Below are 284,977 nucleotides of genomic sequence, written 5' to 3'. Positions count from 1 at the left end.
ATATAATAATATACTATATATAATAATATATATATAATATACATAGATTAATTTGGGGTGGAGTGCACCAATGCACAGCTCCACCTCCTCATGTCCACAACACACCCTGCCGGAGCTCAGCTCCGTCTCCTTGAGCACCAAATATATAAATTTTGTTGAGTGTATATAATGAAAGTTATGAAATAATTGGCTAATATTAATTTGAATTTGGTGCTGCAATGATTCGCCCATCGCAACGATATCTGACCTTCTCATCTGACCTGCTTCAGCACTCACCCGCTCATCAGTGTCAAAATGAGTCCAATCAAAGCAAGTGGGATTTATGTTCACAAAGTGCAAGCCGAGTGCGAACCCCAACATAACGCTTGTTGAAGATTTTATTATTTAGAAAATAAGTAATTTAGCTATATATTAGGATACTATTAGGTCGTGTGTGTGTGTGCGTGCCTTTGGGTTTGACATTTTGAAGCCTGAAAGGCCCAAATGCTGATAGAACAGAGGGTGCTATTTCAGTATGTCACATGGTACAAGGTATTTCTCAAAATATCTATAGAATGTATTACCATTTTTGGAAAGGATGAAGGTATATATTGAGAAGCTAAAGACTGAACTGGAGCGGCTTTTCTGCAGAAGGCACTCGGCTTTGTGAATAAAGTCTAATATTTCTGGCATTAAAGATCTCTGAGAAATCATGGGACATCCAATATAATATCATCGTGCTAATCATGATCCGGCTAATTGGGTTCTTCGAACACACCTGTTGTTTATGATTAGTATCGCTGGATTGAGTTATCTGAGATAACTGCGCGTTCTCGCGTTGGTTTAAAAGGGGACATGTATCGATAGCAGAACCAGTGATCAGCAACGCTGCTATTGGCTGTTCAGCATGGCCCAAGAACACGCCCAGCTTTTCTCCCAAGCAGAGCAAACGCTTTTAATGCAAGGTTATGCCGAATTTCAGTCTTTAATTAAAACGTCAGGAACACCTCAAAGTGTGCAAAAGTCAGGAGAGAGTGCTGGAAAAAGTAGAAGACAAATGAAATGCGTTTGTGGTGGCCATGTTAGATGTTTTAATAACAGAAGGTATACTTGAGCTTCTTTTAGAGCTCTAAAAGAAGGTATACTTGCAGAGCATATTTGGCCTGTGTGAGTCGCGAGCTCGTTCCTCGGCCCGTTCGGGCCGTGTGTCGACTGGAGGTGCTGTCCTGCGTGCGCGCGTCACGTGGAGCGGAGCCGCAGCGTTTTTGCACGGCCCGTCCCGGCGCGTGCATGGTTGGTCGCTTGCGCGTGGGTCCTTTGTTCCGTGGGGAGTCACGTGGCGTTCATTGGCATTCGGCGCGAGTGTTTGAAAGGCTTAAATTCTTTGAGGTGACATTACCCGAGGAAATAGTTCGGCAAAGTCCACTTCCTTTCCTGGGAGACAAACTTGGTAGTCCACTTGAGGAAAAGACGAAACTTTTAGGCGAACAAAAGAAAAGATCCATGGTCGGATCAGATCTCCGTGAGGAGCGTTACATGTTACACGAGCGTTACATGTTTCTCTGAGAAGGTCAGAATGTAAGAGAGAGCGGGCGGAGCCGCGCTTCTTCCTTTATCATCTTAGAGAAATCCATCCCCTTCCTGTTGGCTGGAGCCAATCGGGGAAACGAACATTGCACGCGGGAACTCTCGGTTTATTGTCCTTTGTTCCAGAGCGCGCGCTCCTCGTGGAAGGGGGTGTGTTCAATGAGGGTTTATAGTTTAACAGTGTGATCTTCTATGGCAGTAAAAACATATTAAAAATACACTTTACTTTATATCTCTGTGCATATTCGGAGAGCCCGTTACATGAGCATTCTGGAGACATCAAGGAACATTATGTTACATTAAAGGAATATACACTTATGTTTACACTGCATAAAGAAGGTATTTCTAATTTCTGTTTATGCTGCAGCCAAACAAAGTTATTTCACTGTGACATGGGGGAACACACACATACATAAAACCATTGAATACATTTGTTAAATGTCTTTAACACAAAATAAATGTATTTCTCTTTGTTCAGAGACACTCTGCCACATTCCAATTGTGCCCTAAAGTCTTGTAACTTGATACTCACTGGAGTAAGTGAGTGAGTGAATGTGTGCGTGTGTGTGGGAGGAGGGTTGAGTCGCCTGGCAAAGTCCTTACAATGGGAAATGTACAATCACTTAGGAATAAAGTGGATGAGCTTCAAGGAAATGTCCGCTACCAAAAGAATTTCATGAACTGCTGTATTATGGCATTTACTGAAACATGGTTCACAGAGCGTGACTGGGACGTTGATCTTTGTATGGATGGATTCGGAGCCCCCTTTCATTTGGATCAACTATCAGAGGTTACTGGGAAAACCTAAGGAGGAGGGGTATGTTTGTACGTCAATAAGCGATATTGCTCATGTGTTACTGTCAGAGAGCGTATTTGTACACCTGACGTAGAACTTTTATTGTTGTCCTTGAGACCGTTCGAGAGTTCCCTCAGATTTTTATTACAATTGTTTACATTCAACTGAAGGCGAACTCCGCATCGGCTACTAGCACAGTATTTGATGTTGTACAGAGGTTACAGTCAATCTCACCGGAGGCACCAAACTTCATTCTTGGGGATTTTAATCATGTATCCTTAAAATAGACTCTTAAAACGTTCCATCAGTATGTCTCCTGTCCTATAGATCTGTGTTATGGATTGGTGAGAGGTGCATAGAAATCTCTCCCCTTGGCCCCCTTGGGCTCGTCAGATCACAATTGTGTACATTTTTTGACATATAAGACTGTTTTAAAAAGGGAGAAAACTGTGACCAAGGACATCAGAATGTGGTCAGAAGATGCTGTGTGCTGTCTAAAAGACTGTTATAGCTGCACAGACTGAAACATTTTTAAAGAGGACTGTGGTGACGATCTGGACTCGTTGGTTGATGTTACGTGTTCATATATGGCTTTTCTTGCAGGGACATGGTAATTCCATGTAAAAAGGTAAAAATCTATTCGAACAATAAGCCATGGGTCACTAAATCAGTAAAGTCCTATTTACAAAGGAAAAAAATGCATTTAAACATGGAACAACTATGGACTTACATGTGGCAACTAAGGATTTGAAGATTGAAAGTCTGAAAGCTAAACAAAGCTATAAGGAAAAACTAGAAAATAAGATGGAATCCAAAAATCCAGGCTCAGCATGGGCAAATATGAAAACCATAGTAGGCCTTCATAACTCAAACTGCAGTAATCAGATTTTGAACTAGCAAATGCACTAAACTATTTTTACTGTCGTTTTGATAATCTGAATTTTAGTAAAGAAATCCAGGAGTTGAGTGCTAAGTTAATGGAAGATCAGCATTAACGTCGACCTTCAGGATATTGAAAAAGCTTTCAGACGTGTTAAGGAAAATAAAAGCCCAGGTCTTGATGGCATTTGTGGCAGACTATTAAAATCATGTGCAAAAGAATTGAGCCCTGTATTTCATGATATTTATAATAAGTCTCTGAAGACACAACATCCTCTGGAAGGATACGGTGGTCATTCCTGTCTCTAAATGTAGTGGCCCTAAGATGATAAATGATTTTAGGCCGGTCGCTTTAACTTCCGTTTTAATGAAAATCCTTGAGAAATTTGTACGGTCTGAGATTTTGAGGCGGACAGAACATGAATTGGACCCTATGCAGTTTGCGTATATACCTCATAGTATTACTATTGTGTCGAAAATGGTTCCTTACTCGAAGCTTCATTCAGATAGAAATGGCAGCACCATCTCCTGGTGAAGTAAATGTAATCCAACAAAGCTGATAACCATAAAATGCAAGTAGGCGTGTGTTAACGCCCCGTTTATGACGAGTTTACAGAAGCGATCAAAGCTGAGTGCTGTGAAACTCATGTAGGTGAATTTTACAGATACTGATGAATTTCACGTGTTCACCTTGATAATAAAACAATAAGGATGATGTGAGTGTGTAATTATTTCTTTAGACAAGCACAGAAGATCAGACCAGCTTAAAGAAAGTTGTAAACCATCACAGAAATTCTAATGGTTTCAATTAAAATACCAATAAGGAACCATTTTCTTTTACCATTTAAACCATGAGTATTGAAACAATGACATTAGCTACTGCTTCTTTCCTATGGGAACCACCAGAACTCTGTAACTTTACTGGTGGGACTGATATTTTTGTATGTTGAAAGGATGTGCTTGTGTAACTGGTTGAACTTGAATAATGTAGCAGAGGGTTTTTAAAGTTTCTGTCTTTCTCCATATCATTCACTAGATATGAAAAAATATTTGTATGCAGAAATGTCAAAGAACTAATCTTATTCGGGAAAATAAGTTTAAAGTGTTCCCAAACTTGCGAACGACTTTCTCGATGGCTCCATCACAACTCTAAAATAAACTCAATAATAACGCCAATCCAAACACCGAGTACTACTAACCCACAGTGTTGCCATGGTTTGGCTTCACTTTTATGAGAAATACAGCCGCCAGGTTTCAAACCTGTCAACACTGGATCGGGCTGTCAAAGCAGTCAGGCGGTTCACTACAGAGTGAACCAGTGTGTTTGCTTCGTCGGACTAGTGACGTAATGATACAAGCTCCGAAGCAGTGGTTCATTACAAGGACCTTTCGAGTTTGAAGCAAGCTTCGGAGCGTCGGTGTCAGAAGTAACATCACTAACCAGAGGAGTCCAGATTAACAATGAAGATCACTTTTAATATTCAGGCTCAGGTGACTGAAGTGATGACAGGGGCACAGAGGGACACGGTGAGGACAGAGGGAGTGAGGGCTGACGGGTGACTGGAGGGAGTGAAGAGTCCAACTGAACCGGGGGGGGTGAAATGACCAGGCGAAGCCAACGGATGAAAGTCCAGAGGTCCAGAGTCCAGAGGAAGGGTGATGAGGGACCAAAGGCAATCCAGAGGGACGAGGGAGCCTGGCCGAGCTGGTGGACTGAGGGACCATGGAGGAGCTGAGGGAGGTAAGAGCCACGGGGGAGCCGATGGGACCGGGGGCCGAGGAAGTGTCCATGTGGAGGAGGTGGGAGGCGAAGACTGGGTTTCCAACGACCAGGCTGGGTCAGAGGAGCTGGCAGACAGAAGGGCTGATGGATGAATGGGAGGAGGCGGGAGAGGGAGGCTGGGTGGGATCCTGGTCTCTGGTGCAGGCTGGACGGTCTCTGGCGCTGGCTGGACCAGGGACGTGCACAGGAATTTTGAGGGGCAGTTGCTCTGACATGAAAAAAGGGCACCCCCCCCCCCTCCTCCTCCTCCCCCCTCACGGGCTATATGAAGGAATATATTCAGTTGAATTTGTCACCTTCCAAATTGCCTTATCTGGCCGTGTTTATGTCCAAACGCAATGCCTCATCTTATGGTCTTATTATTATTTATAAAGATTGCAAAATGTCAGAGATGAGACAAATGAGCAAAAGAGTTCCTCATATTGTTGTTTATTGTTTTTTTAAATTATTTTTATTTATTTATTTGAAAAGAAATAATCTGGATTGAATGGAAAAACTCGAAAAAATAAAAAACGCTTAGATTCCGGGAAAAAATACAATCCTTTTTTGCCAATCCTGACTTCCCCCTCGGGCCCTAAGCAAAATTCTGCTATGGGGCCCTCTACCTGATCTGTGATGCCATGAGCCATGTAAACCATTTGCCATTGCCACTCAATACCGCCCAATACAATCCTCCCTCCTTTAAACAAAACAGTCAAAGAACAGTAAATAAGTACAAAGTACAACAATATAGAACAGAATGAGGTTCAAACAAACAATATTTACTGAATAAAGCATTTTTATACAATGTTAAGATAACAAGTGAATATTAACGTAAACATAAATAAGAAGAAAATAATAAAGTACAACCCTGAACTTTGGCTTTTGGGATTAATTTTGATTCACTCTACAGCCAGGGTATTTTCGGAATCAGTAGCCTATGATTTTTATTTATTTTATTTTTTTATGCATGTTGAAGCAAATCTTGATTTATTGTTATTTACTGAGGGATTTGCATTCATATTGACCAGAATGTCCAGCTAATCATAATTTTAAATTCAATATAGCCTATAAATCAATAGTCAATCAATGTCAAATTGTCAATACATTGGTTTCTATCTTGCATAATTAGTGCAGTTGTTTAGAGTTTTTAACTACACTGAGACTAGATAATCAGTGTCTTTATAATGTGTACTTTGATTGGGAGTGCCATCATTCACGTATTGTACAGTATTTCTGGTCTCCACATTTCTGCTTGAAAAATGCGAGTTTCATTTCGTGCACGCGCATATGAACGCAACACACGCGACGCGGTTATGTTTTCCGAGCTGCAGTAAACAAACACTGTTGTGTTGTTGCACTTTGTCGTTTATAAAAAACAAAACGTAATAAATAATGGTATTTTACTCTCACTTTTGTCAGGCAAAAAGTGATGCAAGAGATGCACTGCCTGCCCAGATAGGTTAGCAAGACCAAAAACCATCAAACTTTGCTGACATCAAACTAGAGAGGAGAGAACACAAGTTTACCTGACTGCTGTTCCTGCAATTCTTCTTCCTCTTTTCGTGACGAGAAGGATAGTTTCGCTTCATTTTGTCATGGACTTCGTACACATTAATTAGCGCGCGACACGGGATGGAGGCGCGGCCTGAGTAATTTGCTGTGCCTTACCATACACACCGGTCACGTGCAGTCTATGGTCGCGTGCGGCACTGCAGCCACGTAAACAGTTTGACTTTCCCTTTCAGTGCCCGAATGGAAGTGAATGAGGCTTTGCGATTTTTATATTATGTTTTTGTCTAGGCCTACGTGAAATTCTACATCCATTGTACGATTTTTTTTTCCTCGGAAGGGCAACATGAGTCGAGAAGGGCATATGGGCAGTTGCCCGGGCAACCTGAGCAACCCCCCTGTGCACGTCCCTGGGCTGGACGGTCTCTGGCGCTGGCTGGACGGTCTCTGGCGCTGGCTGGACAGGGCTAGATGGAACCAGTGATGAAGAAAGCTCGGGCTCAGTGGGGCTGGACGTAACCAGCGGAGAGGGGGGTTCAGGCTCGGCGGGGCTGGACGGAGCCAGCGATGAGGAGGGCTCAGGCTCGGCGGGGCTGGACGGAACCAGCAATGAGGAGAGCTCGGGATCGGCGGGGCTGGACGGAACCAGCGATGAAGAGAGCTCGGGCTCGGCAGGGCTGGACGGAACCAGTGATGGGGAGAGCTCGGGCGTTGGAGTGGGACTGGTGCCGTCATCGATGGTGAAAGGTGATCCACAGGACACCAGCACCCACTCAACATACGCAGCAAAGCTCCCCTGGGGACCCCTCCCGGACAACTGCTCTCTGGTTGCGGTGTTGAGGCCGGCATACAGAAAGCTGCAGAGGCAGTCGTCCGGAAAGGTTGTGGCGGGAGCGAGGTTGAGGAAATCAGCCAGATCATCCTCCAGAGACCAGTCTTTTTGCTCTAGGCAGAGCAGTTGGACCCCTACGAAAGGGTCCGTCCTTTTTGTGGTCGATCGTTCTGTCAGGGTGTGGTGCTGGCAGAGGAACCAGAGGAGTCCCGCTTAGCAATGAAGATCACTTTTAATATTCAAAACAGGCAGGAAGGCACGGGCGCAACACAGGCTAACATCAGACAACAATCGACAAGGACTGAATGGAACAGAGGGAACTAAATACACAGATGAATCAAACATAACGAGGTGGAAAACAGGTGTAACAGATGAAACAGGACGCTGAACGGGAGGCTGATGAGGGAGTGAGTTCAGGTGTGCAGACGAGAGGATCATGGGAAGTGTAGTGCAGGAGACGCAGACAGAACGGTGCAGACGAGACTGTGACAATGGGTGCTTCTCATTTCTTATTTGTGCATCCTCATTTCCTTCCCTTGCTTCCTTTCCTTGCGTCTCAGCTCCACCCCCTGTAGGACGCGAGGGAAGGAAGCGAGGAAAGGAAAGGAGGACATCGAATAAAAGCTTTTTTATATACATTGGAGTACTTGATGACTCGAGCTTCACTCCACAGTGTCATCAGCAGCGCTAAAAGTATCTGCCCTTATGTTGTTGATGTTTGGTTATTTAATAAATTCATAATAAATAATAATAAAGATAGGCTATACTGTTGAAATATCTGAGATGTGTGGTTTATATAAACTGCAAAGGTAAAGTATAAATTAAAATGATTGTGACCGATGTGAAGGGGGAGGAGAATTGACACGTGCGTCACGTTTAGTCAATATAACAGTTTCGCGTAGGATGCACCTGTGTATCCTCGCTTATGACTCCTCAGGAAGCCTCCTATCTCCTCGATCCTCGACTCCTCACGGTGCAATTAGGGAATTGAGATGTCCTTCAAGATGGCTGAGCTCGATCGGTTTCCGGGTCATATGAGGGAGGACGGAGGATCGAGGAGACGAGGAGGGATATTGAGAAGCACCCAATGAGTTCCTCTACAAGATCTCCTCAAGGGTGTGTGCTGTCCCCACTTTTATTTATTTTATATACCAACATGTGTCAAAGCATGTATGAGAACAGATTTATTATAAAATATGCAGATGACTCAGTAATTCTGAGTTTACTTAAAGACAATGAGACCTCACATGGTCCAATTATTGAGGATTTTGTTAACTGGTGTGATGAATCCTATTTACAGTTAAATATATTAAAGACAAAAGATATGCACATTGATTTTAGGAAAATTGCTCATCCAAGTGATCCTACTTTAATTAAAGGCCAAAAAATAGAGTGTGTACAGTCATACAAATACCTTGGGACCATAATTGATGAGAAACTAAATTTTGAAGAGAATTGTGAGGCTCTGAACAAAAAGGGGGCTCTAGCATTTGTACGGCCTAAGGAGATTATCTGTATTCAATCTTGATCAAACAATAATGAAGATCTTTTATCATGCTTTTATAGAATCTGTTTTGTCATTTTCCACTTTAGTATGGTACGGTCATATATCCTTAAAAGGCAAAAAAACAGCTGGACCAGATAGTAAAATGGTCTGGCCGTTTGATAGGCGAGTCAAAACCAGGAGTGGCATCACTATATGCCAAACAGTTACAGAGGATGGCCCTTTCAATTTTAAAAGATGACTCTCACCCTCTGCGAAATGAGTTTCAGTTACTACCGTCTGCGAGGAGGTATAAAGTCCCTAGGTGCAGAACGAAAAGATATAAAAGCAGCTTCGTACCTAATGCGATTGTTATGCTTAACAAATTGAAGAGGTGTTTTTTTTATGAGTTTTTTTATGAGTATTTATTTATTTGTCCTTATGTGTAGTGTAGTGTCCTGTGATGTGTGTTTTTTTTTGTACTGGATGCCACAGTATCTCATTGCACTGTAAAACAAATTTACCTACGGGTATAAATAAAGTAAACAAACAAACAAACAAACAAAATGATCGGGGCATTGCCACCGACCACCGTAAAGCTCCCCGGACTCCCCGGAACCGAGGAGGAGACGAACTGAATCGCATAGCCGAGCCTGATAGTTTGGGCAACCCAACAGGACAGATTGGGGAGCTCTAACCAAGCCCCCAAAAACTGATCCAGCGGAATCATCCGAGCCACAGGCGTCCCCCCGGAGGGGCAGCGGGGCGGAGAGACCGGCACAGGTGGGGGTGGCGTAGCAACCCCACGCGAGTGCACAATCAGGCTCCGCGCCCCGACAGAGGAGACCAGGGAAGGACCAGCGTTCCGCGGGGGTCTGCTCTGCCAGGGATCTGGCGATAGAGGGGGATGAGAGTGGTGTGGTCCAGAGATGACACACACTGCCATCCGCGCCCTCAGAGACAGAGGAGGATGAGAGTGGCGAGGCACGGGCGTGTTGCACACTGCCAACCTGCTCTGTGTGCTCAGTGATGGTGTCAAATCTTTCATTAACCAACTTAGGGTACTGCCCACCCGTGAGGGAGGGGGGCCGCGGGAGGGCGCCCTCTGCGGCAAGTGTGAGGATGTGTTTAATAGCCTCAGTCTGCTTCTGAGCGGCTGAGAACTGCTGGGCAAAGTTCTCAACCGCACCGCCGAAGAGACCAGCCTGGGATAAGGGGGCGTCAAGCAGACGAGTCCGCTCGGCGTCCCGCATATCAGCCAGGTTGAGCCATAGGTGAAGCTCCTGGACCACGTTAGTGGCCATCACCTGACCGAGGGAGCGTGCCACCTTAGTCGCCCGGAGAGCGAGGTCAGTGGCAGCACGCAGTTCATCGAACGCCCCCAGGGTCAGTCCCCTGCTCGTGCATATCTCTGAGTAGCTTTGCTTGATAAACCTGCAAGGTGCTCATTGCATGCATGGCAGCAGCCGCCTGTCCTGCAGCTCTGTAAGATCTCGCCACCATAGATGACAAAAACCTACAGGCCTTGGACGGGTGCTTAGGAGTACCCCGAGAGGATGCGCTCCGAGGACACACTTGCATCGCAACAGAGCGCTCCACCGGGGGAATCCCAGTGTACCCATGGGTGACTGCGCCGTCGAGGGGAGGAAAGGCGGGGGAAGCTGACGAACGCTCAAACAGATTCCACTGTAACCCGATGCTCATGGCGGCCCGAGAAAACATGGCGGTCATCTCGGGATCAGACACGGGCAACACTGGGACTCACAAAGGAGGCAACGCAGCCGCATCCTCACTTCCCGAGGACTCTAGCCCACCTTGTGATGCTGCGATCGACATTGCGTCCTCCTCTGGAGCGCCGAATAAAACAGACGGGACCTGAGAAGCACCCGTCTGAATCACTGCGGCACTCGCGGGTTGCAACAACAGAGGGGGGTGTGGCCCCCCAAACGTCGGGTCTTTGTTCCACACCGTCACACTCAAATCACCCTGACCGCGAGCCGAAGAGTCTCCTTTCGTGGAGGAAGCAGATCGGGTAACGGATGCAGGGACTCTCACAGTTAGATCATTGAGTCTCGATCTGAGTGTTGCGATGGTCATGTTCCCACAAAAGGAACATGAGTCATCCACGAGCGCTGCTTTAGCGTGTTCAAAGCCCAGACACACAAAACAGCGCTCGTGCCCATCAGAAGATGACAAATATCGACCGCAACCAGAAGAACACGGGCGAGGCATCTTTAAAAAGACGTGCACCGTGCAGCTCTTTTAGGAGAGAGGAGAAAAAACTCTGCAATGCTGAGGCGACCAGGGAGAAACACACAGTCTGGCAGACCACTGCACAGATCGCAGGCAATGTAGAATCTCGCTGGGTACCGCTGTCACACCAACACGGAAGAGTTCGCTCGTCTCGAAGAGGTGAGTCACAGTAGTAAACTCAGGATATGTGGCTTGTGGAGTGAAGAGTTCTCTTGGCTCCAAAGCGAAAACATACTGCGGTTGCCTCCGCTTCCTACTTTTATACTCACTGGGTGAGGCGGAGATACGCTATGATACGCATTTCCTTGCCATTGGCTCGTTTTTTTATACTCGAAGAGGATTGGCTTTCTAGGCGAGACCCACATTCTCCGTCATCCGACTTAACTCATATGTTATGGCGCCGTTTTATACATAAACAATATTTATATTTAATATTTATATATAAACAATATGAAAGTAAGCCAGAGGAGAACTGGCCCCCGACTGAGCCTGGGTTCTCCCAAGGTTTTTTCTCCATCCAATCTGATGGAGTTTTGGTTCCTTGCCACTGTCGCCTTGCTTAGTTGGGGTTATTTAATATTTAATATTTAACAATATTATTGATCTGTGTTGTACTACTTTCATGTTATCACTGTGAAGCTGCTTTGATACAATCTGTATTGTGAAAAGCGCTATATAAATAAATGTGACTTGACTTGACTTGACTTAACTCGGAGTGACTACGAAAGGGAACTGGCTGTGGTTGAGACGGAAAGATTCTGGCTGGCTTTTACAGGCCGCCACGCAAGTTTCATAGAATTCTTGAAAAAGTCAAAGAGTCAAAGGTTTATTTGTATAGTTTGCATAGTAATTACAGTTATTATGTAATTAATTACGTAATTTACGTTATCTGATAATTATTACTGTAATTATCAGAAATTGTGTTTTGCGGTAGGTAGTATGCCATATGGAACCGTTGCCACTGAACCTACTGTGCTTTAACGAAGATAGTGGGGCTCGACAACCTTAGTCAAACAGGAACTACGCTGAAGGAGCAACCTCAGCAGCAGGGGGATGTAAAGGTCAAGTAAGCTGCGCTGAGTTGAGTGGGGGACGAAGGGGGATGACTCTGTGACACCAGAGTCACTGTCGAGCCCTCTTGAGGTGTCATGGGGTGGTCAACAAAACACTGAGGATGGAAGGTGCCCACTTGAAGATCCTAGAGATATCCCCTACTCGGCTCAATCCAGACGGTTGTCGTGCTGGTCCACTGGGGAGACCACACTGTAGTTGCAGCCGTCGTGTGTGCTGACGTGCCAAGTACACTGCAGCCGTTAACACCGGACAAAAGGAGATTCACATTACCAAATGGAAAGAAAAGTAAATGGATGGAGAAGCATAGTTTACTGTAAAGCTACGTCTTAGTTTGTGCTTATCTTGGCGAAAGCCGAGTACAAATCAGCATGAAGTTTTAACATCTACTCTCATGTAATGGAAATCATGAACAGATTAATCAAAAATATTTCTGCATAAACTTTTATTTTGCACAGCCTTCATTTTCCTATGTCTGAAGAATATATACAAATCATTTCACTTAAATATTTTAACTAGTATATAAGAAGCCTGTTTAAATTTGAAAATATGTATTAAAATGAATCCTTTGTTCATTTTGAAAACATTCATTGCACTTTGCACCAAGTTATCAATGCAAGGCAAATTACCCAGAGGTCAATGGCTTATTTGTTTACATTTCTGCACAGTCCATCTCTCAAACTCTGAAATAAAACAAACATTTGTGCTCTGTTGAGGAATCTGTATCGAAATAATTGGTTCAACTTTCTTGTCACAAGACAGTCTTACATGGGCTGAGTGCTGGCTCATTTGTGATCTCATCATACTACACCCTCTCTGCTTCTGTCTCTGCTCTATACATTGTTCCACACTGCAGTGTATATTCATTTTAAACAAGTGGTGTGCAAAAAACACAAGACACCCTTCAGATGAACATACTTCAAAATATCAGGGGTCATATTGTTTCGACAGATAAGGTAAGACTAATTCTTTGTGTCTCAATCAACCAGTATACTGAAGAATCATTCACTAAATAATTTCTAATGTAACAGCTACTTTACAGTTTTTAATCAAAGTGCTTTAATGTCCAGATCTTACCAGAATATATATATGCGTGTGTGTGTGTGTGTGTGTGGATTTTATATGTAATTTATGAATTACAAAAGATGACTTCAACTGCTTCTGAATTGACAGGGTATGTCACCTCTGTGGGTAAAAACTGTCCGTCATGGCAAATATGTGGTAAATATTATGAACCTGACACAATATTTATGGTCCAGCATGACGATTTGATGATATGGTCCAGCATGATGATTTAATATACCTGAATAGTAGATCAGTGAATGACATCAGGAAAATTTAATCTAGTTGATACATTATAGCAAATATCTGACACTCAGTTAAAAACAGTTTTACAGACAATTTTAATAATTATAAATAATTATATACAGTATAGTTATAAATATAGTAATAATAAATAATTATAGTAGAAATCATTCCTTCTAACTTTTTGTATGCACCCTGTGAATAATATTTAAAAATCATTTAGCCTTACTAAAGAGTTTTGAAAACATTTAAGTAGCCAGTAATAATAGAACAAGCTCTGATTAAGCACAGACTAGAACAAACTAAGAAAACACTCACTATCCTGTACAAGATTTATAAATACAAAAACTTGCTATAATTTCTCTATGAAAAAGGAAGTTCTTCATTGATGTATGCATCACTCATTGATGTGTAATTGTTTATCTGCCTAAATATTACACAAATGAGTTAAATTAAAAGAAAAAATGACAGTAGTATAAACAGTATCATAAATTATAAATAGACAGACCTATTTTAAACAAAAATAACAAAAAAAAGAGTACATCCACATCAATTTATCAATTAATTATTTCAAAAGGGGGACAGTGTCATGATACAGAAGAACAAAGATCAAATCCAAACAAAGTTTATGTGTGTCTGTGTGTGTGTGTGACCTTTGGGTTTTGTTTTCTCTTTCTCGTCTGGTTTGTCCCACCCTTCGTTAGCACACACACGCACACGCACACACACACACACACACACACACACACACACACACACAAACACAATGATGATATCAGGCTTTATTTTCCTACACACAGAGCAGTAAAAGAGAGATGGTGGTGAATCGAAAAGTTGTTCAAAGCTCCACCCACAGCAACTCTGCAGCACTCAATATCACAGTAAACATTACTCATTCACTTTATATTGTACTTAAAACAGTAAACAAAAATAAAACAAATCTGAAATGTAATAAACCCTCCCGAAAAAATTACATATGTTGTAAACAATTCAATGTAATCTTGTCTTTTCTTAACTTTTTGGTTTGTGATTTATATAACACTGATTACACAGCTTATATCATAAATTTTATATTACTCTTAATTGTATGAATTTATGGTGTTTTTAGTAAAACCATGAATTACGTACATTACAAAATACTCATAAATATGAACAGAAAACACTCTTTACAAATCAATCAGTGTCTATTATGAGAAATCCCGCAAGTAATTGTCAACCATTCAAGAAGAAATTATATGTTTTAAACTTTTAGTGCGGAGCTATCACAGAATCGACTCACCGACAGCAGTTCTCTACAACTCTGCTGCAGATCACACACACACACACACACACACACACACACACACACACACACACACACACACACACGCGCGCGCGCGCACAGTAGCCTATAGCATCACCAGGGGCACCCATAGGAACCCCATTATTGCAGGATTTATTCAAAGAACTCTCAACCTATAATATTTATTAATCACGTCTCTCACACACAGACACACACACACACACACACGCACGCACGCACGCACGCACACACACACACACACACACACATATATGTTAGTTATGTCAAGAAAAAAATTACAAACATTTTGAAAGTTTGAGCAGGAATCCATTCATTAAGCTACAGATCATCTGTCATTTTCAAAAATTTGAATGTTTATTTTGTTATAGTTTAACAGGAGCTGGTTTATAGTGCATTAAATTAATATCACATTCTGTCACAGTATATGAACATGGCCACTACACTGCCAAGCCCCCTTACAACTCATGTGCTGAATATTGCCCAAGGAGTTCCTGGAGCCAACATGACCATTATCCTCTATCTCCTAGACCCCATCTCATCGGTGTGGAACTTACTCACAACAGGGTAAAGGCATAAAGTGACACATATTTAAGTTTTCTATCAACCAAAATGATAGCATGACGATTAAAGAGTATGTAGAGGTCTTGGCTAACCAAGTTAAATAATTCAAAAATTTCTCGAAATCATGAAAATCAATACTTCGTTTATTTTAGGATAACTAATGACGATGGACGGTGTCCTGGATTGATTAAAAAAGATAGCTTCATTGCTGGTGTGTATAAACTGCGTTTTGAGACTGGAAAGTACTGGGATGCCTTGGGGGAAATGTGCTTCTATCCATATGTAGAGGTATGAGAAAATGAAATGTACTATTCAAACAATAACCTGGAGTAATTTATTTTTTTTAGCTGTATTTTAAGCTAATGTTTAGACACTTTACACCAGTGGTTTTCAATGCTGATCCCGGGGACCATCTCTGTTAAGAATGTAACCTTAGTTCCTTGAGTAGGGAACGAGACACTGTGTTAGTAGCTGACACTATGGAAACACCCCGAGGTGTGATGATTGTCTGAAGCCCATATAGAATCATGGCAATTTATTGGCTGATGGCGCTTGCATCACCCCATGTGGCATACATTAAAAGGACATCCTTGTGTCATCTTACTCAGATTTCCAATGAAGGAAGCAAGCCAATGAATGAGGAGAATGGCATGCAATTGTACCTGATTTCTTACCCGACTCCTAAATCTAACCTTTGTCCCGTCTACAATCGATGTTCCCGAACGTCTACAGTCGACGTTTAGTCTATCTGGCTCTCGTCTACAATCGACGTCCCCTGGGTATCGTCTACAATCGATGTCCCCTAACATCTAGTCAAGTCAAGTCACCTTTATTTATATAGCGCTTTTTAAAACACAGATTATATCAAAGCAGATTCTCAGTGATAACATGAAAATAAAAAAAAAACCTTTGGAGAAACCAGGCTCAGTTGGGGGCCAGTTCTCCTCTGGCCAACGAAGGAACAGTGTGTGATTTGGGTAGCATTACAAGACATATTGGAATGAAACATTAAGAGTATTTATCCATTTAATCTGTCTGGAAGTCAAAGTAATCACACCGGTGTGGAGTTGTTGAGGATCAGTGCCGATCGCTGTCATGTCGATGAGGCCGGCGCAGGCACAGGTCCACCATAGAGGGTCCCTCGGGATAAACAGAGTAACTAATATTAGCGTAGATGCCATCCTTCTTATGATGTACCAAGTACATCAGGATTTACAGAACGTGTTCCCGGTTCTGGCTGATCTAAACTATGCAGCCTAATTTTGAATTAAGGAAGTCTTTGGTGTGTTATGTGTATGCTAGGCCAAAAAGATGTGTTTTTAGTCTAGCTTTGAACTGACAGAGTGTGTCTGCTTCCCGGACAATTTTAGGAAGATTGTTCAAGAGTTTTGGTGCTAAATAGGAAAAGGATCTTTTCAGCCTGCAGTCGATTTTGATATTCTAGGTATTATCAACTGGTCAGAATTCCGAGTTAAGAGCTTGCTCAAGTACTGGGGAGCTAAACCATTCAGTGCTTTGGAAGTAATCAGCAATATTTTAAAATTTATATGACGTTTAATAGGCAGCCAATGCATGGTTGACAGAACCAGGCTAATATGGTCATACTTGCTGGTTCTTGTAAGAACTCGAGCTGCTGCATTTTGAACTAGCTGAAGTTTGTTTTTTAAGTGTGCAGGGCACACTTAAAAAACAAAAAACCCAGTAGAGCGGGGTTCTCAAAGTTTTGATAGTTCCATCTTCTTCTTCCGCTTCATCCGGGGCTGGGTCGCGAGGGCAGCAGTCTAAGCAGAGATGCCCAGACTTCCCTCTCCCTAGACACTTCCTCTAGCTCTTCTGGGGGGACACCGAGGCGTTCGCAGGCCAGCCGGGAGACATAGTCTTTCCAGCGTGTCCTAGGTCTTCCCCGGGGCCTCCGCCCAGTGGAACGTGCCCGGAACACCTCCCCAGGGAGGCGTCCAGGAGGCATCCGGAACAGATGTCCGAGCCACCTCAGCTGACCCCTCTCGATGTGGAGGAGCAGCGGCTCTACTCTGAGCTCCTCCCGAGTGACCGAGCTTCTCACCCTATCTCTAAGGGATCGCCCAGCCACCCTGCGGAGAAAGCTCATTTCGACCGCCTGTATCCGGGATCTTGTCCTTTCGGTCATGACCCAAAGCTCATGAGCATAGGTGAGAGTAGGAACGTAGATTGACCGGTAAATTGAGAGCTTTGCCTTACGGCTCAGCTCCTTCTTCACCACAACAGACCGGTACATCGACCGCATTGCTGCAGAAGCTGCACCGATCCGTCTGTCAATCTCCCGTTCCATCCTTCCCTCACTCGTGAACAAAACCCCAAGATACTTAAACTCCTCCACTTGAGGAAGGATTTCTCCACCAACCTGAAGTGAGCAAGCCACCCTTTTCCGACTGAGGACCATGGCCTCGGATTTGGAGGTGCTGATTCTCATCCCAGCCGCTTCACACTCGGCTGCAAACCTCCCCAGTGCATGCTGAAGGTCCAGGTGTGAAGGGGCCAACACGACAACATCATCCGCAAAGAGCAGAGACGAAATCGTGCGGTCCCCAAACCTGACACCCTCCGGCCCCTGGCTGCGCCTATAAATTCCGTCCATAAAAATTATGAACAGAACCGGCGACAAAGGGCAGCCCTGCCGGAGTCCAACATGCACTGGGAATAAGTCTGACTTATTACCGGCAATGCGAACCAAGCTCCTGCTTCGGTCATACAGGGACCGGACAGCCCTTAGCAAAGGACCCCGGACCCCATATTCCCGGAGCATCCTCCACAGGCCGCCTCGGGGGACACAGTCGAATGCCCTCTCCAAATCCACAAAACACATGTGGACTGGTTGGGCAAACTCCCATGAACCCTCCAGCACCCTGTAGAGAGTATAGAGCTGGTCCAGTGTTCCACGGCCTGGACGAAAACCACACTGTTCCTCCTGAATCCGAGGTTCCACTATCGGCCGTATTCTCCTCTCCAGTACCCTGGCATAGACTTTCCCAGGGAGGCTGAGAAGTGTGATCCCCCTCTAGTTGGAACACACCCTCCGGTCCCCCTTCTTAAAAAGAGGAACCACCACCCCGGTCTGCCATCCCAGAGGCACTGTCCCCGACCGCCACGCGATGCTGCAGAGGCGTGTCAACCAAGACAGCCCCACAACATCCAGACACTTGAGGTATTCAGGGCGCATCTCATCCACCCCCGGTGCCTTGCCACCGAGGAGTTTCTTGACTACCTCGGTGACCTCAGCTAGGGTGATGGACGAGTCCACCTCTGAGCGCTCAGCCTCTGCTTCCTCAATGAAAGACGTGATTGAGGAGATCCTCGAAGTATTCCTTCCACCGCCCGACGACATCCTCAGTTGAGGTCAGCAGCCGCCCACCCCTACTGTAAACTGCATTGGTGGGGGACTGCTTCCCCCTCCTGAGGCGCCGGACAGTTTGCCAGAATCTCTTCGAGGCCAGCCGATAGTCCTTCTCCATGGCCTCACCGAACTCCTCCCAGGCCCAAATTTTTCCTCCACAACCACCCGGGCCGCAGTCCGCTTGGCCTGCCGGTACCTGTCAGCTGCCTCCGGAGTCCCACAAGCCAAACAGGCCTGATAGGACTCCTTCTTCAGCTTGACGGCATCCTTTACTTCCGGTGTCCACCACCGGGTTCGGGGATTGCCGCCTCGACAGGCACCGAAGACCTTACGGCCACAGCTCCAAGCAGCCGCTTCGACAATGGAGGTGGAGAACATGGTCCACTCAGACTCAATATCTCCAGCCTCCCTCGGGATCTGGTCGTAGCTCTGCCGGAGGTGAGAGTTAAAGATCTCTCTGACAGGAGATTCGGCCAAACGTTCCCAGCAAACCCTTACAGTACGCTTGGGTCTGCCAAGTCTGTCCAGCCTCCTCCCCCGCCATCGGATCCAACTCACCACCAGGTAGTGATCAGTTGACAGCTCCGCCCCTCTTTTCACCCGAGTGTCCAAGACATACGGCCGCAGGTCAGATGAAACGACCACAAAGTCGATCATTGACCTACGACCTAGGGTGTCCTGGTGCCACATGCACTGGTGGACACCCTTATGCTTGAACATGGTGTTTGTTATGGACAAACTGTAACTAGCACAGAAGTCCAATAACTGAACACCACTCGTGTTCAGGTCGGGGGGGCCGTTCCTCCCAATCACGCCCCTCCAGGTGTCACTGTCGTTGCCCACGTGAGTGATGAAGTCCCCCAGTAGAATGACGGAGTCCCCAGTTGGAGCACTTTCCAGCTCTCCTCCCAGAGACCCCAAGAAGGCCGGGTACTCTGCACTGCCGTTTGGCCCATAGGCACACACGACAGTGGAAGACCTATCCCCGACCCGTAGGCGCAGGGAAACGACCCTCTCGTTCACCGGGGTAAACTCCAACACATGGCGGCTGAGCTAGGGGGCTATTAACAAACCCACACCAGCCCGTCACCTCTCACCATGGGCAACTCCAGAGTGGTGAAGAGTCCATCCTCTCTCAAGGAGTGTGGTTCCAGAGCCCAAGCCATGCGTAGAGGTGATCCCGACTATCTCTAGTCGGAACCTCTCAACCTCACGCACAATCTCAGGCTCCTTCCCCGCCAGCGAGGTGACGTTCCACGTCCCTAAGGTTAGTTTCTGTGTCCAGGGATCGGGTCGCCGAGGCCCCTGCCTTCGACTGCCACCCGATCCTCTTTGCACCGGCCCCTTACGGCTCCTCCTGCAGGTGGTGAGCCCACGGGAAGGCGGTCCCACGTCACTCCTTCGAGCTGAGCCCGGCCGGACCCCGTGGGGAGAGGCCCGGCCACCAGGCGCTCGCATACGAGCCCCAACCCCGGGCCTGGCTCCAGGGTGGGGCCCCGGCTGCGCCATACCGGGCGACGTCACGGTCCTTAAATCTATTGTTCTCATAAGGGGTTTTTGAACCGCTCTTAGTCTGACCCGTCATCTAGGACCTGTTTGCCTTGGGAGACCCTACCAGGGGCATATAGCCCCAGACAACATAGCTCCTAGGGTCATTCGGGTACTCAAACCCCTCCACCACGTTAAGGTGGCAGTTCAAGGAGGGGCTTGAACTGCCACTAGAGTTTTGATAGGTTAGGGCCAATTTAGGAACCCAACATTGAACTGAGGGGCAGGTGAGAAAAAGAAAAAAAGGCTGAAAAGAAAATCCCATTTGAAATAATTTTAATGACCAAGTTGAATCTCTACAGTTAACATTAGTTGCAATAAACACATTTTAATTCATAACAGAGGCTAAACCTGGCAAAACTTGTGAAAATCTTGGGGGGGGAGAAAGAAACTTTTAAAATAGAAGCTTACCAAACAAGTCATCATCATCATTCTATCATTACTTGTCAGTCGCGTTTCCATTATTGCAGATTTGCATATTATTATTATCTTTTTAACCCGTAACTGAAAAACAAAAAATGAATGGTTGTTGTCTTTTTAAAACGCAAAGTTGAACACAATTTTAATTGGAACTGGCTACACCAACTACTGCACAAAAAAGTAAATATCAACAGACTTTTGTTTAAATTACTTTTGCCCCTTTATTAAACATTTTAAATATTCACAAATTAATATGGAAAACATGTCGATTTTACTGGTTTTCTAAGGCCAAATTAGAACCTGGAATTTATATTTTTCCCGCAGTGATGAATGAGAAGAGCCATAGCCTGTGTCTGATCTAGCCTGATTTAAATGTGAGTTATAGGCTAATGATCATAAATGCGTCTGAAAAAACAGTGAGGCATTTTAATTGTTTATTAATAAACAAAGTCTCGGCTAAAAACATATCTCCATCTCCGCTGTTAAGCAGATACGCTTTTAGAAAGAAATGCACTTTTCATACGGATTACATAATCAGGTATTTGCTTTCGATTCGAGTATTTTTGTTTTAAAGTGGACGTTTCAAGCTTTAACCTACATAGACTATATTTTGTTTCAGTACTCTCCAGTTCACGGGGATGATGAAAGCGCATAGCCTACTGATTGTTTTCTTTTATTTTACAGAAGCACAATGTTATCTTGTTATTATGAGTATGCAAGGAAAATGAGGAAAATGCAAGTGTGAAAAATTTTAAAGGTAATGGAAACGCGGCTATTAATAAGCTTGACATTAAGTCACATTGAATGATTACTTGGTCAACATACCCTTTTAAATTGCAATGGGATTTGTGGTGCTGGTTTTGGTTGGCCACGATTCCTATTCCTGTGTAGACAACCACTGTTCCGTTGATGGTCTTGGATCAACGGAACAGCATTCCGTTAATTTTGTGAATTGGTAAGTTTCGTTAGGTTTTAAAGTAATATACAGCTGAATATCATCAGCATAACAGTGAAAGCTAATTCCATATTCCTAATGATATCTCCTAATGGCAGCATGTACAGAGTGAATAGCAGCGGTCCTAGTACTGAGCCTTGTGGTGGTGCGCCATACTGAACTTTTGATCGATAAGACATCTCTTCATTTACTGCTACAAACTGATAACAGTCAGATAAGTATGATTTAATCCATGCTAATGCAATTCCACAAATGCCAACATAGTTTTCTAGTCACTATCCTGTACAAGATTAAATAGAAAAAGAATACAAAATTCTTTTTCTATTTAAAAGAATGTTGTGGTCAATTGTGTCAAATGCAGCACTGCGCTTCAGCCAATAACAGACATATCTGAAGCAGTTCAGCCAATAACAGACAGGTCTGACTCGGGTGCAAAACCAATCAAAATCTAGTTCGGCTGGGGGGCGGGGCATTCAAACCGCGCTTTGACATTCAATCACTGACGCTCGTGTTTTGAATCAGTAGCGCTAACGTTTCAATATTTCAGTGAATATTTATTAATATTTATAATATCAATAAATATTTCAATATTTAATTATGGCAACAACTGAAATGGGTCATACCCAGGGCGGCTGGCCAATAGAGGGCGCTAGGGCGCCGCCCTCCCTCGATAAGCCAGACTACAGTTTATGAGCCAAATGCAATAAATAAGTAAATACATAAATCATGAATACATATTGTCAATATTAGTGTGTTTGAGATGTTAAATGCACCCAGTATATGTGAAAAATAAAATAGAAATTCAAAATGTCTGGTTTTTCTACACTTCCCCTTCCTGAAGTGCACGCATAGAGAGCACGTAATCAGCTCTGGGGCGCTAGAGAAATTGCCCCAGGAAGGCGGGTCTCTGGAGCAGCTTAGCCAATCGCTGATTTAAGATATAAATGATTGACATAAACTGTAGCCAATCAGCGAGCTCAAATCTAGTCAGCTATGGGCGATTCTTGTAGCGCCCCAAGCAAGCGCGCCCATGCGCACCACTACTAAAGTCAGGAAAAGTCTCATTTTCTGTACATGTTTAGTTTAGTTTAGTTTATTTTTATCCCTTAGGAAATTGGTTTTGCACAGGTGCTACACATCACAAAACTCACATGGACTCACACGAAACAAAAGGAACGCACATGGTTACAGACTATTCAGCATTAAAATAGCAGTTGGTATGAATGAGTTCTTAAACCTCCTAGTTCTCCCCCCCATTACGCTATATCTGCGGCCAGATGGAAGGATAATGTGGAATATTTCCTTGAAAAATCACTCAAAATTGTTGTGAGTAATACTTTTTTTGGTAACACTTTAGAATACGGTTCCTTCGTTAATGAATAACTACACAAGAACTAATGAGTAACACAATATTAACAATCTAGTAACTATTATTAACTAACAAGAAACTCTGATTAACGAACTAGTAAGTAATAGCGCACAGACGAAAGTGGTAGTTCACTATTAAGTAATCAACAACTACTATTTTTTTAATACTTCCCAGAGAACTACTGAAAAAGTTTATTAACAATCTAGTAACTACTATTAACTAAAAGAAATTCTTAATGATGAATTAGTAAGTAATAGCTCACAGATGAAAGTGTTACTAGATACTTCTGTGGGAATTACTAATTATTTGGATCCGTATTATAAAGTGAAGATCATTGGAACTAATTCTGTGAAAACAGTTCTCCTGTTCGCATGGTCTCTATTAGAGGGTAGGGACTTGCTCGCTTTCGGTCAACGAATTGTGCCTGGAGTTCACACCGGCTACTCTCACAAGACTCAGTCCTGGATTGTGCCCAAAGTTCCTACCTCTCCTGTAATAGGAGCAGGTGGTGAGCCTGCAGGCGCTGCCCAAGAGGAGGCAGACCCAGCCCTGGCTTTCTCTATCCGCCCGCTTCATAGCAGTTAGACATGTACAGAACGAAAGCCTTACTCCTCAGACCAACTCTAATCTATTAGATTTAGCAGAGACGGAAGGCTGTTTCCAAGCAAAGTTGGCCCACTGATGGTGGCTGCCTTAATTCGGTGTAGAATTCCGAGATGTCCTCTTAGGTGTTATATAGCTCCTCTATAATGAGTGTTGCTCCGCCTAGGCATTGACAAAGTGCTTTGCTGACAGATTCTAGAGTTGGGGGCTGGGCGACACCTAGATTGAACCACTGCTTCCGTGGGCTCCCTTCTTATGAAGCCAGTTTCACCATGAGCCCGGTTCAAGTCTCGGCTTGTTGTGCTGTTCCCCTCCAATGGACTGGATACGTGCGCCATTTCTACTCCAGTTGTGTTCCCCTTGCCCGAACCCTGTCGAGTTCCTCCACACCCCGCCAACATCGAATGTGGCGGAATGTCCGGTGTTAGGCCTACCACTGGTAAGCAGTGTGGAACCTGTGCTAGGCTGGGGCCCATATATTGAGATCCCTACGGTGATCACATATGTGTATTTCCATGATACGGCTCCCTTCGGTGAGCCCGTGTCTTCCCTCGGCAGAGTCTGCTCTGCCATCAGTGTCGGGAGAGTCTCCCCCCTGTCATAGGCTGGAGCCACCCCAGTGACATTCCATATGTCATACTGCTCGGTCTTCCACCCAGTTCATATGAGTTTTCCCCATGTTACCACCCTCCGGGTTGGATGTGGCTTCCGCAGCGTCCCTTCCTTCCAATGTACGGAAAAAAAACTTTCCTAGTGGTCCTGTAGGAACAACAGTGACTACCTGGCCTAAGGCCTGTCCTTTCCCGCCTTAAAATTGAGGGGGCATCAGGAGGCTTTTGTCTAGGCACTGGAAGGTGGCAGCTTTAGTGGCGTTTTCAAAGGTTATCCCCATTCAGTCAACCGTAGACTACGTCTGACGTTATCGACTGAAAGGGAACATCCTGGTTGCGTATGCAACCTACCGTTCCCTGAAGGAGGGAACGGAGGACATAGTCCCCTTGCCACTATCACTGGTCCACTGTTGACTCCAGGTTACTCTCGGCTCCTCAGCGGAAAAGCAACTAGTGCATCCATCCACTTCCGTGTTTATACCCACGCGTGGGGCGGAGTGTGTGATGTGAATCACGCACGCCAATTACATTGGCTCATTCAATAGTACTCGAAGAACATAGGGTAATAGTATACCACAAAAATATACCACAGAGCCACATAACTATGTCTATGCCAATACATAGTTAACAAGAATTTTGAGTACTGGTCAACTGGATGTTTTAGACTAGAGTTTTTGTTACAAAATGATGTGAAAATCACAGGTTGAGTGAGCGATGGGCTCTGAGTAACACAAGTCTTTGCGCAGAGAGGGTGAGATTTATCTTGGGTGCTGGTCACTGAGGGAGCGGTACTAACTGTACCAACTGTACATGTAACATTATTATAAAATAACACTTAGGGCCATATTTTAATTATCAAAGCGTGTGGTCTAAAGTAGGGGTGTAAAGTGGACAGTTAATCACGATACAATACGATATCGATTCTCTCAGCCAGGGATACAATATTTGCCGATACCTCAAAAAATTCTATGATACGATTACGATTCGGTTCAGGGCTATATCGATCGATTAATCGATATTTAGATATTATGTGCCAAGTGTACACAACCAGTTACATGTATTAACTCACAATACATACAAAAATATATTACATGAAAGTTTAACTAAATTGCACGACCTCACCCAATTGGGACATTAAGTTGTTTGTTACAAAACTCTCAGCTGGCACGTATTTGCAAAGTAACAAGCAGCCTTGTCACCTGACCTGAATACTGCGCACTGATTTGCTAAAACAGACTTTTCGGGGCTTGTCGTTTCTGCTGTAAAACATAAACCCGCAATGCCTTTACAGTGGAAAATACCAGCTTTTGTGACAAAGGGCTCAGTAAATCTTGTCAGGTGTCTATGTCAGTGGAGAAAGGTTACGTGAGGATGTGGAGTGTGTCAAAATAAAGGTATAGTATATCGATATTTCGTGTGTGGTATCGATGCATCGTATCATTATATGTTTGATCGATGCATCAATCCATATCGATTTATTGTTACACCCCTAGTCTAAAGTGCAGGGCGCAAGTTCACTCAGGAGTGCATTGTAGTCTTCCTGACGAAAAATTTGATTCATTCATGTTATAGGAGAGGAAGGATTTTCTAAAGTTGTTAAATCATCTAAATCGACAACATGTATGTTAGACCATATACCGACTAATCTACTGAAAGAGATGCTTCCAGAGGTCATAGATCCTCTTCTTAAAATCATTAATTCAACTTTGCCATTAGGATACGTACCAAAAACTTTTAAACAGGTGATTACAACAGGATCCTGCATGGAGACAGGTGTTTTATTACCCCATTCCCTGACCCAAACCCCAGACCAGTTACAATGTAGCTCTAGGACAAGGGCACACAATGACATTGAGCTTTGGCCAATAAAGGGAAGATTTCAGGGTCTAAAAAGCCTGAGGGTTGCACCTGACAGGGCCTGTGACATTGCATGTGCCATATTACGCAACACTGCCAACATCAGAAAAAAAAAGTTTTAATAAGCCTAAAATAAAAGACAAGACAAATTTGCAAAACTCTATTTGCTTAGAGTTGTATTTTAATAGTTCTTTGTAAAGAAAACCCAGTTATTCAGTCATCTTTTTAAAAGATATTATGCAAGATCAGCAATAGTAGTCTGTGTGATTTTACTCTGAAGTTTATTTTGAAGCAACTCTATTTCTAGTGCAATTTTTTTCTTAGTCAAGTTCTGTTTCTCCCCCTGATTTTTGTTTTTTCCAAAATACTGTTAATTTCAAAATACTTTTTTATTTCCAATAATTTCTGTTGAAGACTCATATAGGGAACGAATTTAACCCTGTGTCGTTTGTGTCACACATGCCTCATGCAACAAATAAAAAGCAAATTTGTCTCTACACTGCCCACCCCTGTATCACTGTTGTGTGCAGACTCTTCTGTTCATGTGGACTCCTGTCAGAAATAATAGGCATAGGCACAAGTAGAAATCAATTAAAGCCATCAATTAAATTAAAGTACTTCCTCCAAAGGACAGTCATCTGAGAAGTTTTCTTCACTCTCCAGTGCAATGTGATTGATAACTCATGGTCAAATATTTTTACATTAACATAAGTTTATCAGTTTTTACTTTCACAAGACAAATCAATTTATCATTACTCAAGATTTAACAGTTGAAATGACTAAACCAGCCAATTTGGATTATAGGTCTACTTAATTCAATGCAGCAACAAATTATTTCACAGTGTACAAAGATAATTTAAATCTCATTTCCCAGTGATGAAGGTGTTGCTGCTACTGGTCCCTGATGTGGGTCTGGAAGAGCTGAACCCAGGGATGCCCTTCACAACAGGCCAATTCACATTCAACCCAAGGGTCAGCTCTTCTGCCAGGGTCAGGAGCATCATTATTATTTTTTTCTCAGCCTTTTTCCTGGTTGCTTTTATAAACAGACAATCATTTATTTAACAGTGCCTTTTTAAAAGAGACTAGTAGGCCTATAAGGCCTAAAATTACCATTAAGTAGAATATTTTTGTACTTCACTTTGACCATGTCCATTATTATAGTGTGGTGACTCGACATTACAATGAACAAAGTAATTATGAAATTATGAAAATAAAAATAAAATAATAATAAGTTATTAAAACATCTAACATGGCCACCACAAACTCATTTAATTTGTCTTCTACTTTTGCCAGCACTCTCTCCTGGCTTTTGCACACTTTGAGGTATTCCCTGGCGTTTTAATTAAAGACTGAAATTCGGCATAACCTTGCATTAAAAGCGCTTGCTCTGCTTGGGAGAGAAAATGGGCGTGTTCTTTGGCCGTGCTGAACAGCCAATAGCAGCGCTGCTGATCACTGGTTCTGCTATCGATACGTCCCCTTTTAAACCAACGCGAGAACGCGCAGTTATCTCATAACTCAATCCAGCGATACTAATCATAAACAACAGGTGTGTTCGAAGAACCCAATTAGCCGGATCATGATTAGCACGATGATATCATCTTAGATGTCTCATTTGATCTCGGATGTTTTAAGCAACGTACGAAGAACGAGCCCCTGGTGTCAATAAAAGCTTTTATTGGACTAACAAGGATGTTTTCAGTTCTGAAACTTACAGGATAATAATATGATGACCTCTTAGGTGTCAAAAGCTCAAGGAAAATTTGATTTCTCAGTTCATCACCCCTTTGAGGGCAACACATAAACCACTTTCTGAAAATAGTGAAATCTGAGTGAGATGGCGTTAGCATGATATGGGGCAGTGTAAGCCGATAAATTGCAGTGAATCTATTCAGGCTTCAGACAATCATAACACCAAGGGGTGCTCCCATAGCATCAGCAGTTGACATGCCCCTATGAAAGGGAACCACCGCTTTGCACATTGTGTGTGTTTCTCTTATCTGACACACTCAGTTCCATTTATTGAGCTCTCTTCTAAAAAAAAAATGATGATCTGAATCAGGTGTGTTAAATAATAGAAATAAAATACGCAGATCAGTGGGTCCCCAGGACCAGGATTGTAAACCACTGCTTTACACTCTTTCTAATAGCAATTGTTAGTGTGTTATTTATTATTGTTTGCTTTGTTTTTTTCAGGTTGTCTTCAACATCACTGACCCTTCACAGAAGTACCATATTCCTCTGATTCTGAGCCGTTTCTCTTACAGTACATATAGAGGAAGTTAGTTAAGTTCATGCATGTTTCAGTGTCAATGCACAGGTAAAAATGTAATCACTCATGTGATAACACTATGATAATGTTCCGTAATAAATAATTTTAATAAAGCATTTTGCTGAAGAGTTAATCGTTTATTAATCATTTATTATACACATATGTATTATTGTTATGTTAATGTGACAAATGTTTTGGAAGTCATTTAAAAAATGTTTTTGTAACTCCTGAAATTTAACATTACATTTATGCATTTGGCTGACACTTTTATCCAAAGAAACTTACATTGCATTCCAAGGTACACAGTTTTACATTCTTATTCAGATTCAGATTCATTCAGATTCATACTTTATTGTCCTCATTGAAGGAAATTTGTTTTCACAGCCTGTACACAAAGTGCCATCAACATGAATTCTATACCCAAACCTACACATAGTACACATGTATAGACAACAATATACACACATAACATAGAAGAGACATTATTAACTTGTCTGTGAGTTTAGTGATCTTATAGCACAGGCAGTGTTGGGGTAGTTACTCAAAAAAAGTAATTAGTTACTTCTGTAAATTGTAATGAGATTACTTTACTAGTTACTGCGTTGGAAAAACTTCACTACTTATTACTTTACTTTCCCGTTTCTTAATTTACCATGGACAAACATCATAGCCTATCATCACTTTTTGCTCTATCATCACTTTATTGTACAAATTTATACATAATGGCATGAAAAAACAATATCCCTGTCTGCACAAATAAATATATGCCGCACTGTAAAATTCACAAACAACAGGATAAAGGAGGCTATGGTTGGGGTCATTTTAAAATGGGGTTCAACACACAGGCTTTGGGAGAATAAAACTCAGAACAAAACCAGCTTTTTATTCGACTAATGGCAATAAAAGACAAAAAATGAAGAGTTCAATGAAAAATAATAAAATAAAGGTCACTTTATCCCATAAAATTCTTAATCTTAATTTAAAATGTATTTTTCTAAACCTGGGGGATTAAAGCTAGGGTATACGATTTCAAAGATTGTTCATTATTAATATCCTTGTTTAGATGCTGGTTATGGTTATATAGTACAATCCTAACAATATGAATAGAAAAAAGAATGAAAAAAATCCATTCACTCTATTGGCTGTACAGCCGCAGAAAAGTTGACCAATGTAAGCTGTGCGGCCGCACAGCTTATATTGGTCCACTGCTCTCATCCAATCACCAGCTCCACTTGAAACGCCGCCTTGCGCTCTCGTCTCCAACCCAACCGCACCCGCCCCCCTCCGTACGCGAGCATACAGCTGACAGACTGTCTAGCTAGCTAGTAGCGTCAGATCAGCAATGGATAAAGCAATGGATACAAATATAAACAACAACAGCAAGCGGCCCCTGCTTGCCCCTACTGTAAAGTTTGGACGAAAGAGAAAGTCTGTGGAGGAAAGATCAGAGATTAAATAGAAATGTGAAGAACGCCGGACTCTAAGTACGATAAATATAGCGTCCTTCATTGACCGATGGTGAAAGCTTCAGGGAGATCTGGGACTGAAAACGACGCTGACACGGATGACTTTTTGTTGAGCAGGTAAACATTTATTTATTCTTTTATGGTGTGACGTGTTACATGGATTTTTATCAGTTTGACAACTTGCTCATGCTGCCGGTCGGCATTGGAATGTTAGCCGTTTAGCATCGCCTATCACGGGTCAAACTAATTATATTTCTTGTTCGAGGTTTCTGTTCGAGCCGATCGGAATTTGAACAAGATGCGCTGCGTGCTACAATAAGAATTACTGAAAACCTTAGCAATACTAGTAGTATTATAATGGTGGTGGGGAGTTTAGAACATTTCATGTGTTGCTAATCTTGTGTTGACGTCTTGCTTTGACGTGAACTCAAATGTGACATACGTCAGGGATCAGGTAGCACAGAGGGGAGGGGGGTGTGTGTGGAGGGGCGGGATGAGTTTTTTAAAACTTCCCTACCGTCTCGACCGATTTTTCTGATCTCATGAAGTAGCGTGTGTATGACACCCCAATTCGTATTTTTATTTTTGGCGTGCTATCAAGACGCATAATTGCTTTTCAGCATGTTTATGAACGCCGTTGACTTAAAGTTATATAAATATATGACTTACCTCAACCCCGTCCCTAAACCTAACCGTCACTGGGGTTAATGGCATTTATGACTCTTCCCTTACCATCCTAGGAAAGAAAAAGATATGACTTACCTCAACCCTATCCCTAAACTTAACCGTCACTGGGGTTAATGGCATTTATGACTGGAGATTTGACGTTGTGTACAGACACGCGGAATGACGCGGACGTTAATGGCGTAGACATACACGCAAACACGCGCATACACGCTGATAGCTCAAAATACGTAGAGATAACATGCCACTTGACTCGAAAGTTTTAGTTTTTACTATTAGTTTTAGTCATGCTCATACTCTTTTTAGTCTAGTCAAGTTTCAGTCGACTAAAAGTCTGACCATTTTAGTCTAGTTTTAGTTGACAAAAACTGATGACATTTTAGTCTAGTTTTAGTCGACGAAAACTAATGACATTTTAGTCTAGTTTTAGTCGACAAAACTGATGACATTTTAGTCTAGTTTTTGTCAATGAAGTAGTAATGCAATTCTATTTAACCCAGTCAATATAATACAACTACCTACTAGTAGTATAAAGTAAACCAAATTTTCTTTTAGCCAAACCCATTTCAAACAAGGTTATCTTATATTATTGTTGCCTTAAAGACTCAAGAATACATCCATTTCAAACACGGAAGTTGCACTGATTTGAAATTACAACATTTATTTTTCCAACCAAACATGTTGTTAGAAGTACACACATAAATTTAAATAAAATAAATAAAAACAATAAATAAAATAGTGGCACAATGGCAGAAATAAATGAATACATTCAAGTTTACCATAAAGATAAACAAGGTGTTTGAATGCTCGAGCAAAAATAACATACTAAGAAGTGCAAATAAAATGTGTGTGTCTGTTACTTGTATTGCTTGTAAACTGAAGTCAGATTTTGCATCATAAAAACTATTAAAAGATATAACAATACTGTGGTGAGCAGGCCAAGGGATGTGAGAGAAGAACATCTCAAGGCCGGTGGCATGAGTGTTAATGCACCGGTCTTGCATCTCTCACGGAGGAGAGGAAGCATAAAAGGAGGAGTGATGACACTGAAGATGGAGAGAGAAACAGGCCTGATTTTATGTTGTGTTTTGACTGTGTTTTTTTTATTGTGTGCCAGGCCAGCAGTCGTCCGTGAGGGGCTGCTGGCTTTTTCTTTCGTTTTGTATTTGTTTATTTTATTAAGTCTTGAATGTTCCCATGTCCTTTCCAGGTTTCGGAACCAATTTAACAAATTTCAGATGTTCAGATGAAGGAGGCGGGAACCGGTGAACATTTAAGACTTAATAAAATAAACAAATACAAAACTAAAGAAAAAGCCAGCAGCCCCTCACGAACGACTGCTGGCACACAATAATACACAGACAAAACACAAAATAAAATCAGGCCTGTTCCTCTCTCCATCTTCAGCGTCATCACTCCTCCTTTTATGCTTCCGCTCCTCCGTGAGAGATGCAAGATCGGGATGCAAGATCGGTGCGTCTCACAGGTGACGTTCATCAACACTCATGCTACTGGCCTTGAGACGTTCTTCTCTCACATCCCTTGGCCTGCTCGCCACAAATACAAATAGTTTGGACCTTAGAGAGATAAAATGGATTCGGAAGCACTGGCTGCATACAGTGGAATTCGTCGATCAGAAAAGAACAAACTGAATTATGCCAACTACTGAACCAAATAACCAGCAGTCTCAACAGCAACTACATAAACTGTAACTTCCTGAATGTGTTATTTTAAGAATGGTTGTCACAAACAAACAAAAAACAACAACAACCAAAATAATCATTTCTTGCATGTCTGTTCTGGCCAGCCATTAAAGGTTGTCTAAGCCAGTGTTTCCCAACCCTGTTCCTGGCGGCACACCAACACTGCGTGTATTCTTTGTCTCCCTTATCAAACACACCTGATTCAACCCATCAGCTCATAATCAGGTGGGTTAATGAGCTGATGGGTTGAATCGGGTGTGTTTGATTAGAGAGACAAAGAAAACACGCAGTGTTGGTGTGCCGCCAGGAACAGGGTTGGGAAACACTGGTCTAAGCGATGTGGGGCCAAAACATTTTTTGTCACATACATCAAACGTCTTCTCACTATCGGCTAGCTGCCTGTCCCCTAAACACACTGTAAAAAAACGCGGTCTCTGTAGACACCACAGGCTCCACAAACGGCAACAAAAACAATCATGTCTTACCCGGACCACGAAACCTAACAAACAGTGTTCCAGCCAATCACTGGCAAGAAGTATTTGAGGGTGGGTCAGGGGGTTAGTGCGCGTGCACATGAAGGGGGTGTGTGTGTGAAGGAGAGCGAAGCATCAGAGGGAAGTTTGAAAAATTACCGACACACGACCAAAGAGACGTCGTTCTGAGGAACAAATTAAAAAGAAGGAGTCGGATAAAGAATGTGCGAAGTTCTGAATTTACATGGGTAGCAAAGCTTTTGAACGATGGCGAGAACTCCGGCGGCAGAAGGGCTTCCAGTCCGACATTCAGGTTGCTCTGTTTTTGCTTGACAGGTGGGTAACGTTAAATTGTTTTTTTTCTTCTAAATTGACGCTTATGTTCGCCAAACCCACACAAGGATATAATTAGCTAGAATTATGCACGTTCACAATTATTTCAGGAAGCACGGAAGGGAGGGGGAGGAGATGAGATGCGGAGGAGGGAGGATCTAGCTCCGATTTGTTTGAAAATATTCGAACGTCAACACCCAGGATCGCTTTGAGAACCTTTAACTACTACTTAGGCTTGTTTACTTTGAGGAAAGCGCTTCTTTCCAGAATGGTTCTAGCCCTGTTCCTGCGGCCACAAGAAAGGTAACCAGTTACACTGAAGATCCTTTCTGTAAATGCTTGAGAGGCTAGCATCGCCAGGAGGTCCAAGGCCAGAGGTTTCAGTGTTGGAAACGCAGTGGAACAACACTGAGTTAACCAATACTCAATACCGGATTCCTCAACCTCAGCACTAGTAGCAGCAATCTGGTGGGACTCAGACAGCCCCTCTTTATATTTTAAAATCTCCTGCCTAATGTTTGTTGTCTTGGCTGTCTTGGGCCTCGATGGACGATTAGCACTGAAGAACTTGAATCTACACCGTTTTGCGGGGGTTGACTCTGGAGCCTCTGTAACCTCATTTGTGACTTGCTCATCATCAGTCAACTGCTCTTCTCGTACTTGCACTCTTTGTGGCACCAATTGAGCAATGTACTCCTCTGCCTTTCTGACAAGATTCTTTACTTCATTATCATCATTTTCCAGAAGGCTTTCAGTTACACAGGGGTCCACAAAGCATGCTGCTGCAGGAAGTGGCGAGAAATTGTCAGCCGTTATGTCAAGAAACACACTAAAGCGCCTATCCATGCTGGACAGCATCTTCTGAGCTAGAGTAGCTGCATCTTTGTAGGTTCGACCATGTGGTAAATGGTAAATGGTAAATGGACTGCATTTATATAGCGCCTTCATAGACCTAATGGCCACCAAAGCGCTTTACAGTTTGCCTCACATTCACCCATTCATACACTCTTTCATACACCGACGGCGGTGCAATCGAGAACTCCAACAGGTGGTTTTTGAGATCCAGGAGTGCTGGCACAACAAGGGAAAGTGATTGAGTGTCACTTTCAAGTGACTTAGTGTGCTCTGCAAATGGCAGAAGAAGGTCTCTCAGCATCCCGATCTTCTGCCACTCACTGGGCTGCAGACTGTCCCAGGCCATGGACTCCGCCACAGCTGTGAGGTGCTCCTTGACTTTAAGACAGCGCAAAATCATAGCAAAGCAACTTGACCACCTAGTGGGACAGTCCTTTACCAGAACCAGAGCACACTTCTGCAGCAGCCGCTCTGTGGCGACAGATGACTTGCTAAATTTGTTCACTAAGTGCCTTACTTTCTCCAACAGCCTTCGGATTGGGGGTTCCTTCTGGACCATATTCACCACAAGCTGTATGGTGTGAACCATGCATGGGGTCCTCTCTATCGCTCCGTAGGAGTATTTACATGAAGAAAAAGATATATATAACCATTTTAGCCCTTATTTTATTGAATCAAATGAAATAGTTATATTATTTAACATCCTAAGAACTTATTTAGTCTATGTACATGAAATTAAATCAAGACTAGTTTCATAAATGCTTCATAACAATTTCATAAATTAATAACATAATTTTTAATCTTTTAACTTCCTATGGAATAATTTTTTTATTCATAAAACAACAATTAACCAGTTACATAAATAGTGAATTGATTATATTGTATCTAGTATTTTTTATGTTTCTTAATGTGTTTGTGTATGCAAACCTGGCCAATAAAGCTGATTCTGAATTAATTGCATAGTTTTATACAAAGACTACGTTACCTGTCATCCTCCGCTTCCTCATGCTCATTGTCATCGTCGTGCTCTGCCTCTGAGTCCTCAACAGAAGATATGGCAACTTCTGCATGTGTGTGGAACGAAGCCACCATATTGCTGCCATTGTCAGTAATCGTTGTGAGGACCTTCTCTCTGGGGATCCCCCATTCTTCCATTGACTCCTCTACAAGTGTACTAATCGACTCTGCGGTGTGAGGGTGAACCATCTCCTTCAGGTTCAGAAGTTTGTGTTCAGCCTTGTTGTCCTCAGGGTTGAAGTAACAGGCACTGATTCCCAGGAAGGATGCTGTAAGACCCTTTTTAGTCCAAATATCCAACCCTGTAGTTATTCTGCGTGCTGTGGCCAGGTTTTGTTTAATCTTTTCTTTCTCTTCTTTATACATTTTGTCAATCAAATTTAATTTTTTTTGTCTTTTTGGCACTTTGAACTTTTTATCCATTTTTGCCATCATGGCGATGACACTGCGTGAAAAGAGCTGTAATCGGGCATGTAAAACTCCTGAGTACTCCTGTGTACTCCACAAATAAACGTGTGTATACGGGAGTTTGCTGTCCCGTCACACAATCCCGAAAACTCCTGGATATGTACCAAGTTTGGGGCACAGCAGGGAGCCACTAGGGCCATCAGTTACCATGGTGAATAATCCCCAGGTCGGGGTCAATGCAAGGGAACATTAGCATTTCACACCTTTGGGACACAAGGCAGTGGCCTCCTTCAATTGGTCAGAGATCTTACATAGGATTGGGTGCTCAATGCTTTGTCCCTCCTCTAAACCCCCACACTATTGGTCCAGTTTATGGCCTCATTTGGGTTTATTATTACTCATTATTAATATTCATTGTCATTGGTGTTCATGGTTATAATGTCAAGACAATCAGATAGACAAAGTTGAGTTTGTTATTTTTATTATTTGTAAATGACACTGGGCACATGACATATATTTATATACACACAGTCAAAACTCTATAAATAAAAAAAAACATTAGCACAGAATACATTTTACTATTAGTCATACAATAAATAACCCCATATAATATATAAGGCCTGTGTATAATATATGTAAAACAATATAATAACCCGAACAACCCACACCGACTTTCCATCCAATATGGCATCCTACTCTTCAGACATGTGGTCAACTGTTGCAGTCTTCCAGATAGCTGCATCTTCCTCTGTCTGGAGAACCCCAGTCCTGCAGCTCAGTAGCTGCAAAATGGGAGGGAAAAAAGTAATTAAACCACTGAAAATATCAAATGGGTTGGGATGGGAGCCTCTCCCAGGCAGAGGCTTTTACTCAGATTTATATGTATTTATACTTACTCTTCTTTTTCTTTGTCTCATGAGCATAATGATCCCGCTGTCCTCCATCTTGTCTTTGTTATCATCTTGGGCCATCCTGTAACCCCTTCTAACAGTTTCAAAATATGGCTTGCAGGATGCTAGAGAGATGGAGATAGAGAGGGGGAGAATATGTTTATTTGTAACTAACTAATCTATACAGTTAAAAAGTTGTAGCCTTGGTACATTCTCTTGTGACTTACCTTTAACAACAGCAGGATCTACGTCGGGTACAGCCATTAAAAAGATTATGACCTCGAGGTTGTGGGGGGAGGATAGACTGTGAAGCAGTAATTAAAGAAGGTTGATTAAAAATATAATTTAGAAGAAAAGACTGTTATGAAAGCATAGTTTTAAAGATATACCTTGTCTGTGCGTCATATTTGTGTATGTTGTTTTCCCCATTGTGCAATCGCCATACAGCTTCCTGTAAAAATCCAACATAGTATGAGGGCTCAATTCGAATAGATTTATAAATAAAGCACACAAAGTTAAGCAGACACTGTGATGGTCAGAAAGTAACTTACCGCAACAGAATTATTCCCAGCTCTCTTTAATTTCTTTGAAGCAGGCTCCTCTTTTGCCTCTTTGAGCTCATTGATGTCAGCCTCCATCTTATCCAACCTCATGTCCATCATCTCCAGCTTTTCAAATATCCTCTTCAAACTTTCATTTGCCATATACACCAGGCTGTTTTCGTTCGGACTCAGAGATTTAAGAGCCATATTGTCCCTATGTAAAGGAGTAACATCTCCACTCTGCTCTCCGTAACACTTGTTGAAGATTGACACAATGTAAACCCTATCACCTTTCCTGAATACTAATGAGGGGGGCAGGGGAATAGGGGCAAACTTGAGCCAGTCCCAAAACAAATTAGCATTTAAAAAGCCAAGCCATCAACTAACAGCATGTGGTCAGACAAGTTCCTGTTTTCGGGCCTTTACAGGCATTTACAGGTACGCATAACAAAGTTCCAAAGATCCCTGCCAAACAGCACATTTCGCGGGCGTTTTCATTGTCCGAATTCTCCCGTATACACACTTTTTGACGCAGTGTGAACTCCTCATCTTCGACAATCCGTGCTGGGAGTCCTGTACGGCCTATCCACTGCGCTATCCCCTCTTCTTTGGCACGTTGCTCTGGGGAGTTGTCGTTGTACGTCCTTATGGCAAAGAAATCCTGAGCACTAGTTGGCTTGTCTATCTTCTTGGGTAGGACTTGCTTCACTGGTGTTATTTTTGGAATCTAGCACAGGAATAGATACAATGTCAGGACAGATACAGCCTCTGGAAGACCTTACTATTGTAAATATTAGTTGGCATAAATCTTTTTGCTATAATTTTTTTACCATAGTAAATTAACCTCTGAGTGAGTGACTTTACTGTCCAAAAAAGAAAAGAAAAAAAGTCTACATATTCTAAGCAATAGTCTCGGCAGTCATGTTCACGTCAATACCATTTGTTTAAATGTATGTAAATGTTATTGGTCTAAAATATGGTATGCAAAGTCATGTTGTTGATGCCAAATTCAGTTGCTATGTGAATGACAAAACTAAGTTAGCCAATTAGGAATAAGTTTTTAGCCAATTAGGAATGCTTAATACACATGGAGTCAGTCAGTCAGGTAGGAAGAACCCACTCTCTCTCTCTCACACACACACACACACACACACGTTAACCCACTTACTCTCTCACAAACAAATACACACACACACACACACGTTAACCCACTTACTCTCTCACAAACAAATACACACACACGTTAACCCACTTACTCTCTCACAAACACCCCACCCCCACACACACGGTAACGTTAGTCACACACGTTTGTCTCAGTCATTTAAAGCTAACGTTAAAATGAGACACATTAACCACATTTCTAAAAAAGAAAGTAACGTTATGTTAATTTCTTGACTTACCTCAATTTCGTTATGGAATGCCTTGAGATGTCTCTTAAGATTCGTGGTGTTTTTCCCTGCTATTTTGTGACCGCATTTCTCCCCGTCTTTTTCCACAACACATTCCGTTGTCTTTTCCGCTTCTATGTAATGAAAGTTATTCCAAATGTCTTGTCTTCTTTTTCTCCCAAAGACGAACCCCCTGCTGGCCGGCCATCGGTCCCTTTTTTCTGTGTCAGACTTAACTTTTGACGTCTACGCTAACCACCGCTCTGCACATAGCATCTGCAACTTCTAAATAATGCCGCGAGTGGGGCTTGAGGAAGTGACGTCGCCTGCGTCTGCGCAGTGCGATCTGATGCACCTGAAGTGAAAATACTGCAGAAATACTTGCAAAATAATAATAATAACACGACTAAATGAGACGAAATAACGGTATAACATTTCGTCTCGTTTCGTTTTGGTCAACGAAAATGTAGAGACATTTTATCAAAGTTTTCGTTTTGTAAACCACATTTAGTCCCGTTTTTATTCGTCAACAATATTGAAAAATAAATTTTATTATAGTCATCGTCACATGCCCAGCATTTACGTTGCGTCTCGTCTCGTTTTCGTCACGTGATAAAGGTTCGTTGACGACGATATTTAGTCATCATTTTCGTTGACGAAAGCAACACTACTGTAGTACAAGTAGGCACATCAGAAAACAAGTGAGGAAAAGACTCCACTAACTGAAGAATGTCACTTTTCTCAGATGGAGACAGATGGGGTAAATTATGGGCCAATTTTGAATATATCTCAGAGTTATTCAATCGTCCTTCGACAACTCCTCAAGAAGGAAAGTGAATGCAATCATCCCCCATACAATTCAAGGAGGAACTCTCTGAAGAGGAAGTCCCCTCCCCACTCAAATGTGAAGAATCATCAGACACAGTGGTTACTAAACCCACAGAAGATGCAGGAGGAAAATAAGGCTTCAAAAGATTTATGCAGCAAACCTGTGCTCCCTTGCGTCGTTCTGGGGTTTCCAAAAGATAATTCTGTCCAGAAAGGCCCTGCAAAATGGGCTTGAAAAGGATTACTTACAAGTGGCAACAAAGCTAGTACATTGGTCTCCAACCTGAAATTTCCGAGCCACTGCTCGTTTGTTAAACAACCTCTCCATCTTACACTGTGACTTCCCCAGTTTTCTCTGAGCAATTGCTCGAGCCTCATGCAGCCGGTATCGAAAACCACTCAAAAAAGTCCAAAACATTTTGGGAGGGTTCAGAAGGAATCCAGTTGTCGCTAACACTTTACAATAAGGTTCATTAGTTAACTACATTAGTTAACATTAACAAAGATTACAAATGCTGAAGTAGTATTGTTCATTCTTAGTTAATGTTAATTTCAACATTTACTAATACTTCATTAAAATCTTGTTAACATAGTTAATGTTAACATTAGTTAAAATTTTAACTAACGTTAACAAAGATCAACAAAAACAGTAACAAATGTATTGCTCATGTTAGTTAATACATTAACTAATGTTTAATAAATGAACCTTATTGTAAAGTGTTACCCAGTTGTCAGCTAAAAAAAACTTCATGACCAAATACCAGATCATTTGGACTAAATCCAATGCTCTCCTGAGTAACTCTCATAAGCAACCAAGGCAGCCCATCCTCCCAATCAGAACCAAGCTCCACACAGTATGACCGTAGCAATGACTTCAGGGTCTGATGAATTCTTTCGAGGGCCCTTTGACTCTGAGGGTGATATGCACTGGAAATGTTATGACTGATTTTCAACTGACGTAAAGCTTTAGCAAACTGACGGCTCATAAACTTGGAGCCCTGATCAGACTGGATAACTCTAGGAATTCCAAATGTTGACATGGAAGAGGTTAAAGCTTTTAGAATATATTTTGTAGTAATGGACCTGACAGGATATGCAGCTGGATACCGGGTAGATAAACACATAACTGTGAGTAGATACAAATGACCAGTCAAATACAAATATATATATATATACATACAAATACCAGCAAATACTCAAATGGTTTTGATCTAGCTGGAATAGGTTGGAGAGGAGCCACAGGGATTTTCTGGTTTGGCTTTCCAGTGAGTTGGCACACATGACAAGTTTCTAATAAACTTTGCCACGAAAATTAAAGCACCATGGTACAACAGTGCTACGCATGCTATCAAGAGAGAAACTCGCAACTTAGAGCGTAAATGGAAACAAACTAATTTAGAGGTCTTTAGAATCGCGTGGAAAGACAGTATGTCACGTTATAAAAAGACACTAAAAACAGCCAGGGCTGAGCATCTCCGCAAACTAATCGAAAATAACCAAAATAATCCAAGGTTTTTATTTAACACCGTGGCTAGACTAACAAATAAACAGACATCACCAGAACAAAATATACCGTTACAGTTTAGTAATAATGATTTTATGAATTACTTCAATGCGAAAATAGAAAGCATCCGAAACAAAATTATAAATGTACAATCCGCTATGGTGTCTTATGATTCAGCTTCAATTATGGCCCCTCTAGAACAACTACACCGCTTTACAACGATAGGACAGGAGGAGCTAAATAAACTTATCATTGCACCTAAACCAACAACATGTTTATTAGATCCAATACCCACTAAACTACTGAAAGAACTATTACCTGCAGTGGAAGAGCCTCTCCTCAATATTATTAACTCGTCTTTATCTTTAGGTCATGTCCCAAAAATATACAAGCTGGCTGTAATAAAACCGCTTATTAAGAAACCGCAATTAGATCCAAATAACTTGGCAAATTACAGACCCATTTCAAATCTTCCATTTATGTCCAAAATACTTGAAAAAGTAGTGTCCGCTCAATTGTGCTCTTTTTTGCAAGAAAATGATATCTATGAAAAATTCCAGTCAGGATTCAGACCGCATCATAGTACAGAAACTGCGCTAGTTAAAATTACAAATGATTTACTTTTAGCTTCTGACCAAGGCTGTATCTCAATACTAATCCTACATTAAGCTGGTTTAGATCGTACTTATCGGACCGTTCTCATTTTGTCTGTTTAAATGGGGAAAAAATCAAAGATAACGTCAGTAGACTATGGAGTACCGCAAGGATCGGTTTTAGGCCCTCTGCTATTCTCAATATATATGCTGCCACTTGGTAATATTATAAGAAAACATGGAATTAATTTCCACTGTTACGCTGACGACACTCAATTATATATTTCATCACGACCAGATGAAAACACTAACTCATCTAAAATGACAGAGTGTCTCAAAGATATAAAATGCTGGATGACGCGTAATTTCCTGCTATTAAATTCAGATAAAACGGAGGTATTACTTATTGGTCCAAAAAACTACTCACAAAACCTCTTACAATACAACTTTAATATAGACGGATGTCCTGTTACTTTATCCACTACAGTAAAAGACCTGGGTGTTATACTAGACCGCAACTTGTCTTTCGAAGATCATATTTCATATGTTACAAGAACAGCCTTTTTCCACCTTAGAAACATTGCTAAGCTACGTAACATGCTATCTGTTTCTGATGCTGAAAAATTAGTTCATGCATTTGTAACCCATTAGTGGGATTTAACACCGCAAAAAGAAAAGGAGGAAAAATATCTACTTGGGTCTGAGCTCACCAAATACCTATAATTAGGTATCCGGGTCCCGGGTTCGGGGTCTCACACCTTGCAATAAAAAAAAAAATTAAATGTGTGTCTGCACTTGTTTAAATTAATGTCGGTAGTGCTAACTGGAAAATTAAATAAATGAAAATGATATTAAATAAACCAATGAATAAACTTCAATATAAAATAGAATGAATTAATAAATGATAATGAAAGGAATTAACAGATAGGTCAATCAGATCACTGAACAGTAACTGTTTACTTGAATGTCATTGCGCACGAATCGCTTTTCACACATCACATTAGAATCCCATTTGACAAATCACCATTTCGAAAAAAAAAAACAATGACCAATCAAAGGACACTAAAATATATATAAAAGAAAAATAAAATAAAAAATAAAGAAAAATCAGTTCGTGTCCACAGCAGTATAAGTGCCATGCAAATGACTAAGTTCAGTTTCATTGGAATGTGACTCAGTTCAATTTGTTCGTAAAGTGACTCGGTTCAATTTGTTCGAAATGTGACTCAGTTCATTGAGAAGATGGAGATGACTCAGTTCGCGTGAAAGTGAAAATGACTCAGTTGGGTTTGTTTGTTTGCGTAAATGCCTACTAAACTCCGTGCAGTGATGAAAGCCGAACGTGAAGAGTTTCTTGAGTGAAGAGTCCCTTGAGTGAGTCCCTGATGACGCAATTCCTCCAGTGGAAATCCAGCGCGTTCTCCCTCACGGCGTAACTCAAACACGATCCCAGAGCGTTGAAACAATCCCAACTAATACAATGAAACAGTTCAGACATCGATTTAGAACAATATTAATGACGATGGATTTGATTAACGAGAGCTCACACATGTGGCTCACGTCTCTCTCTTCAATGATCTGGCGCGCATGTGACGTCAGCATCCATCGCAAAAATGCATTTTAACATTCAATAATATTTAAACTTACATTATTCCCATCACATAAATGTGCAACCAGTTTTTAACAAGTATACTACTGCAGCATAAGTGCTTTACATGTTCTCTATTGCACACTATATACTCAATCACAAACACCATTAACCATCCACATTTTCTTATATGAACAAACACAAACTTGAACATTATTCATGAAAATATGACCCAATTGTGACTTACCTAATACAATGAAACAGTTCAGACATCGATTTAGAACAATATTAATGACGATGGATTTGATTAACGAGAGCTCACACATGTGGCTCACGTCTCTCTCTTCAATGATCTGGCGCGCATGTGACGTCAGCACCCATCGACGCAATGAATTATTTTCACCACTCCGCGAAAACAAAATAGTAATTAAAATAAAAATAAAACTAAAACATATGTCTGAACATTTCATGCATTAGGCAAGGGAAAAAATATATGTATATAAACAAAACAAAACAAACAAAAAAAAAAACATGAAAATACATAGCAACACAGCCTCAATTAATTGGGTGGGTTACATCCTCCCCTGCTGAAACTCTGATGTCCTCATCAGATACTTAATTAGATACATGACCCACAAGGCTAAATAACAATTCACTTTGAGTTTGTTGCACTCTCATCTGTTGTTGCATCATTTCAAGTACTTGGCTAAAATAACTCGATTTGGGTTCTACATGAGCACTCTGCTTTCCACATTGTGCTTTCCAAACAAAATCTTTCAATTTACTTGGGGGTCTTTTCTCTCTTTGGGACCTCCTTAACTCAACATGAGAATCAAGTTTCCCTTCAGCACTCAACTCATCGGGATGAACTGACACCTCATTGACATCATCCTCTAAGGGCGAGACATCTTGCTGAATTACAGTCTCATTAACATCATCCACATTGTTTTCAACAGATTGAGTGCCTTGCCAATCACCTTTCTGAATTTCAACTTCATGCTCATTCAACAAACTGTGAGACACAAAAGGTTCAGAGACTTCTTGCAAGACTGTCCCCAACTGGAACTCTGGGGCATAAGGATTCAGAGACACATTGTGACCTTCAATTTCCACACTCTCATCACAACATTCAGCCTCCATATCCCCTTCCAACTCAAGTTTACGCCTCCTGCGTGTAACTGCTCCTTCGACAACCGGAGCCTCATCAATCTCATCATGACTCGTTGGAAGAAACCCACATGGAAGTAAAAGATCTCTGTGCAGAACACGCTCAGGGCCTTCGCAGTTCTCAGGCTGAATAACATACACGGGGATCTCTGCATTAGGCTGCTTTACCACCACATAGATGGTGGATTCCCAACGATCTGCAATCTTGTGCTTTCTCCGGATGTTAACATTTCTTACAAGAACGCGATCGCCAACTTCTACTGTAGCAGCAGTCACTTTCTTATCCCATCTGGCTTTATTCATCAATTGCCTCTTTTCCGCATTTTGAACTGCCAATTGATAAGCGTACCTCAACCTTCGTTTCAACTCACTGACATAATGAGTATGCGTTTTGGAATTATGCCCCTTTGGGTTAATCCCGAAGCAAAGGTCAATTGGGAGACGAGGTTGGCGTCCGAACATAAGAAAGAAAGGAGTCTCACCAGTCGCATCATTTCTAGTGCAATTGTACGCATGCACTACAGGACGGACATATTTTCTCCAATGTTCCTTCTTTTTATCACTAAGGGTTCCCAGTAAATCCAGTAGGGTTCGATTAAATCTTTCTACTGGGTTTCCCCGCGGGTGATAAGGTGTAGTGCGGGACTTAACTCCTGCTAGTGTGCACAACTCCTTCACAAGATCGGACTCAAAATTTGCCCCCTGATCACTATGTATTCTCTTAGGAAAACCAAAACTGCAAATCAGATTTTCCCACAGCACCGAGGCCACCGTTTTGGCTGTTTGGTCTTTGGTTGGAAATGCCCAAGAAAACTTAGTGAAAAAATCAGTAATGACTAATATGTTGCGGGTGTCATTTGAATCTGGCTCTAATGTAAGATAGTCAATACAAACTAATTCCAAGGGAGAATAAGCTTTGATGTTCACTAGTTCTGCAGCTCTTTGTGCACGAGCCTTTCTCTTGACGCATCTCTCGCAAGTCCTGCACTTTTTCTCCACATATTCTGCCATTTTAGGCCAATAAAATCTGCCCCTTGCGAGCTCCAGTGTCCTCTCATACCCCATGTGCCCCGTCTCGTCATGAACTCCTTCAAGAGCCCTGTCTCTAAGACTCGGGGGAACCACCAGCTGCCTGTATTTTTGCCCATACTGATCAGATACTGTACGATACAGAACGCCATCTACTAAATTTAGTCTAGGCCTTTCCCTCAGCATCAGACTCACTTCTTTAGATTCTTTTAGTCTATCCGCATGAGCTAAAATTTCTCCAGACTCCACAAGGGCAATTATCCTTCCGATGGCTACATCCTCTCTCTGTAACTGGTACCAATCTGCGGGAGTCATACTGGGTAAAGCAGTCTGTCCAGGCCAGTGCTCAGGTTCTATCAAATCATCAGGAACCACATCATCATTGCAAAGAAGCATCTCGACAGCGGGATTCGAGATGACGCTGCCTTCCAGCAGGTCTCCCTCATCACACGGCTGTACGACATGCGTCTCGCAACACACTGAATGTCGCAAACACACCGTTTTGATTGCTTGATGTTCGATGTTTTCAAACTCACTTGCTGCACATTCTGCTCTGCTTATCAAGTTTGCTACTCGTTCGTCGATCTGTATGGCCTCCTCATCATCCATAAGTGGTTTTTGAGGACGACGAGACAGCCCGTCCACGTCGACATTAGTTTTGCCCGCTCTGTACTTAATATCAAAATCATACATAGACAGAGCCGCGAGCCACCTATGGCCAGCCGCATCCAATTTAGCCGTAGTGAGCACATACACTAATGGATTGTTGTCTGTTAGCACGGTAAACTTTGTGCCATACAAGAAATCGTGAAATTTCTCACACACAGCCCATTTGAGTGCTAAGTACTCTAGCTTGTGCACTGGGTAATTTTTCTCACTCTTAGAAAGACCACGACTGGCATAGGCGATCACTCTTGTCTTTCCATCTTGAACTTGATACAAAGCAGCACCTATGCCAGTGACACTAGCGTCAGTGTGTAGAATGTATGGTAACTTCCAGTCTGCAAAAGCTAAAATAGGCGCTGTTGTGAGCTTTTGAATGATAGTGTCAAAAGCAACTTGACACTCATTATCCCATTTCCCAGCTAGAGATTGAGCTTTACTCCTAACACGGTAAGATGATGTTGACCGTCCTCTAGTAGAGAATTCACCCTGTAATAACGCATTCAGAGGCTTAACTATCTGGGAGTAGCTTTCAACGAATCGCCGGTAATACCCAGCAAAGCCTAGGAATGACCTCAAATCTCTGACAGTCTTTGGGATGGGCCATTCTGTCAAAGCAGAAATCTTGTCTGGGTCAGGGTGTATGCCTTGCGCAGAGATAACATGCCCTAGATATCTGACGGAAGTTTGAAAGAACTTACACTTGGACGGTGCTAACTTAAGCCCAAACGCGGAGATACGTTGGAGAACCTTCATAAGTCTAGCCTCATGTTCTTCAAGTGTGTCAGAGAAAATGATCAAGTCGTCAAGAAAAGCTATAACTTCCTGCAAATTCAAACCCGCCATGACTTTCTCCATGGTTCTCTGAAAAGTGGCTGGAGAATTCGTCAGCCCTTGTGGTAAACGCCGAAATTGCCAATTTCCAAATGGCGTAGTGAACGCAGTTTTGGGGCGATCACTCTCTTCCACCTCCAACTGGTAATATCCACTTTTTAAATCTAGGACCGTAAACCACTTCGAACCTGACAGCAATGTAAAGGTTTCCTCGATCCTGGGAAGAGGATATGCATCTCCCTTTGTCAACTTATTTAGTTTGCGATAATCAACCACCATTCTCAAGTCACCGTTTTTCTTCCTCACCAGTACTACTGGTGAAGCGTAGGGACTATTTGATTCTTCTATAATCTCACTAGCAAGCAGATCTAACAAGTGTTTCCTTAAGTCCTCAAAGTCAGCTGGAGAGACACGACGAGTACGCTCTTTGAACGGAACATGCTCAATTAGCTCTATCCTATGTGCCACGCCTGACACTCGTCCCACATCTAGATCATGCTTGGCAAATGCACTTGATGTCTCACGGTTTATTCTTCCCACTATGCGAGCTTTGAGCTCCTCAGAAATGGGGGAACCATCAAAATCGAGAACCACAGGATCGTCTGCCTTTACCATAAGACTTGCCATCAGAGAAGTGGTAGTTTGAGAAGTACTAGCATTATCAAATATAGGCAGAGACTTCATCCATTCCACCACTGAACACTCAGCGAGAACGCCTTTTGGCTGCAAGGTCACACTGTGGTCTGAAACATTTCGAATGACCACTTTGACTTTATTTCGAGCTCTAGCCTCAGCTTGTATCAACTTACATTCCACGACTAAACCACCTGGAAGATGATGCATCACTGGTTCATCAATGATCATTGTCTTGCTCTGGCCGAAATCTTTAGCTCGATACACCCCGGTCACTTCACACTTTTCACCTTTACTGATCGTTACAGATCTCTTACCCAACAGTCTAACTGGGGTGAGGCCCTGTACCCCTTTACAAGGTGTCGAAGTAGCTTCACAAGTACTATAAGCAGCCATCCAGTCACTGCTAATGGGCATTTGCGGTAGGTAATTCTTTTCCTGCACCGTGTTACAATCTTGTACAAGATGACGGAGAACATTTGTACCCACTAACAAGGGCGACCGAGCACTGTAGGTTTGATCAGGACAGACCAGCGCTAGTACGGCAACCACTGCATCTGTTCCACAAGCAGACTTCGGAAACTGGACATCGATTTCAATGTATCCTAGATAAGGGACTAATTGCCCTGCAGCCCCCTCAACCCGGAGTAGTTCTACCATGGGGGTAATACCCCTATGCTGTAAACACTGCTTGTAGAAAGATTCAGCTACACAAGTCACCTGTGACCCAGTGTCAATTAGACAACAACATTCAATTCCATCCACCCAAGCCTGACTTTCCCAAGGTTCTCCAACTAATCCCCTAGGAACCTGGTTTGTCTTTTCTATGGAACCTTTTACAACTCCAGCCTCTGTTTGTTCCACAACAGAGGCTACTCCATGTTTAAATGAGCAGCGGGTGTCGTCACTTTGTTTGGAAGACTCCTTTGCTCATGTCTCTGCACCAGCCTTTTCTGCACCAAGGCTGCATTCACTGGATTAGTGCACTGTTGCAAATAATGAGAATCCTCACCACAGCGATAACAAAATCCACTCATGGGCAGTGACTTAGCTTGAGTTTGAGGCACAGGGCGTGAGGACTTCCCTTCTTTGCTCCCTTTCTTGTTTGGCACTTTTGACTGGTGTTGATCATATGGCAGTTTCTTCACTGAAACTGGCTTTGGTGCTTTTGCTTTAGCTACCTCAGCTTCAAGCTCTCTAATGCGTTCTGTCAAGGCCAGATTTACTTGTGCTTCCCCAGAGTTTGCTACAAATCCCTGGTCGGCAAGAACATGCACTTGGCTCTGCGCTCTAACAGGAGGCATGCATAAATGGACATTCATACGTTTCTCTTTAAGCTGCTTCTCATGCTCGAAAGACCTCAGTTTGAAAAGCAAGCTGGAATAGCTCAAATCGGGATGTAAAGAATCTGATAGCAAATCTTTAAGACGCAACTGCGTTATCAGGACATCATCCCAGCACCCTCTGATGAACTGCTTGAGAAGCAAAGTGTCAGAATGTTTGCCAACCACTCCCTTCTTTTCAACCACCTCCTGCATCAAGGAATGAAGACGCCTCAAATAATCAGAGGGCTTTTCACCTCGGTTTTGGTGCGTCTCGATAAACTGAATGTACAGATCATCTCCCCCTGTGACACTACCATAAGCTTTATCTAGCTCCCGTGCGTACGTTTCTGGTGGCGCATTTGTACCTACTCCTAGCGCAACATTAAGAGCAGGGGGAAGGAGACTATCCAAAATGTGCCTTCTCTTATGCCTCTCCATCAGAGAAGTGTCGGAAAGTAGCTGCCTAGCGTACAATTGCCACGTGGCGAAATCAACTTCCCCACTAGGCTTGGGGCAATGTCCGGAAAACATTCTTAATTTAGGGGGTAAGGGAACATGTCCCTGGTAATCAGAGTCATGTTTCACCACATGTTCCACCACTACCCGCTGTACGTCCTGTGGTATAGTAAAAGTGATAGGAGTTTCGTGTGTTGCGTTTCTACCCACAGGAGGTGAATCGGTTCGAATTGCAAAAGACACTTTTGATGCCGAATTGGCGGCTACAGTAGGCGTTGCTGCTGGCATTGCATTACCAAACTTTCTTGGAGCAGGGGTTGAAGTGGAGGGGCCCCTATCAACACCATCAGCTATGTGTGCAAGCTTAGTCACAACCTGCTGGCTTAGTTCATTTACATCTACACAGTGAAGTTGTGCCAAACTCTCTATTTGCACCAATAGCTGATCAGCCATATCATCCAAGGTTTGACCCGAGTATTTACTCTGTATTGGTGTTGGGGAACTAGGGTGAGGTTGCATATCGTCGAGCTGCCTACCCTCTAGTGGCACAACACCCCATACATTTTGGCCATCTGCATTCAAATACTCTTCTTCAGCTATTAACGGGGTAGTAACCTCCTGAAATTCGCAAAGAAGCTCTCCTGTGAATTTGTCACCTAACCACTCAACTTTCTTCACCTCATCAAGATGATCAAAACATCGCCTCACGTCCATAAGAGTAGTTTTTGGATCTACTTTTGTAAGGATTACAGACCGTTCAGGATCAAAATTATGCTGCTTGCAAAATTCCATTGTGAAAAAAAAAATTATTCTGAAAATTAGGACTAAAACCCGATTTTGTCAAACAAGCGCAGCCCCACGTTGGGCGCCAAATTTTTCTCTCTCTATTCTTGGATGTAACCCATTAGTGGGATTTAACACCGCAAAAAGAAAAGGAGGAAAAATATCTACTTGGGTCTGAGCTCACCAAATACCTATAATTCACAGTTTATAATGGTATCTGGAGTCCCGGGTTCGGGGTCTCACACCTTGCAATAAAAAAAAAATTAAATGTGTGTCTGCACTTGTTTAAATTAATGTCGGTAGTGCTAACTGGAAAATTAAATAAATGAAAATGATATTAAATAAACCAATGAATAAACTTCAATATAAAATAGAATGAATTAATAAATGATAATGAAAGGAATTAACAGATAGGTCAATCAGATCACTGAACAGTAACTGTTTACTTGAATGTCATTGCGCACGAATCGCTTTTCACACATCACATTAGAATCCCATTTGACAAATCACCATTTCGAAAAAAAAAAACAATGACCAATCAAAGGACACTAAAATATATATAAAAGAAAAATAAAATAAAAAATAAAGAAAAATCAGTTCGTGTTCACAGCAGTATAAGTGCCATGCAAATGACTAAGTTCAGTTTCATTGGAATGTGACTCAGTTCAATTTGTTCGTAAAGTGACTCGGTTCAATTTGTTCGAAATGTGACTCAGTTCATTGAGAAGATGGAGATGACTCAGTTCGCGTGAAAGTGAAAATGACTCAGTTGGGTTTGTTTGTTTGCGTAAATGCCTACTAAACTCCGTGCAGTGATGAAAGCCGAACGTGAAGAGTTTCTTGAGTGAAGAGTCCCTTGAGTGAGTCCCTGATGACGCAATTCCTCCAGTGGAAATCCAGCGCGTTCTCCCTCACGGCGTAACTCAAACACGATCCCAGAGCGTTGAAACAATCCCAACTAATACAATGAAACAGTTCAGACATCGATTTAGAACAATATTAATGACGATGGATTTGATTAACGAGAGCTCACACATGTGGCTCACGTCTCTCTCTTCAATGATCTGGCGCGCATGTGACGTCAGCATCCATCGCAAAAATGCATTTAACATTCAATAATATTTAAACTTACATTATTCCCATCACATAAATGTGCAACCAGTTTTTAACAAGTATACTACTGCAGCATAAGTGCTTTACATGTTCTCTATTGCACACTATATACTCAATCACAAACACCATTAACCATCCACATTTTCTTATATGAACAAACACAAACTTGAACATTATTCATGAAAATATGACCCAATTGTGACTTACCTAATACAATGAAACAGTTCAGACATCGATTTAGAACAATATTAATGACGATGGATTTGATTAACGAGAGCTCACACATGTGGCTCACGTCTCTCTCTTCAATGATCTGGCGCGCATGTGACGTCAGCACCCATCGACGCAATGAATTATTTTCACCACTCCGCGAAAACAAAATAGTAATTAAAATAAAAATAAAACTAAAACATATGTCTGAACATTTCATGCATTAGGCAAGGGAAAAAATATATGTATATAAACAAAACAAAACAAACAAAAAAAATACATGAAAATACATAGCAACACAGCCTCAATTAATTGGGTGGGTTACACATTCATGACCTCAAGACTAGATTACTGTAATGCTTTATTAGCCGGTTGTCCTGCATCCTCAATAAACAAGCTACAGTTAGTACAAAATGCAGCTGCTAGAGTTCTTACTAGGTCAAGAAAATATGATCATATAACACCGATTTTATCATCTCTACACTGGTTACCTATTAAGTTCCGCATCAACTACAAAATCCTACTACTGACCTATAAAGCCCTAAATGGTTTAGCACCTATGTACTTAACGGACCTTCTTTCGCCCTACAATCCACCGCGTTCCTTAAGATCACTAAATTCAAGGCTTCTGGTCATTCCTAGGATATCGAAGTCCAGTAAAGGAGGGAGGGCGTTCTCGCATTTAGCTCCAAAACTCTGGAATGGCCTTCCCGATACGGTCCGAGCCTCTGACTCGCTGACACAGTTTAAAACTAGATTAAAGACGCTTCTCTTTAGTCAAGCATTCACATAATGCTTATCTTCTAGTCCTCTGTTATGCCATACGGAACCGTTTGCCACTGAAACTGCTTAACGCACCAGTGGGGCTCGACAGCCTTTTAGACAAACAGGTCGGCACGTATGGTTGGGTTGTGGAGAGTTCAGGTTACGGATAGTTTGTGAGTTATAACGAAAATCATTATGAACATCAGCTATGCTAATTATTTCCCATCTGCCTTTCTGCTGTTATCTCGGGACGCTTGTCCCGAGAAAAATGGCGTTCGTCAGGTCCAGTTTTGTGTCCAGCCTCTCACGGGGATTTCGGATGCCCCAACGCCTGTGATGAGACGACTCAACGCCTGTGAAGAGACGACTCAACGCCTGCGATATGTTATGGCGCCGTTTGATTCATAAACAATATTTATATTTAAACAATATGAATGTAAGCCAGAGGAGAACTGGCCCCCGACTGAGCCTGGGTTCTCCCAAGGTTTTTTCTCCATCCAATCTGATGGAGTTTGGTTCCTTGCCACTGTCGCCTTGCTTTTGGTTTGCTTTGAGCTTGCTCAGTTGGGGTTATTTAGTGTTTAGCAATGTTGTTGATCTGTGTTGTGCTACTTTCATGTTATCACTGTGAAGCTGCTTTGATACAATCTGTATTGTGAAAAGCGCTATATAAATAAATGTGACTTGACTTGACTTGACGTCTCTTTTTAAACCAGGCCAGAAGAACTTGCGTTGCAATCGATCACGTTTTCCTCACTCCCATATGTCTGGCCACTCCATCATGTACTAACCCGATCACAGGCTGCCTAATTTTAAGAGGAACTACCACTTGAACATTAACCTTAGTAACGGGTTCAGATTCACTGACCCACCGTCTAAGCAACATTTCATCTTTCAGGAAGTAGCAAGTGAGTAGCTGAGTCTCAATATCCCTGTCGATACAAACCATTGAGAACAAAGGTTTAAGAGTTACATCAGCTAACTGTTCTTGAATCAAGTCCTCTCTAGAAACATGAAAAATAGAGGATAAATGATCATCGGATACTGCTTTCTCCCGAGACACAAACTCCTCAGAAAAGAAATCAGAATCAGAAATGTTTTCTGCCAAGGTCATACCAAGTGGTTTCCCTTCAACTGTCTCACCAACAACCTGTTTTGAGGAAACAAAACTAAACCCATCCACATCATCCTCGAAATGACCGGGTAGCCCTTTCTCCATAGTTACCTCAGGATGTAAAGAAACTTGACCTTCACACAATCGGTCGGCTTTGAGTTGTTTTGTTCTGGCTCGGGTGACAGCACAGGAAGGAAACACGTGGGGAAATTTCTGACCACATTCATCAGGAACATCGGCAGACATAGGTGAGGAGACTACAACAGTAGACGGTACAGGTTTTGATGTTCCCCAGACATTCCCCTGAGCAAGATCGTTCCCCAGGATAAAAGAAATCCCTGGCACAGGAAGGGAAGATCGTACTCCCACAATCACATCACCGGTTACCAGATCAGAGATAAGATGTGCCTTATGTAAGGGTATAACTTTTAATAAAGTCATTTCTATCCCCCTAATCAATACATCCTTCCCAGTCGCAGTCTGACCTGAGAGTGGAAGAACTCCCTCTAGCAAAAACGATTGAGAAGCTCTGGTGTCTCTCAGGATCCTCAAAGAAACTATTTCTTCTTGTCCTCGCAAAGACACAAAGCCGCTGGTAATAAATGGAGCATACTCAGTATAATTATCCCCGACATCTACCTGTTTTGAGATCCCCTTCCTAATCTCAGAATTCTGTTGAGGAGCATAAATCTCCAGTGGTTCCAGTCCAACTGGCTTAGCAGACTTCTTTAAAGCAGTCATTCCCAAAGGCGGGGTTTTGAAGATTTTGAATGGGTCGCCAAGTCGAGCACTATTTTTCAGTGTGCTATATATAGTCTCTACTCAGGGCTATTCAATTGGCGGCCCGCGGGCCAAGTGCGGCCCGCCAATCATCTCCATACGGCCCGAGGGCATCCCAACCTCCCTCCTCCTATTTTCTGTTGGTGCGGCTAAATTTGGTTAGACACGCGCGTGGCCGCAGTGGCGCGTGCAGCTGGACGACTTTCACTTGACACTATATTTGATGTACTCACTTGAGGCGTCCAATGATTCCGAAATAACTTTCTACTCTGATCACTTGAACCTTTATCAGGAAAAGAAACTCTGTGAGTCAGAACAAATTCATTAGCCAACACAGCTGCATTAGCTTATGTAAGAGCCTTCTGCTCATTCAAATAAGTTGACACAGATGCTGGTACACAGTTTTTAAATTCTTCCACAAGAATTAACTGCCTTAACTGGTTCAAGGTTTCTACTTTCTGAGACTGACACCACCTTGTAAACGTAATTTCTTTTTCCAGAGCGAATTCAACATATGTTTGTCTTTCAAGTTTTTTATAACCACGAAATCGTTGACGATAAGCCTCTGGTACCAACTCATATGCTCTCAAAATGGCTATTTTAACTTGTTTGAAATTTACACTCTCTTCTTCAGAAAGAGAAGAAAACACCTCCTGAGCCTTCCTGGTCCGAACACACTGCAAAAGCAAAGTCCAGACTTCTGGCCATTTTAGAGAAGAAGCAACTCTTTCAAAATGGGCAAAGTACTTGTCTACATCACGTTCACAAAATAGGGGAACCATCTTAATGTTTTACCAACATCAAAGGAAGAATGCACAACCTGAATGGACTTTGAAGCTTCAGCTTTTTTTTACTTCCAGTTCAAGTTCTAACTTCTTCATCTCATACTGCCTATGTTCACTTTCACTCTCACATGCATACTCTAACTTTCTCAGCTCAAATTGTGTATGCTCACGCTCCTGTTAAAGCTCTTATTTTTTAAACTGAACACGTTTATCCCATTCCCTCTCTTCTAATGCTTGAGAACCTTCAAATGATAGTCTCTCAGTTTCAAACTGTGTTTGTTTCTCTATGGACATTAAATCTCTCTCAACCAGTGGATATGCTGCCTTACCAAGACCAGCTTCATCTCCTACAACCAGAATTCCCTTGGCTATCAACTGGGTTTTGCCAGCTCTTAACAAATCCTCCTTGCGCTTCTTATCAGTTCCATTCAAAATGATTGCATGACTCTCTGCAATTTCTAAAAGTTGTTCTTTGGTGCACCTATCTAGAAACTTCCCAGAAAGTTCTACATTCAATCCCAGAATAGAAGTCATTTTGGACTAACATGCAATTCACACAATGAAGATTAGTTAATTGACCACAACAAATCCAAAATAATTCCTATAAATCCTCCCAAAAACAAAAGTGCCAGAAAACAGCTTAAGCCCAAATGATTATTCAATAATACTCATTGACATACCATTTTGCACAGCCTAGCTCAATCCACTATAGCACTAGAAATTCAAAAAGATCAAATGAATTAATATTTCCATCCAAGACAAAAATCCTGCTTTTATTATTCAAATTAATCAAACAGACCTTAATGTCACATCAACAATTTCAGTGTTATAACAAGGATGATAAATCTAATGCTCAATTACAATAAGAAAAACCCTGTATGTATAACCATTCAATGCAGTGCTAATTTACTCACAGTAAACAACAATCGGTCATAGGGGAGAGCGGGGCACAACCTAACGGGTTTTGACTCCCTCAGTTTGTGTAAATCTACTTAGGGTTTAGAGTATAGGCCTACATTTTTTCCCACATTAATTTCCCACATGTCTAGTACAATTTTGTGGTTTTGTTTTATTAATACAGTGTATACTTTTTTCTTGATTTACTCTAAAAGAATGGAAGTGAAATGTGACAACATGCCCCATAGGTAACTTGTGAGGGGCACATTGTAACATTACCATTACCATTGTAACACTGTACCCTGGGAAGATAGGATGGAGGAGGCACATGAGCGCAAGCTCAAAAAATATCAAGGGCTTATCCTCGAGAGCCAGCAAAAAGGATGGAAGGCCTGGAATCTACCAGTAGAGGTCGGCTGCAGTGGTTTTGCGGGACAGTCACTCTGGAGAACACTTGGATTGCTGGGGATTGAAGGGATGGCCAGGAAATGGCTAATAGGCAGTGTCACTGAAGAGGCGGAAGCAGCATCAAATTGGATCTGGATACAGCGGGAGGTGCGGTGGCAGAGCAAACCTGTTGAAGGACTAAAAACGGCATAGAGTTGGGTGGTGGTCAGCGGGGGTAGATCCAGGATGCTGGATCTGCTGTCGAGCTCTCCCGAGGTGTTATGGGCTTAAATCGACGAAACACCAAGGAAGGGGGTTCCCATCTGATGACCAGCTGTAGCCACTTAACTCTTGCAGTGTTGAGAGATGTAGCCCTGAGCTGGCCCTAGGAGAAGGTTGGTGCTTGGAAGGAGAGGAGAGAGCGATGCCACTGGCTCACAGATGGGGCAGGGCAGAGTACCTGTAAAGGTGGGCCAGTTGCGATGATCACATCATTTTTTGCATATCTTTTTCTGGTTGACCCAGTGACTACTTGGAAAGACAAGTTGGCGACCGAGGAAGAACGGTGACAGCTAGGAAAGACTGCTGATATTTGGGAAAGACCAAAGCTGGGGTGTGGAGGTTTGGCAGGCCAAAGCACAACCTTCGCGAGGAGGGACCCATTGCTAATCGCTATGGAAAGGTTCATTATAAGATACCCCCAGGGTCGAGCGAGAGCGGGGGAGGATGATCAGCCCACAGGACAGACCTTTGTTATGACCACTCACAATGGACTTTCGACTATGGAACAGGTAAACGATGTATCACGGGTCTGCAGATGTGGTAAGATATGTAAAAACGGGAGGGGTCTGAAGATACATCAGTCAAAGATGAAGTGCTTGCAACCGGAACATAATGTGCAACGCACAGGGAAACCTGGTGAGACGGAGGAGAGGCCGAGGCAGGAGGCAAACCACAGTTCCCTGAATCTCCAGGTACACGATGAAGATGGGAGTAGGAACGGCATCACTGATGCGTCAGAGGACACAAAGCACCAGACAGAGATGGAGGGTTCACAGGACATTAGACGACCTGGACAGGACATATGGGTAGGAGTGGCCTGAAAGGAATTAGTGAACTGGCCCGCTGCAGTGGCGAGGAAGGAGTGGGAGAGGTTTGATCACGATGTGGATGAGGTGCTGGAAACAGCCTTGGCAGGAGATGTGGGCAAGAAGTTGAAGGCTATGGCTTCCATTATTTGGAGCATAGGCGCTGATCGTTTCGGAAAGAAAGGCTAAAACAAACACCCAGCCAAAGGAAAGCAGACGGTTGAAGGAAATAGCAATCCTTAGAGGGGATCTGCGGAGGCTGAGGAAGGCATTTCGTGAAGCAGCAGGGGATGAGAGACCAGCACTCAAGGAAAGCGCATTAAGATCTTGCGAAGAGCTGAATGTCACCGTAGGGACAGGAAGCAACAAATGAAGGAGATGACAGATTTCACCAAGAATCCTTTCAAATATCTGTCAAAACTTCTGGGCGACGTAAGATCAGGGGAGTTGAAAGCAACAAAGGAGGAGGTGGAGGAGCACCTTCGTCAGGTCCACAATGACCCCAGAAGGGAGGACAGCCTGGAGGAGATGGAGAAAGTCATACAACCAGCAGAACCAGCTACCCCCTTTAGAGCTGAGGAACCGAGCTGGCAGGAGGTGAACACCTTTCTAAGGAATGCCAGAGCAAAATCAGCCCCAGGGCCGAATGGCATTTCATTTAAGGTGTACAAGTATTGTGAAAGGCTCAAGAGACGACCTTGGAAGCTACTAAGAGTTGCATGGAAGAAGGACTTCCTTGCTGATAGGAAGAAAACTCTATAGGGATTAAGCAATTCCGTACCATCTCACTCCTTAACGTCGAAGGCAAGATTTTTCTTGGGATTTTGGCGAAGAGACTGACCACCTTTATGATGGACAACGGGTACATGGACACATCTGTCCAAAAAGAGGGATTTCCAGGGGTGGTAGACTGTCTTGAGCACGCCAGTGTGATCACTAAGATTATCGAAGATGCAAAGAAGAACCGTGGTGACCTCGCAGTCCTGTGGCTGGACTTAACAAATGCATTTGGAACGATACCCCACAAGCTGGTGCATCTGACGTTGAAGACCTACCATGTCCCAGAGCGATTCCAGAAGCTCTTGCAGCGTTATTATGACAACTTCAACATGCGCTTCTCCTGTGGAGACTTTACCACAGAATGGCAGAGGCTAGAGGTGGGCATTGTCACTCGATGCACAATCTCAGTGATTTTGTTTTCAGCAGCGATGAACCTTCTCGTTAAATCAGCAGAAAAGTTGCGTCAAGGCACAGTGTTGGCAAGTGGCATCCAGCAGATACCTATAAGAGCATTTATGGACGACCTCACCATCACAGCAAAATCAGTACCTGAAGGGAGATGGATCTTGGAGGATCTGGTTGAACTCACCGATTGGGCAAGGATGGATTTCAAACCAGAAAATTCCAGAAGCCTGGTATTAAGGAAGGGGCGCATCCAGGACCGGTTCCGCTTCAAGATCAAAGATACCATCATCCCAACGGTCCTAGAGAGACCGGTGAAGAGCTTGGGGAAATGGTATAGGGCAGACCTCAATGATAAGCAGAGTGTGAGGGAGATGATTATCCAAGTAGATACCTGGATGACATCCTTAGAGAAGAGTGGCCTACCTCAAGTTTCAAGTTTACTTTATTTATATAGCACATTTAACACAGTCGCAGACTGACTAAAGTGCTTCACAACAAAAGAAACAAAAGAATAAAAAGAATAAAATATAATTACATAAAAATAGAGATAAAAATCAAGTGAGCACAGTCCACTCTCAAGCAGGCAGTCACTGTTCCATCAGATTTCCAGAGAGCAATAAACAATCTTAAAATGCCTAATATGCCATAGAAAACAAATGGGTTTTTAAAAGAGACTTGAAAGTGGACAAACTCGGAGCCAATCAAATTTCCACTGGCAGCTCATTCCAGAGGCGCGTACCGATTACTGAGAAGGCACGGTCACCTCTGCGTTTAAGTCTCGAATGTGGAATTAGAAGGAGATTCTGATCTCCAGATCGTAAGCTTCTAGAGGGGATATACTGATGCAACAAGTCAGAAAGGTAGCCAGGAGCTTGAGAGTGCAAGGATTTTAAAACAAATAGAAGAATTTTAAAATGAATTCTAAATTGCACTGGCAGCCAATGCAGGGTCTTTAATAGTGGAGTGACGTGATCCCTTTTCTTCTTTTTCAAAAGAAATCGTGAGGCAGCATTTTGCACTAACTGGAGACGAGCAATTTGGGCCTTAGAAATGCCACAGTATAACGAATTGCAGTAGTCTAGACGGGACATAATAAACGCATGCACTGCCATTTCCAAGGTCTTATCATTAAGGAAATGTTTAATTTCTGAAAGTAGACGGAGCTGATGAAAACTGGACCCAATTACTGAAGAAATTTGTTTATCGAATTTTAAAGAATCATCCAGGATAACACCTAGATTCCGTGCCTGCGAGGACCTGAAAGCCGATAGTGGCCCTAGATTAAGGTTAAATGTAGTCGAATTTTCATAAGGGCCAAAAACAATTACTTCAGTTTAATCATTATTTAAGGATAAAAATTTGAGATAACCAGGATTTAACCTCATCTAGACAAGAGGAGAGAGCAGACATGGCCAACCGATCATTTTTCCTGAGAGGTAAATAGATTTGGGTATCATCGGCGTAAAGATGATACGACACCCCATGTTTTCTAAAAATAGACCCCAGAGGGAGCATATATAAAGAAAACAGAGAGGGGGCCAAAATCGAGCCTTGAGGAAGGCCAGATGAGAGAGGAGCAGGAGAAGATAAAAATTCCCCTGTCCTAACCACCATACCATACCATACCATCTTCTTCCGCTCATCCGGGGCCGGGTCGCGGGGGCAGCAGTCTAAGCAGAGATGCCCAGACTTGCCTCTCCCTAGACACTTCCTCCAGCTCTTCTGGGGGGATACCGAGGCGTTCCCAGGCCAGCCGGGAGACATAGTCTCTCCAGCGTGTCCTAGGTCTTCCCCGGGGCCTCCGCCCAGTGGAACGTGCCCGGAACACCTCCCCAGGAAGGCGTCCAGGAGGCATCCGGAACAGATGCCCGAGCCACCTCAGCTGACCCCTCTCGATGTGGAGGAGCAGCAGCTCTACTCTGAGCTCCTCCCGAGTGACCGAGCTTCTCACCCTATCTCTAAGGGATCGCCCAGCCACCCTGCGGAGAAAGCTCATTTCAGCCGCCTGTATCCGGGATCTTGTCCTTTCGGTCATGACCCAAAGCTCATGACCATAGGTGAGAGTAGGAACGTAGATTGACCGGTAAATCGAGAGCTTTGCCTTTCGGCTCAGCTCCTTCTTCACCACAACAGACCGGTACATCGACCGCATTACTGCTGAAGCTGCACCGATCCGTCTGTCAATCTCCCGTTTCATCCTTCCCTCACTCGTGAACAAAACCCCAAGATACTTAAACTCCTCCACTTGATGAAGGATCTCTCCACCAAGCTGAAGTGGGCAAGCCACCCTTTTCCGGCTGAGGACCATGGCCTCGGATTTGGAGGTGCTTATTTTCATCCCAGCCGCTTCACACTCGGCTGCAAACCGTCCCAGTGCACGCTGAAGGTCCTGGTATGAAGGGGCCAACACGACAACATCATCCGCGAAGAGCAGAAACGAAATCGTGTGGTCCCCAAACCTGACACCCTCCGGCCCCTGGCTGCGCCTAGAAATTCTGTCCATAAAAATTATGAACAGAACCGGCGACAAAGGGCAGCCCTGCCGGAGTCCAACATGCACCGGGAAGAAGTCTGACTTACTACCGGCAATGCGAACCAAGCTCCTGCTTCGGTCATACAGGGACCGGACAGCCCTTAGCAAAGGACCCCGGACCCCATATTCCCGGAGCACCCTCCACAGGCCGCCTCGGGGGACACAGTCGAATGCCTTCTCCAAATCCACAAAGCACATGTGGACTGGTTGGGCAAACTCCCATGAACCCTCCAGCACCCTGTAGAGAGTATAGAGTTGGTCCAGTGTTCCACGGCCAGGACGAAAACCGCACTGTTCCTCCTGAATCTGAGGTTCCACTATCGGCCGTATTCTCCTCTCCAGTACCCTGGCATAGACTTTCCCAGGGAGGCTGAGAAGTGTGATCCCCCTATAGTTGGAACACACCCTCCGGTCCCCCTTCTTAAAAAGAGGAACCACCACCCCGGTCTGCCATCCCAGAGGCACTGTCCCCGACCGTCACACGATGCTGCAGAGGCGTGTCAACCAAGACAGCCCCACAGCATCCAGAGACTTGAGGTATTCGGGGCGGATCTCATCCACCCCCAGTGCCTTGCCACCGAGGAGTTTCTTGACTACCTCGGTGACCTCAGCTAGGGTGATGTACGAGTCCACCCTGAGCCCTCAGCCTCTGCTTCCTCAATGGAAGACGTGACGGCGGGATTGAGGAGGTCCTCGAAGTATTCCTTCCACCGTCCGACGACATCCCCAGTCAAGGTCAACTGGGGTTTTTGCCTCCACGACCACCCGGGCCGCAGTCCGCTTGGCCTGCCGGTACCTGTCAGCTGCCTCCGGAGTCCCACGAGCCAACCAGGCCCGGTAGGACTCCTTCTTCAGCTTGACGGCATCCTTTACTTCCGGTGTCCACCACCGGGTTTGAGGATTGCCGCCTCGACAGGCACCGGAGACCTTACGGCCACAGCTCCGAGCAGCCGCTTCAACAATGGAGGTGGAGAACATGGTCCACTCAGACTCAATATCTCCAGCCTCCCTCGGGGTCTGGTCGTAGCTCTGCCGGAGGTGAGAGTTGAAGATCTTTCTGACAGGAGATTCGGCCAAACGTTCCCAGCAAACCCTTACAGTACGCTTGGGTCTGCCGAGTCCATCCAGCCTCCTCCCCCGCCATTGGATCCAACTCACCACCAGGTGGTGATCAGTTGACAGCTCCGCCCCTCTCTTCACCCGAGTGTCCAAGACATACGGCCGCAGGTCAGATGAAACGACCACAAAGTCGATCATCGACCTACGACCAAGGGTTTCCTGGTGCCACGTGCACTGGTGGACACCCTTATGCTTGAACATGGTGTTCATTATGGACAAACTGTAACTAGCACAGAAGTCCAATAACTGAACACCGCTCGGGTTCAGGTCGGGGGGGTCGTTCCTCCCAATCACGCCCCTCCAGGTGTCACTGTCGTTACCCACGTGAGCGTTGAAGTCCCCCAGTAGAACAACGAAGTCCCCAGTCGGGGCGCTTTCCAGCACCCCTCTCAGAGACTCCAAGAAGGCCGGGTACTCTGCACTGCCGTTTGGCCCGTAGGCACAAACGACAGTGAGAGACCTATCCCCGACCCGTAGGCGCAGAGAAACGACCCTCTCGTTCACCGGGGTAAACTCCAACACATGGCGGCTGAGCTGGGGCGCTATAAGCAAACCCACACCAGCCCGCCGCCTGTCACCATGGGCAACTCCAGAGTGGTGGAGAGTCCATCCTCTCTCAAGGACTGAGGTTCCAGAACCCAAGCCATGCGTAGAGGTGATTCCGACTATCTCTAGTCGGAACCTCTCAACCTCACGCACAATCTCGGGCTCCTTCCCCGGCAGTGAGATGACATTCCACGTCCCTAAGGCTAGATTCCGTGTCCAGGGATCGGGTCGCAGAGGCCCCTGCCTTCGACTGCCGCCCAATCCTCTCTGCACCGGCCCCTTACGGCTCCTCCTGCAGGTGGTGAGCCCACGGGAAGACGGTCCCACGTAGCTTCTTCGGGCTGAGCCCGGCCGGACCCCGTGGGGAGAGGCCCGGCCACCAGGCGCTCGCATACAAGCCCCAACCCCGGGCCTGGCTCCAGGGTGGGGCCCCGGCTGCGCCATACCGGGCGACGTCACGGTCCTTGTATATACTTCCGTCATAAGGGGTTTTTGAACCGCTCTTAGTCTGACCCGTCGCCTAGGACCTGTTTGCCTTGGGAGACCCTACCAGGGGCATATAGCCCCAGACAACATAGCTCCTAGGGTCATTCGGGTACTCAAACCCCTCCACCACGTTAAGGTGGCAGTTCAAGGAGGGGCACAAATTTCCTATCAGATAAAATGACTGGAACCATTTTAGCACTGTCCCGGAGAGACCCACCCAAGATTGCAGTCTATTAATTAAAACTGAATGATTAATGGTGTCGAAAGCAGATGAAAGATCTAAAAGAACAAGGACCACAGAGCTACCTGTGTCACAGTTGCCAAATAAATGTCATTTAACACTCTCAGAAGGGCTGTTTCAGTGCTATGTGCAGTTTTAAAACCGGATTGAAAATGATCAAAGAGAGAATTTGCGGCCAGGAAGGATTGAAGTTGAAAGAACACAAACTTTTCCAAAACCTTGGAAATAAATGGTAAAACAGAGATAGGACGATAATTTTTCAAGATCGACGGATCAAGTGAAGGCTTCTTTAAGAGAGGTAGGACAGTTAAACTGCATTTAGCAGACATGTGACTTTATATAGCATAAGCCATTTCTCTAACTATTCGTGCATCTTTTACAATCTGCAATGTCAACATAGGTAAATGTAATATGATAACAAAAACGGTTATGTCTGGAAATGTGTATAAACAATATGGAAGTGGGATGAGTGATGTTAGTCAGTAGATCTAGTAAATAAAATAAGTTACATCCTAAACCACCTACTTTTTGTTATCCTGGAAAATTCTTTTGTATTCATGTCATGTTTCATGTTGTTTACCTTGCTATTTCACTAGAGTTTACTATGTTACCATACCAACTTTATTTGTTTAGCACTTTACAACAACCTAAGTTGACCAAAGTGCTGTACAGAAAACATAAACATACATACAATTAAAAACCCTACATTCATCATTAGTAACAAAAGATTCATGGAGTCGACATCTTGCTAGGTGTCAAAAGCCAAAGAGAAAAGATAGGTTAAGAAGTTTTTTAAAAACAGGTAAAGAAGAGGCCTGTTTAACATGCAAAGGCAGATCATTCCATAGTTTCGGGGCAGACACGGCAAAGGCACGGTCCCCTCTGAGCTTACACTTAGTTTTAGGCACAGTCAGGAGCAGCTGCTCATCTGACCTGAGAGCGCGGATGGGTTTATACGAATGAAGAAGCTCAGAGAGGTATGGCGGGGCAAGGCCATTTAATGATTTAAAAGCAAATAACAGATTTTTAAAATGTATCCTAAATTGAATAGGCAGCCACTGCAGTGAAGCTAAAATCGGGGAAATCTGCTCCCGTTTACGTGTGCCCGTTAAAAGACGTGCTGCTGCGTTCTGTATCATCTGGAGACGGGTGATGGAGGACCCATTAACCCCCACATATAGTGAATTACAGTAGTCCAGCCGTGTAGTTACAAAGGTGTGGATTGCAGTTTCAAAATGTTGTCTTGACAAAAATGGCTTTATTTTGGCCAGCTCCCTCAAATGAAAGAAGCTTGATTTGACAACAGCTTTAATTTGATAGACAAACTTAAGCTCACGGTCCACTTTAACACCAAGGTTTGAAATGCAAGGTTTAATGTAGGGAGCCAAAGAGCCCAGATCTATCGGTGGGGTCCCACCCAGTGGTGCCTCCAAAAACCATCACCTGTTTTTTCATCATTAAAATTTAAAAAGTTCAGGGCCATCCAGGCTTTCATTTCTTTGAGGCAATTGAGATGTCCAACAGAGTTATAATTTTTCTTTTTAAGAGGTACATAAATCTGACTGTCATCTGCATAACAGTGGAATGAAATGCCATACTTCCTAAATATGGAACCAAGTGGAAGCAAATACAAAGAGAAAAGTAGAGGACCAATGACAGAGCCCTGTGGGACCTCACACAAGAGAGGAGCAGAGGAGGAAACATATTCACCTACTCTAACACAAAAAGTTTGATCCGCTAAGTATGACCTAAACCATTCCAGTGCTATGACACTGATGCCCACCAACTGCCTTAAACGTGAAATCAATATTTCATGATCCACTGTGTCAAATGCAGCAGTTAAATCTAAAAGCACAAGGATAACACAGTCGCCAGAGTCAGTAGCTAAAAGATATCATTAAAAACTCTTAAAAGAGTGGTTTCGGTGCTGTGCAAGGTTTTAAAACCGGACTGGCAAACCTCTAGCATACTATGTTCGTTCAAAATGCCAATAATTGACTATGCACAATCTTCTTCAGGATTTTCGAATGGAAGGACAATTTGGAAATAGGCCTGAAATTTGTAAAAACCGACGGATCTAGCGCAGGTTTTTTAATAAGAGGTTGAACTACTGCATGTTTTAAGATTTCAGGGACCACACCCGAGGTCAGACTACTATTTATAACTGCAACCACAGATGGTCCTACAGTGGGGAAAACCTCCTTAAATAGTCGAGGGGGGACAGCATCATTAGGAGAACCCATGGGCTTCAAGTGATTTCAGCCAGAAAATCAGCAAAATCATTTAAACAGTCCTTGTTGTACTTGGGGGGCCGATAGACCACAACACACAGCACTGTGTGAGAGCGACCAATCTCAAATAAACTCATCTCAAAGCTGCTTGATCCACGTTTGATCCACGTTTTCGTCCGGAGTCGATCAGATTCATGTTTTGCCTGACAAGCTTGAGCAGATAAAACTTTTTTTGTTTTTTATATTTTTTTGGACTTTGTGTTTGAGTCTGTGTTGTGCTGGAGGCAGGACGTTTTGGGGGGTTATCAGACTCCATGTCGTCAGCTGAAGTGCCGTTGGTCGCATAGAATGTATATAAGGATAGAGAGGCTCGGAAGTGCGCATGCACGTCATCTGATGGATTTCCTGAGAAATCCGACCCGGAGACCTCACATATAAATATAAATATTGGCCTTCAGAGGTAATAGCAAAATCCAAAAAGTGGATCATTGCAATGTGTGATTACAACCCCTTCAAAGACAGAGAATAAAAAGGGATTCATTGTATAAAAAAAGTTACATATAAGACCTTTAAATAACTGGTTTATAAAAAATGCAATTTAGAAATGATGAATGATGAAAATACAATTATTAAACAAATTATAGATGTGCTTTTTAATCAAGAAAGCATTTATAACTGTATTTATAAACCACTTATTAATGTCTATTAATGCTTTATGAATGATGAATTAAATGTTTACTCATGCTTAACTAAGGATTATTAAAGTGTAGTTATTATAAAGTGTTATCGAGAGGGTTTCCATAACACACAGAATCGACATGCTACATGTAAACGATATTTAGGGCCCAAGCCCTGTTTTCCTTAGGATTATTTTTTTTCTCTATTATTATTTTTATGTATTATTTTATTATTACATAACCAGTTTAATTGTAGTGCATTGACAATAGTTTTATATAATTAGTTTATTAATTAAATTAACTTGGTCTATAAACTTGGTCTAAAAATATGGTCCATAAATCAAACACACTTGCATGTAATAATATGAAACTCGGTACACATGTAGATCTCATCGGTTCACTTATACTTCATACTCTTACTTGTTACCCCAGCCCAAAAGGAAGTCGGCTATTTAGGGATTTTTTGTAAAACGTATGCAATGGAATTTAAAGTACTCCTCCTAGAGCACTGATCCAAATTCGACGAAACTCAGTCAGTTTGAAGTCAAGACATTGAGGATGAAAAATTGCCAGGGGATTTTTGATATCTCGAACGGTTTGGCTGTGGCGAGGAAACGAATTTATGGCGAGAAACATGAAACAGGAAGTGTGTTATAACTTCTACATACATTAATTGATCTTGATGAAACTTCATCAGTGTGTTCGCTCTAAGGGGCCGATCACATGGATGTGACTATTGTGAGTCAAAGTTAAAGCACCACCAACTGGCAACAAGAAGTGTGTAACTTTCAAAATGCTTTGAAATCACCCTCTTATTTTAACCCGATTTGCTTCAAACTTCATCTGTATAATGTAGACCTGTGAATGGATTCTTGATATATTTGATACTTTTGCCGTGGCAACGCATCAAACTTTACCATTCTTTCAGGATGAGACTCTTAGCATGCTTGAAATGGCATGAAACTCGTCAGACACATCACATTTATTAGCCAGTAGACATGTGCAAAGGGGCTAGATTAACCATTTCACTGCTGTGTTTTTGGCCTGTATAAAAGAAAATAAATGTCTTAAGCCTTGTATTTTTTAAATATGTTTTTTTTTAAGTAAAGGCATATATCCAGTTTAATTGCAGTGCATTGACAAGATTATTTATATAATTAGTTTATTAATTAAATTAACTTGGTCCATAAACTTGGTCTTAAAATTTGGTCCATAAATCAAACACACTTGCATGTAATAATACGAAAGTCGGTACATATATAGATCTCATCGGGCCAAACAACTTTAAGCCAGCCCAACAGGAAGTCGGCTATTTTGGTCTTAATGCGGATGGACCCAAGTTGGTGGCACCACAACCTCGGTTATAGAGCCACCAACTGTCTGCAGGAAGTGCGTCACTTTCAAAATACTTTTAAATCACCCTCTTATTTTTACCTGATTTGCTTCAAACTTCACTGCTACTAGGGATGCACCGATACCATCTTTTTTAGAATCAATCCGATACCAAAAATTGTGAGTATCGAACAATACCAATACCAGTGCAGGTTTTTTTTAGATCAAGTAGAATTTCTATAACTCTGTGTGTTGAACTAATAATAACTCTTGTGTGTGTTAAACAGAAGCTACTTAATACAGACAACTTCATAATAAAGATAAACAACAAATCCAAAAAATATATGATCATAATCAATGACAAAAATGCTATTATAAACTAGATTAGTGGATAATACACATTGCTCTTTGTATTGTTTTTAAATACATTCATGAAAAACAAGATGAAAAAAATCAAAAAGATATATTATTTTATATATAGCCATGGCTACTATAAAATTGAGACAACATGTTTTAAATGTATAGCAGAGATGTTTAATGAGGTAGCAACATATGATAGATTGGACAGAACAAGAAAGGCAATTAATAATCTGTCATTGCGTCACTGCATTATGATATGAAAGGCTCAGTACAGTGCGGCACAAAGAGTATATGCGCATTCCGAGCGGAGAATGATGCGCTTGAAGCCACATGGAGTTACAGCGCGCAGTGCGTCGAGACCGCATTGATGCTAGCTCTACAGCACACTTCTATTCGACAGTCAAAGCAGGGTTACGTTTTTTGCATGTCATGCACAATAACCCTAAAGGCACTAGGGTAGCAGTACCACCGGCTTTATATATATATATATATATATATATATATATATAAAACAGTAGAAATGGTTAATGTTATGATAGAGATGGGTAGTGGTCGGAACTAATGCGCAAAGGGCAATCTCTTTGGCTGGCGCTCATCCATGTTTTGATTTCAGCAAAGCGTTTCGAGTCAACGTTGACAACTTGATCAATATTCATAAACCCAGCAGCTCATCAATCCTTAGTGCGTTGTATATTGTTATTATTAGTAGCATGATTATTATCTCTTAATAATTAAAACCATTATCAATTTTTTTTTTTTACAAAAACATTGAATGACCAACAGTATCTTAAGCACCATCACGGGTCCTATGTTCAGTTAAAATGAAAAACTATGCATTCATACATGGTTACCATGTTTTTCTTCTTTTTTTTCAGTTTCAGTTCTAATTACTTAATTTCAATCATCATCTTGCTTGCTTGATTATCTTTATAATTCTTGATTGACTGATGTTAAGAGTATACATACATATATTTAAAAAGCTGTGCCATTTAACAAAGATTAGCTGATTTGGTGGAATCATACAGAGGTGTAAAGTCAGAAAGTAAAAGTCCTGCGGCCTGCCATAGGTTTATTCCACCCATGAACTCAGCCAGCTGATATCACCAATTAGTTATCCTGGCTAAAAAAAATAAACTGTGCTAATTAGCAAATCCAGGTAATTGGAACAAAATACTGTGGAGGACTTTTACTTTACGAACCTGGACTTTACACATCTGGAATCATACCGAACTCCACCCACAAGCAGATTAAAAGTCTATCTGCTAAAATGTGGGGTTGAATGCAGTTAAAGGCTGATGAAAAATTATTTTTCATCAGCTTTTAACTGCATTCAACCCCACATTTTAGCAGATAGACTTTTAAAGAACTACAACATTAACCCAGGTCTAACAGCCTGGTTAGTTGACTTTAAGATCTCAAAAAGTTAAGGTTAATGGTGTCTTATCTGGTAAACTTTTATCTTCTACTGGCTCCCCCCAAGGATGTGTCCTTTCTCCTCTTCTTTTTGTGTTATACACAAATGAATGCCGGTCGCACTATGATGATAGACACATTTTAAAATTTGCTGATGATTCTGTCATTGTGTCTCTTTTAAATGAAAATGTGATTAATCATGGACCAATATTGAAGGATTTTAATGAGTGGTGTAAGTGTTCCTTTTTAAATAAAAATGTTTCCAAAACAAAAGAACTAATTATAGATTTTAGGAAACAGAGGCCATGTCGCCCCCTTACTATCATTGATGGCCAGCCCATCGAGGTGGTACAGGAATACAAGTACCTTGGTACAACAATTGACAGTTAGCTATGTTTTGATTCTCACATTGATGCTGTTTGTGCTAAAGCCCAGCAACGAATGTATTTTCTTCGTAGATTGAGGAATTTTAACATTGACCGCACCTTGATGAAAATGTTTTATTCCTGTTTTCTTGAGTCTGTTTTAACTTTTTGTTTTATCTGTTGGTTTGGTTCCTTGTCTGCAAGGAACAAAAACCGACTAGAGAGCATTGTCAGAACATGTAGCAAGATTGCAGGTATTAACTTTCCTCCCCTCTCCCACATCTACTCCAACAGAGTAGCCACGAAAATTGCCAATGACAATACAGTCAATCACCAAACAATCAGAACAGTTCTTTTCTATTGGAACACCAACAAAATGTAGAGATGCTCAGTAAAATCATTGCCTGTTAAGACAAAAAAAATAAATGATTAACATTAAAGAGATACCTTTTATCATGTGTAGCTTTGTTGGGCCTTGTCTGGTTAGTACACAGTGTGAGACAAGCAATGCGCCTGATGTAATAAGAATTTCTCAAAATTTTGTTTAAGGCTTTTATTATGTAAACAGTTGCATGTCTCCTCAAAAAAGTCCACAAAATCAAAAGATATGAGGCCAGTTCTAATTATTGCAACAACAATAGATCAGAAATGTCCACTGTACTTTCAACAAGTCTCTAAAAATGTAGCAGCATTGCTGCAATGTGTTGTTTGAGGCAAAGAAAAATGCAAGAAAATCTAAGACACTAAACTAAAAAAGAAACCGTATTTAAATTAAGAGTTTCTGTATCACCACAGATCAAAGTTCTTTGGCCGTGATTGTGTTTTGGGCAGGATAATTGATCTGTCAGTCAGTCATGCCCTGGTCAGCAGTCACACCAGAATACCAAAAGAACTGTGAGTACAGAAACCCAGCTGACTTATGACACCTGCATATTAATCATCATCCTCTTCATCGGAGTCCATTACCCGACGTCGGTTGAACTGGGAACAAACCAGAAAAATTAACAGAACTATGTTTACGCCATTTTTACAATCTTGAGAACAGATTTTTAATGATAGCATAAGTACTTACCTTAACAGTTGTTTTCTTCTCTGTTTGTTGACTAACCTTCTCCAGGATCTCTATTAATCCAGCCTCTGTAATCTAAAAATAAAACTCGATGCTAGAAAAATGTACATTCAAAAACACATTATTAATGATGCTTCATCTGCCATCTTACTTTTCCTCCAAGCTGTCCAAAGCGAGCCATCTGAATCAGGTAATTCTCCACTGCTTTTGCTTTATCTGGCTTTACAAGAGCCAAATTACTCACTAAAGAAAAAGCAGAGGCAACATCATCTATATTAAAAGTAATACAAAAATAAAAATTCTATAAATTCTAATTCTTTTCCAAACCTATAAGACATTTGTTACTCTTCGGGAATTCAAATCAATGCACATACATAACGCACATCAAAAATAGCAATTGGTTGCAGAAAAATGTGACATGTGCTGCCAAAATTAATCGCAATGAGCAAATTTCCAAAAATTAGGCTATTTTGACATTCTCTATTAAAAAACCCTCAAAATGATTTATGATTTGTTGGAATCAGATGAAAAAAAAATGACTGCTGACTCCATTAACTGCAAATAGGTGTAGCTCAAATTCAATTTTGAGAAAAATCTGGTTAAAGTTTTCTGAAGGTTCCAAAACAAAAATCATCTAGCAACCATACCTTATAAGGAATACTTCACCTCTGGAAAGATTAATGTGTATTTAAAATGGGTAATTTATGTAGAAGAAATGTGACATTATTTTTTGAATTTGGAGCTTTCTAGACTGAGAAAAGCCAGAAAATATATTTTTGGTTTGTGGATGAAAGACAACAACTCCCAGAATGCACTTGCTTCTCTCCCCTAGGAGGCCACGCCTACCGGTAACAGAGCGCAGTAGTTAAACAAGAAGTCTAGGCTACTAGTGAGTCTCCGACCGACTCCGTGATGAGTCTGCCCGAAAATGTGTTTCGAGATCGGCCAAAATGTCCAGGATTCGGCTTTTGCATTCTATGGTCTCGTGTCGTTTTCCCTCGGCCATAGCCTCGTGCTGCTTGCCACAGTAAAAATAATGAATTGCGAATGTGGAACGCAAAAGCCGAATCCCAGACATTTTGGGCGATCTCTAAACAGAGGAGCGGGAATTTTCTTAGCAATGTTAAAACACATCAACCGATCACTTTTTTAGTGTTCATGTAAACACTAAATTCAGATTCACCAATCGGAATGATTTCAGTTAGACTGAAACAAAAGCTGTGCATGTAAACAATGAATGGCGACTGCAGAAAGCAAAAGCTGAATACCGGACATCGATGGCATGACATGTCCAGGAAAAAAGAGGATGGTAACCCCTACTACTTCTACTACTAGCTTTCTCCACAGAACAAAAGCAAAATCAAGTATCTATAGGAAAAACATATTTAACTTTTTTCTCCATATCACAATAATGATCCTGCTACTGTAGCTGTACTCTACTGTAATGCACATACCTAATATAATAATGTTACCCATTAAATGTTTTTTCACAACAGTTTATGATACTGTTATTAACTGTAGGGGGGGGGGGGGGGGCATTAGTCGTCGAAAAAGCGAGTACAGAAAAATAAATGTACAAATAAAGATAATTTTAGATGTTTAAAGCAGTGCTTCAGCTGGGCTTACTGCACCTGCACCCACTTCAGCACAACACTTGAGCGTCTCGTCGAGTTTGGGCCTCTGGCTGCGAATGAATCAGAGTGACTCAGACCTCTATTACGGCTCTGCAGCTCTGGTTAGCGGCCGACTGGTATCAGCGAGGTGCGATGATGCAACATGACATCATGACTTTTGCGTAAACATACACGCCACTTTCGAGTCAAATGGCGTGTTATCTCTACGCATTTTGAGCTATCCGCGTGTATCCGCGTGTATGTCTACGCTAGGGGTGCACGATATATCGAATCAATATCGTTATCGCGATATCACGTTGCTCGATATCCATATCGAAAGTGTCGCGATATTTATGCAATAATTTGTTTATGATACGTCTGGTCCGCCATGCACCGTTGCATTTCCCCCCGACTCATTTCCTGATTCTCCTTCTCCATAAACAATATTAAATCAAGAGAGGTTTAACTTTTCATGCCACAGATTTCCCACAGTGGTCAGAAAGAACAGGGGAGACACTTTGTTTTTCTCAATATAAAGTCGCTACTTGCTCTAAAGCTAACCGCAGTCACTCTCTCACTTCTCCCTTGCTCTCCAACCACACAGTCCCACACACACACACTTGCCCCGGCTCGACGCGCACACCAGCGCACAAGTATAACATCAGGCCACGGTCCACCTGGCAACTTCATGCGTTTTCACTGATCGGATAGCTCTGATTTATCAAAATACGATCTTCAATTCCCGCGCTATATGCAGATTTAATGGAGTGCACGTCACCGAAAGCAACAGTTATGAGGTGCGTTTTATGATCATCAGGTAAAATAAGATCAGTTCGTTTATTTACTTTTAATGAAGATAACTGTGAAAAGCGTCTGCGACTTACTTTCACTTTGATTTGCGATAGTTTGCGCGTTGGCTTGATGAAAAGGAAATGTTCAGCAGCTGCTCATCTGCGTGATGCGTGTTGCAGTCGCGCGCCCCGTCATATCTGGCCATAACTTGACAAGCCTATAATGTTCTCATTTTTAGCGTTTTTGGAAGGAGTACATTTTACATATGTGGTTTATTCAATAACGAGATGCATTTACATTTGTCCAGTTTCAAATGAAATGCGGCCCAGACCACCTCCTAAAGTGGTTTGAGCGATTAGATTCAAATACGTCACGAATGCGTTTCACAGGGCATTTACACCTGGTCTTTTCACGATCAGATAGCTATCCGGTCAAAGAAAACGCATATAGTGGCGTTTATGTTGCATAGTGTGTTCTGTAGACTTTTTATTTATTTATTATCTTTTACACTGTAGTGTACACAACTATCATGTCCTGTTCTGTAGACAAATTATTTAGGCCTATTTATTAATGCTGTACCAGTCCAATATGTCAGTTGAAATAAATCTTATGTTGTAAGAAAACTTGATTTATTTATTAATCTTTTTGATGCGTTTTCCAATAACTTTTGTGGTTTTACATCCGTTTAAAAATATCGAAATTAATATCGATATCGCAATATTCATTATCGATATCGCAATATCACATTTTTGTCAATATCGCGCACCCCTAGTCTACGCCATTAACGTCCGTGTCATTCCGCGTGTCTGTACACGCCGTCAATTGTCCGAGCGAAATGAAGCAAAATGTACATCTACATCTGGGGAGCTATCTTTTTCTTTCCTAGGATGGTAAGGGAACAGTCATAAATGCCATTAACCCCAGTGACGGGTAGGTTTAGGGACGGGGTTGAGGTAAGTCATATATTTATATATACATTAATAACGTTAAGTCAACGGCGTTCATAAACACGCTGAAAAGCGATTATGCGTGTTGATAGCACGCCAAAAATGGAAATACGAATTGGCGTCATATGCCACTAACCTTAAAAACCTTAACCCACAAAAACGTTAGCCAGGGACAATGTTCCCCCGGGGGAATGGTCCCTGCACCCCCAAACAGTCCAGAAACTATGGCGCCTGTTCGGCAAAGCAGAAGTTGACCTATTTTCAATAAAAAGCCTGTTGTACTGATGTGATGACCAGTTATAGTTTTAGTGCTAGTAACGGCCGTTTCACACCTCATGAACGCACGAGTGTGAACGCACTCATTCGCCGAAAAAAATACAAGCAGCTGATGCTTGCGGTGTGAAACGGCTGTAAGCCTATTTGGAGGTGCGGATTAATTCAGGTAGGACTGTGAGTAGACATACTTTATTATGTGTATTATGAGGTGGTATGCAAAAAATCTTCAAAAATTACAAAAAGTGGTCCACACACAAAAAGTTTGAAAACCACTGCTCTAGTCTAGAAGAGGGAATGAGTATTGCGTAACCTGTGGTGCTCGTGCCACGAGCGATTTTTAAGCGCTTTTCCACTGCATAGTATGGTACGGTTCGGCCCAGTACGCTTTGACTCGGCGCGGAACAGTTCGGCTCGCTTTGCGTTTCCACTGCAGTAGTACCCCTTCGAAGTGTGTGGGACTGATCGTTATTTGCGCGCGCCTCTACTGCCATGACATCATCTTAAAAGCGCCACATTTTCAAACCCACAACACAGGAACAATGGAGACTATCGAGGGGATGGTGTTCCTGATTCTCGGTATGTGGTTGTTTTTAACTTCTAGACGGAATAATGTGTTTAAAATGAGGCTGAAGCAAAAAAAAATACTGCTAAAAAAAGTGTCTCGTGTCGCAAATCCAATGACGCTAGTAGTGACGATTCTGTCTGACCAATCAGTGATCTGCAGTGTTTCACGTCACATTTTAGTACCGGTACGGTACGCTTGGAACCTCAACAGACCAGGTACCATTTAAAGCGACCTGAAGCGAACCGTACTGTACCGTACCATGCAGTGGAAAAGCACCACAAGTGAGCCGTACCGAACCGAACCGTACCGTACTATGCAGTGGAAAAGCGCCATTTGCTCCAGTCGATGAAAACCAGAGAAACAGCCTCCAAGACATGCTTATATATGCTAAGCCACGCCCATACTGGAGGGCTATGACGCTGTGAAGGCATGAGCGCCCTTCATTGGACGTGATGTCACGTCAGGCTCAGTGATAGGCTGCTGCAGTTCCCACAGGGCAGCCTATGAGCACGCTACACAGCCTGCTCTAGGTCTGCTAGCTGCTGCTATGCGTTGACAATGAATACAAAATTAAGGATAATTTTTTGGCTTAAATATCTCGAAAAGATGAATCTTTCCCGTAGCGTAAGCTAAACTTAAGCAATACTCGTTCCCTCTTCTAGAGAGAACCGAGGTTACAGGTTATTAGGTAACAGATACGTTTGTGACATCAAAAACACCAGTGATTTTAAACAGTGTTTTTGAGATTGCGGAGTATTTTCTTAAAATTGCAGTGAAAATAAAAACAATAGCGTTGACATGAATTTCAACACGGTCTTAAAGCACATTAAAAACACCACATATACAAAGTACATTAAAACATTAAAAACTTGATTTTCACCACAGGGGGAGATTAATATAATTATTTAATTAGCATGTTAAAATGATTTCATGGAACACTGAAAACGGAAGTAATGATGCTGAAAATTCAGCTTTGCATCACTCAAGCCTTTTAGTCCAAAAGTGTGCTCATTTGGATAAAATCTTAAGGATTATCGTGTTTACAACAAATATCTTTAGAGAGAAATATTTTTATTGTATTTTTAGCCATTTCTGAAGGATCATGTGACACTAAGGACTGGAATAATGCCTTATAAAAAGTCAGCTTTATATCACAGAAATAAATTATACATTAAAGTACAATAAAATAGAAAAACATTTTAGATTGTAATATTTCACAATATTACAGATTCTCTATTTTTGATCCAATTCCGGCTTGATATGTTTTTTTTTTTTTTTTCAAAAACCTTAAAAATAGTAATGTTTCCAAACTTTTGACCGGTGCTGAATATTTTAACAGGATTTGTGAGGAGTCCATTACAGTAATTCACCCTGCTGGTGATAAAAGCATGAACAAGTTTCTCTAAATCTTGATTGGAAAACAAAGCAGCTAATTCATGAAATATTTTTCAGATGTTAGTATGCTGATTTAGTTATTGCTTTGACATGACTACTAAAACTAAGATCTGACTCTAGAGACACACCAAGATTCCTGACTTGATTTTTAGTTGTTAGACAGCCTGCTCTAGGTCTGCTATCTGCTGCACTGCGTTGACAATGAATACAAAATTAAGGCAAATTTTTTGGCTTAAATATCTCGAAAAGATTCATCTTTCCCGAGCGTAAGCTTAACTTATGCATTCAACTTTAGACGCAATGACTTCAGTTTTGTCTTTGTTTAACTAAAGAAAGTTTTGGCACATCCAACTGTACTTCATCAATGGATTGGTACAGAGAATCAATGGGGCTGTAGTCATTTGGCGATAGGGCTAAATAGAGCTGTGTGCCATATCGTTGATGATTATACGAGAACAAAATAATGTTAGTTATTAATTATAACGCAATGTCTTTGAAAAAAAAATTCACAATTAAACGACTTTAATATTACAGTAGGCTAGCCTAATAGTAAACATCTTTAATAGCATTACTGTTTGAAATGGCACTGCTGTGTGAGCTGCGCGAGCTGAAGCTGAAGAGAACGAACGTGGAACTGAATCACTTTGCAAGAAGGTTAATCAACTCAACGGTTGCTAAAGAATACAAACCCAAAGAATTTACAAATTTATTACAATGTTGAATATAATTATATGACAGTGCAAATCATAGCTTTTAATGTTTTGCATTGTTTAATCTGCGCGCACTGAAGCTGAAAAGTCGTTCACCGGGGAACTGAAGAAGTTTTCTAGGTTGTTTAAATCCACGAAACGCATGATGTGAGATTAATCAGATATTTATATTACATCAGCTTTATATTACGACTTATCTGCACAAAAGGACGTGAATGCACAATCGAACTTGTGCTGGTCATAATGTGAAGCTAATCCCTGTTCTGGACACGCTATTCCACAACAACGCGCTGAAACGACAACTTAACCCAGAGAATTTACAACGTTTCATTACAATAGTGTTCTCATTATAATGCCATGTACAGTATATGACAGTCCCAAATATAATATAAAAGTGCATTGCTGTTTGAGCTGCGTGCACGCTATAAAGATGATTACTGGTACAATGAAGTGCGCGTCGTTCATTAACTCAACCAAACGCATCCTATATTAGATTAATTAGATATATAGGCCTATATACACAAAATAAACATATTACAACTTACAATGGAACAGAATGCTGCGAATGCTCAAGAGAACTTGACTGTGCAGCACAGTCTGTGGTTGTCATGAAGGCTAACTCCACAACCACACACACTCTTTCCGAAGGCTCTTTCCGCCACAACGCGCTCGTCGCGCTCAACTGAAGTAAATAATCTATTATTCATAGGCTTTGATATATCGGCCCAATTTTCTTATCGGATCGATAACGATAACATCAAAAAAGACCATTTATCGGCCGATATCGATATGTGGTCGATATATCGTGCATCCCTAATTATATTGTCAGCTACTAGCATATATTTGCTTCTTTTTTATTAAATCCAGGTAACTGGTTGAAGAAACATTGATTAAAATTAAAATATAATTTATACAAAACGAAATTTACTTTAAAAGAAAGGCTTTATACAAAACAAAAGTTAATGGTCAAAATTAGGTTTCAAGATATATTGCGCATCTTTATACTCATGCATGCGGTTCACTTTTCATAATCAACAGGTTAAATTAAAAAATAACATTTAAACATAAATATTAAACTAAATACATTTCTTTAATGGCTACAACACGTAGGTCTACAATAACCTACAGAGAAATGTAATGTCGGAGTGGAACATTATAGGGGTGCGTTTTTTGAATAGCTGTAAAAATCAAATTATTCCCATTGATCGTCGAATATTATTTTTGCTTTAAATCCCCAGCCCTACAAAATACGAAATGTCTTAATCGGACAACAGACCAGCAAAATAGCATACGAAAGAAAGTAAAGGCTTAAAAAAAATTAAATAAAAGTACATTCAAGTAAATAATAAATAAAGGAATAGAAGAGGCTCAGTTGTTTCTGCCACATTATATTATAATTATTTTTATTATTATACAAGCAGCTTGGCAGTTGTTGTTGCTGTTACGTGACTGTCTGACTAGTCAACACGTGGGGTGATGACATCATCATTTCACAAAATATACGGATTGGCCGTATACACGAAAACGTAAGGGTGTCATTTTCAGATTTATCCAACCTGGAACCAGGTTTAAAAAAAAAAAAAAAAAAGTGTCCCAAAACGCTGAATCCGTTTCCAAAAAGATCCTGGATCCCAAAAATGTGTACGTATACAGCTAAACGCTTCTCTGTGTGGGGCCTAAGACTATCCCAGAAAGCCCAACCCAGTTTTCCAGCCTGTCAAGAAGTATGTCGTGATCGACAGTGTCAAATGCAGCACTAAGGTCAAGTAGTACCAGTACTGATAATTTGCCTGTATCCATATTTAAGCGATTATCGTTTATTATCTTTATGAGCGCTGTCTCTCTGTGCTGTGATGCGATCGGAAACTGAAACAGAAATTGAAAATGGTCAAAGTATCCATTCAAGCTAAAGAATTTGTTCAGCTGATTGAAGACAGCCTTTTCAATGAGAGGAAGATTTGAGATCGGTCTATAGTTGCTTCTGATGGTCTTATCCAAATTGCTCTTTTTTAGGAGGGTCTTGACAACAGCAGTTTTCAGGGAGTTTGGAAAACTCCCAGAGAGAAGTGAGGCATTTACCACTTCTAGGAGATCTGCTTCTAAGCTGTTTAACACACTTTTGAAAAAAGATGTGGGAAGTGCGTTAAGGGTGCAGGTTGATGTTTTAAGGTGCTGTACGGTGTATTCCAAAATTTTGCCTTCAATTTCTTCAAAAACAGACATAGTGACTAGTTTTTCAGGTTGTGGTCTGATCTGTCTGACTCCAGAGCAACTCAAGGATGTGCTGATCACCTTTCTGATATTGATTTTCACAGAGAAGAAAGAAGCAAACTCACTGCATTTCCTTTCTAACAGCATTTCACTGGGAATCTGGCTTGGGGGGGTTTGTCAGTCTCTCTACAGTAGCAAAAAGAGTGTGTGTGTTTAAATTGCCGTTTATAATATTCAAGAAGAAAGTCTGTCTAGCTTTGCCTAGTTCAATATTAAAAGCATAGATGCTGTCTTTGATGTTATAATGGACTACAAGTTTTGTCTTCCGCCACATGCGCTCTGCTTTTCTACATTGTCTTTTCATATTTTGCACAGCTGTTGAGTTTCTCCAAGGTGCTTTTCGTCTACCACTATTCTTCCTGATTTTCACAGGAGCGATGTTACACTTAAAAAAGTTAAGTGTAACATCAATTACACTTAACTTTTGAGTTAAAAGAATCAAGGAGAAAAACAACAGAGTCAGCAGACATGCTTGGTTTTACAGATATAGCCTTCATAAATAGCACACTACTGTTCTCATTTAAGGGAGCATTTTACCCATTTCAACATTAATCTTTATTGAAAGTGGATCATACATGAAGTCGAAATGTAAAATAATTTTTGAATTTGGTGCCCTCTTGACTGAGAAAATAACCGAGGGGCGCATTTGTATGCAAGACAACAACTACAAATTGCTATTCGTTCAGGATAAATTGCCATCATTCTCTGCAGCAGACGGACTCTGTGTTCGTAGTTCACTGCGAGAGCACATGCACCAGCAGTCCGCCCAGCTCGAGTCAGTCCAGGCTCCTCGACCACGAGCACAGGCACCAGCAGTCCGCCCAGCTCGAGTCAGTCCAGGCTCCTCGACCGTGAGCACAGGCACCAGCAGTCCCCCAGCTCGAGCCAGTCAGGGCTCCTCGACCGCGACAGGCAGCTGCCTCCAGTTCCTCCATCAGCCTCAGATGCTCTTCACTATATTGTAGCTCGTAAAAATAGCCACGACCATTGGATTCGAGCAACAGAATTTCAAAATCCTCTTCTTCCATATCAGGTTTAGTTTCTTCCGTCATTGTCATACTTTCCATCTCCACAGCGCTTGTTAGCTTAGCTTCCAAACAAGATGGCTGACAGATTCAGTATCTGCAAGTGAAGTCCCACCCACTGATCTGTAATAGGCCTGTAGGGTGAGTGGGTCCCACACCCTTGAATAATAATGAGCTCATGTTTATAGTCTCTACACTTTAATGAAATGTGACTTCCTGCTTATTATGACGCAAACTTACGATTTTTAAGTCATAATAAGCAGGAAGTAAAACACTTAAATCCTTATTTCTCCCATCTCAGGGGAAAATAAGGGAATAAACAATGACCATTCAAAAATATGACTGGGTTTCTAAAGATACAAAGCCTAATGCAAATGGGTGAAGTGTCCCTTTAACCATCTCTTCTTAACAGACCAGGGCTCGAGACTAACGGTGTCCTATCGTCCTGGGGAAGATAGAAAATGTGTTTAGGACGAACAGAAATATTCTTCAGGACGCCTACGGGACAAAAGACTTTTGTATGTGTGTTCATAGCCTATTAGGCTAACTTATGCCAAATGGCAAAATTAACCGACCAAGCGCTGACTACAACCAGAAAGGACTTTGCTACAACAGAGCGCATCTTCGTTACTATAGTTACTATCACTGGCTGGCTACTCGCCGAGACTCGTTCCACGCACGGTAAATCTATCAAATGGCTTCATGACATCGCAAATATGTTGCGCTGGTTAAACAATGGATATTCAATGAATAAAAACTAGACAAAAATGTTAGATAGTGACGATTTGGGTAGAGATCCAGTCAGAACTGATGTCCTTCGTTTGTGGTAGATGCGCACATTTGTTGCCTACTGTAACGTGCTGATCTACCCAGCGGCACGCGAGTTGGCATGCACTGCATGTCTCATAAAACATTAAAAAATGTAAACGTCTGGGAGAATGAGTAAGAGTGGCGACGCAAAACCCCTGTATACATCATAAACACTTTAATGTTGTTTTTATTATGTGACTAACAAATAACAATTAGATGATAAAGTACAGAAACAACATTTTTATTTTGGGACGGTTGACATTCACTTTAGGACGGTTCAAATGGTTATTCAGGACGGTTTCAGGACGGAGGTGAAAAAAGTTAGTCTGGAGCCCTGCAGACACAGATCTAGCTTCAATGGCAGGAGAGATCAGTATATCAAAAATACAGAAACGGTCAGACAGTGCTACATTCCTTAATAACAATCGATGAGAAGTTTAAACCCTTACTGATAAGTAAATCAAGAGTGTGTCCACAATTATGTGTGGCGGACCATGTACATGCTGAGCCCGATCAAAAGTTTTTAAAACAGTTTTGATTTATTTTGCCATATTGTTTTCTGCATTATCTATGTGAATGTTAAAATCTCCAGCAATGGCAAAACAGTCCAACTCTGAGGAAATTGTTGATAGCAGCCATCAGCAAATGCTGGAGTATTTTGGAGGCCTGAAAATAATGATAAGTAAAATACGTGGAGCACATTTCAACACAATACCAAGATATTCAAAAGACGGGTAATTCCCAAATGATATTTGCTTGCATTCATAGACATCTTTAAAAAGAGCAGCTAAGCCCCTGCCTCTCTTACCCGCTCTACAGACACTCATAAAAGTAAAGTTAGGAGGGGATGTTTCATTGAGAACTGTTCCACTGCAGCTGTCTTCTAACCAAGTTTCATTTAGAAACAAAGTCCGGGTTGTATGTGGTTATTAAGTTGTTGACTAGAAGTGATTTATTTTTAAGTGAGCGGATGTTTAAAAGTGCTAACTTAACGGTCTTACTTTGTCCCCATAGCAATCTTACTTTGGCGTGTAATAGGCACCAAATTAGATTGGTTTGTTGTGCAGATTTTTGAAGGCCTTAGATTTTCTATCATGCAATTGAACAGCAATAGTGGCAACACTTTACTTGAAGGGGTGTGCATAACACCGTGTCCTAACTACACGCGACGCGATAAAATTCCAGCGGCAGCAAGTGTGTCTGTCCACACTAGACTCGACGCGACTGTGAGATGCCACACATTCAGAACAGCGTGAGTCTCTTTGTGAAAGCGCACTGTTGGCCCGCACTTGCATTGAATATGGGTAAGGACAATCAAATCAAGAAATAACATTATTAAAAATCAAAACATTAACAAAATATACTCATTGACTAATTTAGTTATGAAGTACAGTCATATGTCTGCATAGAATTCATTTTGAACGCTATATTACATGCTTTTAAAATCTGAGGTAAATTATCTGTTATCGCTTGTGGCACAGTGACCTATTTTTAACAAAAAATAAATAATGTGTACTAATAACCAGTGTGATTTCTTCATTCTGTCAGCCGCGACGTCGCAGAAATAGGAACCGTTTCTAAATTAGAAACTTTGCGTGTCGCCATCGCGTCTGGTTAGGACAAAAACCTTTTATCGCGTGTCGCGTGTAGTTAGGACACGGTGTAAGACTAACATGACACCTTCATAATCATGACATGACATGTTATGAATATGAAAGATGTTTTATGCATATTTGTGACAAATGTCATTAAGTGTCATTCGCTCAGTTATTACATTTTTAATGCAAATATGACATTGTTTGAGATGTCTTTGTTATGACACCTTGAGATAAACCAATACATCATAACCTGTCAGTGTCTTTGTCATGACAACTTGACATTACTAAGACAACACAACCTGTCATAAACATGACATACTGTAGCAGATTAATTATCAAACTTAAGAAATCACCTAGATTTATTGGTTATCATTACATTAAACTGTCAGGTGGTTAATTTTGACATTGGCTGTCATGAAGCCATTATAACTTTTTAATGACAAATTAAATTAATACCACTGTAGTTGAGGTCATGAAACATATTTATGACACAGTTATAATGCCTCATGACAGCCAATGTCAAAGCCAACCACATGACAGTTTAACTTAATTTTATGTCAAGTTGTCATGACAAAGACACTGACAGGTTATGATGTTGAGGTTATGATGGTTTGTCAAGATATCATAAAGACATCATAAGCAATGTCGTATTTGCATTCAAAATGTCATTATTGAGCGAAAGACACAGTTGTCATAAACATGTGTTACGATCAGTGTCTGTGTTTTCTTTGTTTGGTCCCTCATTTTTTCTTGTTCTTGGCGTTGCTCTCTCTTTGGAGCGTATATGCGCTCTCTCTCTCTCTCTCTCTCTTAGGTGGACGCACCTGTTTGTGATTTGAGCAGCTGATTGACGGAGTTGAGTTATATAAGCGTCAACGAGGAGGAGAAAGAACACAGCGACAGATCTTGTGGGCCAGCCAGCAAACAACTGTTTCCTTAGTTTATTTTTAGTTTCTCTGTTTCTTTTCTTTTTATTTATTAGTTGTTGTCTGTTAATTTCAGTTTGTCCAGTGTTTGGTATGTTCTTTGTGACGTCTGTTGTGAGTAAATAAACCGGGTTAAATAGGTCTGGTCGTTTACGCATTCTTTTTTATGTTACGTAGCCTCTCTTTTCTCTGAGCTCTTGCTTATTTTATGAGAGGTCGTAAGACATGCATAAACCTTACTTCATATTCAAGACATGTCATCATGGTTATGAAGGTGTCATGTCAGTCTTATGCACACCCCTTCAAGTAAAGTGTTACCCAAAGATTCAGGCACACTGGGATCCCACTTGTTTTGTAAACATTTAAGAAAGTTACTGTCATCATAGCGAGGACCCAGCACATTTCACAGAGCTGGTATCAGTTGTTTTTGGTTCACCTTGAGCAGATGGAGGATAGTGTGGGCCCTGGCGCTGTGATATAGGCTGAAGAGCTCTCACAGGAGGAGGGGAGGGTGAGCTGGTCCCACAGGCTTTGGTGGTTGTGGAAAAAGAGAGTGGGATAGTTTGGTTGCATACATTATACACCAGTGATACATGATACACCAGTTTTTTTCCATTTTCTCTGAGAAGCACAAAAGTGGAGATGCTGGAGAGAGGGATGCTGGAGATAGGGGTGTCTGGGGAGAGGGGCTGTTGCTCTGGCTGTGGTGAGCTCTGTGGGCAGGGCTCTGCTGAGATTGTGTCCATGAGCAGAAGTTGTTGTAGCTGCATGGTGTTATCGTTGTCCTTGTGTGATATGTCAACCACATGTCCATTCAAGTGCTGAAGGGAAGTCCTGTGGTCATTCATACTGTGTCCAGGTGTGTGTGTGCCATTCAGGTTGAGTAGATTGTTACAAACTGCAGAAGGATGATTGAGGGAGAAGTAGATATTGCCCTTTAGCACTCTTCAAACAAATTTGTTTGGGTGAAGCCCATCCTGTTGAAACAGTTGCCCCTGTATCCAGAAAAGATTGAAGTTGTCAATGAAGTTCACTGCTTTTATATTGCAGGTTTTTTGCAGCCATGTGTTCAGCCCAAGCAACTGTGAAAACCTGTTTGTTCCTCTTGCTGGGAGTGGTCCACTGATGAATGTCTGAACTTAGTCATTTAAGGGTTTCAAAAAGTTCATTGAAATCCTTCTTAAGGAGTTCTGACTGCTCTTTATGAATATCATTTTCCCCCACATGAATGATGAGTGGATTTGCAGTCTTGTGTTTCATCAGAATGTTCTGAAGCTCCCTATTTACATCAGAAGTTGTTGCTTGTGGAAGGCAGCATTTAGTTGAATCCCTGCTACAAATGTTTCTGATTGTGGAGTCACCCACTTTCAGAGTCCTGGGCCTGAGCTGAGTGGCGCTGTCTGTTCGAACTTGCATGCCAATTAGCAGTGTTAGCTACTGGCTGATTCAGTCTGTGTTCGATCACATTCATCAAATTCAGGGATTCCTCATTCATTAATACTTCAAATCTGTTCTCAAGATGGGCAGTTGTAGGAGACCAGTGTTTGCAATTCTTGTCAAAGCCGTTTCTGGGCTAGAGGATGCTACTGCAGCAATATGTGCAATATGCTCCTGACAATCTGATGTCTCGAGGGCCTATGGATCTCGCTCCCTGTTTTGTGTCATCGATTTGTAAGTCGATCGGCTTGTTTCTCTACACTCATTATGGCCTGTATTGGAGCACTAGATTCATGAGACTCACCAGCCGTATGCTATGACGAAGCTCTGTTGTGTGTTCGGTCTGGTTTGGTGGTCCTGCAAGTAACTTTGTTTCAAGAACTGCAATCCTTTGCAATCCTCTCTGACAGTTAGTGCAGCAAGTAAATTCCAGAAGAGGCATATAAATATATATATATGAATTTTCTTCTAACTAATTAGTTTAGATCATATTTGGATATAAAATGTATGACAAATAAGGGCGGTTAACTTTGATTGACAGCTGATAACGGGCTGCGCCGAGTGGAATTTGACGTCTCGGCCATGATCTGACACAACACATCATACCACCTATTAGGGGTGGTTAATCTGTCTGATTTCCCGATTCGATTCGATTCCGATTATTGAAGTCCCGATTCGATTACAGTTGATTTTCGATTATTAACGATTCTCGATTACCGATTATTGATTTTCCATTTCACAACAGTAAACGAAAATACACTAGATCAACATATGATTATATTAGCAGCAGCAACATTTTGGTATTAATTGCACTTTTTATTTGTTTGATATTCATTGAAAATATAATGATGGTTAGTGGGGACATGCAAACATGCTTGTTATCTACTACTTAGGCAACTCATTATCTTTACATTTATTAACTTTAAAAAAAATTTCAAAGGCAATTTTGTTGCATTATAATGCAAATGCACCTGGTTCTATTAATTGACAGCATTAAAATGTATTTTGTGATTTCCTTCAATTGAAAATATTTGAAGCAAGTTTGGGGGACTTGAAGGGCACCCGATTCAGAGAATCACCTAGAAATTCAAAAGAACAGCATTTATCTGAAATAGAAAGCTTTTGTAACATTAAACAATACCGTTCAAATGTTTGGAGTCGGTAAGAATTTTTATTAAATTTTTTGGGCAAAAGAAAAAAGAAATCTATACTTTTATTCATCAAGGATAAATTAAGTTGATCAAAAGTTAAAGTACAAGACATTTATAATGTTACAAATCGATTATCTGAATCTTTTGTGTGTGACTATAAATAATTTGCTTTAAAAGTACAAATTAATGACCCATAAAGAATTAATGCACAATATATTTTATTAACATTACAAAGAACGACCAGGAAAATAAATGTGTGCTTGAACTAGGAGCATACTTGTAGTAAATAAATAATATAACGACTGGTGCAGCCGAGTGTTTTTCCTCCTCTGGCTGGAAAGGTGTCATATGGCTTATCATATTTGTCGTGTTTCCGTCGTTGGTTTTATTCCACAAAGCGTACAACTAGTGCGGCTCTTGTCCAGCTCCTTTCCCCCTTCAACTTCAGAAGCCAAAATATTTCCACACGTCAGCTTTTAACCTAACAAGGAAAGTGTTTGGATCTCGCGTTCCATCTCATCTCTGTTATGTGCACGCCACAGACGGTCCCGCCACTGCACTTCCGCGCTTCAGAGTTCCGTCTTTCGTGTTCCGTCAATATTACGTTATTATAAATACATATAAAAAAAAATTTTTTTGAAATCGATTTTTTGACATTTGTGAATCGATTCAGGATCGTCCACGTCCGCATCGCGATGCATCGAGAATCGATTTTTTTCCCCACCCCTACCACCTATCCTTTCTGAAAATTTTTATTTTGTATTTCCCAAAATTTTCCAGTATGGCGCCGTCCATACCTATCATAAACAGCCTCAAAACTGTTCTTTAGAAAGTCAATGGGTGACGTCACAGACGCTTTGTCCATATTTTTTACAGTCTATGATATATATATATATATATATATATATGTGCACAAACACACACACGTATCAGCGAGTACCAATAACGAAAGTATCGGTCTCATTCTGGAAAAAGTCGTAATAGTGCATCCCAAGTAACAGCACTATAGAGTCATATTAACACTGAATTTAATGCTCAAATGTAAGAATTTGACATGAAAGATGATTCATACATTTAATAAGATAAAGGCCTTTATAAAAGTAAATAATGCCCTAGGTTAATTATAAAAAATATGAAGATTTAAGCATGTAAAAACTAACAGAACACTGATGACAAAAATGTTGGATGTAAACAAATAAATATCGCTACAGTATCGTCAAACATAATATTGTGATATTTACGTGTATCGATATTTTCTTACACCACTAAACAATAAGATGGTCAAAAATTAAGAAAGAATGTTAAAAATATCTTTTTTTTTCCAAAGATTAACAAAAGCCTTATCGGTTTGGAACAACAGCAGAGAACAATTTCTGCTAAGAATGGAGAAACAATATTCAAAGGCAAAGCTGTCCCAGTCAAATTTAAATACATGCTAAGATGATAATACAAGTGATAGCTTGTCAAAGGTTTGTAAATAGACTTACACCTGGCACGGGCAGACTGATCTAAGAGTTGAGCCAATACAGAGTTCCTCATTTCAGTCTCTCTGTGAAAGAAACAATACAGTTGAATCACTGTTCTAGCGTTATATAAATTCACTGTCATCATTTAAGCGCACACACACATTCACTCACACTAACAGATTGGAGATTGCACACAGACGTAATAAATGTTTAAAAGTAGGCTAATTATTTTTTATGCCAGGTTTTGATAAGCCTAACTGATTTTTGCGCAAAGCGCACTATTAAAATTTAAATTGGCTTAGGCCTATATCATCTGTTCAAATAAAAAAAAATGTAAAATTAAACGAATCAATGGGCCGAATTATATAAATAAAAATCATCTACATCAACATTAACGTGTTATATTAAATACATTTTGGTAAATTAACTATTAGGCCACCAGACGCCTATATATCTAACTGACCTTTTGCGCAGAGAGCACGTGGATGACAATTTAAATTGTCTCAAACATAAAAAAAAAAAGAAGAAGAAAAAAGAATTGCTTTCCTTATCTAGCCTACAGTTCTTTTGAGTTCACCTTCAAGAACACGAGTTTGGACAATGTCTGAGGCTTCAGACACATGCGGTGGTTTCTTGAAAGCAGGCCAGCAGCGGAAAAAAACCCTCTCTGCGGTGCGGACTCGCTTGGGGATGCTGAATACAATGCAAGCAACTTTAGTCAGGCGGGGAAAAGACGTGGAGACGCTCCACTCTGCTCACATGCTCTGCTGCGAATGTAAGTTATGCCAAGTTCAGACGGCGCGATTTCAACGAAATCTATCCAGATTGGACCAAGCTCGCCAAGATAGCCTCTCTGTCTCGAGTGTTCCTGCAGAGAGGGGGTTCTCACTGCAGAATCGGATCAAGACGAAGCAGCGAAGTTGCCTTGCAGAGAACAATTACGGTTACGCGGCTTATGCGCATTGCAAGTTGTGGAGAGACGCTGCGAAGTTTTGATTTTAAGTCGGCAGCTGCACATTTCAGCACTGCAAAACAGCGTAAAAAGTAGCCTAAAATTACGCGAGACAGTGTTATAGGCCTAGTCATTTGTTTGTTCCAATTAATTTGACAAGGAGTCATTTCACGGTGGCCAATTTAAATGTTACCAGCTAAATGAGACGCTGAGAGTGTATATAATTAAGTTCACTTGAGTAAAAACTACTATTCAGGTATTGTATGTGGGGAAGGGGGATTGGTTTGTTAAACTAATGTGAAACCATAGTAAAAAGAATTGGCGTTGATTGACGCCAATCGGACGTTCATGTTTTCATGGTTTCCAACTATTTGAAGTGCTAATAAACATGTTGCATTCTATACTAGGGGTGCACGATTCAGAAAATGTCACGATTCGATACCGATTTTTTTTTTTGTCTCGAGATTAGATTCAAAATCGATTTTCAATTCAAAAACGATTCTCGATTCAAAAAACGATTCGCAGGTCTACATAAATGTAGTTTACTTTTTCCTATGTGATTGATTACAGTAGACATAATTTAAAAGAAAAGTTTGATATTACTTTATATGTCTTCATACAAAAATAAAAACTTTTGCAACTAAAAAGTGCGAAGTGCCAAGCTTTGGCCAGCTTTTAAATATATTTAATTCAAGTTTAAAATGAAACTTAAATAAAAAGCTTTTACATTTAGCTTTAAAGTGCTGTAGTCAGATCAAACAAACAATTATGCTAAATGTGGTTTAAGGAGTAGGCCTACTTCAGCGACTGTTGAAATGTGAACTCGACTGGGCACATTGAACTTCCTAAAAATATATACTAATTTCATAGAACCCTTGCGAAAATATTTTAAATAGATTTTAAAAAGCCACCGCTACTGGTAACATCTATGGTTAGATTGATTTGTTTAGATCCAGTGAAGTCGTTCATAGGCGCGTAATTTGCGGGTATCTCCAGTTAACTAGCAGAGCATTCATTTAGGTCGCTATTAAATAAGAGACCTGTTGTTTTTGAAGTCAAGCTGAGCGCTCGTGTCCGCTGCAATCAGTGTCATGGATATACAGTGTTCTCTGTGGCTCGCGCAGTCTTCTCTCTGACGCGCGCTTCAATCTATCGCCGTTGTGGAGACTCCGGTGAAATCACAAAATAAAATGCACACAAACGTGATGAACATAATCGGTTTTGATGAGAGAGAGAAAAAACTATACGAGTGCGGTTTAGAACCCGTAACCTCTGACACGCTTGGCAAAAGATCTACAGAACTCAAACATAAGATCTGCGGATCGATGCATTTATTTACGGGTTGAGCAGAGTGGCTGCACAGTTTGACCAGCGGGCGGCAAGAACTTGCAATAACTATTTATCAGACCGGCCCTCACAGCCTCGAAACCATAGAAACACTACCGGACCACCGGTAAAAGTCCCGACTTACCCGATTGCTACTCCGCCCCTGCACGCCATTAAAAAATATAGCCTATGAATCGATTTTTGGAATTCTATAAATCGATTCTGAATCGGTAAAGATTGAATCGCGATTCAAATGTGAATCGATTTTTTTGCACACCCCTATTCTATACGGCCTGATTATGTCATTTTTTAAGTTACATAGCCTGCCTCCAGTTTTCCTCAACTTGACTAATTAAGAGGCGATATTTGACCGGCATATCATCAAAATGTCCGTTAAACTAAACCTCTGCCGGTCACTTTGACCGGCACCATTTTTTTCTAGCGGAAACTCTGGATAGCAGACACTTGGACATGAAAGTGCATGAATGTATCCACAATAATAACAATGTAAACGTGGTAAATAGGGCTGATAGCTTGCATTTATTGACGATGAGACTCGCACACCAGCTTAGAATACGGAGAGAAACCAGCGCACATTTCACTTTTATCAAAATAAAACAAAGGCTTTTAACCTTTTCAGAGATTGCAGCTGCCAGGGGGGTATCTTTTAGTCGCTCGGACACTAAGTGGGAATTTGGGCTGAACACTATAACCTCAGTTTTCTCTTCATTTAGTTTAAAAAAATTAGCTGCCAACTAATTTTTCACCTCCTGAATACAGGCTAATAGGTTACCGTAGGGCTGGGCGATATGGCCAAAAAATCATATCTCTGTACTTTTTGGTCAAATGGCGATATACGATATATATCTCGGAACTTTCTATGTTTTCTATTTAGATAAAGAAAATCTTTATATTTAAATATATATATATATATATATATATATATATATATATATATATATTTCACATTCTGCCCAATGATATCCTACAAACAATGTTGATATTGAAGGATATGGAAACAAATATAATATAGGCTATGCAATATATTATGTGCAAAAAGCTTTTGTTTTTAAATTGACTAAAGGCTAAACTAAAAATGAAAATAAAAACAAAAACAAAAGCACAAACTAATTATTTTAGCCTGCATTTGATTACCCCATTATAATGGTCACTTTCATTAAAAATATATACTTGTAGGTTTAAAATTCCACATATGGCACATTTATTTTCTCCAGCAACAAATATTTTAGCAATATGTTTATTTTAGTCAGAATTATTGCGTACTATAGTACGTAGTACTATTCACGCTCATGCGCGTGGCGGCGCTCATTCAAGGAAGCATGAATTTTAGCGGAGATTCACTTGCAGAAGCTCGTCCTCTTCTGACATGGACATATTTGTTGTGAAATGGACATATTTGCTTTACTTTCTAATATTTACAGATGGAGAATATACCTGTGAAATGTAAGTTGAGCACTAAGGAAAACACCACATCTCAAACGCATTAAACAGCGCAAGTATATCTGTTAGTCAGCAACAGTGTCTGTCAGAGCATCTGACAGGGCAAGCTGCTTTAAACTTGTTAACTATATCTTATCAGTTATTTTGAAGCAATTAATATAAGCTTGTGTCATGTTTAGGACAAACTGTACTATGTAGCCTAGCTACTTTCACTGCAGCAGCTCACACTGCAACCTCCGCTATTTTTCAGATGTGCTCATATCAAACTACTGTATCGATATAAACGGTATTGCCTCATTCCATATCGTTTCAAAACATATAACGATACATCGTACAAACTCGATATACCGCTAGGGCTGTCGCGATAACCGCAATATTGTAGTACCGCGCTTCTGACATGTCAACCGCAGAGGATTGCACGTAACTGCAGCAACCGCGATATTCACGTTTTTTTATTATTTTTTTTTATAAGGCTATACCCTTCTTCTTTTGAACTTCATGCATGTGTATTGAATGTAAGTTCATAATGATAACAAGACTGCTCGGGGAAATAAAATCACAGAGTCACGCATTGAATCAACGCCAGATTGGTCTCTAAGTGAAGCTTCAGCGTTACCCATGCAACGCATTGCTGCTTAGCTGAGCCTTGAAAAGTGGAACTCAAAGTTTAAAATAATTAAAACCTTGTTTCATTACATCTCTTTTAATGAATCAGCTTTTTTGAATGTGTTCGTTGAATGAACGGTTTAATGACTCGCACAAAGTCCGTTGTCATAACAATGTGCGCGCGTGAAAGCCTTTTAATGCGCTGTTTAGTTTCGGTTACATTGGTTACTGAAAATGTCCTCGTTTTTGTCCACATCGTAAACTTATTTATATAGCAACAAATACATAAATTAAATAAATAAATAAATGGCGGTAATACCGCATATCGTGCTATCTAGCCACTCAACATTACCGCAAGGGAAATTCCATAACCGCGACAGCCCTATATACCGCCCAGCCATAGGTTACCGAAAGTATTCCTATTTTAATGATTTACCGAAAAATAAATCTGCAAGTCATCCGCGTAGCAGTGACAAGACATAAGGGGCCCTTATTTTAATGATCTGAAATGCAAGTATTAAAGGAGAACTTCGGCGAACAATGAACCTTTGGTCTACTAAAACATCGGTACCTAGTTAATCGTTCTCTGAGATTTGTTTTCATGATAATCGAATGTAAAGAGTTTTACCTCTAAAACTGTTTAGCGTATAATGCTAGTAATGGGAAAATCATGAAAACAAATCTCAGAGAACGGTTGACTAGGTACCGATGTTTTATTAGACGAAAGGTTCATTGTTCGCCGCAGTTCAGCTTTAAGCGAAGCGCAAGTAACTTTGTGGGCGGGTCTTGGGCACTGTTGCTATTTTACTGGCGGGATAAATTACTCTTGCGCCCGACGCAAGTTTAAAAGGGGTTGGTCTGAAATAGCTTCATTATTCATAGGTGTGGTTTAGGCATAACATGAAATAAACCAATCAGAGCGTCATCCAACATACCCTTTAAGAGCAGGTGTGCATGTTGCATGGCGGATTGTTATTATTATGGCAGATTTACCAGGTGATTTCGCAGTCTTCAGATTTTTTTTCCCCTGGTTTTTGACGGACAAACTAATATGTCAGATATCCTTATATACATATGTCTTATACATATATATATATACATATCTTGCCACTATCGGGCAAACAGGTCTGATCAGTCATTACTACAATTGACCTATGGCTAAGTCACGCCCTCAAACGCGATGAGCCAATCACAGTGCGCAGCTAACACAATACACTCGGACATTCTCTGCTTCCACGTCCATTGAAATGCATTGCAGTTTGCCAGTTTTCATTCGTTTTTTTTTTTGTCATTTTAAGTTTAAAATGGTCAAACGCTGTGCATGGGGTACATGCAACTCCGACACTAGGTTCCAGAGAGGCTGGGCGACCGTGTGTATTTTTTACCTTTTCCCAAGCCACATCACAAACGAGATAAGTGTCTGCTCTGGATTAAGTTATGCGGCAGACCACAACACCAACTAAACGTGGATAAATTAAAAAAAGGATGTCTACAGCTGTTCCAAGTTAAGTCAACATATTTGAATGTTATTTTTAAAATCTCTAACATAACGTTAGGCTAACGTTAGCTTAACATTAGAAAACGTTAACGTTAGCTTCTAGCTGCGCAGTAGCCTACATCATGTTACTAAGCTTCATTAACATATCTGTAAATAACCGAGATAACAAATGTTAGCAATGTTGTGCTGAATGATTCATGTAAATACTGTAGCACCAAACGGCGATGCAACGATATGCGGTTTATCACGTTTACACTGTGACCTGTACATTTTTGCTTCGAGCTGAAGCTTTTCATCGACCTTCAATAATAAAATTATTAATATAACCCTCTAATGCATAGTTAAGGCCCTTTAGGTGACTTCAAAATGATATATAATCTTTCTGTCTCCTGTGAAATGTCTCCTACTGTGACCGCTGCATAGCGCCGGTCCCCGAATGTTGACTGTTATCCGAGTGTCAATTAGCTGGAAAAATTTGGGTAAATGTGTAAGCTTGATTTAGGCCTACATTTTTTAATTTTTTTTTTTCATTCCATCTCAGGGCTCCAGATTAACTTTTTTTACTAGGAGCGCTGTTGCCCCTGACTGAAAATTTTAGGAGTGCAAGCAGAAAATTTAGGGGCACACCTTAAATCAGCTTGCAATGCAATTATTCAAATTTCCCCCAAAATAACTGTAATACTGACAAATTCTTTAATAATAAATAGACTTAACATTATGATATGCTGTTTTATTTTAAGTTCACAGGCCTCCAGACTCAAATTACAGGGCAGCACCACCTCAAATGAGAACTCGCACCGAGTTCTAGCAAAAAAGAAAAAGCCTGGTAGCACTGGGGCGGACAATAAATCACTAAGCTTAATTTAGGGTGTAGATGAAATTTACTTTAGTTATTATCATTTATAATGTCTTAATAATAATTTTAAAAAAAAAGTTGTGAAAACATGTATATGGAGTGAAAATAGCCAAATCCTACTGTTTACAATGGTATTTTTTTTTTTAAATAAGTGTTCAGATAAGAGTTTTCCAGCATCTTAAAATCTTTAAAGGATGAACAACAAAATTAAAAAAAAACCCTTTATATATGATATTATAGTTTTGAAGTGCTGGGAAAAGATGTGTAGTGTAAACAACACTGGTCCAGAAACACTTCCTGTTTCAGTTTGTAACGGTTTTCTTTATTTCACATGTAAAGAAAACATCTTAAAGATGTTTGTTTAACTTTTTGATTCAGTTTTATATGTTCTGTTGGTTGTAATTTATCTCAGTTTTTATGTAGTGTTAAAAAACTGAAACAGGAAGTGCTTCTGGACCAGTGTTGTTTACATCTTGTGAAATGGTCTATATGTAGATATAAGATTAAAATATTATTTCAACACATACTAGGGCACCTTTAAGGTGGGACAGTACTTGTATGTGTCAGTCATTTTTTGTGAAATACATTTGTTTGTTTTCCAAAAAGCTAAATTGTTATGCTACAAATTTATAGGCAAATTAGCTGTTCTGAACCATGTCGGGTGACTCTTAAGCCGCGTTTCCACCGCACCGCAGGAACTTTCCCCAGGAACTAGGAACTTTGGGGTGGTACTTGGTGTGTTTACACCGCAGGAACCAGGGTCTAAATGAAGTTCTGGGTAAAAATTTCCCCCCCAGAAAGTCCCTGCTGGCGAGGTGGTACTTTTTCAGAGTTCTGGAACTTTCGGGGTGGGACTTGTGCGCTGAACGTGCTGATTGGTTCTTACCACGCTAATCTTTCTGCCTGATTGTACGTTCGTCCCATCCATGTCACGGTCAATGTCCGCTGATAACAAATGTCTACTTTTATACCTAGCATTATGAGCTTTCTGAATACGCTTTGGGTGCTCGTCTCTTTTCTGCCGTTTTGTTAATTACCTCGTAAGTATACCTATCGCACACAAAAGCAGCAAAGCTTGAATCTGCTCCATACAAAACTCAAAACAAATGCGCAGGCTAGGACTGCGTGAAGAGCAGTCACACGCAGTTCAACGTAATCTTCCCGCCCCGGACCGGTACTATAGTACGCGGTGTAAACGCAGTAAGCAAGCGGTCTGGGGGAAAAAAATAGGGAAGAGCAACTGAGGCTGATGGAGGAACAGGAGGTGGCTGCCTGTCGCGGTCGAGGAGCCCAAACTCGAGCGGAGGGGACTGCTGGTGCCTGTGCTCTCGCTCTGAGCCACAGACAGATAGAGTGCGTCTGCTGCAGAGAATTTCAACGATGGCAATTTCTCCAGGAGGAAATCTCTGAATCAGATGAGCACACGGACGTTTGTGTTGCGATCGTGATGTGAACCATCCTAGTTTCGCCTGACTGAACATCCTGGTATGATGCAGTAATTCACCATATAGAAAGAAATACAAACGAGGAGTAATTCACTAATGAGTTTGCTAATGTAACGTTAACGGGGTTCGTTGTTGTGTGGGAAGGAGGAGGCGGGAACCGGCGAACATTTTTTTAATAGTAAAAGGAACAAATACAAAATGAAAGTATTAGCCAGAAGCCCCTCATTGACGACTGCTGTCTACACACAACAGAAACAAAACAACAACAACAAAAAAAAAAATCAGGCCTGTTTCTCTCTCGATCTGCCGTCATCGCTCTGCTCCTCCGTGAAAGACGCAATACCGGTCGGTGCGTCTCACCGGTATCTTTCATTTTCACTCATGCCTCGCGCTGCTCTCAGGTCCCGTGTCCTGCTCTCCACAGCCAACTAACTTGACATTTTGTGTGAAATGAATTTCAAACTCCGGTGGCAGCTAACGTTAGCCTTGTAGACGAAAGAGGGATTTCTATGATGTTTTTGCGCTGTTCTGGGTGTGGCTTGTGGAGCTGTGCAATGTGGTGCATTGTGGGAGTTGTTGACTTGCATACAAACGCGCCCTTCAGGTATTTTCTCGGTCATGAGGGCACCAAATTCAAAAAATATTTTACATTTATGATCCACTTTCAATAAAGATTAATGTTGAAATGGGTGAAATGCTCCCTTAAAGGGACACTATGCAGTTATTTTAGCTTAATTTAACAGCTTCAGAGTTATTGAAATGGTTATATGACTTCTTTCGGGTTAAATGGGGGGGCGTCTCGACCCCCCCTGGTGCCTGTGAGCGGAAAAATCTCACTTGCAATTTCAAGCATCAGCATCAGGAAGTATCGCGTGATCAGCTCTCGCGATGTAACATATTCCTTTGCGGCAACACTGCACATATCCAGGAACAAGGTCGAGAAGGATGGAGTTTGTCACACTATCGTCATAGCGGAGCCGGCATATAAGATATAGAAAGCTAGGAAAGCATTGTCGGAGGAACAGAGAAAGAGGAAAGAGCAGACTGACCGAGCGAGGAGTCAGACGCGAGCATAGCCGTAATGTGCGTGTGATATGTCCCCATTGAAACATCGCGCAGCACAGATGTACCAATACAAACAAATAAAACATCTCCAGGTAACTCTAGTAGATTCATTTATTTCGTTTGTTAAATAAGAGGCGATCTGAAATGTGTTGTTTTTGAAATCAAGTCACCAAAGTGCTCCTTGCCGCTTCGATCAGTTTCAGTGGATTCAGTGTTCTGTTGTGATATTTAAACGGACGCGCGCTCATTGCTCAATCCGTTGCGGGGACTGAGAGACTCATTACGGTGAAATCACAAAACCCAATGCACAAAAAACATGTCCCTGCTTGAAATACAGCCACTAATAAACAATCGGTGTTGATGAGGAAAATAAACTATACTATAGACCATTTCACAAGATGTAAACAACACTGGTCCAGAAGCACTTCCCGTTTCAGTTTGTGACTGTTTTCTTTATTTCACATGTAAAGAAAACATCTTAAAGATGTTTGTTTAACTTTTTGATTCAGTTTTAAATGTTCTGTTGGTTGTATTTTATCCCAGCTTTTATGTAGTGTTAAAAAACTGAAACAGGAAGTGCTTCTGGACCAGTGTTGTTTACATCTTGTGAAATGGTCTATTAGTAAGAATTAGAACCCAGAACCTGTGACACACATGGCAAAAGCTCTTCCTCTGGACCATTATAGTTCATGGGGATATGTATTTAATCACGTGAAAATTCTCACCACTAACAACATATATTAGATCTCATTAAACGACAAATTAAACACAATGTACTATTGTATACTATGTAACACGTCATGCCCTCCTTGAGTGGTATTTACGACAGTAATGTTAAAAACAAGTACTCCAGTTACTCTAGGGGTCGCTTTTTGACAAAAACAGCATTCTTGTCTGGTGCCCCATTAAACCTGTTGGTAGCTTTAAGTACTGAAGTACCCTACCTGTATTTTATTTTATTTGTAGTGTTTGAATACAGGGTGGCAGTCTTTCATAATCAACTGTTGTTGTGGAGTATATACTCCATATATTTTATTAGTATTGGTTCAAGAATAAAAAAATATATAGATTGCAGTGTTTCCCCAAGGATTTTTTTTTTGGTGGGGGATTCAAATTAATTAATTTCATTAATTGAAATCCTGTATTATGAATTGCACTTATACAATTTTTATTTAAGTTGAAATAAATCTGAGGATAATTTATTTGGATTAGCGTTAAGCCTGTTTTATGCTTCTGCGTCAAATAGACGGCGTACCCCCGCAGACCCCTCTGCGAGAGTGGATCTAGAGCCTGGAGAGGAAGTTCATGCATTTGTGTCTATATAGGCAAAAAAATAGCGCAAGCGCCACACGTGCTTCAGTGTGTGCGTCAGGGTTCCTGCACACTATTTATAAATAAAATTTAAGGCTTTTTAAGACCTTTTTAAGTCGTGAAGAAATCAAAATTAATACCATACATTAGGGGTGTGCAATATTGACAAAAATATATCTTGATATTTTCAACGTTTTGTTAATAATTAGATGATTTTTACTGATTGTGTTTTTGTGCTGGTGCCCTGGCTAGTTTAGTTTAGGCCTGTTGATGACTTACGATTCACAAAGATATTCATATTGTTCATTTTCTATGCAGTGGTGAGTTCACATAAATTGCATAAATAAAGCTTCAAGGTTTTTTTTAATCAATATTCAATATTTAAATGTGAAATGATTTCTAACTTTAACGTTTTACTTTAAATATGAAACTAAAACCGTCAGTAGGCGGCGGCAATTCACCGCCTTGATCACCGTCAAGCGAGTTGAGGGAGTCATTCATTCAACAGATTTGTTCAAACGGCTGCTTCATTCAGGAAAGAAGCAAGTGATTGTTCATTGAATCGTTAAAATGATTCGTTCAAAACGCGGATTTCCTTCAAGAAATCGTTGCTGTCTGTTGCACTGAGACTCATTGAGACTTTCATTTTAAAATTCTAGTCGGCGAAATAAAGGGAAAACAAACAATATTGATAATATTATGTCTAAAAACTAACTCACAATGTCAATTGACCCTTCGCTAAGCCACGCCCGTAAACCACCACTGGCCAATCATGTTGTAGCAACCGTAACTAAGCGCAGGAGGTCTGGCAAGCTTTCGAACGAGGGAAACATGCTGAAGCATTGTGCGTATGGATTGTGCAAATCTGATATCGGTATACTAAAAGTTTGGACGGGGGAGAGGAATTGTTTTCCTTCCAGAAAATTTAAAGCCAAGGGGAGAAATGATTGGCGTGATCTAGCGTCTATGTGCGAGACCCATTCACAACTACTGTTTTTTTTTTAAGAAATTATTCTCTAATCGGTTGCATATAATGTTGTGAATATATCCCTCGAATGCATACTAGAGTCCCTTTTGTCTTGCTCTCTCAGATATTTCACTTGTTCGCCGAAAATTACTAATTATCTCATTGGGAATGTCTGACACCGGATCCACACTATAATAGATGGGTCAGCCGCGAAAGCTTGACAGGCGTAGCAACAGTAACTAGGGAGGGCGGGGCTTAGCGAAGGGTCAATTTATTTCAAATTTAACTATTAGATTTATGTAGAACATAAATATCACACTCCTGCACGGGAAGACGGCACTCTTACTGATGTGATATTCTAATATAAGAACATAATATGATATAAATATAAGACAAAAACTAATTTGGGGAGATACCTATAACCATAGACATAATAAATAACCTAACTTACATGTCTATGCCTATAACTGCACATATCATGCAGTCGCAGTGACAAGAGGCGACTGCGATGTCAGCTCACAGTGCCTCATACATCGTTAAAACAGCTCCAGACTAACTTTTTGCCTTGGTTGCACTGGTGCACCTAACTTTTTTATATAGGTACACCAGCACAAAATTTAGGTGCACTCAAATTTTTCCTCGTCTCGCGTCGCCTTTAACGCCACAATTTCAAGGTCACCTTTTTAATCACGCACCATATATATTATGTAAATGCTTTTAAACAAGAATAAGATGTAGATTTTTTTGTTGTTTCTTTTAAGCACAATTATACTGTATATAAAAATATAAATCTTAAAAAAAAAATTAAAGTGCTGTTTTTACATTGTTCAAGTTAGGGCAGGGTATTGACACAAAATTTCACAATTTGCCAGAGTTTTTCAAACACCTCCACATTTTCCCTATTTAAACAGTTACTCGAGTAGTGACACTCGACCAAGGATGGTGACACAATAAAACGTCGAGCTTACAACGTCTAAACGTGTGAAGGATAATTATAATGTATGACTGAATACCATAGCAACTGCTTGGGAGCACTTTGACTCGGCGAATACATATCTATGGACTAGGCGTAGTAATATCATCACTCCTGTGAGGGAAAGAGGATTTTTCACGAGTGATGATATTACTGATATTACTGCTCTGAGTCGAAGTGCTCCCAAGCACTTGCTGTCATAGGCGCGGGAAGGGGGGTGCTGCGGGGGCTGCAGCCCCCCTCATCATAGCATCAGCCCCCCCTGGTGAGGGGCTGTGGTGGTGGACTATAATAAATATTATACTTAAAATCGTGAGAAAAAAAAATGTAAAATAGACAAAAGATACGGTGTTTGATATGGGATAAAAAATAATGGGCAGTGTATAAGATATAAACTAATGATTAATTATTTTAATATTTCGTGAATCGTTGATACACTGCACGTGCCTCCTCCTCAGTTGCTTCCGTCACCTGACACTAGTTTGAATCTCTCTTGTTCGGAGATTCATCAGAAACACACCAGAACGCAAGGCCATGTTTGGTGCACTTTAAATAGAGGTAAGAAATGGTTTTAAAACCCTTATAGGCCTATACTGCCGCCAAGCATTTTAGCTTTATTTATTTCTGTATAATGTTGCCTATTCATCGTCGTCCCGAGGCAGCCCATCACTAAATAATATGCATGTATAGTGATTAAATATGACATTAGTTACATTTTTATTTTTCAGATAATTTCTGAAAAATAAAAATGTAACTATCATATTATTAATTACTGTTCTCACATTTTATCACATTCCCGTTCTCAGTGGCGTTTTCTACCGGAGACCTAAGGGAAGTCAGGCATCCAATCTCGTCCGACATCTTAAATAAAACATTTTATTTGACACACAGTGATATTTGTGTTTGGCCTCTCATTTTATGTGATTGATTATTGATGAAGCGTGATCAATGGACAGCGTAGGCACAAGCTGAGTTTCGGCGCCCCCAAGTTCACGTGCAATGCAAGTGATTGTGCCAGCGCCTTATTATTCTGCTAGATATTTGCTTCTTATTTATTAAATACAGGCAATTGGTTGATAACACATTGATCACAATTAAGATATTTATATTAAACGAAAATCTTTTAAAAAGAGTCTTTCTACAAAACACAAATGAAGTGAGTGGTTAAAATCATGTCTCTCATGATGCATCTTTCTCATGCTGCATGCTCACTTTCATAATCAACATAGATTAAATTAAAAAAAACATTAGTCTATAATATTTAAACAAATATGATACTAAATATATTTACTTTATTGGCAACAACACGTAACGTATACAGAGAAATTTAATGGGTTTTTTTTGTCATAATGACGTCATATTTTTCAACCCAGCCCTCAGCCCCCCTCGTCTGAAACAGCTTCCCGCGCGCCTGCTTGCTGTGGTATTCCGCCATACATTATAGTTATCCACTTTACACGCTTAGAAAAGCACAACGTTTATTTTGTCACCATTCTCTACTCGTGTAACTATATTTAAATAGCGAAAACGTGGAGGTATTGGTCACTTCTCTGCTTGGATCCTAATGAATGAACTGAGCTAAGATCTAACAAAGTTTTGGTGCAAGACAGAGCGATTTAGTACACGCACAAGACAAGAGAAGTATGCATCAACTCGTCTCAGTAAAGGGAATAACAGTTTAATATAAAAAATGGTAGAGTATCCCTTAAAATAAATTGAGGGGTTTTTTTTCAATTTTTTCATTAAAAAATGCTAAATTTAACTATATAAGCTAATTTAAGAGACCTTCTGATCTTGAGTAACAGTACATTTTTTTTCTCTCAAAGACCAATAATTATTAAAACAATTTCATCTGAAACACAAACTTTTGTTTGTTATTATTGTTGTTTGTTGTACCTCTGTTTGGCCTCTTGCTGCCCCTGCTGGTCACTGGAATGGTCCTAAAAGGGAATAAGTAAAATTTGCACATATCATTCTATTCATTAGTTTCATCATTCTATTCCAGTTGGTACTTTTAATCTAAATGAAACATGAATTAAGAAAAGAAACCATGTAAGGAATTTGACTGTTAATCATCCATATATGTCAGGACTGACTGACTATTGAACTTCTTGTTTTAAGGACATTTTAAATGTGTTATGGTTACTTCTGGTAACGTTAAGTATCCCTTAACATTTAGAAATAAAGATACAAAACTTATATTTTTGCAATGAATGCTTTTATAGGGTGAATATTTCAGAGGGCTAGCTGTCGCTTGATGCTGCTTATACTTATATTTAAATTGTGCACTGAATTACTGAATAGTGTGTGAAACACAATTTCGTTTTTATGTACACCATTAAAATGACAAATAAAGGAATCTGCTAACTAATCGTCACTGCTAGCTTCCGTTTTCTCCACTGAAATCAAAAAAAATAATTCTTTGTAACTGAAGCTCTGAAGCCCATGAATAATATATATATATATATATATATATATATATATATATATATATATATATATATATTGAATTATATCATAGTATTTTAGCCTGTATTATTTCACACTTGATTAGCTCAATGGCTACAAATTGGTGTCCGTTTACTAAACAGCTCGAGAATGACACAAAAATATTAAACAAAACAGCTCGAGAACGAGAATAGATAAGAGAACGAGGTGGACTTTAGTGTGGCCCAGGCTATAAAAACACGAATGATATAGACTGATTTCAATCATATAAGGGCTTTACATGTGCTGTTCAATTTACTGCTACAAAACGCGATATTTTGGTCGTGTCGTTCTCCTTTTTTCTCTTACCCCATGTTTCGCCTGCAGTTCGGTCATACGTTGCCGTCTAATGGCTTCCAACTCTTCATCAGCCATGATTTACACAGAGATCTAACAGAGAGGAATATGACACGATTCGTGTGTGTTCACCGTGTTGTTGTACTTATTGATGGAGACAGCAGATGAAGCCACGATGTATCCAGGCTGTATTAATCACAACCAGAGCGATCTTCTTCTTCTTCTTCTTCTTCTTCTTCTTCTTCTTCTTCTTCTTCTTCTTCTTCTTTGGCTGCTTAACGGATGCGGACTAACTTAGCGCACTACCGCCACCCTCCAGATAAATTGTGCTTGATGATCACTATGGCTTACAAAAAAAAAAAAAAAACATATAAATAAAAAAATAAAACATTATTCTATAATCGGAAGCCTTAGACAAAATATATCTAAAGATAAACCTTTCCCCACTACCCTCTATTTTCCTTTTAATTAAAACCCTTTCTCTATTAAATTTCTTACACTGTTTCCACTGTTATGCTGACGACACTCAATTATATATTTCATCATGACCAGATGAAAACACTACCTCATCTAAATTGACAGAGTGTCTCAAAGATATAAAATGCTGGATGACGCGTAATTTCCTGCTATTAAATTCAGATAAAACAGAGGTATTACTTATTGGTCCAAAAAACTACTCACAAAACCTCTCACAATACAACTTATAGACGGATGTCCTGTTACTTTATCCACTACAGTAACAGACCTGGGTGTTATACTAGACCGCAACTTGTCTTTCGAAAATCATATTTCATATGTTACAAGAACAGCCTTTTTCCACCTTAGAAACATTGCTACGTAACATATCTGTTTCTGATGCAGAAAAGTTAGTTCATGCATTCATGACCTCGAGACTAGATTACTGTAATGCTTTATTAGCCGGTTGTCCTGCATCCTCAATAAACAAGCTACAGTTAGTACAAAATACAGCTGCTAGAGTTCTTACTAGGTCAAGAAAATATGATCATATAACACCGATTTTATCTACACTGGTTACCTATTAATAAGTTCCATATCAACTACAAAGTACTACTGACCTATAAAGCCCTAAATGGTTTAGCTCCTATGTACTTAACGGACCTTCTTTCGCCCTACAATCCACCGCGTTCCTTAAGATCACTAAATTCAAGGCTTCTGGTCATTCCTAGGATATCTAAGTCCACTAAAGGAGGGAGGGCGTTCTCGCATTTAGCTCCAAAACTCTGGAATAGCCTTCCCGATACGGTCCGAGGCTCTGACTCGCTAACACAGTTTAAAACTAGATTAAAGACGCATCTCTTTAGTCAAGCATTCACATAATGCTTACCTCTTATTCCTCTGTTATGCCATACGGAACCGTTTGCCACTGAAACTGCTTAACGCACCAGTGGGGCTCGACAGCCTTTTAGACAAACGGGTCGGCGCGTATGGTTGGGTTGCGGAGAGTTTGTGAGATAGTGGCTTTCTAACACCGACTCCTATAATGGAAATCATTATGAACATCAGCTATGCTAATTATTTCCCATCTGCCTTTCTGCTGTTATCTCAGGACGCTTGTCCCGAGAAAAATGGCGTTCGTCAGGTCCAGTTTTGTGTCCAGCCTCTCACGGGGATTTCGGATGTCCCAACGCCTGTGATGAGAAGACCAACGCCTGTGAAGAGACGACTCAACGCCGGCGATATGTTATGGAGCCGTTTTATATATAAACAATATGGTAACACTTTACAATAAGGTCCGTTAGTTAACATTAGTTAACTACATTAGTTAATATGAACTGCACATATACAGCATTTATTGATCTTTGTTAATGTCAATTTCAACATTTACTAATATTTTATTTAAATCTTGTTAACATTAGTTAATGCACATTGAACTAACATGAACAAACAATGAACAGCTGTATTTTTATTAACTAACGTTAACAAAGATGAACAAATACAGTAACAAATGTATTGCTCATGGTTAGTTCATGTTAGTTAATACATTAACTAATGTTAACTAATGAACCTTATTGTAAAGTGTTACCAACAATATTTATATTTAATATTTATATATAAACAATATGAATGTTAGCCAGAGGAGAACAGGCCCCCTGACTGAGCCTGGGTTCTCCCAAGGTTTTTTTTTTCTCCATCTAATCTGATGGAGTTTTGGTTCCTTGCCACTGTCGCCTTGCTTTTGCCTTGCTTTTGGCTTGCTTAGTTGGGGTTATTTAATATTTAATATTTAACAATATTATTATCCATGGTGGGTATGGTGGATAGACTACAGATGGACTAATTTCAAACTTTTCTACAGCCGCTTCTTTTACATTTTCATGTATACTTGCTCTAAATGACTCTCTCACTTTTTGCCTGCTACTTTGTTGAAATGAGGACACTTTTAGTTGGATGGTCTTCCCTATGCCGTTTTAAATGAACATAATATGACAATGACATTTGTAGTCCCCTCAACTCAAATGGCATTTCACCTACTTCAACCTGAAGCGCTGATATAGGGGAAGTTCTCATTGCTCCTGAGCATATCCTGAGGGCCAGGACAACACCTCACCTTAGCCTGCTCTCTTTTATATTCTAAATACTTTTGAAAACTTAAACTATTTTTAAAACCTTTAAACACTTTATTTCTACTGCTTATTGTTTGTGTGCATTCATTTGTCCACCAGGGTACCAGTTTCTGCTTCTTACCTCCCAGCCTCGACTCGGCAATCGAAACTTTTGCAGCTTCCACCATAGCTATACTAACACTTCCAGTAAATTCATCCACATCATCTATCACTTCAACTTCACCCATATTCCCATCACTTATAAATGTAAACATTATCCAATCAGCTTTATTAAAATGCCTTCTTTCAGAAAAACACTGGTTCATATTGCAGCTGAGCTCCTGCTACCCATCCTACACATAATCCTACAGATAGTGGTCACTTCCAGTCGTTGACTCACTATACACCTCCCATATTATTTGACCTGCAGTAGACTGAAAAACTAAAGTCAGATCCAATACTGACTGCACCCTCACCCCAATACAAGTAGGCGACCCATCATTTAAACACATCAATCCTTTCCTATTCATAAGTTCTTCAAGGATTATAAAATTTACAACATTTAAACTACAATTATCACACAAAACCTCAGTAACTAAATATTCTAATCCTACACCTTTACCTAAAATTCTGTAGGAAACCCCCACCTTAATAAAAGTAGCACATCCACAGCCGCTACTATCATTCATTCCTATCACTTCGCTCACATACCCATTTAAAACAAAATTCAGATCATTTCAACCATGTCTCAACAATGCTAATAATCTCAAGTTTAATCTTTAATTCGGAAATAAACCTCGAACTCTGAACTTAGCATTCCACCATAGGAAATAAATGTTTTTCCTTAACCCTTTTTTTCTCCTTACTGTGACGACGACTGTGATAGGGATGCTGACTTCTCAGATTTATCTCTTCTGAAGTTCTTCATAAATACTCTCCTGTCTTCGCTCGCCTCTTCTGACTCGCTAGCCCTCTCTTCCTTAGAGAATTAAGGTGTTTCTCAAAACCAAGAATGCAAAGAACGGACAGACTTGTGTTCTTGGGGAGAACGCTCTCGCTAGTTGTTCTTGCAAGAATGAACTTACAAGGTGACGAGCACACAGAACGCTGCTGACAGTTTGAGACGATGTGTTCTTGCTGGTATTGCACAGATGCCATCTTCAGTACCCAAACATAACAAGAATTATTGACGATAACAGTTTTATCGCCCAAGCCTACCCTCAGCTCAAGGGATTACTCTACAGCTGTATGCTCACCAGTGTTGTGCAAGTTACTTCCAAACTGTAATACATTAGGTAGGATTACTTGTTACTGTTATTTAAAAGTAATTCATTACCTTACAATATTACTGTCTTAGAATTGTAATGCGTTACATTACTCATGTATTACTTTTGAGTTACTTTCACCAAAATAACTAACTAGTACTTACCTTTGGGGCTGTAACGATATGCAATATGAAACTGAAATCGCGATTCGCCACACGACTCAGATCCACGAACCTACAGAATCGCGACACACCTCTTCCAACTCCAGCGTTATTCTCCTTACCATCCAGATCCAATGCTGCCTTATCTTAAAATTAGGCTATTAGTATTATTTGAAGTTAACATTATAAAATACGTAGACCTACACCACAAAACTAGTTGAGGATAAATTATTTAAAATTGGGGAAGTCCAGCATTATGGACATGACATTTGCTGTCAAAACTTGAAATAAAAATTCTACGAAAATACATGTATTGAAACGTATATAGGCTATTTCCTTAAAGGACTCCAGACATTAGACAAATATCAGTCTATGTTTTATTTTTAATATTAGGGAAAAAAGACACACATTCATGCGTGACAAAAAAAAATAGGAGGCAAAATATATTTTTTGTAATTCTGTTAATTACACTGCGCAAATCGGATGAGGAAGGGTTGGTTTTGCAGTCTCCATAGAACTTAAAATATTCATTTTAGTTTTCGTGTTCACATTTATGAGGAAAAAACAATGTTACAGACGCGACCGCTCTGAACTGGCACTAAAAGACTGCTTTAAAACTTTCACATAGTCTGTTGCCTTTAAGAAGTAAAAGCAGACAATACACTGTAATACAACTGTAATACAAGCCTCACTGAACATGTAATGAGTAAAATATTACTGAAAATTGATTAGTAATGCCTTACACTACTGCGTTACAGCAAAAAGTAATATGTTACTGTAATCTATTACTTTTGTAATGCGTTACTCCCAACACTGATGCTCACAATGTGTAATATATATTCATAACAATAAAGCAACGCCTGTCATTCTACTGTTGTTTGTTTACATCACTAGCCAACGGCGGGAAAAACGCTGGTAAACGGTAGGCGGTTGTCGTTCAAGCAGTCTTTTGTTTGGAGAAGAAAAAATTATTCAGGTTAAATAACTGTTAGGTCAAAGATGGACCGTGCAATGTTAGCAGTCACCATGGGTATACTTTACCAAGAAGCAGGAGAAGAAGCTGCTGAGCTAAGGAGGCATCTACAAATGAGGAGAGCCAGGATGCGGAGGAGGAAGTTGGTACGGCAATATGCTATTTTAGCGTTTGTCTCTGATTCTGTATGTACATTATCTTATAAAGTTGACTTAAATCAGCACTTAACTTCAGTAATAGTGGCAAACAAACAATGTGATCAAGTACATAGAAATGTTAAGGTATAACACAGGGTTCTCAACAGTGTAACAGTGATACTGTACCCAGGGCCGGATTAACCATTGGGCCAACTGGGCACATGCCCAGGGGCCCACGACATCTAAGGGGCCCTGGGCACCAGCGGCGGAGCGGCAATCGGGAGAGTCGGGAGTTTCCCCGGTGGGCCGGTAGTGTTTCGAGGCTGCGAGGGACGGTTTGATAAAACGGAGCATATGTTTGCACTAAGTGCCTGTTTTTGCGTTTATAAAACAGCACAAGACTTTAAGAATAGGCATCAGTGCTGGGTGAATTAAAGAAAAGTGTGCACTTTGCTAACGCGATCAGGATCGTCTTTTCTCCTAAATACAGGCTCAAGGGTTTATTTCTTGCAAGTGAAGAAATAAGGACAAAAGTATTTTAAATTTTCCTATATTATAGTGTAATGTAGACTAAAATATGCTTTTGAAATAATCATTTTCATTTATATACTGGTACATTTATAGGCTATATGGATTTTACGTCATAGGAATAATTATATAAATCATTTTTACATTATTATAATAATTGTTTGCGATCCTAAAACTCCATTGATAATGTAATGTAGACTGAGACTCAACTAAAAATATGTTTGAGCCCTGTTTATTGTCCTGGTACAAATCAATGGGTTTTCTTTGTTCAACGAGCAGTTCATGTGTTGAAGCTCTTAATTTTGATCTCTCAAAGAGCACGAGATTGATGCATTTAACCTTAAAATGTACAAAATGCCCCCGAACTCCCCTAGAGGAACAGTAAATCAGTAAAACTATAAATGCTATATTAAGGGTCCACCCGAAAGTTTTACAAATTCCTATAGGAAAGAACAACCATTTATGAACTTTACTCCAGCATAGTTCATCAAAGTTAATTTTAAGTCATTAAGTCAGTAAAACTGTAAATGCCATATTAAAATGTCCTTGGACAAAATATACATTTGGCCTGCTTAAGAGGGGGCCTACAAGACATTATGCCCAGGGGCCTCTGAACTCTTAATCTGGCCCTGACTGTACCCCTTGTTAATATAAAGCAAATTTTCCATCACTCAGTATTACAATAGGTTACATCAGTCAAGCTACATTTGATCATGTTGATTGTACCCCACAATACCATCACCTCCTCATAAAATCCTAGGGGAGAACCCTGGATGAATTTACTAGTTTATAGTTTCCTTATCCAATCAATTGACCTATGGCTAAGCCACGCCCTCAAAAGAGCCAATCACAGTGCGCAGCTAACCCAATACACTCGGACATTCTCTGCTTCCACATCCATTGAAATGAATTGCAGTTAGTCAGTTTTCATTAGTCTTTTCTTGTCATTTCAAGTTTAAAATGGTCAAACGGTGTTCATAGGGTACATAACTGCGACACTAGGTTCCCAAGAGGCTGGGCGACAGTGTGTATTTTTTTTTACCCTTTCCCAAGCCACATCTCAACCCAGATTCAGCCGCGTGATAAGTGTCTGCTATGGATTACCAACTAAATGTGGATAAATTAAACAAGGATGCATCTTTTTTAAGTTAAATCAACAACATATTTGAACGTTATATTTAAAATCTCTAACATAAAAAGCTAACGTTACCCTAACATTAGAAAACGTTAACGTTAGCTTCTAGCAGCGTTGTACATCATTCACTTAGCTTCATTAATGTATCTTAACCGAGATAAAAATGTTAACAATGTTGTGCTGAATGATTCATGTAAACTGTAGCACCAAACGGTGATGGCAACGATATGCGGGTTATCACGTTTACACTGTGACCTGTACATTTTTGCCTGGAGCTGAAGCTTTTCATCGACCTTCTCAAGAATAAAATTATTAATATAACCCTCCAATGCATAGTTAAGGCCCTTCAGGTGACTTCGAGATGATATATAATCTTTCTGTCTCCAAAAATCACCAATTGCCTCCTGTGAAATGTCTCTTACTGTGACACCGCCATAGCACCTGTCCCCGAATGTTGACTGTTTGTCCGAGTGAGTGGAGGGGGCGTGGCCTAGCCATAGGTCAGTTGGGTTAAGGTAAATAATTGCAATTGCTTGTTTGAGTAACTTAAATTACAGTATGCTCTACACTACCTTAGACCTGTATCAAAAAGGTTCATTCACATTTGCAGATAAGACAACTCAGGAAAGCATTGCACAATAAATAAAGTAAAGTTTATTAGTACATCTGTAGCCTACATCATTTTAAGAAATACATATAACCAGACTAGAATGAATGGAACAGACTTTTTTGCTGTTGGGTTAACTTTTGCACAATATTAAAAAATTTTTGAATTTCACACAGGATCAAACGCTCTCTTAGAGGTTTGTACAAATAAATAACTACGTGCCAATCCTCAGAGTGTTTTTCTCGAAGCTGACCTAAAATGAGCCTTTAGGCTCTCCAGAGAAACCATCAACCTGCTGGTCAAGATGTTGCCTCGGCAAAAGCCACATCGATGGAGCCACGAAATCGAGGTGGCTGTCTGTCTCTACTGGCTTGCATGTGGCACCTCATACAAAGTTACAGCAGACATCTTCGCCATACCAAGAGCCACCATTCGCAGAATAGTCCACAGTATAGTGGATGACATGATGGCCATTGTTCACAAGGTGATTCATTTCCCCAAACCAGGAGAGATGGAGGAGGTGGGGGCAGGCTTTGCTCGCTTGGCTGGCCATGGGGCATTCCGCTGTGCAGCTGGAGCAATAGATGGGTGCCACGTCAGAGTACTTCCACCTGCTGAACCACAAAAGAAGCGTTACTTTAACCGCAAACTCTTCCAGGAAGTGGTTCTCCAGGGTGTGTGTGATGGCAAAGGGAAATTTCTGGATATTTACATTGGCAACACCGGGTCAGTCCATGATGCCCTTGTCCTCCGGAGATCTCCAATGTACAAGGAGTCCCTATATCCACCAGCTGGCTTCTTTCTTCTTGGAGATGGGGGGTACCCATGTCTGCAGCATCCTCTCACCCTCATGATGCCATGCCGCCAGCCTGTAACGGGTAAGAATGCACAGAAAATTGTTTATTGGACGTTACTGATTGTTGAAACACTACATATATTTTTACAGTACATTACCTGTATTTTAATCATCAGGCCAAGTTGAAGCACACTTTAACAAGCACTATGCCAAGGCAAGGAACATCATTGAGCTTACCTTCGGAATGCTAAAAACCCGCTGCAAGCCATCTTCCTGGGGGCTTTGGAGATTCGGCCTCTATTTGCCCCTAACGTTATTGCAACATACTGTATCCTCCACAACCTCTGTCTCTCGACAGATGATATCCTAGAGGAGGAGGAGGAACTTCACGATGAGGATGAGGAAGATTAGGGGAATATTCCTGAAGATGATAAGGAGTTATCAGGAAATAATCTCTGTGCCAGACTTGCTGCACAGTTGTCTGTCTCTGGAGAGCTGCCTGCATGTTTGAGGGAGCATGATTATAATTGAGGGGAGAAACCTGAGTGAATGCCCAAGGACAATAGATGCAAATTAGCTGCTAGCTAACTCTGTTGCAATTATTTTAAGTCTGCATTTTCCCGGTCAAATAAATAGTGGATAAATTAAAATGTTACCTTAAAAATATTAATATATCTAGTTTTATCATTATATTAGTTAGACATGTAAAATTGTTAGCAATATTGTTGAGTTGATGAATTATAAAAAATAAATACTGTGTATATGGTCACTGACTGTTTTTTTTAAGCACACCTAGCAGAATGGCAATGACAACAGGAAAAAATACCTTCAAATCACCAACTATTTTAGTTGAAAAGAAACATACCAAATTTGATGGCTGTCTGCACATAATATCAAAAATAAGGCATGATTCTGACTGCTGTTGTAAGATTTGCTTCCTCACCTTCAGTCAAAATATATCTTTCCTGCATATTACTACTTGATGTACTACAAATGAAGAGTTCAGATGCAAAAGCCTCTAAATGCCATTTGAAATTTTCTTCTTTAATGATGATTTTTATCAAACTTGTATATTTACCTTCAGTAATTTTACTTAAATAACAATTAAAAGGTAATTATCATTGCCATTTAAGTGAAATTACTGAACTTAAATATACAAGCTTGATAAAAATGATCATTCTAGAAGAAAAAATTTCAAATGGCACTTAGAGGCTTTTGCATCTGAACTCTTCAAATGTTTATTTATCATGTTTATTATTATCATGTTTGTTTATTATATTTACACCATCCAGACTGAAACAATTTCAAAAATATGTATAGAAGAAAATCCAATACAATAATGAATTAACAAGAACATTTCAAATAATATAGCCTATTTACAACTTATTTACAAGTCTCTCAAAGAGAGTTAACTATATCTCTGCCCTGTCAGAGGCTGCTCTTTCCCTCGCCACTGCCTCCTGCACTCTCTCCTCTTCCCTCTCTTCTTGCTCCTCCATAAAATCCAGGAGTGCCTCACTGACCCTGGCCCTCTTCCTTGGTGGCGGGTTGGCCCGTTCTTTGGGAGGGGCAGAGGACGGAGAGGTGACAACACCACCTGACAGTCAGATTAGCTGACACTACCAGGGGCGGACTTATTGAGTCCTGCCCCTGGAGTGCAGCATCCATCTGACTGTACCACTGCCAGGTTTTAATTTTTTTAAACATAACTGCTTTTGAAGATGTAAATTCAGTCAATCTGTTGGAAGAGATTTGTTCCATAGTGTAAAATAGAAATGCATGGTAATTTTAATAACATGTTTATTCGGGATTTGAAAGAGTGTCATCAAAATGATTGAACCTAAGTTAGCCGAAACAAACTTATAAAAACTTGTAAAAAACAATATATAAATAAAGGTGACTTGACTTGTTCTGAAACCTTTCTAGTATTATTTTTTTCAGCAATTTGAGCTCTTCTGTGTGATACATAAATGAGCCTTGAATGCCCCCAGTTTTTTGTCCTTGTCACTCAGATCTATTGCTTGCCAATTTTTCCTGCTTACAAACTGACAGTTCACTTGCTGCCTAATACATTCCAACCCCTGACAGGTGCCACTGTATAAATATATACTGTACAGCAATATAATCAATGTTATTCACTTCACCTGTCAGTGATTTTAATGAATATATATATATACATATACTGTATATCATTGATTGATTGAATGATTCATATGAAGTATTAATATATGAACTTGTGTGGTGCTTTTTTCTAACCACCAGTCACACATAAATCATCAGTTTTACCATGTTTTAGATTAAGCCTGAGGATAATATATATCCCTCTCTAGGTTGCCCATGTGCCTGGGCCAATGGAAGGCTACGTAAATTTACTATCATTCATTCTCATACAATTTACATTGTAACGGGCCGGTCCACATTCTACAGGGGCCCTACCGGGAAATCTGGTGCTTCAGATGAGTCGGCCCCTGCAGGGCAGTGTCTCTATAGGTACAAACACCACAACATACTTCTAGTGGATCATAAGTAATGACTAAGAGGGATTATCAGACTTTATTCTAAACAAAAACTAAGATGAAGGGGTCATCTTTGCCCCATACCCATAGGGTACTATTTGATTAATGCTAGAAGCAAAAAGATCAACCAAACATGGGCCACTGTTCCTTTTTATATTATTTTTCATGCTTTGTGCAAAGATAGCTTAGATATTAGACTTCATAACATGTCACAGGATCTCTTGCACAGTTATTACAGCGACAATTAAATAACATTCTGGGATTTAAGCAGATTTAACACCAGGTAATTGTAATATTCTTAAAACACAAACTGTACAAAAACGTCCAAAGACATTTTGGATATAACTAAAGTAGTTTTTCTTCTCAGACACATGAATAGATTAGAACGATTAGATATGACCATGTTGATCTTATAAAATGGGAGCACAAAATAAGAAAATTATCTACAACATTTTAAGCCACTGTATATTCTGAGAATATAACTATAAACTAAAACAGTGTTGCCTTGTAGTATTTTTGCATGATCCCAAGATGACAAGCATGCTACCCAGATTTTTGTGTAGGAATCTTTAGCTCAAAAATGATCTCACAGTCATCGTAGTCATAGTCTTCAGAAGAACATGTCATTGGTAAAGTTTAACATGGATGATTTCTGTTTGGACTGAAGATGTGTAACTGTAACAAAAAAAATCCATATTTATGGGAAAACAGAGGGAAACTGATTTTAAAAACACATGAAGTTCAGGCTCTGAAGATTTCACAGTGTTTGTGAAGCATCCATCAGTCAGGCTGATCTATGGGTTCAGAGACTCCTCATTTTTGCGTTCCAGATTTCTCGCACAGCGTGGACATGTGGTCGAGTTATCGTAGTAGCAATCCCTGGGAAAGATGGCAAAAAAAACAAAAACAAGAACAAAACTTAGAAACAATGAATAGGTACATAACTCAAGCACTTCTAGCTACACAAGCTTTCAGAAAAGTGCAGTTTCGTTCAGCAGCACAATTACATTATTGTTTACCTTAAATACTCAGCATTGTCACAAGGCTGACAATGGGGGATAGTTCAGCCAAAAATAAAAAGTACCACATGATTTACTCAATCGGCGTTATATTAAAAAATGTCCTGTCTCCCTCAAGCTTTGTAATGGGAGTGAATGGCTGTAGAAAATTTGAAGACCAAAAAAGTGTATCCATCCATTAGAAAAATAATCCATATGACACCAGGGGGATAATAAAGGCCTTTTGAAGTGAAGCCATGCGTTTGTGTAAGGAAAATATCCATATTTAAAACTTAATAAACCATAATCACTAGCTTCTGACAGACGGTCGTACACATCGATTTACGGTGAAAGACTAACCCCTGACCCGACACACAGCGTAATGATGAACGCAGAAGCTCAGAGGAAAGAGCAACAAAACACCAGTCGCAAATTAGCCATTTTGAAGTGAATTGTCGGAGGATTTCTATATAATAGAAGAGGAGTTTCAGTTTGTTGCGCAGCCCTATTTGTTTAAACCGCAAGAAGCATTTAGAAGCTTTCAATACTCCTATGTCATACATGCACCACGGGTTACTTTTGTGGCGCAAGTCAACTTGCGTAGTATGTGTTCAGTCGTAACACCACGGAGCCGTGTGGAGTATTTTTATCATGGATGGATGCAAATTTTCTCCAGCCATTCACTCCCCTTACAAAGCTTGGAAGAGCCAGGACATTTTTATATTAATTCCGATTGTATTCGTCTGAAAGAAGAATGTCATGTACAACTAGGGTGGCTTCAGGGTGAGTAAATCATGGGCTAATTTTCATTTTTGGGTGAACTAACCCTTTGAGGGTTTACATTTTCTCTTTCAGGTCAACTACTGTCATAGCAAACCAACAGTGAAGACAATATCGCTGAGTGTAACGGAGGCCAGCTAGTAGTTGCTGTGCAAGTAAACCTCACTCCTCTATTCTCAATATGCGCTCTAGCGACAGACGCTAGAGGCTGCAGTCTTTAGCCTCCTTGTTAGAGCACCTGACTCTCATGCCGGAGACCCGGGTTCGAGGCCCGCTCTGGGCAGGTCGAGTTAGACCCGGGTGGAGGGGTTACATGAGCGAAGTTAGGAAGAGTAAAATATATTTATATCAATCTACCTTTAGGGCAAGGGTATCCAACCCTGCACCTGATAACTTCCTGCAGACTTCAGTTCCAAACCTGCGCCAACATTTCTAACTGTAATTTTAAAAGTAACCCTAAACACCTTGATTAGATGCTTCAGGTGTGTTTGATTGTGGTTGGAGCTAAACTCTGCAGGATAGTAGCTCTCCAGCAGCAGGGTCACATACCCCTGGTATAGGGGATTAGCTATAGAAAGGCACAGATATTTGTAGGACTCTATTACCCTCTTATTGAGGTTTACAGTCAACACTGTAAAATTAAAAAAGCATAACATTAAGTGTAAGTCAAGTCAAGTCATCCTTATTTATATAGCGCTTTTAACAATGCAGATTATTTCAAAGTAGCTTTACAGAGATAAACTTAATATAATTTAAGACACCCTGCTCCTGCTCCTGATCGACTGTCCTCCACAGTTCATCTTCAACCCTAATCAAACACACCTGACCACCCAATGGGCTCTATGCACGGTGGTATTTCCGGTGAAGGTGTAAGGATGCTCGATAACTTCCGCCAATCGTAGAGTCCAATGCAAAACCGAGAATTTGTATTGAATTTTATACTCCATGGTTATACTAAAGAAACGTTAGTCACAAAAACACTATATAAAATTACATCTAAACGTATGTACGTTTCGTTTCAAAGACGGGAGGACAGTAAATTTTAAAGACTCTGTCATAATCCCGTTTTCCTCGGTTTTTCTCCGCTTTAATCTCCACAACCGGAAATGGATGAGCATCCTTGCGTGAAATGCGGAACTTATGCGTGCATATAGCCCATTAAGGTCTTCTGGATCACTTGAAAATTAAAGTCAGGTGTGTTTGATTGGGGTTGCAGATAAACTGTTCAGGACAGTCGATCGGCAGGAGCAGGATTGAGCACAGGTAACAAGATTTATGGTAACAGAGATTGGTTTTGTTTTTTAGCGATTGCTGAATAATGTTATTTTCCAGTTAGGTTTGATTGATTCACTTCCGCTGAAATAAGTAGCAGTTTATGGTGCCTGGGAAGGGACAGTTTGGCTCACTCTCTTCACAATTTTGTTTCTCAGAAAAAAAAATCATACAGGGTGAGTACACGACACGTGGGTGAGTAAATTATGTAAATGGGTGTCATTTTATCACTTTAAAGCTAGTTTGATCTGAATTGTAAAGGCAAAGGTGACTTGACCTGACTTGAAAGCATTTTTACTTTTGGGTGAACTGTCACTTAAAGGATGAACTTCTTCAATGCCTTCTGACTTATCACAATATGTCATTTCTAATTTAAAATAAATTACTCCATCTTCAGTGTCTTCATTCTTTCTGATTATCGCACATTACTGTAGTCATACAAATCTGTTTTACTTATTAAACTCATGGCCATGAGAAAAGGATATGGTTCCCTCATCATAGGATCTTACGGTCACAAGTTCACACTGCATGGTCACAAAATATGAATGTGTTCAGGCCAAGAATATATAATCAAGTTCCTGTTGAGTTAATATGATTAGCGAACCAAACCTATGCCTTTCCAGGCCACAGTACATATGGAATGAATGTGGTGAGTGAATATGTTTAAAAGCAAACCTGTGGAAAACAGCGAAGCAGTCATTACAGATGGAGGTGTGGCTGTCGAATGGGAAGAGAATGTCACCCTCTTTGCACAATTCACACATGAAGCCTTTGGCCTGGCATTTCTGATGGTATAAAAAAGAGAGAGTTAAGACAGAGATGCTGGCATAATGACACAGCAGAATTGATTTCACTTCAGAAGCTGTTCACTTTCAAGGAGTCATACCATGATCAAATTTTTCTTTTAACTTTTGAGACATTTCATTCAGAAATAACAGAATTTGCTTGGGTAGATTGTTCTACTGAGCACAGGCACAGAAAACAAACGATTTCTAGACATGAAATATGAACGGAACAAAATAAGAACTAGATTTTGTTTTTCACTGTAAAAATGTGATCTAATTAATTTTGATAAATCAGTTCAGGATTTGTGTACTTCATCCACCCAAGTTATCCCTCAGTCTCACAGACTAAGTTTAAGACTAGTCCCAGACTAAATTGCATTTTTGAGCTGTTCTAACTTAAAATATGTCAGTTCCATTGTTTTGTCTCGAGATGCACACCAGTACTGTTTTTTTTCCTAAGGCATGTTTATAAAAGCTACTAGAAAAAAAGCTTAAGTCCTAATTGAATTTAGGCCTAATCCTGGCTTAATCCAAGCCCTGTCTGTCAAACCAGGCCTATATTATATAAATCATGCTGAACTCAACAGCATACCCACAGTGTGAGCGCAGCAAAGAGTTTCAGACATGAAGATGGTATTTAAAATACTACTAAGTCTTAACTCTTTCCCCGCCAAACACGGAATTTTCCGTGTTTAATGAAAAAACGCATCTGCGCCAAACACGGAATTTTCCGGGTTTCCGTGTTTTAGGTGGTATACGGTAAGGAAGACCCGCGCGCATGTCCTGAATGATTGCGCAACTCTTTGTTTAGAGAAACAGATTGCAATCGTCTCAAACAGTGGAGTAGTGAGAATGTATCAGACAGACAATGCAGAGGTATATGGCTGAAGTACTGGAGGTTAATGGACTCGGAGTCCGATCACTCTTTATTTGATAATTCTGAATCTGATCGGGACGAAGTAGTCAGTGAGAGAGATGCACATGTTCATGCTAGCCATGGACGTGCCGCAGATAGATCGTATAATATTATGACACTATAATATGTATGTGTGTGTGCAGGCATTTATGTGTGGCTGTCTAAATATGAAGGTGTAATTGTCAAATTATTTCTCTCTTTGTGCACATTTACCACATTGTAATATGTATTTGTGTGTGTGTGTGTGTGTGTGTGTCTAGGCCTGTTTATTGTAATTCCAATTCTTCATTATTCACAGGTAGAACACAGAGAGGCAGAGGCAGAAGTTTTATTGCAAAAGTTACATTTCCCTTACATCCTGGGAAATTTGATATATTTTACATTTATTTTATGTTTTTAATTTATTTTGGAAAGTTTTATATATGAAGGAAACAACATCTGAATGTATTCTGCTTTTAAATGCACTTGTTTGATAAAAATACCTTTTTCTCAGTTTTTTGTCCAAAATGTTGTGTTTTTGACAAACCTACCTCTGTTCAAGAGGCAATAAAAAAAAGAACAGATGAAGATAAAATAAAAACGTTATTTTTGCCAAAAAGCAGAGGCTCAGATCTTTATTTTTATATATATCATCTTTATATATTCATGGAAGAAAATATTCAGCGGGGGCATTCAAATTTAGCGAAAATCGTCAAAAACCCTGGCGGTGGCTGGCAACTTTTTTTTAAAACGCTGGCGGGGAAAGAGTTAAAGGGATTGTAGTAAACTAGCTCTATGAAATAATAATAATCAATCATAACTTGTTATAATTGATTATGAATACTTGGATCAGTTAATCAGATGTAGCTACATTAACATTACAACCAATTACATGGTTCATCCTGCGAACACTCAATATTGGTTATTAATATATTAATATAAATGTACATTTCCCTCTAAATCAAGGAGTATCTCGATAGTTAAAGGAAAGGTAGTAGATAAAACATTCCTCATTAATGGTGAGGCAATACCAACAGTTTATGAGAAGCCAGTGAAGAGTCTTGGGAGATGGTATGATGGGGATCTAAAGGACACAGTTCGAGTGGAAGGGTTGAAGAGCATAAACAGATGTGCTCTACCAGGCAAGCTAAAACTCTGGTGCTTTCAGTTTGGTCTACTTCCGAGGTTTCTGTGGTCACTGACTGTGTATGAGGTTTCTTTGACAACAGTGAATAAGCTGGAAGCATTCATAAGTTCATACATCAGAAAATGGTTGGGAGTTCCACGCTGCCTCAGCAGAGTGGGACTTTATAGTAAAGGAATATTGCAGCTGCCAGTCTCTGCTTTAACCGAGGAGTTTAAGTGTGCCAAGGTCAGGCTGGAAATGACCTTAGTAGAGTCACGTGACAAATATGTAAGGGAGGCAGCCCCTGTGTTGTTAACTGGTAGAAAGTGGTCAGCAAAGAAATCTGTAGTAGAGGCAAAGGCTGCCCTTCAAATTGGGGATATTGTGGGACAGGTACAGCATGGAAGAGGGGGTCTTGGGCTTAGTTTAGCTCCTTCTAAATTTCACAAGGCAGGCCCAGCTCAAAGGAGGAAGCTGGTAGTCAACGAGGTGCGAAAGCAGGAGAGGAGCAGGTTTATAAAGGCCATTTCCCAGGCCAAGCAGGGAGAGTGGATGAGATGGGAGAGTGTGGAACAACACAAGTTGGGCTGGCAAGACCTTTGGTCAATGGAAGAGAGTAGGATCAGTTTCCTTATTAGGTCAACATATGATGTCCTCCCATCACCGCAGAACCTAAACCTCTGGGTAGGAGAGGATCCCTCTTGTCCTTTGTGTTCATCACCTGCCACATTAAGGCACATTTTGACAGGATGTAAGGTGGCTCTTAGCCAAGGTCGGTTTACTTGGCGCCATGACCAAGTACTGCGATGTTTGGCTTTAGCATTTGAAGGCAAGCGTAGTATGACCAATAAGTTGCCGCCTGCAAAACATTACACGCAGAAGTCAATATTCCTCTGCCCAGGCGAGCAACCACCGGGAAAAGGTGTTGGCACCAATTTTCGGACAACTGGAAGCTGCTAGGGACTGGAAGATGCTGGTTGATCTTGATCAACGGCTTATTTTTCCACCTCAGATTGCTACCACTAACTTACGACCAGATATTGTTTTGTGGTCTGGTTTTGTGGCATGCATTGTTCAGGTGATAGAGCTAACAGTGCCATGGGAGGATGCGGTAGATGAAGCATATGAGAGGAAGAAATTGCAGTATGCACGTCTGGCCACTGAAGCAGAACAGCGAGGATGAAGAGTCCAGGTTTATCCAGTGGAAGTGGGTTGTCGAGGCTTTGTGGCACACTCTACAACCCGGTTCCTCAGAGACGTCGGATTCAGTGGCCGGGAGTTGCGTCGCACAGTAAAGAACTTATCTGAAGCAGCAGAAAGGAGCAGCAACTGGCTGTGGTTGAGACGGAAAGATTCTAGCTGGCTATGTACAGGCCGCCACGCTACAGTTTCGTAGAATTCTTGAAGAGTCTGTTTGTATAGGTTGCATTGTAATTACAGTCATTATATTCCTGTGTATATTGCTTGAATGACGGTGGTTGGCCAGATATTGTGTTTTGTGGTAGGTGGTATGCCATACGGAACCGTTTGCCACTGAAACTGCATTATAACTCACCAGTGGGGCTCGATAGCCTTAGTCAAACGGGTTAAATATAATTAATAATTTGTGTGTCTCTGATTGGTCAAGACGCTACAGGATGATTCTGTGATCATTTACCCTCATGTTTTTTTTTTATCCGTATAACACAAAAGAAAAAATGATCTGACTCTTTTAAGGAGTTTGAATAAACTTTGTTAGCTTTTTTTCCATTGTCTGTGCTTCTATTTACTGTACTTACCTCACAGTCCAGTTTAATATGTTTGGCAAAAGTTGTGTGAATTTCAGTGAGGGAACAACTGAGATGTCCACTGGAGGTGTCAATCAGGTCCTGTAGGCTGTACATGTCATCATTCTCCACAAAGTGTTGACGGTCTTGAAGCTGTGACATAACAGTTATAACATTAGTTATTTAACATTTCACCATCTTTACCCTATTTCCAGGCAAAATAGAATAGGAAAATATGTTTATATGTTATTTTGTACACGAATACATATTGATAAATTAAATAATGATGGTTGAAGTCTAGGTTGACAAATTCTGATATAAATATGATTTAAAAATAAATAAATATCAATTTTCAAATATTGCAATACAGATCAATACCTTTCAGTATGTGTCTATACAGAACGAAATATTCTGTGATCTATTATGTTGTCAATACTGCTGACAGTGTCTTTATTATCAGTATATTTATGCTTAACATTTTAAAGTTGATGACAACAACATTACGAAAGCAAACTGTGAGATATGTAAACTTGATCTCAAGAGGTGGAAAGAAAAAGGCTTGCCTACATTTAAAACAACAAACCTGATACGGCTCCTCAAAACAAACACCCGACACAATACAGTGAGTTTACCCAGGCAACCCAGCCGAAGACGAGTCTGGAATCTGGGTCTGTTTTTTCGCTCTTTTTTATTCTTTTTTGTATATATTATAGAAGTATCGGATCGGGACTCGGTATCGGCAGATACTCAAAATCAACTGACTCGGACTCAGACTCGAGGGCAAAAAAACCTGATCGGGACATCCCTATTATATAGTGTATAGACCCCTTTTGCGCCGACGTCACAGTTACGTCACGGCGCTAGCTGGAGGCAAAACAAAGTGAAAACTGGAGGCGGCCAATGCAAACCAGCACAGATTCGGCTACATAATAAGGAGCTTAAATTACTTTTATTATTTTTAAATGTCATCTTATTGTGTTGTTTGGTGCAAGTATCAATGAAAAATGAATATGCTGTATCTGGAACTTTTATTTCTAGAAAATATTCACATCATTAAAATCGCACCGTAATGACACTCTTTACGTTGTCGTCTTCTCTGCCCTGGCTCGGCAGAACTGCGGATCATACACACACGTCTTGTACAGGACCATTCAGCACATAGTTATAGGCATCTAAAGATTTATATGCCCTCAGTTTCTCTTTACGATCGGTTTCTCTATAAGGTAGGTGTAGAAGTCAGGCCACTCACCCGAGGTAACGTAACGTTATCCTGTAAGATTGTCCATGCATCGAGTGAGCGTGTAGGCGGCCAATCTGGTTCTGTCCGTTAAAAATAACTTTTGGAAATAACAATCGCGGTCCTGGAGAGTGACTGACCTTACACATTAAGATAAAATCTGATTTTCTCCAGTCATTGTTAAAAAAAACAAGCTAATAAAACTTTCTAACTAGCATTAGTGAAGCGGCCAGAGGTATCGTTCTGCCTCCCCCTAAGCTCCGCCCACATAAAAACGTTACCATGTTTACCAACTGAAAAGGGGTCTATAATATAATAGTATTAGTATATACGTAGTATATAGTATTACATATACAAACCCGATTCCAAAAAAGTTGGGACACTGTACAAATTGTGAGTAAAAAAAGAATGGAATAATTTAGAAATCTCATAAACTTATATTTTATTCACAATAGAATATAAATGACATACCAAATGTTGAAAGTGAGACATTTTGAATTGCCATGCCAAATATTGGCTCCTTTTGGATTTCATGAGAGCTACAAATTCCAAAAAAGTTGGGACAGGTAGCAATAAGAGGCCAGAAAAGTTAAATGTACATATAAGGAACAGCTGGAGGACCAATTTGCAACTTATTAGGTCAATTGGCAACATGATTGGGTATAAAAAGAGCCTCTCAGAGTGGCAGTGTCTCTCAGAAGTCAAGATGGGCAGAGGATCACCAATTCCCCCAATGCTGAGGCAAAAAATAGTGGAGCAATATCAGAAAGGAGTTTCTCAGAGAAAAATTGCAAAGAGTTTGAAGTTATCATCATCTACAGTGCATAATATCATCCAAAGATTCAGAGAATCTGGAACAATCTCTGTGCATAAGGGTCAAGGCCGGAAAACCATACTAGATGCCCGTGATCTTCGGGCCCTTAGACGGCACTGCATCACACACAGGAATGCTACTGTAATGGAAATCACAACATGGGCTCAAGAATACTTCCAGAAAACATTGTCAGTGAACACAATCCACCGTGCCATTCACCGTTGCCGGCTAAAACTCTATAGGTCAAAAAAGAAGCCATATTAGAATTAGAATATACTTTATTGTCCCCTAGGGGAAATTTGTCATGGACTCAAAGTGCGTGGTGCAAAGTAGTAGCTGCCATTACAAACAATAATACACATAGTAAAAGAAATACCAGCTAAAGATGTACATGTAGACTACACACACACTCATGACACATCTAATGAAAATCTAAAAAATAAATGAAAATAAAATAACATACAATACTAAAACAACAAGCAGAACACCAAGTTATTGCACACTTCTCATTCCTCCTCGTACAATCTAAAAATTTTGATTAAAAATTTTGACGGAGTTGGGTATAAAAGAATATTTGTAACGGTTCAATTTGGTTTTTGGAATTCTGAACCTTCTGCCAGAAGGCAAGAGCTCGTACTCCGTATGAAGGATGTGGGACGGGTCAGACAGAACTCTCCGCGCCTGCCTGAGTACAGACTGCTCATAGATGGACTGAAGGGAGAGCTTTTCAGTCCTCCCCATCACCTTCATAGCAGTCTGTACCAGGCACTGCAACTTCAATTTGGACTGTGGGGAGAGATTGCCAAACAATGCCGTCATCCCATACCTGATGACACTCTCCATCACTGCCTGATAAAATAAAAACATAATCTTCTGACTGACACCAAACACCCTCAGTCTGCGTAAAAAATACAGCCTTTGCTGTAAACGGGAACATAAATGATCAACATGATCACCCCAACTTAAAAGGTTATCCAGGTGGATACCCAGATACCTATAAGAAGAAACCTGTTTGATCTCTTCCCTGTGAATAGACAGTGGAGTATGATCCCCCACTGACCGAGGGTCAAACACCATCTCCTCAGTTTTTTTAGTGTTAATTGTGAGATAGTTCTTATCACACCACTGAACAAAATTATTAACCTCCGTGAAGTACACTGACGGGTCTGAGTTCTGGTGAAGCAGGCTGAGAATAGCAGTGTCATCAGAAAATTTAAAAAACAGGTTGCCTGGGAGACTATTGGTACAGTCATTTGTATAAAGAGTGAACAGAACCGGTGAGCTTACGCAGCCCTGAGGCGCACCTGTGCTGATGCATTTGGATTCCGAAACTGAGTCGTTAATCCTGACATTTTGGGTTCTATTTGTTAAAAAAGAATAAAACCACTTAATAATAAAAAAGGGTTAACATTCATCTGGGCCATTTTCTGTAAGAGCAGATGAGGCTGTAATGAGTTAAAAGCCGAACTAAAATCAATAAACAAAATGCGTGCGTAGGCCTTGGGCTCCTCCAGATGCTTAAGGGTCAGGTGGGTGATGCTATTAATTGCATCGTCTGTACTCCTCCCCTGCCTATAAGCAAACTGGAGTGGATCCAGTTCAGGGTTGACTTCAGATTTCAGTATGGATACCATGTATTTTTCAAAGCATTTCATGACAACAGAAGTTAAAGCCACTGGTCTATAATCGTTGTTTTCTATAGGACAGGGTTTCTTTGGAATGGGAATAATGGTAGATTTTTTCCAAAGGGCAGGAACCAGATGGAAATCTGCAGACCTTTGAAACACAGGGCACCATGCAGGGGTTAGCTCTGCAGCAAAGGTCTTTAGAAGAAAAGCAGAGATGCCATCAGGGCCTGCAGATTTCTTCTTGCATACATGGCTGAAAAGTGACTGGATTTTGAGAGGATCAACTACTAACCTTGAACAGGGGTCAGTTGTAATTGACTGTAGTACATTATTGCATTCCAAAGAATAGTCCTGTGTATCAAACCTGAGAAAGAAATCATTAAGTGTGTTTGCTTTACTCAACTCATCATATGTCATGAGGCCCTTTCTATGTGTTGTCATGTTTGTAACAGCTTTCATGGAGACCCAGAGTTTTTTAGAGTCCATAGAAACAAAATTCTGTTCTAAGACATCCCTGTGTTTCTTCCTTGCCTCCTTTAATGAATGATTAAGCTCCCTTTGAACAGATTTCAACCCCGTCCTATCATTATTCCTAAATGCCATTTTTTTCCGATTGATGAAGTTCTTTAACTCTCTGGTGATATATGGCTTATTGTTGGGATAGATTGTAATAACCTTCTTGGTGACCACACAATCCACACAAAATTTAATATACTCTGTAATAGTGTCAGTGGCTTCATCGATACCCAAATTATGAAAAATGTCCCAGTCTGTACAGAGAAATGAACCCTTCAGTGTCTCTATGCCGTCTTTAGACCAAACAGTCACTGTCTTAGTGGATGGTTTACTGCTCTTTAAAACAGTCTTATAGGTGGGTATCAGATGGACTGTATTATGGTCTGAGTTTGACAAAGGGGGCTTTGGACTGGCCCTGTATTCATGTCTTATATTACCATAACATTTGTCCAACACTCTACTGTCTCGAGTGCCACAGTTGACATACTGTTCAAATCCAGGAAGGGATAGTTCCAATTTACAGCTGTTAAAATCTCCAAGAATAAAAACCGGGGCTCCCGGAGTGCGTTGCAGTTGGTTGTGAACACAATCTGCAATACGAGCTGCAGCTCGAGCCGCATTCCCACTGGAGGGAACATAAGCTGAACAGATTATGATATTGCCAAACTCCCTCGGGAGGTAAAAGGGTCTTAGAGAAATGCAAAGTAATTCAATATCAGGGTTGCACACAGTCTCTCTCACGGAGTAATTTCTGCACCAACTGTCACTCACAAACACGCAGATACCTCCCCCTCGACTTTTCCCCGAAGTTTCCTCCCTGTCTGCACGGACAAGGGAGAACCCCTCCAGCTCGATCAAGGAGTTGGGAATGTCTTTGTGAAGCAAGGTCTCCGTAAAAACCAGCAAACTCGCCTCGCGGTATTCAAAACATACCCTCATGTTGACACGGAGCTCCTCCATTTTACTCCTGAGAGAGCGAACGCTGCTCAGGATCATGCCGGGCAGCGGAGGTCTACTTCCTCTCCAGCGAAGACGCTGTCGTGTTCCCCCACGTCGGCCTCTTTTCCGCCGTTTTTTATGAGGTGCCAGGATTTTAAATGCCTCAGGAAGGCTGAATAACTCCGCGGGCGGCGATGTTGTTCCCATGTAGCGGAGAGACAGCAACGTATCTCTGGTGTAGATGATTGGTAACCCACCCTCCAAGTGTGGAAAAGTTTGACACATCCTCAGGAGCTGCTATACAATCAATGCCAATAATAATCCTTGTACAAATAACGCCATGGTGTTCCTCTGTATCCTCGTACACACTCACACAGTCGATAGAAAACCACAATAAAATAGTAAAAACGATGAATAAATAATAAAAACAGCTCCCGCACCAGCAGCACACGAGTCCGGGTCGCCAGCAGAGCAGCGCCACCGGAAGGTTGCCATTATTACCGGGATCTATATCTAAACGGGAACCAGAAGCGCAGGCGTTTTTTCTGGGCCAAGGCTCATTTAAAGTGGACTCTAGCAAAGTGGAAAACTGTTCTGTGGTCAGACGAATGAAAATTTAAAGTTCTTTTTGGAAAACTGGGACGCCATGTCATCCGGACTAAAGAGGACAAGGACAACCCAAGTTGTTATCAGCGCTCAGTTCAGAAGCCTGCATCTCTGATGGTATGGGGTTGCATGAGTGTGTGTGGCATGGGCAGCTTACACATCTGGAAAGGCACCATCAATGCTGAAAGGTATATCCAAGTTCTAGAACAACATATGCTCCCATCCAGACATCGTCTTTTTCAGGGAAGACCTTGTATTTTCCAACAAGACAATGCCAAACCACATACTGCATCAATTACAACATCATGGCTGCGTAGAAGAAGGATCCGGGTACTGAAATGGCCAGCCTGCAGTCCAGATCTTTCACCCATAGAAAACATTTGGCGCATCATAAAGAGGAAGATGCAACAAAGAAGACCTAAGACAGTTGAGCAGCTAGAAGCCTTTATTAGACAAGAATGGGACAACATTCCTATTCCTAAACTTGAGCAACTTGTCTCCTCAGTCCCCAGACGTTTGCAGACTGTTATTAAAAGAAGAGGGGATGCCACACAGTGGTAAAAATGGCCTTGTCCCAACTTTTTTGAGATGTGTTGATGCCATGAAATTTAAAATCAACTTATTTTCCTCTTAAAATTATCCATTTTCTCAGTTTAAACATTTGATATGTCATCTATGTTGTATTCTAAATATAATATTGAAATTTGAAACTTCCACATCATTGCATTCTGTTTTTATTCACAATTTGTACAGTGTCCCAACTTTTATGGAATTGGGTTTGTAGTATTATATGCCTTGGAAAGCAGTACGAAAGCTCCCTAAAGGACAGTGGCAATCTCACTAATACCAAGCTCAAGCTGAACATCTGGCTCAAGGCAGTTGAGCACAGCCAACTGCTCGGGAGGTTTGAAGTATGGTTTAAAGTGTAGGGCTGAACGATTTTGGAAAATAATCTAATTGCGATTTTTTTAACCAATATTGCGATTGCGATTTAATATGCGATTTAAAAAAAAGTTATTTACCTTCTGTATTAGTCGACAAAGACAAGCAATAAATCATTGTACAGTAGGGATGGGAATCTTTAGATAGCTCATGATCTGATCTACTTTTTTTCTTATTAATTAATCTTAATAACTCTTAAAATATGTATTTAATTACATGTGTAAAAACACATACTTTAAAAAATAAATATAAAAAACATTTAATTAAACCAATTACATGTTAAGAATTTTAAATAGGCTATATAAAATAATATAGCTTCAAAATATAAAAGCTAGTAAATAAAGAGAAACAAAAAAAACATTACAAGCAATAAACAAAGAGTGGTCTCAGTATTTTAAAGTAGGCTGTCTGAATGTTTTTCATTCAAGAGCTGGAGTGATTTCCCCTCAGTTTAGATACGATAAGCTGCATTCACACTAATGCATATATCTCTTTTGAAATTGTAAATGTGGTTTGTCCTGTTGGTTTAAGATATAACTGACCGTGTTTACATTAATTTCGCGTCATAAAATCATTTTGACATGCAAGTACATTTACCAATGAGTCGCTCACGGCCGCATGCACGAGCGCTCTTCACAAAGCACGCGTTAGTATTTTAAAATGAAAGCAGCCTTCTCAGTGATTTTCATGGTTTTAATATATAAGCCGACTGCATTCCAAAAGACATAAATAATGCCTCTGTGAAGCATTTGTAAAGAAAATTCCCGCGGGAGAGAACGCGCACTGCAAGTGTAACGTTATAACATCAAGCAAAGCGGCAAAACCTGTTCAATGAAGCCCGCGAATGTCCTTGTAATTCGGTTCAGTCCCGAACTTTATGAAATAACGTTACTATGTTTTGGAAGGTTCGAGCGGTGTCGTGTGTGTGTGAGTGAGGAAGAGAGAGAGAGTGAGAAAATAGAAGCAAGCAGATTCAGAACACGGTTCGTTTCTAAAGCACGCCCAGCGTCATCACGCATCTGTGTTTAAAAACTAAGCTCAGACTCGATTCTGAAATTCTCTGATCCAGGATTGTGGAGGAGAGAATAAATAACACAATATCACTTAAAAATAGACTAAACTGTTCTTTTCTGACCGCGTACCGTGGCAAGTTGATGCTTTAAATCTTGCAGACTGCTTTTCTCGCGCGTGTCACGTGACCAATGTAATCGCAGCTCTTGCGATTACAAAATCGCGTTTTATCATATCGCGATTTTATCGCAAATGCAATTAATCGTTCAGCCCAACTAAATGTATATTGCAGCACAGGGTGAAGTCATTTACGATGATTTGAGTCAAAAATAATGTAAATTTAATATAAAACTATGTAAATGACACTGTGTCGCGGCAGGATGTTGAACAAGAGCTGGTAACACTTTATTTGAAGGGGTGTGCATAAGACTGACATGACACTGTCATAAACGTGACATAACACCTGTCATGAACATGAAGGAGTCTTTATGAATGTTTATGAGTGTTGTCATTAAGTGTCATGCGGTAAATTATGACACTTTTAATGCAAAGTTGACATTTTTAAAATATCTTTGTTATGACAACTTGACATTAACAAAGACAAAAATGTTTTGATTATGACAACTTGACATTAACAAAGACACAAATGTCTTTGTTATGACAAATTGACATTAACCAAGACAAATATGTTTTGATTATGACAACTTGACATTAACCAAGAAATCATAACTAGTGCAACGTGTTCCACTTTACTTGAGGTAAGGGGAAATATTAATGATCGGAGATGTGAAACAATAAACGGTAGCAGTTTGACTTTGAACTCTTCACTCTTCTCCACTTTATTGCTTCACATCTCAGATCACCAACTCTCACAAAACCCGGGACACTCTAGTACATTCAGTGCGCATGACACATGCCTATCTACGGCAAGCCCCGAAGGGAAAAATATGTTGCATACACACATATACAATGAGCGCCAGTACCTCCAGAATTAGTGCATCATAACAGAATTCAACAAAGTCTGTTACATAAGCAAAAACTATTTTTGGCTTATAAATAGTACTAGAAATAAAATTTGTGTTATAGGCCTAGATACGCACTTTCATGAGATCGGGCTGGATCGGTTGAAAGCACATTTGAAACAGGTAACACTTTAGCTATTCACAAACGCAATCGCTTTCTCATTAATTCATTGCATTCAAACACATGTACGTTAATCTTACAGTACTGTCTGTTGGTAGTTGATTTTGAATGAGCAGAAATCTGTAAGAAATGTAGCGACCCGTAGATAACTGATGAAAACGTAGTTGTAATCCTAACGTTCAAACAGCGCGTCGTCAGTCATTCTCCATTCAGCATTAAAACAGCACAGCGTGTCGCGTTCGGAAACGATGAAAACTCTCTCCAAGATGATTAAATGTTAATATTATTATACTTGATCTGTAGATAAAGCTCTGGTTTCGCATAAATTGACTCTCTTGCTGCAGTACCTCAGTCTTGTTCCTTTCTACCATGTGTAGCCTATCACAATACTGGAGAGCACTATCATTGTTATTCACGCGCACAGTAACTGAAATGTAAAACTGTTAAAAGAAAAGGCTCAATAGACTATTGCATAGATAGATACTGTATAATACACTATGCATCGATATGTATTTCCTTTGTGCTTAGAACTTTTCCAAACGGACTTGTTGCCTCAAGCGCATCATTCAGCGCTCGCGATGCGCATAAGCGCTGTGTGCCGCACTCTATTGGAGTCTTTCATAATCATATATCATAATAATTTTGCACAATGAAAGATTATTAATTGCATTTTTTGTTCTGTTCTGTCCTATCTATCATAAGTTGCTGCCTCATTAAACAGCTGAACTATACATTTGTGCTATATTTTTTTTTCTTAGGGGTAATATCCTTCTCACCTTTTTCACCCCTGACCCGTTTTCATGTCTGATAAATACACCGGTGTAAATTCATGATACATTGTCTTCTCTTAAATGTAATACTTCATGTACATTGTTGTTAAATATAGTTTAATAATAATGCTACATGATAAATAGAAGGCTTCAAATAGATTCTGTAATCGGTGATCGGTATCGGGTGATACAGCTTCCAGTAATCGGTGACCGGTGATCGGCCCCAAAAATCCTGATCGGAGCACCCCTAAAAATTTGTGAAATGATTATAGAAAAAGCTAACGGAATCATTTTGATTGGAGGGGATTTAAATTACATTTTGTCAAATAGGATGGATAAAAACCCACCATCATTTGCTGCACCTTCAGGGGCCAGTAGGATTCTAAAGCAAATGATGGAGGATCTGGGTCTTATCGATACATGGAGACATATACACCCAAGAGACCAGGATTACACATTCTATTCAAACCCACACTCCTCATATTCCAGGATTGATTATTTCTTTGTCGCTAAAAATGACTCTTACAGAGTCCTGGATTGTAAAATACATAACATAGCCTTAAGTGACCATGCCCCAGTTAGTTTGATTTGGGATTTGGGTAGAGGTTATAATCCAAGCCTATGGCATCTAAATGTATCACTTCTAAATGATAATACATTTAAAGATCATATAAAGGAAGAATTTGCTCAATATCTTCACTTTAACGACACGAGTGAGACATCACCAGTGATCTTGTGGGAGGCGGCCAAGGTAGTTTTGAGGGGAAAGATAATCTCATTCGCATCAGCTAAGGCGAGAATTAGAGAAGCCAAATGTAAAGAACTCGAAGAATAAACACTTAGAACAGAGACATAAAAGTCAACTATCTACAAACAATCTAACTCGGCTTATTGAAGCCAGGATGGCCTTGGGAGATTTGCTCACAGATATTACTGAGAGAAATTTGAGATTCTTAAAACAGTGCTATTATGAGCTGGGAGTATTAGAATTCCAACTTAAAAAAACAGATGAGCTTAACAGTCATACAAAAATAATGACTCAGATAAGCTCTTTCTGTATAAACAGGATGAGATATCAGGAGCTTTTGCCACTTTTTATAAGAAACTGTACTCAAATATGGACACCTGCACAGAATTTGAAAAAAATCGATGCCTACTTAGAGGGCATAAACCTTCCAAAGTTGTCAGAGGAAGACTCACAAGCAATAGATCGACCCATTACAAGAGAAGAAATTGTGGAGACAATCAAGGGGTTAAAAAACGGCAAAAGTCCGGGCTCAGATGGATACTATAACGAATTTTATCAAACTTTTGTAGATGACATAAGTCCTATTCTAGAGAAAGCCTAAGCTTATGCATTTGAAATGGGGGAATTCCCACCAAATTGGAAAGAGACAATAATTTTGGTTATTCATAAGGAGGGAAAAGACCCTAGTGCAGTTCATATAGACCCATAGCGCTTCAAAACTCTGATTGTAAAATATTGACCTCCATTAAGGGTTGCCACCTTCAGTGAGGCAAAATAAGGGACACCCATACAAGAGATAAATAAATAATTAAATTAAATAAAATAAAAAATGTGTCAAGTGTATGGAACTGATTATTTCAACATGCCAACTTGACAGCTCAACAATAAACCACGAGAAAAAATGAGATCAAGTATGTGAGCTTGCAACAGAAAACATTTTATATTATTATTTTACATTTTATTATTTTACTCTTATTTACTTATATAAACTCTTCTGTATATGTTAGGGATTACAGAACCATTAATCATGTTTTTGACAATTATGCATGGATTGTTTTTATTTACTAAAATTTATTTTGAATTTGATTTTGAAATTGTTATGTAATTGTATGTCTATTTTTTATTTAAATAATGTAGCACTTTTAAAACTTTCTTTTAATTGCCATAAAGTGTGTATAACAGACAGGATCACAATTTAGTATGCATATATGATTAATATTTAATAATGCAAATTATAATGTTTAAATTTATTAATCTGTTTAATAACATTAACAAATAGGTTACCTGTCTACCAAGCTCTATATATTAATATTATATATTTATTTTCCAAAGAAAAAAAAAACAACAACAACAAAAAACATAGGCCTATATCTTTAAAAGCAAGGATTTGTCTGTCACGGCCATAGGTCACAGCCTGCTGCCAGTCTGCTGCTTTGAGTCGCATGTTCTCTAGACTCATCATGGAAACAAAGACACTAAAATGCAACCAGGGGCAAATTAATTTCTCTACTTCTTGTGAAATTGATTTCATTATAATTAGGCTATTAGTATTATCCATAGCCTACTGTAAAATCCTTATTTATTTATGTGTGGGTCTATGTAAAATTATGTCTGTTGATATGACTATTTGTATTATTGGTAAGAAAATCTATTTATTATTTATGTATTCAGACATAGGCTATTGTTAATTCTATAGTATAGCCTATGGAATTCTCTGGGTTTGTTAAGCAAGTTATTTTTCTCCACAACATTCACATTTTTATTATTAAACATGTATTTAATATCTCTCTCTCTTATTTCTTATTATAACTTATTTAGGCTACTCATTGCCACTGACACTTTCCAGCGAAGTATTTGTTTCCTCACACTCTCGTTGTTACTTTTGCATACGCTTTCGTTTCAGAGGTGGACGCAACTCTCTGCCAAAAGACCCGCCCTCTTCTGACTTCAACACTGCGGGGTCAGACTGCGGGCTGTTTTCTCCAATACCGATACCGTGACTAGGCGCAGTTGCGCACAAATTGTCTATACACAGGCTCCACCGCAGACTTCTGTCTGAGTTATACACCCTTATGCCACTAAAGTGTAAACTCGGAAGACAACTGAAAGGGGGTAGGGGTGCCATTTGGGACAGGGCCTAAAAATGAGTTGTATCTTAAATCACTTACGTGCAACAGGAGTCGGGCCTCCATGGCCTCCTTGCAGGTGATGAAATATGGCTTCATTAGCAAGATATCTTGACGTAATTTCTGCAGTGCAAGAATGATAAATTCAGCAAATATTCTGCTCATATACATCATAAATTAAACAAACAAAACAGGTTTACATAATTTGAAAAAAAGTTATATTCTTGGAATAATTTACTGGATATCAATGGACTGTCAAAATCATGATAATGTAGCATGATTGAATTGTTGATTACAGTCAAGAAAGTCTAAACCTCAGAATGTGAACAGGTGAAAAATCACTATTTTAAGGTAGGGTGGGGAGGTGTAATCAGTAATCAGTTGTAAACTTGTAATCAGTTGTTTTGTGGAAACTCACTCTGATCTCCACCAGCTCCTCCACAAAGTTAAAGAGCAGAGGGTTGATCTCTTTCAGTCTGAGCACAGGCCTTGACATCATCAGAGCAAGATAGCGCATGGATGAACGACACACCTGAACACATCAATACACAAACCAAAATCAGAGGTTTTTATCAAACTGAAAAATGGAAAATAGCGAAAGCGAAAAGACCCCACCTTCGGCCGTCAGTAACCCCTCTGGCATATATATATATATATATATATATATATATATATATATATATAGACACTACCGGTCAAAAGTTTTAGATCAGTAAGATTTTTTATGTTTTTAAATGAAGTCTCTTCTGCTCACCAAGGCTGCTTTATTTGATGAAAAAAAAAATGACAAACAGTAATATTGTGAAATATTATGGCAATTTAAAATGACTGTTTTCTATTTTAATATATTTTAAAATGTAATTTGAAAGCTGAATTTTCAACATCATTACTGTTGCTGATTACACATCAGTTTTCAGTGTCACATGATCCTTCAGAAATCATTCTAATATGCTGATTTTATGCTCAAAAAACATAAATTATTATTTTCAATGTTGAAAACAGTCATGTACCATTTTCCCCCCAAAATTCTATGATGAATAGAAAGTTCAAAAGAACAGCATTTATTTAAAATATAATCTTTTCTAACATTATAAATGTCTTTACTGTAACTTTTGATCAATTTAACTCATCCTTGATGAATAGAAGTATTTTCTAATTTCTTTCCCCCAAAAATAAAAAAAAAATCTTACTGACCCCAAACTTTTGAATGGTAGTGATTAATGTTACAAAAGCTTTTCATTTCAGATCAATTCTTTTATTTTGAACTTTCCATTCATCAAAGAATCCTGAAATAAAAATGTAAAAAAACTGTTTTCAACATGGATAATAATCATAAATGTTTCTTGAGCATCATATTATAATAATTTCTGTAGGATCAAGTGACACTGAAGACTGGAGTAATGATGCTGTAAATTCAGCTTTGATCACAGGAATAAATTACACTTCACTATATTCACATAGAAAATCACAGTTTTAAATTGTAATAATATTTCACAATATTACTGGGGTTTTTTTGTATTTATCAAATAATTGCAGCTTTGGTGAGCAGAAGAGACTTCTTATATATATACAGTATATATATATATATATATATATATATATACATATACATACCATTTATACATTTCCAAAGTAACCTTCCTAACGCTGAATGTATGTGAGATTCAACACATTCTTTCTGTTGTGTGACTGTGTGAAATTTCTTTGAATTGCCATGAATTTAATTCCACTTCCTGTCATTTCAATTCAAATTCAGCTTCCTGTGGGGCGGAGTCAATTCAATTCAAATTCCAATTCATGAATTGTATGCAAATTCTGAATAGGGGATTATCACGCTGATACGTAGGACTTCCGGATTCTGTGATCTTTGTGCACTGCCACTTCCGTTGAATCACCGATCTCGCTGGCGAACTGATGAAGGACTACACTAAGTTTATTTATACGGCATCCCTGGTAAAGTAGTCTGATTCACTAAAGTGCCGGCAGCAAACAAACGTGCTACCTTGTTTTATTTTAAAGTTTTAATCCACTTCTTCCTTATACTCAATTCAGTCGGGAATCCATGAAAACTTACGTAGGGTTGGCGTTGTTGGTTAGATTTACAAATTGGAACAGAGCATTGACATATATAGCCTTCGTCTCAGCCATTGTTGAACTGCGTCGGTAGTGAACATGCACAAAGATGACAAATCCCGCCCATGAAACCCGGAAGCGTGATAATCCCCTATTTTGCACAAGTCTGTTCTCTGGGTCAAGTCATACATTTGTAAAAAAAAAATGAGTTTGCCATGTCTGCTGATGTAATATCTTTGTCATAGCATCCTTTATGTTTCACATGACGGGTGTCAGTGCTGTTCAATGCATTGATCTCTATGAAGTGAAGTGTCAGATTCAGCATAAAGTAACCTCCATTGAAGTCACTGAAAAATCAAGAAGGGTATGGGCTATGTGCACAACTGTAGTTTCGAACTTCCGCTTTTGTCAGAAGTTGGCGTATCAGTTTCCGGTCTACGACTGGTCACCCGCATCCACTAATAAACAAACAAGATGAGTGCTGCTGTTGTACGAAAAAAAGAGTTCTTAAACACATCTAAGTTTCTAATAACTGTAGTGGATCTAACGTCCGTTTCACACCCGTTTGCAGTGTGTGTTGCGGTGCAGGATCGTGCTGTTAGTGCGTTCACATATGATGCGTTTGCACAGTGAATAACTGATCCGCGGCTGTACAACAAACACATACTTAATATTTGTATTTTTTTTTTGCGCGTCGATCAAAATGTCTATTTTGTGCAGCCACTGCGCACGAAGGTTGGTGTTTATCAGGAAGCAGTAGAAGCTCAAATGGCTGTTAGCGACTTGAAGCAGAGCAAGTGCCGCACAGCAGTCTCCTAACGCACCATGTAAACAGGTTAGGGCTTTCACTTTTCACTGATGTGGTACATATAACAGTGAATCTATTTCTGCTGTGCTGCAAACGCTGGTGGTCAAAATGATAAAGATTGACCTGAAAATGTAGTAATTTCACCATAAATGCGTTTAATTAAATAAAATGAAGTAATCTCACCATAAATGCACATTTAATCAAGGAAAACTACAATTTACTTCAACCAGGCGACAGAATGAACTCGTCTCGATCGTGGAGGTGGAAAAATAAGTTTTGTGACATGCAAGATCTATTGTTTTAAAATTAAGATGCAAAAGAAAAGGCAAGTCGGCTGCTTTTGTCAATTTCAAGTTTTAATTTAAATTATTTGCGATTTTAATTAAGAAATATTTGACTGAGCAACTTGTAGTGCATGGAGTAATAGCCCTAACTTTGTTTAGATTGTGTTTAAACGTGCATTCAAAGAATCGCAATGCTGACACAACTTTTTGTTTTTAAAAATAAGTTGCAGCATAACTTCTGGACTTTAAATAAAAATATTAAGTATGTGTTTGTTGTACAGCCGCGGACCAGTTATTCACTGTGCAAACGCATCATAATAGCCTATGTGAACGCACTAACAGCACGCTCCTGCACCGCAACACACACTGCAAACGGGTGTGAAACGGACGTTAGATCCACTGCAGTTATTAGAAACTTAGATGTGTTTAAGAACTATTTTTTTCGTACAACAGCAGCACTCACCTTGTTTGTTTATTGGTGGATGCGGATGACCAGTCGTAGACCGGAAACTGATAGGCCAACTTCTGACAAAAGCGGAAGTTAGAAACTACGGTTGTGCACATAGCCTATAGCTGCAGCCTGGAGATCTCCAGAGTGGGAGCTACAAAATTGGGCTATTCTAAAGATTTCACTGGTCTTGCCTATCAAATTGCTGAATTCCTACACAATGCTAAATACCAAACGATAAACTATACCCTACACCCTACCTTCGGCCGTCAGTAACCCCTCTGACCTTGGCAGACAACGGAACATTTTTAGTTGGACTGCCTACCCTGCGAATCTTGAGTCTCAGGACAAAATGTTAATATTTATCTACTGAAATATATCAATTCAGATGCAGCTTCTGAAAAAAAATTGCCCTGTAGCCTAAACTTTGTGTAATACATTCTAAGTTGAATCAAACAAAATATTTCCACCAAATGTGTCCACCAAAGCGTTGAGACGTTTCGTTGCTATGATACACAATATCTGCAGCACAGTTTACTTTGTAACTGATTTCGCGGATAATTTGTTTCATACTAAAAATTTATTTTCCATCCACTTTGTTCAATTAGCTCTGCCAGTTGATGTCGTTGTACAGAAAGAATGTTGTGACAGTTGGTCGGTGTGGTATTAGTCCCGCCTCCCCTCCACTGTGATTGAACAGTTCTAAAGTGACAGTGATGAGTGCTGCGTTTTATCCAAAGTTGAACATTTTTCAACTCTCGGCAACCAGAAAAAAACGCTGGGCGCTCGGCGCTTCAGCGTGAAAAAAAATGCTTAGCGCATCGTTACGCTCATGGCTTTTAAAAGGGGCTGTGCTCCCAATGAGAACAATTGAAAACATACGCCAGGCGTACGAAACATTAGCTCATTGGCCGCTCCCAACAACTGTGCGCGCAGATGGAAGTGTAAACTTGAAGTCTAGAACACATTCAAATACTTCAGCTGAATAGCTTCATGTCGAGAAGACGCTGTGTTCTACATTGCAAAGACAGTTCAGCCACTTGTTTTCATTGCCCAGGGATGAGCATGTGAAAAATCAGTGGTTAGGCCTTGTGTCCACCAAAGCGTTTTTCCACGCGTCTGGCGTATGTTTTCAATTGTTTTCAATGGGAGTGCCGCGTTTTTTAAACGCCATGAGCGTACAGAGGTGCTGAGCGGTTTTTTCACGCTGAAGCGCCCGGCGTTTTTACTGGTCGCTGGGAGTTGAAAAATGTTCAACTTTGGATAAAACGCAGCGCTCATCACTGTCACTTTTTACCCAGCCGTCCAATCACAGTGAAGGAGGGGCGGGACTAATACCACACTGACCAACTGTCAACATTCAAACTGCTGCGGATATTCTGTATCATAGCAACGAAACGTCTCAACGGAAAAAAACGCTGCGCTGCCAAAACGCTCTCAAGCGCCCAAAGCATGGCGTCTTCAGCAGAGCGTCTAGCGTTTTCAGCTGGCTAAAAACGCTTTGATGGACACACGGCCTTAGAGTTCATATTTGCAACGATACCACAACAATATAGCCCGAACCTTGTGTTCTCATCATTTTAATGACGAATCATTCAAAAACATAAATGAATTCAAATGTGGATTCGCAAGCCGGTTGTTCCCGAAGGAGGGCTCAGTATCCAGTGTATATGGATCAGGTTCGTCCTCCTCCGAATCACAATCTGTAAGTATTATTAATAATGTTAATAATGCTTTTATGTTTTCTGTAACACGCACAATATAGTTATATTTTGTTGAGTGTGTTTTGTACACACCGCGCAGCTTCTAAGCGGGGTAAAGTTAGTCTTGTTTTTGATATTCCCCAGACATTCACTGAAAAATGGAAATTACCTCCTAAACCAGTCATTCCCAAAGGCGAAGTGGGTCGCGGTGGGTCCCCAAGTGGGTCGCGGGAGATTTTGTATGGGTCGCCAAGTCGAGCACTTTTTTTCAGTGTGCTATAGGCTACTCTCTAGATCAGGGCTATTCAATTGGCGGCCCGTGGGCCAAACGCGGCCCGCCAATCATCTCCATACGGCCGAGGGCACCCCAACCTCCCTCCTCCTATTTTCTGGTGGTGTGGCTTAATTTGGTTAGATACCCTACGCATGTGGCCGCAGTGGCGCCTGCAGCTGGATGACTATACGCAATGTGTGTGTACCATGAGCGCTCCGACTGACCTGAGAGAAACGTTTTCAGTCCGAATATTTCAGCAGTTCTTTTGTGTGTCCCGTATTTCTGTCCACTGAACCAGCGATATTAATCATTCGTTGGTTTGATTATTTCCTTTCCATGAATTGGCCAAATGCGCGTGCATAACGGTCTGAAACGATTCGGATTTGTTCACCTGAAGCGGTTTCTTGGTCAGTAACAACAAATAGAGAACAAAATAGCGCTGGTTTCAGTTGTTTCACTAGTTTACTTTGAACTAGGCAGCACGGCCCAGTGGATAACGAAACGCAAAGCTTAAAGGAGTTGTGTTTAGTACCGGTCCCTGACACTAAACAGCGTTGCGACATAGTGAGAAACGTTTCAATCGGACACTCCTCTCTCTTACAAACCACAAATCACTCAATGATTTTAACTAGTTTTAAATCGGATGAAACAGCCTTAACATTCCAAACACTACTGATGAGGTAAATAGCAGAAACATGAACAAAGTTAGAAGACTAAATGCCCTAACCACCACCCTTACAAACATTTACCATGTAATAGCCTATGAATGTAATAATTTACCATGGTTTGGGCATAAACGTGGAATATTTATATTGAATACTATGTTATAGTCATTCATATTGCATTAGATTTATTAGGGGGGTAGAGGAATAATTAATTGTGTGTATAGTTTTTTTTACCTGTTTAGGCATTTTTTATACAGTGGTAGTGAGCCATGCATGGTTACAAAGTCTCACTGTCAGGATATTTTAATTTAAGCCTATAATAATTATTATAGTAAATTGTGTACACTGTAATGATGAGAATATGAAAACAATGAGATGCCCTGTCAACTCTTCTTTTCTCATTTCACCTCTGCATTTCGCTTATTGTCAACAACAGGTTAATAAAAAAAAAATTGTACTTTTTCAAATATCTGTATCTCTTTTAAATAGTTAACTGGAAACTTAAAGGTTCTCTAAGCGATGCTGGGCCAAAACATTTTTTGTCACATACATCAAACGTCTCCTCACTATCGGCTAGCTGCCTGTCCCCTAAACACACTGTAAAAAAAAACGCGGTCTCTGTAGACACCACAGGCTCCACAAACGGCAACAAAAACAATCATGTCTTACCCGGACCACGAAACCTAACAAACAGTGTTCCAGCCAATCACTGGCAAGAAGTATTTGAGGGTGGGTCTGGGGGGTTAGTGCGCGTGCACATGAAGGAGGCGTGTGTGTGAAGGAGAGCAGCGAAGCATCAGAGGGAAGTTTGAAAAATTACCGACACACGACCAAAGAGACGTCGTTCTGAGGAACAAATTAAAAAGAAGAAGGAGTCGGATAAAGAATGTGCGAAGTTCCGAATTTACATCGGTAGCAAAGCTTTTGAACGATGGCGAGAACTCCGGCGGCAGAAGGGCTTCCAGTCCGACATTCAGGTTGCTCTGTTTTTGCTTGACAGGTGGGTAACGTTAAATTGTTTTTTTTTCTTCTAAATTGACGCTTATGTTCGCCAAACCCACACAAGGATATAATTAGCTAGAACTATGCACGTTCACAATTATTTCAGGAAGCACGGAAGGGAGGGGGAGGAAATGAGATGCGGAGGAGGGAGGGTCTAGCTCCGATTTGTTTGAAAATATTCGAACGTCAACACCCAGGATCGCTTTGAGAACCTTTAACTGACCTTAAACATGGTCATACATATTTTGTTAATGCATAAATTCTCTTCGTGATATATGAACTATATGGGCCTAATGTTTATTGGGTCACAAGGATTTATCGACTTTAAAATGTGGGTCCCCAAAAAAAAAGTTTGGGAAACACTGTCCTAAACGACAAATATGACTTTGCTCTATATAATAAGCACTGCCCCTCAAAAGCCGCCGCAATGTGAGTTTCGCCGGGAAAGCTTGCTCTTGACGGATACGCGATTAAGGGACCGTTGACTATTGTAATTCGTTATACTGTGGCATTTCTAAGGCCCAAAATGCCCATCTCCAGTTAGTGCAAAATGCTGCCTCAAGATTTCTTTTGAAAAAGAAGAAAAGGGATCACATCAGTCCACTATTAAAGACCCTTCATTGGTTGCCAGTGCAATTTAGAATTCATTTTAAAATTCTTCTATTTGTTTTTAAATCTTTGCACTTTCAAGCACCTGGCTACCTTTCTGACCTGCTGCATCAGTATATCCCCTCTAGAAGCTTAAGATCTGGAGATCAGAATCTTCTTTTAATTCCACATTCGAGTTTTAAACGCAGAGGTGACCGTGCCTTTTCAGTAATCGGTCCGCGCCTCTGGAATGAGTTGCCAGTGGAAATTCGATTGGCTCCGAGTTTGTCCATTTTCAAGTCACTTTTAAAAACCCACTTGTTTTCTCTGGCATATTAGGCATATTAGGATTGTTTTACTGCTTTCTGGTTACCTGATGGAACAGACCCTGCCTGCTTGAAAGTGGACTGTGTTCACTTGATGTTTATATTTTTATTTTTATGTTATTTTATTTTATGTTATTTTTTTTCTTCCTCTGTGTTGTGAAGCACTTTGGTCAGTCTGCGACTGTGTTAAATGTGCTATATAAATAAAGTAAACTTGAAACAAACTTGAAACTTGTGGAAAGTGCACTTTTTCTGACACATTTGTTCATACACTGTATACAATTTTCAACACTTGACAAGCTATAATCCATTAATGGTGATGGGCGTTCCGTTGCCTAATCTCTGCCTACGGTTTACCAATAACAACCGACTGGGTCATTTGACCAATCGCCGCAGATTCGCGTCACTCAAAGGAGGTGTTTGGGAAAATGATGAATGAAATACCAGTGGGGAGCGCGGGATTTTCACCAATCTTTACGAGTTGGGGGCGTATCGGTGAGAAACATGGCGGAATACAACAATACTTTTTAAGGTATTTAGTAGTGACATTGTCAGGCTTTTCTAAGTAAGCTAATTGCCTGCACAGAATATGATGGCATTATAATATAACAATGTAACATGTAACAATAAAGTTGGCAATGGCTTCATAAATTGATTAAAAACATTGAAAAACAAAGTAGCCTACACCTGATGCACATTTATTTGTTATTCATTTTCTAGAACAAGAGTTTAAGAACCTTGCTGTATTTTTGTGTAATTAATAAAGAAAGTTCTCCGCCATCTTACGCCAAAGAAAGTGACTTGAACACACCTGCCGTCGTAACCAGTACTTTCCACCTCTTATGTATGAACTTACCAGGAGGACTTGAACGCACCGCACCATAAGTCCACACAAGACAGGAATTATGACAGAGATGACCCCCTGAACTGTCAGCGCTGACCTGGAGGCTTCCTGTTATTTAACTTCTGTGTTTCTTCCAGTTCTTTATCAGTTCTACGTTGCATTAAGTTGGTTGTTCTGTTCATGTTCCTGAGATTGTTTTGTGAAGTTTTGAGTTTTTTTTTTTTTTTTTTAATAAAGTTACTGCACTTAAATCCTGTTTCATCTCTGCTGCAACCAGCCTGTGACAGAAAAAAACAAACTACAAAGGAAACATGGTGCAAAACAGGAAATAAAATAAAAGTCCACACAAGACAAGGGGAACACAAGTCAGGAATCATGACAAGCCTATTAAGTATCTAAACTTTAAGTATTTGGTGCTGCGATGAACACCACCACGAAAACAACAATCTGAAAGGCTGTTTAAAACATTTAAAGACTGTTCAGAAATAGAAAGTAGCATAGCTGCTTTGTTTACAGGGTTACTGGGGTCACGGCTGCATTTCTGCTGTTCCATAAGAGCTATCTGCTGTCAAAGAGTGAATGTGCATTTTCATTCAGCATATCTCCTTCACTCATTCAACCAATGCTTCTCGTCCGTGTTGGGGTTGTTTACATCAGAGTAAGCATGCCTTGATACAACGTACAGCGGTGTTGTGCATTTTAACCGGTTGATGGGAAAAGTATTCTTAAAATGCCTCCTAAAAATCTGAATAATTATTAATAAATAACTATTCACTGTATATTTAAGTGCCTATTATAACAAAGTGCATATTCGTTATCATGATATAACGTACTACCGTATATATGGGCACATGTCTACAGCCTAACAGGTTTTTTTTACTCATTTTAAAGCCATTATTCATGCCTTTCCAAATAAGATATTTGGCTTCGGGTCTATATCTACTTAATATAGCAATGTGCAGTTAGCTTTGTAACATACTAAAGCAAACTCTATTGAAATCAATAGTGAGTCGAGTCTCCATAATGTACCTTACGGGGCTCAAACTCCCAGTTGTGTATGACTCTAGCTGGAACGATGGCTGTGTCATTCCAGTGGCAGCTGTTGCAGTAATACTGACCCGTATAATCACACTGTCGTGCCTCATTAGGAATACCCCCTACACAACATAACACAACACACAACATTAGACTTCTTCCTGTGCCAAAAGTAAAGTCTAAATATCCAAGTTATAACTCACAATTTTTTCCTATTCTAAAGCAATCATACAACCCTGAATCTAACACTTATGACAATAACCACATAAAGAGTTCATCAAACAAAAAAACTAAAACTCTGTTTACATTCGTGTCGTCATCAGAGAAAAACAAAAGAAGCCGTGATGCATGTTTGGAAAAGGCCTCACGCAAAGAGATGGGTGTCCGGCACTCAGTACATCTGTAGTCCTGCTTGTCCAGACCGACCTCAGGACAGATGCTGAGCTCATACTCAGACTGATGGCTGACCTTTGACCTCACACATGGTTTGTTGATAAGATTCATGCACTTGCTATGGCAACGGTAATAACAACCTGGAATGAGAAATGGAAAGCAATTTATGATAGTTTTGAAACCAAACATTAAGTTCTGTTCCCAATCATCACACAGTAAGATCTGATCCATTCATTCTCCAAAATGCTTGTCCTATGTATAGTTGCGGGGATCCTGAAGTCTATCCCAGAGTCTCGCAGCGAAGGCAGTAAGCAGCAAGATCTGAGTAAGATCTGAATGTGCTGAAGCAATTTTTTTTTTAAAAAAGTGAATTACTTCACTGAAGATTTGTCCATGTTTTTGTGAACAGTGTACAACAAATCACACTAAGTGAATACACATGACTGAAACAACAAGGAATGGTCCACCCAAAAATGTCTCAATATTAAAAAAAAGTTTCTTTACACACCATCATGCCTTTCCAAACCTGTATGCTATTTTTTTTTTTCAGTGGACCTCAAATATCAAAATGTTTGAAGAATGAAAATGCAATATGGCAATACACCATTTTTTTAAATTCTAAATGTAATTTCTGGCAAGATACAAGGAGGAAAAAATAAAGATTATGAGTAAACTAATTTACAATTACTTTTTTTAAATGTTTTTAAATGACTAGTCATATGGACTGCATTCATATAGATATTTATGATAGTTCTATTGTTCTTTACAATAGAACTATTTAATCTTTTGGGTGCTTCACAGTCACTGGGAAGTTTAAGCTGTTGTTTTTTTTTTTTTCTGTTTTGGAAAGATAGTATTTAAGATAAAGATAGTAATAAGTCATGTGTCTTCTTAAAAAAAATGTTTGCATTAGGTTCAGATAAGATGGTCTGACCTGTGCAGGTATACCAGGTCTGAATGAGACCCCATATGATGGTGCTACACTTGTCACATGTCTGTTTCACACTCTTGCTCTTCTCCTTTGAGAAGCGATGTTCTAATAGAACCTGCAGGTTTGGCTCATCTTCCTCTGGGTCCTGTTCAAATCCAACAAAACAGTAAACACAAAATTACACAATTTATGTGCTACTAGCCAATAGTTTGGACACACTTAATGAATTTATATTTTTCTTTAACACAAACATCATTTGATCTAAATCAGGCCAAGGATCCCTTTATGGACAGAGAGACATAGCAGGTACCCCATTACATATTCTTTAGGGTAACACAAGCTAAGTTTACATGGACACCTTTTGTTTCAATTGGAATGAAATCATTCTGATTTGGTTTATGGTTAGCATTTAGCATTTATGTAAACCTATGGTTTACATAAATGCTAAATAAATTGATGGGGTTGATGTGCATAATGTTAAAGTTGAGACTTAATAATAATAAAGAAAGTTAATAATAAAGTTATGACTTGCGCACACTGCAAAAGGTTTCCCGCTGTTGGCACATACTAACCACTCTCATACCACTGCTTCTTTTCTTTTTTTTAATAAGCAGTCTTTTTATTTATCAATTTCGAGTCACTTCCGGGAGATGACAGGCACACAAAGCTTTGTGCTGTGCTGCTAATCAAGTGGTAAAAAGGCCTTTCTTGCACCCAAAAAAGATAACTGTGTAGAGAGAGTCCAAAGCAAGACATGGGACAACGTCGTCTTGCAATACTTTACACACGATGAATGAAAGGAGAATATTAGATTGACACGACAATAATTAATAACACTACATTAAACAACAACAACAATAACAGTTCATTCCGTGCGTCATACGTCATTACGCCATTTCTACATCATTGCATATGCGTAGAACGTTAGTTATGGTTTTCAATCTGATAGTGTTTACATGTCCAATCGAATGAATTAAAAAATGTTTAAACTACCCCTCATAATCCAAATTAAAATTCAATCTGATTTGACCTATTAATTCTGATTGACGTGGTTACATGTGACTTTTTTATTCTGACTGTGCTACTAGTCCGATTATACTTGGATTTTTAGGGTCCATATAAACACAGCAAATGTAATGTGTATAGTACCATATAAATGTTGCATATTTTTAGGATGCCTACTTTGTATTATTGTAAAATAATAAGTATGTGTGTGTACATTACATTTTAATTACTGTTTACATTTGAATATAGTAGAGACAACAAACATTTTACTGCGTACAACGAAAGTGTACAACTTTAGATTTGACTGAACTTAGGCCAATTTTCATTAGTTTATTGTTGAAATCAATAGTCTGCAAACCTTTAGTTCCTGTAGTTTGAGCCGAAGGTGGATTAGTTTGACCACTGTGTCCTTCTGTTTCTCAGAATGTTCTGGCAGTTCCAGGATCAGTCTCTTGCACTCCTCTATTGCCTGTTTCAGCTGCTCTGCATCAGACGCCACAAACGAACCCTGTGCAAACATCCACACACTTCAGTGCTCCAAAAAACAAAACAAAAAAAAAAAAACGGATGATCAAATCTTTCTGAAACAATTACTTTATGGGAAGTTTCAATGCTTGAAGGGATAGTTTATAAAAAAACAAACAACAACAACAACAACAAAAAAACAATTTTGTCACCATTTACCTTCATGTTGTCCCAATCCTGTATGACAAAAAAATAAAAAAAACAGATATTGTGAAGAATGTTTCAACTGTTTTGTCTATACAGTGAAAGTCAGGTTTCAAGTTCCAAAAAGGACATAAAGATTTAATATATTACTGCATCGATCAATGCTAAAGTTTTTTTTTCTGCTGGCCCAATCGTTTATGACAACAAAAACCAGTGAAATTTCCTAATTCCATTTTCTATACCACAACAAAAAATACTAAAAGCAGTAAAAAGACTAATAAAAAGTTAAAACATCATTAAAACAAGTAAACAGTAATACAATTAGAATAAATAAATGCATTACAATACATAACAAAAACAAATACAACAGAACAAAGATATCTTATGTTATACATTTTATTGACAACAAGTCATCTGTGCATGTTTAATTTTTTCATATTTCTTTTTTTTTTTTTGGTCTTGTAATGTTTAATCAGAATATCAATTGAACTTTCCAGTGAAAATGATAGACTTCTCTCAGGCAACGTATAATTCTGTCAACTGGCCCAAGATTACACTCTTTCACACTGTCTCCGGGCCATTGAGGAGTCCTTATTGTTGAGCCCTACACTGGTAAATTTAAAGCGCTCAGGGAGAAAATTATCTCGTTTTATGGTGAAACTGCAAGCCTTTATTGACTCTCAAATAAAATAAAAACACAAATCAAATACACACATACACACTATAACTGTAATAATATGGCAAACATTCAAGCCCTGTAACAACGTCCGAGTATGGGGTGAAATGAGTAAGTGGGTGTGTGTGTCAACTCGCTGTCTGAGAGATTAGAGAGTGAGAACGCGCAACTGATATTGTGTTTCCTGTGGAAGAGTTTCAGATATTTCAGTATCGAGATGTATCGAAAAATCATATATTTTTGATCAACCAACCAAAGTGGCTAGAAGGAGTGGGTTGGCAGGTGTTAATGTCAAGCCCTGTATATATAGCTCAAATTTAGAAAAAAATGGGGGTGTAGCAAACTAGTTCTATGAAATATTAATATTCAAGACGCTACAGGGGTAGGTAAATTATGATAGAATTTTAATTTTTGGGTGAATTATTTGAAGTCAAGTCAAGGGAGCTTTATTGTTATTCCGCTACATGTAGAGACACAAAGGAGTGAAATGCTGTTCTCTACCACGGTGTTACATATATAAACATACACTGAACAAAATTATAAACGCAACACTTTTGTTTTTACCCCAATTTTTCATGAGCTGAACTCAAAGATCTAAGACTACATAAAAGGTCTATTTCTCTCAAATATTGTTCACTAATCTGTATAAATCTGTGTTAGTCCGGGGACACACACACAAAAAAAGGTTGTTGATTGTGACGTATCCACAAGTTTCCTACGCCCCATGAGGCCTTGCGTCAAAAGTGGGCACGACTTCCGGTTGGAAGTAAACAAAGCGCGATTTGACATGCTTGACACTCGTTCATTCAACAGTTGACAGTCATTCAAGTTATAGCGATCCAAACTAGCTAACGATGTGGGAACACAACCTCAACCAAATTCAAAAGGGTGAAATGACAGTACCTTTACCCTCCGCAGTAGTTGATTGGGAGTATTATAATAACATTATTAATAATCAATACTCATCAAGGCATGGTGACAGACAGTTGTGCGAGCTGACAAACAATTAAAATAAAAAATACACACTTAGTCATTGTGCTTTGGAGTTTATTCAAAATTATAAATGAATGTGCTGCTTGAATACATTAACTGGCACATTTGGTATTCTGTCAACACAGGCTTTGATCCTGAGTTTAGCTGTAACATCAGTAGAGAACAGCCAAACACATGCTGGTAGAGTTTATAGAACATTAAGAATTTAAACAAATGTACACAGGAAGATTCGTCGTCTTTTGGGAGGTGATGGAAACTACAGTGGTTGGCAGGATCAGTCTGATTTCGTTTTCAGCTTATGTTCAAAACAATCCCGTTTAAGCAACTGAATTAGTTTAGTCCGGTTATACATACAACCGCGAACAGCACATGTTGTCCCTGAGCTCCGTAACGACATCTCTCATAAAGATTTGCGTCTTTAAATAGTAAAATAATTCTCCGAAAAACAGCTAGCCTCTTCGCTAACTAACACACAAAATACCATTGGAATGCTACTTCCGCCGCGTCACCGGAAGTTTCACCCACTTTATTTTTTACAGGAGCGCCCCTCGGAAACTTGTGGATACGCCGATCCAGAGGATCCCAAACATATTCAATGGTTAACATGTCGAGTGAGTATGCTGGCCATGCACGAACTGGGATGTTTTCAGCTTCCAGGAATTGTGTAAAGATCCTTGCAACATAGGGCTGTGCATTATCATGCTGCAACATAAGGGGATGGTCGTGGATGAAGAGCACAACAATGGGCCTCAGGAGCTTGTCACGGTATATCTGTGCATTCAAAATGCCATCAATAAAATGCACCCGTGTTCGTTGTCCATAACATACGCCTGCCCATACCATAACCCCACCGCAACCATGGGCCACTCCATTCACAACGTTGACATCAGCAGAGTGCTCACCATACACGCCATAGACGCCATACACACCGTCTGCCATCTGCCCTGTACAGTGAAAACCGGGATTCATCCGTGAAGAGAACACCTCTCCAAAGTGCCAGACGCCACTGCGTCTGCGGTTGTGAGACCGGTTGGATGTACTGCCAAATTCTCTGACACGCCTTTGGAGACGGCTTATGGTAGAGAAATTAACATTCAATTCACGGGCTTCAGCTCTGGTGGACATTCCTGCAGTCAGCAGGAATACCCCAATACCCCAATACAGTAAAACTGCACATTTTAGAGTGGCCTTTTATTGTGGCCAGCCTAAGGCCGGAGACACACTGGCTGCGTGCATGCTAGAAATAGAATCAATGCTTATTTTTCACATGACTGTTTACTCATGTTTAACTAATGATTATTAGCGTGTAGTTATTCTAAAGTGTTTCCATAGTTTCTTTTTGAATCCAGCATTGAATTTGTGGAGATTCTGGAAGCTGTGTTCCATAAAATGCGACTGTAATTTTCAGGAACATAATCAAACATAAAATGTAGCCATTGGTGAGGAACTACAACGTCCGTGGGAAGCCCGAACACAGAAGACCAACAGCTGGCTGAAAATAACACACTTTTGATGAGTCGCAGAAATATGGCCATGCCCTTTTTTGCATATTCCGGAGGAAGGGTTGATGTAAATTTACGGGTTAGTTACGTATAAAACCCGGGAAGTATCTAGTAGTTCCATTCGAGTCGTTTTTGTAGGCATCAAATATCCTGATTTTAAAAAGACGATATCTCTGCTTACACTGAACTTTCAGCGCTGCAACTTTGCACATACTATTCATGCACCAACAGCAACATTACACACTATTTAAAATGAAAAAAGTGAAATCGCAATCAACCACCCCTTTAATATTCACTATATTACTGATTTTATTACTGCACAGACATTGGATGAGATCTCAACTTAGCTGGATGATGAAATCACTATTTTCTGAGCTGTTTTTAGCTGAAATCAATTAACATTGAACTGATTAATGACTGTTAACAATTGTGTTTTTAGAGCTGCTTTTTAGAGCAGCAGATTTGAATCCTGTTTGTTTTTCATTAGTAAATCGTTATTTTCCTGTTTATCACTGTACAGCTGCTTTGAAACAATCTGTATTGTATAAAGTGCCATTGTCATGATTATGTTCAGTTAGTTTCACTTTCGTGGACTTCTCATTTGTTTATCATCTGTTTCCTTTGCTCTAGATTTGTTCAGATATTCTGCTGCACTATTTGTCGGAGCACTGCCCACAAGGCTATGGCTCTGACTTGGTTGTAATTTGTAACCCTTTCTCCTAGAAATAAAATTCTTAGTTTATCTGATTATGATTTTCATGCTTATCACATTCAATGTCTTGCATTAAGATTTTCAGTTTAAAATGTAGTGTTTTATGGTATTTTTCTCCTTCAAATTTTGCCCGATTATCACCAAAACCTGCACATTAGACAGAGCTGCATATATAGAGCTGACCTTATAGTTTTGGCTTCTTATAAAATTTACAGTAAAACAGATTTAAAAATCAGATGAGAAGTTATAGATTTGCAATTCATCTCTCTGTCGAAACAAAACTTGGTTGATGACAAAAATTTGGTGACAGCACCAGCAACAGGTAATTTATTTTATACCAAAATAATAAATCAGATGTGCGTATACCAGTGCAGCCGAGTTAGAACAGTCAGCCTTTTATATAAATAGATAACATAAGTGACATTTCTCTCATGTAACAGTTCTAGAATCTCAATCTACTGACAGCTTTGTCAAAAATAATGCATTTTTAAGATTTATTAAGTTTTAATAAGTGCTCACTTCACAGGAATGTTGTGTACATTGTATTCAATTGTTTAAATTGTATTCAATAATGACATTTCAGTGGAGTATAAAGCAAGTAGTATATTCAAATCACTTTCTCACACACCCCTCGCCAGACCGGAAAGTGTGGAGGTACTGGTCTTCTCATCTTAAACGATTTGAAATTTTATCCTTTACCACCTCTGTGTGACAACAGCTCATTTGAACTCATTTGAATCACATTCAATAGGCTTTATGCACAACTTACTTCCGCATTCTCTGTAAAACAGGTCGCATCGCTTCCGGTACAGGTCTTTTGTATGTGCTTCATGAAATTTTTTGCGGTTTTACTCAAGATAACTTAAAAGGAGCGAGCAAAGATTAGCATAAACAATATCCCTCACATGTGCAGATTGATATTTAAACGTTTTATATTTTTTATTCTTCACAGTAACGTTTAGATATTTAAATGGAATAAAACGCCAATAACAAAGTGATCTAGTTAGGTTAGCTGATTACCTTAAATATCCATAGATATCTTAGTCAGTTCTTATGGCCTTTAACACTTTCTCTGACAAGCGGATGCGATGAGACCCGTTTTCCGGTTTGGTCACATGACGCACGGCATAAAGCCTATTTCCATCACTAGGCCTATTAAAACCCATTTAGTAGTTTTCTATCGTCCACCAGGTCAACTTGGTAGTTTCTTGGAGGAGCTTGATGTGCTACTCTCATCCTTCCCTGAGGATGGTAGTATGGTACTCCTCTCGTAGTTCTTGGACTTCAACATCCACCTAGAAAAGCCTCAGGCTGCTGATTTCCACACTCTGCTTGTGCATCATTCAACCTCAAACGAGTATCCACTGCGGCTACTCACAAATAACCTCCTCACTCTCAACCTCAATCTGCCTCAGAACACAACACACACTACTCCACGCGTCATCTTTTGGCGAAACCTACACTCAAGTCTCACCGTCTCGGCTATCCTCTTCGGTCTCATCCACACTCTGTCTGTGTGGGAACTGCCTTTCTTGCAAGAGATAAACATGTCTACTTGTGAGTTTTGAGATCTCCATTGTACTTTAATTATCATTTAAGATCTAGGTACAAAATTTCCACAACACTTTTCAAAACCTTCTCTCTTCTCAACCCTCCTCCTCATGCTCCGTAGTGTTGGGCGATATGCTCCATTTTCATATCGTCCTATCGTCAGCCTGTGAGATCGGCGATACACGATATTATCGTGAGGGGGCGGGGCTAACTTTGATTATTAACTTGATTATTTAGCATACTCATTAATTTGCTTGTTTTATTAGCCTACTTCGTTTTATAAACGAGAATCTTTTTTCTATTTTGCTAGCAAAGGTGGAGTGTTTATTAATAGGATCAGGTTATTTCCTGGTATAGTGAGGTAAAAAAAAGATCCTAATACTTTTGTTTGTCAACGGGAAATTTACGGACACATTAGCCTATCCTCATGCCGTTACATGCAGCATTTTGACTAGGGCATATTTCTGCGCGAGATGAAAACACGTTTATTTCTTGGGTCAGAAAGAGTCGGAGTTTGTGATATATGTCCCCCTACCATTGCGCTCTCTGTCTGGATGCACTTCACATGCGCACTTCAGTAAGCACGAAGTACGCGGGTTAATGTGTTTTAAATGCCGGGAGAAACCAGAGCAAGGGCCAAACGACTAGCTGAGTTGATCGGTTTATACTTATACTTATGACTTGACTCTGATAAAGGAAAACGGGTTAATACGTTTACATAACCACATGCATTGTCAAGTTAATTCAACATAATCGGGTTAAGAACGCCGTCGCATGTAAACGCGCTCAATCTCTGAAAGTGAAAGTAAAAACGGACTGCTTTCGCCATCTGCATTAACGCCGCGTTCCCTCAGAGACGACGATGATAACGGTAACTAATACTATTTTAGTGATATTATTATTAATACTATTTAGTAGTTTTAGTGACATTTTGTTAATGTGTTACGGAAACAAATGCTGACGAACAACGGTGCCGTTTTCATCTTGGATCTGTAGGAAATTGAATTTTGCGTCTATTAAAACGAGCACACTTGATAATTTGTGAATGGATCAACTTGCAATTCAATTTTGATGTGGGATGTTTTTTAGTCTGTTTTAAAAACATTCTCTTAGAGGAGTCCTTAGTGCGTGTCGGTATTGTTGCAATTGTTATGAGGATTGCAATTGTTATGAGGATGATTGTAAATTTAGGCAAGGCAAATTAATTGTAGTTCCTATTAATTTAATAACAATACTAGCTTTACAATAATAATAATAATAATAATAAATATAGCTGCGAGCAGCGATGGCGGGCCCAAGCCGGTGGCACCGCCACCCCGGTTCCTTTAGTTACCTAAATGCACCCGGGTGGCGGTGCCGAAGGCTTTGGCCCTTTTATGATTAAATGTTAAAACGGCTTGCCATACTCTGTCATTTCGACTAGTCACAATTATGTTACAGATATCTTAAATGATAATACAAACTATCCAAAATGTAATTACGAATAGACAGAAAGACGTTGTTGATATCTACAATGTTAATTCCGGACAGGCAAACTTAGCTTTTAAATGTTAAAAGGGCTTGCCATACAGGGACGTAGGCTCAGAGAGAGGCTCACCATATTCAAACCAAAATATCTGACTTCCTCTTGGTCCGAGCTAATGACTATGTATTAGAAAGTTGTCCGGCTTGAGGAGTACAATGTATATAGCGATTTTTGTAACTGTAGATAAAACTAACAACCCCACTTTTGTCAAAAGGTGGCGCTATTTAGTCCTTGCACTATGCCCATTTCTGAAACTTTGCACATGTCTACTGGCTAATAAATGTGATGTATCTGTTGAGTTTCAAGCAATTTCAATTTCAATTTCAATTTGACTGTTGAAAAGAAGTGCGCCGATTAGATACTCAGGATCGGTATTGCCAGGATCGGTATTGCGACACTGCCATCTTTGACGAGGCTGATTCAAATTCTATATTGTGCATATATACTATTCTATGTTAGGCACAAAGGCACAAAAACTTTCTAAAGTTCCATAAAGTTTTTGTGTACTGTATTATTAGTGTTCTGAAGCTATTATGTGATATAGAAATTTATATTTAAATCATTAAATTCAAGAACACAAACTTTTCCCTCTCTGCGCCTGTCAGTCATTCTCCATTCAGCATTCAAACAGCACGTCACATTCGGTTACAGTCAATGACGAAACGATCTTCAAGATGATTGAATGTTAATCCTATTATACTGGATCTTTAAGATAAAGGTCTAAAGGTCTATATTTTCGAATGAAGAAACTTTTTCTTGCTGGACTTTATTGCTGTAACTTAACCGTGTTACTTTCTACCAGGTGTTGGACGCTGTCGGTTAGATCACAACACTAGAGTCAGAGCACTATAATTGTTCTTCACGCACACAGTAACTGAAATTTAAAACCTTTAAAAGAAAAGGCTCAATAAACTATTGCATAGATAGATAATGTATAATACACTGTTCATAAATATGTATTTCCTTTGTGCTTTGAACTTTTCAATACGGACTCACTGCGCTGTAACTTCATGTGGCTTCAAGCACATCATTCTCCGCTCGGGATGCACATAAGTGCTTTGTGCTGCACTGTATTGGAGCCGTAATATCATAATGCAGTGACGTAATGACAGATTATTAATTGCCTTTCAATTATATGTTGCTGCGTCATTAAACATCTGTCCTATGCATTTCAAACATTTATAGCAGCCATGGCTATATTTTTTTATGATTTTTGTTATCTTGTTTTTCATGAATGTATTTTTCAAAAATAAGAGCAATGTGTATTATCTATTATTAATATGGTTTATAATAGCATTTTTGTCATAGATTATGACAAAGTAATCATATGATCCACCAGCGAGGAACCAGCAGAACAGAGTGAACATTCATTCTGTTTAGTTCAATCCTACTTAATAGGAATTTATTTAAAATGCTCGCTCTACTCCACACCATTAATGTCTTGTGCGGACATCCGTATTTCGACTTTCGGTTTTAAGTAAGCGATTTAAAAGCTCCCAAGTCCCAACGGAGTCACACGTTGATTAACCAGTGGGAATATACACAATAGGCCTACCTGATATTGAACACAAGAGGGCAGTATAGCACTACGTATGACTCAGATTATTATTTTTTTATGAATTTTACAACAATTCTGGCTGTTTTTGAACGTAAACATAATTCTTAAATGAAAAAAAGGAAAAATTGGGGAAGTTATAATATTTGTATAATTTAATTTAGAAACAAATGATGTATAATTACATTTTTAGAAGATATGAGGCTTTTAGTGTTTACTTTTTTGACATTACTTTAATCTTTTGCCATAGTTGCACATGTCTACTGGCTAATAAATGTGATGTATCTGTTGAGTTTCAAGCAATTTCAAGCATGCTAAGAGTCCCAAAAGCATAAAAAAAGAATGTTAAAGTTTGATTCGTTGCCACGGCAACAGTATCAAAGATATCAAAAATTCATTCACAGGTCTACATCTGCCGTGTATTTACATTATACAGATGAAGTTTGAAGCAAATCGGTTAAAAATAAGAGAGTGGTTTCAAAGCATTTTGAAAGTGACACACTTCCTGCTGCCAGTTGGTGGCGCTATAATTTTGACTCACAATAGTCACATCCATGTGATCGGTCTCTTACAGCGAAAACACTGCTGAAGTTTCATCAAGATCAGTTAATGTATGCTGAAGTTATAACACACATCCTGTTTCATGTTTCTCGCCATAATTTCGTTTCCTCGCCACGGCCAAACCGTTCGAGATATAAAAAATCCCTTGGCACCTTTTCATCCTTAATGTCTTGACTTCACGCTGATCGAGTTTTGTCGAATTTGGTTCAGTGCTCTAGGAGCAATACTTTAAATTCCATTGCATGTGTTTTAAACACAACCCTAAATAGCCGTCTTCCTGTTGGGCTGGGGTAAAAAGTAAGAGTGTGAAGTAGGCTATATGAAACGATGAGATCTATATGTGTACCAAGTTTCATATTATAACATGCAAGTGTGTTTGATTTATGGACCATATTTTCAGACCAAGTTTATTGACCAAGTTAATCTGATTAATAAACTAATTATATAAAACTATTGTCAATGCACTACAATTAAACTAGTTATATGTCTTTACTTATAAAAAATAAAAATAAAAACTTATTTAAAAAATACCAGGCTTGAGAAATGTATTTTCTTAATGCAGGCCATACACACAGCAGTGAAATGGTTAAGCCCCCTCCCCCTGCACACTCACACACACACAGACAGGCAAAGACAGAGATGTAGGCTCAGATTGAGCAAGACCACATTCAAACAAACATATCTGACTTTCCGTGGGTCCTAGCTAATAAGTGTAAATTAGAAAGTTGTCCGGCTCGAGGAGTACAATATACATACCAATTTTTGTAACTCTAGTTAAAACTAACAACCCCACTTTTGTCAAAAGGTGGCGCTACTGAGCCCTCACCACGCCCGTTTCTGAAACTTTGCACATGTCTACTGGCTAATAAATGTGATGTGTCTGTCGAGTTTCATGCAATTTCAAGCATGCTAAGGGTCTCAAAAGCATCCTAAAAGCATCCTAAAAGAAGGGTAAAGTTTGATGCGTCGCCACGGCAACAGTTTCAAAGATATCAAGAATCCATTCACAGGTCTACATCTGCCGTATGTTTACATTATACAGATGAAGTTTGAAGCAAATCGGGTAAAAATAAAAGGGTGATATCAAAGCATTTTGAAAGTGACACACTTCCTGCTGCCAGTTGGTGGCGCTATAACTTTGACTCACAATAGTCACATCCATGTGATCGTCCTCTTACAGCGAACATACTGCTGAAGTTTCATCAAGATCAGTTAATGTATGCTGAAGTTATAACAAACTTCCTGTTTCACGTTTCTCGCCATGATTTCGTTTCCTCACCACGGCCAAACCGTTCGAGATATCAAAAATCCCCACACAAGCTTTCATCCTCAATGTCTTGACTTCACGCTGACCGAGTATCGTCGAATTTGGATCAAAGCTCTAGGAGGAGTATTTCAAATACCATTGCGAGCGTTTTACAAACAAACCTCAATAGCCGACTTCCTGTTGGGCTGGGGTAAAAAGTAAAAGCGCGAGGTATAGATGAAACGATGAGATCAACATGCGTACCGAGTTTCATATTATTACATGCAAGCGTGTTTGAGTTATGGACCAAGTGTTCGGACCCCATTCCAGGGGGCGCTGACGAGCTCCCCTGCCACGCCCGGGTACCATCTTCAGCCCGGCTCTGATGGCCGCGGGTTCTGACCCGTGTGCAAAGTTTCAAGAGTTTTCGAGCATGTTAAGGGCCCCAAAAGTGCCCGAATAGTCGTAAGAAAAATAATAATAAATATAGCTGCGAGCAGCGATGGCGGGCCCAAGCCGGTGGCACCGCAACCCCGGTTCCTTTAGTTACCTAAAGGCACCGGGGTGGCGGTGTCGCAGGCTTTAGCCCTTTCATGATTAAATGAAATGTTAAAACAGCTTGCCATACTCTATCTGTCGTTTCGACTAGTCACAATTACATTACAGATATCTTAAATGATAATACAAACTATTCAAAATGTAATTAAGACTAGTCACTTTTGTCAAAAGGTGGCGTGTTGATATCTACAATGTTAATTCCGGATAGGCAAACTTAGCTTTTAAATGTTAAAAGGGCTTGCCATATAGGGACGTACAGTAGGCTCAGAGAGAGGCTCACCATATTCAAACCAAAATATCTGACTTCCTCTCTATCCAAACTAATGACTATGAATTAGAAAGTTGTCCGGCTTGAGGAGTAAAATGTATATACCGATTTTTGTAACTGTAGATAAAACTAACAACGCCACTTTTGTCAAAAGGTGGCGCTATTTAGTCCCTGCACCATGCCCGTTTCTGAAACTTTGCACATGTCTACTGGCTAATAAATGTGATGTGATGTGTCTGATTTTCATGCAATTTCAAGCATGCTAAGAGTCTCAAAAGCATCCTAAAATAATTTCAAAGTTTGATGCGTTGCCACGGCAACAGTATCAGATATATCAAAAATCCATTCTCAGGTCTTCATCTGCCATGTATTTACATTATACAGATGAAGTTTGAAGCAAATCGGGTCAAAATAAAAGGATGATTTTAAAGCATTTGGAAAGTGACACACTTCCTGCTGCCAGTTGGTGGCGCTATAACTTTGACTAACAATAGTCACATCCATGTGATCGGACTCTTACAGCGAACACACTGCTGAAGTTTCATCAAGATCAGTTAATGTATGCTGAAGTTATAACACACTTCCTGTTTCACGTTTCTCGCCATAATTTTATTTCCTCGCCACGGCCAAACGTTCGAAATATCAAAAATCCCCTCGCAAAATTTCATCCTCAGTTTCTTGACTTCATGCTGACCGAGTTTCGTGCCGTGTGTTTGAATTCTCTAGGAGGAGTATTGCAAATTCCATTGTGTGTGTTTTATGAACAACCCTAAATAACCGACTTCATGTCTAGCTGGGGTAAAAAGTAAGAGCGTGAGGTATAGATAAAACGATGAGATCAACATGTGTACCGAGTTTCATATTATTACATGCAAGCGTGTTTGATTTATGGACCAAGTGTTCGGACCCCGTTCCAGGGGGCGCTGTCTAGCCCCCCTGCCACACCCAGGTACCATCTTCAGCCCGGCTCTGATGGCTGTGGGATCTGACCTGTGTGCAAAGTTTCAAGAGTTTTCAAACCCGTTTAGGGCCCCAAAAGCAGCTAAGAGTCTCAAAATCATAAAAAAAAGAATTTTAAAGTTTGATGCGTTGCCACGGCAACAGTATCAAAGATATCAAGAATCCATTCACAGGTCTTCATCTGCTATGTATTTACATTATACAGATTAAGTTTGAAGCAAATCGGGTAAAAATAAAAGGGTGAGTTCAAAGCATTTTGAAAGTGACACACTTCCTGCTACCAGTTGGTGGCGCTATAACTTTGACTCACAATAGTCACATCCATGTGATCGTCCTCTTACAGCGAACACACTGCTGAAGTTTCATCAAGATCAGTTAATGTATGCTGAAGTTATAACACACTTCCTGTTTCACGTTTCTCGCCATAATTTCGTTTCCTCGCCATGGCCAAACCGTTCGAGATATCAAAAATCCCCTCGCAAACTTTCATCGTCAATGCCTTGACTTCATGCTGACCGAGTTTCGTGCCGTGTGTTTGAATTCTCTAGGAGTAGTACTTCAAATTCCATTGCGAGTGTTTTATGAACAACCCTAAATAACCGACTTCCTGTTGGGCTGGGGTAAAAAGTAATAGTATGAGGTATATATGAACGATGAGATCAACATGTGTAACGAGTTTCATATTATTACATACAAGCGTGTTTGAGTTATGGACCAAGTTTTCGGACCCCGTTCCAGGGGGCGCTGTCTAGTCCCCCTGCCACGCCCGGGTACCATCTTCAGCCCGGCCCTGATGGCCGCGGGTTCTGACCCGTGTGCTAAGTTTCAAGAGTTTTTGAGCATGTTAAGGGCCCCAAAAGTGCCCGAATAGTCGTATAAATAATAATAATAATAATAAATATAGCTGCGAGCAGCGATGGCGGGCCCAAGCCGGTGGCACCGCAACCCCGGTTCCTTTAGTTACCTAAAGGCACCAGGGTGGCGGTGTCGCAGGCTTTGGCCCTTTCATGATTAAATGATTAAATGTTAAAACAGCTTGCCATACTCTATCTGTCATTTCGACTACTCACAATTACATTACAGATACTATTCAGAAAGACGTTGATATCTACAATGTTAGTTCCGGATAGGCAAACTTAGCTTTTAAATGTTGAAAGGGCTTGCCATACAGGGATGTAGGCTCAGAGAGAGGCTCACCATATTCAATCCAAAATATCTGACTTCCCCTTGGTCCGAGCTAATGACTATGAATTAGAAAGTTGTCCGGCTTGAGGAGTAAAATCTATATACCGATTTTTGTAACTGTAGATAAAACTAACAACCCCACTTTTGTCAAAAGGTGGCGCTATTTAGTCCCTGCACTATGCCCGTTTCTGAAACTTTGCACATGTCTACTGGCTAATAAATGTGTCTGTTGAGTTTCATGCATTTTGAAGCATGCTAAGGGTCTCAAAAGCATCCTAAAAGCATCCTAAAAGAAGGGTAAAGTTTGATGCGTTGCCACGGCAACAGTTTAAAAGATATCAAGAATCCATTCACAGGTCTACATCTGCCGTATGTTTACATTATACAGATGAAGTTTGAAGCAAATCGGGTAAAAATAAAAGGGTGAGTTCAAAGCATTTTGAAAGTTACACATTTCCTGCTACCAGTTGGTGGCGCTGTAACTTTGACTCACAATAGTCACATCCATGTGATCGTCCTCTTACAGCGAACATACTGCTGAAGTTTCATCAAGATCAGTTAATGTATGCTGAAGTTATAATACACTTCCTGTTTCACATTTCTCGCCATAATTTCGTTTCCTCGCCATAGCCAAACCGTTCGAGATATCAAAAATCCCCTCGCAAACTTTCATCCTCAATGCCTTGACTTCATGCTGACCGAGTTTCCTGCCGTGTGTTTGAATTCTCTAGGAGGAGTATTGCACATTCCATTGCGAGCGTTTTACAAACAAACCTCAATAGCCGACTTCCTGTTGGGCTGGGGTAAAAGTAAGAGTGTGAGGTATAGATGAAACGATGAGAGCAACATGTGTACCGAGTTTCATATTATTACATGCAAGCGTGTTTGATTTATGGACCAAGTTTTCGGACCCTGTTCCAGGGGGCGCTGTCTAGCCCCCCTGCCACACCCAGGTACCATCTTCAGCCCGGCTCTGAGGGCTGTGGGATATGACCTGTATGCAAAGTTTCAAGAGTTTTCAAACCCGTTAAGGGCCCCAAAAGCCGCTAAGAGTCTCAAAATCATCAAAAAAAAAAGAATTTTAAAGTTTGATGCGTTGCCACAGCAACAGTTTCAAAGATATCAAGAATCCATTCACAGGTCTTCATCTGCTATGTGTTTACATTATACAGATTAAGTTTGAAGCAAATCGGGTAAAAATAAGAGGGTGATTTCAAAGCATTTTGAAAGTGACACATTTCCTGCTGCCAGTTGGTGGCGCTATAACTTTGACTCACAATAGTCACATCCATGTGATCGTCCTCTTACAGCGAACAAACTGCTGAAGTTTCATCAAGATCAGTTAATGTATGCTGAAGTTCTGACACACTTCCTGTTTCACGATTCTCGCCATTATTTCGTTTCCTCGCCACGGCCAAACCGTTCGAGATATCAAAAATCCCCACACAAACTTTCATCCTCAATGTCTTGACTTCACGCTGACCGAGTTTCGTGCCGTGTGTTTGAATTCTCTAGGAGGAGTATTGCACATTCCATTGCGAGTGTTTTATGAACAACCCTAAATAACCGACTTCCTGTTGGGCTGGGGTAAAAAGTAATAGTTTGAGGTATATATGAACGATGAGATCTATATGTGCACCGAGTTTCATATTATTACATGCAAGCGTGTTTGATTTATGGACCAAGTTTTCGGACCCCGTTCCAGGGGGCGCTGTCTAGCCCCCCTGCCACGCCCGGGTACCATCTTCAGCCCGGCCCTGATGGCCGCGGATTCTGACCCGTGTGCAAAGTTTCAAGAGTTTTTGAGCATGTTAAGGGCCCCAAAAGTGCCCGAATAGTCGTATAAATAATAATAATAATAATAATAATCCTTAGGAAAACAATAGGGCCTTCGCCCTTTCAGGGCTTGGGCCCTAAATATAGCTGCGAGCAGCGATGAAGGGCCCAAGCCGGTGGCACCGCAACCCCGGTTCCTTAGTTACCTAAAAGCACCAGGGTGGCCATGCCACTGGCTTTGGCCCTTCATCGCGGATCACAGCTATATATATATATATATATATATATACTGTATATATATGAAGCCGGTGGCACCGCCACCCTGGTGCCTTTAGGTTTATTGTGCACGACATGCAAAATGTAACCCTGCTTTGACTGATGCAAGCTCTACAGCACAGTTTATAGTAAGAAAGAATATAGTAAGAAAGAAAAGTAAGCTGTTACTCTGAGATGGTTTGGGAAACAAACATTCATCATGTCGCATTGGTTTTAGTTACTTGTCCTCGAACAGAGCCCTAATCTGTTTATATTTCAGTTACACATTCTACATTGATTAAAAAAGAAAAATCAAATGTGTTTTTAATTCATACAGAAATAAAATATTTATAATTCAGCTGAGAATAAAGTTAGTTCAAATTTTAAGAAAAAACAAATATGATCTGAAATATAGCACATTCATTTTTAAATTCATTCAGGTTCAATTACCAAAAATACAATCTTAATTTAATTTAAAGCAAATAATAAATCTAAAATATATGGGTTATATGCATATTTTGTAAAAAAAAGAAAAAAAAAAGAAAGAAAGATATATGTCCAAAAACACAAGGCCTTAAACTTTAACAAGGGTGCAACTCTTATCACTACAACAAACATAGTCACACACACAAGTCAAGTCACTTACATTTTAGATGCAATATTGACTTTTTAGATGCAATATTGACTTTTTTCTGTTTCAGCAGAGAAAATAGTTAAACAAAGATCACAGCGACCCATCGCGCATCTCAAAGCAATGTGTTTTCTCATTACTGAATGATTCAGCATTTTGAATCCATGACTCGTTCATTAAGACGGTCATCTGGCGACACCTTATGGTGATTTAGGGTTATGTTTAAAAGTATCGTTCTTTACAGCGATTTTTAATTGACTCCTGTTAAACCAATCTCGTAACATTATTGTGTAACCGATTTAATTTGATCAGCCTTACCTAGGGTAACAGCCCTATAGTGTCTTATTATTCTAAATTATTGAATTTATTGATCAAATTTACTAATGAAAAATGAAGCATACATTTATTAAGACTAGGCTGCCCTGCAGATATTAGGCTACAATATGCAGATTTAAATATACCATTTATCAAATAATCTGTTTATTTTTAGGTTACACATTACATTGTTTAAAAAATAAAAATCAAATGTGACCCGCTCTGGCGAAATGAGTCGGAAGTTGCAACCTTCCATTTTAAGATATGGGCCGATTATATGGAAAAACCATGAAATAACAAAAAATATATATATATATATATTTTTGCTAATTTCAAAGAACAGACATTCAAAAATAATCTCACAGGGTTTCGTAGTCGAGATAATTGAGTAAAGGTATTTAAATAACGGTTAAAGTTGTCAAAGCTTTAAATTCGCTGAAATAAACATTGCTCTTCTCAACTCCCCTCGTCACCTCTGAGCATTTCCCGGGTATCCCCTGAAACGTTGAACTCACTGGAGGCTTCTAACCTAAACTGCGTGAGTATATTTATCTGCAAGAAGAATATAGCCTATGTAAGGCTGTAACGATCGCGACACTCAGATCCACGAACCTGTGTCGCGGTGTGAGAAGACAGAATCACGACACCGACACGTCCCTTCAACTCCCGAAGTTATCCTTCACGTCCAGACCCAATGCTAGCTACAACATCTTTAAATTACTATTAGTATTATTTGAAGTTAACATTATAAAATACGTAGACTTACACCACAAAACTTAAATTATTACTAAATTTTTTAAAATTGGGCAATTTCAGCATTATGGAGGAGATCCAATTCCCAGATAATTAAATATTTTAATAAATTGGCCTATGTGAACCACACTGCACAAACCAAAAGTAATACTCACCGGATGAAGAAGGGTTGACTCTCTCCAGAACATAAAATCTTTATTTTATTTTCCGTGTTCGCATTTATGAGGAAAAACAATCCGAACGTGACCGTTCTCTGGAAGCAGCACTAAAACTTTCACATAGCTTAAACATGCAAGCACAAAGCCTTTCTTTAAAGTAAATTTCGTTTTAAAATAATTATCTTAATTTAAATCAATGTTTCATCAACCAATTACTGGGATTTAATAATAAGAAATAAATTGCAGACAATAGGCTAGGCCTAATCACGACGCTGAGACGCGCGGCACGTGAACTGAAGCTTGTCTCATGAACCGAAAGTCAGCGTATAAGGTATCCTCACAGACATGTATATTGAAATGTCTACTTTTAAAGACAACCATTCAAAATGAAAGAAAACAGACTGCTCTCTGCTTATGTGGGCTAATCCGTATGAAAACTGAATTTCTCTCTGACTCCTCTTCAATCTTTCTGATTTTAGAACATTTTTGTAAAAGTGACTTTTTAATTATTTATTTCAAAAAAATTAAAAATAAGTTGAGTTTCAGCCTCGTTAAATTGCATTTATATATGTTAATCTATTTGGTCAAATTAAGCTATATAAAATAAATAGTTTATCCCTTAAAATGCTATGGATTTTGAAAGATATCAAAAAAAAAAAAAAACGGGCAAAAAAAACTTTAAAAGCGATTTTCTTAGGTTTTCAATTGGAAAAAAAGGGCAGACGAACAGAATTCAAATCTGTATATCTTTACAACCATTCAAGGTATGACCAAGGTATCATTTGAAAGCTTACAGTGTCCTCTTTTCATTAATATCAAAATCTCAATTTTTAAATTTGGGTCACTGTGACTAATTTTGCTGGATCAGGTCGGTCACAAATGTGTTTTTTATTGTAGTATTATTTTATACAGAAATACATTATAATTATATATAATATACAAAATATAACCGTGGGCGCGATTAAACAGTGTTACAATAAAACTCAACATTGTGTTTTTTAAAAATAAATTCAAATAATACAAATCCCGAAATTGCGCTAATTTTAAAATTAAACTAAAACTCATGGCTGCACAAGCATTCATAACTGTGCGCGCCAACAGCGAGGAACCAGCAGAACAGAGTGAACGTTCATTCTGTTTAGTTCAATCCTACTTAATAGGAATTTATTTAAAATGCTTGCTCTACTCCACAACATTAATGTCTTGTGCGGATATCTGTATTTTGACTTTCGGTTTTAAGTAAGCGATTTAAAAGTTCCCGAGTCCCAGCGGAGTCACACGTTGATTAACCGGTGGGAATATACACAATAGGCCTAACTGATATTGAACACAAGAGGGCAGTATAGCACTACGTATGACTCAGATTATTTTTTCTTCTTCTGAATTTTACAACCTGGCTGTTTTTGAACGTAAACATAATTCTTAAATGAAAAAAGGGAAAAACTGCTTTAATTATAATATTTGTATAATTTAATTTAGAAACAAATGATGTATAATTACATTTTTAGAAGATATGAGGCTTTTAGTGTTTACTTTTTTGACATTACTTTAATCTTTTGCCAAAGTTGCACATGCCTACTGGCTAATAAATGTGATGTATCTGTCGAGCTATCTGTATCTATCTGTTTCAAGCAATTTCAAGCATGCTAAGAGTCCCAAAAGTATCAAAAAAGAATGTTAAAGTTTGATTTGTTGCCAAAGCAACAGTATCAAAGATATCAAGAATCCATTCACAGGTCTACATCTGCTGTATTTTTACATTATACAGATGAAGTTTGAAGCAAATCGGTTAAAAATAAGAGGGTGATATCAAAGCATTTTGAAAGTGACACACTTCCTGCTGCCAGTTGGTGGCGCTATAACTTTGACTCACAATAGTCACATCCATGTAATCAGCCTCTTACAGTGAACACACTGCTGAAGTTTCATCAAGATCAGTTAATGTATGCTGAAGTTATAACACACTTCCTGTTTCACGTTTCTCGCAATAATTTTGTTTCCTCGCCACGGCCAAACCGTTCGAGATATCAAAAATCCCCTCGCAAACTTTCATCCTCAATGCCTTGACTTCATGCTGACCGAGTTTCGTGCCGTGTGTTTGAATTCTCTAGGAGGAGTATTGCACATTCCATTGCGAGCGTTTTACAAACAAACCTCAATAGCCGACTTCCTGTTGGGCTGGGGTAAAAAGTAAGACCGTGAGGTATAGATGAAACGATGAGATCAACATGTGTACCGAGTTTCATATTATTACATGCAAGCGTGTTTGATTTATGGACCAAGTGTTTGGACCCCGTTCCAGGGGGCGCTGTCTAGCCCCCCTGCCACACCCAGGTACCATCTTCAGCCCGGCTCTGATGGCTGTGGGATCTGACCTGTGTGCAAAGTTTCAAGAGTTTTCAAACCCGTTAAGGGCCCCAAAAGCCGCTAAGAGTCTCAAAATCATCAAAAAAAAGAATTTTAAAGTTTGATGCGTTGCCACGGCAACAGTATCAAAGATATCAAGAATCCATTCACAGGTCTTCATCTGCTATGTATTTGCATTATACAGATGAAGTTTGAAGCAAATCGAGTTAAAATTAGAGGGTGATTTCAAAGCATTTTGAAAATGACACACTTCCTGCTGCCAGTTGGTGGCGCTATAACTTTGACTCACAATAGTCACATCCATGTGATCGTCCTCTTACAGCGAACACACTGCTGAAGTTTCATCAAGATCGGTTGATGTGTGCTGAAGTTATGATACACTTCCTGTTTCACGTTTCTCGCCATAATTTTGTTTCCTCGCCACGGCCAAACCGTTCGAGATATCAAAAATCCCCTCGCAAACTTTCATTCTCAATGTCTTGACTTCACGCTGACCGAGTTTCGTCGAATTTGGATCAAAGCTCTAGGAGGAGTATTAAAAATTCCATTGCGAGTGTTTTACGAACAACCCTAAATAGCCGACTTCCTGTTGGGCTGGGGTAAAAAGTAAAAGCACGAGGTATAGATGAAACGATGAGATCAACATGTGTACCGAGTTTCATATTATTACATGCAAGCGTGTTTGATTTATGGACCAAGTGTTCGGACCCCGTTCCAGGGGGCGCTGTCTAGCCCCCCTGCCACGCCCGGGTACCATCTTCAGCCCGGCCCTGATGGCCGCGGGTTCTGACCCGTGTGCAAAGTTTCAAGAGTTTTTGAGCATGTTAAGGGCCCCAAAAGTGCCCGAATAGTCGTATAAATAATAATAATAATAATAATAATAATAATAATCCTAAGGAAAACAATAGGGCCTTCGCCCTTTCAGGGCTTGGGCCCTAATAATAATAATAATAATAATAATCCTAAGGAAAACAATAGGGCCTTCGCCCTTTCAGGGCTTGGGCCCTAAATATAGCTGCGAGCAGCGATGGCGGGCCCAAGCCGGAGGCACCGCAACCCCGGTTCCTTTAGTTACCTAAATGCACCCGGGTGGCGGTGCCGAAGGCTTTGGCCCTTTCATGATTAAATGTTAAAACGGCTTGCCATACTCTGTCATTTCGACTAGTCACAATTATGTTACAGATATCTTAAATGATAATACAAACTATCCAAAGTGTAACGACTAGACAGAAAGACGTTGTTGACATCTACAATGTTAATTCCGGATAGGCAAACTTAGCTTTTAAATGTTAAAAGGGCTTGCCATACAGGGACGTAGGCTCAGAGAGAGGCTCACCATATTCAGACCAAAATATCTGACTTCCTCTTGGTCCGAGCTAATGACTATGTATTAGAAAGTTGTACGGCTTGAGGAGTACAATGTATATACCGATTTTTGTAACTGTAGATAAAACTAACAACCCCACTTTTAAGTATATATATGGTGCCTTTAGTGTTATTCTGCACGACGTGCAAAAACTTAACCCCCGCTTTTTAAGTATATATATATATATATATATAACCCTCTTTATATATATATATATATATATATATATATATATACTGTATATATAAAGAGGGTTATTCTGCACGACGTGCAAAAACTTAACCTCCGCATTGACTGTCGAAGAGAAGTCTGCAGAAGAGCTTGCATCAGTGAGGGCTTTGCAAAATTTATATACATACAAACACACACACACATATAAATGAGGTTAGTGTTTTACAATATTAAGGAAAGCAAATGTATTGAAATATAGCACATTAATTTTAAATTCATTCAGCTTCAATTACCAATTTGTAGTTTACCAATTTATCTTACTTTTATTTAAAGCAAACTATACATTTAAAAGATTAGGGTTATATGCATATTTTGTCATTTAAAAAAATACAAAATTGTTATGCAAAAAGATAAGGACTTGCAGAAAAAATCTACAGTCAGCCACACACACACACACACACACATAAACGCAGACACCAGCAACCCCCCCCCCCCTCCCTCTTCCCCACACAGACACTGATAGAGACAAGATACACATCCAAACTGCTATATCTGACTTTCTTTTGGTCTGAGCTTCTTACTGTTAATTAGAAAGTTGATCGGCTTGACAAGAACAATATACGTGGCATGTTTTGTAACTGTAGGTAAAACGAGCAAAGTTAACACATTTTATGTGTCCTTTTTTAGTCATAAAATTATTTTCCTCGCCACGGCCAAACCGTTCGAGATATCAAAAATCCGTCCGGAATTGAGCATCCTCAATGTCTTGACTTCATGCACACCGAGTATGGTGGTGATTGGTAAACACATGCGTTGTAATTTGATGTATTTCTCCTAGGAGATTTATTCAAACAACACATAATTCCCAACTTCCATTTGAACTGTCTTAAAACTTAGAGCAGAGATGGGTGCAGGTCACGCAAGTCTCAAGTAAGTCTCAAGTCTTAACCGTCAAGTCTCAAGTAAGTCCCAAGTATTTTTTTTTGGGGGGGGAGGGGGGCAAGTCAAGTCAAGGGCTATGTCAAGTCAAGTCAAGTCTTGTAGTAGGTTAAGTCAAGTGCAAGTCAAGTCACCTTATTATTTTAATTTTACATGCAGAATCTGATCTTAATAAAATGAAAAGACAAGATAAGTATTTGCCAGTAAATTACAATAATTTGCATTGTAAATACTCATGTTCAGTAAAATACACCATGGAATCAAACAAAATTGTAACTTCATAAAATTATTTATTTTTCACTTCTGCCAACAGTGTGTTTGAAATGTTTTAAATTTTCAACATTGAGTCCATAAAACAAATAACAGCTTAACATCCTACAGACTCTCTGAACACCTTCCTCTCTCTCAAACACAGTTTACAAACAATATTAAACTTTGTTACATTTCTCCTCTCTCTCTCTCTCTCTCTCTCTCTGAGCGGAAGTTGAGTGGATGGATGCGAGATTGGAGCGTGCGTGTTTTTTTGCGTGAGTGTTTTTCTGTCTTTCTTTCTCTTTTTCGTTATTTTGAGTTTATTTAAGGTTTTGTTGTCTTCAGTGGTGTGTTTTATTTGGGTTAGTTTGTTGGTAACGGCGGCGACCGGTGAAACCGGGAGTCATGCCGGCTCGAGGTGTGGGAGTTTTGGGGCTGGAAACGCTCACGCGTCGACATGCTTTTAAACTTTGCCCAACCGTAGAGTGTTCTGTGGAGGATTGCGCTCTGGCAGTCGGAGGAGTTATTGGTTATAAGAGCATAAAATCCGCGTCTAGGATGAACAACGGAGTTGTGATTTTTGTTGATAGTTTTGACAAAGTAGCAACAATTGTTGAACAAGGTGTAACGGTTAATGATAGCTTGGTTCAAGCGGTGCCGCTCGTTAATCCAGCAAAAAAGATCATTTTGTCGCAAGTCCCTCCGTTCATTAGTAACGAAATGTTAGAGAGGGAACTGTCGAGACATGGGCAGCTGATGTCACCGATCAAAACAATTGGACTTGGCTGTAAATCTCCGCATTTGAGACATGTTGTTTCTTTTAGAAGGCAGGTTTTTATGATTCTAAAAAACAACAATGAAGAATTAAATCTAGTGTTTAAGTTCAGAGTAGATGATTACGACTACAATGTTTATGTGACATCAGAGAAAATGAAATGTTTTGGATGTGGAATGGAGGGTCACCTCATACGATCGTGTCCGGAAAAATCCCCTGCTGAAATAAATAATAAGTCCATAGAACAGGGTGAGTCAAGTACATTTCAGAAACAAAAACAAAATGAATTAAACGAATTTCAGGGACAAAAATTGAGCAAAACAAATAAGTTACAAGGACAAAAACAGAATGGAGGAAATGAATCTCAATGTAAATTAAATGAAAATCAGGGACAAAAACTAAGTGAAGCAAATGAAATTCAGGAACAAAAACAGAGTCAATCAGATGAAACTCAGGGAAAAAAATTGACTGAATTAAAACGTTCCCAGGGACAAAAAAGGATTGAATCAGAAGGAATAAAATTGAACAAGTCGCATAAAGTACAGAAGCTTGAACAAAATAAAGGGCCAACACAGAAAAAAGATGAGTTATTTCAGGTTCCCTCTCCAGTTGAGAGTAGTCAGCAGTATGTTGTGGAAGAGGTAGCCAGTAATGGCACTCAGAAAGAAGTAGTTTTTCCTTTGGCTGAAGAAGGTGAGATGCAAGTGGATGACAAATCTGAGGATAATGTTAAGAAAAGGAAAGCTAGGGATGGTTTTCAAATCTCTGGAAAAATGGGGAAATTGCCTCTTCATGGTTGTTCTCAGGCTTCTTATAGTGATGCTGAGGTAGGCTCTGATGCTGACTCTATAGTTTCCTCGCAGTCCTTGCCCCTGGAAGGAGGTGGATACTCTATGTTGAGTATTAAAAAATTTCTTAGGAGTACTAAAGGGGCTAGAAATGTTAAACTTGAGTGTGCATTTCCTGATCTACAACTTTTTGTTGATTCAGTTAAGAATTATCAAAATGAATGTGCTGGAGAGAAAGTGTTTACTGATCAAGAATTGTATCGCCTAAAGAAACTTGTTTTGAAAGCTAAAAGACAGCTAGAAGATGATGAATATGTTTAGCTTTTCAATTTTGTTTTTTCTTTGTGTTTCTTTTGGTTTTCTTTTTTCCTTTTTTATGAGTGAGTTAAAGATAGGCAGTCTGAATTTGAATGGAGCAAGAGACGAAAGAAAAAGAGCTTCATTTTTCGGATTGTGCTCCCTCAAAAAATTGGATGTTATCTTTGTACAAGAGACACATAGTACTTTTGATAACGAAGTTGACTGGAAGAGAGAATGGGAGGGTGATGTTTTTTTAAGTCACAAAACCAGTAATAGTTGTGGAGTGGGTGTTCTTTTTTCAAAAAGTTTTAATCCTCAAGCTGTTGAGTGTGAAGAAATTATTAAAGGTCGTTTGTTAAAAGTGAGCGTAATATATGAAAATGTACAACTTGTATTCATCACTGTATATGCTCCAGCTGTTGGTAAAGAGAGATTGACTTTTTTGGAAAATGTAAACAATGTTGTTAGAGATTGCAATGATAAAGAGTTTTTATTTGTGGGCGGAGACTGGAACTGTACAGAGAGTAGACGTGACAGAAATCATGTAGAGCCTCACCCTGCCTCTCGTACCCGCCTGATCCAACTGGTCGAGACTCATGAGTTACATGATGTGTGGAGAGGGTTACATGAAAATCAAAGTCAGTACACCTGGACTCATTGTAAAGACAATTTATTGTCTATGGCCAGACTTGATCGTTTTTATTGTTTTAAACATCATTCAAATGTTGTAAAAAATTGTTTTATTAGCCCTGTTGGCTTTTCTGATCACTCACTCGTTGTGGTTTGTCTTTTTCTGAAGTGTGTAAAGCCTAGTAGTGCCTATTGGCATTTTAATACAGCTTTACTAGAAGATAATAATTTTAAAGAAGTTTTTGTATCCTTTTGGAAAAACCATCAATATAAAAAAAATGAGTTTATTTCTTTGCAACAATGGTGGGACTTTGGAAAAGTTCAAACTAAACAGCTGTGTCAGCAATACAATCATAATGTTACCAAAGTCCTATTGAAATCAGTGAAAGCTCTGGAGTCAGAAATAGAAGAGCTCCAGCTTTTAGCTGAAGCCACTAAAGATCCATGTTATGTTGATGCTCTTGAAGTCAAGAAGTCTGTGTTAGCGAACATGCTTGGGGTGTCAGCACAAGGGGCTTTTATTAGGTCCCGATTTAACAATGTGGCAGAAATGGATGTTCCATCACACTTTTTTTTTGGCCTCGAGCGGAAAAATGGTCAAAAGAGAGTTATACATAGTTTGAGGTCTGACTCTGGACTTGTGCTGTCTGATCATGCCGCTATTCTTAAGCATGCTGTCAGTTTTTACTCTGATTTGTATAAATGTGAACACCAAGAGGAGCAAATGTTGGCTCAGAGTTTTTATTCTAGTCTTCCACAGGTTAATCAACAAGATAATGTAATGCTGGAAGCAGATATTTCCCTGGGTGAACTGTATGTAGCCTTGCAGAGTATGCAGAGTAGGAAAACTCCTGGAATAGATGGTCTTCCTGTTGATTTTTATAAGTTTTTTTGGTTTTTAATTGGAGAAGATCTTCTTGCAGTACTGAAGGATAGCTTAGTCACTGGACGTCTGCCTTTAAGTTGCAGAAGGGCAGTTCTTACCCTGCTGCCAAAGAAAGGTGACCTGCAGCTCATAAAGAACTGGAGACCAGTGTCCCTTCTTTGTACCGATTATAAACTACTTTCCAAAGTCTTGGCAAGTAGACTTAGTAAGGTGATGGCACAAGTTGTTTGGCCTGATCAAACTTACTGCATCCCGGGTAGGCTGATCTATGATAACATCGTTCTCATTCGAGACTTATTAGAAATTTCCAAGCTTTTTGGTCTCAAAATGGGGATTGTTTCAATTGACCAGGAGAAAGCCTTCGACCGTGTTGAACACACATATTTATGGCAAACAATGTGTGCTTTTGGTTTTACTTCTGGTTTTATTAGTAAGATTAAGACTTTGTATGGTGATGTCCAGAGTGTGTTAAAAATCAATGGTGTTTTGAGCGTTCCTTTTCAGGTCCAACGGGGAATTAGACAGGGCTGTCCCCTATCTGGCATGTTATACTCCTTGGCTTTTGAACCCTTATTTCATAGACTTAGATCTGTTTTACAAGGTGTTATTTTACCAGGGTGCAATATACCGTTGAAATTATCTGCATATGCAGATGATTTGGTCATCATGGTGGATAATCAACAAGATATTGATATGTTGGCAAATGTTTTAGTTCAATTTGGCTTGATTTCTTCAGCCAGAGTAAACTGGAGCAAAAGTGAAGCTCTCTGGATAGGAGTGATGGAAAGAAATATTCAATTGCCGGTGGGTTTAAATTGGAAGACAGAGGGGGGGTTAAAGTACTTGGGTGTTTTTTTGGGTGAAGAAAATTTTGTCCTTGAAAACTGGGATAATGTTCTTGAAAGGACTAAAGGTTGTTTTGTCAGATGGAAGTGGATTTTACCAAAAATGTCATATCGAGGTCGAGTTCTTGTTATTAACAACTTGATTTCATCCACTCTATGGCACCGTCTAGCATGTGTTGACCCTCCTCCAGATTTGTTGCCAAAGATTCAGGCACTTCTGGTTGATTTCTTTTGGGATCGTCTGCATTGGACACCTCAAAGTGTGTTATTTTTGCCGAAGGATGAAGGAGGACAAGGGTTAATTCATCTGAATAGTAGAGGGGCGACTTTTCGCTTTCAGTTTGTGCAGAGGTTTCTCTGTGGTCCCACAGACCTGGTGTGGAGACCATTGGCATGCACTATTCTGAACCAGCTAGGTAGACTTGGCCTAAACAGAACTTTGTTTCTGATGGATTTAAAGCAGCTCAACACCAGTGGATTGCCAAGTTTCTACCGTGGACTGTTGAAAGTCTGGAATCTGTTTAAAACTGAGAGGACAGAACATCACAGTTCACTGTATTGGCTTCTCCAAGAGCCAGTTGTGTATGGGACCCGTTTGAGTGCAACCTGCCACCTAGGTCCCAGTTTACTCAAACAGTTCTGTTCATCAAATGTTGTGACTTTGGGACACGTAATACACTTTACAGGGGTAAACATGGACAATGCTATTCCCCTTGCTTCTCATTTAAAAGTGCATTCTGTTCGTATAATTGAGTTGTTGCTCAAAAAATGGAAAGAGGAATTAACAGATGCTGAACGCACATTGTTGTATTTGTATTGTGACGGTTCTGTTCAAAATTGTGTTGATGATCCTTTTCCTTTGGTGAATGTTCTCCCAGACTTTAAGGACTGTACAGGGTTTTTTCTAGAAACCAATAACCCCTGCGTTTCTATTTATAATGCTGATAAGAAATTGACATACAGATTGATTGTAAAAATTCTGAACAAAGATAAATTAAACTGTAGAGTTGACACTCCATGGAGAGCTCGCTTGGGTCTGCTAGATGGTGTTGGACCTGAATGGAGATCGCTGTACAAACCACCATTGTTAAAGAAGGTTGCTGATTTGCAATGGAGAGTTTTGCATACAGCTGTGGCTGTTAACTCTTTTATCTCTGTGTTGAACCCTGATGTGAATCATGACTGTCCTTTTTGTACTCTACGTGAGACTGTTTTTCATTGTTTTATGGATTGTTGTCGTCTTGTGCCTCTGTTTGCTATGTTGGAAGATCTTTTTAAAACGTTTGGTGTAGTTTTTTCCAAGCAGATGTTTATTTAAGGTTACAGGTATTCCCAAAAAAAGAGAGAGCAGTGTCAGCTCTTTAATTTTATTTTGGGAAGAGCAAAGATGGCAGTGTATATGAGTAGACGAAATAAGGTTGAAGGATCTACAGATGATGATGCTGTTTTTGTATTTATTAAAATGTTGAAATCACGTATAAGAATAGATTTTAACTATTATAGTTTAATGAATGATCTTGGAAAATTTGCCAACATTTGGTGTCACAAAGATGTGCTCTGCTCTATTGTAGAGAATAATCTAATTTTCAAGAGTGTGTTGATTTAATGTGATTTTACTTGAGTGTTGTTTTTACAACTGTTTTAATAAAGTATTTGTAAAATCTCTCTCTCTCTCTCTCTCTCTCTCTCTCTCTCTCTCACACACACAGTGGCGGTTCTAGACCATTTCAACTGGGGGGGCCAAGCTGGGGCCAGTTGTACTGTTAGAGGGGCCAGTTACATTTAGACCTTATCATTTTCTGCACTGCACTGAAGGCATAAATAAGCAAAATACCATGTTTATAATTATCCAACAATTTGCATTTCCATTATATTTTTACATTTGCATTACATATATCAGTCTGTATTTGAATTTCCATTTTATTTTTTTACATTGAATATACAGTATGTATGTATATATATATATATATATATATATATATATATATATATATATATATATAATTTTTACAAATTAATCTACGATTTTTGTGGGGTTTTTTTTTTTTTTTTTTTTTTGCAAAAAGATTAGCAAATTATCCTCTAAACTGGCCTTTTTAGGGGGCTTTCCTCTCAGGGTGAATGAGCTTTTTTATAATTGTTTTTTTCCTGACATCTTTGAAAGACAGAAGCAATAATTAATGCATCCTTGGCCAGGATATAATTATAAAATATGACATGATTTTAAAAGTGACCTATAAAATCGACTATGCAATACACTTTAATTTATCTAGTGCTAATAAAATTATTAAGCCTATTTGGAGAGAGAGATGTTTATAATGTGACAATATGTCAGTCATCGTGATTCGTGTAATAAGATGACTAGGCCTAGACTACTTGTTCTGAGCAGGTGTTGTCAGTGAACAGGCTGTAAAACTGTTGTCTAAGTTACAGACTGATACTAATTAAATGGGAAACGAATTGATTACCTAACGTAACCTCGGTTCTCTCTAGATGAGGGAACGAGCATTGCGTAAGCTAGCTTACGCTACGGGAAAGATTCATCTTACATCAGTCAAGTTGTCCTAGTTTTTGTCAAACAAGTTGTGAATTTGTTGTAACATTAAAACAGGAGATCATGACTTACTCCGTGCTCCAAGTGATGTTCGGAGCTCCAGTGATTAGTTTCATCTGTGGGACGGGTGAAGAAACTTTCGGAAGATGTTGTAACAGAATCATATGAACAATTCCAGGATATGCTTTTTTTCATTGGTTGTTGCGTTAAATTTTACCCAGATACAATAGTGCCCTTTTCTGATTGGCTATTAAGTAGCACTTCTCTTTTTTTGATTGGCTGATGCGTAGCAGGGTCGACTGCTGAACTCCAGGCGAGACGCGCTTGATTCTCACGTGAGAGCGGCGCGGCCAGAGAAATTGCGTATATTAAATATATTATTAATAGTTTTTCCGCATGAGAAATACAATGTGTGACGGGAGTGTGAGACAAAAGACTGAAACGAGTGACTGTCATGCTCAATGCGTGACACACTATAAAAAATATATTTTTACACTGACTCCACATTTAGGGGGGCCACAAGGGGGTCCAAGCTTGTTGTCGCAGGGGCACTGGCCCCCCCAGGCCCCCGCCTAGAACCGCCACTGCTCACACACACACACACTTTATCTCTCTCTCAAGAAGCAAAAACATAACTGCTAAAGGTTGTATCAGCGATGGCGGGGTAACACCACTTAACATCACGAGTGATATTCCCTTAGGCCACGCCCCCTTGTCTCCCCAAAGTATTATAAGCAATCATGCGCATCCCGTGTGCAGAATGATGCACTTGAAGCAACACCAAGTCACAGCACGCAATGCTTCACATTGAAAAGAACATAGCGAAGGGATGGTATCTATAATCTATGCTTAGTAGGGCTGCACGATTTGGGAAAATGTCATATTGCCATTATTGAGCCAATATTGCGATTGCGATTTGCGACTCCGATATAATAAAATGGTTTCATGAGTCCAACTTGCTTGGTTCTAAAGTAAAATGCACACACAGATTAATGTTTATTTCTCAACTCAAACTAAAAACAACAACAACAATAAATGATTGATAACACCTATAATGATCAATAAACCATCAACCAAACCAACATTACAGTGATTCCATCAATTGAAAGCCATCAACTTTTAAAAAAAATTATTAGGCTTAAAAAAATATATAACAGCTTTTAAATTAAGTGAACTTCAAACAATCCCCACATAAACCCATAATAAAAAACATATTTACCTGTGCCCTTCCTGTCTTAACAGGTACAGAAATTGAATAAAGTTATCAAACAGTCTGCGCTGCCTGAATCATAAATTATATATATAATAATCCTTATTAAAGCTACAAAAGTTCTTTACTCAAGATCAGTGAGTAATTTTCTAATTTCCCTTTGTTCTTTTAACTTTACTGAAAGAACGCTTTATTCGCTGCTGGCCCTTTAAGAGCACCCGTTGCCGAGACACGGATCTCACACGCGCCTCATAGCACAACCCTTTAATCCATAGACTTTTCTTATGTTATGAAGATACTAGACAAAACCACATTTTGGCATAATTGTGTGTGCTATTGTTCGTTCAAGCTCGAAAGAGAACTGTTTATTCTGGGCTGGCACACGGTCAGTGCATGCGCATTATGCGAGTCTCATCTATTCTAATCTAGGGCACTCACAGGCAGCTTTTCACTTCTTGTCGTGCAAAATGCGAAAAGGCATTTGAACCAATAAGAGGGGGATCTTGTAACACTAGTCAAAGGATGACAAAAAAGAAGAGATGCTGCGCTAATAGCCCTACTTTGTTTATTTCATATAAAATCGCGGCATTTTGCGTTATATAATTGCATAGGTTTGAGATCAATATTACGACTGCGATATAATTAATCGTGCAGCACTAATGCTTAGTGTATTCTAAAGGGCAATAAACTCCACTCCAGCAAGATAGTCATTTTATGCAAATCATAGACCTTTATGCCTTATCTACAAATAAAGTATAATATTGGGAACATTGATCTTGAAGAGAGTGTCGTGTTACTGTCGCAACCGAACGCGACGCGCTAATGCTGATGCATGGAGAATGACTGAGGCGAGATGACTTTCCGTTAACTTTAACTTAGAGACTAAAATATTAATTTTACCACACATTAAGCTATTGAATGACTTTAGAAGTCTTGGAATATAGTGTGAAAACTTGATTGTGCTTTACAGTTTTTTATGCCTTTAGTGGGGCTTAACAAAATAACACAATATGCAGAATGTCGGACGTCACTTATAGGCTAAACTGTTTTTATAGATAAAACTATTTACATTCGGCAGTCATGAAAACAAATCTCAGATAACGGTTGACTAGGTAACAATGTGTAATTTTGCGCCGGAGTTCTCCTTTAACTTACATTAGCTAGCTAACTACGAACGAGCTAACCAGATAACATTAACAAATTGACAAGCACTTACGGGCAGAATGGCTCTTCAAATGACGGACGAAATTGGAGGTTGTCATCTGACTGTCCGCGATCTTAACGTTGCATGCATAGGCGGAGTTTAGGGGGGGCTAGGGGGGGCACTGCCCCCCCCCCAGACCAGAGCCAATTATCTGCCTTGTGCTTTGAAAAATAAATAAAAATTGCTGAATTCATATTTTCTCATTTTATTTGTCTTATCTTATCGCTTTTGCGGGTATAATGAGTAAGTTAAGGCTAAATAATTTTTTATTTATATAATATTAATTACTGTATTGAAAAAGAAGCTAATTTTCTCACGACTGGCGGATCTCAAAATATCGCGGTAAGTGAGTGTACTCTCGTTCTGTTCCCGCTGAGTGGACTCTCGTTCTGTTCCCGCTTTAGTCAGATAAATAAAGAAAATGGACATTCGTCGTTTTTTTAATAAGCGCACTACTGTGGAGTTTTCTAACTCTGACACTTCTGCTATCAATTCCATTCCTGCTACTGACATAGCAATCAAGACCGCATCTGAGAACAAAGCCAGAAGCACCGCTACCGTGTCAGCGGAGATACCGTTAACAACACCCGCGCAACCTGCCGCATCTGGATCTGGATCCGTTGACCTCGGTGAAAAAGCTATTGGGCCGAAACAGCCCATACTTTCTTCTTTCCCTAAGCGCCTAATTGGAAATGTTAATCGTGCCTTCTCTACATTTTACTATCACAAGTTCCCATGGATGGAGTACTCAATTTCACTGGATTCCGTTTTTTGTTTTTGCTGTCGCCACTTTTCTTCAAACATTGCAAGATCAGGCGCAGACGAACTATTTACAAAAGTCGGAGCTCGGAACTGGAAAAAACTGTCAGAGAAGCTGACGAAACACGCTTCGTCACAGGTACATTTAAACAGCATGACGATGTGGGAGAGCTATAAACAGGCTGGTGAATCGGGATCTGTGGCTGCACAGCTGTCACACAGCCATCAAAGCACAGTAGAAAAAAACAGACAGTACCTCTACAAATCCGTTAATATTATAAAATTGATTGCTAAATTAGGCCTCCCTTTCCGCGGACATCGTGAAGATACGGATGCAGAAGCAAGGGGGAATTATTTAAGTATTTGTGATTTGTTTTCAAAATACGACCCTGATTTCGAATCCATGCAGTCCAAATATTTTAACTGTACAAGCCGAGACTTTCAGAATGAAATAATTGCATTGTGTGCAGACCTCATTCGTGAAGAAATTTCCAAAAAAGTACACGAGACTGGTTTTCTTGCTGTTATTGCTGATGAAGCAAAGTCATCAAAGACTGAGCAACTTTCTGTTTGCATTAGATACTCAGAGGGACTTCAGATCAAGGAGCGATTTATTTGCTTTGTTGACTGTTCGAATTCTCGTGATGCTGCAGGGATTGTTTCTGGCATTAAAGAAGGATTGCAGTCGTGTGGGCTGAAGGACATTCCCATAATTGCGCAAGCATATGATGGAGCCGCTGTAATGTCGGGGCATTTGAGTGGAGTTCAGCAACGGATAAGAGAGGAATTCCCCTTTGCTGTGTATGTGCATTGTATGGCACATAAACTAAATCTCGTACTTGTTGAATCATGCACAGTGAACAGAGACATTAAAACGTGTCTAAATGTCATTGACAAACTATACTCCTTGTTTGCAGAGCCAAGCAACCATTGCAGATTTCTCATGATGCAGAAAACACTGGCTCTTAAACCAAAAGAGCTAGTACAGCAAAGTGATACACGATGGGCTTGCAAATATAGGTGTGTTTATGCTGTCAAATCACAATATGCTGCCATCACTCGCTGCTTGAAAGAGATGGAAGAAGAGGGAGAAAAGTGGTCTGTGGATGCAAGTGGGTTGTATAATCACATGACAAGTCTCCGATTCATTACGTCCTTAATTGTTCTCGAGGAAGTTCTCAGAGTTGTACATGTAACACACAAACGTCTGCAAGGTGCAAGTATAACCATGGCTGATGCGGCCTCAGCAGTCAATAGTCTGAAAACACATCTCCAGCGCAGCAGAGAGGAGAGTTCATGGGAGGCAATGTGGAAGCAGGTGAAAACGTTTTGTGAAGATGTCGCTGGTTTTTGTGCAGAGAGTGCCCCCCAAATTGCAGGAAAACGAAAAAGAACTTCGCGACAACCTCCCGAGCTTTCGCAGTACTTTGTACCAACCACACTTGGACAGCGTGATGAAAATGAGACGCAATGGGGATCAGAATCACAGACATTTAAATGTCATTTGTATCTCCCTGTTTTAGACACTATGCTGGCTGAATTGGACAGGCGATTTTCCCCTGAAGCAATGGCCCTGAGTGTGGCATGTGATGCTGTATTAAATTGTGACAAGAACGGCATCGGTCCTTTACTAAGCATGTATGCGAGCAGCTTTAAGATTCACCCTCAGCTTGTGGCAGCTGAAATGGATCTTGTGAAATGTGCAATCGCATCGCCGATCACCCTAAAAAAACTTCAAGATGAAGTACGGAAGGATAGATATCCAAACTTTTACCGTCTGCTGCAGCTTGCACTCACACTGCCAGTTGGCTCTGCTACGTCAGAAAGAAGTTTCTCAGTTATGAGAAGAATCAGAAACTGGCTCCGATCTGCAATGGCTCAGGACAGATTCTCGAATCTTTCCCTACTGCATATAGAGAACGACTTGACTGCAAATTTATCAGAAGAAAAGATAGTGGACATCTATGCAACGCGGAAAAAGAGGCGGCTTCTTCTGCATTAGGTAAGTGTGTTTTTTTTAACGCTATTCTTTCTTAGTATAGCAGTCCTTGTTCATTCATTGTAAATGTATTTTAAATGTAAATGGTAACATGTTTTAAATATGGTAGCCCATATAAAAAAATCTTAGCTCTGGTCTGCCGGTAGGTGCCCCCCCACGCACAAAAGTGAAACTCCGCCTATGGTTGCATGTCTTGCAAAGCGCTGTTCTTTTGCCATCTTGTTGTAAGAAATTCTTAAATCCGAAAGCGACCCTCGGTATCCCTCCGGCTGACATGTTGATGTGATCTGATGTAAGTGGGCGTGGTGTGCGTAAGGTATGAGAGGGCATGACTGATGATCTCTGATCCAGTCATGACAGCGCTATTCTCAGCCTGCGCTCCAGCTGGATCAACTTTATTTTTTTTTACATAATTTATATATTTTATATTCAAACTGAAAACATGATGTGATTAACACTCAAGTCATATTATTACATGCAAGTGTGTTTGATTTATGGACCAAATTTTCAGATCAAGTTTATGGACCAAGTTAATTTAATTAATAAACTAATTATATAAAACTATTAATGCACTACAATTAAACTGGTTATATACCTTTACTTATAAAAAATAAAAAACTTATTTAAAAAAATACCAGGCTTAAGGCATTTATTTTTTATGCAGGCCATACACACAGGAGTGAAATGGTTAAGACCCCTCCCCCTACAAACACACACACACATACACAGACAGGCAAAGACAGCAGGCTCAGATTGAGCAAGACCACATTCAAACAAACATATCTGACTTTCTGTGGGTCCTAGCTAATGAGTGTCAATTAGAAAGTTGTCCGGCTCGAGGAGTACAATATACATACCGATTTTTGTAACTGTAGATAAAACTAACAACCCCAATTTTGTCAAAAGGTGGCGCTACTGAGCCCTCACCACGCCCGTTTCTGAAACTTTGCACGTGTCTACTGGCTAATAAATGTGATGTGTCTGTCGAGTTGCATGCAATTTCAAGCATGCTAAGGGTCTCAAAAGCATCCTAAAAGAATGGTAACGTTTGATGCGTCGCCACGGCAACAGTTTCAAAGATATCAAGAATCCATTCACAGGTCTACATCTGCTGTATGTTTACATTATACAGATGACGTTTGAAGCAAATCGGGTAAAAATAAAAGGGTGATATCAAAGCATTTTGAAAGTGACACAGTTCCTGCTGCCAGTTGGTGGCGCTATAACTTTGACTCACAATAGTCACATCCATGTGATCGTCCTCTTACAGCGAACACACTGCTGAAGTTTCATCAAGATCAGTTAATGTATGCTGAAGTTATAACACACTTCCTGGTTCACGTTTCTCGTCATGATTTCGTTTCCTCGCCACGGCCAAACCGTTCGAGATATCAAAAATCCCCTCGCAAACTTTCATCCTCAATGTCTTGACTTCATGCTGACCGAGTTTTGTCGAATTTGGATCAAAGCTCTAGGAGGAGTATTTAACATTCCATTGCGAGCGTTTTACAAACAAACCTCAATAGCCGACTTCCTGTTGGGCTGGGGTAAAAAGTAAAAGCGCGAGGTATAGATGAAACGATGAGATCAACATGTGCACCGAGTTTCATATTATTATATACAAACGTGTTTGAGTTATAGACCAAGTGTTCGGACCCCGTTCCAGGGGGCGCTGACGAGCCGCCCTGCCACGCCCGGGTACCAGCTTCAGGCCGGCTCTGATGGCCGCGGGTTCTGACCCATGTGCAAAGTTTCAAGAGTTTTCGAGCACGTTAAGGGCCCCAAAAATGCCCAAAAGGGTACAAAATAATAAATATAGCTGCGAGCAGCGATGGCGGGCCCAAGCCGGTGGCACCGCAACCCCGGTTCCTTTAGTTACCTAAAGGCACCCGGGTGGCGGTGCCGAAGGCTTTGGCCCTTTCATGATTAAATGTTAAAACGGCTTGCCATACTCTGTCATTTCGACTAGTCAAAATTATGTTACAGATATCTTAAATGATAATACAAACTATCCAAAATGTAATTACGACTAGACAGAAAGACGTTGTTGATATCTACAATGTTAATTCCGGATAGGCAAACTTAGCTTTTAAATGTTAAAAGGGCTTGCCATACAGGGACGTAGGCTCAGAGAGAGGCTCACCATATTCAAACCAAAATATTTGACTTCCTCTTGGTCCGAGCTAATGACTATGTAATAGAAAGTTGTCCGGCTCGAGGAGTAAAATGTATATACCGATTTTTGTAACTGTAGATAAAACTAACAACCCCACTTTTGTCAAAAGGTGGCGCTATTTAGTCCTTGCACCATGCCCGTTTCTGAAACTTTGCACGTCTACTGGCTAATAAATGTGATGTATCTGTTGAGTTTCAAGCAATTTCAATTTCAATTTGACTGTTGAAAAGAAGTGCGCCGATTAGATACTCAGGATCGGTATCGGCTCTGACACTGCCATCTTTGACGAGGCTGATTCAAATTCTATATTGTGCATATACTATTCTATGTAAGGCACAAAGGCACAAAAACTTTCTAAAGTACCATAAAGTTTTTGTGTACTGTATTATAAGTGTTCTGAAGCTATTATGTGATATAGAAATTAATATTTAAGTCATTAAATTCAAGAACACGTAAACTTTTCCCTCTCTGCGCCTGTCAGTCATTCTCCATTCAGCATTCAAACAGCACGTCGCATTCGGTTACAGTCAATGATGAAACGATCTTCAAGATGATTCAATGTTAATCCTATTATACTGGGTCTTTAAGATAAAGGTCTAAAGGTCTATATTTTCGAATGAAGAAACTTTTTCTTGCTGGACTTTATTGCTGTAACTTAATCGTGTTACTTTCTACCGGGTGTCAGACGCTGTCGGTTAGATCACAACACTAGAGTCAGAGCACTATAATTGTTCTTCACGCACACAGTAACTGAAATTTAAAACCTTTAAAAGAAAAGGCTCAATAAACTATTGCATAGATATATAATGTATAATACACTGTTCATAAATATGTATTTCCTTTGTGCTTTGAACTTTTCAATACGGACTCAATGCGCTGTAACTTCATGTGGCTTCAAGCACATCATTCTCCGCTCGGGATGCACATAAGTGCTTTGTGCTGCACCGTATTAGAGCCGTAATATCATAATGCAGTGACGTAATGACAGATTATTAATTGCCTTTCAATTATATGTTGCTGCGTCATTAAACATCTGTCCTATGCATTTCAAACATTTATAGCAGCCATGGCTATATCTTTTTATGATTTTTGTTATCTTGTTTTTCATGAATGTATTTTTTAAAAATAAGAGCAATGTGTATTATCTATTATTAATATAGTTTATAATAGCATTTTTGTCATAGATTATGACAAAGTAATCATATGATCCACCAGCGAGGAACCAGCAGAACAGAGTGAACATTCTTTCTGTTTAGTTCAATCCTACTTAATAGGAATTTATTTAAAATGCTCGCTCTACTCCACACCATTAATGTCTTGTGCGGACATCCGTATTTTGACTTTCGGTTTTAAGTAAGCGATTTAAAAGCTCCCAAGTCCCAGCGGAGTCACACGTTGATTAACCGGTGGGAATATACACAATAGGCCTACCTGATATTGAACACAAGAGGGCAGTATAGCACTACGTATGACTCAGATTATTATTTTTTTCTGAATTTTACAACAATTCTGGCTGTTTTTGAACGTAAACATAATTCTTAAATGAAAAAAGGGAAAAATTGGGGAAGTTATAATATTTGTATAATTTAATTTAGAAACAAATGATGTATAATTACATTTTTAGAAGATATGAGGCTTTTAGTGTTTACTTTTTTCACATTACTTTAATCTTTTGCCATAGTTGCACATGTCTACTGGCTAATAAATGTGATGTATCTGTTGAGTTTCAAGCAATTTCAAGCATGCTAAGAGTCCCAAAAGCATCAAAAAAGAATGTTAAAGTTTGTTTCGTTGCCACGGCAACAGTATCAAAGATATCAAAAATTCATTCACAGGTCTACATCTGCCGTGTATTTACATTATACAGATGAAGTTTGAAGCAAATCGGTTAAAAATAAGAGAGTGATTTCAAAGCATTTTGAAAGTGACACACTTCCTGCTGCCAGTTGGTGGCGCTATAACTTTGACTCACAATAGTCACATCCATGTGATCGGTCTCTTACAGCGAAAACACTGCTGAAGTTTCATCAAGATCAGTTAATGTATGCTGAAGTTATAACACACATCCTGTTTCATGTTTCTCGCCATAATTTCGTTTCCTCGCCACGGCCAAACCGTTCGAGGTATCAAAAATCCCGTGGCACTTTTTCATCCTTAATGTCTTGACTTCACGCTGATCGAGTTTCGTCGAATTTGGTTCAGTGCTCTAGGAGCAATAATTTAAATTCCATTGCATGTGTTTTAAACACAACCCTAAATAGCCGACTTCCTTTTGGGCTGGGGTAAAAAGTAAGAGTGTGAAGTATATATGAAACGATGAGATCTATATGTGTACCAAGTTTCATATTATTACATGCAAGTGTGTTTGATTTATGGACCAAATTTTCAGACCAAGTTTATTGACCAAGTTAATCTGATTAATAAACTAATTATATAAAACTATTGTCAATTCACTACAATTAAACTAGTTATATGCCTTTACTTATAAAAAATAAAAATAAAAACTTATTTAAAAAATACCAGGCTTGAGAAATGTATTTTCTTTATGCAGGTCATACACACAGCAGTGAAATGGTTAAGCCCCCTCCCCCTGCACACACACACACACACACAGACAGCCAGCCAGCCAGCCAGCCAGTCAGCCAGCCAGCCAAAGACACAGAGACACAGAGACATGTAGGCTCAGAGTGGCCATATTCAAACAAAAATATCTGACTTTCTGTGGGTCCTAGCTAATAAGTGTCAATTAGAAAGTTGTCCGGCTCGAGGAGTACAATATACATACCAATTTTTGTAACTCTAGTTAAAACTAACAACCCCACTTTTGTCAAAAGGTGGCGCTACTGAGCCCTCACCACGCCCGTTTCTGAAACTTTGCACATGTCTACTGGCTAATAAATGTGATGTGTCTGTCGAGTTTCATGCAATTTGAAGCATGCTAAGGGTCTCAAAAGCATCCAAAAAGCATCCTAAAAGAAGGGTAAAGTTTGATGCGTCGCCACGGCAACAGTTTCAAAGATATCAAGAATCCATTCACAGGTCTACATCTGCCGTATGTTTACATTATACATATGAAGTTTGAAGCAAATCGGGTAAAAATAAAAGGGTGATATCAAAGCATTTTGAAAGTGACACACTTCCTGCTGCCAGTTGGTGGCGCTATAACTTTGACTCACAATAGTCACATCCATGGGATCGTCCTCTTACAGCGAACACACTGCTGAAGTTTCATCAAGATCAGTTAATGTATGCTGAAGTTATAACACACTTCCTGTTTCACGTTTCTCGCCATGATTTCGTTTCCTCGCCACGGACAAACCGTTCGAGATATAAAAAATCCCCTCGCAAACTTTCATCCTCAATGTCTTGACTTCACGCTGACCGAGTTTCGTCGAATTTGGATCAAAGTTCTAGGAGGAGTATATGACATTCCATTGCGAGCGTTTTTCAAACAAACCTCAATAGCCGACTTCCTGTTGGGCTGGGGTAAAAAGTAAGAGTGTGAGGTATAGATGAAACGATGAGATCAACATGTGTACCGAGTTTCATATTATTACATACAAGCGTGTTTGAGTTATGGACCAAGTGTTCGGACCCCGTTCCAGGGGGCGCTGACGAGCCGCCCTACCACGCCCGGGTACCAGCTTCAGCCCGGCTCTGATGGCCGCGGGTTCTGACCCGTGTGCAAAGTTTCAAGAGTTTTCGAGCACGTTAAGGGCCCCAAACGTGCCCAAAAGGTAGTAAAATAATAATTAATATAGCTGCGAGCAGCGATGGCGGGCCCAAGCCGGTGGCACCGCAACCCCGGTTCCTTTAGTTACCTAAAGGCACCCGGGTGGCGGTGCCGAAGGCTTTGGCCCTTTTATGATTAAATGTTAAAACGGCTTGCCATACTTTGTCATTTCGACTAGTTACAATTATGTTACTGATATCTTAAATGATAATACAAACTATCCAAAATGTAATTACGAATAGACAGAAAGACGTTGTTGATATCTACAATGTTAATTCCGGATAGGCAAACTTTGCTTTTAAATTTTAAAAGGGCTTGCCATACAGGGACGTAGGCTCAGAGAGAGGCTCACCATATTCAAACCAAAATATCTGACTTCCTCTTGGTCCGAGCTAATGACTATGTAATAGAAAGTTGTCCGGCTTGAGGAGTACAATGTATATAACGATTTTTGTAACTGTAGATAAAACTAACAACCCCACTTTTGTCAAAAGGTGGCGCTATTTAGTCCTTGCACCATGCCCGTTTCTGAAACTTTGCACATGTCTACTGGCTAATAAATGTGATGTATCTGTTGAGTTTCAAGCAATTTCAATTTCAATTTGACTGTTGAAAAGAAGTGCGCCGATTAGATACTCAGGATCGGTATCGGCTCTGACACTGCCATCTTTGACGAGGCTGATTCAAATTCTATATTGTGCATATATACTATTCTATGTTAGGCACAAAGGCACAAAAACTTTCTAAAGTACCATAAAGTGTTTGTGTACTGTATTATTAGTGTTCTGAAGCTATTATGTGATATAGAAATTAATATTTAAGTCATTAAATTCAAGAACACAAACTTTTCCCTCTCTGCGCCTGTCAGTCATTCTCCATTCAGCATTCAAACAGCACGTCGCATTCGGTTACAGTCAATGATGAAACGATCTTCAATGATTGAATGTTAATCCTATTATACTGGATCTTTAAGATAAAGGTCTAAAGGTCTATATTTTCGAATGAAGAAACTTTTTCTTGCTGGACTTTATTGCTGTAACTTAACCGTGTTACTTTCTACCGGGTGTCGGACGCTGTCGGTTAGATCACAACACTAGAGTCAGAGCACTATAATTGTTCTTCACGCACACAGTAACTGAAATTTAAAACCTTTAAAAGAAAAGGCTCAATAAACTATTGCATAGATAGATAATGTATAATACACTGTTCATAAATATGTATTTCCTTTGTGCTTTGAACTTTTCAATACGGACTCAACGCGCTGTAACTTCATGTGGCTTCAATCACATCATTCTCCGCTCGGGATGCACATAAGTGCTTTGTGCTGCACCGTATTAGAGCCGTAATATCATAATGCAGTGACGTAATGACAGATTATTAATTGCCTTTCAATTATATGTTGCTGCGTCATTAAACATCTGTCCTATGCATTTCAAACATTTATAGCAACCATGGCTATATCTTTTTATGATTTTTGTTATCTTGTTTTTCATGAATGTATTTTTTAAAAATAAGAGCAATGTGTATTATCTATTATTAATATAGTTTATAATAGCATTTTTGTCATAGATTATGACAAAGTAATCATATGATCCACCAGCGAGGAACCAGCAGAACAGAGTGAACATTCTTTCTGTTTAGTTCAATCCTACTTAATAGGAATTTATTTAAAATGCTCGCTCTACTCCACACCATTAATGTCTTGTGCGGACATCCGTATTTTGACTTTTGGTTTTAAGTAAGCGATTTAAAAGCTCCCAAGTCCCAGCGGAGTCACACGTTGATTAACCGGTGGGAATATACACAATAGGCCTACCTGATATTGAACACAAGAGGGCAGTATAGCACTACGTATGACTCAGATTATTATTTTTTTATGAATTTTACAACAATTCTGGCTGTTTTTGAACGTAAACACAATTCTTAAATGAAAAAAAAGGAAAAATTGGGGAAGTTATAATATTTGTATAATTTAATTTAGAAACAAATGATGTATAATTACATTTTTAGAAGATATGAGGCTTTTAGTGTTTACTTTTTTGACATTACTTTAATCTTTTGCCATAGTTGCACATGTCTATTGGCTAATAAATGTGATGTATCTGTTGAGTTTCAAGCAATTTCAAGCAAGCTAAGAGTCCCAAAAGCATCAAAAAATAATGTTAAAGTTTGTTTCGTTGCCACGGCATTTTGAAAGTGACACACTTCCTGCTGCCAGTTGGTGGCGCTATAACTTTGACTCACAATAGTCACATCCATGTGATCGGTCTCTTACAGCGAAAACACTGCTGAAGTTTCATCAAGATCAGTTAATGTATGCTGAAGTTATAACACACATCCTGTTCCATGTTTCTCGCCATAATTTCGTTTCCTCGCCACGGCCAAACCGTTCGAGATATCAAAAATCCCGTGGCACTTTTTCATCCTTAATGTCTTGACTTCACGCTGATCGAGTTTCGTCGAATTTGGTTCAGTGCTCTAGGAGCAATAATTTAAATTACATTGCATGTGTTTTAAACACAACCCTAAATAGCCAACTTCCTGTTGGGCTGGGGTAAAAAGTAAGAGTGTGAAGTATATATGAAACGATGAGATCTATATGTGTACAAAGTTTCATATTATTACATGCAAGTGTGTTTGATTTATGGGCCAAATTTTCAGACCAAGTTTATTGACCAAGTTAATCTGATTAATAAACTAATTATATAAAACTATTGTCAATTCACTACAATTAAACTAGTTATATGCCTTTACTTATAAAAAATAAAAATAAAAACTTATTTAAAAAATACCAGGCTTGAGAAATGTATTTTCTTTATGCAGGTCATACACACAGCAGTGAAATGGTTAAGCCCCCTCCCCCTGCACACACACACACACACAGACAGCCAGCCAGCCAGCCAAAGGCTCAGAGTGGCCATATTCAAACAAAAATATCTGAGTTTCTGTGGGTCCTAGCTAATAAGTGTCAATTAGAAAGTTGTCCGGCTCGAGGAGTACAATATACATACCAATTTTTGTAACTCTAGTTAAAACTAACCACCCCACTTTTGTCAAAAGGTGGCGCTACTGAGCCCTCACCACGCCCGTTTCTGCAACTTTGCACATGTCTACTGGCTAATAAATGTGATGTGTCTGTCGAGTTTCATGCAATTTGAAGCATGCTAAGAGTCTCAAAAGCATCCTAAAAGCATCCTAAAAGAAGGGTAAAGTTTGATGCGTCGCCACGGCAACAGTTTCAAAGATATCAAGAATCCATTCACAGGTCTACATCTGCCGTATGTTTACATTATACATATGAAGTTTGAAGCAAATCGGGTAAAAATAAAAGGGTGATATCTAAGCATTTTGAAAGTGACACACTTCCTGCTGCCAGTTGGTGGCGCTATAACTTTGACTCACAATAGTCACATCCATGTGATCGTCCTCTTACAGCGAACACACTGCTGAAGTTTCATCAAGATCAGTTAATGTATGCTGAAGTTATAACACACTTCCTGTTTCACGTTTCTCGCCATGATTTCGTTTCCTCGCCACGGCCAAACCGTTCGAGATATAAAAAATCCCCTCGCAAACTTTCATCCTCAATGTCTTGACTTCACGCTGACCGAGTTTCGTCGAATGTGGATCAAAGCTCTAGGAGGAGTATTTGACATTCCATTGCGAGCGTTTTACAAACAAACCTCAATAGCCGACTTCCTGTTGGGCTGGGGTAAAAAGTAAAAGCGCGAGGTATAGATGAAACGATGAGATCAACGTGTGTACCGAGTTTCATATTATTACATGCAAGCGTGTTTGAGTTATGGACCAAGTGTTCGGACCCCGTTCCAGGGGGCGCTGACGAGCTGCCCTGCCACGCCCGGGTACCATCTTCAGCCCGGCTCTGATGGCCGCGGGTTCTGACCCGTGTGCAAAGTTTCAAGAGTTTTCGAGCACGTTAAGGGCCCCAAAAGTGCCCAAAAGGTAGCAAAATAATAATAATACTAAAGAATAATAATCCCAAGGAAAACAATAGGGCCTTCGCCCTTTCAGGGCTTGGGCCCTAAATATAGCTGCGAGCAGCGATGGCGGGCCCAAGCCGGAGGCACCGCAACCCCGGTTCCTTTAGTTACCTAAAGGCACCCGGGTGGCGGTGCCGAAGGCTTTGGCCCTTTCATGATTAAATGTTAAAACGGCTTGCCATACTCTGTCATTTCGACTAGTCACAATTATGTTACAGATATCTTAAATGATAATACAAACTATCCAAAGTGTAACGACTAGACAGAAAGACTTTGTTGATATCTACAATGTTAATTCCGGACAGGCAAACTTAGCTTTTAAATGTTAAAAGGGCTTGCCATACAGGGACGTATAGGCTCAGAGAGAGGCTCACCATATTCAGACCAAAATATCTGACTTCCTCTTGGTCCGAGCTAATGACTATGTATTAGAAAGTTGTACGGCTTGAGGAGTACAATGTATATACCGATTTTTGTAACTGTAGATAAAACTAACAACCCCACTTTTAAGTATATATATGGTGCCTTTAGTGTTATTCTGCACGACGTGCAAAAACTTAACCCCCGCTTTTTTAAGTATATATATATATATATATATATATATATATATATATATATATATATATAAAGAGGGTTATTCTGCACGACGTGCAAAAACTTAACCTCCGCATTGACTGTCGAAGAGAAGTGTGCAGAAGAGCTTGCATCAGTGAGGGCTTTGCAAAATATATATACATACAAACACACACACACACACATATAAATGAGGTTAGTGTTTTACAATATTAAGGAAAGCAAATGTATTGAAATATAGCACATTAATTTTAAATTCATTCAGCTTCAATTACCAATTTGTAGTTTACCAATTTATCTTACTTTTATTTAAAGCAAACTATACATTTAAAAGATTAGGGTTATATGCATATTTTGTCATTTAAAAAAATACAAAATTGTTATGCAAAAAGATAAGGACTTGCAGAAAAAATCTACAGTCAGCCACACACACACACACACACACACACACATAAACGCAGACACCAGCAACCCCCCCCCCCTCCCTCTTCCCCACACAGACACTGATAGAGACAAGATACACATCCAAACTGCAATATCTGACTTTCTTTTGGTCTGAGCTTCTTACTGTTAATTAGAAAGTTGATCGGCTTGACAAGAACAATATACGTGGCATGTTTTGTAACTGTAGGTAAAACGAGCAAAGTTAACACATTTTATGTGTCCTTTTTTAGTCATAAAATTATTTTCCTCGCCACGGCCAAACCGTTCGAGATATCAAAAATCCGTCCGGAATTGAGCATCCTCAATGTCTTGACTTCATGCACACCGAGTATGGTGGTGATTGGTAAACACATGCGTTGTAATTTGATGTATTTCTCCTAGGAGATTTATTCAAACAACACATAATTCCCAACTTCCATTTGAACTGTCTTAAAACTTAGAGCAGAGATGGGCGCAGGTCACGCAAGTCTCAAGTAAGTCTCAAGTCTTAACCGTCAAGTCTCAAGTAAGTCCCAAGTATTTTTTTTGGGGGGGGGCAAGTCAAGTCAAGTCACAGGCTATGTCAAGTCAAGTCAAGTCTTGTAGTAGGTTAAGTCAAGTGCAAGTCAAGTCACCTTATTATTTTAATTTTACATGCATAATCTGATCTTAATAAAATGAAAAGACAAGATAAGTATTTGCCAGTAAATTACAATAATTTGCATTGTAAATACTCATGTTCAGTAAAATACACCATGGAATCAAACAAAATTGTAACTTCATAAAATTATTTATTTTTTACTTCTGCCAACAGTGTGTTTGAAATGTTTTAAGTTTTCAACATTGAGTCCATAAAACAAATAACAGCTTAACATCCTACAGACTCTCTGAACACCTTCCTCTCTCTCAAACACAGTTTACAAACAATATTAAACTTTGTTACATTTCTCCTCTCTCTCTCTCTCTCTCTCTCTCTCTCTCTCTCTCTCTCACACACACACAGTGGCGGTTCTAGACCATTTCAACTGGGGGGGCCAAGCTGGGGCCAGTTGTACTGTTAGAGGGGCCAGTTACATTTAGACCTTATCATTTTCTGCACTGCACTGAATGCATAAATAAGCAAAATACCATGTTTATAATTATCCAACAATTTGCATTTCCATTATATTTTTACATTTGCATTACATATATCAGTCTGTATTTGAATTTCCATTTTATTTTTTTACATTGAATATACAGTATGTATGTATATATATATATATATATATATATATATATATATATATATATATATAATTTTTACAAATTAATCTACGATTTTTGTGGGTTTTTTGTTTTGTTTTTTTGCAAAAAGATCAGCAAATTATCCTCTAAACTGGCCTTTTTAGGGGGCTTTCCTCTCAGGGTGAATGAGCTTTTTTATAATTGTTTTTTTCCTGACATCTTTGAAAGACAGAAGCAATAATTAATGCATCCTTGGCCAGGATATAATTATAAAATATGACATGATTTTAAAAGTGACCTATAAAATCGACTATGCAATACACTTTAATTTATCTAGTGCTAATAAAATTATTAAGCCTATTTGGAGAGAGAGATGTTTTAAAATCGACTATGCATTACATTTTAATTTATCTAGTGCTAATAAAATTTTTACGCCTATTTGGAGAGAGAGATGTTTATAATGTGACAATATGTCAGTCATCGTGATTCGTGTAATAAGATGACTAGGCCTAGACTACTTGTTCTGAGCAGGTGTTGTCAGTGAACAGGCTGTAAAACTGTTGTCTAAGTTACAGACTGATACTAATTAAATGGGAAACGAATCGATTACCTAACGTAACCTCGGTTCTCTCTAGATGAGGGAACGAGCATTGCGTAAGCTAGCTTACGCTACGGGAAAGATTCATCTTACATCAGTCAAGTTGTCATAGTTTTTGTCAAACAAGTTGTGAATTTGTTGTAACATTAAAACAGGAGATCATGACTTACTCCGTGCTCCAAGTGATGTTCGGAGCTCCAGTGATTAGTTTCATCTGTGGGACGGGTGAAGAAACTTTCGGAAGATGTTGTAACAGAATCATATGAACAATTCCAGGATATGCTTTTTTTCATTGGTTGTTGCGTTAAATTTTACCCAGATACAATAGTGCCCTTTTCTGATTGGCTATTAAGTAGCACTTCTCTTTTTTTGATTGGCTGATGCGTAGCAGGGTCGACTGCTGAACTCCAGGCGAGACGCGCTTGATTCTCACGTGAGAGCGGCGCGGCCAGAGAAATTGCGTATATTAAATATATTATTAATAGTTTTTCCGCATGAGAAATACAATGTGTGACGGGAGTGTGAGACAAAAGACTGAAACGAGTGACTGTCATGCTCAATGCGTGACACACTATAAAAAAATATTTCACACTGACTCCACATTTAGGGGGGCCACAAGGGGGTCCAAGCTTGTTGTCGCAGGGGCACTGGCCCCCCCAGGCCCCCGCCTAGAACCGCCACTGCTCACACACACACACACACACACACACACACACACACTTTCTCTCTCTCTCAAGAAGCAAAAACATGACTGCTAAAGGTTGTATCAGCGATGGCGGGGTAACATCACTTAACATCACGAGTGATATTCCCTTAGGCCACGCCCCCTTGTCTCCCCAAAGTATTATAAGCAATCATGCGCATCCCGTGTGCAGAATGATGCACTTGAAGCAACACCAAGTCACAGCACGCAACGCTTCACATTGAAAAGAACATAGCGAAGGGATGGTATCTATAATCTATGCTTAGTAGGGCTGCACGATTTGGGAAAATGTCATATTGCCATTATTGAGCCAATATTGCAATTGCGATTTGCGACTCCGATATAATAAAATGGTTTCATGAGTCCAACTTGCTTGGTTCTAAAGTAAAATGCACAAACAGATTAATGTTTATTTCTCAACTCAAACTAAAAACAACAACAACAATAAATGATTGATAACACCTATAATGATCAATAAACCATCAACCAAACCAACATTACAGTGATTCCATCAATTGAAAGCCATCAACTTTTAAAAAAATTATTAGGCTTAAAAAAAATATATAACAGCTTTTAAATTAAGTGAACTTCAAACAATCCCCACATAAACCCATAATAAAAAACATATTTACCTGTGCCCTTCCTGTCTTAACAGGTACAGAAATTGAATAAAGTTATCAAACAGTCTGCGCTGCCTGAATCATAAATTATATATATAATAATCCTTATTAAAGCTACAAAAGTTCTTTACTCAAGATCAGTGAGTAATTTTCTAATTTCCCTTTGTTCTTTTAACTTTACTGAAAGAACGCTTTATTCGCTGCTGGCCCTTTAAGAGCACCCGTTGCCGAGACGCGGATCTCACACGCGCCTCATAGCACAACTCTTTTCATCCATACATAGACTTTTCTTATGTTATGAAGATACTAGACAAAACCACATTTTGGCATAATTGTGTGTGCTATTGTTCGTTCAAGCTCGAAAGAGAACTGTTTATTCTGGGCTGGCACACGGTCAGTGCATGCGCATTATGCGAGTCTCATCTATTCTAATCTAGGGCACTCACAGGCAGCTTTTCACTTCTTGTCGTGCAAAATGCGAAAAGGCATTTGAACCAATAAGAGGGGGATCTTGTAACACTAGTCAAAGGATGACAAAAAAGAAGAGATGCTGCGCTAATAGCCCTACTTTGTTTATTTCATTTAAAATCGCGGCATTTTGCGTTATATAATTGCATAGGTTTGAGATCGCTATTACGACTGCGATATAATTAATCGTGCAGCACTAATGCTTAGTGTATTCTAAAGGGCAATAAACTCCACTCCAGCAAGATAGTCATTTTATGCAAATCATAGACCTTTATGCCTTATCTACAAATAAAGTATAATATTGGGAACATTGATCTTGAAGAGAGTGTCGTCGTGTTACTGTCGCAACCGAACGCGACGCGCTAATGCTGATGCATGGAGAATGACTGAGGCGAGATGACTTTCCGTTAACTTTAACTTAGAGACTAAAATATTAATTTTACCACACATTAAGCTATTGAATGACTTTAGAAGTCTTGGAATATAGTGTGAAAACTTGATTGTGCTTTACAGTTTTTTATGCCTTTAGTGGGGCTTAACAAAATAACACAATATGCAGAATGTCGGACGTCACTTATAGGCTAAACTGTTTTTTATAGATAAAACTATTTACATTCGGCAGTCATGAAAACAAATCTCAGATAACGGTTGACTAGGTAACAAATGTGTAATTTTGCGCCGGAGTTCTCCTTTAACTTACATTAGCTAGCTAACTACGAACGAGCTAACCAGATAACATTAACAAATTGACAAGCACTTACGGGCAGAATGGCTCTTCAAATGACGGACGAAATTGGAGGTTGTCATCTGACTGTCCGCGATCTTAACGTTGCATGTCTTGCAAAGCGCTGTTCTTTTGCCATCTTGTTGTAAGAAATTCTTGAATCCAAAAGCGACGACGACCCTCGTTATCCCTCCGGCTGACATGTTGATGTGATCTGATGTAAGTGGGCGTGGTGTGCGCGTAAGGTATGAGAAGGCATGACTGATGATCTCTGATCCAGTCATGACAGCGCTATTCTCAGCCTGCGCTCCAGCTGGATCAACTTTATTTTTTTTTACATAATTTATATATTTTATATTCAAACTGAAAACATGATGTGATTAACACTCAAGTCATATTATTACATGCAAGTGTGTTTGATTTATGGACCAAATTTTCAGATCAAGTTTATGGACCAAGTTAATTTAATTAATAAACTAATTATATAAAACTATTAATGCACTACAATTAAACTGGTTATATGCCTTTACTTATAAAAAATAAAAAACTTATTTAAAAAAATACCAGGCTTAAGGCATTTATTTTTTATGCAGGCCATACACACAGGAGTGAAATGGTTAAGACCCCTCCCCCTACAAACACACACACATACACAGACAGGCAAAGACAGCATGCTCAGATTGAGCAAGACCACATTCAAACAAACATATCTGACTTTCTGTGGGTCCTAGCTAATGAGTGTCAATTAGAAAGTTGTCCGGCTCGAGGAGTACAATATACATACCGATTTTTGTAACTGTAGATAAAACTAACAACCCCACTTTTGTCAAAAGGTGGCGCTACTGAGCCCTCACCACGCCCGTTTCTGAAACTTTGCACGTGTCTACTGGCTAATAAATGTGATGTGTCTGTCGAGTTTCATGCAATTTCAAGCATGCTAAGGGTCTCAAAAGCATCCTAAAAGAATGGTAACGTTTGATGCGTCGCCACGGCAACAGTTTCAAAGATATCAAGAATCCATTCACAGGTCTACATCTGCCGTATGTTTACATTATACAGATGACGTTTGAAGCAAATCGGGTAAAAATAAAAGGGTGATATCAAAGCATTTTGAAAGTGACACAGTTCCTGCTGCCAGTTGGTGGCGCTATAACTTTGACTCACAATAGTCACATCCATGTGATCGTCCTCTTACAGCGAACACACTGCTGAAGTTTCATCAAGATCAGTTAATGTATGCTGAAGTTATAACACACTTCCTGGTTCACGTTTCTCGCCATGATTTCGTTTCCTTGCCACGGCCAAACCGTTCGAGATATCAAAAATCCCCTCGCAAACTTTCATCCTCAATGTCTTGACTTCATGCTGACCGAGTTTTGTCGAATTTGGATCAAAGCTCTAGGAGGAGTATTTAACATTCCATTGCGAGCGTTTTACAAACAAACCTCAATAGCCGACTTCCTGTTGGGCTGGGGTAAAAAGTAAAAGCGCGAGGTATAGATGAAACTATGAGATCAACATGTGCACAGAGTTTCATATTATTACATACAAACGTGTTTGAGTTATGGACCAAGTGTTCGTACCCCGTTCCAGGGGGCGCTGACGAGCCGCCCTGCCACGCCCGGGTACCAGCTTCAGCCCGGCTCTGATGGCCGCGGGTTCTGACCCATGTGCAAAGTTTCAAGAGTTTTCGAGCACGTTAAGGGCCCCAAAAATGCCCAAAAGGTTACAAAATAATAAATATAGCTGCGAGCAGCGATGGCGGGCCCAAGCCGGTGGCACCGCAACCCCGGTTCCTTTAGTTACCTAAATGCACCCGGGTGGCGGTGCCGAAGGCTTTGGCCCTTTTATGATTAAATGTTAAAACGGCTTGCCATACTCTGTCATTTCGACTAGTCACAATTATGTTACAGATATCTTAAATGATAATACAAACTATCCAAAATGTAATTACGAATAGACAGAAAGACGTTGTTGATATCTACAATGTTAATTCCGGACAGGCAAACTTAGCTTTTAAATGTTAAAAGGGCTTGCCATACAGGGACGTAGGCTCAGAGAGAGGCTCACCATATTCAAACCAAAATATCTGACTTCCTCTTGGTCCGAGCTAATGACTATGTATTAGAAAGTTGTCCGGCTTGAGGAGTACAATGTATATAGCGATTTTTGTAACTGTAGATAAAACTAACAACCCCACTTTTGTCAAAAGGTGGCGCTATTTAGTCCTTGCACTATGCCCGTTTCTGAAACTTTGCACATGTCTACTGGCTAATAAATGTGATGTATCTGTTGAGTTTCAAGCAATTTCAATTTCAATTTGACTGTTGAAAAGAAGTGCGCCGATTAGATACTCAGGATCGGTATCGGCTCTTACACTGCCATCTTTGACGAGGCTGATTAAAATTCTATATTGTGCATATATACTATTCTATGTTAGGCACAAAGGCACAAAAACTTTCTAAAGTACCATAAAGTTTTTGTGTACTGTATTATTAGTGTTCTGAAGCTATTATGTGATATAGAAATTAATATTTAAGTCATTAAATTCAAGAACACAAACTTTTCCCTTTCTGCGCCTGTCAGTCATTCTCCATTCAGCATTCAAACAGCACGTCACATTCGGTTACAGTCAATGATGAAACGATCTTCAAGATGATTGAATGTTAATCCTATTATACTGGATCTTTAAGATAAAGGTCTAAAGGTCTATATTTTCGAATGAAGAAACTTTTTCTTGCTGGACTGTAACTTAACCGTGTTACTTTCTACCGGGTGTCGGACGCTGTCGTTTAGATCACAACACTAGAGTCAGAGCACTATAATTGTTCTTCACGCACACAGTAACTGAAATTTAAAACCTTTAAAAGAAAGGGCTCAATAAACTATTGCATAGATAGCTAATGTATAATACACTGTTCATAAATATGTATTTCCTTTGTGCTTTGAACTTTTCAATACGGACTTACTGCGCTGTAACTTCATGTGGCTTCAAGCACATCATTCTCCGCTCGGGATGCACATAAGTGCTTTGTGCTGCACCGTATTAGAGCCGTAATATCATAATGCAGTGACGTAATGACAGATTATTAATTGCCTTTCAATTATATGTTGCTGCGTCATTAAACATCTGTCCTATGCATTTCAAACATTTATAGCAGCCATGGCTATATTTTTTTATGATTTTTGTTATCTTGTTTTTCATGAATGTATTTTTCAAAAATAAGAGCAATGTGTATTATCTATTATTAATATGGTTTATAATAGCATTTTTGTCATAGATTATGACAAAGTAATCATATGATCCACCAGCGAGGAACCAGCAGAACAGAGTGAACATTCTTTCTGTTTAGTTCAATCCTACTTAATAGGAATTTATTTAAAATGCTCGCTCTACTCCACACCATTAATGTCTTGTGCGGACATCCGTATCTCGACTTTCGGTTTTAAGTGAGCGATTTAAAAGCTCCCAAGTCCCAGCGGAGTCACACGTTGATTAACCAGTGGGAATATACACAATAGGCCTACCTGATATTGAACACAAGAGGGCAGTATAGCACTACGTATGACTCAGATTATTATTTTTTTATGAATTTTACAACAATTCTGGCTGTTTTTGAACGTAAACATAATTCTTAAATGAAAAAAAGGAAAAATTGGGGAAGTTATAATATTTGTATAATTTAATTTAGAAACAAATGATGTATAATTACATTTTTAGAAGATATGAGGCTTTTAGTGTTTACTTTTTTGACATTACTTTAATCTTTTGCCATAGTTGCACATGTCTACTGGCTAATAAATGTGATGTATCTGTTGAGTTTCAAGCAATTTCAAGCATGCTAAGAGTCCCAAAAGCATCAAAAAGAATGTTAAAGTTTGATTCGTTGCCACGGCAACAGTATCAAAGATATCAAAAATTCTTTCACAGGTCTACATCTGCCGTGTATTTACATTATACAGATGAAGTTTGAAGCAAATCGGTTAAAAATAAGAGAGTGGTTTCAAAGCATTTTGAAAGTGATACACTTCCTGCTGCCAGTTGGTGGCGCTATAACTTTGACTCACAATAGTCACATCCATGTGATCGGTCTCTTACAGCGAAAACACTGCTGAAGTTTCATCAAGATCAGTTAATGTATGCTGAAGTTATAACACACATCCTGTTTCATGTTTCTCGCCATAATTTCGTTTCCTCGCCACGGCCAAACCGTTCGAGATATCAAAAATCCCTTGGCACCTTTTCATCCTTAATGTCTTGACTTCACGCTGATTGAGTTTTGTCGAATTTGGTTCAGTGCTCTAGGAGCAATACTTGAAATTCCATTGCATGTGTTTTAAACACAACCCTAAATAGCCGTCTTCCTGTTGGGCTGGGGTAAAAAGTAAGAGTGTGAAGTAGGCTATATATGAAACGATGAGATCTATGTGTACCAAGTTTCATATTATTACATGCAAGTGTGTTTGATTTATGGACCAAATTTTCAGACCAAGTTTATGGACCAAGTTAATCTGATTAATAAACTAATTATATAAAACTATTGTCAATGCACTACAATTAAACTAGTTATATGCCTTTACTTATAAAAAATAAAAATAAAAACTTATTTAAAAAATACCAGGCTTGAGAAATGTATTTTCTTTATGCAGGTCATACACACAGCAGTGAAATGGTTAAGCCCCCTCCCCCTGCACACACACACACACACACACACACAGACAGCCAGCCAGCCAGCCAGCCAGCCAGCCAAAGACACAGAGACATGTAGGCTCAGAGTGACCATATTCAAACAAAAATATCTGAGTTTCTGTGGGTCCTAGCTAATAAGTGTAAATTAGAAAGTTGTCCGGCTCGAGGAGTACAATATACATACCAATTTTTGTAACTCTAGTTAAAACTAACAACCCCACTTTTGTCAAAAGGTGGCGCTACTGAGCCCTCACCACGCCCGTTTCTGAAACTTTGCACATGTCTACTGGCTAATAAATGTGATGTGTCTGTCGAGTTTCATGCATTTTGAAGCATGCTAAGGGTCTCAAAAGCATCCTAAAAGCATCCTAAAAGAAGGGTAAAGTTTGATGCGTCGCCACGGCAACAGTTTCAAAGATATCAAGAATCCATTCACAGGTCTACATCTGCCGTATGTTTACATTATACATATGAAGTTTGAAGCAAATCGGGTAAAAATAAAAGGGTGATATCAAAGCATTTTGAAAGTGACACACTTCCTGCTGCCAGTTGGTGGCGCTATAACTTTGACTCACAATAGTCACATCCATGTGATCGTCCTCTTACAGCGAACACACTGCTGAAGTTTCATCAAGATCAGTTAATGTATGCTGAAGTTATAACTAGTGGTGCACGATATATCGGCCGCCGATATAACATCGGCCGATTTGGTCAATTTTTTACACATCGGTATCGTTCCGATGTCAAAATAGGGCCGATGTGAACAGGCCGATGATCATTCCCTGTGTATTTGACGTGCGTGGGGGCGGGAATGTTTGTTTTTGCACGCGTATTAAAAGCGCAAGTGCGTTTAAACATCAAGCGCACGAAGACTGGAACTGGTGAGCTGTTTTCTGCCAGCCTTCCTAATGCGTATTTTTGTCCCGCCAAAGCCATATTTGACCGGTAAGTGATGTAGATGAGTGACTGCTGCGCTTGTTCAACTGAGGCAACGAGAGTGAAAGCACCGGTCCCGCGCGCCGTCTTCAAAATGTCTTTCGCTTGTTTAACGGAGGGAACAAGAGTGAAAGCACCGGTCACGCGCGCCGTCTTTAAAATGTCTTTCTCCCCCTCGCCCTCGCGCATGTTTATGAATTGAGTTGACTGAATATCTTTGAGAATACACGATGGTCAAAGGTCGGAAGACCGAAGTTTTTTTCTTCTGAACTACTGGTTGTGAATTGTGAAACCACACTTTCAATAAACCAAAAAAAAAAAATCGTGTTGATGAAATGTTTTCTGTGTCGACTGTCGAGACCATAGACTGTAAAAATAGGTCGAGACAAATCTCTTGCGATGTTCTAAACTGCCTGGATATCACACAACGTGTGCCGTGCGTGGTTCCGTTAATGACACGTCCGATTCGCGAACTAATGACTCCTTTGAACCGATTCACTTTAATGAATGGTTAAAACAACTGATCTGTCCGACACTGAGCTCAAGAGACATAAATCGGAAACACTTTACAATAAGGTTCCATTTATTAAAGTGTACATTAAATGTACACTTTAATAAATGGAACCTTATTGTAAAGTGTAAGGTTAATAGATTATTAGAATGTTAACAAATTTTGTTAACATTCTATTAATATTAGTTTCTGCGGATTTACTCCATGACAAAACTACCCCAGTCATTCTAGAATGATTAATTCTTTCCAAATAGAGCAATTCAAGTAATTTGGTGAAATTGTTTTTACATCACAATATATATCGCAGAAAAATAAAATATCACAATGTCATTTTTTACCAATATCGTGCAGCCCTAATCCTCGTTATGTGTTTTCTATACAGGGATATCGATATCGGTAAATATCGGTATCGGCCATAACAGCAATGTTAATATCGGTTATCGGTATCGGCCACAAATTTTCACATCGGTGCATCACTAGTTATAACACACTTCCTGTTTCACGTTTCTCGCCATGATTTCGTTTCCTCGCCACGGACAAACCGTTCGAGATATCAAAAATCCCCTCGCAAACTTTCATCCTCAATGTCTTGACTTCACGCTGACTGAGTTTTAGTCGAATTTGGATCAAAGCTCTAGGAGGAGTATTTGACATTCCATTGCGAGCGTTTTACAAACAAACCTCAATAGCCGACTTCCTGTTGAGCTGGGGTAAAAAGTAAGAGTGTGAGGTATAGATGAAACGATGAGATCAACATGTGTACCGAGTTTCAAATTATTACATACAAGCGTGTTTGAGTTATGGACCAAGTGTTCGGACCCCGTTCCAGGGGGCGCTGACGAGCCGCCCTGCCACGCCCGGGTACCATCTTCAGCCCGGCTCTGATGGCCGCGGGTTCTGACCCGTGTGCAAAGTTTCAAGAGTTTTCGAGCATGTTAAGGGCCCCAAAAATGCCCAAAAGGTAGCAGAAAAATAAAAAGAAGAAGAAGAATAAATATAGCTGCGAGCAGCGATGGCGGGCCCAAGCCGGTGGCACCGCAACCCCGGTTCCTTTAGTTACCTAAAGGCACCCGGGTAGCGGTGCCGAAGGCTTTGGCCCTTTTATGATTAAATGTTAAAACGGCTTGCCATACTCTGTCATTTCGACTAGTCACAATTATGTTACAGATGTCTTAAATGATAATACAAACTATCCAAAATGTAATTACGAATAGACAGAAAGACGTTGTTGATATCTACAATGTTAATTCCGGACAGGCAAACTTAGCTTTTAAATGTTAAAAGGGCTTGCCATACAGGGACGTAGGCTCAGAGAGAGGCTCACCATATTCAAACCAAAATATCTGACTTCCTCTTGGTCCGAGCTAATGACTATGTATTAGAAAGTTGTCCGGCTTGAGGAGTACAATGTATATACCGATTTTTGTAACTGTAGATAAAACTAACAACCCCACTTTTGTCAAAAGGTGGCGCTATTTAGTCCTTGCACATTGCCCGTTTCTGAAACTTTGCACATGTCTACTGGCTAATAAATGTGATGTATCTGTTGAGTTTCAAGCAATTTCAATTTCAATTTGACTGTTGAAAAGAAGTGCGCCGATTAGATACTCAGGATCGGTATCGGCTCTGACACTGCCATCTTTGACGAGGCTGATTCAAATTCTATATTGTGCATATACTATTCTGTTAGGCACAAAGGCACAAAAACTTTCTAAAGTACCATAAAGTTTTTGTGTACTGTATTATTAGTGTTCTGAAGCTATTATGTGATATAGAAATTAATATTTAAGTCATTAAATTCAAGAACACAAACTTTTCCCTCTCTGCGCCTGTCAGTCATTCTCCATTCAGCATTCAAACAGCACGTCACATTCGGTTACAGTCAATGATGAAACGATCTTCAATGATTCAATGTTAATCCTATTATACTGGGTCTTTAAGATAAAGGTCTAAAGGTCTATATTTTCGAATGAAGAAACTTTTTCTTGCTGGACTTTATTGCTGTAACTTAATCGTGTTACTTTCTACCGGGTGTCGGACGCTGTCGGTTAGATCACAACACTAGAGTCAGAGCACTATAATTGTTCTTCACGCACACAGTAACTGAAATTTAAAACCTTTAAAAGAAAAGGCTCAATAAACTATTGCATAGATAGATAATGTATAATACACTGTTCATAAATATGTATTTCCTTTGTGCTTTGAACTTTTCAATACGGACTCAATGCGCTGTAACTTCATGTGGCTTCAAGCACATCATTCTCCGCTCGGGATGCACATAAGTGCTTTGTGCTGCACCGTATTGGAGCCGTAATATCATAATGCAGTGACGTAATGACAGATTATTAATTGCCTTTCAATTATATGTTGCTTTATAGCAGCCATGGCTATATTTTTTTTTTATGATTTTTGTTATCTTGTTTTTCATGAATGTATTTTTCAAAAATAAGAGCAATGTGTATTATCTATTATTAATATGGTTTATAATAGCATTTTTGTCATAGATTATGACAAAGTAATCATATGATCCACCAGCGAGGAACCAGCAGAACAGAGTGAACATTCTTTCTGTTTAGTTCAATCCTACTTAATAGGAATTTATTTAAAATGCTCGCTCTACTCCACACCATTAATGTCTTGTGCGGACATCCGTATTTTGACTTTCGGTTTTAAGTAAGCGATTTAAAAGCTCCCAAGTCCCAGCGGAGTCACACGTTGATTAACCGGTGGGAATATACACAATAGGCCTACCTGATATTGAACACAAGAGGGCAGTATAGCACTACGTATGACTCAGATTATTATTTTTTTATGAATTTTACAACAATTCTGGCTGTTTTTGAACGTAAACACAATTCTTAAATTAAAAAAAAGGAAAAATTGGGGAAGTTATAATATTTGTATAATTTAATTTAGAAACAAATGATGTATAATTACATTTTTAGAAGATATGAGGCTTTTAGTGTTTACTTTTTTGACATTACTTTAATCTTTTGCCATAGTTGCACATGTCTATTGGCTAATAAATGTGATGTATCTGTTGAGTTTCAAGCAATTTCAAGCATGCTAAGAGTCCCAAAAGCATCAAAAAATAATGTTAAAGTTTGTTTCGTTGCCACGGCAACAGTATCAAAGATATCAAAAATTCATTCACAGGTCTACATCTGCCGTGTATTTACATTATACAGATGAAGTTTAAAGCAAATCGGTTAAAAATAAGAGAGTGATTTCAAAGCATTTTGAAAGTGACACACTTCCTGCTGCCAGTTGGTGGCGCTATAACTTTGACTCACAATAGTCACATCCATGTGATCGGTCTCTTACAGCGAAAACACTGCTGAAGTTTCATCAAGATCAGTTAATGTATGCTGAAGTTATAACACACATCCTGTTCCATGTTTCTCGCCATAATTTCGTTTCCTCGCCACGGCCAAACCGTTCGAGATATCAAAAATCCCGTGGCACTTTTTCATCCTTAATGTCTTGACTTCACGCTGATCGAGTTTTGTCGAATTTGGTTCAGTGCTCTAGGAGCAATAATTTAAATTACATTGCATGTGTTTTAAACACAACCCTAAATAGCCAACTTCCTGTTGGGCTGGGGTAAAAAGTAAGAGTGTGAAGTATATATGAAACGATGAGATCTATACGTGTACCAAGTTTCATATTATTACATGCAAGTGTGTTTGATTTATGGACCAAATTTTCAGACCAAGTTTATTGACCAAGTTAATCTGATTAATAAACTAATTATATAAAACTATTGTCAATTCACTACAATTAAACTAGTTATATGCCTTTACTTATAAAAAATAAAAATAAAAACTTATTTAAAAAATACCAGGCTTGAGAAATGTATTTTCTTTATGCAGGTCATACACACAGCAGTGAAATGGTTAAGCCCCCTCCCCCTGCACACAGACACACACACACACACACACACAGACAGCCAGCCAGCCAGCCAGCCAGCCAGTCAGCCAGCCAAAGACACAGAGACACAGAGACATGTAGGCTCAGAGTGGCCATATTCAAACAAAAATATCTGACTTTCTGTGGGTCCTAGCTAATAAGTGTCAATTAGAAAGTTGTCCGGCTCGAGGAGTACAATATACATACCAATTTTTGTAACTCTAGTTAAAACTAACCACCCCACTTTTGTCAAAAGGTGGCGCTACTGAGCCCTCACCACGCCCGTTTCTGCAACTTTGCACATGTCTACTGGCTAATAAATGTGATGTGTCTGTCGAGTTTCATGCATTTTGAAGCATGCTAAGGGTCTCAAAAGCATCCTAAAAGCATCCTAAAAGAAGGGTAAAGTTTGATGCGTCGCCACGGCAACAGTTTCAAAGATATCAAGAATCCATTCACAGGTCTACATCTGCCGTATGTTTACATTATACATATGAAGTTTGAAGCAAATCGGGTAAAAATAAAAGGGTGATATCTAAGCATTTTGAAAGTGACACACTTCCTGCTGCCAGTTGGTGGCGCTATAACTTTGACTCACAATAGTCACATCCATGTGATCGTCCTCTTACAGCGAACACACTGCTGAAGTTTCATCAAGATCAGTTAATGTATGCTGAAGTTATAACACACTTCCTGTTTCACGTTTCTCGCCATGATTTCGTTTCCTCGCCACGGACAAACCGTTCGAGATATCAAAAATCCCCTCGCAAACTTTCATCCTCAATGTCTTGACTTCACGCTGACCGAGTTTCGTCGAATGTGGATCAAAGCTCTAGGAGGAGTATTTGACATTCCATTGCGAGCGTTTTACAAACAAACCTCAATAGCCAAATTCCTGTTGGGCTGGGGTAAAAAGTAAGAGCGCGAGGTATAGATGAAACGATGAGATCAACGTGTGTACCGAGTTTCATATTATTACATACAAGCGTGTTTGAGTTATGGACCAAGTGTTCGGACCCCGTTCCAGGGGGCGCTGACGAGCTGCCCTGCCACGCCCGGGTACCATCTTCAGCCCGGCTCTGATGGCCGCGGGTTCTGACCCGTGTGCAAAGTTTCAAGAGTTTTCGAGCACGTTAAGGGCCCCAAAAGTGCCCAAAAGGTAGCAAAATAATAATAATACTAAAGAAGAATAATAATCCCAAGGAAAACAATAGGGCCTTCGCCCTTTCAGGGCTTGGGCCCTAAATAAATATAGCTGCGAGCAGCGATTGCGGGCCCAAGCCGGTGGCACCGCAACCCCGATGCCTTTAGTTACCCAAAGGCACCGGGATGGTGGTACCGCCGGCTTTGGCCCTTTATCGCTGCTCACAGCTATGTTTATATTTAATATAAAGCCGGTGGCATCGCCACCTTGGTGCCTTTAGGGTTATTCTGTACGACGTGTAAAAACGTAACCCCCGCTTTGACTATCAAAAAGAAGTGTATTGTAGAGCTTGCATCAATGTGGACTCGATGCGCTGTGCGCTGTAACTCCATGTGGCTTTAAGCGCATCATTCTCCACTCGGGATGCGCATAAGCGTTTTGTGCCACACTGTACTGAGCCTTTCATATCATAATGCAGTGACGCAATGACAGATTATTAATTGCCTTTCTTGTTCTGTTCCATCTATTATATGTTGATAATAGATAGGACAGAGCACTAAAAACCTCAAACAAAGCACTAAAAACTTAAGCTGTTTGCTGTGTAGTCTGAGAATGAGCTGTTTGATTTGCACCCTCTTCCTCTTCACTGTCCTCCATAAAAACCAGCTATCCAGGTCCATGTTGTTCTAGAAAATTTGTATGTTGCTGCCTCAATTAACATATCTGCTATACATTTAAAACATGGCTATATCTAAAATAATTTATCTTTTTGATTTTTGTTATCTTGTTTTTCATGAATATTTTACAACAATACAAAGAGCAATGTGTATTTTCCAATAATATAGTTTGTAATGGCTTTTTTTGTCATAGATTATAATCATATATTTTTTGGATTTGTTATTTATCTTTATAATGAAGTTGTCTGTATTAAGTAGATTGTGTTTAACACACACAAGAGTGATTTATTAGTTCAACACATAGTTATAGAAATTCTACTTTATCTAAAAAAAACCTGCACTTTACACACACACACACACACACACACACACACACACACACACACACACACACACACACACATAAATACATGTAAATAAAAATACCAAAAAAAAAACATCAAATGTGTTTTTAGTCAGAGTATTATTTTATACAGAAACAAATATTTGTAATTCAGATAAGAATGAAGTTAGTGTTTTAAAATCTTAAGGAAAACAAATATATTGAATGAAATATAGCGCATGAATTTTAAATTCATTCAACTTCAATTACAAATACAATCTTACTTTTATTTAAAGCAATCTATACATTTAAAAGATGGGGGTTATATGCCTATTTTGTCATTTAAAAATATTGTTATGCAAAATTGTTATGCAAAAAGACAAGGACTTAGAGACAAGGACTTGAAGGAAAAATCACAGCCAGCCACACACACACACATAAACACAGACAACAGCCCTCCCCTCCCCACACACACACAAACACCCACACACACACACACACAGAGAGAGAGAGAGAGAGAGAGAGAGAGAATCGCAGGGGAAATAAATCCATTCAAACTACAATATCTGACTTTCTGTTGCTCAGAGCGAATGACTTTAAATTGGAAAGTTGATCGGCTTGACGAGAACAATATACGTGGTAAGTTTTGTAACTGTAGGTAAATTGAGCAAAGTTATAACACACTTTATGTGTCCTTTTTTAGTCATAAAATTCATTTCCTCGCCACGGCCAGACCGTTCGAGATATCAAAAATCCGTCCGGAATTGAGCATCCTCAATGTCTTGACTTCATGCACACCGAGTTTGGTTGTGATTGGTAAACACATGCATTGTGATTTGATGTATTTCTGCTAGGACAATTATTCAAACAACCCATAATTCATAATTCATAAATAACTTTCATTTGAACTGTCATAAAACTTAGAGCATGAAAGTTGTTTGGCCTGATGTGATCTATAATTGTACCGAGTTTCATATTAATTCATGCAAGTGTGTTTGATTTATGGACAAATGTTCGAATCCCAGTCCAGGGGGCGCTGTCGAGCCGCCCTGCCACGCCCGGTTACCAGCTTCAGCCCGGCTCTGATGGCCATGGGTTCTGACCCGTGTGCAAAGTTTCAAGAGTTTTCGAGGATGTTAAGGCCCCTGAAAATGCCAGAGAAGTCGCACACATCAAATAAAGGGTTAAAATTAACCTGACAGGCGCCCCTCCTCTCACTCACACAGAGGGACACTGAGACACTGGCAAAATTCTGAGATTTTCTCTACATTCAAACAAACATATCTGACTTTCTGTGGGTCCTAGCTAATGAGTGTCAATTAGAAAGTTGTCCGGCTCGAGGAGTACAATATACATACCGATTTTTGTAACTGTAGATAAAACTAACAACCCCACTTTTGTCAAAAGGTGGCGCTACTGAGCCCTCACCACGCCCGTTTCTGAAACTTTGCACGTGTCCACTGGCTAATAAATGTGATTTGTCTGTCGAGTTTCATGCAATTTCAAGCATGCTAAGGGTCTCAAAAGCATCCTAAAAGAATGGTAAAGTTTGATGCGTCACCACGGCAACAGTTTCAAAGATATCAAGAATCCATTCACAGGTCTACATCTGCCGTATGTTTACATTATACAGATGAAGTTTGAAGCAAATCGGGTAAAAATAAAAGGGTGATATCAAAGCATTTTGAAAGTGACACACTTCCTGCTGCCAGTTGGTGGCGCTATAACTTTGACTCACAATAGTCACATCCATGTGATCGTCCTCTTACAGCGAACACACTGCTGAAGTTTCATCAAGATCAGTTAATGTATGCTGAAGTTATAACACACTTCCTGTTTCACGTTTCTCGCCATAGTTTCGTTTCCTCGCCACGGACAAACCGTTCGAGATATCAAAAATCCCCTCGCAAACTTTCATCCTCAATGTCTTGACTTCACGCTGACTGAGTTTCGTCGAACTTGGATCAAAGCTCTAGGAGGAGTATTTAACATTCCATTGCGAGCGTTTTACAAACAAACCTCAATAGCCGACTTCCTGTTGGGCTGGGGTAAAAAGTAAGAGTGTGAGGTATAGATGAAACGATGAGAGCAACATGTGTACCGAGTTTCATATTATTACATACAAGCGTGTTTGAGTTATGGACCAAGTGTTCGGACCCCGTTCCAGGGGGCGCTGACGAGCCCCCCTGCCACGCCCAGGTACCAGCTTCAGCCCGGCTCTGATGGCCGCGGGTTCTGACCCGTGTGCAAAGTTTTAAGAGTTTTCGAGCATGTTAAGGGCCCCAAAAGTGCCCGAATAGTCGTTAGAAAAATAAAAGAAAAAAAAAAAATAATCGGAAGGAAAACAATAGGGCCTTCGCCCTTTCAGGGCTTGGGCCCTAATAAATAATCCCAAGGAAAACAATAGGGCCTTCGCCCCTTCAGGGCTTGGGCCCTAATAATAAATAATCCTTAGGAAAACAATAGGGCCTTCGCCCTTTCAGGGCTTGGGCCCTAATTATAATAATAATAATAATAATAGTAAAGAAAAATAATCCCAAGGAAAACAATAGGGCCTTCGCCCTTTCAGGGCTTGGGCCCTAATAATAAATAATCCTTAGGAAAACAATAGGGCCTTCGCCCTTTCAGGGCTTGGGCCCTAATAATAAATATAGCTGCGAGCAGCGATTGCGGGCCCAAGCCGGTGGCACCGCAACCCCGATGCCTTTAGTTACCCAAAGGCACCGGGATGGTGGTACCGCCGGCTTTGGCCCTTTATCGCTGCTCACAGCTATATTTATATTTAATATAAAGCCGGTGGCACCGCCACCTTGGTGCCTTTAGGGTTATTCTGTACGACGTGTAAAAACGTAACCCCCGCTTTGACTATCAAAAAGAAGTGTATTGTAGAGCTTGCATCAATGCGGACTCGATGCGCTGTGCGCTGTAAAACCATGTGGCTTTAAGCGCATCATTCTCCACTCGGGATGCGCATAAGCGTTTTGTGCCACACTGTACTGAGCCTTTCATATCATAATGCAGTGACGCAATGACAGATTATTAATTGCCTTTCTTGTTCTGTTCCATCTATTATATGTTGATAATAGATAGGACAGAGCACTAAAAACCTCAAACAAAGCACTAAAAACTTAAGCTGTTTGCTGTGTAGTCTGAGAATGAGCTGTTTGATTTGCACCCTCTTCCTCTTCACTGTCCTCCATAAAAACCAGCTATCCAGGTCCATGTTGTTCTAGAAAGTTTGTATGTTGCTGTCTCAATTAACATCTCTGCTATACATTTAAAACATGGCTATATCTAAAATAATTTATCTTTTTGATTTTTGTTATCTTGTTTTTCATGAATATTTTACAACAATACAAAGAGCAATGTGTATTTTCCATTAATATAGTTTGTAATGGCTTTTTTTGTCATAGATTATAATCATATATTTTTTGGATTTGTTATTTATCTTTATAATGAAGTTGTCTGTATTAAGTAGATTGTGTTTAACACACACAAGAGTGATTCATTAGTTCAACACATAGTTATAGAAATTCTACTTTATCTAAAAAAACCCCTGCACTTTATACACACACACACATAAATACATGTAAATAAAAATACCAAAAAAAAAAACATCAAATGTGTTTTTAGTCAGAGTATTATTTTATACAGAAACAAATATTTGTAATTCAGATAAGAATGAAGTTAGTGTTTTAAAATCTTAAGGAAAACAAATATATTGAAATATAGCACATGAATTTTAAATTCATTCAACTTCAATTACAAATACAATCTTACTTTTATTTAAAGCAATCTATACATTTAAAAGATGGGGGTTATATGCCTATTTTGTCATTTAAAAATATTGTTATGCAAAATTGTTATGCAAAAAGACAAGGACTTAGAAACAAGGACTTGTAGGAAAAATCACAGCCAGCCACACACACACACATAAACACAGACAACAGCCCTCCCCTCCCCACACAGACACACACACCCACACACACAGAGAGAGAGAGAGAGAGAGAGAGAGAGAGAGAGAGAGAGAGAATCGCAGGGGAAATAAATCCATTCAAACTACAATATCTGACTTTCTGTTGCTCAGAGCGAATGACTTTAAATTGGAAAGTTGATCGGCTTGACGAGAACAATATACGTGGTAAGTTTTGTAACTGTAGGTAAATTGAGCAAAGTTATAACACACTTTATGTGTCCTTTTTTAGTCATAAAATTCATTTCCTCGCCACGGCCAGACCGTTCTAGATATCAAAAATCCGTCCGGAATTGAGCATCCTCAATGTCTTGACTTTATGCACACCGAGTTTGGTTGTGATTGGTAAACACATGCATTGTGATTTGATGTATTTCTCCTAGGACAATTATTCAAACAACCCATAATTCATAATTCATAAATAACTTCCATTTGAACTGTCATAAAACTTAGAGTACGAAAGTTGTTTGGCCTGATGTGATCTATAATTGTACCGAGTTTCATATTAATTCATGCAAGTGTGTTTGATTTATGGACAAATGTTCGAATCCCAGTCCAGGGGGCGCTGTCGAGCCGCCCTGCCACGCCCGGTTACCAGCTTCAGCCCGGCCCTGATGGCCATGGGTTCTGACCCGTGTGCAAAGTTTCACGAGTTTTCGAGGATGTTAAGGCCCCCGAAAATGCCAGAGAAGTCGCACACAGCAAATAAAGGGTTAAAATTAACCTGACAAGCCCCCCTCCTCTCACTCACACAGAGGGACACTGAGAGACTGGCAAAATTCTGAGATTTTCTCTACATTCAAACAAACATATCTGACTTTCTGTGGGTCCTAGCTAATGAGTGTCAATTAGAAAGTTGTCCGGCTCGAGGAGTACAATATACATACCGATTTTTGTAACTGTAGATAAAACTAACAACCCCACTTTTGTCAAAAGGTGGCGCTACTGAGCCCTCACCACACCCGTTTCTGAAACGTTGCACATGTCTACTGGCTAATAAATGTGATGTGTCTGTCGAGTTTCATGCAATTTAAAGCATGCTAAGGGTCTCAAAAGCATCCTAAAAGCATCCTAAAAGAAGGGTAAAGTTTGATGCGTCGCCACGGCAACAGTTTCAAAGATATCAAGAATCCATTCACAGGTCTACATCTGCCGTATGTTTACATTATACATATGAAGTTTGAAGCAAATCGGGTAAAAATAAAAGGGTGATATCAAAGCATTTTGAAAGTGACACACTTCCTGCTGCCAGTTGGTGGCGCTATAACTTTGACTCACAATAGTCACATCCATGTGATCGTCCTCTTACAGCGAACATACTGCTGAAGTTTCATCAAGATCAGTTAATGTATGCTGAAGTTATAACAAACTTCCTGTTTCACGTTTCTCACCATGATTTCGTTTCCTCGCCACGGCCAAACCGTTCGAGATATCAAAAATCCCCACACAAGCTTTCATCCTCAATGTCTTGACTTCACGCTGACCGAGTATCGTCGAATTTGGATCAAAGCTCTAGGAGGAGTATTTCAAATACCATTGCGAGCGTTTTACAAACAAACCTCAATAGCCGACTTCCTGTTGGGCTGGGGTAAAAAGTAAGAGCGCGAGGTATAGATGAAACGATGAGATCAACATGCGTACCGAGTTTCATATTATTACATGCAAGCGTGTTTGAGTTATGGACCAAGTGTTCGGACCCCATTCCAGGGGGCGCTGACGAGCCCCCCTGCCACGCCCAGGTACCATCTTCAGCCCGGCTCTGATGGCCGCGGGTTCTGACCCGTGTGCAAAGTTTCAAGAGTTTTCGAGCATGTTAAGGGCCCCAAAAGTGCCCGAATAGTCGTAAGAAAAATAATAATAATAATAATAATAATAAATATAGCTGCGAGCAGCGATGGCGGGCCCAAGCCGGAGGCACCGCAACCCCGGTTCCTTTAGTTACCTAAAGGCACCCGGGTGGCGGTGCCGAAGGCTTTGGCCCTTTCATGATTAAATGTTAAAGCGGCTTGCCATACTCTGTCATTTCGACTAGTCACAATTATGTTACAGATATCTTAAATGATAATACAAACTATCCAAAGTGTAACGACTAGACAGAAAGACGTTGTTGATATCTACAATGTTAATTCCGGACAGGCAAACTTAGCTTTTAAATGTTAAAAGGGCTTGCCATACAGGGACGTAGGCTCAGAGAGAGGCTCACCATATTCAGACCAAAATATCTGACTTCCTCTTGGTCCGAGCTAATGACTATGTATTAGAAAGTTGTACGGCTTGAGGAGTACAATGTATATACCGATTTTTGTAACTGTAGATAAAACTAACAACCAATGTAGTAGCACTTCTCTTTTTTTGATTGGCTGATGCGTAGCAGGGTCGACTGCTGAACTCCAGGCGAGACGCGCTTGATTCTCACGTGAGAGCGGCGCGGCCAGAGAAATTGCGTATATTAAATATATTATTAATAGTTTTTCCGCATGAGAAATACAATGTGTGACGGGAGTGTGAGACAAAAGACTGAAACGAGTGACTGTCATGCTCAATGCGTGACACACTATAAAAAAATATTTCACACTGACTCCACATTTAGGGGGCCACAAGGGGGTCCAAGCTTGTTGTCGCAGGGGCACTGGCCCCCCCAGGCCCCCGCCTAGAACCGCCATTGCTCACACACACACACACACACACACACTTTCTCTCTCTCTCAAGAAGCAAAAACATGACTGCTAAAGGTTGTATCAGCGATGGCGGGGTAACATCACTTAACATCACGAGTGCTATTCCCTTAGGCCACGCCCCCTTGTCTCCCCAAAGTATTATAAGCAATCATGCGCATCCCGTGTGCAGAATGATGCACTTGAAGCAACACCAAGTCACAGCACGCAACGCTTCACATTGAAAAGAACATAGCGAAGGGATGGTATCTATAATCTATGCTTAGTAGGGCTGCACGATTTGGGAAAATGTCATATTTGAGCCAATATTGCAATTGCGATTTGCGACTCCGATATAATAAAATGGTTTCATGAGTCCAACTTGCTTGGTTCTAAAGTAAAATGCACACACAGATTAATGTTTATTTCTCAACTCAAACTAAAAACAACAACAACAATAAATGATTGATAACACCTATAATGATCAATAAACCATCAACCAAACCAACATTACAGTGATTCCATCAATTGAAAGCCATCAACTTTTTAAAAAATTATTACGCTTAAAAAAAATATATAACAGCTTTTAAATTAAGTGAACTTCAAACAATCCCCACATAAACCCATAATAAAAAACATATTTACCTGTGCCCTTCCTGTCTTAACAGGTACAGAAATTGAATAAAGTTATCAAACAGTCTGCGCTGCCTGAATCATAAATTATATATATAATAATCCTTATTAAAGCTACAAAAGTTCTTTACTCAAGATCAGTGAGTAATTTTCTAATTTCCCTTTGTTCTTTTAACTTTACTGAAAGAACGCTTTATTCGCTGCTGGCCCTTTAAGAGCACCCGTTGCCGAGACGCGGATCTCACACGCGCCTCATAGCACAACTCTTTTCATCCATAGACTTTTCTTATGTTATGAAGATACTAGACAAAATCACATTTTGGCATAATTGTGTGTGCTATTGTTCGTTCAAGCTCGAAAGAGAACTGTTTATTCTGGGCTGGCACACGGTCAGTGCATGCGCATTATGCGAGTCTCATCTATTCTAATCTAGGGCACTCACAGGCAGCTTTTCACTTCTTGTCGTGCAAAATGCGAAAAGGCATTTGAACCAATAAGAGGGGGATCTTGTAACACTAGTCAAAGGATGACAAAAAAGAAGAGATGCTGCGCTAATAGCCCTACTTTGTTTATTTCATATAAAATCGCGGCATTTTGCGTTATATAATTGCATAGGTTTGAGATCGCTATTACGACTGCGATATAATTAATCGTGCAGCACTAATGCTTAGTGTATTCTAAAGGGCAATAAACTCCACTCCAGCAAGATAGTCATTTTATGCAAATCATAGACCTTTATGCCTTATCTACAAATAAAGTATAATATTGGGAACATTGATCTTGAAGAGAGTGTCGTCGTGTTACTGTCGCAACCGAACGCGACGCGCTAATGCTGATGCATGGAGAATGACTGAGGCGAGATGACTTTCCGTTAACTTTAACTTAGAGACTAAAATATTAATTTTACCACACATTAAGCTATTGAATGACTTTAGAAGTCTTGGAATATAGTGTGAAAACTTGATTGTGCTTTACAGTTTTTTATGCCTTTAGTGGGGCTTAACAAAATAACACAATATGCAGAATGTCGGACGTCACTTATAGGCTAAACTGTTTTTATAGATAAAACTATTTACATTCGGCAGTCATGAAAACAAATCTCAGATAACGGTTGACTAGGTAACAATGTGTAATTTTGCGCCGGAGTTCTCCTTTAACTTACATTAGCTAGCTAACTACGAACGAGCTAACCAGATAACATTAACAAATTGACAAGCACTTACTGGGCACAGTGGGCAGAATGGCTCTTCAAATGACGGACGAAATTGGAGGTTGTCATCTGACTGTCCGCGATCTTAACGTTGCATGTCTTGCAAAGCGCTGTTCTTTTGCCATCTTGTTGTAAGAAATTCTTGAATCCAAAAGCGACGACGACCCTCGTTATCCCTCCGGCTGACATGTTGATGTGATCTGATGTAAGTGGGCGTGGTGTGCGCGTAAGGTATGAGAGGGCATGACTGATGATCTCGTGATCCAGTCATGACAGCGCTATTCTCAGCCTGCGCTCCAGCTGGATCAACTTTATTTTTTTTACATAATTTATATATTTTATATTCAAACTGAAAACATGATGTGATTAACACTCAAGTCATATTATTACATGCAAGTGTGTTTGATTTATGGACCAAATTTTCAGATCAAGTTTATGGACCAAGTTAATTTAATTAATAAACCTATAAAACTATTAATGCACTACAATTAAACTGGTTATATGCCTTTACTTATAAAAAATAAAAAACTTATTAAAAAAAATACCAGGCTTAAGGCATTTATTTTTTATGCAGGCCATACACACAGGAGTGAAATGGTTAAGACCCCTTCCCCTACAAACACACACACATACACAGACAGGCAAAGACAGAGATGTAGGCTCAGATTAAGCAAGACCACATTCAAACAAACATATCTGACTTTCTGTGGGTCCTAGCTAATGAGTGTCAATTAGAAAGTTGTCCGGCTCGAGGAGTACAATATACATACCGATTTTTGTAACTGTAGATAAAACTAACAACCCTACTTTTGTCAAAAGGTGGCGCTACTGAGCCCTCACCACGCCCGTTTCTGAAACATTGCACGTGTCTACTGGCTAATAAATGTGATGTGTCTGTCGAGTTTCATGCATTTTGAAGCATGCTAAGGGTCTCAAAAGCATCCTAAAAGCATCCTAAAAGAAGGGTAAAGTTTGATGCGTCGCCACGGCAACAGTTTCAAAGATATCAAGAATCCATTCACAGGTCTACATCTGCCGTATGTTTACATTATACATATGAAGTTTGAAGCAAATCGGGTAAAAATAAAAGGGTGATATCAAAGCATTTTGAAAGTGACACACTTCCTGCTGCCAGTTGGTGGCGCTATAACTTTGACTCACAATAGTCACATCCATGTGATCGTCCTCTTACAGCGAACATACTGCTGAAGTTTCATCAAGATCAGTTAATGTATGCTGAAGTTATAACAAACTTCCTGTTTCACGTTTCTCGCCATGATTTCGTTTCCTCGCCACGGCCAAACCGTTCGAGATATCAAAAATCCCCACACAAGCTTTCATCCTCAATGTCTTCACTTTACGCTGACCGAGTATCGTCGAATTTGGATCAAAGCTCTAGGAGGAGTATTTCAAATAACATTGCGAGCGTTTTACAAACCTCAATAGCCGACTTCCTGTTGGGCTGGGGTAAAAAGTAAAAGCGCGAGGTATAGATGAAACGATGAGATCAACATGCGTACCGAGTTTCATATTATTACATGCAAGCGTGTTTGAGTTATGGACCAAGTGTTCGGACCCCATTCCAGGGGGCGCTGACGAGCCCCCCTGCCACGCCCGGGTACCATCTTCAGCCCGGCTCTGATGGCCGCGGGTTCTGACCCGTGTGCAAAGTTTCAAGAGTTTTCGAGCATGTTAAGGGCCCCAAAAGTGCCCGAATAGTCGTAAGAAAAATAATAATAATAATAATAATAATAAATATAGCTGCGAGCAGCGATTGCGGGCCCAAGCCGGTGGCACCGCAACCCCGATGCCTTTAGTTACCCAAAGGCACCGGGATGGTGGTACCGCCGGCTTTGGCCCTTTATCGCTGCTCACAGCTATATTTATATTTAATATAAAGCCGGTGGCACCGCCACCTTGGTGCCTTTAGGGTTATTCTGTACGACGTGTAAAAACGTAACCCCCGCTTTGACTATCAAAAAGAAGTGTATTGTAGAGCTTGCATCAATGCGGACTCGATGCGCTGTGCGCTGTAACCCCATGTGGCTTTAAGCGCATCATTCTCCACTCGGGATGCGCATAAGCGTTTTGTGCCACACTGTACTGAGCCTTTCATATCATAATGCAGTGACGCAATGACAGATTATTAATTGCCTTTCTTGTTCTGTTCCATCTATTATATGTTGATAATAGATAGGACAGAGCACTAAAAACCTCAAACAAAGCACTAAAAACTTAAGCTGTTTGCTGTGTAGTCTGAGAATGAGCTGTTTGATTTGCACCCTCTTCCTCTTCACTGTCCTCCATAAAAACCAGCTATCCAGGTCCATGTTGTTCTAGAAAGTTTGTATGTCGCTGTCTCAATTAACATCTCTGCTATACATTTAAAACATGGCTATATCTAAAATAATTTATCTTTTTGATTTTTGTTATCTTGTTTTTCATGAATATTTTACAACAATACAAAGAGCAATGTGTATTTTCCATTAATATAGTTTGTAATGGCTTTTTTTGTCATAGATTATAATCATATATTTTTTGGATTTGTTATTTATCTTTATAATGAAGTTGTCTGTATTAAGTAGATTGTGTTTAACACACACAAGAGTGATTCATTAGTTCAACACATAGTTATAGAAATTCTACTTTATCTAAAAAAAACCCTGCACTTTATACACACACACACACACACACACACACACATAAATACATGTAAATAAAAATACCAAAAAAAAAAACATCAAATGTGTTTTTAGTCAGAGTATTATTTTATACAGAAACAAATATTTGTAATTCTGATAAGAATGAAGTTAGTGTTTTAAAATCTTAAGGAAAACAAATATATTGAAATATAGCACATGAATTTTAAATTCATTCAACTTCAATTACAAATACAATCTTACTTTTATTTAAAGCAATCTATACATTTAAAAGATGGGGGTTATATGCCTATTTTGTCATTTAAAAATATTGTTATGCAAAATTGTTATGCAAAAAGACAAGGACTAAGAAACAAGGACTTGTAGGAAAAATCACAGCCAGCCACACACACACACACATAAACACAGACAACAGCCCTCCCCTCCCCACACAGACACACACACCCACACACACAGAGAGAGAGAGAGAGAGAGAGAGAGAGAGAGAATCGCAGGGGAAATAAATCCATTCAAACTACAATATCTGACTTTCTGTTGCTCAGAGCGAATGACTTTAAATTGGAAAGTTGATCGGCTTGACGAGAACAATATACGTGGTAAGTTTTGTAACTGTAGGTAAATTGAGCAAAGTTATAACACACTTTATGTGTCCTTTTTTAGTCATAAAATTCATTTCCTCGCCACGGCCAGACCGTTCTAGATATCAAAAATCCGTCCGGAATTGAGCATCCTCAATGTCTTGACTTTATGCACACCGAGTTTGGTTGTGATTGGTAAACACATGCATTGTGATTTGATGTATTTCTCCTAGGACAATTATTCAAACAACCCATAATTCATAATTCATAAATAACTTCCATTTGAACTGTCATAAAACTTAGAGCACGAAAGTTGTTTGGCCTGATGTGATCTATAATTGTACCGAGTTTCATATTAATTCATGCAAGTGTGTTTGATTTATGGACAAATGTTCGAATCCCAGTCCAGGGGGCGCTGTCGAGCCGCCCTGCCACGCCCGGTTACCAGCTTCAGCCCGGCCCTGATGGCCATGGGTTCTGACCCGTGTGCAAAGTTTCACGAGTTTTCGAGGATGTTAAGGCCCCCGAAAATGCCAGAGAATTCGCACACAGCAATTAAAGGGTTAAAATTAACCTGACAAGCCCCCCTCCTCTCACTCACACAGAGGGACACTGAGAGACTGGCAAAATTCTGAGATTTTCTCTACATTCAAACAAACATATCTGACTTTCTGTGGGTCCTAGCTAATGAGTGTCAATTAGAAAGTTGTCCGGCTCGAGGAGTACAATATACATACCGATTTTTGTAACTGTAGATAAAACTAACAACCCCACTTTTGTCAAAAGGTGGCGCTACTGAGCCCTCACCACACCTGTTTCTGAAACGTTGCACATGTCTACTGGCTAATAAATGTGATGTGTCTGTCGAGTTTCATGCAATTTAAAGCATGCTAAGGGTCTCAAAAGCATCCTAAAAGCATCCTAAAAGAAGGGTAAAGTTTGATGCGTCGCCACGGCAACAGTTTCAAAGATATCAAGAATCCATTCACAGGTCTACATCTGCCGTATGTTTACATTATACATATGAAGTTTGAAGCAAATCGGGTAAAAATAAAAGGGTGATATCAAAGCATTTTGAAAGTGACACACTTCCTGCCCGAAGAGTGTGCGAGAGTGCCCGAATAGTCGTAAGAAAAATAATAATAATAATAATAATAATAATAATAATAATAATAGAAAAGAATAATCCTAAGGAAAACAATAGGGCCTTCGCCCTTTCAGGGCTTGGGCCCTAATAATAATAATAGAAAAGAATAATCCTAAGGAAAACAATAGGGCCTTCGCCCTTTCAGGGCTTGGGCCCTAATAATAATCCTAAGGAAAACAATAGGGCCTTCGCCCTTTCAGGGCTTGGGCCCTAATAATAAATATAGCTGCGAGCAGCGATGGCGGGCCCAAGCCGGTGGCACCGCAACCCCGGCTCCTTTAGTTACCTAAAGGCACCGGGGTGGCGGTGCCGAAGGCTTTGGCCCTTTCATGATTAAATGTTAAAACGGCTTGCCATAGTCTGTCATTTTGACTAGTCACAATTATGTTACAGATATCTTAAATGATAATACAAACTATCCAAAATGTAATTACGACTAGACAGAAAGACATTGTTGATATCTACAATGTTAATTTCCGGATAGGCAAACTTAGCTTTTAAATGTTAAAAGGGCTTGCCATACACGGACGTAGGCTCAGAGAGAGTCTCACCATATTCAAACCAAAATATCTGACTTCCTCTTGGTCTGAGCTAATGACTATGAATTAGAAAGTTGTCCGGCTTGAGGAGTACAATGTATATAACGATTTTTGTAACTGTAGATAAAAATAACAACCCCACTTTTGTCAAAAGGTGGCGCTATTTAGTCCCTGCACCATGCCCGTTTCTGAAACTTTGCACATGTCTACTGGCTAATAAATGTGATGTTTCTGTTGAGTTTCATGCAATTTCAAGCATGCTAAGAGTCTCAAAAGCATCCTAAAATAATTTCAAAGTTTGAAGCTTTGCCACGGCAACAGTTTAAAAGATATCAAGAATCCATTCACAGGTCTACATCTACCGTATGTTTACATTATACAGATGAAGTTTTTCATCTGTTTTTCATCATTATACAGATGAAGTTTTTCATCTGTTTACATTATACAGATGAAGTTTTTCATTCATATTATTACATGCAAGCGTGTTTGATTTATGGACCAAGTTTTCGGACCCCGTTCCAGGGGGCGCTATCTAGCCCCCCTGCCACGCCTAGGTACCATCTTCAGCCCGGGCCTGATGCCTGTGGGATATGACCTGTGTGCAAAGTTTCAAGAGTTTTCAAACCCGTTAAGGGCCTCAAAAGCCATTAAGAGTCTCAAAATCATCAAAAAAAAAGAATTTTAAAGTTTGATGCGTTGCCACGGCAACAGTATCAAAGATATCAAGAATCCATTCACAGGTCTTCATCTGCCATGTATTTACATTATACAGATGAAGTTTGAAGCAAATCGGGTAAAAAATAAGAGGTTGATTTCAAAGCATTTTGAAAGTGACACACTTCCTGCTGCCAGTTGGTGGCGCTATAACTTTGACTCGAAATAGTCACATCCATGTGATCGTCCTCTTACAGCGAACACACTGATGAAGTTTCATCAAGATATGTTAATGTATGCTGAAGTTATAACACACTTCCTGTTTCACGTTTCTCGCCATAATTTCGTTTCCTCGCCACGGCCAAACCGTTTGAGATATCAAAAATCCCCTCACAAACTTTCATCCTCAATGTCTTGACTTCTTGCACACCGAGTTTGGTTGTGATTGGTAAACACATGCGTTGTAATTTGATGTATTTCTCCTAGGACAACTATTCAAACAACCCATAATTCTCAACTTCCATTTTAATTGTCGTAAAACTTAGAGCACGAAAGTTGTTTGGCCTGATGTGATCTATAATTGTACCGAGTTTCATATTAATTCACGCAAGTGTGTTTGATTTATGGACAAATGTTCGAATCCCAGTCCAGGGGGCGCTGTCGAGCCGCCCTGCCACGCCCAATGACCAGCTTCAGCCCGGCCCTGATGGCCATGGGTTCTGACCCTTGTGCAAAGTTTCAAGAGTTTTAGAGGATGTTAAGGCCCCCGAAAATGCCAGAGAAGTCGCACACAGCAAATAAAGGGTTAAAATTAACCTGACAGGTGCTCCTCCTCTCACTCACACAGAGAGACACTGAGAGACTGGCAAAATTCTAAGATTTTCTCTACATTCAAACAAAGATATCTGACTTTCTGTGGGTCCTAGCTAATGAGTGTCAATTAGAAAGTTGTCCGGCTCGAGGAGTACAATATACATACCGATTTTTGTAACTCTAGTTAAAACTAACAACCCCACTTTTGTCAAAAGGTGGTGCTACTGAGCCCTCACCACGCCCGTTTCTGAAACTTTGCACATGTCTACTGGCTAATAAATGTGATGTGTCTGTCGAGTTTCATGCGATTTGAAGCATGCTAAGGGTCTCAAAAGCATCCGAAAAAAGAATGGTAAAGTTTGATGCGTTGCCACGGCAACAGTTTAAAAGATATCAAGAATCCATTCACAGGTCTACATCTGCCGTATATTTACATTATACAGATTAAGTTTGAAGCAAATCGGGTAAAAATAAAAGGGTGATTTCAAAGCATTTTGAAAGTGACACACTTCCTGCTGCCAGTTGGTGGCGCTATAACTTTGACTCACAATAGTCACATCCATGTGATCGTCCTCTTACAGCGAACACACTGCTGAAGTTTCATCAAGATCAGTTAATGTATGCTGAAGTTATAACACACTTCCTGTTTCACGTTTCTCGCCATAATTTCGTTTCCTCGCCACGGCCAAACCGTTCGAGATATCAAAAATCCCCTCGCAAACTTTCATCCTCAATGCCTTGACTTCATGCTGACCGAGTTTCGTGCCGTGTGTTTGAATTCTCTAGGAGGAGTATTGCACATTCCATTGCGAGCGTTTTACAAACAAACCTCAATAGCCGACTTCCTGTTGGGCTGGGTTAAAAATTAAAAATGTGAGGTATAGATGAAACGATGAGATCAACATGTGTACCGAGTTTCATAGTATTACATTCAAGCGTGTTTGATTTATGGACCAAGTGTTCGGACCCCGTTCCAGGGGGCGCTGTCTAGCTCCCCTGCCACACCCAGGTACCATCTTCAGCCCGGCTCTGATGGCTGTGGGATCTGACCTGTGTGCAAAGTTTCAAGAGTTTTCAAACCCGTTAAGGGCCCCAAAAGCCGCTAAGAGTCTCAAAATCATCAAAAAAAAAGAATTTTAAAGTTTGATGCGTTGCCACGGCAACAGTATCAAAGATATCAAGAATCCATTCACAGGTCTTCATCTGCTATGTATTTACATTATACAGATTAAGTTTGAAGCAAATCGGGTAAAAATAAGAGGGTGATTTCAAAGCATTTTGAAAGTGACACACTTCCTGCTGCCAGTTGGTGGCGCTATAACTTTGACTCACAATATTCACATCCATGTGATCGTCCTCTTACAGCAAACAAACTGCTGAAGTTTCATCAAGATCAGTTAATGTATGCTGAAGTTCTGACACACTTCCTGTTTCACGATTCTCGCCATAATTTTGTTTCCTCGCCACGGCCAAACCATTCGAGATATCAAAAATCCCCTCGCAAACTTTCATCCTCAATGCCTTGACTTCATGCTGACCGAGTTTCGTACCGTGTGTTTGAATTCTCTAGGAGGAGTACTTCAAATTCCATTGCGAGTGTTTTATGAACAACCCTAAATAACCGACTTCCTGTTGGGCTGGGGTAAGAAGTAATAGTTTGAGGTATATATGAACGATGAGATCTATATGTGCACCGAGTTTCATATTATTACATGCAAGCGTGTTTGATTTATGGACCAAGTTTTCGGACCCCGTTCCAGGGGGCGCTGTCTAGCCCCCCTGCCACGCCCGGGTACCATCTTCAGCCCGGCCCTGATGGCCGCGGATTCTGACCCGTGTGCAAAGTTTCAAGAGTTTTTGAGCATGTTAAGGGCCCCAAAAGTGCCCAAATAGTCGTATAAATAATAATAATAATAATAAATATAGCTGCGAGCAGCGATGGCGGGCCCAAGCCGGTGGCACCGCAACCCCGGTTCCTTTAGTTACCTAAAGGCACCCGGGTAGCGGTGCCGAAGGCTTTGGCCCTTTTATGATTAAATGTTAAAACGGCTTGCCATACTCTGTCATTTCGACTAGTCACAATTATGTTACAGATGTCTTAAATGATAATACAAACTATCCAAAATGTAATTACGAATAGACAGAAAGACGTTGTTGATATCTACAATGTTAATTCCGGACAGGCAAACTTAGCTTTTAAATGTTAAAAGGGCTTGCCATACAGGGACGTAGGCTCAGAGAGAGGCTCACCATATTCAAACCAAAATATCTGACTTCCTCTTGGTCCGAGCTAATGACTATGTATTAGAAAGTTGTCCGGCTTGAGGAGTACAATGTATATACCGATTTTTGTAACTGTAGATAAAACTAACAACCCCACTTTTGTCAAAAGGTGGCGCTATTTAGTCCTTGCACATTGCCCGTTTCTGAAACTTTGCACGTCTACTGGCTAATAAATGTGATGTATCTGTTGAGTTTCAAGCAATTTCAATTTCAATTTGACTGTTGAAAAGAAGTGCGCCGATTAGATACTCAGGATCGGTATCGGCTCTGACACTGCCATCTTTGACGAGGCTGATTCAAATTCTATATTGTGCATATACTATTCTGTTAGGCACAAAGGCACAAAAACTTTCTAAAGTACCATAAAGTTTTTGTGTACTGTATTATTAGTGTTCTGAAGCTATTATGTGATATAGAAATTAATATTTAAGTCATTAAATTCAAGAACACAAACTTTTCCCTCTCTGCGCCTGTCAGTCATTCTCCATTCAGCATTCAAACAGCACGTCACATTCGGTTACAGTCAATGATGAAACGATCTTCAATGATTCAATGTTAATCCTATTATACTGGATCTTTAAGATAAAGGTCTAAAGGTCTATATTTTCGAATGAAGAAACTTTTTCTTGCTGGACTTTATTGCTGTAACTTAATCGTGTTACTTTCTACCGGGTGTCGGACGCTGTCGGTTAGATCACAACACTAGAGTCAGAGCACTATAATTGTTCTTCACGCACACAGTAACTGAAATTTAAAACCTTTAAAAGAAAAGGCTCAATAAACTATTGCATAGATAGATAATGTATAATACACTGTTCATAAATATGTATTTCCTTTGTGCTTTGAACTTTTCAATACGGACTCAATGCGCTGTAACTTCATGTGGCTTCAAGCACATCATTCTCCGCTCGGGATGCACATAAGTGCTTTGTGCTGCACCGTATTGGAGCCGTAATATCATAATGCAGTGACGTAATGACAGATTATTAATTGCCTTTCAATTATATGTTGCTTTATAGCAGCCATGGCTATATTTTTTTTTAATGATTTTTGTTATCTTGTTTTTCATGAATGTATTTTTCAAAAATAAGAGCAATGTGTATTATCTATTATTAATATGGTTTATAATAGCATTTTTGTCATAGATTATGACAAAGTAATCATATGATCCACCAGCGAGGAACCAGCAGAACAGAGTGAACATTCTTTCTGTTTAGTTCAATCCTACTTAATAGGAATTTATTTAAAATGCTCGCTCTACTCCACACCATTAATGTCTTGTGCGGACATCCGTATTTTGACTTTCGGTTTTAAGTAAGCGATTTAAAAGCTCCCAAGTCCCAGCGGAGTCACACGTTGATTAACCGGTGGGAATATACACAATAGGCCTACCTGATATTGAACACAAGAGGGCAGTATAGCACTACGTATGACTCAGATTATTATTTTTTTATGAATTTTACAACAATTCTGGCTGTTTTTGAACGTAAACACAATTCTTAAATGAAAAAAAAGGAAAAATTGGGGAAGTTATAATATTTGTATAATTTAATTTAGAAACAAATGATGTATAATTACATTTTTAGAAGATATGAGGCTTTTAGTGTTTACTTTTTTGACATTACTTTAATCTTTTGCCATAGTTGCACATGTCTATTGGCTAATAAATGTGATGTATCTGTTGAGTTTCAAGCAATTTCAAGCAAGCTAAGAGTCCCAAAAGCATCAAAAAATAATGTTAAAGTTTGTTTCGTTGCCACGGCATTTTGAAAGTGACACACTTCCTGCTGCCAGTTGGTGGCGCTATAACTTTGACTCACAATAGTCACATCCATGTGATCGGTCTCTTACAGCGAAAACACTGCTGAAGTTTCGTCAAGATCAGTTAATGTATGCTGAAGTTATAACACACATCCTGTTCCATGTTTCTCGCCATAATTTCGTTTCCTCGCCACGGCCAAACCGTTCGAGATATCAAAAATCCCGTGGCACTTTTTCATCCTTAATGTCTTGACTTCACGCTGATCGAGTTTCGTCGAATTTGGTTCAGTGCTCTAGGAGCAATAATTTAAATTACATTGCATGTGTTTTAAACACAACCCTAAATAGCCAACTTCCTGTTGGGCTGGGGTAAAAAGTAAGAGTGTGAAGTATATATGAAACGATGAGATCTATATGTGTACCAAGTTTCATATTATTACATGCAAGTGTGTTTGATTTATGGACCAAATTTTCAGACCAAGTTTATTGACCAAGTTAATCTGATTAATAAACTAATTATATAAAACTATTGTCAATTCACTACAATTAAACTAGTTATATGCCTTTACTTATAAAAAATAAAAATAAAAACTTATTTAAAAAATACCAGGCTTGAGAAATGTATTTTCTTTATGCAGGTCATACACACAGCAGTGAAATGGTTAAGCCCCCTCCCCCTGCACACACACACACACACAGACAGCCAGCCAGCCAGCCAAAGGCTCAGAGTGGCCATATTCAAACAAAAATATCTGAGTTTCTGTGGGTCCTAGCTAATAAGTGTCAATTAGAAAGTTGTCCGGCTCGAGGAGTACAATATACATACCAATTTTTGTAACTCTAGTTAAAACTAACCACCCCACTTTTGTCAAAAGGTGGCGCTACTGAGCCCTCACCACGCCCGTTTCTGCAACTTTGCACATGTCTACTGGCTAATAAATGTGATGTGTCTGTCGAGTTTCATGCAATTTGAAGCATGCTAAGGGTCTCAAAAGCATCCTAAAAGCATCCTAAAAGAAGGGCAAAGTTTGATGCGTCGCCACGGCAACAGTTTCAAAGATATCAAGAATCCATTCACAGGTCTACATCTGCCGTATGTTTACATTATACAGATGAAGTTTGAAGCAAATCGGGTAAAAATAAAAGGGTGATTTCAAAGCATTTTGAAAGTGACACACTTCCTGCTGCCAGTTGGTGGCGCTATAACTTTTACTCACAATAGTCACATCCATGTGATCGTCCTCTTACAGCGAGCACACTGCTGAAGTTTCATCAAGATCAGTTAATGTATGCTGAAGTTATAACACACTTCCTGTTTCACGTTTCTCGCCATGATTTCGTTTCCTCGCCACGGACAAACCGTTCGAGATATCAAAAATCCCCTCGCAAACTTTCATCCTCAATGTCTTGACTTCACGCTGACCGAGTTTCGTCGAATGTGGATCAAAGCTCTAGGAGGAGTATTTCAAATACCATTGCGAGCGTTTTACAAACAAACCTCAATAGCCGACTTCCTGTTGGGCTGGGGTAAAAAGTAAGAGCGCGAGGTATAGATGAAACGATGAGATCAACATGTGTACCGAGTTTCATATTATTACATGCAAGCGTGTTTGAGTTATGGACCGAGTGTTCGGACCCCGTTCCAGGGGGCGCTGACGAGCCCCCCTGCCACGCCCAGGTACCAGCTTCAGCCCGGCTCTGATGGCCGCGGGTTCTGACCCGTGTGCAAAGTTTCAAGAGTTTTCGAGCACGTTAAGGGCCCCAAAAGTGCCCAAAAGGTAGTAAAATAATAATTATTATAATAATAATAGAGAAGAAAAATAATCGCAAGGAAAACAATAGGGCCTTCGCCCTTTCAGGGCTTGGGCCCTAATAATCGTTAGGAAAACAATAGGGCCTTCGCCCTTTCAGGGCTTGGGCCCTAATAATAATAGAAAAGAATAATCCTAAGGAAAACAATAGGGCCTTCGCCCTTTCAGGGCTTGGGCCCTAATAATAATAATAGGCATAATAATAATAATTTAATACATTATGGTAAAACGAGCCAATTATCGTATTGATATCGTCAAGGGCATCTGCCATCGGCGATATCTCAGACTATCGTCGATACACGATACTATCGTCTATCGGCACAACCCTAATGCTCCGACGATTTTTCAACATTCTTAAATAAAACAACCAACATCAGTGGGCAATTTAACAAATCACAAACTGACACACACATCTTACCATCTAATAGAGATGTGCGGTTAGCGGTTACAGTCGCGGACTCTGGCGGATAACATGACAAAAAATTATATTTTAATTAAATTCAGGCGGGTGGTGGCTGAACCAATCCAATGAAAAAAATATATCCATTGTTTAATATTGTTCCTACATCCGTAAAAAAGGACATCCTTAACCTTTCTAGAACCAACAAGAGCTTTCTAGCTTTGCGGCTTGCGTCAGCAGAGCCTTGCATTTCCCATAGACCTGACAGGTACGTGTCCACTACAGCGGCAAAACTCCGCTTAGTGCTGCTGGCAACACTATAACGCTTCCATTTTGGGGTGTAGGCCTACGTGTCTATTGCAAGTGCGTTTAATCTACTTCTTTCTTTTTTTTTTACACACGGACAATATAATCATCAGAGATGCACAAGATTATGTTTAGAAAATTAACATTAAAGAGGTGTGTGAACTCGGAAGTACGATGTCAGGCACTGTAATTTGCTCTGGCCCCCTTCCTGTTCGCAGGAGTGATGAGATAGACAGTAGACTGTCCTCACTTAATCGTTGGTTGTCTGAGTGGTGTCCACAAAATAATATAGAATTCATAGACAATTCACCTTACTTTGCACGGGGGTAAAAATAAGTCTCATTAGTAGGGATGGGTACCGAAACCCGGTATTAAACGGGCCCCGGTACTGAATTTTGAAAGACCGCTGTATCGATAAGCTCGGACGTTATCGGTTCTGCTTGTCGGTACTGGAGAAATTAAGTAAATACACATAAGTTGGGCTACTATTTATTATTCCTATAAAGACGTTATCTTAAACATGTTTATATCACCAGCCATTTCTATATATAAACTATATTTTAATTAAACCATTTGTCTGTGATGCAAATTTGCAAGTCGCAGTTCAGAAGAGAGAGAGAGAAGAGAGAGAGCAATCTCACGCAAATCCACAGCACGCGCAACACGACAGCCCTTGCTTAATGAGTGACAATGAGGACAGAACTAAACATTCAACATGGTTACACTTTAGATCTGAGATATTATTCTAATATATTTTGTATTTCGGCTTCCAAAGATTATAAAAAGAAGATATTTGAGATAAAACCGTTAAAAAACGAGACGATCTGTCCAGCTTAACTTCCTTCACTTCACAGCACTGCGGAGCGCTGTCAGTTCTTCCTAAAACCCAAACGTACCGTCAGAATCAGCACGATCGGCGATTGTTGCAAAATGCTGTCTTCTACTGTTGCAAGATCAAAAAATGGCTATTAAAAACACAAAAACCTGCGCAAGAGATGCTGTTCACAAGGCGGTGTGCGCTCCGAAACGGACTGCAACGAGACAAGAAAAGTAGCCTATACTTGGGCTTTGTGCGTCCTTAACTATCAAATATACATAAAAATGCCAAAATGACCAGCTCTGAGATTCACTTAAACACAGTTTATTCACTTAAACACAATTGTGTCTTAAATGGACGTAAATACAGTCGTGCTCAGAATAAATGGCACCTCTGGTAAATATGATGAAAACTGGCTGTAAAAAATAATTCTGCATTGTTTATCCTTTTGATCTTCCATTCAAAAAATTGGCAAAATTCTAACCTTTCATTGAAGCTAAAGAATTGAAAGTGGGGGTAAATCACACTATGAAATAAATAGTTTTTCTCCAAAACACTGTGGCCATAATTGTTGGCACCCCTAGAATTTTTCATGAGAAAAATATCTCTGAAGTACATTCCCATTAATATTTCATTTTTTAAGCAAATCAGGGTGACTAGGAACATGAAATTGTCCAGCTATGACTTCTTGTTTCAAGGAGTTTAAATATGAGCAAGCACAAAGGTCAAATTCCCTGAATCATCCATCACAATGAATAAAACCAAAGAACATGGTTCTGATGTGCATCAAAAGATTGTTGAGCTTCACAAAATAGAAAGTGGATGTAAGAAAATAGCTAAAGAATTGAAAATCCCCATTTTGACCATCAGGACAATAATTAAGAAGTTAATCAACTAAAGATGTTATGATTCTGCCAGGAAAAGGACGTGTGTCTATTTTGCCTTAATGGACGGTAAGGATGAAAGTTTGAGTGTCCAAAGACTCTTCAAGGATCACAGATGGAGAATTGCAGAGATTAGTTGAGTCTTGGGGTCAGAAAACCTAAAAAAAAAAATATCAGACAACCCCTACATCCCCACGTTGTTTGAGAGGGTTTCAAGAAAAAACAAAAACAAACTCCAGCATATTCAGGTGTCAGACACGACTGGATCTTCAAACGGTATTCAAAATACAGTGCTATGTTATATTTGATTCTTTCAGACAGAAACAATTACCTGAAAAGATGTTAGTAGACCTTCCTGAAATTAAAACACTTTGTATATAATTTGTATCTCTGATTAATTGTATTCTTGTGTTTGTACTTGTTTTTTTTTCTTATGTGTCCTTTTTGTATAAACAAAAAAAAGCCTGCACACTGCTGCATAACAAAAAGATATTTTTTCTTTATTTTGCTTTTTCTATTTTACATTACAAAATATAAAGTTTAATTATGTTCTTAATTCTTAAAAAAAATAAATAATAATAATAAAAAACACCAAAAAGAACCAATAAGAATACCGTTAAAGTACCGGATCGATAAGCGGTATCGGTAAGAGTAGTAATACCGATAAAACCTTAACGATACCCATCCCTACTCATTAGACACTTGAGTAAAGGAAGGCTTGTGTGTTTTGTGTCTTAATCAACCTTTTCCACACACATATAAATTATTACTCGTAGGCCTACTCATCACTCTGTCCATTTCAGCAAATGACGTTTTGTGAAAGCCTCTCGTCTCTAGCTGTTGCTTTGGTGCTTGTCAACACGATGCTGGTAAAGCCGACTAACAGCAGATGGAGAATATGCTCGGCAATCTTTTCCTGCAGTTCCTGGATGTCAATGTAGTATTTTCTGTTGAATTTGAACCACTGAATTTGTGGATCAAATTTTCAAGGCGAAATAAAATGGACCGAAAATTGCCTGTTGAATATTATAGGTTGCATTTTTAACCCTCAGGTGCTCTTTTTTTTAACCCTCAGGTGCAATTTTCTATTTTGAATTTCTAAAAATCACAGCTTCATCGGAATGTTATGAAACTTGGTGACTTTTATGACATTATGTATGTGAATACAAAAAAAAAAATGAGGTCATGATCTGAGCATGCAAAGTGGTCGTAAAAAAAATAGTCACACTTGTGGTCTTCGGCCAAAAATGACCGACCCATAGGAAATTAATGGAAAATTGAAAAAAAAAGAATTCTCTGAATTTTTGTACGTGCAATCTACAAATCGGCCACAATTCTAAAAAAAAAAAAGTACACCGCAGGAAAGGGGTGACACTCTACAACATCTAGAGTGCAAAACAGACAAACCCACCCACACACACACACACACGCACACACACACACACATATATACAAACACACTTTTATACACATACACGCCAATAAATTTTGATTACAAAAAGTATGTTTTGAATTTTTTAAAATCACAGCTTCATTGGAATGTTACGAAACTTGGTGACTTTTATTGCATTATGTATCTGAACACACAAAAAATTGAGGTCACTCTTGTGGTCTTTGGTCAAAAATGACCCCCATAGGAAATGAATGGGAAACTGACAAAAACACAAAAATTCACAAATTTTTATTTATTTATTTTTTTTTACATTTTTTTAATAAAAAATCGTTTTTGAGATTGTTTCAACTATATATTCAAATCCACCCAAAAAAAAACCATCTTGTGTTCATAAACATCTGGGGAATTCACATGCTTCTACATAGAGAGCTGTACATGCCATCTAGTGGTTACACCATTATTCTAAGCCTTTTCTCTATACTGTAACCAGATGGTGCTAATTTTCTTCAAAATATATATTTTTTTTTTCTGAAGGCCTAGACTCTATATTAAACTAAAATACTGCATTAATAATTTTTTGAAAAAAAAAATAATAATAGATATATATATAGAGAGAGAGAAAAATATACCATAATAGTCTACAAAAATAGACAATAAATATTGCATAAATATTAATAAATTCAATCAAATTGTCTCAAAATACTAAATTACAAAGAATAAATATTATAGAACAAAAATAAATTGCATTGGTTTTACTGGGATGGAGGAAATTTAATTTTTAGGTGTCCGGCAACTTTTGACTGGGAAGATAACAAGTGTGACTCCGAAACGAACACCTGAGGGTTAAACAGTTTGAAAATTTTGAAAGTGAAATATGAAAGGTGAATATTTAATTTTCAAAAACAATTGAAATTATTATACTTCCATAATAGATCCTCTTCTTAATATCATTAATTCGTCATTAATAACCCTTCATCATTCATCATTAATAACCCTTGTTAAAAAAACGCAATTTGATCCTACAGAATTAGTCAATTACAGGCCAATCTCGAATCTGCCTTTTCTGTCCAAGATACTGGAAAAGGCCGTATCCTCACAACTGTGTTCCTTTCTTGAAAGAAATGATATCTGCGAGGATTTTTAGTCAGGCTTTACACCCTACCCTAGTACTGAGACAGCTGTCATTAGAGTCACAACTGATTTGCTCTTTTCATCCGATCGTGGTTGTATTTCTCTATTAGTTTTACTTGATCTTAGTGCTGCATTTGACACAACTGACCACAACATTCTTTTAAATAGACTAGAAAACTATGTTGGCATTTGTGGAATTGCATTAGCATGGTTTATATCACACTTATCTGACCGTTATTAGTTTGTAGCAGTAAATGAAGAGATTTCTTATCGATCACAAGTTCAGTACTAGTTCAGTAATTATTGGACAAAAAACTCCCACACGTAACAGCCTAGAATACTGTCTAACACTTGATGGCTGCTCTGTTAAGTCTTCATCGTCAGTTAGGAACCTGGGTGTGCTCTAGGCTTGCAGTTGCCACGGTAGTCGGTGTTACCAGTTTACACGGTGTTCAGTCGCAACACCGGTTTCATGACTTGACCACCGCGGCACCGCGGTGGGCATGTGAAAAAAAAAAAAGTTGAAACCCTTAAAAATATTTAACACAATTACGCAGTATCTGTTAAGTCCTGCCTATTACACACACACACACGACCCACAGAAAAGACGCACGTCGGTATCGAGTTCTCTTTCGGGCTTGAACAAACCATAACACACACAAATGATGCCAAAATGTCCATAAAAGCAGTCTTAAATGATTTAAATAAAGTCGTAAACGAACGTAGAGATTTGTGAGAAAATGGGACGCGTGTCAGATCGTGACTCTGTCAACAACGGCTGTCCGAATTCTCGCTCACTCGTTTTTATTTACTCCTTCTCATTCACTCCTTCAAGTGAACAGTATTAGTGGACTAATGTAGGGAATAGGCCTAGTGAATGAGGGTTTAGGGGGCGATTTCGGATTCAACCCATGAACCTCAAGCAGTGAAAAATAGAGGACACTGCAACGCGTTGACGGACAGGACCGAGCAGGTAATATTTAATATGAAAAAAAGTCTCAACTTTCAAATTTGGCCAGTCAAAGAAAATGAAACAATAAATAGGCCTACCGTTTTGTGGCTCTTTATGTCGTGACAGATTGCCTGATAAAGCCAAGTTCCACCGACGTTAATCTACTAACTCTCCTGACTGCTTAGTTTCTGACTGATCCAGTTAGATCACATGTCTGTCAATCAAACTCCAAGCGAAGGATGAATTGACGCTAATTTAAAAGTGAAAGTTAGTTTCGTTTTCAAACTGGCGCATGTTCAGGGAACAATAACAAAAAAACAGTTCTATTCCGCAGTACCGCACCATTATGAATGCCCATTCATGCCTGTGAAAATGCACGCATTTTACATTTGCCTTTAAATTAGCGATTTAAAAGCCCCCGCTGGTGACCCCGGTATTACCAGTGTTGTTGTCACACGTCGATTAACCGGTGAGAAAATATCCTCACAGTCACAACCCTAGTGTGCTCTTTGATACCAATCTTTCATTTGAAAGTCACGTGCCTAGCATCTGTAAAACCGCATATTTCCATCTTAAAAATATATCTAAATTATGCCATATGCTCTCATTGACAAATGCGGAACAATTAGTTCATGCGTTCATGACATCAAGGCTAGATTATTGTAATGCTCTACTGGGTGGTTGCCCTGCATGCTTAATAAACAAACTTCAGCTAGTTCAAAACGCAGCAGCTCCAGTTCTTACCAGAACCAGGAAGTATGACCATATTAGCCCGGTTCTGTGAACACTGCATTGGCTGGCTATTAAACATATAAATTTTAAAATATTGCTGATTACTTACAAAGCACTAAATGGTTTAGCTCCCCAGTACTTCAGCGAGCTCTTAAGTTAACGCATTATTGTCCTTCACGTCTATTGCGATCTTCCGGCCAGTTGATAATACCTAGAATATCAAAATCGACTGCAGGCGGTAGATCCTTTTCCTATTTAGCACCAAAACTCTGGAACAATCTTCCTTACATTGTCCGGGAAGCAGACACACTCTGTGTGAAGCATACACATAACACATTATAGACTTCCTTAATTCAAAATTAGGCTGCATAGTTTAGATCAGCCAGAAACAGGAACAAGTCCCGTAAATCCTGATGTACTTGGTACATCATAAGAAGGATGGTGTCTATGCTAATATAAGTCTCTCTGTTTATCCTGAGGGACCCTCTCTGGTGGACCTGTGCCTGGACCCATCCCAACTCATCCTTATGTGCTGGCCTCAACGACACAACAGCCATCCTCAACAACTCGTCTCCATACCGGCGTGATTACTTCGACTTCCAAACAGATGGAAATGGACAAATACTCTTAGTGTTTCGATCCAGTTTGTCTTGTAATGCTTCCCGAATCACACACTGTTCCTTCATTGGCCAGAGGAGAACTGGCCCCCGACTGAGCCTGGTTTCTCCCAAGGTTTTTTTCTCCATTCTGTCACCTGATGGAGTGTTGGTTCCTTGTCACTGTTGCCTTGGCTTTTGGCTTGCTTAGTTGGGGAAATTTAATACTCAACAATATTATTGATCTGTGTTGTTTTATTTTCATGTTATCACTGCTGATTTGATACAATATATTTCTAAACTCTCAAGACAGTTAATATATATGTTAAATATTTAATTTTGGATGTGTTCATTGTGATTATACTGACTGGGTTTATAACAATTTGTAAAATTTACAGTATGTCTTTGCTTGGGGCATTTGGAAACAAAGCTCTTTGTCAATTTCCGAATGTAATCGCGTTATAACGTTGCCAGCGGCACTGTGCGGACTTTTCCCGCTGACCCAACATCTACGGGGGTCCCTCAGGGCTTAGTGTTTGGACCACTTCTCTTCTCCATCTACATGACATCACTAGGATCTATGATTCAGAAACATGGCTTTTCCTATCACTGCTATGCTGATGACGCACAACTTTATCTCTCATTCTACATCTACAGCCTGCAGCCTGATGATCCGATGGTTGCTGCTAGCATCTCAGCCGGCCTGACAGACAGACAATACTGGCTGGATGAAGGACCACAACCTTCAACTAAACCTTGCGAAGACAGACTTGCTTGTGGTCCTGGCCAACTCACCACTACACCACAACTTCTCCATTCAGCTAGGTTCGTCACCCAAGTCCATCAAGGTCAGCCAGGAACCTTGGAGCTTTGATTGATGATCAATTGAACTTTACAGACCACATTGCTAGAACTGCCTGGCCCTGCAGATTTGCCTTATACAACATCAGGAGGATCAGGCCCTTCCTATGAGACTGGATTATTGTAATGCTCTCCTGGTAGGTCTTCCTGCTTGGACTATTAAACCTCTGCAACTGATCCAAAAGGCTGTAGCTAGAGTGGTCTTTTACGAGCCGAAAAGAGCATACTTCACTCCTCTCCTCTCGAAATTGCACTGGTTGCCAGGTGCCGCTCGCATCAAATTCAAGTAAAATTTGCCTACAGAACAACCACTGGCTCTACTCCCTCCTACCTAAACTCATTACTTCAGACTCACGTGCCATCCAGAAACTTGCGCTCTACAAGTGAACGCCGTCTTGTGGTGCCATCTCAAAGAGACACAAAATCTCTTTCGCTGACCTTTTTCTGGTCTGTTCCATGCTAGTGAAATGACCTGCCCAACTCAACCAGAGCTGCTGAGTCTGTGGCCCTTTTCAAGAAACGGCTGAAGACGCATCTTTTTCGGCAACACTTAATCCATTAATACTAACACTTTATCTTCTATTCTATATCTATTATCTTTATAAAAAATAAAATAAAAAAATGTGCACGTATTGCGTTAGATTTAACTGGGAAGGGTTATAGCACTTGCATATTGTTTTTTCTATTGTTAGTTTAACTGCTTCTATTGTTCTCATGTCAAGTCAAGTCAAGTATATTTATATAGGGCTTTTCACAATATAGATTGAATCAAAGCAGCTTCATAGTATCAATCAAAACATAATAACAATGTCTGTTTCTTAGTGTAAAATATCCACATTTGGTAGAGCTGATCAATGCTATTAATATTGTATTAATACTCATTTGTAAGTTACTTTGGATAAAAGCATCTGCTAAATGAATAAATGTAAATGTGTACATATGATTTGCTAATATTAAATAATTGTACGTATATATCAGCATTATACTACTGGCCATCTGCAGCATATAGATACTGGTAAGCCTATCTGCAAACACCATCATTCAGGTCCTGCTTAAGCACAATTGAAAGCAATAAATGCTTACCACAGGTCGAGAGAAGTGGTCTTCAGCCAAGCCCAGATCCATTGCACGGTCTGAACTCTGAGTTTTGGATTCAGAGGAAAAGATCTCCGACCTCACCTCTGTGGACACAGGAAATTGATTCAGATCACACACTGATTTTTCCTTTGAACAAGTGCTCCTGATTCTCACACTACATCACATATCCACTAGCTACTGTGTCAGTGTTACATGGTGTGACTTTAGAATCATTAACATTAGGAAAGTACAAACTGTATTTAAGTGAGTGTGTTTGAGTTGTACAACTCAGTAATGATTAACTGTAAAAAGACTAGTTAATTTAATGTTAATGTTTAATTGGATTTCATGCTAAGCTGAATACATTATGTTATGAGTATCAGAAAAATAAACAAAGCTAAAATATTAGTCAAGTCAAAAACTGGCAACAATAACTTATGTAGTCAGTAAAAGATTAATATTATAGATGCTATAAGAGAATGTAAGGAAAAGTATAATATATTATTTATAATATACAGTGGGTACGGAAAGTATTCAGACCCCCTTAAATGTTTCACTCTTTGTTATTTTGCAGCCATTTGCTGAAATCATTTAAGTTCGTTTTTTTCCCTCATTACTGTACAACCCAAAAATACTGTACAACCCCTCATTACTGTACACAAAGCATCCCATATTGACAGAAAAACACAGAATTGTTGACATTTTTGCACATTTATTAAAAAAGAAAAACTGAAATATCACATCGTCCTAAGTATTCAGACCCTTTGCTGTGACACTCATATATTTAACTCAGTTGCTGTCTATTTCTTCTGATTATCCTTGAGATGGTCCTACACATAGACATAATATATACATAGACGCCCTATTGGCCGCTTTGGTACGTTGCTGCGATACGTCAACGGGTCCGCCATTTTGCGGAGGTCAAGACTGCACTGTAATTAAATGCAAGTAAATGGGTAAGCAGCGTTTTTCTGGATAAAACGTTCTTGGATAATAATGGTGAAGACCCCCATACTGAGATATTTAAGTTTGCTCATTGTGGAAAAAGCATTTTATGTGATTGGCCAGATTTTAGCAATAACATTGATAACTGGATCCTTATGATAATACATGTTGTGGTACAACTGGGCATACAGTGCAATGCAAATAGTAATTATAACAAAGTGAGAAGTAATAGTAAATAGTTTAGTCAATAAAATAAATAGTATACAGCAAATAAAATGGTAATGAATACTAGTATAATTATATATAAAAATATTGATAATAGTATAGTTCGTTAACAATGCTATAATAATAATAGCAATAGAATAAGACATTTCAACTACAGAATATACACACACAAAAAAATAAGTTAAATAGTGACATATATTTAAAATTTAGCTCTTTGTGTTAAATTTCAGTTTTATTGATCAGTAATAGGCTAGCCATTATAAGAGAAGCATCTTCAGTCAAACATACAGCAGGATACAATGTTAAAATAGCCTAAATATAAAGTTATGAAACTTTACTTTGCCCTCATCCAAAACTATTTACCAGGGAACCATTTATAGATTAATGAGACCAACGATAAACACAAATTATACTAATTATATCTCATGTTTAATCTCTAGACTAGAGACATCCGAGCCAGCGGCAACCGTTAGAAGCACTGGCCGAGGTACGGCTGTTCCAGGCGGGGGAGACGAGCGCTGGGTGGGGCCGCAGCATAGTACAACTTCGAAAACTTCAGATCAAATTTTTAAATAGGCGCTATCTTTATAAACAAACCACATATTTGAGCTTTAAACAACTACATTGTCGACTGAAAAACTATTAAAACTACATTTCGTGACACAATAACAGTAGTATTTAACCTCTAAACGTTACTATTTAATTAAATCATGACCAAATACAACCAAAAACAAACATTCAGTCTTGCTTGTGAAAGGTACTTCCTCGAAAGCTGTTTTCAGTTGTGTGGCGATTTGTCCAGCCCCAAGCAGCGCAAAAAACAGGCATTTTTCTTAATTCCCGGTATGAGAGGTATGGGAAAGTTGCTCTCCCCAATATGGCGGCGCCGTTGACGTACGCTCCAGTGGCCAATAGGGCGTCTATGTATTTATTATGTCTATGGTTCTACACCTTCATTTGAGTCCAGCTGTGTTTGATTATACTGATTGGACTTGATTAGGAAAGCCACACACCTGTCTATATAAAACCTTACAGCTCACAGTGCATTTCAGAGCAAATGAGAATCATGAGGTCAAAGGAACTGCCTGAAGAGCTCAGAGACAGAACTGTGGCAAAGCACAGATCTGGCCAAGGTTACAAAAAAATTCTGCTGCATTTAAGGTTCCTAAGAGCACAGTGGCCTCCATAATCCTTAAATGGAAGACTTTTGGGACGACCAGAACCCTTCCTAGAGCTGGCCGTCCAGCCAAACTGAGCTATCGGGTGAGAGGAGCCTTGGTGAGAGAGGTAAAGAAGAACCCAAAGATCACTGTGGCTGAGCTCCAGAGATGCAGTCAGGAGATGGGAGAAAGTTGTAGTAAGTGTGATGGATGTAAAAAATTCCTAATGTGAATGTATGTATTTCACTAAATATCCCTCTCTACTTTTTTTATTTATTTATTTTATTTTAAATAGTCTATGAAAATGTTATTTTTCTTTATGTATCTTTAGTGTTAATTTGGAAGGAGAGTTTAATTATGTGTTAGCACTTACGCCATGACGTCATTTCTGTGCCAATCGCGCTGCGTCCTCAGTCTGCATTGTGCATGCTGAGGAGAGATAAGCGGTCAGAGGTGTTCCTCCATATAAGTTTATAAAAGTTTGCAGAGATTCGATAAAGTACATAATATGCATTAATATTATTGTTAATACTGTTATAAAGGTTCTAGGAAATGTTTCATGTATGGACGGATAGGATTGATGGTTTTATTACGAAGTACAGATGTCGAATATGTGTGTGCGTCGCCAGAACGTGGTGATTGTAAAATATTGATTATAATTCTTAATCTGTGCAGGTGATACAGACAGAGAGAAACAATTTGTCATTGCTGTCTCTCTCTTTAATTCATCCAGGTATGATTTGCATTTGTTTAATTTTTCAATGTATTCATTTTGTATTAATTTGGTTTCAAATTCATGAGTTATTCAGAATTTGTTGCAATAGATTTTATTGTGATTAGATAAATGGTTGTGACGATTTATTCTGAATTCAATGTTTGCAATATGTTTTCATTTATTGTATTTTTGATGTTATTAACAACATATTGGTTGTTGAGTCTGCATTGTGCATGCTGAGGAGAGGTGATACAGACAGAGAGAAACAATTTTTTCATTGCCGTCTCTCTCTTTAATTCATCCAGCACCATCCCATGTTCCATGAGAATAAACCTTCAGTCAGCAGCAGTTCCGGTATTCCGTGTCTTCTATGAGTACCAACACGCCACACAACACAACGCAGATAGAGTACAATGGTCAATAAAGGACCAGTTACAGTGGTGCCGTGACCCGGATGAAGATCAGCTCGTCTTCCAGGATCTTCATCCAAGGATCAATGTCGTTTGGTCGCCGGTGGATGCTGCATTTCACTTAAAGGGCATATTGCAGGTTAGAGGACCCAACGAGTCAATGCATAGAAAAACAATGTAGGAACTAGATTTTCTTTAAAATATACGTATAAACACGCCACAGAAGCTTCTGCAGTCGTTTTTGTGAGAAAATTTTACTTCCGCATCTGAAAATGGGCGTGGCGGGCGTGACGCAATGAGCGGGAGAGCCGTCGATTCACACAACAGGAAAACAATGGATCGCATGACATTTCGGACGCTGAGGAAATACTCGTATGACGGATCAAGCCATAAAGTTATGAGCCTGCTATGCTAAAGAGATCAGGGACAGGCCAGGATAATGTCAGACAGAATGGTCAGAGAAAAATTGACCTGTGATGTGAGGAGAACCAGTGGAGAACAGGACAGGTGCCTTTTAGGTGAGAGACGTGCTTATAGTATATATACACGTTCGCTAACGATACACTGTGCTCACAATACTGTACAGATTCTATAACAGGCCAGCAGACATTAGTATGTTTAGGGTAGATTTATATACTATTAAATGTATAAAATCTTTACTTGAGTATATTTCTATACTAAAAGCATAGGCTATACTCGGGTAAATTTTTAATACATATTTTTCACCTTGGTTATAACATAAACAGAACATTAAAGGTTTGAGTATTTAAACAACCAATTTTGTTTTTCAATTACAAGTTTTATTTAGGCCATGACATGACTAGTTACCTATATAACACTATTTGATGCCATTGGTAGTATACCACGATCAATATTCTTGCTTCGGCATACCATGTTGAACTCCATCATATCTCCGGGATGATAATCATTTGATCTGAAGTGAACGCTACACACGACCGCGTTTCCCGAGCCGATGCAGAGGAGAAATCCCGTCTCTTCACCTGCTCAACCCGCACCAGGAACGAAAGATAGTCTATATAGCACCGTCCCTTTTATTGTAATGGAAACTTGTGGACTCAATCTTGAAGTCCTGACAGGCTGGAGTTTTTGCAATCTCCACAAACACAATAATTTACCATGACGATGATAAATTAAAATGCAAAAACTAACGATAGCACACTGACTGATGAACGCTCTCACTGAACACCAGCCTGCTCTCACTGAGCCGAGGCTGCGGCTCCCTGATATGACGTCAAATGACGCGATGTTGAAAAAAAAGCCGTTTTTACTAGCAGTCCAAGAAACGCTCACTTTATCTTCTAAATTAGTGTCCTTATGTTGTTTTAAAACATTTTAAATCCTGCATTAACTTTTCATATGGTATTTTCATACAAGGTTATCTATAAATTTCGATTTTTTTTTTTACCTGCAATATGCTCTTTAAGGTTTCAATGAACGGTAACACAAATAGGTTCATTGTGGTGAGCAGGACCAGTGGTGCGATTGCTAATGAGCAGCACCTGTGAAGCACACCGGTCTCGCATCTCTCACGGAGGAGCAAAGCCATAAAGGGGAGTGACGGAGTGGATGATCGAGAGAGGAAAAGGCCTGCTTTTGTTTGTATTTTATATTTTATTTGGTAAGCCAGCAGTCGTCCGCGAGGGGCTTCTGGCCGGTATTTATGTTTTATTTTCGGTAGCCAGCAGTCGTCCGTGAGGGGCTGCTGGCAGGTAATTTGTTTGTTTATTTTGTTTAAATAAAGTTTTATTTTTGATTATTATCTGGTTCCTTCCTGGTTCCTTCTTCCCTGAACCTTGCTACATTCATTTTTGCTGAACTGGACATTTGACTTCATAATTAGCGCCACTAATTTTATTATTTTTTTCCCTCTTTGTATCATTTAATCATATATTGTGTTGGCGCCAGTGGTGGAAAGAGTACTGAAAAAACATACTCAAGTAAAAGTACCATTACATTCCAAAAAATGTAGTGTGAGTAGAGTAAAAAGTACTCGTCCAAAAAACTACTTGAGTAAGAGTAAAAAAGTAGCTTATTTAAAAGTACTCATGAGTAGTGAGTAGTGAGTACTGAGGTGCGGATTCTACCCCTTATAATAAACACTGTGCACTACAATTTATAAATTAAAAAAATTGCACATACTGTAATTTAAGTATGCATCAAATCAGTACACTCATCAGCATTTAAATTAGGGCTGTCAAAATTGCTCAAAAATTACGTTCGAATATTCCCTCGAAAAAAACATGCGAATATTCGAACTATTCGAATATCTGGTTGCGCATTTTTTCAGTGACGCGCATTACGTCATTAACAGGACGAATTAATACAAAGAGGCATAACTACTTGTATAGGTACTTTATTTAATTTTAAACATATTTAATAACGTATTACCTACACAAAAAAGTACAACAAAGTAATGGGCAAGACTGCAAACCTCACGCTCCAACGCAATAGGCCTATCTAATTAGTTAGCCTACAGGCTGTTTCTGTTTAAAGTTAAATAAAAAGAGGCACACAATTCCGAGAAATGTGACAACGCCTTTACCCTGAGGTTCATAAAAAAATAAAGAACTATTAAAAACGAAAAAGGCTACTTACATTCTTGGTGCTTGAATAAAAAAAAGGAAGAAAAAAAAAACTGACGGCAATTTATTCCGTTGTCTTTTTAGTGCGCACTGTCACCGTCGGGTCTACAGGTTATTTGCCAAAAACACAAGACAGTCCACATTTGAAGGGGCCAGTGCTGATTTCTTATTATTTACTATATTCCCAGCGGAGGAAAAAACGCGTTCAGAGCGCACTGAGGATCCGGGCATGGAAAGATATTTCTTTGCCATCTGGGCGATGTGAGGGTAGACTATCTCCCAGAGCCCAAAGTTTTCCACCACATGAGAGGATTTTGTTGAGCAGGTACTGGAGACTCTTGTTCATACATTAACATCTCTTTTTGAAGCAGCAAATTGATGTCCTGGTCTGGGTTGTCCGCGCAATACGCGTCTCCGAAGAGACCATAGCAGATAACGCAGTTTTCTCAGCGGGCTGCCGATCACGTGTCTGTCCGGCAGCGGCCTCACTCATTTTGGGGGGTTAAAATCACTTTCACTGCTGCGGTCGAGTTGGGCTCTGCACTTTCTGCAGTGAGTGACGCTGTGCCAGTGCGACACCTGTCTCTGAACCCTAATCAGGCAGCGTGCACGGCCACTCGCAAAACAGACAGCCGCGCCTTTGCTTGCGCGGGCGTTTTTTTTTTTATTCGAATATTAATTTTCACCTTCGAATTTCTGTTTTTTAAAACTATTCGAATATATATTCGAATTTAGAATATTCGTTGACAGCCCTAATTTAAATCATATTATTTAGGGGGGAAAGCATTTAAAATGAGGCGATACGCCACTGGACCTGTGTAAAGAATTCAAAAACCTTTAGAAACTCATATGATAGTTCAGGATTACACACACCAAGAGATGGGTTAAATAGAGAGATTAAAAAAAAAATACCAAATTTCTCTCCAAAACAGTACCAATGTTAGTGTTTTGAGAAATGAGAATCACTAATATTATCAGATTACCTCAACTAATGCACTGAAAAAGGCTAAGATAGTGAGCTAACACTAATTACACACTTTAATTCCATCTATTAAATATGTTACAATTTAAACGTAAATGCACATTGTTCTAGAAGGGTGGCATCATCCTTTACATTTTACACGGCTACATTTACTCACATTGTAATGCTGATAATAATATAATTTGTAAGGGAAATTGTGCCTTAAATAGGAAAGTTATATCCAGGAAACTTTTACAAAAGAAACAAACAAACAAACACACTTTGTCTCTTTGAAGTCTCGGCGAAGCAGTTTTATCAGCAGCATCCACAAACAAAAAAACAAAAGTTCAACATGAAAAATGTTTTTGCGCAAGTGCACTTGCCAAATGAAGACGGATCGTATAATGGATGAATCAAAAAACGTTGTTTATTAACGAGCTGTGCTAATTTCTTATTAAGAAATGCAGTTCAAGTTAACGACATGGTGCACTTATTCTGAATCTGGCGGCATGGCGAGCGCGAGACGCGGCAGATCGCCGCGCGTCCCTCTATAATGTGATTGTGAAGTAAATGGGAGCGGGAATTCGCCGCATTATGAACTCGTCGCGCAATACCCCCAACCTCAGACCAAATGTTAGGCCCTGTAGACAGGCCAGCCTATATATCATATTAAGCAGAAATGTGAAATGTACCTTAGCATATTAGAAGAAGACGCTGATATCTGGATTGAATTGATGCGTGAAGAATGCACTTCCACAGCAGTCACGAGTAACAGCAGGAATAGGCGGTTAAAGTTTTCTATGCTTAATTTGATTTGATGACAGTCACGAGACCGATTACTCGATCCAATCATGGATGATGGATAAAAATAAAATAAAAACAAGCATGTAACGAGTAACGAGCACAAACAGAAGGAAAATAGCGGAGAAAAAGTACCGATACATCACTTAAAATGTACTCAAGTAAAAAGTAAAATTACACAATTTTAAACTTACTCAAAAAAGTACAATTTCTGAAAAAAACTACTTAATTACAGTAACGTGAGTATTTGTAATTTGTTACTTTACACCCCTGGTTGGTGTTTATGTTTTTTTTTCTACATTTGAGGTTTACATTGATCGTTGTTTGGTAACCTGCATGTTAATGAGGAATGATGGCACATGGTTTCAATGCAGACAATTTTAATGCTGATGGGAACATGTCAGGTTCAAGTTTTGGGAGAGGTAGACTCAGTGATCGTACATTTACACCTGTTGCAGGAAGGGGTAATGTAGAACGAACATCGCCTGAACTTTGTTCCACTCGAGTAACTGAACAAACACCTAGTCAGTTACGGGGTAATCCATTATCAGTCTGCCCAGACTTAACTGATCCAGCATGGTATAATCTTATTACACACATTGCTCACAAAGTAGGAACATCTATAATTTCTGCTCAAAGTGGGGTAACTTATGGGGGGAAGAGAAACCAGCAATGCACAGACTCAAAGTTTAGGTGCAGGTCAGTCATTCTCAGAGCCACCCTCACTTAATTTGACAGGAGCTAAACTAGTCATGCAGTCTAAAGCAAAAAGCCCCCTGTTTTCCGAGGGGATGGAACAGATAAGTTCAGTGTGCATGAATGGGAGGATTTAATGGACACTTACCTGCGGAAAAGAGGCATACCAATGTTAGAGCACCATCATGAAATCCTTTCCAGGCTGATGGGTAAAGCCAAAGACATTGTTAGAATTACCCTTCGCAGTAACACTTCCCTAAGACCCTCTGAGAACCCCAAAGTGATATTTGATGTTCTGAAACAGCATTTCAGCGAAGTCAGATATTCCTACATTCCTTTAGCTGATTTCTATGGCACAGTGCCTGTTGCCGGAGAAAACCCAGTTGATTACTGGGTCCGTTTAAATAAGGCTGTGGATGTTGCAGAGGAGGCTCTAATTAGGCTTGGGCGACAGATGGATAATCCATGTCAAGAGGCAGCCATGATGTTTGTCAAACATTGCCCGGATCCAACTCTGTCAGACATTTTTTTTTTTTTTTTTTTAAAGCATCTTGACAGATATCAGACTGAGCAGAAGGAACAGTTGGCGATCAAATCCAAGCGTAACTTTGCTGTGAGAAACGTTACAACTCACCTATGGAGGTTGTCACCAGTGTTTTTCCTGTTGTGTCATCTGATAACGTAAATGCAAGCACCCCATCTCATCCACAGAATGATGATAACTGCATGAAGACGCTCATCGGTTTACTTGATCGTGCTCTTTCCCAGAATAGTCAAGCAGAGATGAGGCGTCCTTGACCGAGCCAGCCACCTGTGAGAGCATGTAAGGTATGCCATTCCCCTGAGCATTCGACTTTAGCACATTGTCGACGACAACGACTTTGTCTCACCTGTTTCCAACCTGGCCACACGAAAAGGGATTGTGCAAATGTCCAACTGAAGCGATCGCAATCAGTATTCACAGCCACCTCAAGGTTCACCGACTTTAAAATAGTCAACCCACACCTGGAGAGGGGACATGTGGGTGGAGTGGAGAAAACCCTCGAAGATGCTGATCTTATGCATGTTTATGAAAGCATCTGTGCACAAGCCCCTGAGGAAGTTAAAGTTATTGCACAGAATATGCAATCCCTTGAAGTGTTTGATAAATTGTTTTATGCACCAGTCTGTGTCAATGACAAATTCCAGATGATGGGAATGCTGGACTCAGGATCTATGGCATGTACTTTCAGTGAAGCAGTAGAGAGCAGAATGCTGAGTGAGGATGTGTTGCCGAAGCCCACACCATTGTCACAGGAAATAATGTTAATAGGCTGTGGAGGTAAAGAAACTAAGCCAAAATGCGTGTATGAAGTTGAGCTGAAACCGTATGGCGAGAGATGTTTAGTACCCGTTCTAGTTGTGCCAGGACGATTTGATCGTTGGTACCGATGTGATTAAGTTACTCATGCACAGGATGAAGATCAGTTATGATTACTGGAGGATTGTGTCTAAAGCCCCGTTCACACTACACGCGACCAGGCGACGCAATACCATTCATTTCAATGGTAAGCGGGCGACACGGGCGACAGCGACCGTTGGCGACCGGTGGGGCGTGTCCAGCGACGTGACAAAGTTGAAAAATGTTTAACGTTATGCAAATGAAGGGCGATTTTAACCAAAGCTGATCTTAACCAAACACTAAAGGTCGTAGGTCTCAGTGACATCGACACATGCTCTGTCAAGGGTGCAGCAAGAGAAAAGCTTGTTCAGTTACTTGACAATTACCATGATCTATTTTCTAAACATGCTCTTGATTGTGGGGAGGTCAGCGGCTTTGTCCATCGCATCCGCTTGACAGACGACCGCCCACTCTGACTGCCATACCGTCGAGTACCACCCGCTCACTATCAGAAATTACGCCAAGTTCTCTCAGAAATGGAAGAGCATGGAATAATTCAGAAATCAGTGAGCGAGTATGCTTCGTCCTTAGTCCTAGTATGGAAGAAGGACGGCAGCTTGAGGATTTGTACAGACTTTAGATGGCTGAACGCCAGGACCATTAAAGACGCACACCCGCTCCCACACCAGTCTGACTGTCTGGTTGCCTTGGGTGGAAACACTCTCTTCAGTACTATGGATTTAACGTCAGGCTTTTATAACATCCCTATGGCTGAAGAAGATAAGAAGTACAGAGCGTTTACTACTCCAGTAGGACTTCATGAATACAACAGGATGCCTCAAGGGTTGTGTAATAGCCCAGCGTCATTTATGTGCATGATGTTGAGCATCTTTGGAGACCTGAATTTTAGTAGTCTACTGTGTTACCTGGACGACCTACTGGTGTTTGAATGACGAGAATGCAGCTTTGGAGTGGTTGGAGATAGTATTCCAACGACTGAGGAGCCACAATCTAAAGTTAAGCCCAAAAAAATGCCATCTGATGTAATATCGAAGATTATTCCTTACCTGAATCGGAAGAAGCGACCTTCGAGGCGAGAGAGGGCTGAAATGAGTGCTAGGGCTCTAGTTCTTCTCAAGCAATGGGATCTGCTGAAGGTTCAAGATGGAATACTCTATCGTGTCTCTAAAGATCCTCTAAGCAAGCATAAGAGGTTTCAACTTGTGCTTCCCTCTAGTCTTAAGGCTAAAGCCTCAGCGGGTGTACACGATCTTGCTGGACATCAGGGACAGTCGAGAACTCTCCAGCTAACTCGACAACGCTTTTTCTGGCCTAGAATGGAGTGTGATGTGAGGGACTATGTCAAGTGTTGTCAGAGGTGTATACTGGACAAAACGCCAGAGCCATCTGCACAAGCCCCACTTGAGAGCATTAGGACTTCTGCCCCTATGGAGCTAGAGTGTTTGGATTTTTGGAGTGCTGAGGACAGCAAGCAGCGTTCCGTGGACGTATTAGTTGTGACTGATCACTTTACAAAGTTGGCCCATGCCTTTCCGTGTGTAAACCAGAAGGCAAAACAAATTGCGAAGAAGTTGTGGGATCACGTCTTTTGCATTTATGGTTTTCCAACACGCATTCATACGGACCAACTTTGAAAGTACCCTCATAGCAGAACTGCTCAAGCTGGCAGGTGTTGAGAAATCCCACACTTACCACCCGATGGGAAACGGTGGGACTGAGCGTTTTAATCGGACCTTGGGCAGTATGCTTCGTTCTCTGCCTCTCAAGGAGAAACATAAGTGGCCCGAGCAGATACAGACTCTGACATTCGCATATAATGCCACAATACATGAAACCACTGGTTATGCCCCGTTCCAGTTGATGTTTGGTCGCATTCCAAAGTTACCTGTTGATGTCGTGTTTGGGCAGGTGTTGCATGATCCGGTGATTGTTGACCATGGCAGCTATGCAAAAACCCTCATGTCTTACCTGCATGAAGCAGCTCGCATTGCTCAGAAACACACTGTAAAAGAACAGGAAAAGCAGGCCAAAGGTTACAACTGGAAGGTCAAGGGAACATGCTTGAACATCGGAGACAGAGTGCTCCTTGCAAACAAGTGAAAGAGGAAAGAAAAAGCTTGCTGATAAGTGGGATCCAACTGTCTATACTGTAAAGGACCGGAACCCTCAGACAAACGTATACAAACTAATTGACGAAGAAGGCAAATCCAAAGTGGTGCATTGAAATCTGATTCTCGATATCAGCTTCCTACCCATTGAACCACCTCGAGACAAAGACATACGTTCTGATGCTGACAATATAGAGAGCGAGTCTTGTGTGTCTGAGTTGTCTGACTCGTTGGAAGATTAGAGTTCTGATGATAGAACGAGGGCATGGGTACTTGAAGGTGAAGAACAGATTGAAAGTCAAAAGTTTATGGATGAGGATGTTCTAGAATCTGATCATTCAGTCCACAGTCGAAGAAGGGTCTGCGAACAAAATCACTGTGAAAATTAATCTGATCATTCAGTCCACAGTCGAAGAAGTCTCTGCGAACAAAATCCCAGTGAAAATGAATCTGATCATTCAGTCCACAGTCGAAGAAGTCTCTGCGAACAAAATCCCAGTGAAAATGAAGCTGTTGGGGGTTCTGATCGAGCACCTTCCATAGAGACCGAATCTTCTGCTAATAATCCTGACTCGTTAACAGAAACTGTAAATGACACATCCGATAACAGTATTACTGACACAACACAACTCAGATAGAGTACAATGGTCAGAAAAGGACCAGTTACATAAACCTTCAGTCAGCAGCAGTTCCGGTATTCCGTGTCTTCTATGAGTAACAACACGCCACACAACACAACACAGATAGAGTACAATGGTCAGAAAAGGACCGGTTACATAAGTCAACCATCACTGCAGCAATCAACCAGTCAGGGCTTTATGGCAGAGTGGCCCGACGGAAGCCTCTCCTCAGTGCAAGACACATGAAAGCCCGCATGGAGTTTGCTAAAAAACACCTGAAGGACTCCAAGATGGTGATAAATAAGATCCTCTGGTCTGCTGAGACTAAGATAGCACTTTTTGGCCTTAATTCTAAGCGGTATGTGTGGAGAAAACCAGGTACTGATCATCACCTGTCCAATACAGTCTCAACAGTGAAGCATGGTGGTGGCAGCATCATGCTCTGGGGGTGTTTTTCAGCTGCAGGGACAGGGCGACTGGTTGCAATCGCGGGGAAGATGAATGCGGCCAAGTACAGGGATATCCTGGACGAAAACCTTTTCCAGAGTGCTCTGGACCTCAGACTGGGCCGAAGGTTCACCTTCCAACAAGACAATGACCCTAAGCACACCGCTAAAATAATGAAGGAGTGGCTTCACAACAACTCCGTGGCTGTTCTTGAATGGCCCAGCCAGAGCCCTGACTTAAACCCAATTGAGAACCTCTGGAGAGACCTGAAAATGGCTGTCCACCAACGTTTACCATCCAACCTGACAGAACTGGAGAGGATCTGCAAGGAGGAATGGCAGAAGATACCCAAATCCAGATGTGAAAAACTTGTTGCATCTTTCCCAAAAAGACTCATGGCTGTATTAGATCAAAAGGGTGCTTCTACTAAATACTAGGGCTGGGCAAAAAAATAGATTTTTCGACTAATCGTTTTTTAAAATGTGGTCGATTCAAAATCGATTCTCAACGGCCACGAATCGATTTTTTCCATATTAACAGCTCGCGGTGCTGCATCTTCTCTCTCTGTACTAGGCAAGCGTCAGGCGCTGCAGGCGTCGATACACACTCGCGATTAGGAGTCGGGACTCGAGACATGATGGAATATTCACTTGCACAATCAGGCCAGCATTGCATCGTAACTAGGGATGCACCGATACCGATACCGGTATCTGGTATCGGCCTCGATACGACATTTTCTAAAGTACTCGTACTCGTTAAAAGTCCCCCGATACCGGGGACCGATACCATGTTCTGAGAAATGGGTTAATCACAGGCGCCGAGTGCCCACCCCCAGGCTCCGGCTGCAGCTCAGAGCGGGGAGATGGGGAGACATGTCAGCCGTGTGGACCAGTGATGCGCGGGTCAATGTATAAACAACCCGCACACTACCAACGTTTTCAACTACCCGCCCGCTACTCGGACCGCAAAAAAAGTAAGAAAATATTGTACCCGACCCTCTTACTGACCGTATTTTTTAAAAATAGTACATGCTCATCGTAGCGTCATTGGGCCATAAACGTGTAACAACACAGCATCGCAAGAAGACGTAGCCTACATATAACAAAGGCAGCACTTTGGTCATCATCATCTTTCATTATTTCGGTAAATGTCTCCCACACTTACTCTTTCTATTTGTGTATTTGCGGAGCTTCCACTCCCCAGTCTTCACCTTTTCTCTTGCCGCCTCCATCTCTCTGCAGACTAGTGATCATAGACATGGCCGGTTCGTGAACGAATCGGTTCTTTTTAATGAACCGGTCGAACCAGTACGCTAAATCGAACTGAATCATTCGCATCAGTTCACGTCTTGCGTCAGTGCTGATCCACAAGTTACTACAGTTACTCACTTTCAGACATGCCTGACAGTCCCTCCGAGTTGAAATAAACCAATATCCCGAATTATATTTTACTCCAGTAACTCTAACAGTTCACTGAACTGAGACATGTTGTTGATACTGCTGATACTGCGCATCCGCGTATAGTAACGAACGCAGAGGTACAGCGGTTCTCGGATCACACCAGTACAGAACTGAGAACTGTTAGACTGAGCTTGTGTGTCATCTTCGTGCCAGTTATTCAGCCAATAAATAAATTCGGCCTATATATTTCATAGAAAATTCTATCTAGTACTATATAAATACAAAGGTTTAATTGGCATTTTTTTCCAAACGACCTGACCGACCGCGACCCGAATATCATTAAAAATATTTTTGGATGACCCGTAACTGCGGGTACCCAGGCACCCGCTCATTTTGGATCAACCCGTGCATCACTGGTGTGGAACAATTTCAAAGTGAATGGCTTTGGATTAGGAGAATAAGTTTACTTGTAGTCGCCAAGTTACTTATAGTCAGTTGAATGTCTGTTGGGGGACCAAATAAATAAAGTGTTATCAGATATTAAGCTGATCGTACTAATACTCTAGTCTACTAATACTCTAATGACAGTTAGTTGACATGTAATTGAAAAGTTACTTATAGTTAGTAAAGTGGACTATCGAAATAAAGTGTTACCCAAGTAATTTAATCAAGGACCTAAAAACCCGTATATAAAAATATTTAAATCATGTTTTTTTTGTTTTTTTATTAAGTACTCGGTATCGGCGAGTACTGAAATGCAAGTACTCGTACTCGTACTCGTTTTCCAAAAAAGTGGTATCGGTGCATCCCTAATCGTAACCTATGATCATAACTATGATCAAGCAGTGTTAAACCATCCCGTGCGCGCGCACTCTCAGAGATGTCTTTCACTGCGTGCACATACAGGTCCTTCTCAAAAAATTAGCACATTGTGATAAAGTTAATTATTTTCCATAATGTAATGTTAAAAATTAAACTTTCATATATTTTAGATTCATTGCACACCAACTGAAATATTTCAGGTCTTTTATTGTTTTAATACTGATGATTTTGGCATACAGCTCATGAAAACCCAAAATTCCTATCTAAAAAAAAATAGCATATCATGAAAAGGTTCTCTAAACAAGCTATTAACCTAATCATCTGAATCAACTAATTAACTCTAAACACCTCAAAAGATTCCTGAGGCTTTTAAAAACTCCCAGCCTGTTTCATTCATCATTCATCAGCCTGTTTCGGCCATCATTGACACCCTAAAGCAAGAGGGTAAGACAAATAGGCTGTTCCCAGAGTGCTGTATCAAGGCACCTCAGTGGGAAGTCTGTGGGAAGGAAAAAGTGCGGCAAAAAACGCTGCACAACGAGAAGAGGTGACCGGACACTGAGGAAGATTGTGGAGAAGGACCGATTCCAGACCTTGGGGGACCTGCAGAAGCAGTGGACTGAGTCTGGAGTAGAAACATCCAGAGCCACAGGCGTGTGCAGGAAATGGGCTACAGGTGCTGCATTCCCCAGATCAAGCCACTTTTGAACCATAAAAAGTGGCAGAAGCGCCTGACGTGGGCTACAGAGAAGCAGCACTGGACTGTTGCTCAGTGGTTGCATGTCATTCGGAAATCAAGGTGCCAGAGTCTGGAGGAAGACTGGGGAGAAGGGAATGCCAAAATGCCTGAAGTCCAGTGTCAGGGACCCACAGTCGGTGATGGTCTGGGGTGCCATGTCAGCTGCTGGTGTTGTTCAACTGTGTTTTATCAAGGCTATCTATGTGTTTTATGCAGCTAGCTATGAGGAGATTTTGGAGCACTTCATGCTTCCATCTGCTGAAAAGCTTTATGGAGATGAAGATTTCATTTTTTCAGCACGACCCGACATCTGCTCACAGTGCCAAAACCACTGGCAAATGGTTTACTGACCATGGTATTACTGTGCTCAATTGCCCTGCCAACTCTCCAGACCTGAACCCCATAGAGAATCTGTGGGATATTGTGAAGAGAAAGTTGAGAGAAGCAAGACCCAACACTCTGGATGAGCTTAAGGCCGCTATCAAAGCATCCTGGGCCTCCATAACACCTCAGCAGTGCCACAGGCTGATTGCCTCCATGCCACGCCGCATTGAAGCAGTCATTTCTTAACTGAACATAATTATTTGAAGGTTGACTTTTTTTTGTATTAAAAACACTTCTTTTATTGGTCAGATGAAACATACAAATTTTTTGAGATAGGAATTTTGGGTTTTCATGAGCTGTACGCCAAAATCATCAGTATTAAAACAATAAAAGACCTGAGTTGGTGTGCAATGAATCTAAAATATATGAAAGTTTAATTTTTATCATTACATTATGGAAAATAATGAACTTTTATCACAATATGCTAATTTTTTGAGAAGGACCTGTACAGTACAGACTAAATCCGCCTCACAAACAGCTCGCCAGAAACAAAAGTTTTATCCCTGGATTATATCGCTTTAACAGTTAAAAACACGTGAAATTATGTCAAAACTCTGGTCTTGGTGAGTAATCTCGTAAAGACAGTCAGTTATGTCTTAAAGGAACACTCCGACTTTTTGGGACTTTAGCCTATTCACCTTACCCCCCAGAGTTAGATAAGTGCATACATACCTTTTTCATCTCCGTGCGTGCTATAAGTTTGTTTGACGCACCCACCGCTAGCCTAGCTTAGCACAAAGACTGGATGTGAATGGTTGCAGCTTTCATACTAATCCAAATGAGTGACAAAATAATGCAAACGTTTTCCTATTTACATGTTGTGGTTTGTATAGTCACAGAGTGTGCAAATATCAAGGCCATATGAGACACAGACATCATTTGACCGTATAAATACTATATTTTCTGAAGGCGAAGCACTGCTACTTGGGCAGAGTGATAACCATCACCTGAGACGCACCGTGACGAGGAGCAGAGAGTTCGCTCAGTGTTGGCGTTAGATAGAAAAGCATAGTTTATCATGGGTGTTTGCTTTATTGTATGAGCTGTGACAATAAACAGGGGAGACCAGGTAATACAGTACCATGTTTCATTGATTTCCAACCAAAAACGCACCCAGATTTATAAATATCACATGAATAAATAATTATTATTACAGGAATCAATATATTTTAAATGCAATTTATTAGCTGAACCAAATGTATTCAACAGTAGCCTATATAATATACAGTATAATTGCATTACTATAGGATAGAATAAGGGGAAAGTAATAGCACAAATTGTTTTTGCACAATGAACTAACAGCCTATCGTACCCTTTTGCACGCTCAAGTTCGTTATTTCCATGGTTATTTCAAATTTAGGCTACTAGGCGCGCCGCGCGCAGGGTGCAAGTTCAACGCGGTGAACGCGCTCGTTTTTTTTCCAAGCGCGTCCGCACCGCATCAAGATAAAAACATATTCATACCCTAATCATACAATAGTGTCACTAATGTTACATTAGCTCTGGCTAATGGCACTGTTACAGTAGGTCATCTAAAAACATAACGGAACACTTACCTCAGCCGCAGGTGATCCACTTGTCCTGTCTGTGCTATAGATGGGATAGCCGTATCCTTCAGCACATTATGGTCCGTGTGGCAAATTCCATTTTTTCAAAATAGTCGTCCATTGAAATGTACCGAGCAAACATAATGTCCCTTGATAATCTATTTAGGTGTGTTTGGATAAATATCCAGAGTAAGTAAGTTAGCCATTTCTTCATCCAGTCAGCGTTTTTAGTTGGAATTCTGTGAAACATGTTACCTCCCCTGTTTACAGTCGCAGCTATTTACAATAGAGCGAAAACCCATGACTCTAAACTACGCTTTTACTATTTATAAATTGCTGACTCTGTTACCCAAACACTGAGCGAACTCTCCTCACCACGGCGTGTCTCCGGTGATGCGGTTATTACTCCGTCAAAGTAGCAGTGCTTCGCCTTCAGAATAGTTCCCAGGTTTTATACGGTTAAAAGATGTCTGTGTCTCATTTGACTTTGTTATTTGTACATTATGTGACTATACAAATCACAACATGTAAATAGGAAAACGTTTGCGTTATTTTGCCACTCATTTGGATTAGTATGAAAGCTGCAACCATTCACATCCAGTCTTTGTGCTAAGCTAGGCTAGCGGTGGGTGCGTCAAACAGACTTATAGCACGCACGGAGTTGAAAAAGGTATGTATGGACTTATCTAACTCTGGGGGGTAAGGTGAATAGGCTAAAGTCCCAAAAAGTCAGAGTGTTCCTTTAAATAAGCATAAAACAAGCGGCGCGTGACAGACAGTATAATGAGAAAGTAATGGATCCGTCACCGTGCACTAGTTCTTAAAGTGAACGCAGCCATATGTGTCTGTCATTATTTCTGTTGTCATAACATCATAATATAGCATTAATTGTAAGCAATCAGAATTAATAGCTTATGTATTTAATTCAGTCAGGACTAAAAGACTATCCAGTGTTATTTTACATTGGAATACTTTATTCAGTTTCTGTAGTATTTCTGACATACCCAAAAAACTACCCAAAAATGTCTCTTTATTTGTGTCTTTATTCTATTCTATTTATTTGTGCTACTTTTTCAATTTAATTCAAATATTGAAATCAAGCTTCCATGTGTTGCATAAACTCTCAACAAAAAATGACCCATTTGTAAAAACAAACATTTAGGTAAGATCAATGTAATAAAATAAATTTATAAATATTCATATATTTATTTATCTATATCTATCTTAAACATAAAATAACTTGAACCTGTTTGATCAAGCTGTGCGACTGTTCTGACTTGTCCAATTATGAGCATCAATTTTGCATCTTGCATCAAAATCTTGTCTATTCATTGTATGCATTTAGTGTATAGTGTACCTAAAATAAAAAGAGTTTTATATGGTTTGTGGCTCTTAATTTCTTTGTATTAATTTACCACCAAACTTATGTCCACTGTTCTTTTTTTTTTATAAATATAGGATTGATATTATATCTATATTCATTATGGTCGAATCGAGAATCAAATCAGGAATCGAATCGAACTGAGAGCTTGCGAATCGAAATCGAATCGAAATTGAACATGTGAATCGATACCCACCCAGCCCTACTAAATACTGAACAAAGGGTCTGAATACTTAGGACCATGTGATATTTCAGTATTTCTTTTCAATAAATGTGCAAAAATGTCAACAGTTCTGTGTTTTTCTGTCAATATGGGGTGATGTGTGTACAATAATGAGGGGAAAAAAATTAACTTCAATCTAACAAAGAGTGAGCAACTTAAGGGGGTCTGAATACTTTCCGTACCCACTGTATATAATAAGATATAATAATATATTTATTTATCAGACGTAGATTAAGTCTCTAGATTCGTAGGCCATATTTCCCCCATCTTTTTAAAACACATATTACAAAGCAATCTCTCATACAGCTTTTTGCCTATAATAATAATACTGTCAAAGTCAAGAAGAGTTTCAGAAGAAAAATTGGCAGAATGATGTCAATCAAGTTGAAAACTCAACACAAATATATACTGCAGCCCAAATCACATGGTATCCTTCAAAAACGGTATGCAAGATAACAAACAAATACTTGAACATAAAATAATGATTTGAGCCATTTGAGTTAAATTATTTTCAAATGTACCTGTATATCTTTCCTTCTGCGCAATAAGAACGACTGACGACTTGAATTAAAATAAAATTAACTATTTACTATAATGAACTACTAAAATTAACTATTTTACAAGTTTCTGAACAGTATTACACAATGATCATTCAGTGCATATTGAGTCATTCACTCAATTCTAACAAAGCATTACAGGAAAATTAGGTAAAACTTTAGCCAGATTTACTTGCAGATTCCTTGTTACATCTGAAATTGGTTGTTTGTTACATTCTGAATATATAGGGTTCTGTTTTGACTAACCTGCATAGATGTCACACCACAGCATTTTGCCACACACAACGAGACGTTACTGAGAATTTCAAGAATTTAAGAACTTAAGAGGGAGACTGAGTCTTTGTGTCTTTTTGTAAATTTGCATATATGCTGCTTGATCTATTGATACAACAGTCACCACTTCTGTCTTCTGGTTCCAATTCACTGTTCCCTCTCACAGTTTCACATCCCTTTACAACTGATTGCCAGGTCACTTAAACATAACGCCTTTGAGACAAACATCCATTTTGTCATTCTTTTACATTTCCTGAATAAAATATGATAACCATATATACTGTGCCTTGTGAAAGTATTCATATCCCTTCTTTTTTCACACTTTGCTATGTTGCATACACACACATGCACGTATATTTATATATATATATATATATATATATATATATATATATATATATATATATATATATATATATATATATATATATATATATATATATATGAGTACATGAGTTTTATGTTAGAACGGTGTCGTGTTAGCGGCCCCTAAGTTAATAACTAATGATCTTCGCAACGGAAGTGAAACAATCAAAACTAACTTTAACTGGAAAATAACTTGATCCTAGAGCTGTTCTAAAGCCTAAACAATCTGTTATGTAATTTCTATTATAACAGTAAAACTGCTTTGAAACAATCTATACTGTTAAAAGCACTTTATAAATGAAGGTTACTTGACTTGGCTGACATGGGTCACACTTTAGATTAGGGTCAAATTCTCACTATTAATTAACTATTATCCATGACTTTTGCCTCAAACTCCTAATTAATGCTTATTATTGTTAGTAAGGCAGTTGGTTAAGTTTAGGTACTTGATAACTTACTTGAATGTGTAACAATTTAAATAATTTGTGAAAAGAAAAAAAAAATATTATAATTAGTTGTATTTATCGATCACCTGGGTCTAGCATTGAATTATTTACGGAATGGATGGAGAGAACATTCTCCAATATAAATAAAATATTATTCATTTGTGGTGATTACAATATTGATCTGATGAATCATGACAGCCATTATGCCACTGATGAATTTGTGAATGCTTTGTGTATGAGCCTCTTCCCATCTATCTCTAGACCTAGTAGAATTACCTCTCATAGTGCAACACTTATTGACAATATCTTTACAAATTCTATAGATCAAACCAATGTAAGCGGACTCATGATATCTGACATAACTGATCATCTTCCTATATTTGCACTATACAATGACAATTATGAAAAAAACTATGAATTTCCAAAAAATACATATAAAAGGGTACTAACCGAAAAGTCTATTGACGCTCTTAATTGTGAGCTAGCAAAACAGGATTGGACGAAAGTGCTTGTGGAGAATGATGTGAACAGGGCCTACAATACTTACCTGGAAATATTTTGTACATTATATAACAAACACAGCCCTGTGCGGCAATATAGGTGGGAGGAACAAATACTAAAGTGTCCTTGGTTAACTCAAGGACTACTTAATGCATGTAAAAAGAAAAATAATTTATATAAACAATTTATGATTAAAAAAAACAAAAGAATCTGAAGAACGGTATAAAGTATACAAGAATAAACTGATGACTATTGTTCGAAACAGCAAAAAATTATACTATGAAAATAAATTAAATGAGAACAAAAGTAATATTAAAGGAATTTGGAGCATACTGAATAAATTGCTAAGAGATAATCGTAAAATCAACTCATATCCTGGTTATTTTATAGATAATGACACTGAAAACTATAATATGAAAAACATTGTCAATAAGTTTAATTTTTTTATGAATGTTGGTCCTGAATTGACCTGATTTGACGGCACGGGTGCTTCGGTCTGCGCATGCGCTGGAAGTGATCGCTTGCGCACCTACGTCACTCTTTGTTTATACAGAGATTTCGGAAGTTTTACCTTTCACTAAACATATTTAGATATACCGAAATCGTCTTCCATTGCGGTTTCCCGTATATCTAAATATGTTTAGTAAAAGGTAAAACTTCCGAAATCTCCGTGTAAATATTGAGTGATGTCACATGCAAGCAATCACTTCCGGCACAACATTGAACTGATTCAGTTCGGTTCAGTTGGACATTGAACAACTGATTCAGATCACTTGGATTACACGAGGTAAAAACTATATAAATACTGTTCGTTTTCTCACAAAAACCTTTCGTTTCGTGTCTTAGGCCATCAATGTGTACTTACATTTACGAGTCATTAAATCATGTTTAATTTTGACTTCTCTGTGCATGCTTTTTGGTGGACCCCCTTTGCCTCCAGTGTATGACCGATAGACAACAACGGTTTGACTGAAAAATGTCAAAATTGAAAATACTGTGGAAACAAAAACACCTACAATCTTGGATGCCCTTGAGGTAAGCTAAAACATATCAAAAATTAATTTCAAAGTGAACTATCCCTTTAAGTTCAGGAAGTAGTGCAGCTGTGCATAAGGTCAATTAGCGGCCAAAATCCCGGCAAGTAGTAATGACATGATGGTGGATTCAACTATAGAAAGGAACCCCCAAACCATCTTCCTGTCTGATGTGAGCGAGACTGAAATCAAAACTATTGTGTATAAATGTAAAAATAAATCATCTATGGACTATTTGGACATTAATATGAGATTAATAAAAAGAATAATTGACAATATTGTGAAACCCTTAACACATGTATGTAATGTTTCACTCCAAACTGGAACTTTTCCAGATAAAACGAAAAAAGCCAAAGTGTTACCACTATTTAAAAACGGAAGTAAACATATATTTACAAATTATAGGCCTGTCTCTCTGCTGCCACAGTTCTCAAAAATATTGGAGAAAACATTCTATAGCAGACTGGATAAATTTATGGTGAAGCATGAGTTAATTAACGAAGGGCAATACGGATTTAGACCCAAAAGATCGACCACCATGGCTATTATTGATGCTGTGGAAGAAATCACTAGTGCCGTAGACTGCAAAAAACACGCTGTTGGAATTTTTATTGATCTAAGGAAAGCATTCGATACCAACAATCATTGTATTCTTGTACATCAATTAGACAAATATGGTATTCGGGAAGTTGCTGGGAATTGGATTAAAAGTTATTTAGATGAGAGACAACAATTTGTTAAAATAGGGGACACTGAATCAAAATGTATGAGCATTGTTTGTGGGCTGCCTATACTGGATTTCCCTTGCTATTTAATTTATATATTAACGATATATTTAAAGTATCAGATTTGTTAAAAATTGTATTATTTGCTGACGATACCAACATATTTTATTCTAACGATAACTATAAAAGTCTTATAAAGAATGTAAATCAGGAACTACTAAATTTAAAACATGGCTGGATTTAAACAAATTATCACTCAACTTAAACAAATCAAAAATGATCATGTTTAGCAATTATAAGGAAAATCCCGAACTACTGATAAATATAAATGGTATTACAATAGAAAAAGTAACAGAAATCAAATTCTTGGGAGCCACGATTGATAACAAACCGAGCTGGAAATCACACATTGGACACATACAAAGGAAGATATCAAAAAATATTGCAATTATAAATAAAGCTAAGTACGTTTTAAATTACAAGGCGCTGCTGTATATATTATATTCCAGTCTTATTTTACCATACTTAATTTATGGAATTGAGGTCTGGGGTAATAATTATAAAAGTTCCCTTCATTCCCTTTAATACTTCAAAAACGAGCGATCAGAGCTATTCATTAGGTAGGATACCTCAAACATACAAATATATTGTTTTTACGAAGTAACATGCTCAAATTCATGGATTTAATAGATTTTTATACTGTTCAATTAGTGTATAAAGCAAATCGGGTCGTACAACCAGCAAATATTCAAAAATTATTCAAAAAAAGAGATAGCTGTTACAATTTGAGAGGTTATGGCCAACTTAATGTACCAGCTTTCAGAACTACAAGGAAAAGTATGTGTGTGTCTGTGTGTGGTGTCAGGCTCTGGAATAACCTGAGAGCCCAACTCAAGCAGTGCCCATCCATTTACCAGTTCAAATCCAAGTATAAACAAGACGTACTGTCTAAGTACAGGAAGGAAGAATATCCTTAAATATGGAAAGGGTATTAATTGTCGATTCATATTTTCTTGTCTTGAAATCATCAGAATGGTTGTGAGTTAATTTTGTTGATTGTAAGGGAATTGGAAAAGACCAACACAAATATGTATCAATTGTTTTCTCGATTGTAGTAATGCATCTACTGCTTAAATGTATAAAAGGGGGTAGGCGTTAATAAGCTTAAGCTTCTGCCTACTCCTTTTGAGCATCATATTTACGTTTTTATTTATTTTCTTACATATCCATTGCGCATGTATCTTTCTTTCGTTTGGCCTACTATACTGTCATGTTACTAGATTTAACCTTGTGGATTTTAGATGCACAAATAAATTAAAAAAATAAAATAAAAAATACGAGTGTAGAAAATTCTCTATTTGATTTAGTAAACAGTTAGCAAAGGCAAAATCTTACCTCAAAAAAGTATACCTCTATATTAAATGAAATGAATCAAATTTTAGACAAGAAACAGACAAGTGAAGATGATACAGTTAAAATGCACAACCTTAAAAAAATAATTAAATAACTTTTATGCAGAAAAGGCTAAGGGTGCCTTTATTAGATCAAGAGTAAAGTGGCTGGAACTCGGAGAAAAAAAATCAGCATATTTTTAGATAATAATTTATAATAATTTAGAAAAGAAAAGAGGGAAGTCATTTCTCCAGAAAGGTTTAGAATTCTGTTCTAAACTTTTGCATATGGCTAGGTGATACTGTAGCTACAGAGCAGCCGTTTGTGAAATGCCCCAGTTATCTATTGGGGGTTTGGAGCTTTCCAATGGCAAACAAATTTTGGATTAGAAGATTTCTTATTAGGAAAATCAGCTGCCATCCCACAGCTTTTTTTAAATGGAAATTAAATTGTCCTTCTCTTTCTACCATTAATATATGGACTGGTATTAATAGGTTTCTGTTACCTAAAAAGTGGAAAGAGCTTCACTTTAAAATTATACATAATTACTAACCCTGTAACTCTCTTCTTTCTAAATTTAAGTTGGACATCTCTTCACATTATACATTCTGTAATTCTAATCTTGAAACAACACCAAATTTGTTTTTTGAATGTGATTACGTAAAGGAGTTTTGGGAAAAAAGTAGCCTGGTTTATTTTTTCTGCTTATTACAAACTCTACTTTTGAGGTTGTGAATGTGTTGTTTTTGAGTTGGGACTCAGGGTCAAAGGAGATGGATGACAGATTAAAACTGCTTACTTTATGCGGTGAATTTCATCTTCATGAATGTAAAGTAACTGAATCTAAGCCCAACTTTAAACTTTTTTTGTGTTGATTTAAAATTATTTTATGACTCTTTTTGTTTGTTGTATTTGTAGTTTATGTGCATGTTTCATGATGTTATTTGTTTTTTATTGGACTGTCCCTTATCTACTGCCTTGCTTACTTTGAGTAAACTGTTATTTTTATTTTTATTAATTTTTTTGTGCTTGATGTATCCCCTGTGATTTTTTGTTCAATAAAAAATAAAATAAAATAAAAAAAGGAAAGGAAAGGCGGCTTCAAAGGCTACACACGTTCCGCATAACACCGCAGCGCGCAGCCTCTCCATGGGTTGTACCATGTAAGGGAGTTCTCCCCTCCTCCAAATAGAGTTTGTTGGGTCCATAGCCCGTCTTTTTCAAAAAGTTTTCTCAGGTAGGAGGTGTCACGGGGTGGGTGCAGGCAGACGAACAGGCAGAGTCCAAAAAGCTCCAATACAAAAGGTTTAATCACAAATAAACAGGATACAGGCAGGCGGAACACGGGGTAACATTAACATTGACCGACAAAGACAGACTGAAGGAGGGAGAACTAAATACACAGAGGAATCAGGACTAATGAGGTGAACACAGGTGAAAATGATAATGACAGGACGAGGAACAGGTGGCTGATTGGGGAGTGAGTCCGGGAGAGGAACAAAAGGATCCGGGGAAGTGTAGTGCAGATGACGGGACAAACAGGTGAAGACGACGAACTGTGACAGGAGGCTACCGATAGCTGGGCCGGCTATCAATTTACTGGTCAATTTTGAGATTGTGGGCTATTTGTGGTGAAAAAAAGTCTGCAATACACATTTAGGTCTTTGTACTACACTGTTTACACTTTATACTACTATATGTTTGCGTCTGTAGATTTCTCATAAATTCATCAAAAGCTGGCAATCCAAATCATCCCACTGCTCTGCGATCGCAATTTGCACCATGGCATCACATACACCCAGTGTTGCCAGATTGAAAATATCAAAGTATCGTACCAGAAGCTCAAAATTATCGTATTTGGAAGAAAATGATCGTACACACGTCAAAAGGGGGGGGGGATATAATATATAATCTATATTAGATTATAATCTAATATAGATTATAACAATAGCCTATATATAATCTATATTATAATATCTATAATATTAAATATTATAGATAGAATATTATATATCTATAATATTGTATAATACTTCTCCTATGTTCTGTAATAGCTTCCTCTGTAAAATACTATAGTATTTTTATAAAAGGAATTACGTAATATTTTGTATAATATTGTATAATATTTTGTCCTAAAATACTACAAGATTCGTTTTTCCTAAGGGATGTCTCATTCACATTAGCGTTATCAGCTTAAGGTTATCAGCTCAATACAGAGTGAGAGTGCAGTCTGTGAGAATTCTGATTCTGTCAGCAAAACCCCTCGCAATTTCGAGGTTACTACTGATCACCGTTTTACAAAAGGATTAATAGTTTGGAGTGAAGGTTACGTACAGTTGTTAAGTGACAAGGTTTTGTGGACTTACAATAACTTATATCAACTTAGTTGATTGAGTTAGGCTTATGTTACCAGTAGCTACCGCGATGTCTTACCTGGAGATTCAACCAGATAATAGTCTGGAAACGACACCTCCAGCCATTTGGTGGGTCATTGACCCAGTTTTTAATTAAATAAAGGCAATTATAACCTATTACAGTTCATTTTGCAATGTACCGTTGCCGGTCGGCAGCCGTCAATGACTCGCAATATGACATTTTTGTCATTCAAATACATACGCTGCTTTCCCCCACGCCGACCACGCCCCCCAACTATGACGCGTTGCCGAGAGAGTCGACTGGATTGATGACGGGAGCGGGGGAGACGCACACACGCAGTCTCTCCCTCATACCGTGCTCTCTCGCCTTCATTTTCTCCTCACAAGCATGACGTAAATCAACAGCTAGATCAATGAGTATAGAAGCACTATAATTATGACCCCCGATCACAAAAATCTGAAATTATCGTACATTATGGGATTTTTTTCATTATTGATCGTACATCGTACAGAGGTCAAAATTATCGTACAAATACGATAATTATCGTACATCTGGCAACACTGCATACACCGTTAAAAAGCTCTCTCTCTCCTTTAATGCTGACTGATCCAAATATGGTCATTTCCTTTTTGTCAGCAACCAATCGTGAAAGTAAAGTGGGGGATTTAACTCTGAATGCTCAATCTCATTGGCTGTTGCTAAATCTTTAAAGCCCATTTTCTCAAAATGACTTTTCTCTCGTATTCCAAGTCCGAAATCTCCACTTGAGCATCTATATACACCAAACTTTCCAGTCTTGCTCCTAACATTTTATTCCAAAATCATTTTTAAGGCATACCTCATATGCCTTAAAAACATAAACATAACTCAAAAAAAAATCTTTTTCTTTTAAATCCCTGCTTATCTGGCTTATGTTACCCCGTGCAATGTCTGAACTTTGTATTTTGAGCACTTGCGTTGTTTTTGCCTCTTCACGATGACTCGCTTGGTTTAGTCCTCAGTTGTAAGTTGCTTTGATAAAAGCGTCTGCTAAATGTAAATGTAAGGGTATTGACAGTATATTCTGATTTGCCGGTTCAGAAGTGGGTTTAGTAAAGGAGTAAATTACCACAATTTGATACCCATGCAGAAAAATTATTATGACCATGATATTTTTGCTAACTTCTCAGCTTAATTGAATTATTATTTAACATTTGCATTACTGTTGAACCATGGTATTAATTCATTTCTTCATTTATCCAATTTCCACCACCATGGAAAAAGTGGGCCGGGTCTTGGGGTTAAAACTCCCGGGCTCAAAAGTGGCCCCACTCCGGCCCTGCTTCAGGGCTTAACTGGTTAAAAAGCAAAGTTGAAACAACATCATTAAAAGAGATCTATATGCATTACTTGGTGATTAGCTGGTGACATCATCAGTTTTTCTGTATTATGATCACTGCACTGTATAGAGCTGGTAAGTCCCGCCCATCCGCAAAACTCCAAGTGGACCTCTAGGTTGAAAAAGCATCAATGCAAGTGAATGAGAGAAAATAATTATTTTCTGATCCCATTTGAATTGTGCCATGAATGTGACGTATGTTGTCTCTGAATTTTTTATATAATTTCTCATGTAACGAGTTTGACAGTATATTGTATGATTCTTTGGATAGCAGTTGTGGAATAGACATAACGAGAAAGACTACACGTTGCATATGTGACGTCGCCGCATAACACATTTTCCCTCCACAAATCACGGTTTTCACCACGCTCAAGTTTGTCCTCTCCCTGAAAGAAGGCGGTGAAGTGCACCAAAGACACAGGCATGTTTAGCGGGATCCATGTGCTAGTGGGGGTGATGTATATCAAACACGTTGAAAGAGTTGTAGTCCACAGAGTGCTCTCTCACACAAAGTCTAACCACATGAAAATTCTACCCGCTAAATTGTAGCATTCTTTACATGAAACATTATATAAAAAAATCACAGACAACATATGTTACATTCATTGCAAAATTCAAACGGGATTAGAAAATAATTATTTTCTCTCATTCACTTGCATTGACGATTTTTCAATCTAGAGGTCCAGCGGGGTTAGCTGAAGGGGCGGGACTTACCAGCTCTATTAGACATGAGATCACATTACAGCAGAGAATTCAAATATGACAAGACTGGTTCGGCACTGTTCATTCACCTCTGCCTTTTCAGCTTTGCATTCTGGTATTCGTGTCATTAGAGCCCGAGCACCGATGGTGAGAGGACTCTATTGGAATTGCTCCGTTTATTATTAGTGTATGTTTCCTAAGTACAGTAAGTGTCGTTTACATTTCCCCATATGAAGAGGTCAGTTCTGAAGTTTGACTACCAACACACGAAAAAAATAACTGGCATCTGACGCTGCATTAACGGCGCATATAGATATTAATCTACTTCAACATATGCTGATAACGATACATAACTGCCTTATGCTGATAACGATATATAACTTTCTTAATTTATGTTCTTAATATTTCTCTTGTGGCCCATACGTAGTGAAAAAATATTCTGTGTTAAACAAATTGTTGTTTTTTTGCACCCACATTACCAAGGTGCTCTTTAAATAACAAAACATAAAAAAAGCGCCATAGACTTTAGACCAGGTTTCAGTTGGTCAGTGCCACAGTCAGTTTCAGTTGCAATAAAAGGGCGATTTCACTTTTTTCATTTCAAATAGTGTGTAATTTTGCTGTTGGTGCATGAACAGTATCTGCAAAGTTGCAGTGCTGAAAGTTCAATGTAAGCAGAGATATCGTCTTTTAAAGCTACACTGTGTAACTTTTTATATTTATTCTTAGCTAAAAACACTTAGTTCTTTCAAAAATATATGTGCTCATTAATGTATATTTACTTTCAAGTTCAAGTAATAAATAATTCTCGTGAGTGTATAATATGCCATTGAAAACACATACGGGTAAGGGGTTCTAATGTCGTTCGCCATGTTGCCCCTCCATCTTGAAAGCACATTAGCCAAAGAGGGACATACCCGTTAAAATTCAAGCTTCGCCTTTCGCGTTGCACCGTGTCGAATGTGAAGAGGGGGGTTGCTTGAGACTGATACCGTATTTTCCGCACTATAAGGCGCACTTAAAAGCCTTTAATTTTCCGAAAAAACGTCAGTGCGCCTTATAATCCGGAGCGCCTTATATATGGATCAATTAGTTAACAACGCTCCACGTTATTAAATTCGCCCGCGAACTCGCACTCGTGTCCATCTTATGCCCGCTTTGTCACACGGCAAGTTTAACCTTATCCTTCCTCAGGTTGTGTGTCTCCCGCTCACGAGCGCTCACTCTACAGACACACGAACAGACACACTCTCCTCGGCACTGCTCGCGCATCACAGAATGTTCATAAAGCGCTCCCCGTTCACAGTACCGGGTCGTCTCATTCAAAACAGCCAGCTGTTGCTGTCAGCGAGCCGCCGCACATTGAATACTCATATGAGTCAGAATGTGAATGTAAGTTATGCCCGCCCCAGCACGCTCACGCTTACTAAATAAACGCCTCACCTCCGGCGCCGCACACTCGCTACATTCCCTTTAGCACATCTAGTGGATGCATAACGCAAACCCAGTCAGACGTTTGACAACAGTATCTTATGCGCCTTATAATCCGGTGTGCCCTATAAATGAAAAATGTTCTAAAATAGTTCATTCATTGAAGGTGCATTATGTACATTTGACATGAACAACACATGCAACTTCACCCGTAAAGGTAATGGGCATGAACCTTACACCTCGTTTTCAGACCAGCATGCCCATGGCCGCACAAATGAGGACAAATGCATTTGCTATTTAAACAACAGGATGTGAAAATGACAACTGTGTCAGACTGAAACTAGCAAAAAATTGTATTGCACCGGGTGTATTTTAACTCCTGGGTTTATTTTGGCCCTAAGTCTGTTTGTGTGATGAAAAAGGAAATGTTGTTTGCTATATTTATTTACCTAGTCAGTGTCATTGGCCCTCATTTATCAAAAGTGCGTACACCAAATTTCCAGCGTACACCTTGCGTACACCCAAAACCACGGTGACTTTGAGATTTATCAATATGGACGTTGGCGTACGGCACGCTTAAATCCTACACCAGCTCAGGAGGTGGTGTACGCACGTTTTGAGTTAGTGCGGGAATGCGCAGAAAAATTCCTAACACCACATAACGCACCGACAAACTAAAAGATATGATATATTATTTACCCACTGTAAAAAAAACAACAACAAACAAACAAAAAAACAAAATAGTAATTATAAACTTCAGTGTTTATTTTTGTGCAACGTGGACTTCAATGTTTAATTTGTGTGACTTTACCAAAGCATTTGATTTGTAAGCATATGTATTCCTTCAGTTGCGAGCCTGTGCGCTTTACCCTGATGTAGGGCTGGGCGATAAAACGATAACGATAATTATCACGATATAATTTTCCTCGATAAAAAGATATCAAGAGGTCGATAATTGTTCGATAATGTTTATGCGTCAAAAGCGGAACGAAACTCATTTAAACCGCATTTAAAATCTCACGCAGACGCGCCTCTGATCGTCTTGCTCACGAGATCCAGTGAGAAGCACTTGAGTTCAGCGAAGAACACAAATGTCAAGTTTAAACCAGTTTAAAGGCAGATGAAACACAGCTGACAAAAAGGAGAAACACTGCGTGCAACGATACAGTCAGAATCTGAATTGATACTGAATCCATTTAGCTTCCCATGGATTTACTGTAAGGTTAGCCTGGTAATATTAACTGCATCATGAAATGTGGGATATACATATTGTATAATATTATTAATGTAGACAATGTATTATGACTAATGGAATATAAGTACAGTATTTAATAGTGTATTTAACTGTTAGGCTATTGTTTTTCATACAAAAAATACAGAAACCATAAAGTTATGCCATTATAGTGAGGAGCTAAGTTATAGGCTATAACTGGTTTTATCTGTGGTTATCATGATCTAAAAATGCATGATACTGGATGAACAATGGTTAATTTGAATACAACTCAAACAGTCAGAATATTACTTTTTACCACATAAAAATATGGTTGTTGCATAGGAAAAATTAATACTCTGGTTTATACAACTTTCACTTAGTTACAAAAATCTGCCTTTAAACTTAAAAAAATAAATATTTGACATATATCGTGATAATTATCGATATCGACTGATATAAAAAAAATTATCGTGATAATTTTTTTGGGCCATATCGCCCAGCCCTACCCTGATGTTTCAGGATTAGCCTATCCCCGGCAGGTGCGCACGGACTGGGTTCGGTTAATGAAAGGCTTTCAATGACCAAAAAATAATTCAGACTGACAAAATAATAAAAAAATACATTCTTCTTCTTTTAAATGATAATAATAATACAAATAATAACGGCATCCTTCTTCTGAATAACAATAAACATCATAAATACAAATTATAATAATAATAATAAGAAGAAGAAGAAGAATATTACAAATTGTCATGCAATTATTAATGTGAATGAATGGTACTTCACATCATCATACATGTGACGTGATTCGAAATTGAATGCTGATTCAAAAGACATGCTGTAAAATAATGCATTGTGATTCATTTCGGCTCCACGTCGGAGAAGTTTCTCTTCTTTGCCGTCTTCCGTGTGTCCATGCCGTAAAATGAGGGCGTGGGGGGAGCGGAGACTTGAATATTTAGGGGCGTGTTATTCTAATGACGATCGTTTTCGGCCGCAGGATTCATCAAGGGAAGGCATTGCATACACCTGGATTTCAAAGGTACGCAGTACGCACAGCTTCATAAATCAGGCGGAGAGAGGAGTGTAAGCATAATCTTACGCCAACATATACGGTCGTTTCTACGCAAGAATGATAAATGAGGCCCATTGTGTTTTGCTGTACTAGGCTACAAGGGCGTACATTGTGTGACTCACATGATACCATTCACAACACAAGAAATGTCATACCTTCAGAAGAGGAGCAGTGCATATTCAATGTAAAAGTTTACACACCATGTTTAGGAAGATTCTTCCCCTCAGTGCTGCTGTCGTTCTCTCCCCTGTCAAATGGGTTGACAAGACCCTGACGAAAGCGAGCAAGCCTTTCATTATATTCCATGACACTGGTTACATCTGAAGAAGACAGACACATAATCAATGTCACAATATTTACCTAAAGGGATAGCTCACACAAAAATGAAAATTCTGTAGTCATTTGATGTCACATCTTACTCTCTTTTTAGATTCTAGTAAAGAACAAACTTTCTGCTCTTTGAGAAATACATATATGTAGGCTTGGGCTTATGATACCGAGGGTGTGCACTAAAATCAAGAGAGAAGGTCCACTAAATAGATTTTTTTAAACTCTGATATCATGTGTGTAGAAATTATGTTTAAACATTCCCCATCACTCTGACAGTGCAATCTCTATATGGGATAGGTGATTGATGACGATGACACACACACACACACACACACACACATACATACACACACACACACATATATATATATGTTATATTATATTAGGGCTGCACGATATGAAGAGATTTTTCTTTACTTGTTAAACAATGCAATGTGCGATACAATAACGCTTTAACTGCGTAAAATACCTTTAAATATATTTAAAACCTGAAAATGATATAACCAATATACATTTTTCACATTCTTTATGGGAAAAGAGAGCATCACTACAACTTCTGAAAGTGAACAGCACTGTTTTAGTATTACATAAAAAGTAATGTCACAAATCTGACAATGTCATTTTAACATTAATGTAAAAAAAAAAAAACACAAAAAAAAAAACAGTAACAAAAACAAAAACTTATTTAAATACCAATAACGTGTACAGGACTTTCGGTTAGCGTATCCCATAACATGTAAGCACAGTAAAAACGAAACAATACTTTAACTATCAACCAGGCTGAAACAGCTAAAAATCAACAAATTCATTCTTCCAAATATTCTTGAGACTGGTACAAACAAAACAATGTATGAATATTATGCCTATATTGATAACAAGTTAATGCCTCACTTGCTCGCTTTATGTTTAGCTTTTTTTTATCTCCCAAAACATGATGACTTTTAGCTCTTAGTTTAAGTTTATGTGATTCGTGTTTTATGCAATGACAGCAGGATGAGATCTAAATGACAGCAGGTGACATTCTCTAAATCTTTTGATTTAGATAAAAATAAATAACATATTTCTACTAAAACTGTAATTTCATGCAGTCAATATATCAGCATGAGCTGCTGCATCATCATCATTTAATTACCAGACACAACTGAAAAAATATTGTTCAGCTTGTCATTAATCAGATTGATGAAGAATAAATGTTAGAAAAAATAATAAATATATAATACGGTTTTTATGACGACAACCAAAAACAAGAAATTTAGCCAGCGTGCTAACCGCTTAGCATCACATATTAATAAAATGTGTGATATTGTTTATCTTACGCTTTACACAGCTTCAGCAGCGCATCTTCATCATCATTATCGCAAATAACAGGCTGATAAAAAATCAATGCCAGCTGTCATTATTTCCTTCGAAATGTTCTCCAGTAACTCGTGTGTTGTGATACTTGCTTGTTCAATGCGTATGTGATTGTAGTAGCGACCTCTACATGATGGGAGAAACGAAGCTTTTCAAAGCTTTGAATTGGCGCAAAATGATTCACTTTCGAAGGAACATCCATGATAGGGGAATATCACACGCTGGTAACGCCTGCTGGTTAAAGCCAGTTTAAAACAGTGTAAATGCAACCAAAAAAATCATGACAAACATCCAAGAAAAGCGTTTGGCTGCAACGTGCAGAGAGTTCCTCTTCTTCTTCTTCTTCTTTGATGTTTTATGGCGGTTGGCAAACCAACTTTCGGTGCATTACCGCCACCAACTGGACTGGAGTGTGAAGCACTTAACAGATGAAGACGATATTCAACTAAAAAAAAAAAAAAAAAAAAAAAAAAAACATATACTTCTATGCTTCAGATTCTCCTGTCTATTCCTATTTCTTTGAGATACTTCATTATCGCACTATATATTTTAACTTGTTCTACTTGCTTTCCCAATAGACTTTCCATACTTAATACTCCTACACCCAATTTCCTTACTATCCTCTTAAGTACTACCCTTTCTTTTTCATATTTTCCACATTTAATTAAAACATGTTCAATTGTTTCTGCCTGACCACAGTACATACATTTTCCCGTATCATGTTTTCCTATCTTTAACAATGAATGATTTAATCGTGTGTGCCCTATTCTAACACGAGAAAAAATTGTATCCTCTTTCCTATTCCTAAAAACACTTCTTTCATTTCCTACTTGCTTCTGAATACTATACAATTTTCTACCCGTCCCCTCATTATCCCATTGTTCTTGCCATTTATTTTTTATGAATTCTTTAATTTTACTTTTAACTTCATTTTTGCTCAAGGTCACTTGCACATTGATCTCATTATGTTTTACTGCTTGCTTTGCTATTCTATCTACCACTTCATTTGCCTCCAGCCCCACATGAGCAGGAACCCATACAAACACTATTAAGCTTTCACTACTTATTCTTAGCAAACTAGCAAGTATCTCATATATAATGTCTTGCCTTAATACTTTATTTCCACTTACAAGACTTGTGATTGCTGCAAACGAATCAGAACATATAGCTACTACTCTCGGTTTTACATCTTCTACCCAATGTAATGCAACCATTAAAGCAACTAATTCTGCTGCAAATACGGAGATGTGGTCAGTTATTCTTTTCTTAATACTTATTTGAAACTTAGGAATATATACAGCAGCTGCTGTTCTTCCAGATATAGGATCCTTAGATCCATCAGTAAATATTTGCACCCATGATGAATACTTCTGTTCTAAATACTGCTGTGCTATAATATTCTTTGGGATATCTTTCTTATTTTTAATTTCCATATGAATTTGAAGATCAATTATTGGCCTAGGAAACAACCATGGTGGGATACTGGGTAAAATCACTGTAGGGCTTACATTACAATCTTCAATACCTGCTTCTTTTGCTTCTCTTTGAACACTCCATCCCAAGCTTTTAATGTTTTTATTCCCATGTTCCCAACATTCTTCTAATACCCCCTTCACAGGATGATTCTTTTTATGACCTTTTATATTAACCCAATAGTTCAGTCTTATTTTATGTCTTCGAAATTTTAACGGAGCAACACCAACTTCTACCTGTAGTGCTGCTATGGGAGATGATCTGACTGCACCACAACATATTCTTAGAGCTTGATTTTGTATTGCTTCTATCTTTTTGAGTGTAGTCTCATTTGCAAATCCGTAAACTATACTTCCGTAATCTATACTTGATCTAATTAAAGTATTATAAATTCTTTTCAACGATAACCTACAAGCCCCCCATTCTACCCCTGTTAAACATCTTAATATATTTATCCCTTTTTTACATTTCTTAATCAGATTTTTAGCATGTATAGAAAAAGTCATCCTGGAATCCATCCACACACCAAGATATTTGACCACCGGCACTTGCTCCAATTCCTGCTTATACAACTTTAACCTGACCTCTGGTATTTTTTTCCTATTAGTAAAACATATAACCTGGGTTTTAGCCACAGATAATCTAAAACTCCATTTATCTGCCCACCCCTCTACTTCGTCCACTGCTTTTTGAATACTTTGTGTTACACTTGCAATATTACGACCTCTCTTCCATATTGCCCCATCATCCGCAAATAATGCTCTTCCTACATCTCCTTTTATATTACAATAAACATCATTTATCATAATATTAAATAAAACTGGGCTGCATACACTTCCTTGAGGAGTTCCGTTCTCTATTTTATATATCTCTGAATACTCTACTCCTATCCTAACTTGAATTGTTCTTTCAAGAAGAAAGTCCATAATCCAATTATACATCTTTCCTCCTATTCCCATACATTTAATTTTTATTAATAGTCCCTCTTTCCAAAGCATATCATAGGCTTTCTCAATGTCGAACAACACCCCTACCACTACTTCTTTATTAGCTTGAGCTTTCCTGACATCTGCTTCCAAGCTTAGCACAGCATCCATAGAATTTCGCCCTACCCTAAATCCACTTTGATATGGTGACATAAGTCCTTTAACCTCCAATATATAATTTAATCTTCGTACAATCATTTTTTCCATCAATTTACATAAATTAGCGGTTAGTGCAATTGGCCTATAATTAATTGGATTTGATTTATCCTTTCCAGGTTTGCCTATGGGTATTATTATTCCATGTTTCCATGAAGATGGAAGCTTTCCTTCATTCCAGATCTTATTAAATAAATTTAAAACCACTTTCAATGATCTATCTGATAAATGTTGAATCATTACATAACATATATCATCTCTTCCAGGAGATGTATGTTTGACTCCTGCTAAAGCCAATTTTAACTCATAAATACTAAAATCTGCATCTAAGCTATCTCCAGTAGGGTTTCTTTTCATCAACACGTCTGGATGCGGACTCTTTTCCTTATTTCTATTCTGTTTAATATCCTCTGTTACATTATCATTACTATGGACTTTAACAAATATTTTAGCCAGCATTTCTGCCTTTTCTTTATCTGACACAGCCATTTCCCCAACATCATTTTTTAAAGCTGGTATATCTTGATTCCTATATATTCCTCCCATTTTTCTAATTGATCCCCACATTTCACTTATGTCAACATCTCCTCCTATTGAATTACACCAATCTCTCCAGTACTTCTTTTTAGCTGTTCTTACTATTCTTCTCACCTCAGCTAGTGCTCTCTTATAATAGATAAAATCTTCAAATAAATTAGTTTTTTTAATTTTCCTAAATGCTTTATTCTTATTTTTAACTGCAGTATTACATTCTTCTGTCCACCACGGGACTGCTTTTCTTTTTTTACATTTTCCCTTTTTACCTATTACTTTATCTGTTACCTCAAACAGTACTTTACATATTTTCTCATTATATTCCTCTATATCCTCTATCGCATTTAGATCTAATGCTGTTATTTCTACCTCGCTTAAATACTCATATGCTTCCCAATTTGCTTTTTTAAATCTCCATCTTGGTGCTAATAACACATTATGCTCCAATACACTCATGCCTACCTTACTTAAAATTATATAGTGATCACTACCCATAATATTTTCTTCCCACACATCCCATATACATTTATTTGCTATTTCTTCAGAAACCAATGTTAAATCGATTGCAGACCCAACTCCACGAATCAAATCTATTCTCGTGTTCCTCCCATCATTTAAACATACTAATCCATTGCTATCTAAAATTTCTTCTACTACCCGCCCATTATAATCATCACTACTACTTCCCCATAAAGTGCTATGTGCATTAAAATCTCCACACCAAATTACTTTATGATTTCCTGACCCAATAACCTTCTCTAACTCTTTACTAATTTTACTACAAGGATTATAATAATTTATTATTCGAATAGTTTGATTTCCTGCAAATACTTCTATCACCACCAACTCATATGCTTCATTCTCATTAACGACTCTATATTCTATATCATTTTTAATAAAGGTGGCCACCCCACCTCCAGAGAGTTCCTCGGGGCAGGGGCTCTAACTTCAAAAAGGCTCTAACTTCAAAAAGCTATACTCACACAAAGGCCAGCCATAACTGTTTTTAATGTTTTTGAATAAAAATGCTCATCAAGCCTGCATTTATTTGATCAAATTTGGTACAGAAAAAAAAAACAGTTTAAACAGTCACTACAATTTAAAATAATGGTTTTCTATTTTACAGTAATATGTATAATCTTTGATTGATGAATAAAAGGTTAAAAACACAGCATTTATTTAAAATATAAATTGCTTGTACCATATCATTCAAAAGTTTGGGGTCAGTAATTTTACTTTCTTTTCATTTTTTTTTCTTTCTTTCTTTTTTTGTTAAAAAAAATCTGTATACTTTTATTCAGCAAGATAAAAATAATTTCTATTTTAACTAAATGCTTTTTTAACTTTTTATTTATCAATGAATCCTTCACTCTATACTATCCACAATAAAGGCAAAAATCACCTGATGGTCTTCGGGGTCCACTGGACCCCAAATGACTTTTGCTTGAATTAAATGTTCTCTTTTTCCAAATGGTATGAAACTTCCTACAGCTCTCAACACTTTCTAGATCTACAAAAAAAAAAAAAAAAAAATTAAAATGGAATGTTATCTGTTTTTATGTAGGCGTGACAAAAATAGTCACACTCGTGGTGTTCGGGTCTGGACCCCAAAAAATAACATTTAATTTTGTAACAGAACAATAGTTTTTTTTGTTTGTTTGTTTGTTTGTTTTTTACAAATATTATTTTACTGTTTATTAATGTTTTTACTCAACATGTGTGCAGATTTTGGAGGATTTATGATATCTTTTAAATATCTATAAATATATAGATAAATATTTATTTATCATTGGACTCAAAATAGACAAAATTCATCATCAAAATCAGAACACAGACAGAAATGACAGAAATAAAGTGGCACACTTCCAACAAGGCAAAAAACGTACACAATCCAAAATTGCATGCTCACACACGTGCACACACACACACACACACACACACACACACAAACACAACACAAACACATATACAGGAATACATACAGACTATAAAAACTGTTCTCTTATCATTTGTAAAATAAAATAATCTAAAAATGCAGAACCACCGCAAAAATAAATTGGTAACACTAGATAATTTGTTCATTCAAAAAAATCACCAGATCAATATGACACAACTTAACATCAAAGTACTATTATTTCAAAAGGCAATTCACACATTAAATTTCAAATGAGTGTCTATTCATTTCCTTACAATAACTATCAATTGATACAACTGCTCAAAATGATAAGTAACTGTTGCATTACTCTTACAGTAATGTAGTTGTATAGACACACAATCTTCCATGTTTAAAGTAAATCATGAAAGTTTTAAGGTAACGAGATTTATTGTCACCAATTTGCATGGAGCATGAACCAATTAGACAACAATATCCATTTATGTAGCCTAAGATTTTATAGTTTTGATTCCAATAAACCTATGTTGTGATTGTACTGTAGTGTTTTGCAACAATGTATCACACACTTTGTTCAATGATTCCACTATGTATTCTCTCTACTGCAGTACCAGAGATACAGAGATGTGTTTACTGTACATGTAGAAAATGAAACCTGGATCACCTATTTTGTTCTACAATATTTAATGATTGTACGAACAATGACACAGCGAAACTATCGGTTGCTTGTGTGTGGGTGATTATGTTTCAATGGTATTTCACAGTAAATTTGTTTTTTGAACCAATGATTGTGAAGTGCAAGATTTCTTTAAAGATGTGAATGCACAATGTAATGTTTTGAACATTAGACAGCCTGTGTTACAAGTGATAACCGTTTTGAGTTTTGTGTCTAGAGTTTTGAAAAATGACATCAAGGTTCTGAAAATAGTAGCAAAGTGATTGTAAAAAACTGTAATATATCAAGATCTAGATAGGTAGCATATAAAGGCATTTGAGGTTATCTGACTGTGTAGACCCTTGAGATATAAATGAGAGTTAATCTAAGAAATAGAGCAACAACTGGCTTAACTAAATCTAATTGTAAACCCTCTGCCCACATACATACTTGAGCTAATTAAGCACTTTCATTATTGCATTCCATAGCCAATGGAGTCATATGACTCTGATCGGACAGTTTAGTGCTGGTACAAACTTTGTAGGCTAATAAAGCCAGTTATGAACAACTGAACTGTTAACTTATATTTTCAAAGAAAGTTGTACATGTACTGTAAATGCTATAGTTTAAAACTGTGTGTAAAGGTGTTGATTTAATCGCAGCTTTTATTCAAATAAACAAGGTGAAGATAACCAAAAACAATATACAAAGAAAAACTAACAGCTTAACATTACTTGGTCAATCCATGAAATGACAATGATTAAAGACTATAGAGAGGTGCAGGTATGACGTAAATTTGTAGGCCAAATACGGAGTTCTACATGCAGTAATTCTACAACATAAAATACATCAGTATTACCCCACTCGTGTGAAAAAGGCTGTTGCTAACAAGTGGCTAAATGGGACTACAGAGGCAGTAGGGGAGATTAAACATTTTTACGTAAGCTCAGCCCGCTTTTACAGCCTTGTTAAGCTTAATTACTATTATAATAACTTATCTAACTCAAACTCTTTGGAAAAAGTGTTTTTTAGATAAAAACTGAAAGAGTTGTCGCAAGTCAAGTCAAATCACCTTTATTTATATAGAGCGTTTTACAAAACAGTTCTCCTCCGGTCAACTAACAAACAGTGTATAGCCAACACTTTAGAATAATGGTCCGTAAATAAGTACTGTAACTATGCAGGAGGTAATGCAGGACTAATTAGTAGTTCTACATTAACACTTCAGCTACTACTATTAACTGATATGGAAACAAGCTTAACTAATCAGTAAGTAATCTCAAATTTAGGACTAGATAGTTCCTTATTAGGTAATCAATCATTTACTTAATGAGATTAGAATAATTAAGAACTAAGAGGTAATTATGACAAAGAATAAATAATTACTAATTAATTACAAATAACAACATTAATGTGTCTGAGACGTTAGCAATTGTGTTTTTTTACTCTCAACGTGGTCATAAAATGCATTGCTAATTATTCAAGTGTTACATAGTCACTATACAGGAACTACTAGTGATCTAGACCATTATTTTAAAGTGAAAAAGATGTTAGGACCATTATTTTAAAGTGAAAAACATATTTTTCACTTTAAAATAATGGTCCAGATCACTAGTAGTTCTTGAAGATTGACTGTACTTGAGTAATTAGTGATGCATTTTATGATCATGTTCTGAGTAAAAAAGACAATCTTCAAAGACTACTAGTGATCTGGACCATTATTTTGAAATGAAAAAGATGTTGAAAAAGATCACTAGTAGATCACTGCATAGTGACTAAGTAACACTTGAGTAATTAGTGATGCATTTTATGACTGTATTCAGAGTAAAAATGACAACTGATTACGTGTCAGATACTGAAGATTCACAATATTGTTCTTTATATTCTTTATTCTTTACAACTTTATATTTATGTTCATTAATAATAGTTATTAATGAGGCTATACTCCTAAATTTGAGATTACTTACTGATTAGTTAAGCTTAGTTTTTATTAGTCAATAGTAGTACCTGAAGTGTTAATGTAGTACTAATCATTAGTCCTGCATAGTTACTTTGGATTAGATTGGAACATTGGATTGGAACATTCAGAATATTATCCAGTTCCATCTGGTTAAAGATCAGAGTCATCTTGTGGGTATGGAGACGAGTTTGTCGAGGATCAGTGCCGATGGCTGTCGTGTCGATGAGGCATTCACAGGGGAGAGTCTAGTTGACACAATCTCTGTGGTCGTGTCTAGGCGCAGGTCCTCCATCTGATCTGGATACGGCCCAGATCAGAGCAGATGATGGACCTGCGCGTAGAAACGACCACAACACATGATCCGGGTCGACACATCAGCCGGATCCGGGCCGTATCCAGATCAGATGGAGGACTGGCTGACAACATCATGCGTTGTGGTTGTATCAAGGCGCAGGTCCACCATCTGATCTGGATACAGCCCGGACCCGGCCGATTACAGTAAACCTCGGAATAAATAAAAAGACTAACAATAGCGACAGCGTAGATGCTATTCTTTTTATGTTGTAACAATTACATCGGGTGTTATAGGAAGTGTTCCCAGTTCCGGCTGACCTAATCTATGCAGCCTAATAACCATTTGATTTGAAACTGAACATTTTGAAATACAACTGATTTGAAAAATATGAATGTATAATGTTCCCTTTCGTAGTCACTTCGAGTTACGTCAGAAGTGACGGAGATTGGGGGATTTCGCATAGAAAGCCAATCCTCTTCGAGTATTTAAACACGAGCCAATGGCATGCAATGCCTTGGGGCTGCGGAAATTTGCATAGCGTACTCCGCCCTACTCCGTGAGTATAAAAGGAGGAAGTGAACGCAACCGCAGTATGTTTTCGCTTCGGAGCCAAGAGAACCTCTTCACTCCTGAAAAGCTAATTCAAGACTCTTCGAGACGAGCGTCCTCTTCAGTGTTGGTGTGACGGCGGTACCCAGCGAGATTCTGCATTGCCTGCGATCTGTGCAGTGGTTTGCCAGACTTTGCGCTTCTCCCTGGTAGCCTCAGCGCTGAAAGAGTGAATTTCTCTCCTCTCTGTGAAAGAGCTGCACGCGGCACGTCTTTTTAAAGATGGTTCGCCCGTGCCCTTCTGGATGTGGTAGATTTCTATCGTCATCTGATGGTCACGAACGCTGCTTTGTATGCTTGGGCATTCAACATGCAGCAGCAGCGTTCGTAGATGACTCATGTTCCTTCTGTGGGAGCATGACCATCTCCACACTGAGGTCGCGGCTCAATGATCTCACTAGAGTGAGAGCCCCGGTCCCCCCTACTCGATCGGCTTCCTTCACGAAAGGGGGCCCGTCGACCCGGGGACCGGGCGATCTAACGGTGACGGTGTGGGATAAAGCCCCGACGATTCCTCGGGCCACACCTCCCGCCTCAGTGCGTGAGCCAGCGGGCGCTAGTTCGACTCGGTCGGTTGTCTCTTCGGCGGCACCGGCTGCTTCGAGCAGCGCCCCAGATGATGATGCGATGTCTATCACAGCATCACTAGGCGGGCTTGACTCTTCGGGAGAGGAAGATCCGGCTGCGTTGCCTCCTTCGGGAGTTCCAGCGTTGTCCGCGTCAGATCCCGAGCTGACGGCCATGCTGTCTCGAGCCGCTGGGAGTATCGGGCTAGAATGGAAACCTCCATCCTGCCCCGATCTCTCACGGATGGATAATTGGTTTTTGGACAAGGCTGCCGCTGCAAAGCCACGGCCGACTCCAATACCTTTTTTCCCCGAGCTGCATGCGGAGTTATCGCGCTCTTGGGGGGCTCCTTTGTCCACTCGAGAGCGCGATCTCTCCCCCGCCTTTCCCCCCCTCGATGGCGGGGCCGCCCGTGGGTACACTGGGATGCCCCCGGTGAAGCGCTCTGTTGCGATGCAGCTGTGTCCACAGAGCGCTTCCACCCGTGGTCCTCCTAAGCACCCATCCAAAGCCTGTGGGTTCTCGTCTGCTGTGGCGGCGCGATCCTACAGAGCGGCGGGACAGGCGGCCTCCGCTCTGCATGCTATGACCACTTTGCAGGTCTTCCAAGCGAAGTTGCTCAGAGACATGCACGAGGGCGGGACTGATCCGACGGCATTTAAAGAACTGCGGTCCGCCACTGACCTTGCTCTCCGGGCAACGAAAGTGGCCGCTCGCGCCGTCGGTCAGGTGATGGCCACTAGCGTGGTTCAGGAGCGTCATCTTTGGCTCAACCTGTCGGACACGCGTAGCGCTGAGCGGACTCGTCTGCTCGACGCTCCGCTCTCCCAGGTTGGCCTTTTCGGCGGTGCGGTGGAGGACTTCGCCCAACAGTTCTCCACTGCCCAGAAGCAGACGGAGGCCATTAAACACATCCTGCCCCGACGACCAGCTGCTGCCTCCACCCAGTCGTCGGCACAGGTGCCTCCCCCTGCTCGCCTCCGAGGACGCCCCCCTGCGGCTCCCCTCCCTCCCGCCCGGCCCCAGCAGCAGCCTTCACCCGGGCCCCGGCGTCGAGGAGGCCGCAGGCCGGCGTCACAGCCCCCTCAGGCCGCTCGCCCCGCTAAACGCCAGGCCAAGCGAAGATCCTGACACGGGCCGCTCAGTGACGATCTCGAGTCTTTCCCAGGAGGCGGTAGCAGGCCCCCTCCTTCCCCCGGTGGAGGGCCGGGGGAGAATCTTTTGTTCTCAGCTCCCCGCTGCTCACCCACGGGTGGGCAGCACCCTGAACTGGTTAAAGAAAGACTTGACATCCTCACTGAGCTCACAGACTGGAGTGAGTGCCCTCGATGCCCCAGTGTGTCGGCCCACTCACTCCTCTCTGTCTCGGAGGGCGCGGAAAGGTGCGTGTGTCGTCCCCGGGCTACGCCAATCCCTTCCCCCTCTGTCGCCAGACCCCCGGCAGAACGGACCCCCGTGGAACGCTCCGCTTTCCCTGGTCCCTTCTGTCGGGGAGCGGGCTTCGACGCATCCGAGCGGGGTAACCCCTGCACGCGTGCCAGTCGACCCGCCTCGCTGCCCCTCCGGGGGGACGTCTGTGGTTCACATGACCCCGTTGGCTCACTTCCTGGAAGCCTGGCTAGTGCTTCCCGGGGTATCCCGCTGGGTCATCAGAACGATCAGATTCGGCTACGCGATTCAGTTCGCACGGTCTCCTCCCCGCTTCAGGGGAGTTCGCTCCACGATAGTCGGTGGCAATGCCCCAGTCCTGAGAGCGGAGATTGCGACCCTGCTGGCGAAGGGTGCAATCGAGACGGTCCCTCCAGCCGAGGTGAGGTCCGGGTTTTACAGCCCCTACTTCATTGTCCCCAAGAAGACCGGTGGGTTACGACCGATCCTGGACCTGCGCATTTTGAACCGTTCTCTCCATCGACTACCGTTCAAAATGCTCACGGCCAAACGCATTTTCGAATGTGTTCGGTATCAGGATTGGTTTGCAGCGATCGACCTGAAGGACGCGTACTTCCATGTGTCCATTTTACCTCGACACAGGCCGTTTCTTCGGTTTGCCTTCGAGGGCCAGGCATATCAGTACGCCGTTCTCCCATTCGGGTTAGCTCTGTCCCCTCGCGTCTTCACGAAGATCGTCGAGGCAGCCCTTGTTCCCCTTCGCGAACACGGGGTTCGCATCCTGAATTATCTCGACGACTGGCTGATACTAGCACACTCTCGAGCTCAGCTTTGCGAACACAGAGACCTGGTGCTCCGGCACCTAGCCCGTCTGGGCCTTCGGGTCAACCGGGAAAAGAGCAAACTTTGCCCCGTGCAGAGGATCTCTTTTCTCGGCGTGGAGATAGACTCGGTCGCCATGTCCGCGCAGCTCACGAACGAGCGCGCGCACTCACTGCTGACTTGTCTTTGACAGTTCGAGGGCAAGAGTGCGGTTCCACTGAAACTATTTCAGAGGCTCCTGGGGCATATGGCATCCGCGGCCGCGGCAACGCCGCTCGGTTTGCTTCATATGAGACCGCTTCAGCTGTGGCTTCGCGATCGAGTCCCGAGGTGGGCATGGCATCGCGGCTCGCTCCGAGTCCCAGTGACTCCGGCATGCCGGCGAACCTTCTTCCCGTGGTCGAACCTCAGCTTTTTACGGACGGGCGTCCCTATTCAGCGAGTTTCCAGACATCTCATCGTCTCCACAGATGCATCTACCACGGGTTGGGGTGCCATGTGCAATGGGCATGCAGCCGCCGGCTCCTGGACGGGGGCCCAGCGCCTCATGCACATCAATTGCCTCGAGCTGCTGGCAGTACGGCTCGCCCTGCACCGCTTCAGAGCGTTGCTCAGGGGCCAGCATGTGCTTGTCCGCTCAGACAACACTACGGCTGTAGCGTACATCAACCACCAGGGGGGTCTACGCTCGCGCCAGTTGTCGCAGCTCGCCCGCCACCTCTTGATATGGAGTCAGAAGCACCTGAGGTCCCTTCGTGCAGTTTACATTCCTGGAGACCGGAACTGGGCAGCCGACGAGCTGTCACGGGTCCGTCCCATCTCCGGCGAATGGCGACTCCATCCCCAGTCGGTCCAGCTGATCTGGGAAGAGTTCTGGGAGGCACAGATAGACCTGTTCGCCTCTCGGGACTCAGCCCACTGCGCCCAGTTTTATTCTCTGACCTGGGGCACCCTCGGTTCGGATGCGCTGGCGCACAGCTGGCCACGGGGCCCACGCAAGTATGCGTTTCCCCCAGTGAGCCTCCTTGCACGGGTGTTGTGCAAGATCAAGGAGGACGAGGAGCAGGTCTTGCTGGTAGCCCCCTATTGGCCCACCAAGACGTGGTTCTCCGATCTCATGCTCCTCGCGA

The 284,977-nt window shown here is 39.7% G+C and overlaps 6 protein-coding genes and 1 pseudogene across 11 annotated transcripts; 3 read left to right on the top strand and 4 right to left on the bottom strand.

Annotated features, from left to right (window-relative positions):
* Positions 1-12,846: 12,846 nt before the first annotated feature.
* On the top strand, positions 12,847-28,464 carry uraha (urate (5-hydroxyiso-) hydrolase a). Of its 2 annotated transcripts, XM_039681914.2 has the most exons (5): positions 12,847-13,110; positions 13,328-13,375; positions 15,184-15,326; positions 15,476-15,611; positions 28,256-28,464. In XM_039681914.2, the coding sequence occupies exons 1-5, from the start codon at positions 13,063-13,065 to the stop codon at positions 28,343-28,345; spliced, it is 465 nt and encodes a 154-aa protein (XP_039537848.1). In that variant the 5' UTR covers positions 12,847-13,062; the 3' UTR covers positions 28,346-28,464. The 2 variants fall into 2 exon arrangements, with proteins under 2 accessions (XP_039537848.1, XP_039537849.1); XM_039681915.2 differs by lacking the exon at positions 13,328-13,375 and having other exon boundaries at positions 12,849-13,110.
* Positions 28,465-35,795: 7,331 nt separating this feature from the next.
* Positions 35,796-37,241, bottom strand: LOC148977336 (uncharacterized). Its single transcript, XM_089135409.1, has 5 exons — positions 36,712-37,241; positions 36,550-36,611; positions 36,388-36,464; positions 36,167-36,285; positions 35,796-36,052 (listed from the first exon to the last, which is right to left on the bottom strand). The coding sequence occupies exons 1-5, from the start codon at positions 36,907-36,909 to the stop codon at positions 35,963-35,965; spliced, it is 546 nt and encodes a 181-aa protein (XP_088991535.1). The 5' UTR covers positions 36,910-37,241; the 3' UTR covers positions 35,796-35,962.
* A 32,417-nt stretch (positions 37,242-69,658) lies between these two features.
* Positions 69,659-102,661, bottom strand: pdcd5 (programmed cell death 5). Its single transcript, XM_039681828.2, has 6 exons — positions 102,428-102,661; positions 101,528-101,571; positions 87,193-87,254; positions 70,341-70,432; positions 70,193-70,264; positions 69,659-70,101 (listed from the first exon to the last, which is right to left on the bottom strand). The coding sequence occupies exons 1-6, from the start codon at positions 102,491-102,493 to the stop codon at positions 70,054-70,056; spliced, it is 384 nt and encodes a 127-aa protein (XP_039537762.1). The 5' UTR covers positions 102,494-102,661; the 3' UTR covers positions 69,659-70,053.
* Positions 102,662-107,431: 4,770 nt separating this feature from the next.
* LOC148977335 (uncharacterized) lies at positions 107,432-110,951 on the top strand (annotated as a pseudogene). The gene is made up of 3 exons (XR_016145425.1): positions 107,432-107,524; positions 109,980-110,663; positions 110,758-110,951. The product of XR_016145425.1 is annotated as an uncharacterized LOC148977335 (transcript).
* A 1,413-nt stretch (positions 110,952-112,364) lies between these two features.
* On the bottom strand, positions 112,365-272,842 carry def8 (differentially expressed in FDCP 8 homolog). Of its 4 annotated transcripts, XM_039681741.2 has the most exons (13): positions 272,474-272,840; positions 271,028-271,147; positions 237,776-237,873; positions 146,263-146,280; positions 145,937-146,086; positions 144,577-144,718; positions 143,618-143,782; positions 143,244-143,371; positions 133,618-133,731; positions 133,242-133,322; positions 120,732-120,872; positions 116,823-116,932; positions 112,365-113,976 (listed from the first exon to the last, which is right to left on the bottom strand). In XM_039681741.2, the coding sequence occupies exons 2-13, from the start codon at positions 271,131-271,133 to the stop codon at positions 113,892-113,894; spliced, it is 1,338 nt and encodes a 445-aa protein (XP_039537675.2). In that variant the 5' UTR covers positions 271,134-271,147; positions 272,474-272,840; the 3' UTR covers positions 112,365-113,891. The 4 variants fall into 4 exon arrangements, with proteins under 4 accessions (XP_039537675.2, XP_088991534.1, XP_039537678.2 ...); XM_089135408.1 differs by lacking the exon at positions 146,263-146,280 and having other exon boundaries at positions 272,474-272,842; XM_039681744.2 differs by lacking the exons at positions 271,028-271,147; positions 272,474-272,840 and adding an exon at positions 258,162-258,278.
* LOC148977334 (uncharacterized) lies at positions 117,504-120,035 on the top strand. The gene is made up of 3 exons (XM_089116657.1): positions 117,504-117,529; positions 118,794-119,543; positions 120,032-120,035. The coding sequence occupies exons 1-3, from the start codon at positions 117,504-117,506 to the stop codon at positions 120,033-120,035; spliced, it is 780 nt and encodes a 259-aa protein (XP_088972783.1).
* LOC148977333 (uncharacterized) lies at positions 123,277-126,390 on the bottom strand. Its single transcript, XM_089116656.1, has 4 exons — positions 124,355-126,390; positions 123,779-123,956; positions 123,381-123,619; positions 123,277-123,295 (listed from the first exon to the last, which is right to left on the bottom strand). Exons 1-4 carry the CDS (start codon positions 126,136-126,138, stop codon positions 123,277-123,279), a joined length of 2,220 nt encoding a protein of 739 aa, XP_088972782.1. The 5' UTR covers positions 126,139-126,390.
* Positions 272,843-284,977: the final 12,135 nt, after the last annotated feature.

The sequence above is a fragment of the Pimephales promelas genome, chromosome 10 (assembly GCF_988280905.1).
Source record: "Pimephales promelas chromosome 10, fPimPro1.hap1.1, whole genome shotgun sequence".
NCBI classification, from domain to species: domain Eukaryota; kingdom Metazoa; phylum Chordata; class Actinopteri; order Cypriniformes; family Leuciscidae; genus Pimephales; species Pimephales promelas.
The sequence above is the reverse complement of the archived record's forward strand: the minus strand, read 5'-3'. Positions and strand labels throughout refer to the sequence as shown.

Bases quoted from the DNA above. Each gene is read 5' to 3' on its own strand.
- uraha (XM_039681914.2), top strand. From the start codon at position 13,063: ATGAACATACTTCAAAATATCAGGGGTCATATTGTTTCGACAGATAAG. The intron at 13,111-13,327 runs GTAAGACTAATT...CTGAATTGACAG, and splicing joins ATATTGTTTCGACAGATAAG to GGTATGTCACCTCTGTGGGT. The intron at 13,376-15,183 runs GTAAATATTATG...ATTCTGTCACAG, and splicing joins TCCGTCATGGCAAATATGTG to TATATGAACATGGCCACTAC.
- LOC148977336 (XM_089135409.1), bottom strand. From the start codon at position 36,909: ATGGCTCTTAAATCTCTGAGTCCGAACGAAAACAGCCTGGTGTATATG. The intron at 36,612-36,711 runs GTAAGTTACTTT...GGATTTTTACAG, and splicing joins CTGGGAATAATTCTGTTGCG to GAAGCTGTATGGCGATTGCA. The intron at 36,465-36,549 runs GTATATCTTTAA...ACTGCTTCACAG, and splicing joins AAATATGACGCACAGACAAG to TCTATCCTCCCCCCACAACC.
- pdcd5 (XM_039681828.2), bottom strand. From the start codon at position 102,493: ATGGCTGATGAAGAGTTGGAAGCCATTAGACGGCAACGTATGACCGAA. The intron at 70,433-87,192 runs GTAAGTCTATTT...CTTTTTCTTTAG, and splicing joins TCAGTCTGCCCGTGCCAGGT to TGAGTAATTTGGCTCTTGTA. The intron at 70,102-70,192 runs GTAAGTACTTAT...GTTTGTTCCCAG, and splicing joins AGAAGAAAACAACTGTTAAG to TTCAACCGACGTCGGGTAAT.
- LOC148977334 (XM_089116657.1), top strand. From the start codon at position 117,504: ATGCTGAACTCAACAGCATACCCACA. The intron at 117,530-118,793 runs GTGTGAGCGCAG...CTCTAAATCAAG, and splicing joins AACTCAACAGCATACCCACA to GAGTATCTCGATAGTTAAAG.
- LOC148977333 (XM_089116656.1), bottom strand. From the start codon at position 126,138: ATGTGTCAAACTTTTCCACACTTGGAGGGTGGGTTACCAATCATCTAC. The intron at 123,957-124,354 runs GTTTGCTTATAG...TGCTATTCTCAG, and splicing joins CCTGAACTGGATCCACTCCA to CCTGCTTCACCAGAACTCAG. The intron at 123,620-123,778 runs GTTTCTTCTTAT...TTATTTTATCAG, and splicing joins ACAGGGAAGAGATCAAACAG to GCAGTGATGGAGAGTGTCAT.
- def8 (XM_039681741.2), bottom strand. From the start codon at position 271,133: ATGGAATATAATGAAAGGCTTGCTCGCTTTCGTCAGGGTCTTGTCAAC. The intron at 237,874-271,027 runs GTGTGTAAACTT...CTGTGTCCACAG, and splicing joins GAAGAATCTTCCTAAACATG to AGGTGAGGTCGGAGATCTTT. The intron at 116,933-120,731 runs GTAAGTACAGTA...TTATACCATCAG, and splicing joins ATATTAAACTGGACTGTGAG to AAATGCCAGGCCAAAGGCTT.